The sequence below is a fragment of the Siphateles boraxobius genome, unplaced genomic scaffold (assembly GCF_051911475.1).
Source record: "Siphateles boraxobius isolate OS27281-9 unplaced genomic scaffold, OSU_SipBor_1 48, whole genome shotgun sequence".
NCBI lineage: Eukaryota > Metazoa > Chordata > Actinopteri > Cypriniformes > Leuciscidae > Siphateles > Siphateles boraxobius.
Window position 1 is genome coordinate 13,582,489 of NW_027509119.1, and position 222,109 is coordinate 13,804,597.

General features: G+C 43.0%; 2 long non-coding RNA genes and 1 pseudogene across 2 annotated transcripts; 2 read left to right on the plus strand and 1 right to left on the minus strand.

Moving 5' to 3' along the window:
* The first annotated feature begins 16,358 nt into the window (after window positions 1-16,358).
* Window positions 16,359-124,647, plus strand: LOC143710833 (uncharacterized). Its single transcript, XR_013194654.1, has 3 exons — window positions 16,359-16,521; window positions 16,727-16,828; window positions 124,544-124,647. It is a non-coding gene; the product is annotated as an uncharacterized LOC143710833 (long non-coding RNA).
* On the minus strand, window positions 101,928-114,698 carry LOC143710787 (uncharacterized; annotated as a pseudogene).
* A 179-nt stretch (window positions 124,648-124,826) lies between the features above and the next one.
* On the plus strand, window positions 124,827-125,980 carry LOC143710877 (uncharacterized). Its single transcript, XR_013194672.1, has 2 exons — window positions 124,827-124,932; window positions 125,936-125,980. It is a non-coding gene; the product is annotated as an uncharacterized LOC143710877 (long non-coding RNA).
* The last annotated feature ends 96,129 nt before the right edge of the window (window positions 125,981-222,109 follow it).

Consider the following 222,109-nt stretch of genomic DNA (forward strand, 5'->3'; position numbering starts at 1 on the left):
ATGGAGGCTGTGGGCTTGGCCTCTGAGGGGGCCCAGCTCATAGATTCTGGTCTCTCGGCTGAGGTCGTTGAGACCATCCTCCGATCCAGAGCTCCCTCCACGAGGAAGTTATATGCCGCGAGGTGGAAACTTTTCACCTCTTGGTGTGGAGAGCGCCAGCAGGACCCAGTTAACTGCCCGGTTGGTACAGTCCTGGATTTCCTGCAGGACCGTCTCTCCACAGGGTTATCCCACTCCACACTGAAGGTGTATGTGGCGGCCTTAGCTGCTTACCACACCCCTTCAAGTGGAGGTTCCCTCGGGAAACACCCGCTTATGTCTCGCTTCCTTCGTGTCACCTTGAGGCTGGGGCCTGCAGTTCGCACAAGGGTACCAGCTTGGGATCTGGCCGTCATCTTAGAAGGTCTCTCCCTTGCTCCTTTCGAGCCCATCGAGGAAGTTTCGGAAAAGTTTCTTACTCTAAAGACTATCCTTCTTCTCGCTATCTCATCTCTAAAAAGAATTGGAGATATTCAAGCACTTTCGGTGGCTCCCTCGTGCCTGGAATTTGCTCCTGGTTGGTTAAGGCCTTTCTCTTTCCGAGACCAGGTTATGTTCCTAAGGTTCCAACTGTTTCAGTTAGACCTATAGTTCTGCAGGTTTTCTGTCCTCCGCCTTTTCTGACGTCAGACCAGGAGAAAATTAATTTGCTGTGCCCAGTTTGGGTTTTGATGCTTACGTCCACAGAGCTGCCCTGTGGAGGAGATCGGAACAAATGTTCGTCTTTTGGGTCACCTAAGAAAGGGTGTCCTGCATCTAGAAAAAGGATGAGCAAGTGGGTGGTCGAGGCCATCCCACTTGCTTATGGTTCGGCCCATCAGCCTTCACTTTGGCTGTAAGGGCTCATTCCACCCGGAGTATGGCTGCTTCTACAGCTCTTCTTTCAGGAGCTTCTCTTCAGGACGTTTGTGATGCGGCAGGCTGGTCCTCACCGCACACTTTCGTTAGATTTTATTCCCTCGATCTTAGCTCCACTCCCGGGGCTCAGGTTCTCTCGTCGGTTTGTGTCTCCTAATGACACACGACGGGGATTTGGTCGTATGGGGATGTGGGTATTGCGTTCCCACTGCGATTTCACGCAGCGGTAGTCCCTGAAGGGGAACGTCCCGGGTTACGTATGTAACCCTAGTTCCCCGAAGGGACGGACGCTGCGTGTCCTGCCATACTCTCGGCATCCCCTTGGGTCGCTGCTTCAGTAACTTTTAAGCTGGCGTGTTGTGTACTCAGGGGATATTTATAGCTTCCTGGTCGATGACGTCACTCGCCGTACGCTCATTCTCTCCATTGACTGATTTCATTCATGCTTCAGACGCGTCACGCTGAGGGCGTTCCCACTGCGATTTCACGCAGCGTCCGTCCCTTCGGGGAACTAGGGTTACATACGTAACCCGGGACGTTTCTTTTGCACTGATAAGAAAAAAAGCGAGACTATCGCGCGGGCCTCAGAGGTTAGTTTTTATATTAGTTAGACTAGCTTAGCTTTTATATTAGTTAGGCTAGTAGTTTGGACAAGCAGTGTGGAGTGGATGAAGAAGCTGAAACAAGACTATTAACTATTAACATCTTTGCCCTGTGTAGATGTTTCCAAACACTGTATTTATAATTATTTGGTGGAAGATAGATGTTGATCTGTTCTTGGTAGGTGACTCTCAGGACACGCCTCGGTCTCCGTAGTGTTGTGAAACGTCATATTCATGTAGCAGCAGCAGCAGTGGTGTTGAGAGAGCGTGAGCAACAGTTCAGAAAGGATAAATCAATCTTCAACAGTTACATAATAAAATATTGGTCACTTTCTAAATAGTAAAAGTATAGCGCATCTATTAATAATTATATATAAATAAATTGTTTTTTACCGATGCAGATATGTTAAAAACGATGCATCGCGATACAAATGCCAACTTGTATCCGATGCACACTTATTTAAATCGATGCCTCGCATCGTTGGCTTTAATGCCGATGCACCGATGCGAATCGGTGAATCTTACCATCCCTAGTGTATACATGACCCCTATTAAAGAAACGTTAAGGAGCTATCTCTCGCTAGGGGAAGCATCAACTCTAAAAGCTCCGGCCCTGCTATCCAAGCCCCTTAAGTCAACATCTCGTTTGAATGGCAGGGCAAACGCGCCAGAAGGTCAGGCTGGTGCTTCACTGCACACTATGGCAGTGCTCCAAGCTTATCAGGCCTACCTGCTGAAAGACTTGGACAGGGTCTTTCACCTGAGGCGGTCGCCGAACTGCGCCATATCACAGACATGTCTCTCCGGGCCACCAAACAAACAACTTCCACGATTGGTAGATCGATGGCGGCAATGGTGGCCACAGAAAGGCACCTGTGGGTGAACCTGATTAGCATTGGTGAGTGACATAGGCTCTGTGAAGCCTCTTCTGCTTCTGTTGTGGAGATAAACTGATAGGCATCCTTTCGCTTAGATTGTTGTTCTGCTGAGGCTTCTACCCACAAGCTTTTATCCCTAGGTGCATAAAGTAAGCAGGCTCTCTCCTTTGAGCAAAAAAAAAAAAAGTGTTGTTAGGCTTCCTCTCATTTAGAGAGTCATCCTGCTGAGGCCTCCACTCCCCAGGGCTCTGCACAGACAGTCTCTGTCTTTGAAGCAAAGTGTATGGTGTGAGTATGTTTTTTTGTTCAGGCTCCTAACTCTTTGAGCTCAGTCTTGTGTGTAGAGTCAAGCGTAGTATACTCTCCTTGTTTTTAGGGTCATCCTAAAGAGTAATGTGCTTCTTAGAGCTCTGTGCCACAGGGTCTGTTAAATTATACTCAGGTGAGTTGGAATTGTTACTCCCCTCGCTTAGAGTATCATGGTTTAGAGCCTATAGTGTCAATTACAAACCCTGAGCACAGGCCTATGGCAATTCTCTTATAGCAGTAGGCTTTATCTATTGTCTCCTTGATTGGCTGGCTACTTAAATACATAATTAAGTGCTCCCCTTGTTTAAAGGGTTGTTATGTTGAGTACTTTGATATTTGGGACTGTACAGTTGGTATTCAACCAGAATGCCTATTACCGAGCCGTTTGCTGTGGCAAAAATAAACCAGTCGCATTTCAAAGTCGTTCTGGAAATGACCGTCAGGTGGGGCAAAGGGACATTTTGCAAAACAGCAGCAATTGTTGCATTTTGAAATGTAAGTGGGGTTACTGTCAATTAACAGTAAGGATGAAATACTGCAACTAGCAATTTCCAAATCAGCCTACAACAAACATGAAAAATCAAAACAAGATCTGTTGACATTTGCTGTACAATAATGAAACGAACAAAGATTTGGTGGAGTTGTAACTGCATGTTGTAAAGTAATAATTGTATTATTATTAAATAAATAAATAATTGAAATTTGATTAATGTTGTTTAAACAAACAATCATATACAAGTTATAGGGCCTTATTTTAACGATCTGAATCAAAGTATCAAACGCAAGTAAGTTTGTGGGCGGATCTCGGGCGATGTTGCTATTATACCAGCGGGATAAATGACTCTTGCACCCAACGCAAATCTAAAATGGGTTGGTCTGAAGTAGCTACATTACTTATAGGTGTGGTTTGGGCGTAACATGAAATAAAAACCAATCAGAGCGTCATCTCACATTCCCTTTAAAAAAAGGCGTGCTTGTTCCATGGCGGATTGCTATTATGATGGCGGATTTGCCAGGCGCACGCCAGCAGGGGTAACGCCTGACGTTCTTGTCAGGGCCGTAAAAGACAGAGAAGTGACATTGTATGGGGATGGGAGAAACCCACCCAAACCCACCCAAATTAGCTTTGGTTAAACAGGCGTATAATAATTTGGGTAAATGTGTAAGCTAGATTTATGCCTATTTTTTCACATTTTCATGGACACCACAATGATTTCCCTCGTGTGGTAATATTTTTCCTTGTAATTATGTATGGTTTGCAAAAATGGCAACTGCTGTGTCTGTGTAAATGAGAAAAGCAAAGTGTATGCGCGTTGTGCACACGCTACATTATGGCCAAACATGTGCCCTTAAAATAGCATCTGAATTACGCGCCACTGACTTTAGACTAGGTTTTTCCTGGTCTGTGGCGAAATTGTTTCTAAAACTGCAAAATAGCACCGGGGAACATTTCCGCCGGAACACGCCTCCTCTTTTTCGCGGAACCGCCCCCGGGAGCGCAAGTTCATTCCCTAATTTACCAACGTGCGTCTGTGGAGGGAAAAGTCCGCTGTGCGTCAGGTGTTCCCAAAATAGGAATGATACATGCGTTGGGGTACAAAGTCAATTGCGCTGGGTGCAAGATAGGGCCCATAGTCTACATCCGGGCTACAATCAATTTCTGGCCCGCCAATCCTCTCCATCCGGCCCGAGGGTACCCCAACCTCCCTCCTCCTCTTTTCCTGGTGGTGCGGCTAAATTTGTTTAGATGCGTGGCCGCATTGGTGCTTGCAGCTGTACGGCTATAGCCTAGGCACTGTGCCATGAGCGCTCCGCCTCAGACTGAACTGAGAAACGTTTTCTGCAGCATTTCTGTCGACTGAACCAGCGATACCAATCATTCGTGAATTAATCATTAGAGAACGCTTTCCCAGTGGTCTTGTGGAACAGCAGTGACTTCCCTGGCCTAAGCCCTGTCCCTTCTCCGCCTCAAATAATGCGGGGGGATCAGAAGGATTTTGTCTAGGCACTGGAAGGTGGCAGCACTAGTGGCGTTTTAATTGGGATCCCAATCAGTCGACACGTCGACTACGTCGAACGTGAGCGACTGAAAGGGAATGTCTCGGTTACGTATGTAACCCTCGTTCCCTGAAGGAAGGAACGGAGACGTAGTCCCGTCGCCACTATTGCTGGACCACCGCTGGTGTTTACCGGGCTGGAGTAGGCTGGGACACCTTCCTGCGACCACCTCCACGGCACAGCCCGGGTGAAGGCTGCTGCTGGGGCCGAGCGGGAGCTGTAGGAGGGCGTCCTCGGCGGCGAGCAGGCTGAGGCATCTGTGCCGACAGCTTGGTGGAGGCAGCAGTGGGCCCTTAGGGCAGAATGTGTTTAATAGCCTCAGTCTGCTTCTGGGCGGTTGAGAACTGTTGGGAAAAGTCCTCAACCTCGCCGCCGAATAGGCCAGCCTGGGATATGGGAGCGTCAAGCAAACGGGTTCGCTCAGCGTCTCGCATATCGGCCAGGTTCAGCCAGAGGTGTCTCTCCTGTACCACATTAGCGGACATCACCTGGCCCAGGGAGTGTGTGGTCACCTTCGTTGCCCGGAGAGTGAAGTTGATGGCGGCACACAGTTCATCAAAGAGCTCTGGGACAGTCCTGCCCTTGTGCATGTCCCTGAGCATCCTTACCTGTTATACATGCAGGATTGGCATGGCATGCAAAGAGGCGGCAGCCTCTGGGTCGCAGAAACCTGCTACAGGCTTTGGAGGGGTGCTTCGGGTCACCACGGGAGGAAGCGCTCTGAGGACACAGGTACATCGCAACAGAACGTTCTACCAGGGGAACCCCAGTGTAGCCATTGGCCATGGCTTCATCAAGGGGAGGAAAGCGAGAGAGGTCACCAAACGATCACGGGAGACAATGGATAGTATGCCTCATGCACCTCGGGAAAGAAAGGTATTGGGGCCGGACGATGATGGGAAGCAGTGCCCGCAGCACCCAAAAACCAATCGTCCAACCGCAAGCACTCGGGACAGGGCGGAGGGTTCCACTCTATCCCGATGCACGCGGCTGCCCGAGAGAGCATGGCTGTCATTTCGGGATCTGACTCAGACAATGATGGCACACCCGAAGGCGACAGCACAGGCGAATCATCATCTCCCGATCCGAGCCCGCCTTGTGATGCTGCGACGGAGATAGTATTGTCATCTGGAGGACCGAAAGACACAAGGTCATCCTGGCCACCAGCCGAAGTACCACCTCTCGTGGAGGGTGTAGAATGGGGTGTGGATGAGGGAAGACCCACTTTAGTGAGTTCATGGAGTCTCGACCGCAGTGTCGCAATGCTCATGTTCCTGGAATGAGAACATGAACCATCCACAAAAGCTGCTTTAGTGTGATCAATGCCCAAACACACAAAGCAGCTATTGTGCCCATCAGATGGGGAAACCATCCGACCGCAACCAGAAGTGCACGGGCGAGACATCTTTCACTGTTGTATCGGAAAGACGTCCCGCGTGCGCAAACTCTATAATGAGAGGAAAAAAGTCTCCACAGATGCTGAAGCGACCAGGGAGAAACACATGTCTGACAATCACTGCACAGATTAGCAGGCAATGTGAATCTCGCTGGAATTCGCCGTCACACCAACATCTGGAGAGTTAGCTCACCTCAAAGAGTGCAGAGAAGATCTCAGAATGGCTTGTGGAGTGAAGAATACTCTTGGCTGTGAACCGAAAACATATCTTCAAGTTGCCAGCGTCCTTCCTTTTATACCCACGAGGTGGGGCGGAGTTACGCTATGCAAATTCCGCAGACCCATGGCATTTTCCTGCCATTGGCTCGTTTTATATTCTCGAAGTTGATAGGTTTTCTAAGCGAAACCCCATTTGTCGTCACAACGTAACTCATAATGACTACGAAAGGGAACGAGTGTTACATATGTAACTGAGACGTTTCTTTGTGAAGGTGTGTATAGTTTTTACCTGGGTTTCTGCATTTTTATACAGTGGTAGTGAGTGAGTTGCCATGCATGGTTTTACCTGTGGTTACCAAGTCTCACTGTCAGAATATTTTCACTTAAGCCTATAATAATTATAAATAAAATAATGCTTACCAATAGCTAGCTATGAGCTTGTTAATTCATATATTTGTTCAAAGGAAAATTGTTCACAGCTGTAAATAAGTTATTTATTATGGTCTTATAAATCTGCGAACTGTTGGGTATCATATTTCCAAGTAAATACAAATACTTTTTTTAGGCTTATTTATTAATACTGTTATGTTTCAATAAATAATAAATATTGTTTTAATAAATAAGCTAAACCCACCGGTCCTCCTCAACTTTTCTCAACTCAACGGCCCTCGAATGAAGCTAATTGAAGAGCCCTGGTCTACATAATATACATATAGACTAGTATTTGTACGAACAGTGAACTATTATATCTCTGTTTGTAGACTATCTGTTTTTTATTTTTAAAAACACACAGCACAAGGTCTTGTAAAAACTTTTTTCATTATTACAACAAGAATGAGACTGATATAAATATGTAAAAAAATAAACAAACAAAACAGAATAGAACAAACCTTTAGAACAAAAAAAAGAATACTACTTTTTTTTAAATAGGCCTATGGCTACAACAGAATTGGTTAAATTTAACGAAAGCAAAAATTAAATATGTAAAAGTACATTTTAAACAGAACAGAACAAACTTTTATAACAAAAATAGAGTAAAAAGTTACAAATTTCGTATTGTAGACATCGCGTATTCCTCGGGGGAGCAGCGCGATAAACAAACAAATAAAAAATACACTAAAAGACATATCTCGCAGTCAGTGAAAATAAATCACACTGACTGCTGGTCAACCGAGCTTCTGGGCATTTCTCAGAGAGTAAATTCGTGGTTGAGTGGTAGAACTTAGATTTCGATCATTTAGATCAAACATTAATCAAACATGGGCTACTGTTATTTGTTTATTATTAATACAGAGAGATTTTTCTAGTTCTAAAACTTTGTTGCACCATATTGTTTTTTTTTTTTTTGCTTATATTTATAAAATAAAATTACCATGCATTTCCATTTTACAATAGTAATAAATATTATCCAACAGAATGACTGAATTTACATCTGTATAATAATTCCAATCGTACTTTCAAAAGCAGTTCTGTTAAAAAAAAACCTTTATGGGGTTCCTATACAGAAAGAGTTTATATGCAACACGCACGTTTAAACAACAAACAATAAAATCAGAACCAGCGTTTCTGCTCCTGTAATGAGAGATAATAACATGCAGCGCATTTCAGTTACAATCCTGGTTCCAGTGGCCTTAATACATGCATGGCTTTTCAAAATGTCACAAACTGTTTTGAGATTGTTTGAATGAAATATTGAAGTTTATAATTAAGTGTTTTTGCACACCAGACAGAGTGGCACTACGCATAGCGTTCGACAGACGCGGTGGTGCGTTCACTTGGATTAATTTTTCTCATAACAGCTAAAAGAACTACACTCCGTCATTTTTTGGTCATACAGATAAGAGTTATTCTGAGTTAAACTGTAAAAGATATTCTTTTATTCATGTACACTTACAATAGGCTAACGACAAAACGTTTTCTGTCGTCTCTGCCTCCGGGAACTGCGCGTCACAAAAATTAACACAAACTAGGCCACTTGCCTCAGCTCAGGCAATGTCTAAAGCTTTAAAAGTGAAGGTGGGGTATTCCTTGGCAACAAACACCCAGAACTGTCCAAGACTCTTTGACTGCAGTTGAAGCCACATCTATCAGCTCCTCATCTGCTCTTCCTGTTAGGACACAGTGCTCTCTTGCCTCACTACTAAAAGCATCCCGTATCCAGTCCCATTCTGTCATACCTGCAGATGACTGATTTGAAAGAAAGAGATACAATTACTATTACAATGAAGTCAAGTGATAGGAGTGTTTAACATGTATAAATAATAATAATAATAGAACCAAAAATATATATCTTACCTCCAATATCAGGAAAATACTCATGGAATTTCTGAATGAGCACGCCGAGATGAGTATGTACAGTGTCTCGGATGCGTTCACCGTCATTGGCGCACAGTGATGGAAACATGTCCCACACTCCTTTTTCCACTCGGGATCTCCACAATTTCATCTTGCTGGTGAAAGCTGTGATCTTTTCCATATAGGTCAGGATGGAAGATGATGGACCTTGCATGCTTTCATTCAGCAAATCTATATGAGTGAATATGTCCGACAGATAGGCAAGGTTTCCGCACCATTCGCCGTCTGACAGGTGTACAGCAAGAGGAGAATCAACATTTGATAAAAACTGCGAGACCTCTTCTCATAGCATAAGTAGACGAGTTATGATCTTACCGCTTGGCTTGCTTTGGCTCGGTTTGCTTTTCCACTGCAGTTTAGTATTGCTTTTACTAAAGCAATTAGTTTAGCATTCCTCGTCGCAATATCTCTTGCTGGATCCGCTCCTCGGCTACCAACGAGAGGAACGTCTGCACCTCGTCTACTGACCAGTCACCACGATTCAGCCATTTCTTTTTTCAAGTTTATTTTTTACAGCCATAATGCGCTGGCTGTTGCTGACTATTTAAATCTAGCGGATTTGGTGTCTCGTTTTGCAATTAGTGATGTGTAGTGTTTTCACGTAACTGTTTAGTATTGGTACGGTACGTTTTGTATGACCATTTAAAGCGAGTCATACTGAGCCATTCCATTCAGTGTAAAAGCGCTACAAAGTGAGCTGAGCCGTACCGTAACATTGCAGTGGAAAAGCGCCAGTAAATACACTGTTGAATCATTGGCCCTCTCTAGGCCTCCTTGAAAACTGACTTTTGGGATGAGCTGGGCTTAGTACCCTTATGCTGAGTTCACACTGCACGATTTTCAAACTCGTCAGATCACTGTTCTTTTCACACTGCACGACTATCCTGGGGTAGCATTCAGTTGCTGCTGTGTACACACTGTACGATGGATCAGCGACAGTAGGTTTCACATTGCATGACTTTACAATAGGAATAATCGCAGACAACTCTGTCTGGTCCGCAAACTACGTTTCACAACCAAACACGTGAGAAGTGACAAGGAAATAAAGCAAGATCATGCGTTCGTGAGACCGGAGTTCTCTCGCGGGACAGGAATTGTTATCAAAAATTATAGCCCGCAAGAAGTTTGCGATCCAAATTGTCTGTGCGCTGAAAAGGAGAAAAATATAAAAGGTTACACTTTATTTTAAGGTGTCATTGTTATAGTGTAATTATGTGTTTAAAGGGGGGGTGAAATGCTATTTCATGCATAGTGAGTTTTTTACACTGTTAAAGAGTTGGATTCCCATGCTAAACATGGACAAAGTTTCAAAAATTAAGTTGTACGTTTGATGGAGTATTTCTCTGCCACAAATACTCCTCCCGGTTTGTCACAAGTTTCAGAAAGTTATTTTCGAGTATGGGCGTGTGTGACGTCAGATGCGCCGGAATTTCCTTATACGGGTCCTAAGGGCACTTCTCCCAGAAGGGCGCGCGCGCGCACCTGTAGCCTAGAGTAATAGAGCGAAAGCAGTATGCCCATCAAATCACTGTGCTCGGTTTTATGGAAGTCATCGGCTGCGCTGCAATAAAGAATGTCACCAAAGCAGTGTTGATTTCGTTAACGAAAACTATGACAAAAAATGTTCGTTGACGACCTTTTTTCCCCTGACTAAGACAAAACGATTAGAGACGACACCCATGTCATTAAACGATAACTGTGACTATTTCAACAATGCAATATCGTTGACGGAAAAAAGACGAGACTGATGGGTTTAAAAAAAAACTTAACCAAAACCAGTTGTTTTTGTGAATAAAGGAGACGACAACACATTACAGTCAGACTGTGTTTGCGAGCGTTCATGTTTACGGTTGCCAGATTTCAATTATTCAAACCCCCAGTCAGAGCTTTTTTGGTAAAGTAACACGTTTTCTACCCGTTCTTTTCAATAGTATCTGGCAACCATGCGCGCGATTTCTCTACACTGCTGAAGAAGCGCGGATGATCTGAAAAAACAGCTAGTTCAGCGATCTTCATTTGAGATTTTCTACTTAAATTAAAGTGTCATTCAGTCAGTCTTTTTTCTGCCACGAGCCGCTTGCGCTGTTTGTGTGACTAAATCTGCGATCAAAATGCAGGCTGATATCCAGCAGTGTTTTCAATGTTGATCATATTATACGATCAAAAATGCAATGTTTTCTGAATATCTACACGATTTCAAATGATACATTGATTTTATACAACAGTTCAACAAACAAAAGGGTAACATTAAGTGATGTAGGCCTACTAAATTTAAAACGGTATTGTCAGTAGGCTTATTGGTCTATTTTGCAACGAAAGCCACAGCAGAACTGTAGCACACAGTGGTGATTCGTGAACGAATCTGTGGCTTTTAACGAATCGTGAGATTCAATGACCCGTTCATTACAGCCACTTGCTTCGTTACTGAATGAATAAATGACTCACTCATAAAGACACCTACTGGTGATTTTAATTTAATATTTAAAAGTATGGCCCAGCCCCAATTCGCCTACTTATAGGCTACTACGACCTAAAAGTATGTAGGCCTATTCTTTTTGTGAAGAAAAAGTACATACTTTTGAGTGTGTAGCAAAAGAGTAGGCAAGCTTTGGGACATACTATCACGTCACCTTTAAAGGAGAACTCCGGTGCAAAATGAACCTGGGGTGTAATAACACATTGGTACCGAGTCGACTGTTCTCTGTAGGAAATACAGTTAGATTGAATGGAGGATTTTAGTGACAAGATGATTGACAGGGCAGTTTACGGTGACAGGAAACACGCGACAGAGCTGTCCGTTAAAGGAGAACTCCTGCGCAAAATGAACCTGGGGTGTAATAACACATTGGTACCGAGTCGACTGTTATCTGGGATTTGTTTTCATGATAATCGAGTGTAAAGAGTTTTATCTCTAAAAACTGTTTAGCTTATAACGCTAGTATATGGGGCATATAATAAGTAAAAAGAGATCGCTAGCTAATACCACTAACAAGGCTCAAAATAGCCCCACACTAACACGGTAGCTTAATGAGGGTCTCTACATACAAACCGAAGCACTGAGAACTTTGTAAGTCTACAGACAGTTTAATAATAATATACTTTATTTTAAATGTGTGTATTATAATTATCCTTCTTACCTGAAGGAATATTTAATTCCATATAGACCCAGCTATAGATTGAGACACACTGAATATCTCTCCTTCACTGTGCCAAACATCTTCAAAGAGAGTGGTAGACTTGCCTTTAAATTCAAAGCCCCTTCAGACTGGAATAGCCTGCCTGGGTCTCTAAGATCTGTCACATCATTCCGTTCCTTTAAAATATCTCTTTTTACTTACTTGCAGGCAAACTGTTGCTGTAAATGTCAAAATTCCTCATGTGTGACTGGAGTTTTATACCCTTATTTGTTATACCCTTTATATCTGGGATACTTATTTTTATGCGATTATGGGTGTAGGTGTGCGTATGTATATTATGTATGTATATATGTATGTATAGACATGTGTATGTAAGGGCTAAATGTTGTCATGCATCTTAATACTGCAATATGTTTTATATATGGATTTGTTTCCAATAAGGAGTTGGTGGGCAGGGAGGGGCAGGAAGAGGTAGAGCTTGAATGTATATGTGCTGTATTATCTTTGTCTTTGTCTCGAGGACCCCCTCGAAAACGAGATGTTTCATCTCAAGGGGTTATCCTCAACAATAAATTCAATCAATATTTAAAATAAGGGAAGGAGCCATTCGATATGTCCTGTCCGGTCTTCATGTTTCAGTGGAAATTACGTCAACACATTGAATAATGCTGCGCCTTTTAAAGCAATTCAGGGGGCGTTTAAGATTAAAAATGCTGACAGCAGCAGGAGTATAAGGCTGCTGTCACTTAAAGACCGAATGCACAGATTTAATATACTGATACACGTGTGTTTTCTTTCTCATCTGTTTATGTTTATTTAAGAGATAACCGACTAGGATACTCACCGAGATGGGCATTTTTTACAATTTGTGTGAATTTGTCCACACAAAAAGACGCGAAAGAGAGCTCAATTTAGTATTCGCGCACTGTCTGAGACATTGCTTATCAGGGCGTGCGCTTCAGATGTTTAACTTTCCACACAGCGCGCGAGTGATGATATTGAGTTCCTTAGACAAGGAGTGCAAAAAAAGCACTGCACGAGGTGCAAAATCCGTATCCCGGTGCTCTTTGGATGTAGGGATAATTCGACTCATAAAAACTTATTAAAGGGATAGTTCACCCAAAAATTTAAATTCTGTCACTATTTACTCACCCTCGTGTTGTTCCAACCCCGTAAGACCTTCGTTCATCTTCGGAACACGAATTAAGATATTTTTGATTAAATCTGAGAGCTGGATCAGTCCTCCATAGGCTTCTTAAGGGATTGACACTTGTTCCCCGAAAAGTTATTAAAGACATTGTTAAAATAGTCCAAGTGACTACAGTGGCTCAATCCTAAGTTTATCAAACAACGAGAATACTTTTTGTGCGCAAAAAAAAAAAAAAAAAATGACTTTATTTCAACTAATCATTTCCTTCTCTGTGGGCCTCGAGTCAGTTCACTAGTGTAATAGCGTAAGCTTCTGTTGTTGTACGTCACACGTATCACACACATGACCAGCATCGGCCAATAGTGAGCCTACGTGTGACGTAGCTCTACGCAATCACACTACGTTAACTGACTAGAGGCCCACAGAGTAGGAAATGAATAGTTGAAATAGTCGTTATTTTTGTTTGTTTTTGCGCGCAAAAAGTATTCTCGTCGCTGGATAAACTTAAGATTGGCCACTGTAGTCAATTGGACTATTTTAACGATGCTTTTAATAACTTTTCGGGGCTGACAAGTGTCAATCCCTTAGAAGCCTATGGAGGAGTGATCCAGCTCTCAGATTGAATCAAAAATCTCTTGATTTGTGTTCCGAAGATGAACGAAGGTCTTACGGGGTTGGAACAACATGAGGGTGAGTAAATACTGACAGAATTTTCATTTTTGGGTGAACTCTCCCTAGGAATAATATGGTTGAAATCTATAAAGTTTACTAAATGACAAAACTGAGAGAGCAAAAATATTTAAGAGAGATAGAGAGGGAGGCTTATATCCAGGGCTTCCAATGCAATACACTTGTGCATAATGATTAGGGATGTGGGATTATTTTCATAGTCGATTAATCTGTTGAACATTTTCTCGATTAATCGATTAGTTGTTTGGTCTATAATATGTCAGAAAAATGTGGATCAGTGTTTCCCAAAAGCCCAGGAGGATGACGTCCTCAAATGTCTCGTTTTTTCCACAACTCAAAGATATTCAGTTTACTGTAACAGAGGAGAGAAGACACTAGAACATATTCACATTAACAAGCTGGAATCAAATAATGTTAACATTAACAGACGATTTTGCAAAACTAAAAAAAACAATAAAACCAATAATGTTCCATTTTGATAACATTAACTAGCTAGCTGACTAGCAAAGAGAGCTTGTTGTCACAAACTTTCAGTGGTTTAAATGCCAGAGAATGCATATAATTACATCCAGTTATTTATCTGATAATGTATTCTGAATTTTACTTGTTACATTGGCTAATGGGAAAAGGTAGAGGTGAATTGTTGACTCAGTGGCATGAATCTACCGTGAACCAAATTAACCTCAAAAACATGAAGTTTAGTACTGTTTTCCGAGCTCACTCACTTTGGGCTTGTAGCTGAGGCCGTTTGCTGGCATCAGGAGGAGGGCTGCTGTCTTGACGGCACTTAAAAAATTGCCGGAAATCCATTTTTACTGCTGTAACGACTGAGACAAATCAGACACAATTATTTGTTTTAGGTAACAAATAATATTTAAAACTCATTCTGGGACCTGTGGTCCCATCCCACAACAAGGACAAGAAGGATCTGTGGTTACTATGACTACGATCAGATAAGTTGGTTTTATTGCTGTGAAAGAATGTGAAGACAACAGACTTTGAAACAAACTTTGCTGTATTAATTAATAAACGAACGGATCTATAAATGAACACACACCACCAGGAAATTGTGTGAATGATTTACTGTTTTGTGTAGTGTCTTTTAATTCTATTAACTTTTATTGTTTTGATGCTGTGGATTATTTTGGTGGAACCAACGGTCAATGTAGCCCCACCTACGCTGTGTTTGAGCTCTATAATTTGGTGCTTTGAAGATAGAAATGACTGTGTACATGATATGTCGATAACAACAACATATTAGTATTACAAGAATCTTTCATAGTTCTTCATCAAGTTACCCCCAATCCAGCATGCACATGCAAATGAGCACTCTTGGAACAAAGACCCATAAATCAAATTCTCCCGCTTGGAAACTCCCCCTTTCTTATTGGCCAAGCCAACCCTGAGAGGTGGGGCCTTTCTCAAGCTTCAAATAGCATCCTCAACAAGCCCTCCCTCTCTTGGCTTCTCAGAACGTTCAGGGTGTTGTGCTGTCCTGCGGGGCATCAGCAGGCCCCAGGGACCCTGGCCTTGACCAAACCAGCCATGTGCTGATTCTGGAGAGAGAGGACTCTTTCAAGCACGACAAAATCTAGGACAACCTCAGGAGTTGGTCCAAACATCTTCATTCAACACAGAAGAAGTCCATCTCAACTCCCACCATCTGCTCTGCATGTTCTCTCAGGCCCAGGGCCGGCAGGCCACAAGCTGCACTCCGGCCACGAGAATGGAGTCGAACTAACCACGCAAGTTCATCATATTTTCTTCAATTCAACTCAGAAGAAAACAATTGCAACTTCAACATTTGACACTCACAGAATCATCAACAACTTCAATTTTCAACAACTTTAAGAATTATGTTCTCTGCAAGGCCATGCAAGTATGTTTTTAAGAAGGTGCTTTGAAAATGATAATATTGATGGTTCTTTTCGTAGTTAAATGGATATTTTCCATAGTTCCATTTCCTACCTCCGGTTTCATTCTGTCACTTTAATCATCTCCCTTTGAATGCATGAATGCATGTGTAATTGTTTGTATGTGAGTTATGTTTTTGTGTTTATGTTAATAAAACTTGTGCACAATATGTATTTGGTTCTGATTCTCTGCTTGCATATGAAGTATACCTTACGATCTAGATTGTTACTACATGCTCTTAATAGTACTGTACAGCAAGAAAGACATTTCCCTTCCCCGGAAATGAATATTTCTTAGGACAATAAACAATTAACCCTTAGTGTCCACGGGACAAACAGGTGGGTTGAAGTAAAAATTAATTTTACTATGTTATATTTATATTATAATTATATTAACTGATCCAAATATTCACAATCAATTATAACCAGTTATTTTTGATTATTAATATTTCATAGAGCTGATTTGCTACACTGCTCTAAGATTTAGTTTTTTCCCAAAACACTTCAGCGGAAATTCCGCCCTGCAGCCTATTTCATTGGTTTAGGTAACAGTGACGGGTAGGTTTAGGGATCAGTGTTTGGTGTAGGCAATCAGTACAGTGATTAACATGGCCAATGAAAACTTTAGAATCAGCTGCACGGAGGGATTTCCGCTGAAGTGGTTTGGGGGGAAAAATCACGCGCTGTCAAAGGCGTCAACAACTGAAGCATGGGTGAAGCACCGAGGCGTCACATAGCAGACGCCAAAGGCGCCCCTAGGCGTCACTCTCTGACGCATTAGGAACTCCATTGCTTTCAATGGGAAACCTGTGGCGTCAATAACAGACGCGAATTTTATCAGTAGGAAATAGCGCTGAAGAAGTCTCATTCCGAACACATCGCGATGTTTGGCATCAGGTCACGTGTGCCAGATGTTGGTAAGCAGTCGTAAATACGCTGTCGAAATAATGTTTGTTATAATGTCTTTTCTGTTTGTCGATGCTTACCATGCTTTTAATGCCTAATAATTTAAATAAATAATAAATCCAAATAAATCCAAAAATTGTAAGGTAAATCTGGAATTTTTCCTTTAAATAATCCTATATATTATACATAATGATATTTTATTTTCTCTTTTTTCAGCTGAGAAGACCAAAAGGGCCTTTCGGACTCAGTCAGCTCATTATTGTTTGAGGAGAAGTAAACGGAGGAGACAAAAAGCTACAAAGGCAAATATTCACAATGGTATGTATGTGTTGGTTTTAACCCGTAATCAAACATTTGCAGAGGTGTCAAAAGTATTCACATTCGTTACTCAAGTAGAAGTATAGATACTAGGGTTTAAAAAGACTTCTGTAGAAGTTGAAGTATCAACTCAAGCTTTTTACTCAAGTAAAAGTGTAAAAGTACTGGTTTCAAAACTACTTAAAGTATAAAAGTAAAAGTAATGCAAGGAAAAAATGCCATTAAGGACAAAAGCTTAGGCCGCACCACAGGGGCACTACCACCTCCTCAAAACAACATGTTTCTAAAGGCCATGACTATAACGTTATATTAAAATGCTAATGTTGAAAAATTTGGGATGCACTACCTGTTTCAGCCGCATATATGCCCATAGAAAATGAATTTCAGTCCAGTGCAAATACATTAAAGAACCATATGTGTACTACTGAGCATTAACATGTGTTTCATGGAGAGGAAGATATGATGACCAGTTGCCTAGAAGTATTGTAATGGTGCAAAAAGTCAAAGTTCAGAGGCATGTTGTCATCGAAATGGTATATGTTTATACTTCTCTTTAAGGGCGTAGGTTTGATTTTGAGATTGGTGGGGACTGGGGACATCCACAGAAGCGGAGGAATCAGGAAATTAATAGGATAATGTATTAAGGTTTTTAGTCTATATTGACCTTAACAATACGTTAATTCATTAATTCTGTAATGTTACAGGTAACTAATAAAGCCAAGCAGTCAGTTTAACAGAGACTTAACTTTACTCCGTTCATAGTGCAATGCAATAGTGCAATACTGTCTTGTTCCTTGCTTTTTGAAGAAGCCAAACACATGTCTGCATCTTTCATTAATTTCATTAAAAGGATATAGTTCACCCAAAAACGAAAATCATTTAGGCTACTCACTCTCAAGTTGTTTTAAACCAGTTTCTTTCTTCTGCTGAACACAAAAGAAGATATTTTGAAGAATGTCGATAACCAAACAGTTGATTGTAGCCATTGACTTCCATTGTAGGAAAAAAAAAATACTATGGAAGTCAATGGCTACCATCAACTGTTTGGTTATCGACATTCTTCAAAATATCTTCTTTTGTCTTCAGCAGAAGAAAGAATCTGGTTTGAAACAACTTGGTAGTGAGTGATGACAATTTTCATTTTTAAATAAGTGAACTTATCCCTTTAACAGAAATTAACTGTTGCATATATGTTTTGCATCAAAACTGTCAAGTTTGTCCTGTTGGACACGACAGACAGCAATACTGTCAAGTGTCACTTGTGACCATTGCTCAGAGACATGTTTTCAGCGTCCTAAGTGCACTGAAACTTCTTTCAGTCCAGCTGATGAGACTGGGATGACAAGGGTTCAACTTGATCAAACAGGCCTCTCATTTCAACAGACCAAGCAATGTTATTTTCATGTTTTATGGGGACTTTCCATATAGACATAATGATTTGTATACTGTACAAACTGTGTATAACCCCCTACACTAACCCTATCACAGATAACTTTCTGCATTTTCAAAAAACATCACTTAGTCTGATTTATAAGCCGTTTTCAAAAACAAAAAAAAATTCCCGACAAGGATTTCGGCTATGCCATCTTTGTGTGGACATTTTGATCCTATAATGTAGGGTTACACACACACACACACACACACACACACACACACACACACACACACACACACACACACACACACACACACACTCTCTCTCTCTCTCTCTAACACACACATACACATACACACTCTCGCTCTCTCTCTCGCGCTCTCTCTCTCTCTCTCTCTCACACACACACACACACACGCACTCTCTCTCTTTCTCTCTGTCTCACACTCCAATAGTATCCAGCTGCAGACCCGCAGCACCACCAGTTTCAGAACCCCAGCGCCAGAACCGGAAGTAAGGGGCGGAGCTTACGTTCTAACACCAGCGCCAGGACCGGAAGTGAGGGGCGGAGCTTACGTTCTAAACCGAGTAACGCCACCTAACGTTTTGGAGCGTAATTTGCTTAGACACGAAACGTCATTATTACACACGAAATGTCATACTTTATACCTATTATAATGATACATTAAGGTATAGTACAATAAGCATTTAAAACATTGATTTTGTGTAATATAATTCTATATAGTTATCCGTTTTATTGTATTATGAGAGTTACTTCCTGATCGTGAAAATAATGCTTGAAACTTATGGTCATTTTATATAAAATATACTTTATTTCACAAGAACATGTGCAGCATGCATTTTTCTTTATGTAAAATAATGTCAAAAATCTAAAAAGAGAGAGAAAATCCGGCATTGTTTTAAAAGAAACCATAAAAATGTACCGTACTTCAAATAATAGCCGAGTCCCAAATAGACGATTGTCTCTTTACACGCCTGGTGTGGCTGCAGGTCTGGGTAAGTCCGGTCTCAAATAGAGGTCGGGTCTGTTGTTTAGTTTCAGGTTGTATTAAATCTTCTAAAACCCGTCAGATCGTTGCTTTTTGGCGGAATAGAATGACTGCTGCGCATGACAGGGCGCTTAACGAGCAGAGAGAGAGAGAGAGCCCCGGCCGCGCGCGCGCACTCTCACGTCTTCAAACAACACGAGCACTGTCTTGCTCTTTATTTGTCACATACCAGTTATAGTTCATACAACGAGCAGTGACTCACTGTGTAATAAAAACATACCCTAAATATTATTTAAAAGGTGCAACAATTTTTAATATTTTTAAATACTTGCAAAAATAACCATGCTTGTGTCATTGTAAATAATTCCGCCCCTCCCTCACTTCCGGTTCTGGCGCTGGGGTTCTGGCACTGGGGTTCTGAAACTGGTGGTGCTGCGGGTCTGCAGCTGGATATATCTCTCACACTCTCTCTCTCTCTCACACACACACACACACACACACACACTCTCACACACATAACGTTACTCTTGATTATGTCTGCCACTTATCCCGCGATTGTCTTACAGTAAATTGTAAAAACGGCTGTCCCCAAATCAATAACGCGATTTGCCCCGTATTCTTGAGCAGAGAACTATTTATTTCTCCCTCACTTACCGCATCTAGGTTTCTTAATTCCTTCGGATGAGTTTTGCCGCTTCGCACAACCAAATGTAACTACAGCCTCTCACAAGTTAGAAAGAAAACACAAAGCCAATCAGTTTAGCGATGTTCAGGAGGCGGGACTCAGATCTATTAAACGTTTGTGTAATTGGACATTTTTTGAACGATGACCAGCCGGAATGAAAACAAGCCGAAATTAAATGGGAGTAACGAGGCTATTTTTAAAATGTAAGGAGTAGAAAGTACAGATAATTGCGTGAAAATGTAAGTAAAAAGTCGGCTGAAAAATAATTACTCAAGTAAAGTATAGATACCCAAAATTTCTACTTAAGTAAGGTAACGAAGTATTGTACTTCGTTACTTGACACCTCTGAACATTTGTTGTTTCTTAAACCTTTTCTTACAAAACCCATAGCCCAATCAGTACAGACATAGTCTCTAAGTCTTAATAATTCACAAGATTAAACAAGTTCTCAAATTCATACGATGCTCGTACATATTTGTATAGCCTACTCGTACATAATCCTGCAGCTTTTACTCCTACAGCTTTCATTGGCTACTGCCTCAATTCCTGTACATTTATCGCGATTTTGTAAATCAGTTGCGCCCCTTCTTGGAAAGTAGTATTACAAATTGGACCCTGTCTGTTCATGTTCCAATGATACATGATGTCTCTCCACACCCCATAACCTTCCTCTGTTTGCAAGAGTGGAAAAGCTCATCTGACTTGTCACACGACATCAGATACTCGATTATTTTGTCATGATCAGATTAGTTACACTGCTGATAACTGTCCCGTTTGCATGTAAATCGTGTTATTTTTAAACAAATTCATATGATTATTGCTTGCTATTAATGACATACTTTTAATCATGCCCAGATATCAGTAAACGTATTAAATAAATGCATTTACTATTTAATTATCCAACCTCTTTACAGAAAAATATCCCACAGTTATGGATAAACTCACAACATCATCATCAAGTCCTGTTCTGGGCACATTGGGCAACAAGTGTCCTCCAGCATATTCGATCCGTGGTCAAGTTCTCCACATCTTCCCATGGGACACTGACATTCTTCAGGTGTTTGTGAAACATCTGTCTCCATGTCTTCCTTGGTCTTCGGTGTCTCCTGCATCCTCCTGGTGGTGTCCACTTCATTACTGTCTTTAGGCGGTGTTGTTTGGGCATGCGTAGGATGTGTACTTGATGTCTGCCTAATGCCTTTATCAAATAAGCGTCAGTGCTCATCAGGGGTTTTGGTAAAGGACATATTCATTGACATCCATTAGTTCTAGTCATGCAGCGCATTCATGATGCAATAGTCAAATGTATATTTCTGCAAGTGTATATAGCAGATGTTTGTCTGAACAATTGAAGATAGTGAGATTGTTCAGGAAAACCTTTTGAAAACAATCAATATTTATGGAATTCTGTTTGGTGCTGAAAGAGTATTATAGAAATGACACACTTGACAACTGGACATTATTCTGTGAGTTTGTTACCTTTACATTTAGATGGACTTAATGTCCTGCATTTAGCTTCATTAAACAGTTATTACAGTGGTTACTATAGTAAATATCCACCATAACTGCATCTATGGGATCATTATATCACTGCCTGGTTAATGTAAATGTATTATACCCGTGAATGTATTTTAAGCATTTTCTTGCTGACATTTATAATCATTAACTACGTATTTTAAGTTTCCTTTGATTTAGTTTCATTTAATTAAAGTGAAAAACAAGGATATAAAACTAAAGTTGAAAATGTAAAAATGTTTTGCTTAAGTTTCTGCCTATTTGTTCTTTAAAGGGAGGAAGAAACTCATTGAATCTCATTTCTTGGTTTGTAAAAAATATTTTTACTTCATTATAGTTGTGTTTTTTTTAACGTTACTGTATGTGTAACTGTAATAGATTGCCTCTGTATCTGGCTATTTTTGTATATAATTAACGTCTCGGTTACATATGTAACCCTCGTTCCCTGAGTAGGGAACGGAGACGTTACGTCGGATGACGACGAATGGGGTTTCGCTTAGAACACCTATTGACTTTGAGTATTACAAAACGAGCCAATGGCAAAGAAATGCCATGGGTCTGCGGTATTTGCATAGCGTAACTCCGCCCCACCTCGTGGGTATAAAAGGAGGAAGCTGGCAACATGCAGATATGTTTCTTCGCTGAGGAGCCAAGACTGAGCTCAGGCGATCCCCGCGGTACAGCGGAAAGTGGCAGGCAGACGTAACGTCTCCGTTCCCTACTCAGGGAACGAGGGTTACATACGTAACCGAGACGTTCCCTTTCGTTGTCACTCCGAGTTACGTCGTATGACGACGAATGGGGTTACCAGTCTAATCACGCCACAACCCTTCGGCTGTCTTCCAGTGCCCTGCGTAAATCTGAGTTCCTTGTCGTGAGATTGGCACGGACGAAGGACTCCTATCTAGCACAGGAATACCAAGGTACACTGGGGAGCATATCCCATAGTTTAGAGGAAATTATGTTTATCTATGCATTTTGTGATCTCTGATGCCTGTGTGAACATTATATAATTATATATATATACATATATATAACTTCAAATATATAGTTTTTTTAAACAATGGGACCTGCGACTATAAAGTTCCTTAACTAAGCAGCAGTTAAGCCGCAGCTCTACAGTCTCAGAGCCTCTCTAAGACAGCAAGGCATTCAAACAATAGAGAAGTGTGAACGAAGTGTGTTAATGGGCCATTGCAGTTCCTGCTCCAGCCTACAGGAGTGCTGCTGAGTATGGGCTTAAACACACACACACTTGCAGGTCCCCACTTGGTCAAAAATGTAAAAAATTCACCAGAGCGTATTTTAGATGATTTTAACAGTATTAAGGCATGACCAACAGGGGACTTGAACAATGTCCCCACTTGGCTCGGTGGTCCCCTGTTGGTGGGTGTGTAACGACACCAAGGTCCCCACTTAGATAGGTAGACGAGTACACACACACACACACACACACACACACACACACACACACACACACACACACAACACACACACACACACACACACACACACACACACACACACACACACACACACACACACACACACACACACACACACACACACACACACACACACACACAAACACACAAACACACAGTTTAAAAGCAAAAAGATATTTACCCAACCCCATTTAAAATCGATCTGTGAGTGCCAACTTTTGGACATCCATCATATTGCATAGGTTGTCAAAAATTTTAAGGAAAACACATATATATATATATATATATATATATATATATATATATATATATATATATATATATATATATATATATATTAGTGCTGTCAAACGATTAAAATATTTAATCGCGATTAATCGCATTAATGTCATAGTTAACTCGTGATTAATCGCACATTTTTATCTATTCTAAATGTCTCTTGATTTCTTTTAGTTCATTATTTTTTCTCATTTTAATGCTCTTATCAACATGAAAAAAGTGGATTGCTTGCTTTGTGCACATTTTTTTTTATTGAAAACAACATAGGCAATACTGTGTTCAATTTCACAATAACATTCTCACTTGGAGCAAATAATTTCTTTGTAACAATGTAGCACTGTCCATCAATAAAAGGGTGAAAGAAATACTGACGAGGTACTGATATTGACGAGGGGGCGGAGAATTCGCATCAGCTGTGTGTGTGTGCTTGGCCATCATCAAGTGGTACTTCAGACTGGACGTGCTGCGATGATGATAGCTCAGTTCATAACGACAAAACACACAGATCACTTTGGTCTAGTCAATGGAACCATTTGCCAACTTTTTAAAAGTAAACTTTCCATTCAGAATCTTATTGGCATCCATTTCGGCGTCTCGCGCTCGCCATCCACTCAAAACGTAACGTTAACCTATTTGGCCGGCTCGCAAGCCCAAACAAGTGTGTGTGCGCGTGCCTGTTGTTTTGTTTCCGGTCTAGCTAGATCCACTTGCGCTTTGGTCGACGAAGCAACAAAACGTCCTCGCACGGCGCAAGCCCTTGAAATGAATGGGTTTCATAGCGCAGCGCCGCGCATGCCGCGTCCTGTTGCAAAAGCATGTGAAAAAAAAACTACAAAGTTTGCTAGACCAAAAAGACTGTTAATCTCGCGATAAAAAAATTAATCGCGTTAAAATGGTTTTGCGTTAACGCCGTTAATAACGCGTTTAACTGACAGCCCTAATATATATATATATATATATATATATATATATATTTATAAATGAACAGGCTTGCGATGTCAAGATTGCAATGCTGGAATGTGTGTGTGTCTGTGGGTGGGTGTGGGTGGCTCAGCGCGATTGAACAGTGTGTTACACATAAAAACATACTCCGTCATTTTCTTCATACAGGACATCATTCAAACTGCAAAGTGTTTACTTATATTTGTGTACACTCGCAATAAAACTCAACATTGTGTTTTTGTTAAATAAATTAAAGTAATACATGCACCCGAAATGGCACTAATTTTAAAATTAAACTAAAATGCTCACGGCTGCACGGGCATTCATAACTGTGCGCGCCCACGGTGAGGAACGAGCAGAACGAAAGCAGGAGGAGAGGATGAGATATATAAAGGCCATTTCCCAGGCCAAGCAGGGAGAGTGGATGAGATGGGAGAGTGTGGAACAACGAAAAATGGGCTGGCTAGACCTTTGGTCAATGGAAGAGAGTAGGATCAGTTTCCTTATTAGGTCAACATATGATGTTCTCCCATCACCGCAGAACCTAAACCTCTGGGTAGGAGAGGATCCCTCTTGTCCTTTGTGTTCATCACCTGCCACATTAAGGCACATTTTGACAGGATGTAAGGTGGCTCTTAGCCAAGGTCGGTTTACTTGGCGCCATTACCAAGTATTGCGATGTTTGGCTTTAGCATTGGAAGGCAAGCGTAGTATGACCAATAAGTTGCCGCCTGTTCTAGCAAAACATTACACGCAGAAGACAATATTCCTCCGCCCAGGCGAGCAACCACCAAGAAAAGGTGCTAACACCAATTCTCGCCCAGGACAACTGGAAGCTACTAGGGACTGGAAGATGCTGGCTGATCTTGATCAACGGCTTATTTTACCACCTGAGATTGCCACCACTAACCTACGACCAGATATTGTTTTGTGGTCTCGATCAGCACGCATTGTTCAACTGATAGAGTTAACAGTGACATGGGAGGATGCGGTAGATGAGGCATATGAGAGGAAGAAACTGCGGTATGCTCATCTGGCCACTGAAGCAGAACAGCGAGGATGGAGAGTCCAGGTTTATCCAGTGGAAGTGGGTTGTCGAGGTTTTGTGGCACACTCTACAACCCGGTTCCTCAGAGACGTCGGATTCAGTGGTCAAGAGTTGCGTCGCACAGTAAAGAACTTATCTGAAGCAGCAGAAAGGAGCAGCAACTGGCTGTGGTTGAGACGGAAAGATTCTAGCTGGCTGAGTACAGGCCGCCATGCTACGGTTTCGTAGAATTCTTGAAAACTTGAAGGGTGTTGGTTTATTTGTATAGGTTGTATAGTATTTACAGTCATTACGTTCCTGTGTATATTGCGTGAATGACGGGATGTTGGGCAGATATTGTGTTTTGCGGTAGGTGGTATGCCATACGGAACCGTTGCCACTGAAACTGCATATTAACGCACCAGTGGGGCTCGACAGCCTTAGTCAAACGGGTTGGCGCGTATGGTTGGGTTGCGGAGAGATTGTGAGATTGTGGTTAGGTCTCAGCAGCACTGTTGGTTTATTTGTAGAGGTTGTATAGTATTTACAGTCATTACGTTCCTCTGTATATTGCGTGAATGACGGGTGGTTGGGCAGATATTGTGATTTGCGGTAGGTGGTATGCCATACGGAACCGTTGCCACTGAAACTGCATATTAACGCACCAGTGGGGCTCGACAGCCTTAGTCAAACGGGTTGGCGCGTATGGTTGGGTTGCGGAGAGATTGTGAGATTGTGGTTAGGTCTCAGCAGCACTGTTGGTTTATTTGTAGAGGTTGTATAGTATTTACAGTCATTACGTTCCAGTGTATATTGCGTGAATGACGGGTGGTTGGGCTGATATTGTGTTTTGCGGTAGGTGGTATGCCATACGGAACCGTTGCCACTGAAACTGCATATTAACGCACCAGTGGGGCTCGACAGCCTTAGTCAAACGGGTTGGCGCGTATGGTTGGGTTGCGGAGAGATTGTGAGATTGTGGTTAGGTCTCAGCAGCAAGAGGGAAGTAGAGGTCAGTAAGCTGGGCTGAGTTGAGTGGGGGACGGAGGGGGGTGACTCTGGGACGCCAGAGTCACTGTCGAGCCCTCTTGAGGTGTCGTGGGCTAGTCGACGAAACACTGAGGACGGAAGGTGCCCACTTGAAGACCCTAGAGATGTTCCCTACTCCGCTCAATCCAGAGGGTTGTTATGGGGGGACCGCACTGTGGTTGCAGCCGTTGTGTGTGCTGACGCGCGAATACACTATTAACACCAGACAGAAGGAGATTCACATCACCAGATGGAAAGAAGCGTAAATGGACGGAGAAGCATAGGTTACTGTAAAGCTACGTCTTAGTTGGTGCTTATCTTGGCGAAAGCCGAGTACAAATCAGCATGAAGTTTTAACATCTACTCTCGTGTAATGGAAATCATGTGTACACTCGCAATAAAACAAAACATTGTGTTTTTGTTAAATAAATTAAAGTAATACATGCACCCGAAATGGCACTAATTTTAAAATTAAACTAAAATGCTCACGGCTGCACGGGCATTCATAACTGTGCGCGCCCACGGTGAGGAACGAGCAGAACAGAGTGAATGTTGTTTAGTTCATTCCTACTTCCATAGGAATTAATTGAAAAAGCTCGCTCTACTCTGCACCATTATTAATGTCTTGTGCGGACGTCCGTATTTTACTTCCACTTCCAAGTTAGCGATTTTAAAGCTCCCAGCGGTGTCACACGTTGATTAACCAGTGGGAAAATATTCCCATAGTAACATCCCTAATATTTATATACAAATAAAATAGGCCTACCTGATTTTGAACACAAGAGGGAAGTATAGCACTATCTATGATTTGGAATTATTATTATTTTTGACTAAACAACCATTCTGGCTGTTTTTAAACTTAAACATAATTCTTTAATTGAAAAAAAGAATAAAATGGGTTTAGTTCTAATATTTGTATAATTTTATATAAAAATAAATGGTGTATAATTACATTTTAGAAAGATATGAGACATTTCCTGGTTCTTTTTTTTTTTACATTAATTTAGTCCCTCACTATAGCAAAACTGTTTGAGATATTCAATATCCGTTCACAATTTAGCATCTTTAATGTATTTTCATCATGTTGAAAAAGTTTGGCGTGAATAAAATAAACTACTTAGGAGCAGTAGCTAAAAACTCAGAAATCCACATTCAAACCAAAATATCTGACTTCCTCTTGGTCATAGCTAATGACTGTAAATTAGAAAGTTGTCCGGCTCGAAGAGTACAATATACATACCGAGTTTTGTTACTGTAGATAAAATAACCCCCCCACTTTTGCCAAAAGCATTTAGAAAGTTACACACTTCCTGCTGCCAGTTGGTGGCGCTATAACTTTGACTCACAATAGTCACATCCATGTGATCGGCCTCTTACAGTGAACACACTGCTGAAGTTTCATCAAGATCAGTTAATGTATGATGAAGTTATAACACACTTCCTGTTTCCATTATTCGGCATAAATTCGTTTCCTCACCACGGCCAAACCGTTCGAGATATCAAAAATCCGTCCGGATTTTAGCATCCACAATGTGTGGACCTCAAGGTGACCGAGTTTGGCAGTAAGCGATGCAATCTCTGAGGAGAAGTACTTCAAATTCCAGAGCAAGCGTTCTCCAAACAACCCATAATAGCCGACTTCCTGTTGGGCTGGCGTAAAACATGACCGGGGGAAAGTTGTTCGGCCCGATGAGATCTATATGTGTACTGAGTTTCATATTAATTCATGCAAGCGTGTTTGATCTATGGACCAAGTTTTGGGGACCCCATTCAAGGGGGCGCTGTTGAGCCCCCCTGCCACGCCCGGGTACCAGCTTCAGCTCGGCCCTGATGGCCGTGGGCTCTGACCTGTGTGCAAAGTTTCAAGAGTTTTCAAGCACGTTAAGGGCCCCAAAAGCCCCTGAAACCTTGAACACCATTAAAATAATACTCAAATTCCCCAAACCCCACACACAGAGACAGAAGGAGAGGGAGGGAGAAAATTCTCCTGAAAATCACATTCAAACCAAAATATCTGACTTTGTGTTGTTCGGAGCTAATGACTGCAAATTAGAAAGTTGTCCGGCTCGAGGAGAACAATATACATAGCGATTTTTGTTACTGTAGGTAAAACTAATACCCCATATTTGACTAAAGGTGGGGCTCCTGAGCCCCTCACCACACCCGTTTCTGAAACTTTGCACATGTCTACTGGCTAATAAATGTGATGTGTCTATCGAGTTTCATGCAATTTCAAACATGCTAAGAGTCTCAAAAGCATCAATCAAGAATATTAAAGTTTGATGCGTTGCCAAGGCACCATTATCTTAGATATTAAATAATCCTTTCACAGGTCTACATCTGGCATATGTTTACATTATACAGATGAAGTTTGAAGCAAATCGGGTAAAAATAAGAGGGTGATTTCAAAGCATTTTGAAAGTGACACACTTCCTGCTGCCAGTTGGTGGCGCTATGACTTTGACTCACAATAGTCACAAGTCACATCCATGTGATCGGCCTCTTACAGCGAACACACTGCTGAAGTTTCATCAAGATCAGTTAATGTATGCTGAAGTTATAAAACACTTCCTGTTTCACGTTTCTCGCCATAATTTCGTTTCCTCACCACGGCTAAACCGTTCAAGATATCAAAAATCCCCTGGCAACTTTTCATCCTCAATGTATTGACTTCATGCTGACCGAGTTTTGTGCCATTTCTTTGAATTCTCTAGAAGAAGTACTTTAAATTCCATTGCATGCGTTTTACAAACAACCCTAAATAGCCGACTTCCTGTTGGGCTGGGGTAAAAAGTAAGAGTATGAAGTATATATGAACCGATGAGATCTATATGTGTACCGAGTTTCATATTATTACATGCAAGCGTGTTTGATTTATGGACCAAGTTTTGGGACCCCGTTCCAGGGGGCGCTGTCGAGCCCCCCTGCCACGCCCGGGTACCACCTTCAGCCCGGCCCTGATGGCCGCGGGTTCTGACCTGTGTGCAAAGTTTCAAGAGTTTTCGTGCACGTTAAGAGCCCCAAAAGTGCCCGAATAGTCGTTAGAATAATAATAATAATAATAATAAATATAGCTGCGAGCAGCGATTACGGGCCCAAGCCGGTGGCACCGCAACCCCGGTGCCTTTAGTTACCTAAAGGCACCGGGGTGGCGGTACCGCCGGCTTTGGCCCTTCATCGCTGCTCGCAGCTATATATATATATATATATATATATATATATATATAAAAAGCCGGTGGCACCGCCACCCTGGTGCCTTTAGGGTTATTGTGCACGACGTGACACAAAATATCTGCTGGCTATCTGCCGAACGGCTCTGGTAGTTCCGCTTCAGCACTGATGATGTTGTAGAAATAGTGCGCTCTGGTTGGTCTGGATTATTCGGGATTTTTTATTTTATACAGAAATAAGTTATTTATAATTCAGATGAGAATAAAGTTAGTGTTGATTAAAATGAAGGAAAACAAATATATTGATCTGAAATATAGCACATTAATTTTAAATTTATTTAGGTTTAATTTCCAAACATACAATCTTAATTTAATTTAAAGCAAACAATACATTTAAAAGATATGGGTTGTATGCACTTTTTTTTAATAAAAAAAGATATATATCCAAAAAACAAGGCCTTAAAGGGTTAAACTCTTGTCACTGTAACAGACACAATCTCTCTCTCTCACACACACACACACACACACACACACACACACACACACACACACACACACACACACACACACACACACACACACACACACACACAGGTCAAGTCACTTCCATTTTAGATGCAATATTGAATAAGCAGAAAATTCGGATTTTCTGCTCTGAAAATATAAATAAGCATAAAAATTGAATAAGCACTTTTAATATTCTAAACAAAATAAGCACTAGTCGCTAATGAATAAGTACTAGTACTTAATGGAATAGATACTAGTATCTAAAAAATAAGTACTAGTAGCATCAAAATAGAGACTAGTAGGTTAAAATGATAAAATGTTAAAACGGCTTGCCATATTGGCTCAGAGAGAGAGAGAGAGAGAAAATGACCTTTTAGATACTAGTACCTATTAATAGATACTAGTATTTATTCAATAAATACTAGTACTAAGTCATTAGATACTAGTACCTATTAAATAGATACCAGTACTTATTCATTAGCTACTAATACGTATTCAAAAGAATATCTAAAGAATAAGCACTAGTATCTAAAGAATAGGCACTAGTACTAAAGAATAAGCACTAGTCGCTAATGAATAAGTACTAGTAATTAATGGAATAGATACTAGTATCTAAAAAATAAGTACTAGAAGCATGAAAATAGAGACTAGTAGGTTAAAATGATTAAATGTTAAAACGGCTTGCCATATTGGCTCAGAGAGAGAGAGAGAGAAAATGACCATATTCAAACCAAAATATCTGACTTCCTCTTGGTCTGAGCTAATGACAGTTAATTAGAAAGTTGTCCGGCTTGATCTGAACAATATGCGTACCGAGTTTTATGATTGTAGGTAAAACTATAAAACTAACCCCCCCACTTTTGTCAAAAGGTGGCGCTACTGAGTCCCTGCACCACGCCCGTTTCTGAAACTTTGCACATGTCTACTGGCTAATAAATGTGATCTGTCTGTCGAGTTTCATGCAATTTCAAGCAATGCTAAGAGTCTCAAAAGCATCCAAAAAGAATTTTAAAGTTTGATGCGTTGCCACGGCAACAGTATCAAAGATATCAATAATCCTTTCACAGGTCTACATCTGCTGTGTATTTACATTATACAGATGAAGTTTGAAGCAAATCGGGTTAAAATAAGAGGGTGATTTCAAAGCATTTTGAAAGTGACACACTTCCTGCTGCCATTTGGTGGCGCTATAACTTTGACTCACAATAGTCACATCCATGTGATCGGCCTCTTACAACGAACACACTGCTGAAGTTTCATTAAGATCAGCTAATGTATGCTGAAGTTATAACACACTTCCTGTTTCACGTTTCTCGCCATAAATTAGTTTCCTCGCCACGGCCAAACCGTTCGAGATATCAAAAATCCCCTGGCAATTTTTCATCCTCAATGTCTTGACTTCATGCTGACCGAGTTTCGTGGCATTTCTTTGAATTCTCTAGGAGAAGTACTTTAAATTCCATTGCATGCGTTTTACAAACAACCCTAAATAGCCGACTTCCTGTTGGGCTGGGGTAAAAAGTAAAAGTACAAAGGATATATAAACCGATGAGATCTATATGTGTACCGAGTTTCATATTATTACATGCAAGCGTGTTTGATTTATGGACCAAGTTTTCGGACCCCGTTCCAGGGGGCGCTGTCGAGCCCCCCTGCCACGCCCGGGTACCACCTTCAGCCCGGCCCTGATGGCCGCGGGTTCTGACCTGTGTGCAAAGTTTCAAGAGTTTTCGTGCACGTTAAGAGCCCCAAAAGTGCCCGAATAGTCGTTAGAATAATAATAATAATAATAAATATAGCTGCGAGCAGCGATTACGGGCCCAAGCCGGTGGCACCGCAACCCCGGTGCCTTTAGTTACCTAAAGGCACCGGAGTGGCGGTGCCGCCGGCTTTGGCCCTTCATCGCTGCTCGCAGCTATATTTATATATATATATATATATATATATATATATATATATATATATATATAAACAAGCCGGTGGCACCGCCACCCCGGTGCCTTTGGGGTTACTGTGCATGACGGGCAATAACGTAACCCCGCTTTGACCTTTGAGAAGATGTGTGCTGTAGAGCTTGCATTGGTGTGGGCTCTGCAAAAGTGTGCATTGAGATCACATATCAACCACAAAGTATGCGTGAGCAACCTTCTGAAACCTAAAATGAAAAATGAGACACCCTACGGTCTCATGGACTTAATGGACACATGAAATAAGTACACAAGTTTGAAAGTTATATGAAGTGTGCCAAGACAGAATATTTGCCTGATCTGATTAGAAAAATAGTTTGTGTGTGTGTGTGTGTGAGGCGTGATTGAACAACGTAGACATAAAAACATACTCCGTCCTTTTGATCATACAGGACATTATTCAAACTGCAAAGTGTTTACTTATATTTGTGTACAATCGCAATAAAACACAACATTGTGCTTTTGTCAAACTGTACTGCTAAACTACAACTGTCACCCAACCAAAATCTCTCACACACACACACACACACACACACACACACACACACACACACACACACACACACACACACACACACACACACACACACACATAGTTTAAAAGCAAAAAAATCTTTTGGACATTCATCATATTGCATTGGTTTTCATTTCTTGTCCTCGAACAGAGCCCTAATCTGTTTATTTTTTCAGTTACACATTCTACATTGATTAAAAAAGAAAAATCAAATGTGTTTTTATTTTATACATAAATAAATAATCTATCATTCAGATGAGAATAAAGTTAGTGTTAGTTCAAATTTTAAGGAAAACAAATATATATCATCTGAAATATAGCACATTCATTTAAAATTCATTCAGGTTCAATTACCAAACATACAAATCTCAATGTAATTTAAAGCAAACAATACATTTAAAATATATGGGTTGTATGCTATTTTTTTTATATAAAAAGATATATATCCAAAAAGACAAGGCCTAAACTTTAACAAGGGTTAAACAATCACTGTAACAGACACAATCACACACACACACACACACACACACACGTCAAATCACTTACATTTTAGATGCAATATTGACTTTTTTTCTGTTTCAGCAGCGAAAATAGTTAAACAAAGATCACAGCAGAACCATCGAGGATCTCACAGCAACGCGTTCTCATTACTGAATGATTCAGCATTTTGAACGAATCGGTTGACTCAAAGATTCAACGACCAATCCATAATCTGTCTCATTCATGAATGACTCAGCCGTTCGAACGAATCGTTTGAACGAATGAATCAATGACTCGCTCATTAAGACGGTGGCCTGGCGACACCTAATGACGGTTTAGTTATATGTTTAAAAGTATCATTCTTTCCAACGATTGTTATATATATATATATATATATATATATATATATATATATATATATATATATATATATATATATATATATATATATATACACACACACATGTATACACAAAAATAAAATAAAAACACATTTGAAGCGTGTTTGCTTACTAAATTGTGAGCTGAACGGAAGTTGCAGCAAAGATCAGCAACAGGAGTCAAAATTCATTAATCACGAGAGTGAAGAGCTGACTGAAAAAAATGATGACGGAATATTTTGTGTAAAAGCGCCTATTTAAGCGAATCTGTCATTTACTCATTTGTTGTTGTGTTTTACCTGAAAACCGGAAACAATCGGCCCCCGATATGGTGCTAATTTTAAAGTGACACTAAAAAGTATGCGGCTGCAGAACAGAGCGAACGTTTTTTCATTTCTACTTCCATAGAAATTCATTCGAGCGCACTGCGAGCGCCACCACTATAAATGTCCGTGCGGACGTCCTTATACTTTACTTTCACTTTTATATTAGCGATTTAAAAGGCCTCGCTGGTGTCTAACGTCGATTAACCGGTGGGAAAAGATCCTCACAGCCACATACCTAATATATTTATATTTAATTACAATAGCCATACCTGATAAAAAAGTTTTATGTACTGAGTTGATATCATTTTGGACACAAGAGGGCAGTATAGCCCTTTGTATTACTTGATGTATTTATTTTTTAACTGAATAGCACATTCTGGCTGTTTTTAAACTTGTACATTATTCTTAAATTGAAAACAAGAATAAAATGGGTTTAGTTCTGATATTTGTGTAATTTTATCTAGAAATAAATGGTGTATAATTAATTTTTTAGAAGATATGAGGCTTTTAGTGTTTACTTTTTTGACATGACTTTAATCCCTCGCCATAGCAAAACAATTTGAGATATTCAATAGCCATTCACAATTTAGCTTCTTTAATGTATTTTCATCATGTTGAAAAAGTTTGGTGGGAATTGAATAAACCACTTAAGAGGAGTGGGTAAAAAATCAGAGGCTGATTTTGCCTAAAATCCACATTAAGACCAAAATAGCCCACTTCCTGTTGGGCTGGCTTAAAGTTGTTTGGCCTGATGAGATCTATATGTGTACCGAGTTTCATAATATTACATGCAAGTGTGTTTAATTTATGGACCAAATTTTCTGACCAAGTTTATGGACCAAGTTAATTTAATTAATAAACTAATTATATAAAACTATTTTCAATGCACTACAATTCAACTGGTTATATGCCTTTACTTATTAATACAACTTATTTAAAAAATACAAGGCGTAAGACATTTATTTTCTTTTTTAATGCAGGCCAGACCAAACAGCAGTGAAATGGTTAATCTAGCCCCCCTCCCCACACTCACAGACACACACACACACAGAGACGTAGGCTCAGAGAGAGAGAGACATAAAATGACAATTTTCAAACCAAAATATCTGACTTCCTGTTGGTTGGAGCTATTGAGTGTAAATTAGAAAGTTGTCTGGCTGGAGGAGAACAATACACATACCGATTTTTATTACTGTAGATAAAATTAATCCCCCCACTTTTGTCAAAAGGTGGCGCTACTGAGCCCCTCACCACGCCCGTTTCTGAAACTTTGCACATGTCTACTGGCTAATAAATGTGATGTGTCTGTCGAGTTTCATGCAATTTCAAGTATGCTAAGAGTCTCAAAAGCATAAAAAAAGAATATTAAAGTTTGATGCGTTGCCACGACAACAGTATCTAAGATATCAAGAATCCATTCACAGGTCTACATCTGCCGTGTGTTTACATTATAGTAGTGAAGTTTGAAGCAAATCGGGTTAAAATAAGAGGGTGATTTCAAAGCATTTTGAAAGTGACACACTTCCTTCTGCCAGTTGGTGGCGCTATAACTTTGACTCACAAGAGTCACATCCATGTGATCGGCCTCTTACAACGAACACACTACTGAATTTTCATCAAGATCAGTTAATGTATGAAGAAGTTATAACACACTTCCTGTTTCCATTATTCGCCATAATTTTGTTTCCTCGCCACGGCCAAACCGTTCGAGATATCAAAAATCCGCTGGCAATTTTTCATCCTCAATTGCATGACTTCATGCACACCGAGTTTGGTGGTGATTGGACGAATTTCCTAGGAGAAGTGTTTCGAATTCCATTGCATGCGTTTCCAAACAAACCATAATAGCCAACTTCCTGTTGGGCTGGGGTAAAAAGTAAAAGTACAAAGGATATATAAACCGATGAGATCTATATGTGTACCGACTTTCATATTATTACATGCAAGCGTGTTTGATTTATGGACCAAGTTTTCGGACCCCATTCCAGGGGGCGCTGTCGAGCCCCCCTGCCACGCCCGGGTACCATCTTCAGCCCGGCCCTGATGGCCGCGGGTTCTGACCTGTGTGCAAAGTTTCAAGAGTTTTCGTGCACGTTAAGATTCCCAAAAGTGCCCGAATAGTCGTTAGAATAATAATAATAATAATAATAAATATAGCTGCGAGCAGCGATTACGGGCCCAAGCCGGTGGCACCGCAACCCCGGTGCCTTTAGTTACCTAAAGGCACCGGGGTGGCGGTACCGCCGGCTTTGGCCCTTCATCGCTGCTCGCAGCTATATTATATATATATATATATATATATATATATATATATATATAAGCCAGTGGCACCGCCACCCTGGTGCCTTTAGGGTTATTGTGCACGACGTGACACAAAATATCTGCTGGCTATCTGCCGAACGGCTCTGGTAGTTCCGCTTCAGCACTGATGATGTTGTAGAAATAGTGCGCTCTGGTTGGTCTGGATTATTTGGGATTTTTTATTTTATACAGAAATAAGTTATTTATAATTCAGATGAGAATAAAGTTAGTGTTGATTAAAATGTAGGAAAACAAATATATTGATCTGAAATATAGCACATTAATTTTAAATTTATTTAGGTTCAATTTCCAAACATACAATCTTAATTTAATTTAAAGCAAACAATACATTTAAAAGATATGGGTTGTATGCACTTTTTTTTAATAAAAAAAGATATATATCCAAAAAACAAGGCCTTAAAGGGTTAAACTCTTGTCACTGTAACAGACATAATCTCTCTCTCTCACACACACACACACACACACACACACACACACACACACACACACACACACACACACACACACACGTCAAGTCACTTCCATTTTAGATGCAATATTGAATAAGCAGAAAATTCGGATTTTCTGCTCTGAAAATATAAATAAGCATAAAAATTGAATAAGCACTTTTAATATTCTAAACAGAATAAGCACTAGTCGCTAATGAATAAGTACTAGTACTCAATGGAATAGATACTAGTATCTAAAAAATAAGTACTAGTAGCATGGTGGCGGTACCGCCGGCTTTGGCCCTTCATCGCTGCTCGCAGCTATATTTATATATATATATATATATATATATATATATATATATATAAAAGCCGGTGGCACCGCCACCCTGGTGCCTTTAGGGTTATTGTGCACGACGTGACACAAAATATCTGCTGGCTATCTGCCGAACGGCTCTGGTAGTTCCGCTTCAGCACTGATGATGTTGTAGAAATAGTGCGCTCTGGTTGGTCTGGATTATTCGGGATTTTTTATTTTATACAGAAATAAATTATTTATAATTCAGATGAGAATAAAGTTAGTGTTGATTAAAATGAAGGAAAACAAATATATTGATCTGAAATATAGCACATTAATTTTAAATTTATTCAGGTTCAATTACCAAACATACAATCTTAATTTAATTTAAAGCAAACAATACATTTAAAAGATATGGGTTGCATGCACTTTTTTTTAATAAAAAAAGATATATATCCAAAAAACAAGGCCTTAAAGGGTTAAACTCTTGTCACTGTAACAGACACAATCTCTCTCTCTCACACACACACACGTCAAGTCACTTCCATTTTAGATGCAATATTGAATAAGCAGAAAATTCGGATTTTCTGCTCTGAAAATATAAATAAGCATAAAAATTGAATAAGCACTTTTAATATTCTAAACAGAATAAGCACTAGTCGCTAATGAATAAGTACTAGTACTTAATGGAATAGATACTAGTATCTAAAAAATAAGTACTAGTAGCATGAAAATAGAGACTAGTAGGTTAAAATGATAAAATGTTAAAACGGCTTGCCATATTGGCTCAGAGAGAGAGAGAGAGAAAATGACCTTTTAGATACTAGTACCTATTAATAGACACTAGTATTTATTCAATAAATACTAGTACTAAGTCATTAGATACTAGTACCTATTAAATAGATATCAGTACTTATTCATTAGCTACTAATACGTATTCAAAAGAATATCTAAAGAATAAGCACTAGTATCTAAAGAATAGGCACTAGTACTAAAGAATAAGCACTAGTCGCTAATGAATAAGTACTAGTACTTAATGGAATAGATACTAGTATCTAAAAAATAAGTACTAGAAGCATGAAAATAGAGACTAGTAGGTTAAAATGATTAAATGTTAAAACAGCTTGCCATATTGCCTCAGAGAGAGAGAGAGAGAAAATGACCATATTCAAACCAAAATATCTGACTTCCTCTTGGTCTGAGTTAATGACAGTTAATTAGAAAGTTGTCCGGCTTGATCTGAACAATATGCGTACCGAGTTTTATGATTGTAGATAAAACTATAAAACTAACCCCCCCACTTTTGTCAAAAGGTGGCGCTACTGAGTCCCTGCACCACGCCCGTTTCTGAAACTTTGCACATGTCTACAGGCTAATAAATGTGATCTGTCTGTCGAGTTTCATGCAATTTTAAGCAATTTCAGGCATGCTAAGAGTCTCAAAAGCATCCAAAAAGAATATTAAAGTTTGATGCGTTGCCATGGCACCAGTATCTAAGATATCAATAATCCTTTTACAGGTCTACATCTGCCGTGTATTTACATTATACAGATGAAGTTTGAAGCAAATCGGGTTAAAATAAGAGGGTGATTTCAAAGCATTTTGAAAGTGACACACTTCCTGCTGCCAGTTGGTGGCGCTATAACTTTGACTCACAATAGTCACATCCATGTGATCGGCCTCTTACAACGAACACACTGCTGAAGTTTCATTAAGATCAGCTAATGTATGCTGAGGTTATAACACACTTCCTGTTTCACGTTTCTCGCCATAAATTCGTTTCCTCGCCACGGCCAAACCGTTCGAGATATCAAAAATCCCCTGGCAATTTTTCATCCTCAATGTCTTGACTTCATGCTGACCGAGTTTCGTGGCATTTCTTTGAATTCTCTAGGAGAAGTACTTTAAATTCCATTGCATGCGTTTTACAAACAACCCTAAATAGCCGACTTCCTGTTGGGCTGGGGTAAAAAGTAAGAGCATGAAGTATATATGAACCGATGAGATCTATATGTGTACCGAGTTTCATATTCTTACATACAAGCGTGTTTGATTTATGGACCAAGTTTTCGGACCCCGTTCCAGGGGGCGCTGTCGAGCCCCCCTGCCACGCCCGGGTACCATCTTCACCCCGACCCTGATGGCCGCGGGTTCTGACCCGCGTGCAAAGTTTCAAGAGTTCTCGTGCACGTTAAGAGCCCCAAAAGTGCCCGAATAGTCGTAAGAAAAATAAAAGAGGAGAAAAAAAAATAAATAATAATCCTTAGGAAAACAATAGGGCCTTCGCCTTTTCAAGGCTTGGGCCCTAATAATAATCCTTAGGAAAACAATAGGGCCTTCGCCTTTTCAAGGCTTGGGCCCTAATAATAATCCTTAGGAAAACAATAGGGCCTTCGCCTTTTCAAGGCTTGGGCCCTAATAATAATAATAATAATAATAATAATAATCCTTAGGAAAACAATAGGGCCTTCGCCTTTTCAAGGCTTGGGCCCTAATAATAATAATCCTTAGGAAAACAATAGGGCCTTCGCCTTTTCAAGGCTTGGGCCCTAATAATCCTTAGGAAAACAATAGGGCCTTCGCCTTTTCAAGGCTTGGGCCCTAAATATATATATATATATATATGTATATATATATATATAGCTGCGAGCAGCGATTGGGGCCCAAGCCGGTGGCACCGCCACCCCGGTGCCTTTACCTAAAGGCTTCGGGGTGGCGGTGCCGCCAGCTTTTGCCCTTCATCGCTGCTCGCAGCTATATTTATTTATATATATATATATATATATATATATATATATATAAAAAACAAGCCGCCACCCCGGTGCCTTTACGGTTATTGTGCACGACGTGCAAATACGTAACCCCCGCTTTGACTGTTGAAAAGAAGTGTGCTGTAGAGCTTGCATCAGTGTGGGCTCTGCAAAAGTGCGCATCGAGGGCACATATCAACCACAAAGTATGCGTGAGCAACCTTCTGAAACCTAAAATGAAAAATGAGACAGCCTACGGTCTCATGGATTTAACGGACACATGAAGTACACAAGACCGAAAATTCATATGAAGTGTGCCATTTGGGGACAGGGCCTATGATCGTGAACCACAATAGCCACATATATGAGATCATTTAAATTTACAGTAATTTTTAGGTCAATATGTTTTGCAGCACTTAAATGTGTAAATCCAGAAGCCCAGTATTTATCTCAAGGTTTTTGTCCTTTGCCTGTCAACCTGGTTTGTCTCTGCCTTTTCTGTTCTGCCCTGTTTGCCATTGTTCACCCTGCCTGTCTTGGCCATTCTTAATAAAAAAGCTGCAAATGGATTCCCCTGGCCTGACCCTGCCTCGATACAACACATATGTTGCATCTGCTCGCTATCTGCTGATCGGCTCTGGTAGTTCCGCTTCAGCACTGATGATGTTGTAGGAATAGTGCGCTCTGGTTGGTCTGGATTATTCTAGAATTTGTATTTTATACAGAAATAAGTTATTTATAATTCAGATGATATATATATATATATATATATATATATATATATATATATATATATAAGACACAGAGAATATTACCTGCCTTACCTGATTAGAACAATGAAAAAATAAATTAAAAAATAACTAGGGAATCACTAAACCAAGAGAATTATTCTGATTTGACGATACACTCAAAATATTACACAAGCAATCCTTTAAATTTAATGATATACAGAACAGAACAAGAATTTTAAAAAACTATAAACAAGAAGTAACCGAAATAATGTGAAGCGAAAGTGAAAGTAAGTGGTGTTGGGCTCACGTAACTCTCTCATTAGAATCAAACTGTTTCAACATTTGCGATGTATTTGGATGCTAAACTATTCTTTATTATAGGCTTTGTACTTCACTCACGTTCCAATAAGTGTGTGTGTGTGTGTGTGTGTGTGTATGTACGTGTGTTTGTGTATGTGTGTACGTGTGTGAGAGAGAAAGAGAGAGGCGCGGGCGCGATCGAACTGTGTGTGTGTGTGTGTGTGTGTGTGTGTGTGTGTGTGAGAGAGAGAGAGGCGCGGGCGCGATCGAACAGTGTGTGTGTATGCGTGTGTGGAAGAGAGAGAGGCGCGGGCGCGATCGAACTGTGTGTGTGTGTGTGCTTGTGAGAGAGAGAGAGATGCGGGCGAGATCGAACGTGTGTGTGTGTGTGTGTGTGTGTGTGTGTGTGTGTGTGTGTGTGTGTGTGTGTGTGTGTGTGTGTGTGTGTGCGTGAATGAGTGAGAGAGAGAGAGAGAGATGTGCGGGCGCGATCGAACTGTGTGTGTGTTTGTGTGTGTGTGAGAGAGAGAGAGACGCGGGCGCGATCGAACTGTGTGTGTGTGTGTGTGTGTGTGTGTGTGTGTGTGTGTGTGAGAGAGAGAGAGAGGCGCGGGCACGATCGAACTGTGTGTGTGTGTGCTTGTGAGAGAGAGAGAGATGCGGGCGCGATCGAACTGTGTGTGTGTGTGTGTGTGTGTGTGCGTGAATGAGTGAGAGAGAGAGAGAGATGCGCGGGCGCGATCGAACTGTGTGTGTGTGTGTGCTTGTGAGAGAGAGAGAGATGCGGGCGAGATCGAACTGTGTGTGTGTGTGTGTGTGTGTGTGTGCGTGAATGAGTGAGAGAGAGAGAGAGAGAGATGCGCGGGCGCGATCGAACTGTGTGTGTGTGTTTGTGTGTGTGTGTGTGTGTGTGTGTGAGAGAGAGAGAGAGACATGGGCGCGATCGAACTGTGTGTGTGTGTGTGTGTGTGTGTGTGGGAGAGAGAGAGGCGCGGGCACGATCGAACTGTGTGTGTGTGTGCTTGTGAGAGAGAGAGAGATGCGGGCGCGATCGAACTGTGTGTGTGTGTGTGTGTGTGTGTGTGTGCGTGAATGAGTGAGAGAGAGAGAGATGCGCGGGCGCGATCGAACTGTGTGTGTGTTTGTGTGTGTGTGTGTGTGTGTGAGAGAGAGAGAGAGAGAGAGAGAGAGAGAGAGAGAGAGAGAGAGAGAGAGAGAGACGCGGGCGCGATCGAACTGTGTGTGTGTGTGTGTGCGTGTGAGAGAGAGAGAGGCGCGGGCGCAATCGAACTGTGTGTGTGTGTGTGTGTGTAAGAGAGAGAAAGAGAGAGGCGCGAGCGCGATCGAACTGTGTGTGCGTAATACATGTAATAAATAAATAAAAGTGCGTATAAATATAATTTTGGACACAGGAGGGCAGTATAGCCCTATTTATGATTTTGTGTTTAAACTATCACTGGAAGAGACCACCCCACGCCCCCCCCCTGTCCTTCCCACCCTCCCTACACAGACATACCCCCCCCCCCACACACACACAGAGAATGGCAGGGAACACTCTCTCTGTCAGAGAGAGGGAGAGAAAATTCTCAGAATCCACATTCAAACCACAATATCTGACTTTCTGTTGGTCGGAACTAATAACTGTAAATTAGAAAGTTGTTCGGCTTGAAGAGAACAATATACACGCCAAGTTTTGTAACTGTAGGTAAAACTAACTGAGTTATAACACACTTTATGTGTCCTTTTTTAGTCATAAATTAATTTCCTTGCCACGGCCAAACCGTTCGAGATATCAAAAATCCGCTGGCATTTTATCATCCTCAATGTCTTGACTTCATGCTGACCGAGTTTCGTGGTGTTTGGATTAATTCTCTAGGAGAAGTATATAAAAAACAAAAGCATGCATTTTCCAAACAACCCATAATAGCTGACTTCCTGTTGAGCAGTCGTTAAACTTAGAGCACGAAAGTTGTTCCGCCCGATGAGATCTAAATATGTTCCGAGTTTCATTTTATTACATGCAAGCATGTTTGATATATGGACAAGTGTTCGAATCACATTCCAGGGGGTGCTGTCGAGCCCCCCTGCCACGCCCGGGTACCAGCTTCAGCCCGGCCCTGATGGCCGCGGGTTCTGACCTGTGTGCAAAGTTTCAAGAGTTTTCGAGCAGGTTAAGGGCCCCAAAATCTTGAAAAACAAAAATAAAAGCATTCTCACTCAGCAGCCAAATCCCCCTCCCCCAAACACATGGAGAGACGTAGGGTCAGAGAGAGAGGAAGAGAAAATTCTCCAAAACATCCACATTCAAACCAAAATATCTGACTTCCTGTTGGTCTGAGCTAATAACTTTAAATTAGAAAGTTGTCCTGCTCGATATGAACAATATACATACTGAAATATACATACCGTTTCTGAAACTTTGCACATGTCTACAGGCTAATAAATGTGATCTGTCTGTCGAGTTTCATGCAATTTTAAGCAATTTCAGGCATGCTAAGAGTCTCAAAAGCATCCAAAAAGAATATTAAAGTTTGATGAGTTGCCATGGCAACAGTATTTAAGATATCAATAATCCTTTCACAGGTCTATATCCGGCGTGTGTTTACATTATACACATAAAGTTTGAAGCAAATCGGGTAAAAATAAGAGGGTGATTTAAAAGCATTTTGAAAGTGACACACTTCCTGCTGCCAGTTGGTGGCGCTATAACTTTGACTCACAATAGTCACATCCATGTGACCGGCCTCTTACAACGAACACACTGCTGAAGTTTCATCAAGATTAATTAATGTATAAAGAAGTTATAACACACTTCCTGTTTCCATTATTCGCCATAAATTTGTTTCCTCGCCACGGCCAAACCGTTCGAGATATCAAAAATCCCCTGGCAATTTTTCATCCTCAATGTCTTGACATGCACACCGAGTTTGTTGATGATTGGGTGAATTCCCTAGGAGAAGTGTTTCAAATTCCTGAGCGTGCGTTTCCAAACAACCCTAAATAGCCGACTTCCTGTTGGGCTGACGTAAAACTTAGAGCACGAAAGTTGTTTGACCCGATGAGATCTATATGTGTACCGAGTTTCAGATTATTACATGCAAGCGTGTTTGATATATGGACATGTTTTCGAATCCCGTTCCAGGGGGCGCTGTCGAGCCCCCCTGCCACGCCCGGGTACCAGCTGGCCGCGGGTTCTGACCCGTGTGCAAAGTTTCAAGAGTTTTCGAGCACGTTAAGGCCCCCAAAAGTGCCCAAAAGGTAGTACAATAATAATAATAATAATAATAATAATAATAATAAATAATCCTAAGGAAAACAATAGGGCCTTCGCCTTTTCAAGGCTTGGGCCCTAATAATAATAATAATAATAATAATAATAATAATAATAATAATAATAATAATAATAATAATAATAATAATAATAATAATAAATAATCCTAAGGAAAACAATAGGGCCTTCGCCTTTTCATGGCTTGGGCCCTAATAATAATAATCCTTAGGAAAACAATAGGGCCTTCGCCTTTTCAAGGCTTGGGCCCTAATAAATAATCCTAAGGAAAACAATAGGGCCTTCGCCTTTTCAAGGCTTGGGCCCTAATAATAAATAATCCTAAGGAAAACAATAGGGCCTTCGCCTTTTCAAGGCTTGGGCCCTAATAATAATAAATAATCCTAAGGAAAACAATAGGGCCTTCGCCTTTTCAAGGCTTGGGCCCTAATAATAAATAATCCTAAGGAAAACAATAGGGCCTTCGCCTTTTCAAGGCTTGGGCCATAATAATAATAATAAATAATCCTAAGGAAAACATTAGGGCCTTCGCCTTTTCAAGGTGTAACACGTTGTATCACTCTATTGTAAAGTTCTAAATAAACTGATCAGGTTGAATGGGCACAGTATAGCTAACGTCTAAGTTCGGAAAGGAGGATTGAGACAGCAATTTCAACACAACTTGAGATATTAAACAAAATGTACTGTATTGGTACCAGTTTGTAAACATACAGTTAACAAAAAAATAAAATAAAATACAATCAGGCCTGTTGAGTATAACAAATAAAATAAATGGTTCCCCCAAACACAGTTCAGAAAGTCTTTTCCGTGTGTTGTTATTTGTTTTTTTTCCTTTTAAAGTCTGATCCTTCCAGGAAAGGAATATTGAAATAGGAAAAAAAATAGAAGCAGAAGTGGTCACGTGACAGGGAAAAGAAAACAGAAAGAATTTACTACCCGGGTAGTTTTAAACTCAGTTTCACTCAAAGTATCCAAAGTCTATGGTGTGTTGTATTCTCTTATCTGTTTGATGACAGATTAAGGATACTGAGCTTGCTCCAGTGAAAGATGCATTGTCCTTCAACTAGGCACTGTTGGCTCGCCGTTCGCTCGTCCGCAGTCAACTCAAGAAGTACACATCAACTGGAAACAAGGAGGAAGAAAAAAAACCAACCTGCATAATGCAGAGAACTTGTCACTCATTGACATTATCTGAATTGACAACAGATATAAATCACATGAAATTTCAGATCTTTTGCTTTTCTTTGTTCAAATGTATATTAACTCATTAACTTGGTTTACAAAGAAAATCCTGGGAGAATATACCCACTTAAATCAACATTAGACAGAGCAATGTCTGACTATTATTATTGTTATATGACTCAATACTAAATGAAACTACTAAATGTCATATATACATATTCATCAAATCACTTACTCTGATTATTTTACAACAATATCCCCAGAGTTAATTAACATCAAACTATCGTCAAATGGCTCTGTTTACACAAACCAATGCACATTGATTAGTATGTGACGCAGTTGATTTTAACATCACATTGGATTCAACTCCGATTGGTTTAATGACAAAACTATCCTTTATCTATTTGTCACAACATGGATATTTCAATATTTACTCATCATCAGTTAGTTATCAATCATATTTCTTATCGCAAATCATTAATTGAACACACATGACTGATTACAAAAGCAACAACAGAGTAAGAAAACACTCACCGGAGTTCTTCGAAATAAAAGTATGAAAAGATGTTTCTTCCCCCGGATTTCAGTAGAAAAGAACTAAAAAAAATGTTCTTCACACTCTATTTCTTTCTTTTGTTTGAATAGTTACACTCTGAATCGTCTTATTCTTTCTCCGCTCTCTCTTGCGTTTTGTAATAATACTTTTTTTTCCAATTATTTTACTAGTCATGGAGAAACGCCCTCTAGTGGCAAAATAGTAGTTACTACATTTTTTCCAAGTTAAGAGTCTGTTAACTACCTAAATTTAAAGGGGTTACATCCTCCCCCCCTAAATCTGCATGCGTCCCTGCATGTAGTTAATTTATACAATTTCATGAGGTAAAAGTGAACTAACTCTAGGGCTCATGTCATAGTCAAGGGCTTGGGAGAATGCTTTGTCGAGTCCACCAAATAAAGATTGCATAATGAGGACTAAAGGATTCCCTAAAGTCGGGTAAGTCAGTTTACGTGGTGGAACTATTTGTCTAGTAGATCTTCTTTGTGTGAAATGTTCCTGCACCAGTTCATCACTTGATTGAGGTATTCCTTCAGTTTCAGAATTGTCAGACTCTTTAGAGACATCAGCTTTAACTTCATCTTCCTCTTCTTGGCCTTTGATTAATTCTTCTGGAGCAGTCAAATCTGTTTCTGCACCAACTGACGGGGTGTCAGTCAATTCAATCAACACTGATGTTGTCTGCGGATAGAATGGTTGAGCCTCTGGGCTTAAGGTTGACTCTGCATAATCCTCATGTTCAGATGTCCTAGTTCCTTCCTGAGACTGCACAGGACACATGTTTCCTAGTTCAGCAGTCTGTTCTTCTGAACTACATACTTCTCCCTCAGGTTCAACCACTTGTTGGCTTGGAAGCGGGAGGTCAATTGTTTCGATCCAAGACAGTGACTGGGGTGAGTAGTACTCTACTACCAGATCCTCAGGAATGTGATCTGAAATATCATCAATCTTATCTGTGGGAGCATCCTGGGGTACACTGAAACTCTCCATCCTCGGTTGAGACTCTGCACTTGTAGATCCATCTGTACAAGTAGACAGAAATCCACAGGGTAAAAGTAAATCCCTGTGTAGGGTTCTCCCTGGACCTTCTGAGTCCACAGGTGCAACAACATAAACTGGTGAGTCATCGATCTGCTTCACAATCCTATACACAATTTTGCTCCATTTGTCAGCAATTTTATGCTTTCCACGAAGTCCCACATTCCTTATGAGCACTTTGTCACCAGACTCTAGGATGGATTCTCTGACTTTGAGGTCATATCGTTGTTTGTTCCTTTGTGCGGTTCTGTCACTCTGTTCAATGGCTAGTCGGTAACTCTCTTGAAGGCTCTCTTTCAATTTCTTTACATACTCTGAATGAGGCACTTTACCAGGGTTCCTGGGAGTCAGGCCGAATGCAAGGTCAAGGGGAAGGCTTGGTTGTCGACCAAACATCAGCTGGTATGGGGAGAATCCTGTTGTGTCATTCTTGGTGCAATTATAAGAGTGCACTAAAGGCTGAACAAATTCCTTCCATCTCAGCTTGTTTTCTTCAGAGAGTGTCCCGAGCATCCCCAAAAGAGTCCTGTTAAACCGTTCCACCGGATTGCCACGTGGATGGTACGGCGTTGTCCTGGTTTTCTTTATACCTAGCAACTGACAGAGGTCTTTTATGACAGAGGACTCAAAGTCACGGCCCTGATCACTATGAAGTCTCTCTGGGAAACCATAATGAACAAAGAAGTGGTTCCATAAGGCTTTGGCGACTGTCTTCGCTTTTTGATCAGAGGTTGGCACAGCAACGGCATATTTTGTGAAATGATCAGTGATTACAAGTATGTTCCTTGTGCCCTTTCCATCTGGCTCCAAAGACAAATAGTCCATACAGACCAATTCAAGGGGACGACTTGTGTTTATATTGACAAGAGGAGCACTCCGCTCTACCCTTGCTTTGCGTCTCACACACCTCTCACAAGACTTAATCCTCTCCTCTACATCCAGTGCCATTCTGGGCCAATAAAACCTTTGACGCACAAGGTCTACTGTCCTTTCAATGCCCAGGTGACCAACGGAATCATGCAGTTCTGTAAGAGCCACTTGTCTGAAAGCTTTAGGAAGGACGAGCTGGAATAGAGGCTCCCCTCCAATGATGCGCTTCCGGTACAAGACATCATTAGTAAGAACAAACTGGTCTACAACTCTCAACATCACCTGGACTTCTCTATCCTCATGCAACCTAGCACGGCAGGAAAGGTGCTTGCTTGACTTAACAATGTCAATCACTCGGTTCACAGCAGGGTCATTCCGTTGCTCTCGAGCCCAATCCTGCTGGGACATACTTGGAAGCGTGCTAGATCCAAGGAAGGAATCTGTGGATAAGAAATCAGGTGGAATAGCTTCTTCACTCATGGCCAGACACTCAACAATTGCTGGTTCGCTATCTGCTCCATCTTCAGAGTTTGCACTGTCGAGCACGTTATGCCTCTGACACACTGCTTTCACAGCCTCCTTAGAGAATGCTGGTTCCGATCCTTCTCTCACAAACCGAGAAATGAACTGTTGTATCCGATCGTCCTCCTCCTTGGAACTATAATCGTACTCGTTCTGTGTGTGTGGTCTTCGGGATAAACCGTCTGCATCTTGGTTCCTTTTCCCGGCTCTGTACTCTATGCTGAAATCAAAACTTGAGAGGGCAGCTAACCATCTGTGTCCTGCAGCATCGAGCTTAGCTGAGGTCAACACATAGGTTAAGGGGTTGTTGTCAGTCATGACGACAAATTTGGCCCCATAAAGGAAGTCAAAGAATTTGTCTGTCACCGCCCACTTGAGGGCAAGAAATTCAAGTTTATGAACAGGATACCGCCTTTCACAGTTAGACAGTCCGCGGCTTGCATAAGCGATTACTCTATGTTGGCCATCCTGTTCCTGATATAGAGCCGCTCCGAGTCCATGCAGACTGGCGTCAGTGTGCAATATATAAGGCTTCCTCGGGTTCGCAAATCCTAAGACAGGTGCAGATGTCAGCTTCTGTATTAAGGTCTGAAAGGCCTCTTCACACTCTGAAGACCACTTTTCATTGAAAGGTCGTTTCCAGTCAGCAGGGGAAAACTGAGCTCTTTTCACACCAGACAGCCTTTTAGGTGAAAGATATCCAGCAGTTAGACTGTTGAGAGGTCTGGCAATTTTTGAATAATCTTTAACAAACCTCCTATAGTATCCTGTAAATCCAAGAAAGGACTTCAGCTCCTTGATGTTGTTGGGTCTAGGCCAGGAGGTGAGTGCTGCAATCTTTCCTGGATCGGTTTCTACACCTTTCTCTGACACTACATGCCCAAGGTACTTGACAGAGGTTTGAAAGAAATGGCATTTCTGAGGGGACAACTTTAGACCATAATCTTTGAGTCTGGTGAGAACACGCATGAGGCGATCTTCATGTTCCTCAAGTGTACTGGAAAACACAATGAGGTCATCAAGGAACACTAAGACTTCTTTTAAATTCATACTGCCTACACACTTCTCCATCACACGTTGAAACGTGCTTGGCGCATTAGTGACCCCTTGTGGCATGCGATTGAATTCCCAGAACCCTATTGGGGTCACAAATGCTGTCTTGTGCTTGTCTTTTTCCTCGACCTCGACTTGATAATAGCCAGATTTTAGATCCATGACTGAAAACCACTTGGATCCAGTCAAAGATGCAAAAGCCTCCTCAATGTTCGGTAGGGCGTACGCGTCCTTAATAGTCTGGCTATTCAGTTTTCTATAATCAACACAGAGTCTTATGGCACCATTTTTCTTTTTCACTACCACAATGGGTGAAGCAAAAGGGCTCTCTGACTCGCGGATTATGTTAGCGTCGCGCAGCTCTTTAAGATGGAGTCTCACCGCTTCAAGGTCTGATGGATGAATTGGCCTTGCTCGTTGTTTAAACGGAGTAGAATCAGAAAGACGAATTCGATGTTTGACTTCAGTAGTATGGCCATAGTCCAGATCACTGAGAGCAAAGACTTCTGGAATGGAATTAAATTGTTGCGTGATCCTAGCTTTCCACTCTTCTGGCAAAGGAGATTTGCCAAAGTCAAGAGTGATGGAGCCTTTAGTGTCTGAGCACACTTCTGCACACGGCACTGCAAGCGGGGAATCTTTTGATACAGTTTGTGTAGGATTGGAAAGAGAAAGTGGTACTGAAAGCTCAGCTATGATCTTCTTTGACGGTACTGTAATGTCATGATCTGTGCAGTTTTGCACAAGAACAGGCACCCTGAAAGAAGTCCTGGCTGGGCAAGTGAGAACATAATTACAGAACAGAAGCCCACTTGGTAAATTGGAATGGGAAAAGGGCTCGACAATAATAGGTGTACCCAAAGGCAGAGAAACATTCCTTGCATATCCAGTCAATACCATCTTCTGACCGGCAGAAACTGTATGGGCCACTTTGCCTTGGAGCTTCACATTCGCAACCCTCCCATTCCTCAGCTCAATTTTATGTCGGTTACTCAATTCTTTTACAAGAGCTGTATATACATGGCTCTGGGGGCTTCTGCGATGACTCTCAAGACCTTTAGTACAAACTTTGTACAATGCATCCAGAGTATTTGTCCCAACTAAGGCTGGAATTTCACTGTTGGTTTTGCAGTCAGGAACCACCAGAGCTAATGTACGGACTTCTGCTGTCCTTCCAGCAATTTCTTCTGGAAACTCAATACTAAGATGAAGGTATCCCAAATAGGGTACTACTTGCCCTCCAGCACCTTCGATTTCGAGTATATCATCAAGGGACAAGATTGAATGTGACTGCAAGTATGAGTTATAAAAAGATTCTGACACAGTGGTCACTTGTGAACCAGAATCGAGAAGGCATTCACAAGGGGTCCCATCAATGACAAGTAAAGCAGTGCAACGGGGCCCCACCAATCCATTTAGGGGACCTTCTGGGAAAGACTGAATTGGTGTATGAGTATCACTTTGATTCAAATTGGGACGATGGATCAATAGATCATCTTGAGCCTCAATATGTCCCTCTATCGAGACCCTTTCTAGTTTAAATGTGGACCATACTTCAGTTTCCACTCGTTTTGCTTAGCCTTCAACTCCTTGTATTTCTGATCCACAACATCTTTGTTAGGAGGATTCGCACACTGTCTGGCTATATGGCCATCACCACCGCATCTGAAACAAAACCAAGCTTTTGGCTGGGGCTTTGACATTGTTTGATATGCCTGAACTTCTGCTTTCACTGTGTGCTCTTTTCCCTTCTTAATCTTCTCGGATTCTGCTTTCTGCTCCTTCTTTGACTTTTTAGAATTCAGCTGCATTTTTAACTCTGCAACCTGTCTCCTCAGATCCTCAGTTTCAGCCTGGTAAGCAGTGAGAATGGCTGCGTTCGATTCATAGGGTAGTGAAGCCTCATTTACTGTATGAACATTCAAGAAGGGTTTTGCCCTGGAACTACCCAAGTGACGCTGTAATCTTTCAAGCTTTGCAGCTCGTCGGTCTTCCTCAGTTCTAATCTGGAGCAAAAGCTGAGCAAATTCAGGTTTGTCTGGTTTTGACTCTAGCTGTAACAGCAGAAGCAGGGACTGATCCCAACAGCCTCGAGTAAACTGCTTGAATAACTGTCGGTTGGAATCTGTTTTCTTCAACCCATTTCTTTTCACAGCAGAACTGAGGAGAATTTGCAATCTTTGGAGGAAATCAGAGGCTTTCTCACCTGAGTTCTGATAAGTGTTGAGGAACTTAGCGAATATCTCATCCCCATCCTCCACAAGACCATATGCAGAATCAAGGAGACCAACATATTCTTGTGGGGAAGCAGAAAGACCCAGCTGTTTGACCACATCTGATGCTGGTGGAAGGAGACTTTCCAGAATTTTCCTGCGCTGTACATCAGTTGGCAGACGATCTTGAAACATCAACTGAACGTGTAAACACCATGTCTCAAAGTCTGCCTCACCAGGTGGTCTTGGAATGCGACCTGAGAAAGATTTCAGCCATTTTGACCCTTGAATGGATGAAGCTGAAGAAGTGTCATTCTTAATCACATGTTCAACTACAATTCTTTGTATTTCAGATGGGTTCAGCATATCAGAGGAGATGCAAGTAACAGGCTTCTGTACAGGTGTGGATTTTGGCACTTTAGGTCGAACAACTGTTGCAGTGGGGGTTCCTTGCACTGAGCCACGATTCTGACCTAATCTCTTTGTCTTCCCTTTAAGGAGAGGGGTTTGACTACCGTCAGTGTCAGAGCTATTTGAGTCTGTATCTGAACCTGATTCATCAGGCGAAGCAATATCTACTGGACTCACAGTCTGGTCAGTTTTCTTTGTCAAAACATTTACATTATCAACTAGCCATGTTACTGTAGCATCAGCTACATTTGGTACATAACAAGGGAAATCTGGCTTCAAAATACTTATAGGCTGATCAGAATCAAACTCGACAATTGCTTTGGTATTACCAGCTCTATCCGGTTTACCCACCCGTACAACCTTAGTTACTTTTCCGTAAGTAGCAAAGGATGCCGCTAGGTCATCATTAGGATTAGTCCCAGAAAGGTTTAACACACAAAGGGACTTCTGCACATCTACTCCAAATGCAGTTTCAAGATCCATGGTTTTTTTTTCCTTTTTTTTTTTTTTTTTTCCAAAAAATTAATATAACTAATATGAAACAAAATACAAACTTTGTTGGTTTCAAAGAATTTCAGAACACTTGAATTTGAGCTTTGGATGTCTGATAATAATAATAGTTAAACTTAAAGCTGTCAATAAGAATCCTCCTGGCTGGGCTCGCCACTTTTATATGTAACACGTTGTATCACTCTATTGTAAAGTTCTAAATAAACTGATCAGGTTGAATGGGCACAGTATAGCTAACGTCTAAGTTCGGAAAGGAGGATTGAGACAGCAATTTCAACACAACTTGAGATATTAAACAAAATGTACTGTATTGGTACCAGTTTGTAAACATACAGTTAACAAAAAAATAAAATAAAATACAATCAGGCCTGTTGAGTATAACAAATAAAATAAATGGTTCCCCCAAACACAGTTCAGAAAGTCTTTTCCGTGTGTTGTTATTTGTTTTTTTTCCTTTTAAAGTCTGATCCTTCCAGGAAAGGAATATTGAAATAGGAAAAAAAATAGAAGCAGAAGTGGTCACGTGACAGGGAAAAGAAAACAGAAAGAATTTACTACCCGGGTAGTTTTAAACTCAGTTTCACTCAAAGTATCCAAAGTCTATGGTGTGTTGTATTCTCTTATCTGTTTGATGACAGATTAAGGATACTGAGCTTGCTCCAGTGAAAGATGCATTGTCCTTCAACTAGGCACTGTTGGCTCGCCGTTCGCTCGTCCGCAGTCAACTCAAGAAGTACACATCAACTGGAAACAAGGAGGAAGAAAAAAAACCAACCTGCATAATGCAGAGAACTTGTCACTCATTGACATTATCTGAATTGACAACAGATATAAATCACATGAAATTTCAGATCTTTTGCTTTTCTTTGTTCAAATGTATATTAACTCATTAACTTGGTTTACAAAGAAAATCCTGGGAGAATATACCCACTTAAATCAACATTAGACAGAGCAATGTCTGACTATTATTATTGTTATATGACTCAATACTAAATGAAACTACTAAATGTCATATATACATATTCATCAAATCACTTACTCTGATTATTTTACAACAATATCCCCAGAGTTAATTAACATCAAACTATCGTCAAATGGCTCTGTTTACACAAACCAATGCACATTGATTAGTATGTGACGCAGTTGATTTTAACATCACATTGGATTCAACTCCGATTGGTTTAATGACAAAACTATCCTTTATCTATTTGTCACAACATGGATATTTCAATATTTACTCATCATCAGTTAGTTATCAATCATATTTCTTATCGCAAATCATTAATTGAACACACATGACTGATTACAAAAGCAACAACAGAGTAAGAAAACACTCACCGGAGTTCTTCGAAATAAAAGTATGAAAAGATGTTTCTTCCCCCGGATTTCAGTAGAAAAGAACTAAAAAAAATGTTCTTCACACTCTATTTCTTTCTTTTGTTTGAATAGTTACACTCTGAATCGTCTTATTCTTTCTCCGCTCTCTCTTGCGTTTTGTAATAATACTTTTTTTTCCAATTATTTTACTAGTCATGGAGAAACGCCCTCTAGTGGCAAAATAGTAGTTACTACATTTTTTCCAAGTTAAGAGTCTGTTAACTACCTAAATTTAAAGGGGTTACAAAGGCTTGGGCCCTAATAATCCTAAGGAAAACAATAGGGCTCTGCGCCCTTTCAGGGCTTGGGCCCTAATAATATGTTTAATTTGTATAGCATCTTTCCCAAGCTCAAGGATGCTTCACAATAACAGTAAGGAACAGACAGTCATTTCAAACACAATCAGTTAAATGAACAGTGGACATCTGGGGCCTGTTTCAGAAAGGAGGTTAAGTGAAAACTCTGAGTATGTTAACCCTGAAATGAGGGAAACTCTGGGTTTTCCGTTTCAGAATGGGAGGTAAGTCAAACCTGAGAAAGCAGGGTAAGTCAAGCCCGTCTCTGAAAGAGAGGTAACTTATACTCAGAGTCAGTTACCATGGTAACTTACTCTGTGAACCTAACCTGGTCGGGAGCAGGTTTTCTTCGGTAAACCCAGAGTTTATTTTGGTCTCCTCCCCTTTATTAAAGAGGAAGCGGTGTTTAAACACCTCATTGATTCTTTCGGGACATTTATTCATTGCGCACATATCAGTCACGCAGAGCGCATCAAAGGGAATGAAATGGCATGTCCTTTTATGGACGATCCTGTTGATGAAGAGGCTATATTATTTCCTAGGGAGTTACATTTACGTCGGGAGAGAATTTTGAGGCCCAGAGTGGATTTTTGTCATATCCCTATCCATTTTTATTTGAGCGGTACCATTTTTCTTTACAGTCAATAAGATACATTCATAATCTCATCCATCCTTACATCAGAAACATCAACCATCGCGGCCGTGCTCTTACATCCGAGCAGATTCTTTGCGTTGCCTTACGTTTCTTTGCAAATGGAAGTTTTCTTTATAACATCGGGGATGCAGAACATATTAGTAAGGCTACTGTTTGCAGAGCGGTAAGGAAAGTGTGCGGCTCGCTCTTAAGCGCTTTCTGAGAATTTTTGTATTGTTTCCTGGGCACAAACCAGTGAGAGTCATCAAAGAGGAGTTTCACAGGATTGCAGGTCAGTGGTGTATAAATCGGTTTAAATGAGGCTAACCTGATAAATGACATTCAGTTAAGAATATCTTGCTGCGACCCCTGGAAGTAACCTAATAATTAGAATTCCCTTTAGGATTTCCGAATGTGGTTGGATGCATTGATGGCACACATATTCCAATCATTGCACCTTCTGAAAATGAAGCGGACTATGTCAACAGGAGGTCCATCCACAGTATTAATGTGCAGGTACACTGACAGCCTACTGTTTCTAATGGTCAAAGACTAAATCACAATACGTAACAAAAAGTAACATCTCTCATTCTTTGCACTGTCAAGATCATATGTGATGCTGCACATAAAATCACAAATGTGGAGTCCAAGTGGCCCGGCTCTGTTCATGACTCAAGAATGTATCGTGAGTCAACCCTGAGCAACAGGCTGGAAAGGGGTAAGTAATGTATTGTCATGAATGCAGCCTCTGTGGCTCCCTCCGCTCACCACCAGAGGTCACCATCTCCTGAGTACTAATTCCTTGGACTTCATTTCCCATATACCCCGTACCTGTGGCTGATTTGACTCACTGGTGTTTCCCATTGACCTTCTCTATTTAAACTGTGCTCTCAGCTTCCTCCTTGCGAAGTCTTGTCTTGCCATGCAACCATTTCTGAGCATTTATTCCGTGTGTGATTACCCGTGTATGACCTGGACTGTTTATTGGACTTTGATTCTTTGCCGCCTGCCTATTCTGATTGTATCTGCCTTGTCATCTGATTACCCTGAGTGTTTGTCGCCAGCCCCGATCTTCAGCCTGAACCCTGACTCTGATTCTGCCTTGTCTGCATTGTACTCGAAGCCTGTGATTGAACTCTGCCTGTTTGACTTGCATACTGTTTTAATAAAGCTGCACATGGATCCTCACGCTACTGCCTCTTCGTTACATGTATATCCTATACACATATTTCAATGTATGCACTACACACTTACAGGGGAATTTCTATGCAGCTCTAAAGCAATGTGAACTTTCTTACATGAGAGATTGATGGCTTTCTGTTGGGAGATAGGGGTTACCCATGCCGACCAAATCTTATTACCCCTTACCTAGAACCTGAACCAGGCCCCCAGCAGCGCTTCAATGTGGCACACTGCAGGACGAGAGCCCGGGTGGAGATGACCATAGGCCTGTTGAAAGCACGTTTCCAGTGCCTACGTCACCTCAGGGTAACCCCTGAAAGGGCCTGCCACATTATTGTGGCATGTGTTGTTCTCCATAATATTGCCACAATTAGAGGGGAGCAACACCCTGCCCTACAATTACAAGACACTGAGGAAGACCCCATCAACCCTGCAGATTTCCAGGATGGAAGGGTAGTCCGGGATATGATATGCCGCAATGTCTTCTCAGATTAATCATGATATCCACCACCACCACCACCACCACCAAAAAAAAAAAAAAAAGAATAAACACAAAATCACAGCAATTTATATGGTGTTCTTTATTTCCTACAAATGCAACCACAAAATAATTAATAAACAAAATAACAGCAATTTATATGGTGTTCTTTATTTCCTACAAATGCAACCACAAAATAATTAATAAACAAAATCACAGCAATTTATATGGTGTTCTTCATTTCCTAAAAAGAAAAAGATTTTAAAATAGTTTCAATACTTCCTAGAATTCACCTGTGGCCATACACTCACCTCTAGCTTTAGTTTCAGAATCTTGATTTCCAGATCTGCCTTTTGGATCTGGCGGTCCAAGTACACAAGTTCTTTGCTGTTTTTTTCTATCTTTTTAATAAGAAGAAGTCTATACAACTCCTTAACTGGCACCTGAAAATACAGTAGATTAGAGTTACATCATGTAGTTCTAAAATTCAGAATTAAACTGTGGCATTTACTGTAAATCACTGAACTGTGTTTATCTGTGCACCAGAAGTTGATGGACCTTCGTCCTGCTGTTCATCCACACTCTGGGGGGTAGAGATAAGAATTATCAATTATAGATGTAAACTTAGATTCTATAGGCTACTCCACATATAAATGTGAATGTGTAGATTGTTTGATGTGTAGACGTATAATATTAACATTACCTCTGTAGGCCTCTCTGTGGCAGCAGAAACGGTTTCTTCATCCCCGTCATCCTGTGAAGATGAGCATTTCATTGAGTAGACTTTATAATACTATTTGTCTTAATTGATGGTGTATTGAGTAGGCTACTTACAATTATCTGGGGTTCTGTTGGGGCAGGAGGCTCCAAGAGACAGATATTACCTTCCGAATCTGTTGGGACCAACGAAAAACCCAACCCAAAGTAATATAAATGGAAATATCACATTTAGTCTATATAAAAATAACAAATACTGTAAGTAGACCTCTTACATTTTATGAAGGCACTTAAATCTTCTGGAGTGACTGGCTCTGATGAAGTCCCTCCAGGAATTCCCTCAGCCATTGGCCTTCCAGCATTCAGGCTCAGGGCCATCTCCTCTGCATTTGCAGAGGTGGTGGTGCAGGTCCTCCCCCTGTTTTACAAGCCTCTGCCTTCTTTCGGTTGGCTGAGTAGAAGTCAAGTGAGAATGAACATTTAGACCTATGTCATAAATGCTGCTGCACTGCTAGACACTGAATGCTATTTAGTCGTTTAATATGTCAAATGTTTGTAAAGCCAGGTAGCTACTGTACAGATATGATATGCTCAAGGCTTACCTTACCTTGATTGAAGTGTGTTTTTATATTTCATTTTCAGCTGCTGCCATGTTCTTTTGATACCTGCAGGATTGCACCTATACATGAAAATTAAATTAGGTTTAATAAAATACTGTTCTTCCAGTTTCCACTCTGATATTATAACAGTTGGGTAAGTTACTCTAAAATTGTTCTTAATTACTAACTACAAATTACATCTTCAACAAGTCTAATTAGATCAATGTAATAATTAGGCCTACTTTCTCTAGAAAGTATTGGTCTACTTACTAGTTTGGCCTACTTACTTATTAATTACTTTCTAAATCCAAAATCAGCCTCAACCACTTGAACAATAAGGAGAGACAATAAACTGCACTTTTAATGCTTTCAAATAAACAATATACAATTGCATGAATTATTCTTGAATTGACCAAAGTGTGTAACTAGAGGGAGAAGGTTACATTAACAATATACCTTTTAAAATTTGATATTAAATCCACTATTGTTTTTTTACAGAATTGTTTTATAGTCTTTAATTTAATTACAGTATTTAGATTACTTAGTAATTCATTGCACCCAACACTGTATAACAGTCATTAAAATGTAAACTTACGCATTGACTCGAGCAGCTATTTTCTCCCAAGCTAACTCTCTGTCCTTCGCCGCTGCAGCCGTGTTGCTTTTTTTTTTTTTAATTCGTGTTCAAATTCTGCACATGCTTGCATAAGCACATCCAGTTCTATTGGTGCGAAATATGCAGACCTCTTTTTGTCTGACGCTGTTGCCATGGTGACTCGTAATATCTGCGCTCCATTGATAAAGGCTTTTTATAGTTGTGGTGCACGCGCTTAACTCCGAGTCAGTCAACTCAGAGTAGATTGAACTAACTCATTTCAGCTGTTCTGAAACCGAAAACTCAGAGTTTCCCATCTCAGGGTAAGCCAACTCAGAGTTCAAGTTTTAACTCAGAGTTGGTTGAACCTCCTTATTGAAACAGGCCCTTGCTCAGTCCATAGTGCAAACAGTTGATTACAAACAGAAACCATAACATTGTAATTACAGACAGCAAAAAATGTGGGCAGTTGAAGCATAAGTCAGGTGCATATGACTAATGGTACCTAAGGAAGCATTATGTTTGGTATACAGAGTTATGGAAAATGTTTAAGAAGAAAACACATTATGGCCAGTTAAACAAATAGTTTTTGAGTTTAGACTTAAATTCATGCAGTGTGGTTATTGTCCTAAGAGCCAGGTGCAGAGAGTTCCATAACTTTAGGGGCTATAATGCTGCCTAATAATCATAATTATACACTTTTCGTTCATTGGTCAGAGGAGAACTGGCCCCCCGCCTGAGCCTGGGTTCTCCCAAAGTTTTTTTTCCTCCATTCTGCCACCTGATGGAGTTTTGGTTCCTTGCCACTGTCGCCATTTTCCATCTTTGTTGCTTTGTTGTTTTGTCCATTGGCTTGGCTTGCTTAGTTGGGGACATTAAATTTAACATTTAATTTAATATTCAACAATAATATTGATCTGCCTGCATTTACACTATTATACTAGAACTGAACTGAGCTGGACGATGACATCCTGTTATCTCTGTAAAGCTGCCTTGAAACAATCTGTATTGTAAAAAGCACCATATAAACAAATGTGACTTGACTTGACTATAACGGAAAAAGATATGCCATCCATAGATGATAGACAAAAAAGAAGTTCACAGGCAGAATATAAGGGAATATTTCTATATTCTGTTTTAGTCAGATTCAAACTGGAATTTAGCCAGGTCTTTAACTCATTGATTCGTGATGATAGTGATGCAGTCTGGTGAATAGAGTCTGGTAGGTAAGCAGTTTATATCTGAATAACAATCGGCATAACAGTGTTATTAAAAACCATGGCGGCAAATAATTTGTCCAAGAGGCATAATGTAAACAATAAATAGTAGTGGGCTGAGAACTGAGCCCTCTGTGGAACACCCTGTTTGAGGTAGTAGTGGTAGATTTATAATTGTGTATGGTGATATAGTATTGTCTGTCTGTCAGAAATATCCAAACCAGGATAACACAGCTAATCAGATACCATTAAGAGCTAGAAATGAAAGCCATTGCAACCTTTCCATTATTTTTTAAACAAATGGTAAATTGGAGATTGGGCGATAATTAGCTTCAGTTGGGTCCAGATTTGTTTTTGTTTTTTTAAGAATAGGAGTAACAGCAGCTGTCTTTAGTGAAACTGGAACAGAGGTAGAGATAAGAGACATATTTACTAGATGAATGATAGGAGCAGAAATGTCCGAGGTACAGTGTTTCAAAAGTAAAGTTGGTGCAGGATCTAACCAGCATGGAGGAGAATTGGATTTCTGTATAATTTCACTAATTAAGATGGGGTTGGTCAAAGTAAAGCTATTAAGCGTTTGGATAGACTGAGCTTGCTAATAAGTAGAAGTGGTCGGTTCATCACCTAAAGTCCCACATCAAACATCCAGCTGTCCCTGAAAGTGGTGCAGAAAAAAACATCATAAACCCATCAGAGTCTTGTTGACTGGCATTATGCATTGGTGCCTGGATTAGCTTGTTTTCTATGTTAAATAGTGATTTAGGCATGTTGTGGCATGATTTTGGAAATATAGGAAAGGTGAACTGCATTCAAGGCTGTTTTATAATGCTTAACATGGTCCTAAAATGCTTGAAAATGTACAGTTAAACCGCTTTTCCTAAATATGTGTAAGTTGTCTGCCAATTGTTTTCATAGCACGTAGCTCAGCATTAAACCACGGACAGGAGTGGGACAAGTCAACAAATCTAGTCCTAATTGTAGCATGCTCGTCTAAAACGTCAGCAATAGCAGAGTTATACAAATCAAATATCTTAGATGGACGGGAGAAATCAAAAACATCAGAAATAGCAGACAAAGCCATATAAGCAGCAAACTATTCAGCGTTGATAGCACTGATCTTACGACAAGAGATGGTCTATAAATTGGGTGGCCTATAAATTAAGATAATTGTGAGGGGAAAGTTCAAGGCAACCTTCAAAACATGTATTCAAAACTCTTAGTATTATGAAAATCGAGTTGAGTAAGTGTTTTGGAGTTGCGATAGATGACCGTAAGGCCATCCCCTTTATCAGATAAACGCGGCTTAGACAAGCACTGATATCCATTCGGTGTAAGCAGATTAAGATGCATGAAATCGTTAGACGTTTGCCAGGTTTCAGTAAAAAATATCATATCCAGGTTAACGTTAGCTGTCAGGGTTCTGTCAGTTCTGTCTTGTCGATTTCTTGGTTTTGTGACAGAGCCCTGACACTCCTGTTTTGTCTTGTCTATGTGCCTTGTTTTATGTGCTTTTATGTCATGTTTTGTCTTGTGCTGTGTTGCATGCAGCTTGTGTTTATCACTGGCTGTGTGCTTTCATATTGTCTCCTTTTGTGTTAGCACATGGCTTGTCATATATGTTTCCTTGTACTATGTGCTCTACTGTCGATTGTCTCGCCCCTCCCATCTTGTTACCTGATTATTGATTAATTTGCCCCACCTGTCCTACCTCATTACCTCCTTTGTTTGCTCTCCCTATTTATTCTTCTTGTGTTTTCAGTCCTGTGCTGGCACGTCGTCTAAGGTTTCATTGTCTAAGGTTTACTCTTGGCATTAACATGCGACCTGTATCTGGATGTTGTCCACATACACATTGAAAAGACAAGTGTAAACACGCTTCTGATCGGAATGTTATCCGATCAGCGTGTCCAGGTTCGGAGGTAGTCGAGGACGCGATTGTGATCGGATCTCAGTGTAATGTAAACGCAATCCAGCTATCGTGTCTGCATTCACAGCTGAACATCACACAAAACCCCGCCCAGTCATTATCCCCCCTCCTCTCTCCAGGAATTGACTGCTTGATCGGATCACGGTGATCGTATGCTAATGCCTTGTTTCCTGCCAAGTCCAGTCTGTAAAGTCTTGCTAATGTCTTGTTTTCCCCCATGGGGTAGTTCCCTTTCAAGGGAACTCGAGCTGCGTTTGAGACGCGGTGGGAACGCTCTGCGTGATTACGTCGTGAAGCACGTGTAAAATCAGTCCAATGGAAGCCCGCTACGACATAGGTGACGTCATAGACCAGGAAACTATAAAGCAACCCTGAAATCAGACCGCGACAGCTTCTGCACCTTCAGCAAGCGCTCTCTGTATATCTGTCCTTGTCTATTTATTGTTGTCTGTCAAGCCCAATATATCTATCATTATTATGGCGAGCAAGCAAGATTATAGACGGTGTGTTGTTCCCTGCCCTCGTTATATACGGGTGGGGACAAACACATCAGCTTTGTGTTGCTTGTTTGGGAGTGGAGCGTGCTCAGTCAGTCCTCGAGGGGGCTGATTGTGAGCATTGTATGAGTCTATCTATGAAGACGCTCCGCTCTCGCCGATCGTTCTTTGAGGAGGACGGTACGGTTTGCGCTCCCCGCGCGGGTCCCGCTGTTGCCAAGACACGGCGGCGACTCGCATTTTGGGGTTCGAAATCGGATCTGACAGCGTGGGTTGGGGCGGGCCCCGCCCTATCTCAGCTTTCACCTGCAGATCCAGTGTGCTGCGATTTCCAGTTCTGAGGAATTGGTATCGTTAGTGTTTTGTTAAGAAAAAGTGAACAAAACAAATAAAAATATTAAGAAAAAGGCATATGTTTGATTTTTCAATAAATAGGCAGCTCATAACTCTGTTGAATAAAGAGGAGCTTTTAAAAGGAGGCTTTTCTAATGCTGTTGGTAGTTAAATATTTACTGGACAGCTGAACATTATGAGAGTGAAAATAAAAAGAGTTTATTAGATGAAATATATCTAAAAAAACAGGAAAACTCTGTATCTCAGCCTCCTCGTCGGGGACTACTGGTTTTTCCCTATCTCCACACTGAGGTGTCGAGATCGTGGAATAAACCGGTTTCTATTTTATGTGTTTAATACCCAAACGTCTAACTAGAGTAATGTTATGGGTATTAAGTATCATGGTATGACAGTGCCTTGGATTATAGAGACGCTTGCGAGCTTTCTCTCTCCCGAGTCGGCGTCATCATTTTTAACCCCGACGTTACCCACCAGCCATCTTTAATAATAAATAAATTTTATTAGGCAGTACTGGTGGGTAAAGTATTTAAGGACATAGATGAATGTGAGGATGTCAGCATTGACTCTATTCGAGAATATATATATATATATATATATATATATATATATATATGTTTATATGTATACGTTTTTCTGATATAAAAAGAAAGAAAAAGAAAGATGAAAATGTCTGTTCTTCTGGACGCTCCGCTTTCAAGAAAACTAAACCTTTCAGCGGCGTTCCAGAGGTTTCTTCCTCACCAATCTATGTTCATGAAACTGGCATAGAGTACAAAGAAGAAGACCTGATGCCGAGGCTATCAGGCTTCTAAGGGTGGTCCCCTCCGGGGTAGGGACGGTTTTGAGAAATCGTTTCTCCTCGGCGCCCTCTGGGGTGCGACTCTCTGAGGAGGGTCGCAGCGCTGCCAGTTCGGTTGTTCCCTGCCGGTTCGCCGTTCAGGGCACCGAGGTGTCAGCGTCCCCATACGATCCTCCGAGGAGGGTCGTAGAGCAGTCAGTTCGGTCTCCCTGCCGGTTCGCCGTTTCAGGGTGCCGAGGTGCCTGCTTTTTCCTAGGATCCTCCGAGGAGGGTCACAGGAACTAAGCTAGTTAGAGGTAGGCAAGATCTGAGGACTGTCGTCATCTCTAATAAAGCTTAGAAAAGAAGTCCTGTCGAACGAAAAAAAAAAAAAAAAAAAAAGAGGGACGGTTTTGAGAAATCGTTTCTCCTAACTGCGCCCTCTGGGGTGCGACTCTCTGAGGAGGGTCGCAGCGCTGCCAGTTCGGTTGTTCCCTGCCGGTTCGCTGCTTCAGGGCGCCGAGGTGTCAGCGTCCCCGTGCAATCCTCTGAGGAGGGTTGTAGAATGGTCAGTTCGGTTGTTCCCTGCCGGTTCGCCGCTTCAGGGCACCGAAATGGTTGTTCAATCAAATCCAGAGGCCAGTCTCGAGAGACTGGTTCCCTTATGGGAATTTCTGGCAGCGTGGAAACTTCTGCCAAATATTTCTCTATGGGTCCTTCACATAATAGAAAAGGGTTACAGAATTCAGCTCGGTTCTCGTCCGCCCAGATTTCAAGGAGTCCTCCCCACGGTGGTGGACTCATAGCAGGCTCTGGTAATGGAGCAAGAAGTACTGACACTTCTTCGAAAGGGAGCTATAGAAGGGGTTATCCTCCCAGCAGAGAGTCAGGGTTTTACAGCCGTTACTTCATTGTTCCAAAGAAGGATGGAGGGCTGCGTCCTATTCTAGACCTGCGCCAGTTAAACAGCAGGGTTCAGAAACTCAAGTTCAGAATGCATACACTCAAACAGATTGTATCACAGATTCAGTCCGAGGACTGGTTTGTCACAATAGACTTGAAGGATGCGTACTTCCATGTATCTATCCATCCTCATCACAGGAGGTTCCTGAGGTTCGCTTTCGGGGGCGAAGCATACCAATATCGGGTTCTTCCATTTGGCCTAGGTTTATCTCCCCGCACTTTTACAAAATGCGTGGATGCAGCTCTGGCTCCGTTGAGACTCCAGGGCATCCGCGTATTAAATTACATCGACGATTGGTTGATTTTAGCTCAGTCAGAGCAGGTGGCAGTTCAGCATCGAGATGCTGTTCTGTCCCACATAAAGAGTTTGGGGTTGCGGCTAAACACCAAAAAGAGTGTGCTCCTCCCTGCTCAGAGGACCACTTTTCTAGGTGTAATTTGGGATTCGAACACAATGCAGGCACGCCTGTCTCCTGCTCGTATTTCTGCGATTCTCACAGCCGAAAAGAATGTGAAACTAGGCCAGTCACTCACTGTGAAACAGTTTCAGAGACTATTGGGTCTCATGGCAGCTGCGTCCAACGTTATTACTTTATTACAACGTTATTACTGCGAACTACTTTTGACCTTCTGTACATGAGACCCCTGCAGTGGTGGCTCAGGACCAAGGGGTTTTCTCCGAGGGGAAATCCGTTCCGCAAGATCAAGGTCACGCGGCTATGCCTTCGTGCCTTGGCCTTGTGGAAGAAACCTTGGTTCCTCGCCCAGGGCCCAGTGTTGGGGGCTCCTTGTCGACGCGTCACGCTTTCGACGGATGCTTCCCTCACGGGATGGGGGGCGGTCATGAGTGGCCGCTCGGCGCAAGGTCTGTGGCAGGACCATCAATGTTCCTGGCACATAAATTGTTTAGAGTTGATGGCGGTATTTCTAGCACTCAAATATTTCCTGCCAGACCTGAGAGGCCATCACGTGTTGGTCCGCACAGACAACACTTCGGTGGTCTCCTATATCAACCATCAGGGGGGTCTGAGGTCACGTCACCTTTGCAAATTGGACCATTAGATCCTCCTATGGGCCCAGGGGAAGTTACTGTCGCTCAAGGCGGTATATATTCCGGGGCGTCAGAATGTGGGAGCAGATATTCTGTCGAGACAGGGGCTTAGGCCCGGGGAGTGGAGACTTCACCCAGAAGTGGTGGAGTTCCTGTGGGAAAAGTTCGGTCGTGCTCAGGTAGACCTTTTCGCATCATCAGATTCAACCCATTGTCCCATTTGGTTCTCTCTAACGCACCCAGCTCCTCTCGGTCTGGATGCTATGGTGCAGGTGTGGCCGAGGCTGCACCTGTACCTCTTTCCCCCGATATCTTTGCTTCGGGGGGTTCTGGAGAGGGTTCGCCGAGAAGGGGCTCGTCTGCTTCTAGTAGCCCCTTATTGGCCGACCCGAGTTTGGTTCTCGGACTTGGTGTCTCTTCTGGACGGCTCCCCCTTGGAGATCCCAATCAGGGTGGACCTCCTGTCTCAGGCCGGGGGCACGATATTTCACCCTCGGCCGGAGTTGTGGAAACTGTGGGCCTGGCCTCTGAGGGGGCCAGGCTCAGGGAGACCGGTCTTTCGACCGATGTTGTAGAAACCATTCTTCAATCCAGAGCTCCTTCCACGAGAAGGCTGTATGCGCTAAAATGGAAACTTTTCACCACGTGGTGTGTTGAACGTCAGTTAGATCCTGTTAACTGCCCTGTTGGTTCAGTTCTTGATTTTCTGCAAGACCGTTTCTCGGCCAGGTTATCTCCTTCCACCCTAAAGGTTTACGTGGCGGCTATATCTGCCTACCACACCCCTCTGGGGGGTACTTCTATTGGGAGAAACCCTCTAATTACTCGCTTTCTCCGTGGTACATTGAGGTTGAGACCTGCACTGCACGCTAGAGCACCGGCTTGGGACTTGGCCATTGTACTCGAGGGTCTGGCTTTAGCTCCCTTCGAGCCCATCGAGGAGGTTTCTGAAAAGTTCCTCACTCTAAAGACTTTATTTCTCCTTGCTATCTCATCTATCAAGAGAATTGGTGATTTACATGCTTTGTCGGTTGCTCCTTCATTTCTGGAATTTGCACCTGGTATGGTGAAGGCATTTCTCTACCACAGGCCGGGTTATATTCCTAAGGTCCCACTGAATGTTGGGGGCCCAATAGTGCTGCAGGCCTTCTATCCTCCACCCTTTAATACCCCTGACCAGGAACAGCTTAACCTGTTATGTCCAGTCCGGGCTTTAGATGCCTACGTTCACAGAGCTGCCCTGTGGCGTAAATCTGAGCAACTATTTGTTTGTTTTGGGTCACTCAAGAGAGGATGCCCTGCATCTGAGCAGGTTATGAGTAAATGGATAGTCGAGGCTATTTCATTGGCTTATGAAGCGGCCGGACAGCCTTCACCTTGGCTGTGCGGGCCCATTCTACTCGGAGTATGGCGGCCTCTATGGCCTTAATTTCGGGAGTTTCCCTTCTTGACGTGTGTAATGCGGCAGGATGGTCCTCTCCGCATACATTTGTCAGGTTTTATGACCTTGACCTCTCCACTCCTGGGGCGAGGTTGCTTGCTTCTTAGTGTGCGCAGGACCTCACACAGAACGGGCATTTGTCACTATGGCGTAGTGGGTATAGGGTTCCCACCGCGTCTCAAACGCAGCTCGAGTTCCCTTGAAAGGGAACGTCTCAGGTTACGTATGTAACCCTGGTTCCCTGATAGGGAACGAGAGGCTGCTTTGCCTGCCATACTTCCTGCATGCCCTGATCGACTTGCTTCAGGTTTTTCAGAAGCTGTCGCGGTCTGATTTCAGGGTTGCTTTATAGTTTCCTGGTCTATGACGTCACCTATGTCGTAGCGGGCTTCCATTGGACTGATTTTACACGTGCTTCACGACGTAATCACGCAGAGCGTTCCCACCGCGTCTCAAACGCAGCATCTCGTTCCCTATCAGGGAACCAGGGTTACATACGTAACCTGAGACGTTTTTGTTTTAATTTTATAAATAATAAAAACCCATTGTCCTGCACTTGAGTCCTCGCTACTTCCACCTACCCAAAACCCTGACATTAGCAATTAGTTCATTTTGATTGGGGCCCTTGTCCAAGATCAAAGTGCAAAGTGGTTTTGTAATACACCTGTATTTCCAGTTAAGTTGTCATTGAAATCTGTCTTTTTTATGCAGACAAGCAATCGGGGTGGATGACAGTTTCTTAGTAGGCGTTTCAGTTTGACCAAAGCTCTGTTGCTTGACCAAACACATGGAATAACAGTAGGTGTTGGCTGCAGAATGTTAAAAATCCTTCAGACTGAACAAAGTAGGAAATAAGGATGCTGGATGATCCCGACTGAGCGGTAGTGCTTGTACGTCGCAGAGTCGTGGCGTGGGTGCTTGTTAAGCGTCCTGAGTTTGCATGACTGGAACCCAATTTCCATGTCGGAAGGTAATCCAATAATAATAAGGGGAACCACAGACAATTAGAAAGCCAGCTATTAGAAAACCAGCTATCAGCAAACTCAGGTTAGCCAGGACAACATCTATAAGCGTGGTGTAAATGCTGCCATTATATTGTTGATATAATTTATAATTTGTTTATTTTTTTCTATAATCACTTTCATAATTTTGTTTAATTGTTATTTATACATTACCTATTTTATCATAAGTTGCTGTACCTTTATTTTGAAGGATTGGTTCAAGTTTATGCGCAAATGCAAACTTCACATCAGATTCATAGTTCATGCAAGCAAGCGGCAAGCACGGACATTATGTATGCTCAGATGAAGTCTTATTCTCATCACAAAGGACTTGAACGTTCGTAAGGAAGATTCAAAGACTATTTGCCTTTCTCGCAGCATGCAGGCAACGAGGTATTTTTGTTTTATTTGTCTGCATTTTGTGTCAGTAATGTCATTACATTACATGATTAACAGATGAGCCGAAAACACGCACCACACACACATAAAGAAGTAAGAAGACGCACACAGTTACAAGGTTCAACGGTCTGAGTCATAAAGAACTTGAACAATTAAGAGTGGCTTAAGAAGAAGATTTGGCAAAGCTTGATAAAATATTTTCCTTGTAAATGTTACTGTAGTGTGTATAGTAAATGTTTTGACTTATTAACTCAAGTAATTTAATTGAAGCTTGCTATTTAAAGACACATTTAAAGGTTCATTGAACTTTCTATATTTTAAATTTAAAGTGTTTTTGTAAATATCAAAGTCTTCTAAGTGTTTTGAAGGGTAATATTCAAGCTGATATATAAGCTGTTTTGAACATTTCAATTTCCTGTGCAATATTGTTACTAAAAAGCATCACATTTGCTTTTTTTAAATTTTAGAGTATTTACATTCAATTGATATTTACAATTGAGCAAGTGTCGAATGTTTATTTAGATGTTTTGTTACCTATGCATATTTTCTAATTACAAAATTGGGTCAATGTAAAGTGATTAAAAAGGTCAGAGCCAAGTGAGCCGACAATTCAGCTAAGGGACAGTGATAGGGATAGTGCAAATTCCCAAGACCAACCTGAAGAAGATCAAGTGGGAGGTGCTAAAGCACACCAAGAAGATGCACAGTAGTCAAGTGGAAGTAAACGAACCAGAACTCTAACAGAGAAGGGTAGAGAAATGCAAGTTGCAAACATTAAATCACTTCAACAAAGGTTTAACAACATTTATGACAAATGGAGAACACATGTTAAATCTTCTAAGCGGATATTATCACAATCAACAGAGACTTTGTCTGATGACCTGCTTAATGATCTCATTGGCGATGGTCTAGGTCTTCCTGCAGATGTCCAGCGTGTTAATGATGAACTACGCAAAATCACAACTCCAGATCAAGACACGCGTCGAAGAGTGGATCTGTGTGTAGAGATTTCTATTTTTGTTGTATCCAAAGCCTCAAGTCGACTGGATGGAAGGATTCCAGAAGAAGAAGAACAAGACTGGCCAGAAGCAGGCTCTCTCTTCAATTCAAGTACCTGCAAATCAGGTTCTGTCACTTACATCTTGAAAGGTGCCTCAGAGCATTCAAGTAAATCTTCTGTAAAGCGACAAGAAGCTGCTGCTGATGCTGCTGCAAGCCAAGCTGTTCTGAAAGTGTTACAAGAACAAAATAAAGAACAATTGGAAATTCAGCTCCTAGAAGCACAAGTTAAGAAGAAGTTGATCAAGAGGCAGCGGTTTTAAAGCGTCGTTTAGAGCAAGAAGCAGAAGAGGTGAATGAAGAATACAAAGAGAGGAGGAAAGCAAAATTAAAGCTCAACTGGAAGAAGAACATGCAGCTCTACAAAAGACTCTTAAGGAGAAATGGAGAAAGATACAACATTTGGAAGCAGTGAAAAGTCGAAATGCAGCACAAGCAAGAATGCAGATGTATGATCAAGAGACGGCCATAGAAGAACATCAGAAAGACTTCCTAAAAATGTCTCCAGTTTCACAAGCTGTTACTACCTCCTCAAATGAAAGTACAGCAGAGCTTGTGAAGATGCTGGTAGGTGCTTTAAGTGCAAACAGAACTCCAGTTCCGGAACCATTCATCGGGGATCCATTGAAATACAATGACTGGAAACTCTCTTTGAAACACTGATCGACCAGAAGAACATCCAAGACAATGAGAAGATATACTACCTCTGTAGGTATGCAAGTGGACAAGCTAAGAAAGCACTTGATGGCCCATTTCCTACTCTGAACTGAATATGTCTATGTTGCTGCATGGGGAGATTTTAGAAGAGCAATCTGGAAACCCATTTACGATTGCAAAATCGTACAGAGACAAGCTCCAGGCATGGCCAAAGATGGGATCTAGGGACAGCTTTGAGCTTTGAGAGTTTGTTGATTTTCTCCGTAGTTGTGAGGCTGCCATGGTCTATATCAAGGCATTGGGAAACTTGAATGACTGTAATGAAAACAGGAAGATTCTTTCAAAGCTACCGGATTGGCTAGCAGTGAGATGGAACCGGAAGGTTATTGAAATAGAAGAGGAGAGTAATCAATTTCCCACTTTCAGTCAATTTGTTAAGTTTCTGACAAGTGCGGTGAAAATTGCCTGCAATCCTGACACGTCATTACAAGCACTTAAACTAGGTGATGTTGAAAAGCCCAACTTTCAAAAACGTCAAAGCTTCGGAGCAAAAACACTAACCACATGTTCCAATGAAAAGTCTGTCATAACATGCATTTTCTGCCAGAAGACTGGGCATACTTTGCACAAATGCAGGAAGCTCATGGAGAAAGCAGTTTCAAACTGCGAACTTCGAGCGAACCGAAGAAAAGCAAAAACTACCACAAGAAAAGCCAAGAAGAAGTCAAGAAAGGTACCAAGAAAGACCTCAATCAAAACAACATAAAGAAACAACAACAACAGCTGTTACTTCAAATAGAGTAATACTTGATGAAACTAACGCACAAACAGCAGCGCTAATTCCGGTCTGGATTTCATCCATAACTCAACCAGTACAAGAAGTTCTTGTATATGCTCTGTTGGATTCTCAAAGCGAAACAACATTCATTTTAAGTAAAGTAGCTGAAGCATTTGAAGCAAGCAAAGAACAAGTTAATATGAAGCTTCCAAGAGAAGTAGTTTCTGGCCAAGAACATAAGCCTTATGCACAGCGTATGGACCTTGGATGGAGCATTGTTGGTAACTGGGATCCCTATGTATATTATGGCGACCCTATCGGAAAATCTTCTGTCAATCTCAAAACTGAATTACACTATGTGAGTCGAATTAAAGTTAAAGAAATTACTCCTTTAGAGATTATAAAGATTCTGTGTCCCAAGAGGATCTTAAGTTCTTGTTAAGTTATTTTGAGAGAAAACATCACACAAAAGAACAATGGTCACTTCGAAATGCCATTACCATTCAAAAGGGAAAAACCAAAACTTGTGCAATACATTGTCTGAAATGTCTTGAAAAGAGATTAAAAAAAGATTAGAGTTACTATGAAGACGTCATTACACGTGACATCATTACACGTGGCGATGCAGAGAAGGTCCCTGAGGAAGAAATTGACAACAGTCCAGTTTGGTATATTCCACATCATGGAGTTTATCATCCACAGAAACCAGGGAAAATACGTGTAGTATTTGACTGTTCAGCAAAGTTTCAGGACACATCCCTCAATGACCATCTGCTCACTGGTCCTGACCTGACCAATACATTGGTTGGTGTCCTATGCCGCTTTTTAAAATGTTCCATCGCAGTCATGTGTGACATTGAAAGAATGTTCCACCAGTTTCAGGTGAAAAAGCAGGATCAAGATTACATACGATTTCTGTGGTGGGAGAAAGGCAACCTGGAAATCACACCATCAATCTACAGAATGAAGGTCAGCTTGTTTGGAGCTGCCTCGTCTCCTGGTTGTTCCAATTTTGGCCTGAAACATCTGGCAACACAAGGGCATGGTCAATACAGTGAGGACACCATACGCTTCATTCAAATAAATTTATATGTAGACGATGGTCTGACAAGTGTTAGATGGAAGCTATCCAGCTTATCAAAGAATCAAGAGAACATTGTTCCACTGGCAGGTTAAGACTCCAGAAGTTTGTTTATAACAGTCAGAGTGTGGTGGCAACCATCCCAGAAGAAGAGTGGCACAGTCAAAGATCTGGATATGGCTTTGTTTACCTCAAATGGAGAGAGCTCTTGGAGTGGAGTGGTCCATTACATCTGACTGATTCAAATTCAGAGTACAAGTAAAACCCAATCCACTAACAAGAAGAGGTGTGCTTTCTACCATAGCCTCTATGTATGACCCTCTGGGGTTCATGGCACCGTTTGTTCTTTTGGGGAAATAAATACTCTAGAAAATGTGCAGAGAGAAGGTCAACTGGGATGAGGAAATTCCAGAGAACTTAAGACCTCAGTGGGAGTCCTGGATTAGAGACTTACCAAATTTAGCTGAAATGGAAATCAAGAGAGGTTTCTTACCGTCAAGTTACGGCAAGGCCAAAATGTATGAGCACCACCATTTTGCCGACTCAAGTCTCTCTGGATATCGTGAATGTACTTGCCTGTGAGCAATTAATGAGTTTGACAACGTTCATTGCTGTTTGGTAATGGGAAAGGCAATAGTTTCACCAACTAAAGTTAGAACCATCCCGAGACTGGAACTCTCAGCAGCAGTTGTTGCAGTTCAAACCAGCAACATACTTCGAAATTAACTAGAAAACTTTTGGACGGATTCTACAGATGTTCTCAGCTACATAAACAACGATGCCAGACAGTTTAACGTGTTCGTAGCCAATCGTATACAGAGAATCAAGTCCAGTACAAAACCTGAACAATGGGCTTATGTTGCCTTTTAAGGACAATCCAGCAGATCACATCTCTCAAGGTTTGACATCAGAGCAACTTAAGACCTAAAATTGGTTCACAGGAGCAAAATTTCTTTGGAAAACGGAACTAGCAGACAGAGAATGCAAGGTGGGAGAAATTGAGGCAGATGATCCTGAACATCACAAGACTCTTGTGTGTAACACTAAGGCAAAAGAGAGCAGATCATTACTGGATTGCCTATATAAATTCTCTGATAGGTCAAGAGGAGATAGGGCAGTTGCTAGACTGAAACGAAAAATCAAAGAATTCAAAGGCGTGAAGCAAAGAACCAACAAAAGTACAAGCCTAGAAGAAAGGAAAGAATCATAACTTGTCATTATCAAGCTTGTTGAAAAGGAAACATTCTCAGATGAGATAATGAGTTTGAGCTAAAGAAAGAAATTACCAAGACCAAAGACAGTAGGCTGTACAAGTTAAATCCATTCTTAGATGAAGAAGGTATCATAAGGGTCGGAGGACGCCTAAGTCAAGCCACGTTACACCCACACGTTAAGCATCGCGCAATACTCCCAAAGAACAGCCACATGTCAGCTTTGCTTATTAAGCACTTTAACAAAAGTGTACATTACCAAGGCCATGGAATGACAATAAACAAACTGAGAGCTAATGGATGGTGGATCCTGGGGTGCTGCAGTGTAGTCTCATAACACATCTTCAAATGTGTCAAATGCAAAAAGTATAGAAGACCTGCAGAAGAACAAAAAATGGGTGACTTACCGGAAGATAGAATGGAGTATATGTCAAAGAAGGAAGGTAGGAACTCAAGAGTTATGGTCTTTTACTCACTTGTATATGTTCAAGGGCAATACACATAGAGATGATTGATAACATGACAACTGACTCATTTATCAATGCTTTAAGATCATTCATTGCCATAAGAGGAAAAGTTTGTCTACTGAGATGTGACCACGGAACCAATTTTGTTGAAGCAAGAAGAGAGTTTACAGAATTAATGAAAGGAATGGATCAAGAAAGAGTGAAGGTTCTTGGATGTGAATTTCTTATGAACCTTCCAGCAGGAAGTCATATGGGTGGTGTCTGGGAGAATAAGAACCATAAGAAGTGTTCTTACCGTCAGCACAAGTCAGCACAAAGGCTTAAAGGGGTGGTACAGGATTTTGGACATCGGACCTAATTTCCAAGTTAGCCTGGCGCTAACTTCCTAACTTCTTTTCGGCACTGTACTAGCCGGAGCAAAGTAAAATTCCGCCGCTGCTGAGAAACTAGTTCCTGTATATGTAATGTGATCATTGAGATGCAAGAGTAGTTTGATTTCTAACATTATTCTCTCAACAGACATTTACATCGATAGTCTGGCGTTATAATTTATTTGCTTTTGGTGTACTGAGGAGTGGGTAAAACTGTTATTAATGGCAGGCTAGCAGATACCGTTGACTTGCGCTAGCCTAGGACCGGTGAACCATGCAACTGGAAGGACTGGATGAAAAGTTTTGAAAACTGTCTCCACTGATAAATAACACCCAGCCTAACTTGGAAATGAGGTCCGATGTCCAAAATCCTGAACCACACCTTTAATAAATGTATACATTTATTTATAATGCAGTTTTCCTTTGAGAACAAATCTCAAAGTGCAACAGCATACATATTACAAAAGTAAAAACAGGGGCAATAAAAAGAAAACATAAAAACAGTTCAATTCAGAATTAGTTGTAGCTATTTTTAAATAGAAAAGTCTTTAAGCCTTTTTTAAAGTGGACAACTGTCTGTGGAACCCTCAGGTGGTCTGGCAATGCGTTACACAGTCGAGGGGCAACAGAGGAGAAAGCACAATCTCCCAGGGTCTGGAGCTTGGTTCTGGGTGGACGGAGGAGATTGCCATTTTGTGAGCGGAGGTTTCTGGTTGATGTTTGCTGGGTAAGAAGTTCCTTGAGGTAGGGTGGAGCCTTGCCATGGATGCACTGGTGGGTGAGGAGAGTGATTTTGTAGTGAATCCTGGCGGAGATGGGGAGCCAGTGAAGTGCATGAAGTATGGAGGTTATGTGTTCATATTTACGCACTCTCATCAGGATCCTAGCAGCACTGTTCTGTATGTGTTGGTGTTTCTGCAGTCTCTTGCTAGGGATCCCGATGAGAAGTGCATTGCAATAGTCCAGCCTGGAGGAGACAAAGGCATGGGCGAGTTTTGTGGCGTCAGAAAGGGTGAGTGTGGGACGGAGTTTGGCAATATTCCTGAGGTGGAAAAAGGATGATTTGCACATATGTTTGATATGGTTGTCAAACATAAGGTGAGGGTCAAGTCTTACACCGAGGTCGGTTACTGTTGATGAGAGAGGGATGTCTTTTCCGGAAAAGTTTGTTTTGAGGTAAAGTTGTGTATCATCAGCGAGGACTTCCGGATCCAAAGTGGGTTTTTTAAAAAGTGGTGTAATAGCCGCAATTTTGAGGGGGGAAGGAACATGGCCAGACCGGAGGGAGTAGGCTTGTTGGTGTTCTCTGTAGGCTAGTGCAAGTGCCTTTATTTTCCGCAGCTCCGAGGTGTACCATGGGGTTGAGCATACGAAGGACACTGTTTTGCTCTTGATGGGGGCGTGAAGATCCAGAAGTCTGCAGAGTGAATTATTGTAAAATGTGACTGATTCGCTGGCTGATGGGAGATTGGCATAGGAGAGATGCTGGAGATCCAAGGTCAAGGTGTCTGGGTCAATGTTTTTATGTTACGAAAAACAGATTTGGTGTTTAGGCTTGGAGTGAGGGGGCAGGAATGGGAATTGCAACGAAATGAACTTATGGTCAGATATGCCAAGATCATGCGCTTTCAGCTTGTTAACCCTCTGATGTCGGCTATCAAGCGGGCGCGATAGTCTCGCTTTTTTTCTTATCAGTGCAAAAGAAACTCAAAATACTCTGTTGATTTTGATCTTACATATTAAGTGTTGTACATCATTAGATCCTGATAAGTGTTTATTTTTTGTGTATACTCACAATAAAAAGAAAGAATAGTGCTTTTCGCCAAATAAAGAAAAACAAACATGATGCACGTTCTGCCTTCTCTCTGTCAGTTAAGTCCATTCTGAAACGCGTCCGAAAATTAACTGTAATTCCGTGAATACTTGTCATACAGGCACGAGTGTTTTTCCATAATGAAGCTTGAACTCTCTTCTTTTAAATGAATTAATTTATATAAAAATACAAATATTCTCAGTTTATGTAATCTGTATGAAAAGAGAGAGATGTCAGTCTTTTTCTTTCCAGCTCATTATACCTAATTACGCGTTAATGTACCAGAAGTGCTGGTAGTTTCATTTTGAGGAGCGACGGATCCAGCTGATGTAGTAAGTCATTTATTCTTAAGTGCTTTGATCTAATCGCGATATTGAATAGTGTCTGACTGTAAACCGCAAAAAGACTGTTTAAATATGAATTGCGTGTCTGTGTGTAGGCTAAATGATGAATGAACGGCACAGGCGTGCGCGCTTTGTTTACTACAGTTATACAGCGCATGTCTGTGCCGTTCATTCACTCTCGGCCCTACATTAGTAAACGTTATGTTTACATGAACACATCCAAACTATATTGCTATAGCCTACTAAGATGAGTAAAAATAGACTGAAATATGTTGAAATAAAATGTCTGTATAAGCAACAAACTGCAAATTCACATGTATATGCTAATATATCATACACAATATGTTACAGACTAAATATGAATGTTTAGACAAAATTTTGTGATTTAGTTTTGGATAGATTATAAAGTTTTGACTGTAAAAAAGACTACTGTCACATTAAATAGGTACGCTTTTGTTCACCAATTTCTGCTCATAGTTAAATATACTATAGTATGATGTTTTGTCAAAAATAAAGTAGGTATATTGAACTATCAACTAAGATGTTATTATAGTGTTTGTTCCAATATTCAAACTAATGAATCCTTACCTTTTTTAATACGTATGATAAAATGTATACTTTTTACAAATAAATACAATTGAAATATTGTTAAAATTGTAATTGTTGTTGTAATTGTAACCTATTTGTAATTGGTTACAATTTCTAATTGTAAAATATGTATATATAGATCATTTCTTTTGTTCTTGCATTCTTTGGGATCCTGTGAGACACCTGTGTGAAAGGCTAATTAATATGCAGCTCATTATGTATGTGGCACATTATCCGGCCTTTGTCTTCTCAGGTGTGAACACGCCTCCACGCATATTGCCCTTCCAAACAAAAGGTGTCTTATAAAATTTAAATCAATGTATTTTTTTGTGTAAATGATTAGGCAGGATGATTTTCAGATCATTTTGAAGCAAAAATTCTTCAAACACTCATTAGTCAAAAGTCTTGTGGACACATATTTAGTATGTGTTTTGTGGCCTTATTTCAGACACTTTAAGTTTTAGTTTTTTCAATAACCACGCATAAACATTATTCTCTAAAAAATACAAACATGTACATACATGTTGCTCATATATTACGGTAGCCCCGTTTGTGCTATATAGAGTGAATTTACACCTTTGCCATTAACATGTTTATAAATAACTGAAAAAAGCACAAATGTCAGAGCATGTCAGAACACCTCAAGGACCCCAAAATCCCTTTAGACCTCAGAGGGTTAAGGGAGGCAGAGTAAGTGATGACCAGATCAAGTGTATGCCCTCTGGTGTGTGTTGGGACATCAACATGCTGTGTAAGATTCAAACAGTCTAGTAATTGTTAATTGTAAAAAGTCATCAGCTGAGTGACAAGAGGGGGTGTCAGTGTGAATATTCATGTCTCCAAGTATTAAAGGCTTAGCTAAGCATTCAAATGAGGAAAACTCAGGTAGTGACAAGGCGGACCGTTTGAATTTAGTTTGGTGTATTATCACAAGACCACCACCACGTCCAGTGCTACGAGCTTTCTGCAGGTAGGTGTAAGCAGAGGGACAGGCTTCATGTATGGCAGAATAAACCTCTGGCTGATGCCAAGTTTCAGTGAGGCACATGAAGTCAGTCCGATTTTTCCAAGATGTAATCATGTATGAAGCTTGCTTTTCCTGTCAAGGATTGTGTATTTAAAAGTTCCTTTTTAATGTGTGAAGAATTTATGATTTTCTGCACGGGTCTGAGCAGGCTGAGATCCGGTCCTGGTTTTCACTCCCACTCAGTGTGCCTCACGGTGTTTCCAAGGCCACTAGACCCAGCAGTAACAGTGCTCTGATGATGTAACAGTGGTGCGATGTTGCGCTCAGCTGACCAGATAGATGTGATAGAAGACCGGGTATAAACAAACTTTCTGCGGGAACTTCTATGGATGTAACGGGGTCTGCGTAGGAGTCCAGACTGTTTGATGGCTGAGATGCATACTGGAGTAGAGTAGTTGTTATATTCCAGCAGTTGCAGATCTCTCCAGGACAATACCACTAACAGTGGCAGCTAGAAAGCATCGGGATTGTCTGGGTCGGTGCCTCAATTTGCGAGAGGACGATTTGCTGTAAGCCAATGTGAGCGAGGAAGAAGCAGGTAAGCTACACAGTCATACAAATCCGATGGAAATCCGTGCAAGGAGATCCGAAAACGGGTCAATGCTTCACCCAGCGACACCTACAAATACCCCTTTTCCACCAGAGCATTTTGAGAGCCGGTTCAGAGCCAGTGCCTACTCGTGAACCAGTTCTTTGTGTTTCGACAGCCAAATAACTGGTTCTCGGCCTAGAAAACTGGTTCCAAAGCGGCACCAACTCTTTGCTGGACTAGAACAAGAGAACCGTTCTTTTACCACGTCATGCTTACGGCGGGGGCTGGGGGCGGGTTTAGATGTGTTCTAAACATCTTTTCTGACCGCAAAGCCAGGAGAAACATTTGCAGAAACACGATGTAGTCTGCCATTGTAATTGTTATGCTTGAAGTTGGCGCAAGTGTTTCTAGCTTTTTTTTATTTTCATTTTTTTTAATTGAAAACATTATGTAAGCAAAGAAGAAAACAGTCACAATATAGAACAAATAAACGGAAAGAAAAAAAGACACGAGACAGGGGTACATAACTAATCAGAAAAGATTACATATCAAAGGAAAAGATTTAAAGACTTACATATTTCAATTGTTTTTAAAGCCTTCTTGGTACACGAGTTAGAGATAATCCCAAAGTAATGTTGTACTTGCAAGCGTTTCTAGCTAAGACTTATAGCGACGTACACAGTGATGTAACGACGTCGTTCGCTGGGCACTCTAGTCAGTGGAAAAACAAACCGGTTCTGAGAAGGTTCGCAAGTTGAACCAACTCCGAACCAACTTTTTTTGGTGGAAAAGGGGTAAAAGACATATAAGACAGAACTCAAAAAATGTAAAATCTAAAGTTAAAAATCTAATCTCTAAAATCAGCCGAAGTCAGGAGGAGAAGCGGCGAACAGTCAGCGCCAGCGTCCTCTCTGCATGACAATCCAAGTATAAGTATCAATAGAGATGGCGAGCAAGACATAGACAAGACATGAAAGACATACAAGCTTCAAGCTTGACAGTACCTCTTTAAGTACATTCTTGTACGAGGGTATTGCCATCGTTAACAGCAGACCACTCACCACTGAACATTTGAATGACCCATCCGGTCCTGAACATTTAACTCCGAACCATAACCTTACAATGAAGTCCACAATCATTCTGCCCCCACCTGGACAATTTACAAGAGAAGAACTGTATCTTCGAAAGAGTTGGCGCAGAGTACAGTGTTTGGCTAATGAATTCTGGCCTCGGTGGAAGAAAGAATATCGTTTGAACTTAAAGCCAAGGCAAAAGTGGCACAAGAACAGAAGGAACGTAAAGATCAATGACACTGTCCTCTTTCAAGATGATCTAGCATCACTGAACAAATGGAAGCTGGCCAGAATCACAGAAGTCTACCCAGGGTCAGATGGAAGGGTGAGAAAATTAAGATAGCTAGTTAGTGAAACCACATTTGACAAAAAAGGGAAACCCACAACTAAAACTGTGTTCCTTGAAAGGCCTGTACTGAAGGTTGTTACTTTGCTTGAGACAGATTAAGGGGTATAATGTTTTCTTGAAGTTATAGCCTAATTGTTTAATAAAAATAACTTTTTCATTGAAAAGTTGAAGTGGATACCAGCAACACCCATTGTGTTTAAATAAATCCCACTTTCAAGTTTGTGTGATTTGGTGGGAGTGTAAATGCTGCAATTATATTGTTGATATATTATTTCTATAATCACTTTCATAATTTAAAATTTAAGTTGTTTGTTATTTATACATTTATACATTATTTATTTTATTATAAGTTGCAGTACCTTTATTTTGAAGGATTGGTTCAAGTTTATGTGCAAATGCGAACTTCACGTCAGATTCATAGTTTGTGGAAGCAAGCGACAAGCACGGATATTATGTATGCTCAGATAAGGCAAGGCAAGGCAAGGCAAGTTTATTTATATAGCACATTTCATACACAATGGTAATTCAAAGTGCTTTACATAGAAGAAATTAAAATAATCAAAAGAAATCAGAATAATTAAAACAGTTTAGAATAAAAGATAAAATACAGAAATAATCAAATGAAATCAGAATAATTAAAACATAAAATAAAATTCAGTGCAAACAGTCGGACGAACAGTGGCACAGTGCTCATTCAGTAAATGCACAGTTAAACAGATGTGTTTTGAGTCTGGATTTGAATGTGACTACTGTAGGAGCACATCTGATCTCTTCTGGAAGCTGGTTCCAGCTGCGGCTGGCATAGTAGCTAAAAGCAGACTCGCCATGCTTAGAGTGAACCCTTGGTATTTCTAGCCGATGTGATCCTAATGATCTGAGTGATCTGTTGGGTTTATATTCACTGAGCATATCTGCAATGTATTGAGGTCCCAGGCCATTGAATGATTTATATACCAGTAATAATACTTTAAAATCAATCCTAAATGTAACTGGCAGCCAGTGTAAAGACCTGAGGACTGGTGTGATGTGTTCATATTTTCTGGTTCTGCTCAGAATCCTAGCAGCAGCGTTCTGTATGAGCTGCAACTGTCTTATGGTCTTTTTGGGAAGGCCAGTGAGAAGTCCATTACAATAATCCACCCTACTGGTGATGAAAGCATGCACAAGTTTTTCTAAGTCTTGACTGGAAACAAAGCATCTAATTCTTGCAATATTTTTCAGGTGATAGTATGCTGATTTAGTTATTGCTTTGACATGACTACTGAAACTAAGGTCTGACTCCAGAGACACACCCAGATTCCTGACTTGATTTTTAGTTGTTTGACCCCTAGACTGAAGGTATGCGTTCACCTTGAGAACTTCATCTTTGTTTCCAAACGCAATGACTTCAGTTTTGTCTTTGTTTAACTGAAGAAAGTTTTGGCACATCCAATTGTTTACTTCATCAATGCATTGGCAAAGGGAGTCAATGGGGCTGTAATCGTTAGGCGATAGGGATAAGTAGAGCTGTGTGTCGTCTGCATAGCTATGGTAAGCAATTTGGTTCTTTCTCATTATTTGGCTCATTGGGAGCATGTACAGGTAGAATAGGATTGGCGCAAGAATTGAGCCTTGAGGGACTCCGCATGTCATGGATGTCCACTCAGACTTATGGTCTCCTATACTCACATAATAACCTCTGCCTCCTAAGTATGACCTGAACCATTTTAGGACTATCCCAGAAAGTCCGACCCAGTTTTCCAGCCTGTCAAGAAGTATTTTGTGATCGACAGTGTCAAATGCATCACTGAGGTCGAGTAGTACCAGCACTGATAATTTGCCTGTATCAGTATTTAAGCGAATATCATTTATTATCTTTATGAGCGCAGTCTATGTACTGTGGTGCGGTCGGAAACCAGATTGAAAATGGTCAAAGTATCCATTCGAGCTTAAGAATTTGTTCAGCTGATTGAAGACAACTTTTTCAGTGATCTTGCCTATGAAAGGAAGATTTGAGATCGGTCTATAGTTGTTTAATATGGTCTTATCCAGATTGCTCTTTTTCAGGAGGGGCTTGACAACAGCAGTTTTCAGGGAGGTCGGAAAACTCCCAGAGAGAAGTGAGGCATTTACCACTTCTAGGAGATCTGCTTCTAAGCTGTGTAACACATTTTTGAAAAAAGATGTGGGAAGTGCGTCAAGGGCGCAGGTTGATGTTTTTAGGTGCTGTACGGTTTCTTCCAAAATTTTGCCATCAATTTCTTCGACATCAGACATAGTGGCTACTTTCTCGTGCTGTTGTCTGATCTGCCTGACCCCAGCGCAACTCAAGGATGAGCTGATCACCTTTCTTATATTATTGATTTTCTCAGAGAAGAAAGAAGCAAACTCACTGCACTTTCTCACTGAGAGCATTTCACTGGGAATCTGGCTTGGGGGGTTTGTCAGTCTCTCTACAGTAGCAAAAAGAGTGCGCGTGTTGTTTATATTGCTGTTTATAATATTCGAGAAGAAAGTCTGTCTAGCTTTGCTTAGTTCCTTATTGAAAGCATGGATGCTGTCTTTGTAGATGTTATAATGGACTACAAGTTTTGTCTTCCGCCACATGCGCTCTGCTTTTCTGCATTGTCTTTTCATATTTTGCACTGCTGTTGAGTTTCTCCAAGGTGCTTTTTGTCTGCCACTCTTCTTCCTGACTTTCACAGGAGCAATATCATCAATTACACTCTTAACTTTTGATCAAGGAGAAAATCAACAGAGTCAGCAGATATGCTTGGTGTTAAAGATATAGCCTTCATAAATAGTACACTAGTGTTCTCATTTAAGCATCTTTTCTTGACAGACACAGATCTAGCTTCAATGGCAGGAGAGATCAATATATCAAAGAAAATACAAAAATGATCAGACAGTGCTACATCCTTAATAACAATTGATGAAATGTTTAGACCCTTACTGATAAGTAAATCTAGAGTGTGTCCACGATTATGTGTGGGTCCATCGCAGCAAAAGAGTGGGATAGTCTAGTTCCAGCATGCACCAGTTGTTCCATTTTCTCTGAGAAGCACAGAAGTGGAGATGCTGGAGAGAGTGATAATGTTTCTGGTGAGAGGGATTGTTGCTCTGGTGTTATTGGAGGCTGTAATATGCTGTCCTGGTTTCCCTGGCTGTTTTCCAGAAAGTCGTCCTTGGGTGCTGTATCTTGGAGCAGTGCTGGTATGTTACAGTCTGTCTGTGGTGAGCTCTGTGGGCCGGGCTCAGCTGAGATTGTGTCCGTGAGCAGAGGTTGCTGTGGCTGAGTGGTGTTATCACTGTCCTTGTGTGATGTGTCAACCGCATGTCCATTCAGGTGCTGAAGTGAAATCCTGTGGTCATTCATACTGTATCCAGGTGTGTGTGTGCCATTCAGGTTGAGTGGATTGGCACACATTGCAGAAGGATTGACGGAGGGAGAAGTAGATATTGTCCTTTAGCACTCTTGAACCAAGTTTGTTTGGGTGGTGGCCATCCTGTTGAAACAGTTGCCTCTGACTCCAGAAAAGATTGAAGTTGTCAATAAAGTTCACTCCTTTTATATTGCAGGTTTTTTGCAGCCATGTATTAAGCCCAACCAACCGTGAAAACCTGTTTGTTCCTCTTGCTGGGAGTGGTCCACTGATGAATGTTTGAACTTTCAGTCTTTTAAGTGTTTCAAAAAGTTAATTGAAATCCTTTTTAAGAAGTTCCGACTGCTCTTTATGAATATCATTCTTCCCCACATGAATGATGAGTCGATTTGCAGTCTTATGTTTCATCAGAATGTTCTGAAGTTCCCTGTTTACATCAGATGTTGTTGCTTGTGGAAGGCAGCACGTTGTTGTATCCCTGCTATTAATGTTTCTGATTACGGAGTAATGTTTCTGAGTACGGAGATAAAGGCTTATTCTCATCACAAAGGACTTGAATGTTCGTAAGGAAGATTCAAAGACTATTTCCCTTTCTTGCAGCATGCAGCCAAAGAGGTATTTTGTTTTATTTGTCTGCATTTTGTGTCAGTAAAATGCCATTACATATGTTGTACGCGCTTTTGCACAGGCTTTCGCTTTGTGTCAAGCTGATGTCATGTCTGTATTTTGTTGTTTATACTGTTTAGTTCTCTTACGAGAGTGTCTCTCGTACTGCGTAATATCTTACACTACGGGGAAAACCTCTTTTCCAAGAGATATTGAAGCCAAAAATTATCCTTAATTTTGAATTAATGCAAAACGCTGTGCGGCAGCATGCAGACATAGGCAAGACGGCTCGCGCGCCTATTGGCTGCACTGCGGCAACAGCAGAAGCCTATCGAGAGATGCCCTGCGTGACGTGATACCCAATGGGGGTACATCTCGTCACGTCCCGCCAGAATAGGCGTGGCCTTGGCCTATAAATACGCTCGACAGGCTGATACAAACTGATTTTCATCTCTTCAGCGAAGCACTACTGCATCGTTGGATCCGGAGTGAGAAGCCGCGCCGTTGACAGAAAGCCTTCTGCGGGACGAGCCTTCGAGCCTGAAGCCGCTGGCCTTCACCTCGCCGCCTTCAGCCGCCGTACCTGCTACGTTTCCGGCGTCTATATCCTTTCACTGCTAAGAGTGTGTGTTCGCCGCTGCGACTCACACTCTCACTGTATATCTCTCTCACTCCTAAAAAAAAAGTCTCTCCGCGGCCAGACTGAACTTCGTTCAGTTCCAGAAAATGCGACTGTTCCAGTGTATTTTGCAGTAAACAAGCCGGTACCATGGCCCGCTTGCCTGCACACAAATGCCGTTTCCACGGCGACCCAGAAAAATCATATAAGCAGTGTATTTTCTGGTATTCCGGCCACAGTGTTATGAGTGTAATAAAAATGCCCACAGCCCAGTGTTCATTTCTACACACAAACACAGCCCGCCACAGTGCAGGGCTCGCACATATGAAATCGACTCATGTCAATTGTGCATTAAATGTAGTGAATGTGCCCACAACCCAGTGCCCACAAACACTACACACTGCATGTACCACGGTTTCTGTAAAACGAAACCAACACACATACAGTCAGCTAAAACCCACGGTGTTTAAGTCTCGCCGCGGCCAGACTCCACCGAAACTTCTCGCTCGTTCAGTTCCAAACAATGTGACTGTTCCAGTGTATTTCGCAGTAAACAAGCCGGTACCACAGCCCGCTTGCCTGCACACAAACGCCATTTTTACGGCGACCAAGATAAATCCCAATAAAGAGTGTATTTTCTGGTATTCCGGCCACGGCCGATGGTGTTATGAGTGTTGTAAGAATGCCCACGTCTCAGTGCCCATTCCCACACACAGACACAGCCCGCCACAGTTCAGGGCTAGCACAAATAAAATCGACTCATGTCGATTGTGAAAAAAAAAAAAAAATTTGTGAATGTGCCCACGACACAGTGCCCACAAACACTACACAATACGTCTCCCTCGGTTTCTGTAAAAACGAAACCGACACACATTCAGTCAGCACAAGCCGACGGTGTTTTCAGTGCAGTGAGTGTGCCCGCTGTCCCGCGCCCACATTCCCTCACAGACACGCTCAACCCCATGGGGTTTGTCCCGCTCGCTCTCTCTCCACAATCTGTCATAGAGAATTCGAGCGCGACCAGGCTGCCCGCCGGGATCGGCGCGCCTCCCGCCTCGCACACTGTAAACACAGTGTTTATGTCTCAGCACACCGAAGCTCTGCAGCCACCGCTATGCCGCAGCCAGAGCCCGGTTTTCATTCTATTTCTAGCTATCACTAGCACCTCGTACATTTACGAAGTGCATGGACGCGGCCCTCGCACCCCTGAGACTTCAGGGCATGCGAGTTTTGAACTACTTGGACGATTGGTTGATTCTAGCTCGATCACATTCAGAGCTCATAGAACACAGAACCACATTACTCGAGCATCTCGAGAATCTGGGTTTCACAGTCAATTGGGCGAAGAGTTCGCTGTTTCCCAGCCAGAAAATCTCTTTTCTGGGAACAGTGCGGGACTCGCTGTCTATGACAGAACGTCTGTCACCGGAGGGCGAACTGGACATTCGTCCCCGCCGCGAAATCCTTTCGCCGCGGCTCTATAGTCCCGCTCAAAAGGTTTCAGAAAATGCTGGGCCTCAGGGCCGTGCAAAGGGGGGTGGCCCGGTGGCTAGAGCCACTGCCCCTCTGCCCTCATCGACTGAGGTGCCCCTCTTCCCCTCCCCCACCGCTCCGCTCAAAGCATTCCGCTGATTCCGCTAATCCGCTCCAGGTTTTCCCGCTCGCTCCGCAGCATCACTCACAGTATATTTGTCTGTGCGGCGCTCTCTTGAAACTGATGACCCTGTCAGGGGGCTTTCACACTGGAAGTTTAGTTCGGGACGGGGCACGGTTCGCATGAAAAATCGCTAATGTGAACGCTGTCATGGGACCAGGGTGCGCACTGGGGTACCGAACCCGAGACTACCTGGAGGAGGTGGTCTGAGTTCGGTTGCTCCCGAACCGTGCTGCGGTTCACGCGAATGTGAAAGCAACACGGACTCGGGTGCGGACTTGTTCAGGAAGTAAAGTATCCTGCGCATGCGTTTTAGCCGATTATGATGTATTTAGTTAAATAAAACACAACGTAAGGGATGAAAATTTACCTTGGATAAGAGCAAGAGTGAGTCTGCAGTGTATTCGCGCATGGTGCGTGGAATCAGGGCAACAAATTAATGGAAATCCACTGTCTCCTCAGAAGAGTCTATTTGCAAGCAGCGGAAAGACAGATTATGCGAAACACACACACACACACACACACGCACACACAGTAAACCTGTGTTGTTTACTCAGCTATGCATAATAGCACCAAATTATTAAAAAACACAATATATTGATATGCGTCGTGGTTTCTATCATGCGCCATGCACGTTTGCAATAACGTAAGATGCACGCAAACGCATCAGAGTTTGATAGAATCAAGTTGAGTGTTAAACCAGACCAACGCAGCGGGGGGCGCCGGGAACAATCGCGCTCGGCTTCGGACCGCAGCAAACGAGCCCAGTGTAAAAGCATCACAAAAGCTGCCTCATTAACAGGTAGGCTATGCAAGACAGTGGTTGAATCTGCAAAATTATCCTTTTTTTTGGTTGTAATTATGTAAGTAATGTTTTGCTCTTGGTCTTCTACTAGTGCTAACAACTTGTACAACATATCCACGTTCTTAGAATTAGCTGCTTGTTTAATCAAATTATTGTACTCTCGATCAGATCTAATACCACAAACTAATTTTTTTGTTGTTGGCACACTCTGTAGACAAAGTGGTATGAATAACACCCCTGGTTAGAGTATTCTCCTGATACAGTATAAAATGTATTTGAGCGTGTGCTGTCTTCTCTTTTAAAGGGTAACTAAACCCTAAACCAACTTTTTTTAGTTATGATCTGTAAGAATGGGGCTTTATTAGTACTGTTCATTGATTCGAGTAACTTTTTCGACATTTGTGTATGAAGTGTTTTAATTCTACAATATATTGTGTAAAAAGTCTGAGTGCTGCCCTCTTCAGGTTGAACGATGGCTACTGCAGTTGAATTTTCCTATTGGATGTTTGGGGTGGTTCGTGATGGAAGGGGTTGTTGGTGAGGTAGGCAAGTTCCATACAGACAGATGCGTCTCAGGTGCACGCCCCCCTCCGCTGGGCTCTGCCCACTTTTCCAGAATTTTTCAAATATTGCCAGTGGGTGGAGTCAGGCTCTGACCAGGGGTTTAGTTACCCTTTAATTGTATATTTTGTAATAACTGAATAATTTGTGTTAACAAGCAACCACACTAATTAGTGCCCCTTTATTTGGTTTAGGCCAATGCCCCTCAAAATGTCTGTGCACGGCCCTGCTGGGCCTCATGGCCTCGGCATCTTCGGTACTTCAGCTGGGCCTGGTTCGCATACGCCCAATGCAGTTATGGCTGAAAGCGCGAGTTCCACCCCGGGCATGGACCTCTGGTCTGTTTTGCCTCAGGGTCGACATGAAATGCGTTTCGGCTCTGGAACCTTGGAAAATAGCCGACTGATATCAATCAGGCGTGAGTCTCGGGACTCCCTCGAGTGTGACGGTGGTGTCCACGGACGCCTCCACATCAGGATGGGGAGGGCTGCTCGAGGGCAGACCGTTCTTTGGCCAGTGGTCAGAATGGGAAAAGCTCCTACACATAAACTGTCTGGAAATGCTGGCAGTCGACAACGCGCTACGGCGCGTTTGTCCCCAGATAAAAGGCCGCCACGTCTTAGTCCAGTCGGACAACATGTCAGTGGTGGCATACATAAATCACCAGGGTGGCGTCAGGTCCCGAAACCTTTACAGGCTGACGGAACGCCTCCTGGTCTGGGCTCAGCACAACCTGCTTTCACTGAAAGCAGCGCATGTGCCTGGTCGCCTGTATTTGGGACCAGACTGTCTGTCCAGAAACAATGTCCCAGCAGGGGGGTGGTCGCTGCACCCGCAGACGATCCGACTGCTGTGGGAGACATTCGGCAGAGCGCAGGTGGACTTGTTCGCGTCCCAAGAAAACTGTCCGAACTTTTTCTCCAAGAGCAGGGATGCGCTGGCCCACATATGGCCCCGCAGGCCCCTCTATGCTTTTCCCCCCCGTCTCGCGCCTGCCTCAAGTGCTGGAACGAATTAGGGAAAACGGATGCCAAGTGCTGCTCGTGGCTCCGCTCTAGACGAACCAGAATTGGTTCCAAGTCCTGATGCGGCTGACCAGCACTGCCCCGTGGCCGATACAGGTGAGGAGAGACCTCCTCTCTCAGGCAAAGGGCTCGATTTGGCATCCTCGCCCCGGATTTATGGTCCCTACATGCATGGGCCATCAACGGGTACCCGCTAACCTCCCAGAGGGAGTGTTAAACACAATCCCGCAGGCTAGAGCCCCATCTACTAGACGGCTCTATTCCTCAAACTGGTCGGTGTTCTCTGCCTGGTGTCAAGCTCAGGGCTTTTCACCCGCAGACTGCGGGGTTACGGAAGTGCTCTCCTTCCTTCAGGAGCTGCTGGATAAGGGCAGAACCCCATCCACGCTCAAAGTATACGTGGCGGCCATAGCGGCGTTTGCAAAACCGACGTCTGGCCAGTCAGTGGGGAAAAACGACCTGGTCGTGCGATTCCTCAGGGGAGCTCGGAGGCTGAATCCTCCCAGACCCCCCTCAGTCCCTGTGTGGGACCTTTCTACCGGTTTTGAAGCCATGAAAGATGCCCCGTTCGAGCCAATCCATTTGTCAGACATGAAACATCTGTCTCTCAAAACGGTATTCCTTATGGCTCTCGCTTCAGTGAAGCGCGTAGGGGACTGCAAGCGTTTTCAATAAGCGCGTCATGCGTGGAGTTTGGGCCTAATGACTCAAAAGTCATACTCAAACCAATGCATGGGTTCGTGCCCAAATCCCTCAACACACCGTTCAGGGCCCAGGTTATTTTCCTGTGCGCCCTCCCGGTTCATGATGAGGAGGAGGATGCGAGTCTCCTCTGCCCTGTCAGGGCACTGAGAACTTATGTGTCCCGCTCATCTGTCTCCAGACAGACTGAGCAGCTCTTCGTTTTGTTTGGCGGACGCTCCAAGGGACTGGCCGCATCAAAACAGAGCCTATCCAGATGGATAGTCAATGCCATAGCGCTGGCTTACACTTCTAAGGGCCTGCAGTGTCCTTTGGGTGTCAGAGCGCACTCCACGAGGGGCGTGGTCTCGTCGTGGGCGTGGTCTAGCGGGATTTCCTTGCAAGATATCTGTATGGCGGCAGTCTGGGCCTCGCCGTCTACATTTATAAGGTTTTATAACCTAGAGGTTCCCGCCTTACAGGCCAAGCTGCAGTCGGTCTAGAATTCAGTACTATCTGCCCCGCTGCGCCGGCGCAGAATGCTGAGTTTTGCTTCTGGATTGCTCACTGATCGATAGAACAGCTCCATGGGTGTTGAATAACCCGTACTTATAACCAGTTCAGGCTGAACACGTTCACCCTGTCTGCGTGAAACACTGTTAACATAACTAGCTCCTGTGGGATGCTATTTCATGGGGAATGATGCTTGTAGCCTCTCTTCTCTGACTCTCTGTGAGTCTACGGTGATTATGCACTATATGAGCCCCGGGCTACTGCCCTTGGGACTTTGGTGTCAGATCCCAGTACGCACGGCGTGTTGCATTGTGTTCCCCATAGGGTAAGATATTACACAGTACGAGAGATACTCTCGAGAGAGAACGTACTCGGTTACTAACGTAACCTAACCTTGGTTCTCTCTAGAGAGGGAACGAGTACTGCGTATCTTGTCGTGCATACACCAGCGCTGGTTCGCTTCAGTGATGAAAACCAGTTTGTATCAGCCTGTTTATAGGCCAAGGCCACGCCTATTCTGGCGGGACGTGACGAAATGGGCACGAAGCGCCCCCATTGGGTATCACGTCACGCAGGGCCTCTCTCGATAGGCTGCTGCTGTTGCCACAGGGCAGCCGCACAGCGTTTTACATTAATTCAAAATTAAGGATAATTTTTGGCTTCAATATCTCGTGGAAAAGAGGTTTTCCCCGTAGCGTAAGATATTACGCAGTACTCATTCCCTCTCTAGAGAGAACCGAGGTTACGTTAGTAACCGAGTACGTTGTCATGGTGGATTTGGAGAAAAGTATTTAAACAGCAACAACTGTTTAACAGCTTAAACCAGTGGTTCCCAAACTGTGGTCCGCGGACCAATATTGGTCCGTCAGGGTACTGCAGGTGGTCCGTGGAAAGGCAAAATAAAATATAAAATTATATTTTTTACCAGGAATCCCCATAAAAAAAGTAAATTGTGTGATTACTAAAATAGGCTAGTGGTGCTCGGTCGTGACGTTCAAGTTCAGTGCCGTTAGAACCACAACATGGATCGGTGGATAGCAACAGGTTCTCTGAAGAGAAAAGCAGCAGAGGCAAATATTTTGCCATTATATAAAATATTTGTCTGATTATAATTTCACCAACAGTAATTCTGGATTGCCTCCACCAAACAAGTAAATAGGAAATAAGCAAATCAGAAGACTGCACGCCAAAACAGCAGTATGCGCGCAGGCGTGAAACGCTAGTGTTTCTTCTTGCTGCGTATTTTTTACTGGGGTCTCCAACACGTTGCTCGATTGGAGGTAGCTCGTCAAGGGCCCGTTCACATATCGTGTCTTTTGCGCTCTCAAGTTCATTATTTCATGTAGGCGCGCGGCAAGTGCGCTCATAATTGATGTGACGCACTCATTTTTTTAGGCGCAGCGAGATGAAAACACCTCAACTTTTCATAATGCCGCAAACGCACCGCAGTTCATGTGACAAAAACAAACAAATCAGCTTCATCCTTTCCGTAAACATTGAAAGCTCAGTCAATGAAGAATGTAAGAATGCACATGCACCCAAACACTACGGGTGTTTTTCTCTTCTCCGTAAATAAATCTTGTAGTAGAGCTACAGCAAGCGTTTTTCGGTGGTGGAAATCTATTAGCTACTAAGCACAACTAAGTTGTGGAGAGCGCGCATAGCAACGACAGACGGCACGGGAAAATCGGACCGAATTTTACTATTAGCTAATAATAAAAGATAAGCTAATGTGCATCGATGTAAATGTCAAGTAATTTATCTTTTTTTGAATCATTCTTTTTATAAAAATGATTTAAAGGCTGAAATAAGTGAGGTTTATCTTTTTTTAAAACCTTTTTTTGTGAAAACTTTATTTGAATTTCATTTTACTATATGTGCCTATAGGGGTGGCAGAGGTTGGCGGCAATGTAAGTATCTGGATATTTGCCGCGGGGCGAGGGCTTCGATTACCTCTCTCTTTTTTGACCATACATGTTTGCATCCCTGAAATGAACTTGATTATGCCCTCGGGCGCTTGAGTAAATAAATAAATTAAATATGTGGCAGCCGTTGTGTGCAGTAAACTTTCTTTTAACAAGCTGTTGAACTGATGTGATGACCAGTTATAGTTTTAATGTTAGTAAGCCTATTTAGAGGTGCGGATTAATTCAGGAAGGACTGTGTGTAGATATATTTTATTATGTGTATTATGAGGATTCTTGATTACAAATAGTGGTCCACACACACAAAAAGTTTGAAAACCCCTGCCTTAAACCAACAGCAACAGAACCACTTGTGTCTGCATATGCTTTGAAGGGAGACATAGCGTGGAGAGGAAGCCATTCGCGCACAGCGTTCACACATCGGAAGTGATTAAAAGAGATGATAACAGTATTGTTTTCATAACTCGTTTTAAAAAAGTTGCACTTTGAAACCTGTCTCAAAGTTTGCGTTTTCAGGCAACCAAAATGCTGTTGTCGTGTAAATAAACGGCCAGAAAATGTTTCTGTTTTAAGTTTAAAACGGTGTTGTGTAAACGGACCCTAAATTTTAACAGCAGAAATGAATCAACTGAATCAGCACTGAACTTACTTAAACCTAGACAATGACTTTCTTCTAGAGCTGCTGTAAAGCCGAAACAATCTTTGTTGCATTAATTTCCTTTTATCACTGTAAAGCTGCTTTGAAACAATTTGTATTGTAAAAAGCACTATGTAAATGAAGGTGACTTGAAGGAATATGGAACCACACCTTCACAAAAAATTGGATCTTTTCTTGGAATGGTTCTGTACTACCAAGCCTTTATTCCAAGTTGCACACATCTTCAACTTAACAGCTGTCCAGAAACGCTCAGTGAAAGCTGCGGGTGGTCACAAGAGAGCGGCCATTTTTCAGGAGTTGACGCCCCAGGACTGGACCCCAGACTTTGATGTTGGCCTTTGAAGAGTTAAAATACTTGTCGACAATGTGGGGCTGGCTCATTTAGATTTTGAGCATCCTTTTCTTCTCTGTATCGACGCGTCCTTCGACGGCTTAGGTGCCGTCACGAAACCCTATTGATCTCGCCTTGTCCTCACCAGCAGGTATCTGAGAGACTACTGTCTCCGATACCTGCTGGTTAGGACAAGTCGAGACCAATAGTGTTTGTAAGCAAGGCTTTGAGCCGTAGCCAAACTAAATATCCTGCACACAGATTGGAATTCTTAGCTCTAAAGTGGGAGGTGTGTGACAAGTTCAGTCACTGGCTTAAAGGCCATTAGTTTACTGTGTGGAGAGATAATAAACCGCTAACATACATTAGGATCAAGCCGAAAATTGGATGAATGTGAGCAGTGCTGGGTCTCAATACTTGGCACATACTCTTTTGAGATCAAATGCGTTCCTGGAAAACTGAATGTGGTGGCAGACAAGCTCAATAAGGATCCGTTTGTCAGGCCAGTGAGTCAGCAGCTTTTGAAGGAGCCTTATTCTGAACTGTTGAGACAAGTACACAGTGTAGAAGATTGATATGTGTAAGAGGTGTTTCCGACTTACCTGCCAACAGCAAACATTGGGATCAGATCCACTTGATGTCGGGCTGGATACATCAATGTTTTTATAAAAACAGCAAAACAACAGTGAATGTAATGTGAATGTAGCGGTGACATATTCTATGCTAATTTAACCCTCACGCTCCGTCATGGCTTTTCACTCCATGAGAAATCTCGTCACATTTTGCAATTACACTGGGTCAAAGTTTGGCTGGTTAGGTCTGGTTAACCCTGACTACACCATTATGTAGACAAAAAGCAACTTAATTCACAGTCAAACTTGATCTCATTAGAAAACGTGACTATTTAACAATGTGGCGATTTCAAATTCAGGCAAAAAAGTAAGCAATAAGGTCTATCCTTAAACCTAACCATAAGTGGTGCATAGCAGATTGTACAAAAGCCAAAATGTAAAATTGTTATGAGAGTGTTGGATGCCATTTAAAATTTGCAATACATTCTGACTAAATTATTTTTTTTGGTCAAATGACATGACAATTATTATCGCCAGTTCTTTGCATGTGGCCACATTTTGGAAGGCTTTTAAAAGCTTGATAGACTTTTATTAATAAACTGATATGACAACACACCCCTATGGCATCTATCAAAGGGTTAGTTCACCCACAAACGAAAATTATGTCATTAATTACTCACCCTCATGTCATTCCAAACCCGTAAGACATTTATTCATCTTCAGAACACAAATGCAGATATGTTTAATTAAATCCGAAAGCTTTATTTCCCTCCATTGAGGGTCTACGCAATTACCACTTTCAAGCCCCAGAAAGGTAGTAAAGATATCATTAAAGTAATCCATGTGACTCCAGTGGTTTAACCTCAATATTATGAAGTGACGCAAGTGCTTTGTTTGCGCAAAACATGATTTACCACTTTATTTACAAGATATTATTCTCTAAAGTGCATTCATGCAACAACGTCTGGCCTTCCATCAACACAACACACATATGTGTCATGGTGCTCTCGTGAACGCACGCATTTGTGGTGTTGACACGAGACCAGACGTTATGTGAACAGGTGTTGGAGATTCATTTTTTGTAAATAAAGTGGTAAATTCTGTTTTCTTTGTTGTTGTTTCATTCATACAGTACATAAACATAGAAAAAAGTAAAACCTAACCGCAGAGGCCTCAATACACTAAGCAAAGTCGAAGATCAAACTGGTGTGATGTAAATTTGAACAAAATCAAGTCAAATGTAGTTTGTTTGGAGTTTGTTTCTGGAGTTCGAAACAGCTTGTCAAAGAAAACTCTCAGGAAAAGTTTGCTCTTGCTGGTAAACACCCTCAAACTACCATTGGGCCGTGGCGATGATGCCATAGTGGTTGTGGCTCTGAAAGGCTCCACCTTCTTTCTACTGTTCAGTCCGTCGAGGCCGGACAAGAGTAACAACATTGTGAACACATTGGAGAGCTGCTTTATTGAAGAAATTAAAGTTTTAAATGAATGAGACATACACTGTTTTTTCACTTTTAATACTGCAAAGCTACCTACTTTAAAGCAATCTATTGTATAAAGTGCTATATAATTAAACGTCAAGTGACTGTAATGCTGAATTGCAGAGCTGGTGCAAAAATATTCACATCACTATCATCAGATGCTTTCCCTCTTTTCGTCTTTGCGTGTCAGTCAAAAATGACCGAATTTTTTATTTTATTTATATTATATTATTTTAAAAAGTTACAGAATTTTACATTAATTGTTATGAAAAATGTGCAACAATATTATTTTAAATTTTATGACATATATATTTAAATATACAAACACGTTTTCCTCAAACTGTGAGAAAATCAAAGCAATAAATCTAAACAAGTTGTGTTAAAAATTTGAGCCTGAAATCTCAAAAAAATTAGCTTTCAGTAAGACTTTATTTGGCTGCAGTACCAAAAGTTTTCAATAGGTGAAATTCGTTTCCCATTCATTTCCTATGCAGTCATTTTTGATGAGAGGAGTACAAGTGTGACTAATTTTTTTCAGGATAATTTAACCTGTTCGAATCATGTCCATGATTTTTATTTTGTGTTCACTCAGCAAGTGCCAAAACCTTTACCAAGTTTCGTACCATTCCGATGAAGAAAAAAAAAAATTTAGGTCAAAAATGACCGAAGTGCACTAGAGGGTTTCTTAACTGCTGTTTTCTCACCGTTGACATTTTTGTTGTGTTTTCGTATTGAGAGGAAATCATGAAGCACATACTGTATTTACATATTCATTTAAACATTGCTCTCAGCAGTGTGGGCGGCGTTGCAAACTATTCTATCTCAAACTTTCAGGGAAAATGTTTTTAGAATAAAGACTGAAAGAGTTAATCTTAGTGATGGTGACATTGATGTCATGCAACCGTGGTGCAATTCATTTATTTGAATGATTATTTTCCTGCTGTTTAATGTAAAGCTGTTTTGAAACTATCTGTATTGTATAAAGCGCTGTAAAAAAAATAAAGGTTACTCAACTTATAGCTCAAGTTTAGCTTTTAAGTTCTGCTTATTGTTTTCCATTACACGAGAGTAGACGTTAAAACTTCATGCTGATTTGTACTCGGCTTTCGCCAAGATAAGCACCAACTAAGACGTAGCTTTACAGTAACCTATGCTTCTCCATCCATTTACGCGATATCACCAATTTGAAGGGCAGCCTTTGCCTCTTCCACAGATTTCTTTGCTGACCACTTTCTACCAGTTTTTAACACAGGTTCTGCCTCCCTTACACATTTGTCGCGTGACTCTACTAAGGTAATTTCCAGTCTGACATTGGCACACTTAAACTCCTCAGTTAAAGCAGAGACTAGCAGCTGAAATATTCCTTTACTATAAAGTCCCACTCTGCTGAGGCAGCGTGGAACTCCCAACCATTTCCTGATATATGAACTTATTAACGCTTCCAGCTTATCCACTGTTGTCAAAGAAACCTCGTACACAGTCAGTGGCCATAGCAACCTCGGCAGTAGACCAAACTGAAAGCACCAGAGTTTGAGTTTCCTTGGTAAAACGCAGCTGTTTTTGCTCTTCAACCCTTCCACTGCTTGTCGTCTAACTTCTCCCACTCGAACTGTGTCCTTTAGATCCCCATCATACCATCTCCCAAGACTCTTCACTGGCTTCTCAGAAACTGTTGGTATTGCCTCACCATTAATGAAGAATGTTTTATCTACCACCTTGCCTTTAATTATCGAGATGCTCCTTGATTTAGAGGGCTTAAATTGCATTCGTGCCCATTCAATGTTATCGGTTAACTTGCCCAATAACCGATTAGTGCAGGTTACTGTTGTAGTCATGGTTGTGATGTCATCCATGTATGCTCTGATTGGTGGTAGTCGCATCCCAGAAGCCAAACGCTCTCCTCCTACTACCCATTTTGATGCCCTAATGATTACTTCCATTGCCATGGTAAAAGCCAGTGGAGGAATTGTGCATCCTGCCATTATTCCAAACTCTAAGCATTGCCATGTAGTGCTGAATTCTGGAGTTGAGAAACTAAATTGCAAATCTCCAAAATAGGCTTTCACTAAATTTGTTATCGACATCGGTACCCTGGAAAAATCAAATGCTGCCCAAAGAAGCTCATGTGGCACTGAACCATATGCATTAGCCAAATCCAGGAATGTCACATGGAGCTCCTTCCTCTCCTTTTTATCTGATTGAATTCGTTGTCAGATGACATTGATGTGTTCTAAGCATCCTGAGAACCCTGGAATGCCTGCTTTTTTGAACTAAAGTGTCAATGAAGCCATTCTTTAATAGGTAAGTTGACAATCTCTGAGCAATAATGCTGAAGACAATCTTACCTTCAATGTTTAATGTTTAATGAAATAGGACGAAACTGACTGATGCTTGTAGCATCTTTTTCTTTAGGTATAAAGACTCCACCTGCTCGGTGCCATGCTCTAGGTACAACCTGCTTTTCCCATGCCACTTTTATCAATTTCCACAGAATTCGTAGAACTCCTGAAGCACTCTTGTACACTCTAAACGGAACTCCATTAGGCCCTGGAGATGATGAAGCCCTTGCCTTTCTCACAACCTGCTCTATCTCATTCCACTTAGGTGTACAGACCTCCATTTGGTACTCTGGTGGATTGATAGGTGGGATGTCTGACGGAATTGACATAAGCTCATGCCTTTTTGCATCTGTATGCGTTTCCTCCAAATATCTCTCTAGCTCAACCCTAGATGCTTTTAAAGTGCCATTCTTCTCACTGGTGAATAACTTCTTTATGAATTTGAATGGATCTTTATAGAAATTAGCCCTCGCACGCTCCTTCTTTTTGTAGTGTTTCCGTAGGTGCTCAGCTCTGCGTAATGTTGCAAGCTTATCTTTTATGGCCCTTTGTAAGAGATTGAGTCCCTCCTTCTGACCTTGTTCTGCTCTTTTCCATTGCTTCCTCAGCTGCCTCCTTTCTCTAACTAACCCTTCAATTTTTTGCTGCCGTCTAGACATTCCAGGAGTAGTTTGTACTTTGTGCTTCCTTTTTTCCACACCAAACCTCTCACTTCCATATGCGTAAATGATGTCCCCAAATTTATCCAGCTTCTTTTCAACTGTACCAGTTAATCTTTCCAATGCAAAGCATAGATCTGTGTTTACCGTGTCCCATGCAGTTTTCTCACAAGCTCTTGGCCATCTAACTCCAGGCCTATGCCCGTTGAGGTTCTTTTCTCTCTTTTGCTGGTTAATCTGACGGGCTCACAAGTATCAATGTGTGCATCACTAACTGTGCAAACCCTCCTCTCCTCTATGACAGGGGTGCTGATATCCTGCGAACTGTGGTTTGCTTCCTGTCGCTGGATTTCATTCGACTGACTTGACTGACTTTGTAAGAAGTACTGATCAATGCGAGGCCCTTGTCCCTTCTCTCTCAAGCATTTAATTTTCCCTTGATGAATCTTCAAATCCCTGACCGTTGTCGCCTTGCTCCAGCCACAGACACAAGCTTGGAGTTCAATGACTTTGCTAACTGCAGAACCTGAACTAGTCTTTTGTGAAGTACTCTCCATACTCATATCCGTTTCCATTCCGAAGTCGTTAACCATGTTGTCCAACATTGAGTCATCTTCCACCCCCGCTCTCGCAGACTCTAGGGGTATTTTCCTCTTTAATTTCTCAGAAGCCTTGGGCGGCTGTCTCCAGCATCCTGTAAACACCGAGCTGGATACTGCCGACAAGGGTAACTAACCCTTACCAGCCCCATTGGGGTCTCTTTCCTCCTGTCAGCTGTCTCTCCAGGCTGTCGCAAGGTCTTTCCCTTGTTGCCAGCAGCACTATTCACCGCAGTCACTGGACGCATCCAGATCTTCATGATTTCCATTACACGAGTGTAGATGTTAAAACTTCATGCTGATTTGTACTCGGCTTTCGCCAAGATAAGCACCAACTAAGACGTAGCTTTACAGTAACCTATGCTTGTCCATCCATTTACGCTTCTTTCCAAATGGTGATGTGAATCTCCTTCTGTCTGGTGTTAATAGCTGCAGTGTATTTGCACACACAACGGCTGCAACCACAGTGCGGTCCCCTCATGACAACCGTCTGGATTGAGCAGGAGTAGGAGACATCTCTAGGGTCTTCCGTAAGTTCTGCTTATGTATTTAGGCTTCAAAATTCATAAAAGTCATGTTAATTTGTGAAGACTGTCATGATGAACAAAACATGTAAGAATCAAACTTTTGTTGGTCACATAGGCCCTGTCCCAAATGGAACTCTAAATGCTCATTCACACCAAGAACAAAAGCTATAACGATAACTATATTATAACTATAACTATAACGATAACATTTACCATTAACGTCCACACCAGCGAATGTTATGTTTATTCTAAGCAAACTGCAGTTTTGTCATCTGCCACTTTAAATGCTCAAGCTCTTTAAACTCTTGTGGATTCTGATTGGGCATGCTTCTGAAACCTAAAATGACAAATGGGACACCCACCTAAGTTCTTGTGAACTTAACATACACGCGCACGTGTATATGCAAATGAAGTTTGCCTCATGACAGGGCTATAGCAATTTGCATACTTCAGGAGGTCATCCACCAGCCATTGAGATTAACAGGAATGCCAACCGAAAGCTTTTTTCAAGCCTTATAATGAAAACTCAATCTGAATTGAGTTCATTTACACATCTGTTTCCATTTTCTTACTGTCACTGATCACAAAAGAGTAAACTTGGGCAGTTCTCCACCAGTTTCATGTGCTAATCGTACCATATTTAACCTTCAAACAGCCTGTCTCACTGCATTGACGCTGTGCTTTCTCTTCACACTGCGAGTGCTCGTTGTATGAGAGCAGCTCTGGGGATGTTTCTGAGCAGAGTGTGATGTGGTGTTACGGCACGTTTAATTTTAGTGTGATAGCTTGAAGGGCCGTCTGGAGGGGTCTCATGGCTCATTTTACTGCAGCATCATTTTGATGCATGTTTTTCCCTTTAAGAGCAAGTCTTTCAAAACACTATTATATGTTAAACTGAAGTTGCAGACATGTGCACTCTACTTGTATCTTTTTTATCCCATTTGATCATATGTTTATAGAAGCCCAATTCTGCAGCATAAAAGATCATACTTTAATACATGAATTATGATATAAAAAGTCATAATTATGACATACTAAGTCATATCTATGAGATGAAAACGAATTAAGAAAATGATTATGAGATTAAAAATTTGTAATTTTGATTTTTGTCATAATTGTCAAGTCAAGTCAAGTCACCTTTATTTATATAGCGCTTTTTACAATACAGATTGTATCAAAGCAGCTTCACAGTGATAACATGAAAATAATATAACAGAGTTTGTTTCTAAAAGAAAATTGCGTCAACGTCCACCTTAAGTAAGGCAGATCAATAATATTATTGAATATTAAATGTCCCCAACTAAGCATGCCAAAAGCCAAGGCAACAGTGGCAAGGAACCAAAACTCCATCAAGTGACAGAATGGAGAAAAAAACCTTGGGAGAAACCAGACTCAGTCGGAGGGCCAGTTCTCCTCTGGACAACGAAGGAACAGTGCATGATTTATGATTCGGGCAGCATTACAAGGCAGATTGGATCGGAACATTTAGAATATTTATCCATTTCCATCTTTTGGAAGTCCAAGTAATCACGCCGGTGTTGAGACGAGTTGTTGAGGATCAGTGCCGTCCACCATAGAGGGTCCATATCGCCGGTGTTGAGTCGTCTCTTCACAGGCTTTGTGATTGGGGTATCTGAAGTCTCCGTGAAAGGCTGGATACAAACTGGAGCTGACAAACGCCGTTTTTCTCGGGACTCGCGTCCCCGAGATAACAGCAGAAAAGCAAAAAGGGAAAATAATTAGCGTAGCTGCTGTTCATAATGATTTCCATAACACGGGCGTAAATGATAAAAAACATGAAGACAGTGATTCTTGCGTCCCAGAGTCACCCCCCTCCGTCCCCCACTCAACTCAGCCCTGCTTACTGACCTCTACATCCCTCCTGCTGCTGAGACCCAACCCAATTGTGAATTACAAAAGCATTTTTTATGTTGCTGAAATGGACTTTCATATATTTTCAAGTTCAAAGGTTCAAATCTAGTTTTTGATTGAATTGTGTGCTTTAAAGAAAAGACAAACACCAGATTAATTTTGTTTACCGCTATCAGCTTCCAGGAAATTGTAACTGCTCTGTTTATCCCCTGCTTCATAGGTGTTGCACATTAGTTACCCTGCTCTGTCTCTTCCCGTGTGCTGCTTTTGGGAAATTACACAAAGGCCCAAGGCAGTTGCTCTTGGGCTTTTGCACTCTAGAGATAGTGGCTAATGAAGCTGAAGTCTATACTCATCAGCCGTGAAGCCAAACAGCCAAACAGCCTGACTCAGGGGACGGAGAGACTGAAACAAGCCTCCTGTGGGAATAACTACACGAACTGGGAGGAAGTTTTCCTTCAGTGCTGATCTTGGACAAACTTGCCCTGTTCAGATCACACAGGTAACCATTATATGGAACAAAACACTGGCCTCCTATCAGTAGAAAAACATTACACAGAAGGGCTATGACAGAGGGGAAAATTTTTAACACAAGGACGTCATAACATGAATTAATGAGGTCCACGTTCTAACGTGTGAGTATCATGGGTAATAAATGTATTATCCTCTAGTCTGTTTTTTATTTTTTTACAGCCACCTTAATTATCTGTAGTTGTATAACTGTAGATATAACTCTATATCTCTCTCGCTCTCTCTTCATCTTCTCCACGGCCACCAGAAATTCATTTTCTTTTAACTTTTCAAAATTGAGTGTTCATTGGAATGGTACAAGAACTTTTCACTTTTGTGACACATGAAATTGGAATACACACAAAAAATAATAATTAGTGGAATCGAGATTTTGTTGCTATGTGGTTGACCCCTATAGGAATGAATGGAAATTTGTAAAAAAAATATTTGTCAAAAAACAACAGAAAAAAACAACAACACATAATCCAGAACACACACACACACTTAAAATTTACATAGGGTGGTCCGTGTACTTTTTCGTTCATTCATTATTCTAATTTGGAAGTGAAATTAAATTCTGGAAAAGGTGTCAGATTGTTTTTCTGATTCATATGAAAAAGAGAAAAAAAACAGAAATGGCTTTATTTTGCTTTCATAATACATTGTAGTTATATAATGTTTAAAACTATAATACAAAATAACTGATATAATAAAACATTTATTTTGTACTTTTTGACTTTTTAATTTTCTGACACCTGTTTTGACCCAGAAGTGGCTGTACTTGCGAGTACAGTGTACTCAATCGTTCTGTGAGCGTAGCCAAACTACTTGAACTGTTGTGAGCTTGCTACCATGGACCATTATATTCTCTTTAAAGAAAACAAAAGGGTCAATATGAGAGAGGATGATATGGCGCAGGACAAAATTGGAAGAATTTTCCAGGTAATTTTAGATGTAAGACTGTTTAACACTGCTTCTTGGTAACATGCTCCAGCTACTGTTAGACGCTTCACTAGCCGAGCTAGCTTAGGTAACTTAACGTTATGCTAGCTCCTGAAGATCCTGCTGATCTTACATAGCCAGGTTAATAGTTTTAAAATGGATTTTTTACACACTGAAACATTACGATGGCTATTATGCCCGACTACATGCTAGCAAAATATAACTTTGATTTTTTATTAACAAAGTAGGTATCAGCACAAAGCCTTTATTTAATGGATGAGTCGAACATAGCCATATTCCCATCATCGACGGGGAGCTTCAACACCTTTGAGCTAACACCACGTACTCATTACGAAGTTAACGGAGAAGTTGCAAGTGCAGATGCCAGCACAGCACCACCGCCGGTGCCTTCACCAACCCCGTTTGCAGGCGTCACCCAGCGCCTCTCTTTTTCACGCCCAAGTGCTGCTGCTGGTTCACCTCCTGCCTCTGCACCTCCAAGAGCCGCGATGACTCGCTCTTTTCAGAGGTATTATGAGTTTCATTTATTGTTTTAAATAAACTTGAAAACACTAGGCTACACATATTTTACTCCCAAGATGTCTGGCCATATTGTCTCTCTTCTTTAGTATACTTTTTCAGTGAATATTTGCTAAATGTTATGAAGTTGTGCACAGAATAGACTATAGTTTGTCATATTGTATTTTTTTTACTCTTTTGGATATATTATAGATCTATATTCATTGCAGACTTGGTGAATGCCAAACTAAGACCAAGCAGAATGGTGGTGATCCATTTCATGGAGAGTGAGGACACTGTGCAGGGCATACTCAGCAAAGTCCAAGATGCCCTTGGCAGCTATGACTCGTTAATCCTCACAGACGCACCGGGGAACGAAATTCTTGATTCTGAGAATAAGCCACAACATGTGCACATTAAGGTTCCAACTATAGATCTCATCAAAATGGTTTGAATGTTTTTTTTGCTGAATCCTCTTACATAACTGCAGCTATAATTGGCTGGAACCCAATTCCTTAACCCCTTAAGTGTCACCTCCCCTTTTTATAATGGACATTAAAATGCACTATACAAACTTAAATGGTTGTAATTCAAGAATGCTTTGGAATATAGACCTAAGTTTGGTCTTGTTTTAAAGAAAACAATCAGCAGATTATTACTTAAGTGAAAACTCTTCAAAAAATTAAAGTATGACAAAGTTATGGAAATTTAAATTTACAGTAAATCAAATATACTTTATTAATATTTTTTTTTATAGAAAATAAATATTTTACAAAATATTTTTTACTATAAAATTACTATAAAATAAAAGCTATATATCTAACCAAGTTGTGTTCCAAATTTGAAGTTGATATCACAAAAATTGAAGTTCTCATGAGATTTTCTTTAGGCGTAGTACCAAAAATAGCCACCGGGTGCCATTGCATTCCATTGAATTTAATTGTATGCATTCTGCCATAACAAATTAATAAATTTCTATCCAAATATCACTTTTGTCACTAAAAATGGAACCTTGAGACTCAGACCTTTCTGACAATATGTGTTTTGTCAAGATTAGAAAAGGTTTTGATAAAAAATTATGAAAGATGATGCCCAAAAGGGAAGGGGCCTAATTCAAAAATACCGTTTCTATGGTAACGCAACGTCCAAATTCAAAACGGGTTTCACAGGATGAATTCTGAGTTCGTAAGCTTTCAAATGATACCTAATTTATGATAACTACTAAAATATGTGATGTAATAATAATGAAAAAATTAATATATATATATATAATATATATTACACTTTTTAGAGTTTTTAGAGGCTTTTTACTTTACTTTTTAAAATATTTTTTTTTATCTTTTTTTATTGACAAATACTAGATTATGTTTTATTATGAACTTTTAGCATTAAAACCAAAGTTTCAATTATTAAAAGTGTGTGCGTCAACTTTTTGTGACAAAGGTCAGAAACTCCTTGTCACGCTGAGGTGGAAGCAAGGAGGAAGCAGGATCCAATTGCAGCACACTTTATTTAATAAACTCAAACTACATAAAGACTCTGGCTAGGGCACAAGACTCAGGAACAGAACCACCAACATCAAGGTACAACAACAACATTATTAAGAACTCACAAAGACTGGACTGAAACACAGGGCTTAAATACAAGGCCAAACAAGCTAAACAAGATAACAAGGGGGCGTGGTATACATGAACACAAACGAGGAGCGGGAAAACTGAACAGGACTGAACCAAAAGCACAAAGACCGGGGGAACACAGACAGACATTACAACATAGCCCCCCCTCTATGGGCGGCTCCCGACGCCCATCAAAACTAGAGACATAGTTCGGGAGGGTGGTGGAGCGGAGGCGGTCCCGGGGGAGGGATGGCGGGCCAGGTCCGTGCAGGGAACGGGACCGGGGTCTTGCGATGGCGGACCTGGGCCATGGAACATGGGCGGAGCTGGACGAACAGACTGCCAGGGCGGAGCAGGCTGTGGGCGTGTCCACGACGGAGCAGGCTGAGGGCGAGGCCACGGCGGAGCAGGCTGAGGGCGTGACCAGGGCGGAGCAGGCTGTGGACCCTCGGGCATCCAGGGCGAAGCTGTCGGACCCTCGGGCGTCCAGGGCGGAGCTGTCGGACCCTCGGGCGTCCAGGGCGGAGCTGTCGGACCCTCGGGCGTCCAGGGCGGAGCTGTCGGACCCTCGGGCGTCCTGGGCGGAGCAGACCCTTCGGGCGTCCAGGGCGGAGCTGTCGGACCCTCGGGCGTCCAGGGCGGTGAAGACCCTTCGGGCGGCCACGGCGGTGAAGACCCCTCGGGCGGCCACGGCGGTGAAGACCCTTCGGGCGGCCACGGCGGTGAAGACCCCTCGGGCGGCCACGGCGGTGAAGACCCCTCGGGCGGCCACGGCGGTGAAGACCTTTCGGGCGGCCACGGCGGTGAAGACCCTTCGGCCGGCCACGGCGGTGAAGACCCTTCGGGCGGCCACGGCGGTGAAGACCCTTCGGGCGGCCACGGCGGTGAAGACCCTTCGGGCGGCCACGGCGGTGAAGACCCTTCGGGCGGCCATGCTGGAGAGGACCCTTCGGGCGGCCATGCTGGAGAGGACCCTTCGGGCGGCCACGGCGGTGAAGACCCTTCGGGCGGCCATGCTGGAGAGGACCCTTCGGGCGGCCATGCTGGAGAGGACCCTTCGGGTGGCCATGGTGGTGGCCTACTGCCCCCCCCAAAAAAATTCTTGGGGGTAGCTACGGGGTCGTAGCCTGGAGAAGGCACCGGCTCAGGAGAAAGAGGCAGAACCAGCGGTGAAGAGGGCTTTAGGCTGGGCAGGACCAGCGGTGAAGGAAACTCTGGGCTGAACAGGACTGGCGCAGGATCAGCGGGCTCTGGTGCAGGATCAGCGGGCTCTGGCGCAGGATCAGCGGGCTCTGGCGCAGGATCAGCGGGCTCTGGCGCAGGATCAGCGGGCTCTGGCGCAGGATCAGCGGGCTCTGGCGCAGGATCAGCGGGCTCTGGCGCAGGATCAGCGGGCTCTGGCGCAGGATCAGCGGGCTCTGGCGCAGGATCAGCGGGCTCTGGCGCAGGATCAGCGGGCTCTGGCGCAGGATCAGCGGACACCGGCTCAAGTGTGTGCGTAGCCCACACACACCACATGGCTGTGGCCATAATGGCCAGTGTTGCGGTCACTGAGGGCTCAGGCGGCGCATGCGTGGCGTGATCAGTCTCTGACTGGGAAGACGTGACGAGAACGGTCTCTGGCTGGACGGTCTCTGGCTGGACGGTCTCTGGCTGGACGGTCTCTGGCTGGACGGTCTCTGGCTGGACGGTCTCTGGCTGGACGGTCTCTGGCTGGACGGTCTCTGGCTGGACGGTCTCTGGCTGGACGGTCTCTGGCTGGACGGTCTCTGGCTGGACGGTCTCTGGCTGGACGGTCTCTGGCTGGACGGTCTCTGGCTGGACGGTCTCTGGCTGGACGGTCTCTGGCTGGACGGTCTCTGGCTGGACGGTCTCTGGCTGGACGGTCTCTGGCTGGACGGTCTCTGGCTGGACGGTCTCTGGCTGGACGGTCTCTGGCTGGACGGTCTCTGGCTGGACGGTCTCTGGCTGGACGGTCTCTGGCTGGACGGTCTCTGGCTGGACGGTCTCTGGCTGGACGGTCTCTGGCTGGACGGTCTCTGGCTGGACGGTCTCTGGCTGGACGGTCTCTGGCTGGACGGTCTCTGGCTGGACGGTCTCTGGCTGGACGGTCTCTGGCTGGACGGTCTCTGGCTGGACGGTCTCTGGCTGGACGGTCTCTGGCTGGACGGTCTCTGGCTGGACGGTCTCTGGCTGGACGGTCTCTGGCTGGACGGTCTCTGGCTGGACGGTCTCTGGCTGGACGGTCTCTGGCTGGACGGTCTCTGGCTGGACAGGCGGGACGTGGATAGGCTCCAGGGATACTGTGAACTGGCAGGGTGCTTCATCAGCCAAGCCCACCGTAGATGCCGAACCCCCCAAGTAAAGGGCCAGGTCAATATATCCCTCTAGGGTCCAACCGGTATAATCATCCGGCATCAGTTGCGCGATATCCGCATCCAGCCCGCTCCAGAACAGGTCCATGAGCTCAATGTCATTCAGCGATCCCAGATGGCAGCAGTTCAAAAAGTCCCTCACATACTTCTCGATCCGCTGGCCATCCTGAAACATAGAGGCTAGAAATCTTCTTAGTACCTGGTTGCTAACAACTGCTGGATCCATTGGCGGTGAGTTCTTCTGTCACGCTGAGGTGGAAGCAAGGAGGAAGCAGGATCCAATTGCAGCACACTTTATTTAATAAACTCAAACTACATAAAGACTCTGGCTAGGGCACAAGACTCAGGAACAGAACCACCAACATCAAGGTACAACAACAACATTATTAAGAACTCACAAAGACTGGACTGAAACACAGGGCTTAAATACAAGGCCAAACAAGCTAAACAAGATAACAAGGGGGCGTGGTATACATGAACACAAACGAGGAGCGGGAAAACTGAACAGGACTGAACCAAAAGCACAAAGACCGGGGGAACACAGACAGACATTACAACACTCCTGTTATGACGTCGATTTTTTGAGGCGCACTCTTGTCATAAATTCATATATTACTGTTCCTACATAATTTGTAATAAAAATACAGCGCTAAAATATCTATTTAGGAGTGTTAGACCTTTCCAACGATATATAGTTTGTCATGATTAAATTATGATTTAATAGTAATATATTGAAGTAAAGTTAGGCGTCCCGTATACGGGACGGTGACAGTTATAAAGTGGAGATCCAGGCCAGGGAGTTACTTCATTCAAATCTAATTAAAATTCAAGAAAACAAAAAACAAAATCCCTACAAACTAATAATGAAAACACCTCCACAGAACCAGTGGAATCACGTCATACCATCCTTTAACCTTTTAAAAAGTATTTTAATTAAACAAAGTCATATTTCCACTTCCCCATGTTTTCTGTTATCTACAGTCCAATCTATTTAACTAACCCTACACACAGAATAAACTCAACATTGTGCACATTAAAGATCCAACTATAATTTGTATCAAATCAAAAGTTATCAAAATGGTATTAGTGTTTTTTTCCTGCTGAATCCTCATTTTATTATGTATAGCCTATTTGCAAAGTCATTTTGCTGCTTAAAATACATTGAGTGTAAAATCACCTATTTGAAAACAGGCTAATTCTGCCAACATTGTGTGAAAGTGCCATAACGAAGTCTATTTTTTTAAATGAAGGTAGAAACAGTGGACATCAAGAATACTTGAAAGAAAAGAGTATGTAACAGACATATTCATAAATGATAGTCTACTATTCGGATTTTGTAAAGCATTTAACTAGTAACCGTTTCCTCAGGCCTCCAAAGACACGCGCATATTACCCAGTCCCTAGAGGAAACACGCTTTGTTTTAAGTGTAAACACTGCTGAAATCATTCTAAACACACTATTAGGTCAATTCTATTTTGTAGAGGGTACAACATTAATGGTCAACACCTCATTTGTATATTATGAATGTCCTGTGCATTTCCTATTATTATTGAAAAGTACTAATGATTGTGCCCACCGTAGTGTGTGTAAGGGTATGCAGATATTTTACACTTTTAAACTGCTCTATTACCCCTTTCCCACCAAGGCAGAGCTGGTGCTGGTTCAGAGCCAGAGCCTAGTTTCAAATCGGTTCTTTGTTTTTCGACCACCAAAGCACCAGCTCCGAACCAGTAAAAGTGGTTCTTAAGTAGCACCAAATCATTGCTGGTCTAGAAGTAAGAACCGCTTACGTCAGCGGCTGGGGGCGGGGTTACCGTGACCAACAAGACAAACAGAAACTTGTGACCGCCATTTTTTAAATAGCAGCTAATCGTGCTAATAGCAGCTCGATTGTAATCTCCGTTAATGCAAGTTACGGCGAGCTGCACGAAAGTGCTGGTTTCGTCATGTTTAGATACCGATGTAGGTTTGCAAAGCCATAAGCATAAATAGTAACGCAACGATCGCCATTGTTGATGGAAGGCTTGTTCGAGATGCATCGGAGCGGCATGGACTGATCGGAGCTGCGGGAGTGTTTGGAGAGCATACGACTCCTTCTGCTTTTGGATCGCTCTCGCAGTTCGAGATTCACAGTGCCGAACCATCTCGAAGAAGCCTGGTGTGTTTGTGTGTGCCGCGCTAGCGTTGCTGGGAAACATGAGATGTATACAGTGACGTAAGATCTGGCTCTGTGATGGCTCTCTAGCCTGTGGAAAGGCGAACCGGTTCTTTGAAAGCTCGTCAGTTGAACCAACTCCGAACGGCACTAGCTCTAGCTCTGAACCAGCACCTGGTTCTTGTTGGTGGAAAAGGGGTATATAAAACTGTCAACAAAACCTATAGTGGAGGTAGGGTGACCACCCGTCCCGCGTAGCGCGTGCGCGCACAGCGTTTGAAGCCCAATTCATGCGTCCCGCAAATTGAGACCGTGTCACGCATAATCAATGCTTGCTCAAAAAAAAAAGTCGGTCGCTATATATCCTCGAGCCCCAGGCACCCAAACGAACATTACTTGACAGTTCAGCACGCTACTGTTGCCACACCCACGTGACCTCAGTTGAATTGCTGACTAGGTTGTTGTCAACTTTTTCATTGTTGTCATGACAGCGCAGTGACTTCTCGTTCCGTGAACCTCTGGAGTTGTGAGTTAAGAATTTTTTTTTAAACTGTTCCTGTGGTGTTGAGCAACTACAATAGGTTGTTTGCAGTCACGTGACTGTGTTGACGCGCGAAATTCAGATGGAGGGCAGGAAGTGAAGAACGCAATGGACGTGATGGAGGAAAGTCCGTACTGTACTACTTTAGACGCTATTACAAGAGAAATATATAAACAAAAAATCTAAACATATGTTGGACGTGATCCATACGTTATGAAGAGGACCGATTTTCAACTTGAAAGATTTGCCTGCCATTGAGGCGGTAGATATCAGCAACTACCTCGTCTCACAGACATACTTTGACTTTACAAAGTTCAAAAACTGGTACGTTACACAAACAGACACATAAGCTGTATTAACTCAGCTTTGACGAAGTGATCACTGACACACATGGGCATTTTCCCATTCGGCTCCTCCCGACCGGCAATTTTTCCGATGTTTTTCTGTCAATTTCTTGTATTTTCCCCCCTTATGAACAACAAATTTTGCCACACGATAAAAACTCCTCGAGGTTTGATCGATTTGAGCAACCATAAACGACGCAAAACATAGGCATTTTGAGTTTGTTATAGTGAGTCCTAAATATAGAAAATCACTTCCTGCCCTCCATCTGTATGTATCGCTATGGCAACGCAGTGACGTCATGTGAAAAAAATTCCTGTTAATCCTATAATTTTATATTATTATTTATTTAAGGTGAATAAATTGTAATGAAAAATAAATAAAATTAAATAGCTAAAGTAAATCGTAAGTGGAAGTGCATCTGTCAATTCATTGAATGTTCAAAATATTATGAATCTTTATTTAGAAAAAAATACACATTGGTTGGCCTATTCATGAGCATACATCAGCAATTACACATGTTTAGGGGAATAGGGCATTATTAATATACCATGTAAGGTGGTATGTGCTAGAAATAGGTAAACCACTATCAGTGAGTCTGTCCGTGGGGTGGGGGCACCGCCGCGCCAGGCAGTGTCCCACATTGTCCCTCAGAAACATACCCCTTGTCCCACCTTGGGCTTATTAGCAGGTGGTCACCCTAAGTGGAGGTTGTTAATTTATCTCTGATGCCTATCTTGCAGGGCCAGTGAGTGAACCAGTTCTTTCTGCCTGCTGTAAAACCCTCCTAGGAGGCAAGGTCTGCATTGACCAGTGGCTTCAAAATGCATCGCAGTGTGTGAAGTGTAGAGAGGAAAACTTCAGAGCCAATGTGATTGTTGTCACTGGTCTGTCTGAGGCATTGTTAGCCTTAAAGGATATCATAAAAGTGGATTAAGTGCTGCATCAGTGGATCTAAGTTTGAGTTACAGTGTTCAGTTAAACGTTGTTTTGTTATAGTGCTACTTAAATGTTTACATTAACACAACCCTAGGACTGGGATAGTTACATACATAACGTTACTATGCTTGTCATTTAGTTAAGTTAATAAGATAGATCACTGCATCTTTAAAATTGAAAGATTTTGTTAACTGCGCTGTTGAACAGATCTGCCATGTGAGGGTAAGTTTCTGCAAAAAGACGTTCAACCGTAGCTTTCTCTTCTTCTGTTGAAAAGGGGTCTGTTCCAAATGACGACTCTCTTGTTAAGGTGCCTCACAGTTCCTCAGTCGTAAAGGTCGGCTGCTTCAGGTGCCGGAGGCAGTAAGACCTGTGAGACCTTTTTAGGGCACCCACCCCCTGCAAGTTGATTGGGGACACCTTTTCCTGTAATTGAATTGTTCAGATGAGTACAATACACCCAATAAAGAGTGTCTGGATCATAAGTTATTTTTAAATGGTTTTTAACATACCAGGGATTCTGTGTTCATTCCAGGCATCCACAAGTCTGTTCATACCAAGACGACAAAGTTGACCAGTCAAGTTAGACACACAGTATCTGCTGATGTTACAGTCCATGTCGAGAAGTTCTTGGTCAGTCAGATTGATCAGAGCCTCCTTCAGTGGGTAATTGACCCTGTTGTTTACTTCAGGCCACATCCGCTCAACTTTATGATTCTAGTAAACAGCAGACAACCACATATTTTAATGTGTGTAAGTGAACCATAGCTTAAGGGGGAAACTGTTTTGAAATGGTCAATATCAGATCTATTGGCGTCAGTAAGAAGATGAAGGGCCAAAATCCAATCCACAAAAAGTGATATGGGTGAATTACTTAATATTGCTAAACATGACATATTTTGAGGTCTACTTACAACTCCAAATTTCTTACCTTTGTTGATGTGGTTTGGCAGTATGGTGGTTTGTCCTGATTGTGCCTATGGGGAGCAAGGATTTCCTGAATAAAAAGAGACAAGTAGAATTCCTTGCCGTGGTCGACTCTCACCTGGTCCCACATCCCGTGGTTGACAACAGCCGCCCTGGATTGCAGGTCACATATGGAAGACATTATAATTGATCAGAATTGAGGACTATGTGTCTTTCCCTATGCCACAAAATGGCACTTAAAAGGTAACACAATACCATTTATGCTTTCAGATGAACAAACAGAATAAATTACTAATACAAATGTGTAGAGTAATATAACCAAAACAAACCTATAGACTTCCTCAGAAATGGTGAGGTTATTCTTCACTGGCATTGTTGGATGAGCCACGACTTAGCTACTGTACCCATCCACTGCAATGACATGGGTCACTGCAAACATTGCTAATTTTTCGTTTTGATATAAATGGAGTTCATGACCCATATAGGCAGCACGGTAGGGCACTGGGTTAAAGTTCCGCAGACCCTGTAATGTGAAATGAAACCATTTTGACAAGATTAATTATTTCACAATTTCATAACTGCCACCCACTGTCATTTCACATGGCTAAAACATTTAGTTATGCATGTGCCGTGGTTTTTAACCCCTTCAGACCTGAATTATGTTACCAGTTTCTGAAAAATATAAAAGTACATTTTCCCAGCTCTTGATGCTTCTATAAATGAGACCAAATACAAAAATTACAAATTTCAATACTATTTAATTGCAAAAAAATTTGTCCATCTCAATGGACGTCAGGTCAAAACAGTAGTACTTCAAAAAAAGTTACCAACATTAAATAAAATTATAAACATAACAATTGTTGGCCTATACTTTAAGCTTATAACATATTACCTTTTTTAACTTTAATTTAACATTTCAACTTTAATTTTGAGGTTTTTGTTTGACAGATTTCACATTGTTTGTAACAAACTAAATAAACCTAGGAATCAAGTCATGTAAGAGTCATTTCCTGTGTGCATCTCTGAAACAATTTCTCTGTGACACAAAGCAGTAGTGCACCTTGCACTTATCACAGAAGATGTGAGTTTTCCCAGAACAACCTTCCAATTTGCATCTTGTTGCTTCTTTTTTTGTATCATAATTTGGCAGGTGGTCAACCATATATTTTTGGACTTCAGGAACTGGCCGCCATTCCCTTGCCCTTCTCTTTTGTCCAGCTTCATCATGTGGAGTTTGAGAGGTACTGGCTTCGTTAGAATTGCTTGGCCTCCCTCGTTTTTTTGAACCCTGTGGCTTCCCAGAACACACAAGCACTTCGGCCACATTCATTTTGAATTCAAGGAGATCCATGAATTTCTGTGGCTGAGTTCTTTTGTATTCATTGTCCCAGCGATACTCAAGCCAGCTATTCACTACAGCAACATCAAAAGCATGAGTAATCATGCGCAGTGGCCATTTGCGGGACTTGATATCAATCCTGTAAAGGCTGATTAGCTGATCAAGCTTGTCCACCCCTCCCATGCCCCCGTTGTATTTCTTCACAACCTCTGGACGCTTGACCTTCTCAAACTGCCTCTCTTTCTTATCCCACCTCTCAACTTCATCTTCATCTCCAACACCAACAAAGTTGGAGGCCAGTACAACAGAGCGGTTATCAAACCACTTCACTAGAACAACTTTTCCATCCCTACTTCTAACTTCATCATGGTTTCCCCGCGTTTTCTTAGACATTTCCTTGTCTGTCTTCAGTGGCGGATTTGCAAAGTGGCAAAGCCTTGCTGTTCCAGCAGCATGGATTTTCTTTTCTGCAAGAACTTCCAGGACATTGTAGGTGGTGAAATAGTTGTCAAAAAAGAGCTTGTGGTTGGGAGCCTGGATTCTCTGGCACAGGTGGAAGACAACAGAAGCTCCATGCCCTAGAACCTTTTTGCTTTGCTCAGAAAGCTCTGTTGTGGCACCTTGATAGATGAGGAAATCATAAGCAAGCCCACTTTTGCCACAGAGGAAATACATCTTCACTCCCCATGGTGAAGGTTTCCCTTTGATATACTGGAGCACAGAGAGTTTTCCTCTGAAAGGCACAATCTGCTCATCAATACAGAGATCTTCCTCCAGTTGTAGCTGCAGACAGCGTTTCCTTATAGCGTTTCCATAGATTGGTCTGACCTTGAAGAAAACATCAGTGTCTCCAGGAGCCCTCTCATGGTTGTTCACAACATGCAGGTTGGAGCGGAGTTGAAAAAAACGATCTCGAGACATGGTTTCCTTGAAAATTCCAATATTGATACTGGAGGACCAGTACATTCTCACTCTTGGAAGACGAAGAACTCCCATTGCCATACGTAGCCCGACAAGGACTTCAATCTCAGAAGCTGAGGCATGTTTATACCCCCTGACTCCATTTTGTTCTGCATATATGTTGGTCATTGTGCTCATCAGCTCAAACATCTGACTTGGAACATACTGCTTGAAGTAGGCGTGTGGTGTTAGTGGCTCAGGGGGGTCAGTGGTGGGACTTTCCCAGGTTGTTTCTACTGGGGTAAAGCGGTGACGATGCCACTGAATATCACTCTTTTGTGTGATGTTTGTAAAAGGATCATCACCAAGTACTGGTTCTACATCTCCCTCATGCTCATAATCTTCTCTGTCTTCTTGATTCTGACTTTCCTCTGCCTCAATCTCAATTTCTTCCCCTACTACTGGTATTGGCTCATCTCTGTCCTCCCCTGAAATTATTACCAAAAACTGTCCCTTACAAACAACTTCATCATACAAATTTTATATTGTAATTTATTTTTACAGGACATAAATGACACTGTATATCCAATAAAACAATATTCAATACATTTAGGGTCATCTAATTGTGTGAAAAGTCTTAACTAACTAACTATCCCTAATTTTCATTCTACACTTACCAATTTTTGGAGATCTAGCATCATCTACATTTCCATCTCCATCTTCCTCATCACTCCACATACAGTCAACATCTGATATATTTCCATCAGCTATGTGTTCAAGCACTTCAAGAACTGTATATTCTGCATATTAAATAGTTAAAAAATTTATTAGTACTGTGATATAGATTTCTTTTTATATAAGACATTTCAATTAGCATTACTGGAAATGTGATTTCAGTAACAGGCTTTCGAACCCACTGTCCATTCTAATGGACAGACACATTTGAAAAAATCCTGATTTAAAACTTGCAATTCTACAAATGATTTTTAACTTTAATTAATAAGTTCAATCCTTCTATTTTACAGACAAACTATGAAATACTGGCAAACATATACACATATTTGAATAAAACCATAGAAAATGTTGCTTACTTCTGTGTTTGTAGTGAATTGCTGCCATGCTTCTCTTCAATGTAGTGTTTTTTTTTTAAATTACCACATGCAGAGCTTTACTGCCATTTGATTGGATGACAAGCGTCCAATCTCATGGACTGCAGGCTTTAAACTATGTGAAATGCTCCAGAAGTGAAAAAAAAAGGGCTGACATGTGATGTCCATTGTAATGGACGCAGGGTCTGAATGAGTTAACCTGGGGGGAAAGGCCCCCCTGTGGGGTTGTAAAGCCACTTCAGGGGTCATGGATGTTGGGCTTCTGGGGTTTTGCCTTTAATATTAAAAAGGCAAGGTAATTCTGTTCTTAAGTGACACTTGTGTTATGTCCTGCATAGATCACCTAATAAGGAGCACTGATACTCTGAATAGGCCTAAACAAGTTTAGGTTTAACAGAGGACAACTTGATAAAGTTTGTTAGCCTCGGTTTGATGCTTCATTGTTTCTTAATTATTTCAGAAAATATTCAAATTAGAGAGTTGGGTATAGCCTAAATTACCCTGCATCTCGCTTCATGGTAGGGTCTTTCAATTCCACGTAGAATTCGTCCAACACGATTCTCCGCAGCAAAAACTCCTTTAGTCGCCAGGTAGCCAGTCATCAATTTTCTGCCGAAGGTCGGTCCAGTCTACAGAAGATGAACTAAGTTAAGAAGCCTGTCAACATAAAAGACAACTTGGTTTTTCCTGTGTTTTACCTCAGCAACTGCAGTCGACACATCTACTTCCAACTGCGCATCAGATTTTCCCCGCTTGAGTTTGTGTTGGCCACGGAGCTTGACCAGCAATTTCCATCCGTGCCCACTCTATTGCTGAATACTCCAGTGCTTACAACGTTAGCCAGAGCTGTCATGTCAGAGCCACCAGTAGCTTTTGCAGTCATGTCAGAGCCGCCAGTCACCAGTATAATCACATTAGAGCAGCCAACTGCCAACATACCTTTGCCAGATTTTTCAGTGGTCAAGATCAACAACTCAAGGCCTCCTATTGTGAAAGAAACCTTTCAGGCTTCGGCCGTCGTGGACACCATTCCTGTGTTCCCAGGTGTCGTTGATGCAGCGATTGACGATGTCAAAGCTTTTTATCCACGTTGGGGCTTGATATCCAAGTTAACAGATCTACCTCTGAGAATGGTCAGAACAGCAGAGGTCCCAGAACCTCGTCGCGTCTCAGCAGAGCTCCCAATGCCTCGTCGGCGTCTCAGCAGAGCTCCCAGAGCCTCGTCGTCGTCTCAGCAGAGCTCCCAGAGCCTCGTCGGCGTCTCAGCAGAGCTCCCAGACCCTCGGCCGCTGGTCCCGTCCCGCCCGAAGGGTCTTCACCGCCCAGACCGCCCGAAGGGTCTTCACCGCCCTGGTCGCCTGCGCTGCTTGCTCAGCCCTGGTCGCCTGCGCTGCCTGCTCCGCCCTGGTCGCCTGCGCTGCCTGCTTCGCCCTGGTCGCTTGCGTTGCTTGCTCTGCCCTGGTTGCCTGCTCTGCCCTGGTTGCCTGTCCTGCCGCAGTCTTCAGGTCCTCTTCCTCTCCATGGTCCCGGCCCACCTTACCGCCCCCGGATCCACCTCCGCTCCACCTTCCACCTGCTTTTGAGCGTCTGGAAGCCGCTCCTTCGAGGGGGGGCTATGTTACACCTGTCAGCTGCAGGTGCCATGTGCCAACTGATGACAGCCTAGTTCCTCACCATTTACATTAGACTGTGTTATTCCCGGACTTCATTTCCCAGAACCCTCTGCTCGTTATTAGTTTATCTGTTTCAGCTGTGTCTTGTTTCATTTTATCATCTCCTGGTTTATTTAAATGCCTTTTGCCTTCATTCAGTATGGAGTCTTGTTTGTTTGCCTGTTTGAGTTGGTTCACACTCTGTCAGTATTTTGAGCAGTCACTGGTTTCTTTATATTTATCTTTTCCCGTGTTTTGGATTTCTTGTTCCTGTCTTCCTCTGTGGATTGGATTTGTATTCCAGTGTAAGGAACTCAGCTTTTTGGAAATATTAATAATCAATAATATCTTGTTATTATTAATTATAAATATTTGGGTCAGTTAATTGGATTAACTTGATGTGGCTGAATTAATATTACAATCAATTAATCAGTTCTTCCAACGAACTCTTTTGATTATTAATTTATTCTAAGAAAAGGGTATCTTCCCTGGCCACAGAAGAATAATTATTTCTTCGCCTGTACAGTACTTTGAGCCAGTAGTAAAAACCGTGATCGTAAAGTGACTTGTATTGCAACCAAAACAGAACCAAATACATATTATGTACAAGTTTTATTAACTAAATATAGATATTTATATGAATATAAATAAACTAAACAACATACACACATGAATACATAAATAGGTTAGTGATAGGATGAAATTGGAAACCGGAAGAGGGCCTATGAGAAGAACCATCAGAATTTCATTTTCACATTTCATTGAATTGAATACTTGCATTTGTAATGGGAACAATTCTTGAAGTTGTTGAAAATTGAAGTCGTTGATGGTTCCGGCAGTGTCAAGTGGAAGTTGGTTGAGCGTATCTTTCTCCAGGAACGCATCGCTGGTTTGGTCAAGGCCTGGGACTCTGTTGAGGCCACGCCGAGCACCCAGGAGAAGTGAGGAAGTCGGAAGGATGGGTGATTGGAGTCGTTGTTGGTTGGAGTCTTTGTTCCAAAACTCTTGAGATTGTCCTTGGTTCTTTGTGAGAGAGTCATCTCTCTCCTGCCTGAGCCCATATCTGGTTGGAATCGAGACCTGCTGGGCCCTGGGGCCCCCGTGGATGGGGTTCCCCAGAATCACCAGAACAGTGTTGCGGCTGGATGAAAGAACTAAGAAAGAGAGGTCCCATGTGGACTGTCTCTAATAAGGCCTGAAGAAGATCCTCCCCTAAGGGTTGAACTCGACCAATCAGAAAGGGGACATGTCTGAGAGGGAAAGTGGCTCTTAGTTGATTTACAGATCTTTGTCCCTAGCAGGATTATACCTTCATTAATGCTAAAATAGCTATAACACATCCACACTGCATTCTAGAAGAAGGTGATGTACATCAAAGTGTGAGTCATTAAATGAGGATTAATTAGGTAGGAGGCATTATACAGGTGAGGTTACAATGATCGTTAGTTGGTTGTATTCCAGGATACATACCATAATATATACCTAATAGTACACGAGACAGTAAACCATTTACACTGTTTCTTTCACAGTTTTATGCATGTTCATTTATAGATCAGTTAGTCTATGATTAATGCAGCAAAGTCTGTTTTAAAGAGGGTTTCTGTTTCATAGTCTCTCTCTTGAGTATGTGGCCACATTCCTCGGAGGTCGTAAAATCTCCTTATCATGCCCTGTAACATGACACTGTTTCTGCCCTTGTGTTTGTTCATTTGGGCTGTGTGAGGAGTTTCATAAACCTTTGTATATAATGAATAATTAGTATGTGTCTGATTGGTCCATACCCTACACCAGACTGTTTACATGTGCTTGACCCTCTGCCTGGTATGGACTATGACCTTGGATTACAAAATAAACTGCTTTTGGATTTTCACTCTGTCTGCCAAATGCTGTCTCACCATCACAACCAAATCATTACAATAGTATAGCTAGTTATTTTAGTTTGTAAAGTTTTAGATATGGATATTTTTCTTACACAAGCACACCGCTTCGCTTCAGAAGGCCTTTATTAACCCCCCGGGAGTCGTGTGGAGTACTTTTATGATGGATGGATGCACTTTTTTGGACTTCAAAATATCAACACTCATTCACTGCCATGATAAAGCTTGGAAGAGACATTTTTTAATGTAACTCCGATTGTATCCGTCTGAAAGAAGAAAGTCATATACACCTAGGATCAGGGATGTAGTGGAGGCTAAACGCACGTAAACGCCATTTGCGGACCTCCCAAAATTCGGAAATATCGTTTACCCACCTCCAAAGTGCGTTTATCCACCTCTAAATAGCCTATAGTTCCTAATCCATAACTCCTAAATTAAGGTTATGTTGTTTTAGTTTCACATTGTTCACTATGAGTTTCACAGGTTGTTAAACCTAAACCTAAACCTGCGTGCAGTATACCGGAAGAAAACATGGCGAGACGCAGCACAGCATACTTTTGGAGCGAGGTCAGTACCAGTATCAAAGCGCAAACAAAGGCGATCGCTATCTGCCCCGAACTATTCATTATCTGCGTTCTGCTGCTGTTGTTGTTGTCTTTGGATACAGGAAGAAGAATCGGAAATTACGCATATTGCGTCTTAAGGTTGTCCGTACGTCTAGACGCTAACCGTGCGTCGCCGTTTACATCGGGATATTGCAATTCCATGTATACAGGAGACACTCTCTCTGCTCACGCATGTAAACGGGTTATTCCTAATGTTTCAGAAACCCGAATAGTGACCTTAACCCGACCATAACCCGAAAATTGGCTGCATGTAAACGTAGTCACTGTTGACCAATCTCTTAAACCCATTCTCACTCCCAAGGCGTCAACAACTGAAGCATGGTCAAGCGCCCGAGGCGTCACATAGCAGACACCAAAGGCGCCCCTTGGCGTCACTCTCTGAGGCATTAGGAATTCCATTGCTTTCAATGGGAAACCTGTGGCGTCAATAACAGACGCAAATTTTATCAGTATGAAATAGCGCTGAAGAAGTCACATCCCAAACACATCGCAATGTTTGGCATCAGGTCACGTGTGCCAGATGTTGGTAAGTAGTCGTAAATACGCTGTCCAAATAATGTTTGTTATAATGTATTTTCTGTTTGTCGATATTAAGGCGAGACACGGCAGGCAAAAACATCGTTTTTTTTTCACTGGTCAACTTTGAGATTTTGGGATATTTGTCTTAAATAGCATGTCTTCTTTCAGACTTGTGGTGAAAAAAAAGTCTGAAATACACATTTAGGTCTTTATTTTACTACACTTTGTCTGTTTGCGTCTGTAGATTTCTCATAAATTCATCAAAAGTTGTCGTTATAAATCATCCCTCTGCTCCGCGATCGCGAACTGCACCGTCATCACACACACAATTAGAAAGCTCTCTCTCTCCTGAACAAGACTGCGGGATCCAAATATGGTCATTTCCTTTTTATCAGCAACCAATCGCGAAAGTAAAAGGGGGGATTTTACTCTAAATGCGCAGTCTCATTGGCTGATGCCAAATCTTTAAAGCACGTTTTCTCAAAATGTCTTTTCTCTCATACTCCAAGTCTGAAATCTCCAGTTCAGTAGCACCAATATACACCAAACTTTCCAGTCTTGTACCTAGTTATATTATGAAGACATTAACAGAGGGATTTGTAAATATATTATTCCTAGCCTGATTTATATAACATTTTATTCCCCAAAACATGGCGAAAATCATTTTTTAAGGCTATTGGCAGTATATTCTGATTTACAGGATAACAAAAGTAGATATCCATAAATCCCTCTGTAATTTTTTCCCCATCTAATATGTGAACACAATGAAAAAATATTTTTGAACCTGGCTTTGTCCAATACTCAGATTTCGTTTTTTAAAATATATGCAAAATAGCGCATATTTAATTAGACAATGCCTCATTTGCATATTTAAACATTAAATTACAGAAAACTTGCAATCCCAGTCCATTTTTTTTCTCATCTTAATGTAGGTAATCAACTGACAAAGTTTCATGGTGATATCTGATAGTTAAAAAAATTACCCTATTCACCTGTAGTGTCTCGCCTTAATAAGATTAGCTCTCTCACCTTCAGTCACTGCATTATATCTGTCATCTCTACGGAGGCTTTGCGTTTCATTGGTTTCTAATTCAAAACACATTACTAAACTAACGTGATTAAACACTGTCTGTCACGTGACGTACTATAGGCCTAGACCTTCAATTAACATATATTATATATCATATACATACATTCATATCAGGTTCAGTACAATTAGTTCCAAAGTGGTATTTGTAGTAGAGGCGCAGTAAAAACAACACTTACCATGCTCTTACCACAGTAACCTTAGTCCCCTGTCATTGTCACTCCAAGTTACGTCGGATGACGACGAATGGGGTTTCGCTTAGAAAGCCTATCAACTTCGAGTATTACAAAACGAGCCAATGGCAAAGAAATACCATGGGTCTGCGGAATTTGCATAGCGTTTCTCCGCCCTACCTTCTGGGTATAAAAGGAAGACGCTGGCAACATTTAGATATGTTTTCGCTTCGGAGCCAAGTTAATTCTTCACTCCACAAGCCATCTCTGAACTGTCAGCTTCTTACAGACGAGCGAGATTCTCTGGTGTTGGTGTGACGATCTCCCGGCGAGTGCGCACTTCCTGCTTATCTGTGCTGTGGTTTGCCAGTGAGTGGGTTTCTCCCCGGGCGCTTCAACACTCTCAGAGTTTCTTTTCTCTCACAAAAGAGCTCGCACGCGGCACGTCTTTTTAAATATGCATCGCCCGTGCACTTCTGGTTGCGGTAGACTCGATGCCGACTCTGATGGGCACGAGCGTTGCATAGTGTGTTTGGGCATTGATCACGCTAGAGCAGCGCTCGTGGATGACTCATGTTCTCACTGCGGGAACATGACTATCGCGACACTACGATTGAGACTCAGTGATCTCGCAAGAGTTAGATTACCCTCATCCACACCCCGATCTAGCGTCTCCTCGAGAGGCACTACTTCGGCTGGTGGCCAGGGTGATCTGAGGGTGACAGTTTGGAACAAAGCGCTGACTATCCGTCCGTGCCCAGCTGCACCCTCTCCAGTGTCTCCCTCACCATCTTCGGGTGCCCCGCGGATTTCCTTTGGCACTCCAGAGGAGGACGCGATGTCTATTGCAGCATCACATGGTGGGGCTGATTCTTCTGGAAGTGATGACTCGTCACAGCTGCCACCTTCCAGTGTGCATACGGCTGTGCCCGAGTCTGATCCGGAGATGACGGCCATGCTTTTCCGGGCCGCCGCAAGCATCAGTTTAGAGTGGACCCCTCCACCCTGTCCTGAGTGCTCGCGGTTGGATGATTGGTACTTGGGTAAGGCCGTGGACCCCTGTCCCCGCCAAACCCCAATACCTTTCTTCCTGGACGTGCATGATGAGATCTCGAAGTCCTGGAAGACCCCCATGTCTTCCCGTGACCGCTCGTTGATCTCATCCGCCTTTCCTCCCCTCGATGAGGCGGCTGCCCGTGGGTACACTGGGCTCCCCCCGGTTGAATGTCCTCAGAGCGCTTCTTCTCGTGGTGAGCCTAAGCACCAATCCAAAGCCTGTAGATATTCGTCTACGCTAGTGGCGAAGTCTTACAGAGTGGCGGGACAGGCAGCCACCTCTTTGCATGCCATGGCCATTCTGCAGGTCTACCAGGCCCAGATGCTCAGGGACATGCATGAGGGCAGGACAGACCCAGGGCTCTTCAATGAGCTGCGCGCCGCCACCGACCTTGCTGTCCAAGCGTCGAAGGTGACTGCACGCTTCCTGGGTTTGGTGTTGTCCACAGCCGTGGTCCAGGAGAGACATCTCTGGCTGAACCTCGCTGATATGCGAGGTATGCCCATATCACAGGCCGGCCTTTTCGGCGGTACTGCGGAGGATTTCGCCCAACAGTTCTCGACTGCTAAGAAACAGACTGAGGCTATCAAGCACATTCTGCCCCGACGGCCCGCTGCTGCCTCCACCCAGCCGACCGTGCAGAATACTCACTCTGTTCGCCGCCGAGGGCGCCCTCCTGCGGTTAAGCCCAAGCAGCAGCCTCCACCCGGGCCCGGTCGCAGAGGAAGCCGTAAGAAGGCGCCCCAGCCCTCTCCTAAGCCCTCTCAGCGCTCCTGAGACGGGCGGCTCAGGGATGACTGTCACTCTCAGGAGATGGTAGCAGGACCAATCCTTCCCCCAGTGGAGGGCCGGGGGATAATATTTTGTTTTCCACTCCCCGCTGCTCACCCCCGGGTGGGCAGCACCCTAATGTGGTTAAAGAAAGAAGTGACATATTCATCCCTGAGCACACAGAGTTCTCGGACGACACGGTGCGCCGCCCCCGAGCTGTGCACCCCTGTCCTACTCTGTCCCAGAGCCGGATGACAGTACGCGCCGTCCCCGGACCGTGCCGCCTCTCATCCTCCTCCGTCGCCAGACCCCTGGCAGAGGAGACACCCGTGGAACGTTCGTCCTTCCCTGGTCTCCTCTGTCAGGACGAGGTCTATGACTGTGCCCCCACACCGGGCCGCTATGCCGTCCACGTCCGGGCCAGTCATAACGCCTCGCTGCCCCACCGACGGGAAGTCTGTGGTTCGCATGACCCCGCTGGCACAGTTCTTGGGAGCCTGGCTAGAGCTTCCCAGCCTGTCTCGTTGGGTCGCACAAACGATCTGGCTCGGCTACACGATTCAGTTTGCGCGGTCTCCTCCCCGCTTCAGGGGAGTCCGCTCCAATATGGTCGGTGGCAATGCCCCTATCATGAGAGCGGAGGTTGCTACCCTGCTGGCGAAGGGTGCGATCGAGGCTGTTCCTCCAGCCGAAATGATGTCAGGCTTCTACAGCCCGTACTTCATTGTCCCGGTTTCATTGTCCCGGTTGGGTTATGGCCAATCCTGGACTTGCGCGTACTGAAGCGCTCCCTTCACAGGCTGTCGTTCAAGATGCTCACTGCCAAGCGCATTTTCAAATGTGTGCGGCCCCAGGATTGGTTTGCAGTGATCGACCTGAAGGACACCTACTTTCATGTCTCTATTCTCCCTCGACACAGACCGTTCCTACGGTTTGCTTTCGAGGGGCAGGCATATCAGTAGGCGGTTCTCCCATTCGGGTTAGCCCTGTCTCCTCGCGTCTTCATGAAGGTCATCGAGGCAGCCCTTGTTCCCCTACGGGAACACGGGGTTCGCATCCTGAATTATCTCGACGACTGGCTGATCCTAGCTCACTCTCGAGATCAGGTTTGCGAACATAGGGACCTAGTGCTCCGGCACCTAGCCCGTCTGGGCCTTCGGGTCAACTGGGAGAAGAGCAAACTTTGCCCCGTGCAGAGGATCTCTTTTCTTGGTATGGAAATCGACTCGGTCGCCATGTCCGTGCAGCTTACGAGCGAGCGCGCGCAGTCACTGCTGACTTGTCTGAGACAGTTCGAGGGCAAGAGTCCGGTTCCACTGAAACTTTTTCAGAGGCTCCTGGGGCATATGGCATCTGCAGCCGCAGCAACGCCGCTCGGATTCCTTCATATGAGACCGCTTCAGCTTTGGCTTCGCGACCGAATCCGGAGGTGGGCATGGCAACACGGCACCTTCCGAGTACCAGTTACTCCGACCTGCCGTCAGTCCTTGACCCCGTGGTCAAACCTCAGTTTTCTACGGGCCGGAGTGCCCCTGGAACCAGCTTCCCGGCATGTTGTTGTAACGACAGATGCCTCCACCACGGGCTGGGGCGCCATGTGCAATGGACCTTCTGCCGCTGGCTCCTGGACAGGACCCCTGCGCCCATAGCACAACAATTGCCTCGAGTTGCTGGCTGTACGTTTTGCTCTGCGCCGCTTCCGGGCCGTGTTCAAGGGTCAACACGTACTAGTCCGATCAGACAATACCGCCACTGTAGCGTACATCAACGTACATACGTAACCAAGACGTTTTACTGTGATAGGTAAATTATAGTAAAAGGACAGTGACCACAAAACTTACCATGCTTTTACACAGTATTTGCAATTTTAATGTGTCAATTGTTGTAAATGCACCGAGACCACAATTACCATGCTTTTAGCACAGTAACCTTAGTTTTAGTGCAAGGACAGTAACCACAAAACTTACCATGCTTTTACCTCAGTATTGGTAGTTTTAAAGTAATATTTGTTGTAAATACATAGTAACCACAACACTTACCATGCTTTTAATGCCTTATAATTTAAAATCCAAAAATTGTAAGGCAAATCTGTAATTTTTCTTTTAAATAATCCTATATATTATACATATTGATATGTTATTTTCTCTTGTTTCAGCTGAAAAGACCAAAAGGGCCTTTCAGACTCAAGCTCATTATTGTTTGAGAAGAAGTAAACGTAAAGGCGAAAAGCTACAAAGGCAAATATTCAGAATGGTATGTATGTTTTGGTTTTAACCCGTAATCAAACATTTGTTGTTTCTTAAACCTTTTCTTACAAAACCCTTAGCCCAATCAGTACAAACATAGTCTCTATGTCTTAATAATTCACAAGATTTAACAAGTTCTCAAATTCATACGATGCTCGTACATATTTGTATAGCCTACTCGTACATAATCCTACAGCTTTTACTCCTACAGCTTTCATTGGCTACTGCCTCAATTCCTGTACATATTTATTGCGATATTTGTAAATCAGTTGCGCCCCTTCTTGGAAAGTAGCCGGATCCCCCTGTCAGAAAGTTTATATTAATTGCATTGTATTATTTAAAATTATTACAAATTGGTCCCTGTCTGTTCATATTCCAATGACACATGATGTCTAACCTTCCTCTGTTTGCAAGAGTGGAAAAGCTAATCTGACTTGTCGAAGGATATCAGATACTCGATTATTTAGTCATGATCAGATCAGTTACACTGCTGATAACTGTCCCGTTTGCATGTAAATCGTGTTATTTTTAAACAAATTCATATGATTATTGCTATTAAAGACATACTTTTAAACATGCCCACAATCAGTTTAACTTATTACATAAATGCATTTAAGATTTAATTATGCAACACTCTAAACAGAAATAAATCCTACAGTTATATATAAACTTTCTACTTGCATGTAATGTAATAAAATTACCTTCCTTTCTGTCTTGCAGGATTACTTAGTCCTCTTTTTTAAGATCTCTACAACATCAAACTCAACAGCTCTTTTAAGAGCCAACCCTCACAAGAGCTCCAGTACTAGTGAGTCGCAGCGAATCTTGCCGTGATCAATCCCTTCCCAGGTAGTTTCTACAATATTTCAATCAATATTTACTCATCAAATGCTCTCTCCTGAATCATGTGGTAAAATAACGTATTTATAACTGTCTTAATTTATATGTTTTAAGCACAATAGTAATTGCACATAGAGTAAGTAGAGACTTTTTTTTTGTTTTACAGCAGAGAAGGAAGACCAGTCCTTATATCAATGCAAACTAATCGAATAAGTCCTTTGTTTCGGGTGAGGAAGGAACATCCTGTGCCCAAAGACAGAAAGGTGCGCGTGGCCTTGTATTGAAACAATGCTGTAATATGTAGTACTGTACATCATTTGATGTTGACAATTTTACATTGTACAGGTTATCACCTGGTTTTTGACCAAGTGAAGCTCTTGAAACAAGTGACAAAAGAGTGTTGTCTTGAAAAAAATCAAGCATCACTGGCAAAGGCTCAGAAGAGACTATGCCTTTCTAAAATATCTTTTAAAACAGGTTGCTGTTGATATGGGTAAAACAATTTTTTTTCAGTACTTAGCTTATATTACAGGTGAAACTCGAAAAATTTGAATATCGTGTAAAAGTTAATTTATTTCAGAAAATTCAACTTAAAAGGTGAAACTAATATTAAATAGACTCATTCATTACATACAAAGTGAGATATTTCAAGCCTTTATTTGTTATAATTTTGATGATTATGGCTCACAGCTATGAAAACTTTTTCACAATATTCAAATTTTGACTTTGGGGTTTTCATAGCTGTAAGCCATAATCATCCAAATTATAACAAAAAAAGGCTTGAAATATCTCACTTTGCATGTAATGAGTCTATATAATATATTAGTTTCACCTTTAAGTTGAATTACTGAAATAAATGAACTTTAGCACGATATTCTAATTTTTCGAATTTCACCTGTATGTGCTGCAATTTTATATATATATATAAAATACTTCAATGTGAATATAATATAATGTACTGACTGCTGCTTTGTAAATTTAAATAAGGAACAGGCAACTCTGGCCCTTTTGCGCTCTCCTGTTTAGGTGGAGAGTTTACCTCCAACCCTAATTGAGCACATCTGAACATTTTAACCAAACTCTTCAGGTTTACTTAAGTTATAGACAATCGGCAGGTGGGTTTGAAGTTGAGCTAAATCTGCAGGACAGTGGACGCTGAGGGCAAGAGTTGCCCATCACTGCTTTAGATAACACAGAACGGAAGCTGAACTGACTGTCCATTAAACAACTTCATTTGAATTGTTTGTGTTTTTTGTTTTACTTTCAGACCAGGACTGGAGAACGCCTGACGATGGGATGTTGAGACTTCTTCCTCTGGTTGAGAAAAAGCTACACCAAATTAGTGATCACATCTTCTGTTCATCAGTTGTACTGTAGGGTACAACTGAACAAACTGTTTAGAGGAAGAAGAACATGAACATGATAGAGACATGCACAGGGAAGAGCAATAAACCAGTTTAGCTGTGATAATGAATCATTATTTTCCAACACAATATCAAATCTGTTTTCGGTATCATAGGTGACCGAATATGATTCTCTGGCACTCATTTGTGTGGCTTCAGCAGCTGTGAATGGATTAATGTGATGTTAATGTATTTTTGAAGACCCATTTTTATTTATCTTGAATCTCATTTGTCTTTATGCTACTTTATCAACTTTATGCTGTGTCCTCCAATAAAGTATTGTGTAATAAAGTATGGTGAATATTGTGTATTGACAGTGGTGTTTGGTACAGTAAATGTAATATTTTATTTGAGAAATTTAGTTTAGTTTTTTTTTTAGTTAATAATTTAAAATAAACAGGACATAAACATTTTTGATCTGGTTAATGCTATTTGGGACAACAATGCACTAAATGTTGCACATACTTGCATGTTGTGAGAAGTAGCAGTGAAATAAAGGGAAGGTATGTGAATAACAAGAGGCTGCAGTGGGCTATCTTGCTACACACACTTCAATCATAATTGAAGATGATCCATGTTGATCATTTTAGTACATCTACTGCATTTAATATGAAAGCATAGATATTATTGATGTCAGGCATATAAGAAGCAATCAGTTTTTGGCACTGTTTCTTTGTTGTTTTACTAAATGGTGCATTATCGTTGTGTAATAGTAATAGTAAAGTGTAAATATATAAATAGATTTTTGTTTACTGCCAAAAATGGAAATTGGATAATGACAAGTTGTTGCAGGTTCATCCATTATGTTTATTGGTGTTCATACAAAAAAAGCAAATACATATTCATTATTGTTATATATTACAGCATTTCTTTAAAATATTTCCATATCAGATGGTCTCACAATACCCATTATAACCTAATACAAGCATGATTTTAGAATAGAAAAGGGGGGAAAAGATAAAATAGTCTGGTATTTAAATGTGACTAAACAAAGTGTGTTGTCCATGATGATGAGAATAGATGTGTGTAGATTGCACTGACCTTCCACCCTCAGGGGCCTAGCAACGGCCCCCGGAAGAGCAAACAAATATACATTTCAAATGGGTGTAACTCAAAGTCTGGTTAGTGTATCAAAGAGAAAATCGGCAGGACAAATGCTTATGCTATGTTTACTAAATACTGTTGGGCACAGTTTTCAGACATATATGGAAAGCTGGCATAAAGGTTTTTTAAAAGTGCTCACAGTAAAATATAAAATTTCAGGCTGTCCCTCATATACATGTCATAAAGGTGTGCACAATGAACATATTTAGATTCCCAGTTGTCCTTTAAATATATTATTTATTTAAAATGTATTGTTTCATTGCTAAACGCTTTAAACTACATTACCCACATATCTCTGTCATTCTATCAATGGAACAGGAAACGTGGTGCAGTAGTTCATTGAAATGTGCAGAAATGCTAAGGGTTAGGGTTGGGATCTCGATAAAGGAATAATTTCCCACAACATAGAGACATTTTATAGTTAACTTTATGTATAACTAACGTAATAATAACACCAAAACATACTTTGTAACATGAAGCGCCGTTTTATATAGGTTAAAAGATAGTCCAATCACAGCAAGTTCTGTGATAAAGTCACAGCCAATGACAACCCAGCTGAACAGATGCATCACACTTACTTGCCCATTTATGGTAAATGATGACAGATCTCTTCTGATTCCGCTGCAGGGATAAGGCTTGTTTGAGATGAGCAAAATCTGCGCAGAACCGATCACCGGTGATCCGCGCGTAATGCATGCCGGTTAGAAATGTGTCCGGGAGCGGTCCGCCTTGCGCTGATGTCATGCTGACGTGTGTCAAAAAACGCAAGATCGCTGATCAAAAGCACGATGGGAAACGACTTGCTGACGACACAGCTTAATGTTGATTGGTTTAAATTGGTTTAAACAACCGTGATGTATTGTTCTCTTTTCAAATGTTTGATTTTAAAACTCGGATATGTTTTATGTGTATGTGTGAATATTCCCAAACTCTCGGACAGTGCGATCTCTATGGGTTATGCAATGTCATTTTATTATAAAAAAAAAAACCCACACACAAAAAAAACCCCACATAGCCTATAGGTGTGTTCGACATCGGCTGCGGCTGGATGTAACCGATCGGCGAGAGTTGCCGCCTGCAGGCGGGGAGGAGCTGCAAACAGAGACGTGAAGTCGGACACCTTCTGGTTCCCGTAGTGACCGCTCACGTGGTGTTTGCATACTTTACCACGGCTGAAGTGAAATAAATGCAATATATGCAAAATATACAGATGTTTCAGAGACATTTCCATTCAATACTTTATGTACTGCTTTATACAGCGTCTGTTTGAACAAGAATAAAGTTACTATTATCAATGAAGTGGAATCAACGTTTTTTAATCAGTTTTATTTTGATAAACATGACACAATATAACATTGTGACTACATGAAAATAATTATAAAAATGATTTGTGAGCTTTAGTGGAACTAAAGGTGTGAGAATAAACACGAAACACGTGATCGTTGTCAGGCGGACAATCCGGCCAATCGTGGAACAGTTGTGTCGTCATCAGAGCTCATGCAGCTGCTCTGGAGAATCTGCGCTGGTTGAGTCCTGCGGCCGCTATCGAATCGCTCTCACGCTACTTTAATGGCATACGTCACAGTCATGTGGCGTCGGCGCGGCATCAAGTCGGACAAAATTTCTAACCGGCATGCACTGCTTCAAGTCAGCCACCGATCGTTCTGCGCAGAGCTGCATGAAGTCGAACAAGCCTAATGTCTGTAGCCTATTTGGAATGGAATTAAATAACAAGTACTTTGGGTGTGTTGTTCATTATATTTATTTTCATATAAAAGCAACATAACTTAAATTACATCCAGTTTATTAGCAACACTGCGTTCTCCACCATCTGAACTCTTGAAATGCAAATAAATGTAACAAAAGCATAATGAATGCACACAATTTTGAAAGGATATTCCAATATTTAATGTCAAACTGTTTAAAGACAAATGTAGTGCCAAAACTACTGCACAACTGTATAAATATCAGTTCCCTTTCGTTGTCACTCCGAGTTACGTCGGATGACGACGAATGGGGTTTCGCTTAGAACACCTATCGACTTCGAGTATTACAAAACGAGCCAATGGCAAAGAAATGCCATGGGTCTGCGGAATTTGCATAGCGTAAATCCGCCCCACCTCGTGGGTATAAAAGGAGGAAGCCGGCAACATGCAGATATGTTTTCGCTTCGGAGCCAAGAGTATTTCTTCACTCCACAGTCATCTCTGACTTCGCTCTACGAGACGAGCTTCTCTCTCCGGTGTTGGTGTGACGGCGATCTGCGGCGAGCTCACAGTGCTTGCTGATCTGTGCAGTGATCTGCCAGTGTGTGTGTGTGTCTCCCTGTGCGCTCCAACATCGCAGAGTTTTTTTCTCCTCTCATAAAAGAGCTCGCACGTCTTTTTAAAGACGGCTCGCCCGTGCATTTCTGGTTGCAGCGGACTGGTATCGGACTCTGATGGGCACGAGCGCTGTCTAGTGTGTTTGGGCTTTGATCATGCTTGAACAGCGCTCGTGGGTGACTCATGTTCTCGCTGGGAACGTGATCATCGCGTCATATATAGGTCGAGACTCGGTGAACTCGCAGAGTGAGTGTCCCCTAATCCACCCCCCGATCTTCGGCTGGTGGCCAGGGTGACCTGAGGGTTAAGGTCTGGAACAAGGCACCGACTATGTGTCCGCGACCCCAGCCCTACTCTTCAATGACGGTGCCCGCTAGTGGACTGCTGATTCCCGCGGGTCTACCCTCTGGTGGCCCGCGTGTTTCAGTTGAAGCTTCAGAGGAAGATGCCATGTCTGTTGCAGCATCACTAGGTGGGTTTGAGTCTTCTGGAAGTGAGGGCTCGTCACAGCTGCCACCTTCCGGTGTGCATACGGCTGTGCCTGAGTCTGATCCGGAGATGACGGCCATGCTTTCCCGGGACGATTGGTTTTTGGGTAAGGCCGCCGACCCTCGTCCACGGCAAACCCCAATACCTTTCTTCCCGGACGTGCATGATGAGATCTCGAAGTCCTAGAAGACCCCCTTGTCTTCTCGGGACCGCTCGCTGATCTCATCCGCCTTTCCTCCCCTCGATGGGGCCGCTGCCCATGGGTACACTGGGGTCCCCCCGGCTGAACGCTCTGTTGCGATGCTATGTGTCCTCAGAGTGCTTCTTCTCGGCGCAATCCTAAGCACCCGCCCGTGGCCTGTAGTTTTTCATCTACGCTTGTGGCGAGATCCTATAGCGCCACGGGACTGGCAGCCGCCTCACTGCATGCCACGGTCATTCTGCTGGTCCACCTGACCAAGATGCTCATGGACCTGCACGAGGGCGGGATTGACCCAGGGCTCTTCACTGAGCTGCGCGCCGCCACTGACCTTGCTCTCCGAGCGACGAAAGTGGCCGTACGCTCCCTGGGTCAGGTAATGCTCACCATTCTGTGGCTGAACCTGTCTGATTTGCTGGATGTCGCGCGGACCCGTCTGTCCGACATTCCCATATCCCAGGTCGGCCTCTTCGGTGGTGCGGTTGAGGGCTTGCCCAACAGCTCTCAGCCGCCCATGAGCAGACTGGCGTTGATTCTGTCCCGACGGCCCCGCCGTCCGCTCAGATCCCTCGGTCTGCCCGGTCAGATCCCTAGGGGACCTGCACGCATTCTCCGTTGACGAAGCGTGCCTGGAATTCGGGCCGGCTTACTCTCACGTGATCCTGAGACCCCGGCTCGGATATGTGCCCAAGGTTCCTACCACTCCCTTCTGGGACCAGGTGGTGAACCTGCAAGCGCTGCTTCTGGACGAGGCGGACCCAGCCCTGGCACTGCTCTGTCCAGTACGCGCTCTCCGCGCCTATGTAGACAGGACGCAGTGTTTCAGGACCTCAGACCAGCTCTTTGTCTGTTATGGTGGGAAGCTGAAGGGAAAAGCTCTCTCCAAGCAAAGGTTGTCTCACTGGATAGTGGACGCCATTGCCTTGGCATACCAGCAGCAAGGTCGACCGCGCCCCCTTGGTGTGACTGCCCACTCCACCCGGAGTGTGGCGTCCTCTTGGGCTCTAGCGCATGGCGCCTCGCTAACAGACATCTGCAGAGCTGCAGGCTGGGCGACACCTAACACATTCGCCAGATTCTACAATCTCCGAGTGGAGCCAGTGTCCTCTCATGTACTCGCTTCAACCAGCTAGTACTGGATCCGCTCAGGTGTCTTCGCTTGCTCGCCATTCCACTCCACTGACTGGATACGTGCGATATTCTCCTCAGGTGAGCTTCTCCGAAAGCCCTGAGTTCCTCCAGCACTCCTGACGTCGCGCCAGTGTCTATTGCCTGCGCGTCGGCTAGGTGCCTTCCGTGTGCATGGTCCCTCCTCCGAGCGACCCCCACATGTGTATTTCCACTGTAAGCCTCTCTGAGCATGTGTCTTTCCCTTGGCAAGCCCCCTTGCCACCCCTGGGGTTGAAATATTCCACCTGCGGCTGGACACCCCAGTGTTCTCCATATGCATCCTTCGGGTCATATGTGTATTCTCTAAGTCCCCCCCGTTGGGCTGGCAATATTTTGCATAATATACAATTTAAAAAAGAATGACCAAACCATCAGTTATCAAAAATTGCTTGAGGAAAGACCATTTGAATACAACGGGGTAAAGAATACCGTTGACCAGGCGGCAACAGTTCAAAAGCAGAGGCGAGAAGACGCTTCTTATAATTCATAATATTATTTGCCTTATTTAACACTCTCCCTTCATAGATACTTAATAAGTGACAGTGAAGTGAACTTGCAGTGAAGTCTGTCTTCATTGTTTAATATATGTATATATATATATATATATATATATATATATATATATATATATATATATAGACTTTAAATATGATGGGTAGACCTCAAAAATGCATTTTCTTTTTCTTAAACATGCCAAGATAGGACCTGTGACTCTGGACGATGTCTACCTTACCAACAGGGGACTCGTATAGCCTGCAATGGATCTGTGTGTGTGTGAACAGTGAAGTGAACTGGCAGTGAAATCTGTCTTCATAATGTAATATATATATATATATATATATATATATATATATATATATATATATATATATATATATATATAGACTTCAAATATGACAGGTAGACCTCAAATATGCATTGTCTTTTTTTTAAACATGCCAAGATAGGACCTGCGACTTTGGACGATGTCTACCTTACCAACAGGGGACTCGTATAGCCTGCAATGGATCTGTGTGTGTGTGAACAGTGAAGTGAACTGGCAGTGAAATCTGTCTTCATAATGTAATATATATATACAGTGTATATATATATATATATATATATATATATATATATATATATATATATATATATATATATATATATACATATTCACACAGGCATCAGAGGACACTCTGATTATTTTGTCAAATGCTACTTTCACACTATGTTGCAATTATCACAATTTTAAAACATTCTACTTAGAACTGTTCAGTTCATTCAACTCGTAATAATGTGTTTTATGGCAAAACTATCAATGCCTAAAAGATTCTGCAGTGGACAGGTAGTACAGGTACAAGTCAAAGCTCTCAGGAAATTCCCAGTTTAGAAGTTGTTAGGGACTGTTCGTTGTTTATTTAAGGAGCTACTGGAGGAGTTTTGAGATCTATAGTCAAAATAGATTTGACCCTCCCTTCGCCCCATTGTATACAAATGGGCCTATATAGGCCTATAGGTCGCGTCAATAAAAAAATTTATTAAAAAAAGGTCGCTCTTGAAAAAGTTTGAAAACCACTGCTTTAAAGCTTTGCCGGGTAAACATTTTATTGGCCTTCTGTTCTGACAGGATGCACTTTTTCTGAGCACGTATGCCCGAAGCGCACTCACTATCAAACAGTGCCAAACTTTCGCGACTGATTTTTGTTGGGTCAGACCATCTGCTAGCGATGGGGGGCTGAGATTGAAAGAGCTACATGGAAAAATATACACCAAACAAGCCACTTTGAAATGTTGCTGTTTTCAAGAATAACATGTATCTGTCACTAACTCATATATATATATATATATATATATATATATCATATACTATATATATATATATATATATATATATATATATATATATATATATCATATATATAATATACTATATATATATATTTATATATATCATCCATCCATCCATCTTCTTCTGCTTATCCGGGGCCGGGTCGCGGGGGCAGCAGTCTGAGCAGAGAAGCCCAGACTTCCCTCTCCCTGGACACTTCCTCCAGCTCTTCCGGGGGGACACCGAGGCGTTCCCAGGCCAGCCGGGAGACATAGTCTCTCCAGCGTGTCCTAGGTCTTCCCCGGGGTCTCCTCCCAGTGGGACGTGCCCGGAACACCTCCCCTGGAAGGCGCCCAGGAGGCATCCGGAACAGATGCCAGAGCCACCTCAGCTGACCCCTCTCGATGTGGAGGAGCAGCGGCTCTAGTCTGAGCTCCTCCCGAGTGACCGAGCTTCTCACCCTATCTCTAAGGGATCGGCCAGCCACCCTGCGGAGAAAGCTCATTTTGGCCGCCTGTATCCGGGATCTTGTCCTTTCGGTCATGACCCAAAGCTCATGACCATAGGTCAGAGTAGGAACGTAGATTGACCGGTAAATCGAGAGCTTTGCCTTACGGCTCAGCTCCTTCTTCACCACAACAGACCGGTACATCGACCGCATTACTGCAGAAGCTGCACCGATCCGTCTGTCAATCTCCCGTTCCATCCTTCCCTCACTCGTGAACAAAACCCCAAGATACTTAAACTCCTCCACTTGAGGAAGGATCTCTCCACCAACCTGAAGTGAGCAAGCCACCTTTTTCCGACTGAGGACCATGGCCTCGGATTTGGAGGTGCTGATTTTCATCCCAGCTGCTTCACACTCGGCTGCAAACCGTCCCAGTGCATGCTGAAGGTCCTGGTGTGAAGGGGCCAACACGACAACATCATCCGCAAAAAGCAGAGACAAAATCGCGTGGTCCCCAAACCTGACACCCTCCGGCCCCTGGCTGCGCCTAGAAATTCTGTCCATAAAAACTATGAACAGAACCGGCGACAAAGGGCAGCCCTGCCGGAGTCCAACATAGACCGGGAAGAAGTCTGACTTACTACCGGCAATGTGAACCAAGGTCCTGCTTCGGTCATACAGGGACCGGACAGCCCTTAGCAAAGGACCCCGGACCCCATACTCCCGGAGCACCCTCCACAGGCCGCCGCGAGGGACACAGTCGAATGCCTTCTCCAAATCCACAAAGCACATGTGGACTGGTTGGGCAAACTCCCATGAACCCTCCAGCACCCTATACAGAGCTGGTCCAGTGTTCCACGGCCTGGACGAAAACCGCACTGTTCCTCCTGAATCCGAGGTTCCACTATCGGCCGTATTCTCCTCTCCAGTACCCTGGCATGGACTTTCCCAGGGAGGCTGAGAAGTGTGATCCCCCTGTAGTTGGAACACACCCTCCGGTCCCCCTTCTTAAAAAGAGGGACCACCACCCCGGTCTGCCATTCCAGAGCCACTGTCCCCGACCGCCACGCGATGCTGCAGAGCCGTGTCAGCCAAGACAGCCCCACAACATCCAGAGACTTACGGTACTCAGGGCGGATCTCATCCACCCCCGGTGCCTTGCCACCGAGGAGTTTCTTGACTACCTCGGTGACCTCAGCTAGGGTGATGGACGAGTCCACCTCTGAGCCCTCAGCCTCTGCTTCCTCAAAAGAAGACGTGACGGCGGGATTGAGGAGATCCTCGAAGTATTCCTTCCACCGTCCGACGACATCCCCAGTTGAGGTCAACAGCTGCCCACCTCCACTGTAAACAGCATTGGTAGGGCATTGTTTCCCTCTCCTGAGGCGCCGGACAGTTTGCCAGAATCTCTTCGAGGCCAGCCGATAGTCCTTCTCCATGGCCTCACCGAACTCCTCCCAGGCCCAAGTTTTTGCCTCCACAACCTCCCGGGCTGCAGTCCGCTTGGCCTGCCGGTACCTGTCAGCTGCCTCAGGAGTCCCACAAGCCAACCAGGCCCGATAGGACTCCTTCTTCAGCTTGACGGCATCCTTTACTTCCGGTGTCCACCGTCGGGTTTGGAGATTGCCGCCTCGACAGGCACCGGAGACCTTACGGCCACAGCTCTGAGCAGCCGCTTCGACAATGGAGGTGGAGAACATGGTCCACTCAGACTCAATATCTCCAGCCTCCCTTCGGGATCCGGTCGTGGCTCCGCCGGAGGTGGGAGTTGAAGATCTCTCTGACAGGAGACTCGGTCAAACGTTCCCAGCAAACCCTTACAGTACGCTTGGGTCTGCCGAGTCTGTCCAGCCTCCTCCCCCGCCATCGGATCCAACTCACCACCAGGTGGTGATCAGTTGACAGCTCCGCTCCTCTCTTCACCCGAGTGTCCAAGACATACGGCCGCAGGTCAGATGAAATGACCACAAAGTCGATCATCGACCTGCGACCTAGGGTGTCCTGGTGCCACGTGCACTGGTGGACACCCTTATGCTTGAACATGGTGTTCGTTATGGACAAACTGTAACTAGCACAGAAGTCCAATAAGTGAACACCGCTCGGGTTCAGGTCGGGGGGGCCGTTCCTCCCAATCACGTCCCTCCAGGTGTCACTGTCGCTGCCCACGTGAGCGTTGAAGTCCCCCAGTAGAACGACGGAGTCCCCAGTCGGAGCACTTTCCAGCACTCCTCCCAGAGACCCCAAGAAGGCCGGGTACTCTGCACTGCCGTTTGGCCCGTAGGCACACATGACAGTGAGAGACCTATCCCCGACCCGTAGACGCAGGGAAACGACCCTCCAAATCAAGTAAAACGCAAACAATTCAACTCTAAGGCATCATGTGAACTAAAAATACAATAAATCAAGCTTAGAGAAAGTGCGTCTTTCCCACACTTACAACAAAAACTATGAAGCGGATCTCTGAAAACCCTGGATAAATTACCATACAACGTTAGATAAAGATACACAACAGAGCAAAGAAACAAGAGAATACTGTAGTCATGATTAAAATGTTTGTACTCACAATCACATACGCTCAAGTCCGTTTGTTTTAGTCTCTTTTAGAGCGATGGTTTGAGCGCTATGTTAAAGGAATCGGATTACAAACAGCATTTTTCTTGTGAGGCCGCACATACACACAGATCGACCTGTGTTTGTCCATAAACACAAGGTCGACATGCAAGGCATATGTAAAATACATCCCCCGATTTCAAATCAATACATTATAACACTTTTTAGGGCAGACGATTAAAAAAAGAGGGAACATCTGTAGCACTTTTTTGCATAATAGGCGTTAAAATGAACAATTACACAAAGTGAATGCAACAAAATGAAAACCTAAATTTAAAAATGATAAAATTAGCTTTTCTATGTAACTTAAAGCCACTTTGCTTTCACATTCAAGGATCATATACTATATATATATATATATATATATATACAAAGACAGATTTCACTGCCAGTTCACTTCACTGTTCACACACACACAGATCCATTGCATGCTATGGAGTCCATTGCAGTCCCCTGTTGGTAAGGTAGACATCATCCAGAGTCGCAGGTCCTCAGTGGTGTAGTCTACGTGATACGCAGGTATACGCCGTATACCCACTAGAAAATGTCAAGGATTTCCGTATGCCCACTAGGAAATGTCAAAGATCTCCGTATACCCACTTTAAAAAGCGTGAGGATATAACATCGTTTTGTGAAAGAACTTTCATTTATAAATTCACCCCGCCGTGACTTCTGTGTTTGCGCAGCGACACGGATCGAATCGCGGAATCCAGCAACAAATGTAACTTAGCCCACTGTAAAGCGGAACGTCACGCAATTTGGCCATTTTTGAATGAATAAATCAAAAGTAATGATACAATGAATCAAATCTCGATATGTACTAAGTGTCTATGAATATTAAAGCTCAAAAAGACTGCTATTGAAATAAACTCTGAATGTGCTGCGTGTTTCTGTGAATGAGCGCTCAATGTGTGCTCTACTACACACTGACGCGCGCGTGACACTCGTGGTGTTTTCAGCGTCTATGAGGACATGCACACATTTGAACTTCATTGCAGAGCTTTTATGAGAGTCACTTCACAAGAATTTTACCATTTCATTTGATAAAACTATCGTCATTCATTCGTATCATATACACACTCACAAACTTTAAAGTCTTCATAACAACCTGTCAAAATCAAAGTTTTGTATAACTTGAAGAAAATATAACAGAAATATATTACTACTGCACAGTAGAGTATACTTCAAGTAGGCATAATAATAATACACACACACACAGATCCATTGCAGGCTATACGAGTCCCCTGTTGGTAAGGTAGACATCGTCCAGAGTCGCAGGTCCTATCTTGGTATGTTTAAAAAAAAGAAAATGCATATTTGAGGTCTACCTATCATATTTGAAGTCTATATATATATATATATATATATATATATATACATATATTAAATAATGAAGACAGACTTCACTGCCAGTTCAATTCACTGTTCACACACACACACACACAGTTCAATTGCAGGCTATACGAGTCCCCTGTTGGTAAAGTAGAAATCGCTCAGAGTTTCAGGTCCCCTCTTGGCCGGTTTAAAAAAAATGGATATTTACAGTTATATAATGAAAAAAGACCTTAAAACAAAATTTGGTATGTAATTTTTCTTTCTTCAAAATGACCGGAAACAGTAGTCCCCTCTTGGCCAGTGTAGAGCGATAGTCCCCTGTTAGTAATATAGACGTGTGTGTGTGTGTGCGTGTGTGCCTTGGTATCTGTTAGTGACAAGAGTTTAACCCTTGTTCAAGCTTAAGTTTAAGGCCTTGTCTTATATATATATATATATATATATATATATATATATATATATATATATATATATATATATATATATATATATATTATTTTTAATAATATATATACATATTATTTTTTCTCCAAAATATTCATATAACCCATATATGTATTTAAATGTATTTAAATGTATTGTTTGCTTTAAATTAAATTAAGATTGTATATTTGGTAATTGAACCTAAATGAATTTAAAATTAATGTGCTATATTTGCAGCTTTTTATTAAGAATGGTCAAGACAGAAAGGGTGAGCAATGGCAAACAGGGCAGAACAGAAAAGGCAGAGACAAACCAGGCTGACAGGCAAATGGCCGAGGCAGGCAGCAAGAATCAGAGTCCAATAAACAATCCAGATTGGGCCAGGCAGAATGTAGTCAGCAACGGTAAACAATCGGTCAAATACAGAAATCAAACATGGGAAATGATGGCCGGGCAAAATCAATATAAGTGGCTATTGTGGTTCACATATATATATATATATATATATATATATATATATATATATATATATATATATATATATATATATATATATATATATATATATATATATATTATTATTATTATTATTATTATTATTATTATTATTATTATTATTATTATTATTTATCTCCGTGTAAACTTCAAAAATGCGAATCTGTGAAAACAGTAATGGCATGTTTAGTCATTCTTTAAAAAGTGACATTGCCAATTACTTGTCTGGGATGCATAATACAGCGTTTTAGTCGTTTTCACGGCTCCATGTGAACGGGAATCATTTTGATAACGTTGTAATCTGTACAAAGGAAAAATAATTTTTAGTACATCGTTGTCATTTAAAAGTACCCTTTTACCGATTTATCGATACACCAGCTCTGCCCAGGTGAAAAAGACGTAATACTAAATGTATTAAAAATATATTTGAAATACAAATAGTATGTTTATAATACATTTGTATTTCCAACATGCTTATTTAAATTGAACTAAAAATACATTGAATTGCATTTTAATATATTTCTAAAAAGTGTACTAGAATTACATTGGTAATGAATATATACTTAATTACACTTTTATGAAATGTGCTATAGACAAGCATACTTTTAATATATTTCTGAAAAAAGTATATTAGTAGTACATTGGTAATAAATGTATGCTTAATTACATTTTTAATAAATATGCTAATGACAATCATACTTTAAATATATTTCTAAAAAGTGTACTAGAACTACATTCGTAATAAATAAAATATGTTTAAAATTACATTTTAAAGAAATATGCTAAATACAAACATTTTTTTTATTATAATTCAAAAAATTGTACTAGAAATGCATTGGTAATAAATATATACTTAATTACACTTTGAAGAAATATGCTAAAAACGAGCATATTTAAATTATATTTAAAAAAATTGTATTAAAAATACATTGTAATAAATATATGCTTAATTATACTTTTAAGAAATATGATAAAAACAAGCATACTTTTAGTGAAGTTTTAGTGTATTTACAGAAAACATACTTGTGTTACTAACTTAAAGTATTTTTTATGTTTACTTTGTGTGTATAGCAAAATGATTAATATTTTAGTTGGTTACACATACCATATTTATAACCATGTATAGGCCTACTGCAATATATTTTTAATATGTAATAGCATGTGCTTCAGCCCTGCTTTTAAAAATATTGTGAAAAACATGTTTAACATTTTAATATATTTAAATAACACATCAAAAAAAATATATCAGATATTCAAATAAATTCTTAAACTAACTGCATATATGTCACGGAGCGCTCAATTACGCCTCCCTCTGGTCTCATCCGCTCCACCTCCCCTGAATTTTAGAACTGCACTTCCCATCTCTCTCTCTGATCATTATCAATCTCCATCCCTGCCTGGTTTATCTGATCATCCTCTCGTCACCTGTTCATCATTATCTCCCCTTTATCTGGACTATCCCTTTCATTGTTAGTTTGCGAAGTCTTGTTTTGCCCCGCAGACATTACCAAGCGTCTCTCCCCGTCTCCCGTTATTATCTGTTCCTTAGATCTTTGCCTGGACCCTGGACTCTGTGAACCTTTGCTGCCGGCCTTGACCCTTGCCTGTGTTTCGTCTCGAGTACTGGATTGTCCCTTTATCTGAGCCTGTTTCAGTTCATGTCTGCTTTTCTCTGCTTTATTTCATGTGTGAATAAATTACTGCAAATGGATCTAAACGCCTCTGACTCACCATTACAGAAGACTTCGCCACCACCAGATCCAGCAGTTTTTCTCCGCCTAGCCCAGGAGGTGTCTTCACAAGCATCAGAGTTGGCTGCACATCGCCAGCAGCTGGTTAAACTGACTAATCTCACGGAGGAACTGGTGAAATCGATGCACGCTCTCACCCCAGCGATCACGGCCGCTAATCAGGCTCCTGCAACCGCTGCACCTGCTGCTTCACAGCCAGTTGTGAGTACCTCTTCCAGCAATCCCAAAATGTCACTCCCCGAAAAATTCAATGGATCACCCATCCTTTGTAAGGGTTTTCTGATGCAGTGTGAGATTTATTTTAAACAGTCACGGGAGCACACCACCGACGACAGCCGTATCTTTTTTGTGTGTTCCCTCCTCACTGGAAAAGCGCTGGAATGGGCAACGGCGATGTGGTCTGGAGGTCAGCTTTCTACTATCTCTTATGATATGTTTGTTACTCACTTCAGAGAGGTGTTTGAACACCCGGCGGATGGAAAGGATCCGGGAGAACTTCTTCTTTCGTTACGCCAGGGAAGTTCCACAGCGGCTGATTACACCCTCACATTTCGGACGCTCGCAGCACAAACGGGCTGGGCAGAGGAACCTCTCAAGCTCTTATACCGAAAGGGTCTCATCTCGGAGCTTCAGGGAGAGCTAGCCTGCCGCGATGATGGAAAGACTTTAAATCAGATCATGGATCTCGCCATTCGTCTCGACCATCTCATCCGGGCTCGTCGCTCATCGAACAAAACTAACTTCTTCTTTAATCCCTCTGTCAACACAGAACCCGAGCCTATGCAGATCGGCTTCACACATATCTCTACGGCCGAACGGGAGAGGAGAAGGCGGAATAATCTATGCATGTATTGCGCTCAACCTGGTCATCTGCGAGCTTCTTGTCCAACGAGACCCCCTGGGAGACCCACATCCACAGATTCTATTTCGGTGAGTCCTCATGTTTCTTCTCTAAATTCACTCATGTTAGAGATTTCCCTATCTTCAGATGGAAGGAGTGTTAAAACTACAGCTTTGATTGACTCAGGAGCAGCAGGGAACTTTGTGGATCTTGCTTTTGCCAAAAGTCATCGTCTTTCTCTCGTCTCTTGTGACCCTCATATGGCAGTGGCCGCGCTGGATGGGCGCCCCCTGGGGACAGGGAGAGTGCAGTACATCACACAACCCCTCACGCTTAACATCGGTTCACAGCACACAGAAACTATACAACTTTTTTCCATTAACTCACCTCTTCATCCTGTAATCCTAGGATTTCCCTGGTTGGAAAATCACAATCCACAGATTTCCTGGTCCGAGAGGAGGATTTCCCAGTGGTCTCCTCTTTGTCAGAAGAACTGCGTGCCCGCTGTCCAAGGTCCTGAAGCATGCCTCGTAACATCGGAGGAAGTGAATCTTCAAGATTTACCGGCAGTTTATCATGATTTAAGCCTGGCATTCAGCGAGAGAGAAGCTGATCAATTACCCCCACATCGAGCGGGCGACTGTGCCATTGAATTTCTCCCTGGGGCAGTTCCACCCCGCGGGAGAGTTTAGCCGTTATCTCAGCCTGAGACGGAGTCTATGAAAACTTACATCAACGAGCAACTGTCTAAGGGCTTTATTACTACCTCTACATCCCCTGCTTCAGCTGGATTCTTTTTCGTGAAGAAGAAGGATGGTGGTCTCCGGCCTTGTATTGACTTTCGTGGTCTTAATGAAGTGACGGTTAAATATCGATACCCGCTGCCTTTAGTTCCTGCGGCCTTGGAGATGCTTCGCACAGCCCGGTACTTCACCAAGCTGGACCTACGAAATGCGTATAATCTTATTCGCATACGCAAGGGTGACGAGTGGAAGACAGCGTTCTCTACGACTTCCGGTCACTATGAATATCGGGTTATGCCGTTCGGACTTTCCAATAGTCCCTCCGTGTTTCAGGCTTTCGTAAACGAAATCTTCCGAGACATGCTTAACCGAAACGTCATAGTCTACATAGATGACATCCTGATCTATTCTGAGACCCTCGAAGCGCACATTAGGGATGTGCGAGCTGTCCTGAAACGCCTAATCGAAAATCAACTATATGCAAAAATCCAGAAATGTGAGTTTCATCAGACCCGAATCTCCTTCCTGGGCTACATTATCAGCGCCGAAGGGGTCTTTATGGATGACAGCAAGGTCCAGGCTGTGGTCAATTGGCCTCAACCCTCGTCTGTGAAGGAGTTGCAACGCTTTCTGGGGTTTGCCAATTTTTATCGCAGATTTATACGAAACTTCAGCATTATCGTGGCTCCTCTCACGTCCCTTCTCCAGGGAGGGGGGAGGAGGTTCAGATGGTTCCCCGAGTGCACTTTGGCATTTGAACGGCTGAAAGAGAAATTCACCACAGCTCCCATTCTTCATCACCCTAATCCAGAGAGGGAGTTTATCGTCGAGGTGGATGCCTCGAACACAGGAGTGGGTGCGATTCTTTCACAACGCCATGGTAACCCGGCCAAAATGTTCTCCTGTGCGTTTCATTCTCGCAAGCTCAATTCAGCAGAGCGTAATTATGATGTGGGCGATCGTGAACTCCTGGCCATGAAGGCAGCTTTTGAAGAGTGGAGGCACTGGTTGGAGGGCGCACGTCAGCCTTTTACTGTCCTCACGGACCACAGAAATCTGGAGTACATCAGATCCGCCAAGCGTTTGAATGCGCGTCAAGCTCGCTGGTCTTTGTTCTTTTCCCGATTTAACTTCAAGATCACTTACAGACCGGGGTCTAAGAATGGGAAGGCTGACGCTCTCTCTCGTCTGTTCGATAGTCCCAATGAACCCTCCAAACCAGAGTCTATTCTTCCCTCCACGCTGATTGTGGCACCCGTGCAATGGGATATAATAGCTGAGGTCACTGCTTCGCAGCAAGATCACGCTGCTCCGCCTGAATGCCCTGCAGATCGTCTCTATGTTCCTCTCGAGCTCCGCCATCGTGTCCTTCAATGGGTTCACTGCACACCCAGCGCTGGACATCCGGGCATTTCTGCTACCACTCAGCTCGTCTCCAACCGTTTCTGGTGGTCAACTTTGCAAACCGTTGTCATCACTTTCATCCACCAATGTGTCATTTGCAATACCGTCAAATCCTCTCATCTCAAGCCTGCTGGTCTACTACAACCTCTACCTGTTCCTCAGCGCCCCTGGTCCCACATTGCCGTGGACTTCGTTACTGATCTGCCTCGGTCCCAGGGATTCACTACCATCCTTTCAGTAGTTGATCGTTTTTCCAAGTCATGCCGCTTTATTCCTATGGCTGGATTACCTACCGCCCTTCAGACAGCTGAGGCTCTCTTGAATCATGTGTTCCGACTCTTCGGACTTCCAGATGACATTGTTTCTGACCGCGGTCCCCAGTTTTCATCTAGAGTCTGGAAGGAGCTCTGCACTAAGCTAAACGTCAACGTAAGCCTCACATCTGGATATCATCCTCAGGCCAACGGTCAGGTGGAACGACTTAACCAGGATCTCATTCGTTTTCTGCGCACCTATTGCCACCAGAATCAACACGACTGGAGTCGCTTTTTGGTCTGGGCTGAGTACGCCCAGAATTCTCTGTTGAAACCAGCTACAGGACTAACCCCATTTCAATGTGTTCTAGGCTTTCAACCTCCGCTTTTCCCGTGGGCTGGAGAGCCTTCTGATCTCCCTGCAGTGGACGCGTGGCTTCGGCGCAGCGAGGCTACCTGGGACTCCGCCCACATCCACTTGCGGCGCGCTATCCGCCACTATCAGCAGCACGCTGATCGTAGAAGGCGCAGGGGACCGCAATACAGGCCTGGCCAGTGGGTGTGGCTTTCTACCAGGGATTTCCGTCTTAAACTTCCCTGCAAGAAACTTTCTCCTCGGTTCATCGGCCCATTCAAGATTCTCCGCCAGATCACTCCAGTCTCGTTTCGTTTGGCATTACCCGCTCATTACCGCATCTCACCCACTTTCCATGTGTCTCTTTTCAGACCCGCTATTACCCCCAGGAGAGAGGTGGTCCAGGAGGAGATCGCTCCAGTGCAGGCTCCTCCCATTGAGATCGGCGGCGCAGAGGCGTACCGGGTGCGAGTGGTCCTGGATTCCAGACGCCGTGGCGGGGCACTACAGTATCTCATTGACTGGGAGGGATACGGTCCTGAGGAACGCTCCTGGGTTAGGTCTCAGGATATTCTAGACCCCTCGTTACTCTCCACTTTCCATCGAAACCACCCAGATCGACGCGCACCAAGACCCCGTGGAAGACCCCGTCGTCGGTCAGGCCCTCGCTTCCGGAGCCGCTCGCAGGGGGGGGGGCTCTGTCACGGAGCGCTCAATTACGCCTCCCTCTGGTCTCATCCGCTCCACCTCCCCGGAATTTTAGAACTGCACTTCCCATCTCTCTCTCTGATCATTATCAATCTCCATCCCTGCCTGGTTTATCTGATCATCCTCTCGTCACCTGTTCATCATTATCTCCCCTTTATCTGGACTATCCCTTTCATTGTTAGTTTGCGAAGTCTTGTTTTGCCCCGCAGACATTACCAAGCGTCTCTCCCCGTCTCCCGTTATTATCTGTTCCTTAGATCTTTGCCTGGACCCTGGACTCTGTGAACCTTTGCTGCCGGCCTTGACCCTTGCCTGTGTTTCGTCTCGAGTACTGGATTGTCCCTTTATCTGAGCCTGTTTCAGTTCATGTCTGCTTTTCTCTGCTTTATTTCATGTGTGAATAAATTACTGCAAATGGATCTAAACGCCTCTGACTCACCATTACAATATATGCATATATATATATATATATATATATATATATATATATATATATATATATATTATTTTGCAGTGCATTAATTTCGACCAATCAGAGCCAAGCTTTTCAAAACAAGCTTGCAGGTAATTGTCCAATCACACAGTGCCATTTGGAATTACAAGTTGGGCGGGCAACGAATACTGTGGTATTCGAACTATACGGATATTTCAACAGAAATCATGTATTTTCCAAAATTTGCTTTGAATTAGTTCCCTGACTCTGACCTAGTCAAGGTGGACAGCACCGATCTAATTTTAAGAGAACACAGATGAGCAGAATACCAGGTCAGCTCCCGCGAACAACTTAGCAGTGAAGAGGGCTACGTAGAGGTACGCCTGCCAAGTTGCAGCCGACATGGACAGAGCAAGATACTGGCAGCAAAGATCTTTCTTCTTGGTGGTAAGTTTATTAGTTTAAGTGATTAGTATAAGTGGCTTTATTCTCACTTTGGGTTTAGAAAATATTTTCAGAAGTTGATGTCGATGCTCTATATGTTAGATAACTTGGATTACTGACGTAACCGATAATTTGACACTGACGCGAGCCGAGCTACATAACGTACTCGGTTACTAATGTAACCTCGGTTCTCTCTAGAAGAGGGAACGAGTACTGCGTAATATCTTACGCTAAAAACCTATTTTCCACGAGATATTGAAGCCAAAAAATTATCCTTAATTTTTAATTAATGTAAAACGCGTTGCAGCAGCATGCAGACATAGGCAAGACGGCCAAGAGAGACTATCAAGAGAGGCCCTGCGTGACGCCATATCCAATGGGTTTTTCATCGCCGAATCGAACCAGAGCATGTTGAAAGCGCGGCAAGATATGCAGTACTCGTTCCCTCTTCTAGAGAGAACCGAGGTTACGTTAGTAACCGAGTACATTCTCTTACGAGAGGTTCTCTCATACTGCGTAATATCTTACGCTATTGGGAACACAGTGTAAAACGCTGTGCGTACTAGGATCCGAAATCAAAGTCCCAAGGGCAGTAGCCTGGGGTTCATATAGTGCATAATCACCATGGACTCACAGAAAGTCAGAGAAGAGAGGCAATAAGCGTCATTCCCCAAAAATAGCATCCTACGGGAGCTAACCATATTAACAGTGTACCACGCAGTCAGGGTGAAAAACCTGAACTGGGTAGCAGTAAGGGTCTTTCAATACCCATGGAGTTGTTCTATCGATCAGTGAGCGATGCACAAGCAAAACTCAGCATTCTGAGCCGGCGCAACGGAGCAGATAGTGCTTATTTCGAGACCGACAGAAGCTTAGCCTGTAAGGCGGGAACCTCTAGGTTATAAAACCTTATAAATGTAGACGGCGAGGCCCAGCCTGCCGCCGTACAGATATCCTGCAAGGTAATCCCGCTAGACCAGGCCCACGAAGAGGCCACGCCTCTAGTGGAGTGCGCTCTGACACCCAAAGGACACTGCAGGCCCTTAGAAGTGTAAGGCAGCGCTATGGCATCGACTATCCACCTCGATAGGCTCTGTTTTGATGCGGCTAGTCCCTTAGAACGCCCCCTAAACAAAACAAAAAGCTGCTCAGTCTGTTCGAAAACAGACGAGCGGGACACATACGTTCTCAGTGCCCTGACAGGGCAAAGGAGACTCGCGTCCTCCTCCTCATTGTGAACCGGAAGGGGGGACAGGGAAATAACCTGGGCCCTGAACGGTGTTTGAGGGATTTAGGCACGTACCCGTGCCTTGGTTTGAGTATGACTTTCGAGTCATTAGGCCCGAATTCCATACACGTCGCGCTCACCGAAAGCGCTTGTAAATGCCCAATGCGCTTCACTGAAGCGAGAGCCATAAGAAACACTGTTTTGAAAGACAAATGTTTCATGTCTGACAAATGGATTGGCTCGAATGGGGCACCTTTCATGGCTTCCAAAACCATAGAAAGGTCCCACACGGGGACTGAAGGGGGTCTGGGAGGATTTAGCTGAATCGTACGACCAGATCGTTCCTCCCCAGTGACTGGCCAGACGCCGGTTTAGTAAACGCTGCTATGGCCTCCACATAAACTTTGAGCGTGGATGGGGTTCTGCCCTCATCCAGTAGCTCTTGAAGGAAGGAGAGAACTTCCGTAACCCCGCAGTCTAGGGGTGAAAAGCCCTGAGCTTGACACCAGCCAGAGAACACAGACCATTTTGAGGAATAGAGCCGTCTAGTAGACGGGGCTCTAGCCTGCGTGATCGTGTTAAACACTCCCTCAGGGAGGTTAGCGGGTACCCGTTGATCGCCCATGCATGTAGGGACCATAGGATTGCTGTTCCTGATCCTGATCGATTGCTCCTGTCTGCCTAGCTGCCTTCTGTGTTTTGTTTGCTTCGAGGCTGTAAGCTCCGTCTAAGCCTCGTATTAGCTTTGTATTTCTTTCTGTTTTGAACCATCATTTACTACCATTTCTAGTTGTTTATACTACTAAATACAGCTTAGACAACATCTCAGATTAACCTGACATCGCTAGCTTCCGTTATTGTTAGAGCAACACGCTAGTAACTCGCTAGCCTGTTAACGTGCCACCCGTGCGCTCAGTTATTTATTTATTTTTCTCTTGCGCGCCCGCGCCTCTGAGTTCATAAAAAGCCCAGGTGAGTAAGAATCAGTCAACAAACACGGTGAGTAATGTCTTGTCCTGTTATTGTCACCTGCACTAAATGTTACATGTTTAGCATAGCCTTCCCCGTCGGCAATATAGGGTTTATATGTGATAAATGCAAGGAAACAGTCAGGCTGACGGAGAATGTTTCAGAATCAGAATTCAGAATCCAAACTTTAATTGAGGATAGTAAGTGTGCTAGAGCTTTAGATTCTACTTTGGATGCGCCTAGCATAGTGAACTCTTTACATGATTCGGTTCCGGCTGAATTATTGCCTCTGCAGCCAGGCAGATGGGTGACAGTGAGGGATCGCTCTAGTCACGGATCAAAAAACCACTCTTCCGTTCCGATTACCACAACAAATCGATTTGCCCCACTCAGTGAAACACCCACTGAGAATTCTGTTGATTGTGCCCTGGTAATTGGCGATTCTATTACACGGAACGTGAAAATAGGGACACCAGCCAACATAGTCACATGTTTGCCGGGAGCCAGAGCGCCTGACATCAAAGCAAATTTAAAAGTGCTGGCTAATGCTAATCGTAAATTCTCTAAGATTGTTATTCACGTCGGCACTAATGATGTTCGACTCCGCCAGTCGGAGATCACCAAAATTAATATTAAAGAGGTGTTTGAACTCGCAAGTACGATGTCAGGCACTGTAATATGCTCTGGCCCCCTTCCTGTTCGAAGGAGTGATGAGATAGTAAGCAGATTGTCATCACTCAATGGCTGGCTGTCTAAGTGGTGTCCGCAAAATAATATAGAATTCATAGACAATTGGAAAAGTTTTTGGGGCAAACCTGACCCGTTGAAAAGAGATGGTATTCATCCCTCCTGGGATGGTGCTGCTCTTCTCTCTAGTAATTTGGCTCATAGTCTTAGAGACAAAACATGACAATCTGGCGCTCAGGTCAGGAAGCAGGCAAACTGGCTAAACCGACCGTCTGCTAGCGGCCTCGCGTCACCAAGGTCAGATAAATCCCATCACATAGAGGCTCTTTCACCTAGATATCATCATATAGAGACTGTGTCTCTTCCCCGAATTTGGAAATCCAAAAAACGTCCAAACCGATCTAAGGTTACAAATGTAATTGATATTCAACAAATAAAAAATAGATATAATACAGATGAGCAAACGATAAAGCTTGGGTTGCTGAATATTCGATCCCTTACTTCAAAAGCACTCATAGTTAATGATATGATTTCAGATTATAAACTAGATGTGCTGTGTATGACAGAAACCTGGCTAAAACCAGACGATTACATTACTTTAAATGAGTCCACCCCTCATGATTACTGTTATAAACATGAACCTCGCCTGAAAGGCAAAGGGGGAGGTGTTGCTGTAATTTATAGTAATATTTTCAAAACCACTAAAAAAATCTAGTTTAAAATATATTTCTTTTTAAGTGTTGGTGCTTAATGTAAAAATATATAATGTAAACGATACACTGCGTGAAAAGAGCTGTAATCGGGCATGTAAAACTCCTGAGTACTCCTGTGTACTCCACAAATAAACGTGTGTGTACGGGAGTTTGCTGTCCCGTCACACAATCCCGAATTCTCCTGGATATGTACCAAGTTTGGGGCGCAGCAGGGAGCCACTAAGGGCCATCAGTTACCATGGTGAATAATCCCCCGGTCGGGGTCAATGCAAGGGAATATTAGCATTTCACACGTTTGGGACACAAGGCAGTGGCCTCCTTCAATTGGTCAGTGGTCTTACATAGGATTGGCTGCTCAATGCTTTGTCCCTCCTCTAACCCCCCCCCCCCCCCCCATTGGTCCAGTTTATTGCCTCATTTGGGTTTATTATTACTCATTATTAATATTTATTATCATTGGTGTTCATGATTATAATGTCAAGACAATCAGATAGACAAAGTTGAGTTTGTTATTTTTATTATTTGTAAATGACACTGGGCACATGACATATATTTAAACACATTCAAAATTCTATAAATAAAAATACATTAGCACAGAATACACTTTACTATTAGTCATACAATATATAACCCCATATAATATATAAGGTCTGTGTATAATATATAGAAAACAATATAATATACAAATACTTTAGAATATATAAATAGTACAATATATAAATAATACAATTTATAAATAGATAACAATATGGAATTGTATAGAATATATAAATGCAGTATATATATAGAAAACTATATAGAATTATATATATATAATACAATCTATAAATAATACTTTATAATATAAATAATACTATATATAAAAAAACAACAGAATATTCAAATTATACTATAGAATAATATTTAGATGCGTAAAACTAAAATAATTCACAGGCCAGCTTCTGTGGTCTCCACCGCGACTCGATCTGCACCAACTCGTGCATGATGAGTTCCCAAGTACTTCTGGTCTGCTTCCAGTCTTTTTTGTAGCACCCCACACAGCGCAGACAAAACTGTACTGCGGGTTGGCGGCCAAACAACCCACACTGACTTTCCATCCAAGATAGCATCCTCCTCTTCAGACATGTGGTCAACTGTTGTAGTCTTCCAGATAGCTGCCTCTTCCTCTTGTCTGGAGAACGCCAGTCCTGCTGCTCAGCAGCTGCAAAATAGGAGGGAGAAAAGTAATTAAACCACTGAAAATATCAAATTGGTTGGGATGGGAGCCTCTCCCAGGCTGAGTCTTTTACTGAGATTTATATTTATTTACACTTACTTCTTTTTCTTTGTCTCATGCGCACAATGATCCTGCTGTCCTCCATCTTGTCTTTGTTCTCATCTTGGGCCATCCTGTAACCCCTTCTAACAGTTTCAAAATACGTCTTGCAGGATGCTAGATAGAGGAAGATAGTGAGGGGTGAGAATGTGTTTATTTATAACTAATTAATCTATACAGATAAATAGTTGTAGCCTTGGGACATTCTCTTGTGACTTACCTTTAAAAACAGCAGGATCTACGTCCAGTACAGCCATGGAGACGCCATTATAAAGATAGGTTGTGACCTTGAGGTTGTGGGGGGAGGATAGACTGTGGAGCAGTAATTAAAGAAGGTTGATTAAAAATATAATTTAGAAGAAAGGACTGTTATGAAACAATAGTTTTAAAGATATACCTTGTCTGTGGGTCATATTTGTGTATGTTGTTTTCCCCATTGTGCAATCTCCGTACAGCTTTCTGTAAACATCCAACATAGTATGACGGCTCAATTCAAATACATTAATAAATAAAGCACACGAAGTTAAGCGGACACCGTCAAATGTTTGTGACGGTCAGAAAATAACTTACCGCAACAGAATTATTCCCAGCTCTCTTTAATTTCTTTGAAGCAGGCTCCTCTTTTGCCTCTTTGAGCTCATTGATGTCAGCCTCCATCTTATCCAACCTCTTGTCCATCGTCTCCAGCTTTTCAAATATCCTCTTCAAACTTGCATTTACCATATACACCAGTCTGTTTTCGTTCGGACTCGGAGTTTGAATAGCCACATTGTCCCGACGTAAAGGAGTAACATCTCTACTCTGCTCTCCGTAAAACTCCAGCGATCTTTTGCAAGCCATCTTGAAGAGCAGAGGACACCTAGATACAAACTGCTTTTCAGGGTCTACAGTCTTTGTTGTAGATTGACACAATGTAAAGGACTTATCAGCCCACCTTTCCTGAATACTAATGAGGGGGGCAGGGGAATAGGGGCAATCTTGAGCTGCCAGTCCCAAAACAAATTAGCATTTACAAAGCAAGCCATCAACTAACAGCATGTGGTCAGACAAGTTCCTGTTTTCGGCCCTTTGCGGGCATTTACAGGTTCGCGTAACAAAGTTCCAAAGATCCCTGCCAAACAGCACATTTAGCGGGCGTATTCATTGTCTGAATTCTCCCGTATACACCCCTTTTGACGCAGTGATAAATCAAGTTTGAGAATTCTGCTGGCAACTGTATACAGGCCACCAGGGCACCATAAAGATTTTATCAAAGAATTTGCTGACTTTCTATCAGAATTACTATTGACTGCAGATAAAGTCCTAATTGTTGGTGATTTTAATATACATGTAGATAATGGAAAAGATGCAATGGGATTGGCATTTAAAGACATTCTTAACTCTATTGGAGTTAGACAACACGTGTCAGGACCTACTCATTGTCGTAATCATACTCTAGATCTAATATTATCACATGGAATCAATGTTGATGCTGTTGAAATTCTGCAGCAGAGCGACGACATCTCAGATCATTATCTAGTCTCATGTAAATTACATTTAGCCAAGGCTGCAAAGCCAACTCCGTGTTACAAGTATGTTAGACCTATCATTTCTGCCACTAAAGATTGCTTTATCAATAATCTTCCTAATCAGTTTCATCGTCTCAGCATCCCAGATAGCTTAGAATAACTTGATATTGCAACAGAAACTTTTAAATCTCTCCTTTCCAGCACTTTAGATACAGTTGCTCCGTTGCGCTTAAAGAAGATTAAAGAAAATAGTCCAACACCGAGGTACAACGAGCACACCCGGGCCCTTAAGAGAGCAGCCAGAAAAATGGAGCGCAACTGGAAGAAAACAAAACTAGAGGTATTTCGGATTTCATGGAAGTAGAGCTCGATTGCTTACAGAGAGGCTTTAAAAGCTGCTAGATCTGCTTATTTTTCAACCCTATTAAAAGAAGATAAACATAATCCAAGGTATTTATTTGAAAAAGTGGCTACACTAACGAAAAAGAAAGCTTCAAGCCCAGAAGTTTCCAAGAAACACAGCAGTAATGACTTTATGAACTTCTTCACTTATAAGATTGATAATATTAGGGACAAAATTATAACTAAGCAACCGTCTACTACAGCATCACATCAGGGAGTGCATTAATCATTAATTATGCATTAATTCATCTAAATCGACAACATGTATGTTAGACCCTATACCGAATAAACTACTGAAAGAGATGCTTCCAGAAGTCATAGATCCTCTTCTTAACATCATTAATTCATCTTTGTCTCTAGGATACGTACCAAAAACCTTTAAGCTGGCTATGATTAAACCGCTTGTTAAAAAAACGCAACTAGATCCTACAGAATTAGTCAATTACAGGCCGATCTCAAATCTACCTTTTCTGTCAAAGATACTAGAAAAGGCAGTATCCTCACAACTGTGTTCCTTTCTTAAAATAAATGGTATCTGCGAGGATTTCCAGTCAGGATTTAGACCGCACCATAGCACTGAGACAGCTCTCATTAGAGTCACAAATGATTTGCTCTTATCATCCGATCGTGGTTGTATCTCTCTATTAGTGTTACTTGATCTTAGTGCTGCATTTGACACCATTGACCACAACATTCTCTTGAATAGACTAGAAAACTATGTTGGCATTAGTGGAATTGCATTATCATGGTTTAAATCATATTTATCTGACCGCTATCAGTTTGTAGCAGTAAATGAAGAGATGTCTTATCGATCACAAGTTCAGTATGGCGTACCACAAGGCTCAGTACTAGGACCGCTGCTGTTCACTCTGTACATGCTACCTTTAGGAGATATCATTAGGAAACATGGAATTAGCTTTCACTGTTATGCTGATGATACTCAGCTCTATATTTCTTCCAAACCTAACGAAACTCACCAATTCACAAAATTATCGGAATGCATAGTTGATATCAAAAATTGGATGACTAGTAATTTCCTAATACTAAATTCTGAAAAAACAGAGATTCTAATTATTGGACAAAAAACTTCCACACGTAATAACCTAGAATACCGTCTAACACTTGATGGCTGCTCTGTTAAGTCTTCGTCGTCAGTTAGGAACCTGGGTGTGCTCTTTGATACCAATCTTTCATTGAAAGTCACGTGTCTAGTGTCTGTAAAACCGCATTTTTCCATCTTAAAAATATATCTAAATTACGTCATATGCACTCATTGACAAATGTGGAACAACTAGTTCATGCGTTCATGACATCAAGGCTAGATTATTGTAATGCTCTACTGGGTGGTTGCCCTGCACGCTTAATAAACAAACTACAGCTAGTTCAAAACGCAGCCGCTAGAGTTCTTACCAGAACCAGGAAGTACGACCATATTAGCCTGGTTCTGTCAACACTGCATTGGCTCCCTATTAAACATCGTATAAATTTTAAAATATTGCTGATTACTTACAAAGCACTAAATGGTTTAGCTCCCCAGTACTTGAGCGAGCTCTTAACGCATTATAGTCCTTCACGTCTATTGCGATCTCAAAACTCCGGCCAGTTGATAATACCTAGAATATATAAATCGACTGCTGGTGGAAGATCCTTTTCCTATTTAGCACCAAAACTTTGGAACAATCTTCCTAACATTGTCCGGGAAGCAGACACAGCCTGTCAGTTCAAAGCTAGACTAAAAACAGATCTCTTTGACCTAGCATTCACATAACACTCTATAGCCTTCTATAATTCAATATTAGGCTGCTTAGATTAGGTCAGCCGGAACTGGGAACACTTCCCTCATATCCTGATGTACTCGTTACATCATAAGAAGAATGGCATCTATGCTAATTTTAGTGTCTTTGTTTATCCCGAGGTTTTCCCGCAGCCTGCTGGATCCAGGCCGTTTCCAGATCTGACGAAGGACTTTCGCCTGGACCTGATGACAATGCAGTGCTGAAGTGCCAACTAGCCTCTCCCTATGGAGGATCCCTATACCACTCTACAGATAAAGCGTTGTGGAATTTTTCGGTTCGCGTACCTACCCAAAGTGATAAGATAAAATAAAAATTCTGCATCAAAATTTATAGACAAGTAGTTTGTTTAGGCATGGTTTGTAAGGAATTACAAACCTGCGCACATATCTAACATAAACGCACATAACTATAGAATCAATTCTTAATGCGCATGTGAACGCCATCAGCGTCTATCACAGGTTCAAGTTTAAAGTCTGTTTAGAGAGAACGGTGTCGTCTTAGCGGCCCCTAATTTAATAACAAATGATCATTTAGACGGGAGTGAATCAATCAAAACTAATTTTAGCTGGAAAAAACATTTTTCAAGAACCACTATAAAACCAAACCAATCTCTGTTACCTTAAATTATATGTTTATCTCTGTAAAGCTGCTTTGAAACAATCTACATTGTTAAAAGCGCTATATAAATGAGGATGACATGACATGATGACTTGACTTGACATAGTTCCGGGCGAGGATGCCAAATCGAGCCCTCGGCCTGAGAGAGGAGGTCTTACCTCATTGGTATTGGCAAAGGGGCAGTGCTGGTCAGCTCCATCAGGACTGGAACCAAGCCTGGTTCGTCCAGAGCAGAGCCACAAGCAGCACTGAGCATCCGTTCTCCCTGATTCGTTCCAACACCTGAGCCAGAAGCGAGACGTGGGGGGGGGGGGGGGGGGGGGGGGGGGTGGGCGAAGCATAGAGAGGGCAGAGGGGCCAGCTGTGGGCCAGCGCATCCCTGCTTTTGGAGGAAAACTTCAGACGGTGAGCGTTTTATTGGGACGCGAACAGGTCCACCTGCACTCTGCCGAATGTCTCCCACAGCAGTCGGATCGTCTGCCGGTGCAGCGACCATTCTCCTGCTGGAACATTGTTTCTGGACAGTCTGTCTGGTCCCAGATTCAGGGTGACCAGGCACATGCGCTGCTTTCAATGAAAGCAGATTGTGCTGAGCCCAGACCAGGAGGCGTTCCGTCAGCCTGTAAAGGTTTCGGGACCTGATGCCACCCTGGTGATTTATATATGCCACCACTGACATGTTGTCCGACTGGACCAGGACGTGGTGACCTTTTATCTGGGGACAAAAGCGCCTCAGCGCGTTGTCGACTGCCATCATTTCCAGACAGTTTATGTGTAGAAGCTTTTCCCGTTCTGACCACTGGCCAAAGAACGGTCTGCCCTCGAGCAGCGCTCCCCATCCCGAGGGGAGCGCTGCTCGAGGGCAGACCGTTCTTTGGCCAGTGGTCAGAACGGGAAAAGCTTCTACACATAAACTGTCTGGAAATGATGGCAGTCGACAACGCGCTGCGACCGGAGAGCTCCGGTGTGGTGAAAATTAAACACTGTGTTTGCAGTGTTCGAGGCGGGGGGGCGCGCTGATCACAGCGGGCAGCCTGGCCGCGCTCAACTTCTCTATGACAGTTTGTGGAGAGAGAGTGAGTGGGACGAACCCTGTGGGGTTTAACATGTGTGGGCGTGGGACAGCGGGCACATTTACTGCACTCAAAACACCGTCTGCCTGAGCTGACTGAATGTGTGTTGGTTTCGTTTTTACAGAAACCGCGGGACATGCATAGTGTAGTGTTTGTGGGCATTGGGTTGTGGGCACATTCACTACATGTAATGCACAATCGACATGAGTCGCTGGCCGCGATCAATTTCTCTAAGGCAGTTTGCGGAGAGAGAGCGAGCGGGACAAAACCCCGTGGGGTTCAACATGTCTGTGAGAGAATGTGTTTGAATATGCAGCCTTGTTTACTGGAGAATACACTGGAACAGTCGCATTTTCTGGAACTGAACGAGCGAACAATTTTCGGTGCATTTTTTATTACACTCATAACACCATCGGCCATGGCCGGGATACCAGAAATTACATTCTTCATGTGCTTTATCTGGGTCGCCGTAAAACAGCTTTTGTGTGCAGGCAAGCGGGCCGTGGTACCGGCTTGTTTACTGCAGAATACAGTCGCATTTTCTGCCTTTGAGGCCTCGGTCTTTATCTCAATCTTCGGCCGGGGCCCACGCGGAGGGAGACGGCGTCCGGCAGAGCGAGAGCGCGCGAGAGCGGGCGGCGCGGGCGCCTTCCACTCAAGGCCGAGGCTCGCCACGGCCTGTGAGAGCAGATGTATCAGCTCGGATTCGATGCTGGCCCGTTTCCCTGACGACTGGCGGGCAGAGGGGGGGAGGTCCACAGAGCTCGCCCAATCCTCACTGTCCGACGCCAGGATAGAGCAGCTGTCCTCCTCCACAGAAGCAGCTATCTCGTTGTCACCAATGGCGGAACCGGCGAGCTTTCGCAGGCTGTTATCAAAACCTTTTTGTAATCTTGACAAAACACATATTGTCAGAAAGGTCTGAGTCTCAAGGTTCCATATTTAGTGACAGAAGTGATATTTGGATAGAAATTTATTAATTTGTTATGGCATAATGCATACAATTAAATTCAATGGAATTCAATGGCACCCGGTGGCTATTTTTGGTATATCGCCTAAACAAAATCTCATGGGAACTTCAATTTTTGTGATATCAACTTTAAATTTGGAACACAACTTGGTTAGATATATAGCTAATTTTATAGTAAAAAATATTTTGTAAAATATTTATTTTATATTAAAAAAATATATATTAATAAATTATATTTGATTTACTGTGAATTATAACTTCCATAACTTTTTCATACTTTACTTTTTTGAAGTGCTTTCACTTCAGTAATAATCTGCTGATTGTTTTCTCTAAAACAAGACCAAACTTAGGTCTATATTCCAAAGCATTCTGGAATTACAACCATTTAAGTTTGTATAGTGCATTTTAATGTCAATTATCAAAAGGGGTTAAGATACGCATTGTTATCTTTCATGCAGTGGAGCCATTGCAGGGGAGCATGGTCCGAACAGAGGGTGAACTCCCGCCCCAAGAGATAATAGCGGAGGGTGAGAACGGCCCACCTGATGGCAAGACACTGCTTCTCAATGGTGCTGTACTTAGTCTCTCTCTTAGAGAGCTTAAGACTAATGTACAGAACCGGCCGTTCCTCACCCTTTATCTCCTGGGACAGGACAGCGCCCAGCCCCCTGTCCGAGGCGTCAGTCTGTAGGATAAAAGGAAGAGAAAAGTTAGGAGCCTGTAAGAGCGGTCTGCCACATAGAGCAGCCTTTGTCTGGGTAAAGGCCTGCTATCTGGTACTTCCTTTTTAGTTAGGTCAGTCAGCGGGCTAGCAAGGTCCAAATAACTAGGCACAAATCTTCTGTAATATCACGCTAGCCCCAGGAACTGCCTAACCTCCTTTTTGGTCTTAGGTCTCGGACAAGTCGCAACTGCTGCCGTCTTATCAATTTGGGGACGCACCTGTCCATGACCCAAGTGGAAACCCAGATACCTAACTTCCACACGCCCAACTGCACACTTCTTTGGGTTGGCCGTGAGCCCCGCTTCCCGCAACGTCCTGAGGACAGCTCGCAAATGCTGCATATGCCGCTGCCAATCATTACTATAGATGATAATATCATCCAAGTAAGCAGCGGCATATGCAGTATGGTTACAACCTGAATCCACCAAGGCCTGATAAGTACCCCCTTTATACTTACTGGTATCTGGTACAGTCCAGCTTGATCGGGGGCAGCCTGCGGTGTGTCGGGGACCCTAACCAGCGTCCCCACCTCCATAACTGGGCACTGATCGACAAAGTGCCCAGGGTCCCCGCAACGCCAACAGGCCGGCCCAGACCTTCCCGCCGCCCAAATGGCGGGAAGCGGTTCAAGGAATTGGCGCGGGGAAAGCGTGTGCGACCGGGGTGGAGCGTTGCCGGGGCCAGAGGATGCCCCCCTAAACGGTGGTCGGGGAGCAGGAACAGGCTCCACCACAGGTCCTGTCCTCCAGCGGGGCACCGGTCTGGGTGGGAGAGTCCTGGACCTGGGTACAGGGACAGGAGGGGAAGGAGAGAGAGAAGGGGGAAGAGAGAGAGAGAGAAGCTGCTGGAAGTGGTTCGCCGACCCCTGGGCACGCTACCATCTGGTCCTCCGCCAACTGGATGGCCTGGTTCAGCGAAGTCGGGCAGTGGCACTCGACCCACTGCGCGGTCTTCCGCGGAAGCCCACCGTCTTCCGGGGAAGCTCCAGTACTACTTGATCTATGACTTCCTCGAAGTCGAGTCCGTCAGCCATAAGCCACTTGCGGCACGCGTCCCGGAGCTGCTGCGCAAAGACGAAGGGTCGGCCAGACTCACCGAGCTCCAGTGAGTGGAACCGCTGTCGGCTCTGCTCCGGGGTCCGGCCGACCCGCTGCAGGATAGTGCGTTTGAGTTCTTCATAGACCAGGAGGTTCCGGACTGGCAGCTGTTGTGCGGCGATCTGTGCTTCTCCGGAGAGCAACGGGATCAGCCGCATTGGCCAGTCCGCCAAGAAGGCCTCTGGGTCATCCTGTGGACCCATTTTGTTGAGAGGCATGGGCGGGGCCGAGGCCGTAGCTGGTGATGATGGGGCGGCCCGAACCTCCCGGTCCATCCAGTCCCGGAAAAGCTCGCGGTCCTGCTGCTGGGCCCGGAGGAGCGTCTCAAATCGGCGCTCCTGTTGTTCTTCCATGGCCAGAAGCGCTTGGTGTTGTTGCTGGTGGAGACCCGCGAGCGCGTGGATGACATCCCGCAAGTGGTGTCGGGGACTGTCTGGCGGTGGCTTCTTCTTCCATCCCGGGTTTCGGCACCAGTGTAGTGTTGGTTCAGTGTGGGTGTGATGGAAGAAGACAAGGGTCGGCGTAACTGGGACTCGTATACGGTTTTTATTACTCAGAATGCGTTGAACAAACAATGTGGGCGAGGTGCGCCTTGACCATAGAACACTCTATAGCAACGTTCAAAACACTCTTTCCACTTTCATATAAACTCAGTCCATAAATTCTCCAGTCCTTTCTCGTGCACAAAGTCCGAGTCCTTCTCTCTCCCCGCTCTCTCACTCCAGCCGGCTTGTATGTGGTCTCCCCACGCCAATTACTGCAATCAGAAACAGGTGTTCGTCATTTTGCACTTGACCTACTTACCCACCGTTCGGCTCCGCCCTCGCTCTCCGCTACAGACTCCGCTAAACCATGCCCACCTCGCCACAATATTATTTTTCCAAAGTAGAAAAAACACATTATGAACAAAACATACAATAGCATCCTCGTAAGCTGGCCCGCAACCTAGGGTAGTGTTTTTTAAAAGGGTAGTTTACCCCCCAACAAAGTAAAATGGTAAAAAAAAGGTTAGAAAATTCTTTATGATAAAGAAAAATCATATTTGTAATAATAATTGTATCTGTCTTTTTGTGCATGAACACTTTAGTAAGTGTTCTGAATAACAAAGTGACAGCTTTTTATTTGAATTATAAATGAGTTTTATAAAAAAGTTTATAATAATGCTTGTTTTTTTATTCTTCCCAGATTTCCGTCGGTGATTCTGATGTAAAAGTCCCCTAAAGAGTCTATGACAGACTGAACAAGTGACGAGCTTCTCTTTTTACTAAAGATTTGCCCACTTTACTTTTTGGAAGAGAAACTTTATCCAGATGCACACTTGTAAATCCGGGATTCAATCAAAAGACCAGCTGGACCCTCACAAGGTGCAAGCCCTCATGCTGTAGTTTAATAATTTTATAGTTTAAGCTTGCCACTTGTGTTATTTTTTTCCCACCTCTACTATAAGGTCTGTTTGGACTTGTGTGTGAATAATGTCTCAAAAAATGTAAGTGTTTTTCAAGAAAGAGATTCTGTTTGTTTGTACATTACATACCTGTGCTGTATTGTTTCTGTGGTATATCCTTTTAAACTATGGGTGTTTACATTTACATGAATTACATTTACTGTTACTTTTATCAAATGTATTACAACTAACTTTAAAATAGTTATTTTATTAAAGCAACAGCTTCATGAAGTGACTGCACAATGTTGGACAATTTTACCAATATTAACATTTTAACAGTATAATTTTAGCATAAATGAAGCAGAAAATGCTACTGCTAACACAGTAATAGTGTACTTGACTACTTTTAAAATACACCATTAACATATTTAATTATGTTTTACAAAGGTACTGTTAACAGTTAAAATATATTTGAAATAAATGATTTACTATATACAAAATATGTGAGCAATACATAAATTTGATTTGTATATATTATATATTTTTATATTTTAAATAATTTACAGGTGTATTTAAAAATGCATTAAAGATGGGTTCAATTGTACTAAAAGGGGTAACAAAATAAAAAAAAATGAAAGCTGAAATAGTATGTTAAAAGCATATTTTAGTTCATCTTCAGTGTGTTTAAAAATAGCACATTTGAGTACACTAAGATCTTAAGTTTATCTTAAGAAGTACTAAAGAAAAACTTTTAGTATATTAAGTACAAAATTAGTGTGCAAAATGGGAGCACTTTAAGTACATTATGGATGTATACTTTAATAAAATGTATTTTAGTGCACTTTTTTTAACCTAGGAATACATTATAAGTATAATTTGTAAATATATTTATTATATATTATTATTATATTTTAAATAATTTCTTATTGTATTTAAAATGCATTAAAGATGGTTTCAGTTTTACTAAAAGTGGTAACAAAATAAAAAAAATTAAAAGCTGAAATAGTATATTAAAAATACACTTAAGTTCATCTTCAGTGTGTCTCAAAATAGCACAGTTGAGTACACTAAGATGATCTTAAGTTTATCTTAAAAGTACTAAAGATAAGCTTTTAGTATTTTAAGTACAAAACAAATGCGCGAAAATAGAGCACTTTAAATACATTATGGAATTGTACTAAGTGTGCTTAAATAAAATGTATTTTAGTGAACTTTTTTTTTACCTGGGTGGAGAAAACACTGATATCATCGTCTAGCTCAGTTCAGTTTTCATACAATGTTGTCCAGGCAGATAAAAAACATTAAGAATAATAAGTGTCCCCAAGAAGTGACACTTTGTAGGTGCTAGCTTCAGGTTGCTGGTTATCAATCGAGAGAACATGATCTCCAAGCACTTAAATTCTTACTCTTCAGAAGTTGCAAAGAGCAACAAGTCATCAAGATAGCAGAGAAGACTGCCCATTGGTGTTGTGAAGGTAGTGTATCATCGGTCAGACACATGGATGGGGATGTTGTAAAATCCTGAAGTTAAGTCCAGGGTTCTGAAAAGGGCATTTCTTCCCAAGACTGCGAGACAGTCATCTTGGAGGGGTTGAGGGTGGGCATCTTTGATGGTTTTGGCTTTGAGCCAGTGAGAATATTTTTTCCTGACCATCACTAAGGGTGATGCATACTCACTGACAGACTTGCTGATAATGCCTTTATCCTCCATCTCCTACAATACTTCTCTCAATTTTTGGTAGTGCAGGAGGGATGCGGCGATAGGGCAGATGGAATGGGTGCTCAGCATAAAGATGGATCCTGTGCACAAAATCCTTTGCCTCTCCACAATCCAGCTTATCCCGTGAGAAAACCACATGGTAAGACACACTATACCTCAGGGTTTAGAATCTTCATTGGTACCTATCAATTGTCCCAAAATGGTGTTACTACTCGTCCAACAAGGATATTCTAGGTGCTGAATGTGCAGTCGTTGGCTCAAGTTTTCAAGTTTATCAGGCTGTTGAGGCCCAGATCATCGGGAGATGCAGATCAGAAGCTCAAGGAATTGCTCACTCAAGTTTGCTGTTATTGCAGGAAACAAGCTCCAAGTACCTTCCATGTGATTTCATCTTCTGCAGAACACATTTGATCACATTACTTTGAATTATGAACTCGTCTCTTAATCCAGGCACCAAAAGAGTTGGAACGACAAATTTAAATCCATAGACTTCAATCTCCAAGTCGTATGTACACTTTGGCTGAATTGTAAGGCAGCCAACCAGAACCATATTACTTGGAATCGCTTGAGGATGTGGAAGAAGACCATCAGCTTGCAGCATTGGACTCACCCTCTCAACTAGGCATGCAGGACATACTACCAAAATCCAGTAACCCCTTTAATGTGTAATGGTCACAAATTGTCACAGGAGCATAAAACAACTCACTTGCCCCATCAACTCTCTGAAACCCCACACATAACACAGTTTTGTCTTCTGGCAATAGCTTGCAGCTGTTAACAAAAACATTTTGCACGTGTGCTGCTTCTGTGAGGAAGGTTTTATTAATTTTGCCCATGCTACCCCTCTCATCACAGATGTCACATGGGCTATTCAGTTTAGGTAAGCAGTATCCAACGCAGGGCATTCTGCTTTAGGACAGTCACTCTTAAAGTGGACAGGACTGAGACGGTGACGACAAAGCCTGTGACATCTAAAATGTGTGTACGTAGTGTGTTCCTTGGATCTACAGACCCTACATGCCAGCTGCATTTGCCTGCATTAACCTGACTGGATGAAGTTAAAGAGGCAGTGCACAATGACACGACTCTATCCATCATGCCAACCATGTGCTGAAGACTGGTGTCTGGAGAGAATGGAACAGCATTAGGATTAATATAACTTACAGGAGGCAGCGACTGGGCTGGCATGGAAGCAGTCTGCTGAGGAGAACGGGGCACATAACTGGGGCATGCTATAACACTGCACTGGTTACAAGCTGACAAAGACATTGTATGCTGCATTCTCAAACAGACTCTCTTTAGATCCCTCTGATGACTATCCAACTGTTCCTGGAGCTCAAGAGCACTCCACTTCACAGCTGGCTTACACTGAAAAGACATAGCAAGACTTGGGTCTGGACAATGTGAAATAAACATCTTGACAGTTACTTCAGCAGGATCCTCTGCACTCTTATTACGTCTGTGCAAGTACTCATCAGCAACGTCTATTGTCTTGTTAAGCAGTATCCAGTAATCCATGGGACTTTCATCTGCTATTGGGACAGTATATAGAATTCTGCCATTGCATTTTGGCAGTGCCATTGCCACTTCCATTGCATTTGAGTAAGCTAACTCTAGAAAGTTGCATTTCAGTATGTCAAACACTGCACTTGGAAGCTCACTGGCACTCAGTTCAGGGCTGCTTCGCAGGTACACCTTAAAGGTTGGGTAAGCATTGTTTCAAAAACGCTGTTGGACATTGTTGATATTTGAGATCAAACACACCCCTCTCTTCATTGCTCTGCCTCCAAAACTCAATCCTAACCACCCTGCTCCGAGTCGGTTTCGAACCCCTATTGCCAGCATGCGAGGCAAGTGCACTAACAATGATGCTAAACTCCCCATTCTCTACAAGTCTTCATCATGACTCTCACTAGTTGGACTCTGTTACGCAATCCAAGAGTAGATGTCTGTTCTGCCCTACAAAGGCAAAAGATCTTAACTCGCTAGAGTGTGGAACTGAGAAAAATGACTTTAAAGATGTTTAGATGTCCCGCCAAATTAATTAAAGGTTGAACACTGGAAATCTGGCAATTAGATGTTTTAGTAATGAAAATTATCTACATAAAAAAATATTGAGCTCAAACTTGACTTTTGACCACTATTTTAAAGTTACTGTACTCTGCCTTTGTATTGTCAGCAAAAAGCCATAAGTCATGCCAAGGCAAAAGGCAGTAACTTCCACATTATCAATATTTGGTTGCTGATCACCATTAACAAAATCATTTTAGTAAAACCTGTATAAAATCTAGTGATCATGGGATTTGACTTACATGATGTACAATTAATTATAGACATCTACTTATTGCTATCCTGTGCTTTGGTTGCATTCTGGTGGAATTATTAATACATTAGACATGGCAAAATACCTCCATAGCTGTAAAAAGTATATTCAATTGGTACCGAGTGGCATAAGACGTGCTAAACGTACGTTCAAAATGATCACGATAAAACAGATCCTTGCACACATTCGACCAGGGGATATAGTATTCATTTTCGAAGGTGTCACGCTCCTCAAACGTTCACGAAAAGTAGCCTACGAAGTACGAATACAGTCCTTTCCCCATTGAGACTCAGTGGGGAGCGCTTTCTGGACTACCTAGACGACTAATGCATTTATAGCACATACCATACTAAATGTTCTGACCGCATTAGTGCAGGACAAAACTCTAAGGACATCAGAGGTTACAGGGACTGATGGCAGCTGTACAAAGTACACAGGCTACACCGTAATTTTAATGGAGGGTAAAACAAAGGCAGAACACCGTACAATCTGATAGGTAGCATTATTTGATAGAACGCCGGCACAGTAACTTCATATTGACGCACAGCTAAACAAAGGTAGAGTACCGTAACTCAATATGAGCATTCCAAAACAAAGCCAAAGAGCAGTAACTGGTGTTACGGTGTTCTGCTTTGGTTTCTCATGGGCTTTTGGAAGTGACTGTTAAGACCAGTGGCATTTCACACCTAGGCCTTCAGTGGTGTCTGTTACTGACATCACTGAGATGTGATCGATTGCTCCTGTCTGCCTAGCTGCCTGCTGTGTTTTGTTTGCTTCGAGGCTGTAAGCTCCGTCTAAGCCTCGTATTAGCTTTGTATTTCTTTCTGGTTTGAACCATCATTTACTACCATTTCTAGTTGTTTATACTACTAAATACAGCTTAGACAACATCTCAGATTAACCTGACATCGCTAGCTTCCGTTATTGTTAGAACAACACGCTAGTAACTCGCTAGCCAGTTAACGCGCCACCCGTGCGCTCAATTATTTATTTATTTTTCTCTCGCGCGCCTGCACCTCTGAGTTCATAAAAAGCCCAGGTGAGTAAGAATCAGTCAACAAACACGGTGAGTAATGTCTTGTCCTGTTATTGTCACCTGCACTTCATGTTACATGTTTAGCATAGCCTTCCCCGTCGGCAATATAGGGTTTATATGTGATAAATGCAAGGAAACAGTCAGGCTGACGGAGAAGATTTCAGAATTAGAAACACGCATCCAAACTTTAATTGAGGATAGTAAGTGTGCTAGAGCTTTAGATTCTACTTTGGATGCGCCTAGCATAGTGAACTCTTTACATGATTCGGTTCCGGCTGAATTATTGCCTGTGCAGCCAGGCAGATGGGTGACAGTGAGGGATCGCTCTAGTCACGGATCAAAAAACCACTCTTCCGTTCCGATTACCACAACAAATCGATTTGCCCCACTCAGTGAAACACCCACTGAGAATTCTGTTGATTGTGCCCTGGTAATTGGCGATTCTATTACACGGAACGTGAAAATAGGGACACCAGCCAACATAGTCACATGTTTTCCGGGAGCCAGAGCGCCTGACATCAAAGCAAATTTAAAAGTGCTGGCTAATGCTAATCGTAAATTCTCTAAGATTGTTATTCACGTCGGCACTAATGATGTTCGACTCCACCAGTCGGAGATCACCAAAATTAATATTAAAGAGGTGTTTGAACTCGCAAGTACGATGTCAGGCACTGTAATTTGCTCTGGCCCCCTTCCTGTTCGAAGGAGTGATGAGATAGTTAGCAGATTGCCATCACTCAATGGCTGGCTGTCTAAGTGGTGTCCGCAAAATAATATAGAATTCATAGACAATTGGAAAAGTTTTTGGGGCAAACCTGACCTGTTGAAAAGAGATGGTATTCATCCCTCCTGGGATGGTGCTGCTCTTCTCTCTAGTAATTTGGCTCATAGTCTTAGAGACAAAATATGACAATCTGGGGCTCAGGTCAGGAAGCAGACAAACTGGCTAAACCGACCGTCTGCTAGCGGCCTCGCGTCACCAAGGTCAGATAAATCCCATCACATAGAGGCTCTTTCACCTAGATATCATCATATAGAGACTGTGTCTGTTCCCCGAATTTGGAAATCCAAAAAACGTCCAAACCGATCTAAGGTTAAAAATGCAATTGATATTCAACAAATAAAAAATAGATATAATACAGATGAGCAAACGATAAAGCTTGGGTTGCTGAATATTCGATCCCTTACTTCAAAAGCACTCATAGTTAATGATATGATTTCAGATTATAACCTAGATGTGCTGTGTATGACAGAAACCTGGCTAAAACCAGACGATTACATTACTTTAAATGAGTCCACCCCGCATGATTACTGTTATAAACATGAACCTCGCCTGAAAGGCAGAGGGGGAGGTGTTGCTGTAATTTATAGTAATATTTTCAAAACCACTAAAAAATCTAGTTTAAAATATATTTCTTTTGAAGTGTTGGTGCTTAATGTAAAAATATATAATGTAAACGATAAATCAAGTTTGAGAATTCTGCTGGCAACTGTCTACAGGCCACCAGGGCACCATAAAGATTTTATCAAAGAATTTGCTGACTTTCTATCAGAATTAGTATTGACTGCAGATAAAGTCCTAATTGTTGGTGATTTTAATATACATGTAGATAATGGAAAAGATGTAATGGGATTGGCATTTAAAGACATTCTTAACTCTATTGGAGTTAGACAACACGTGTCAGGACCTACTCATTGTCTTAATCATACTCTAGATCTAATATTATCACAAGGAATCAATGTTGATGCTGTTGAAATTCTGCAGCAGAGCGACGACATCTCAGATCATTATCTAGTCTCATGTGAATTACATTTAGCCAAGGCTGCAAAGCCAACTCCGTGTTACAAGTATGTTAGACCTATCACTTCTGAATCAGAAAGAATCAGAATCAGAAAGAGCTTTATTGCCAAGTGTGCTTGCACACACAAGGAATTTGTTTTGGTACTGAGGCTTCCAGTGGACATATACAAATACAACATGAAACATAATACTACAAATTATAAGAATAAAAAATAAAAATATAAATATATGAGAATAAAACTATCACAGTTGGGTTTAGTCAGAATAGACATTTTCAGATTTACAGATTATGAACCTATTTACAGTGTTTTGAATATTATAAATAAATAAATCTACATATAAGTATCACCTGAGTTGTGGGATATTGCACTAAACAGTGGGAGTATTGCACTTACAGGCATATGCCTTGGGAGGAGTGTTAACTGTTCAGGAGGGAAATGGCCTGTGGGAAGAAACTGTTCCTGTGCCGAGATGTTCTTGTGGCCAGTGATCTGAGTCTCCGTCTTGACGGTAACAGTTCAAACAGGTGGTGTCCAGGGTGAGTGGAGCCTGTGATGATTTTACCTGCTCTCTTCCTCACTCTGGAAGAGTACAGGTCCTGGAGGTTTGGCAGGGGGGCACCAATAATCCTCTCCGCAGTCCGGACTGTCCGTTGTAGTCTCCTGATGTCTGATTTGGTAGCTGAACCAAACCAGACAGTGATGGAAGCGCACAAGACAGACTCAATGACGGCTGAGTAGAACTGAATCAGCAGATCCTGTGGCAGGTTGAACTTCCTCAGCTGGCGAAGGAAGTACAGTCTCTGCTGGGCCTTTTTCACAGTGGAGTCAATGTGATTGTCCCACTTCAGGTCCTGAGAGATGATAGTGCCCAAGAACCTGAATGACTCCACTGCTTCCACAGTGCTGTTCATGATGGTGAGTGGGGGGAGTGCTGAGCTGTTCCTCCTGAAGTCCACGATCATCTCCACTGTTTTGAGCGTGTTCAGCTCAAGGTTGTTATAACTGCACCAGGCAGCCAGCTGTTCAACCTCCAGTCTGTAAGCAGACTCGTCACCGTTTCGGATGAGACCGATGACAGTGGTGTCGTCAGCAAATTTCAGGAGCTTGACAGTGGGGTCTTTAGAAGTGCAGTCATTAGTGTACAGGGAGAAGAGCAGTGGGGAGAGAACGCACCCTTGGGGAGCACCAGTGCTGATTGTGAGTGTCTTGGATGTGTGTTTCCCCAGTCTCACTCGCTGCTGCCGGTCCGTCAGGAAGCTGGTGATCCACTGACAGATCGAGGATGGTATGGAGAGCTGGGTCAGTTTGGCTGTGAGAAGACCAGGCATGATGGTATTGAAGGCCGAACTGAAGTCCACAAAGAGGATCCTTGCATAAGTCCCTGGTCTGTCGAGATGTTGCAGGATATAATGCAGTCCCATGTTGACTGCATCATCCACAGACCTGTTTGCTCTGTAAGCAAACTGAAAGGGATCCAGCAAGGGTCCAGTGATGTCCTTCAGGTGGGCCAGCACCAGTCTTTCAAACGACTTCATGACCACAGACGTGAGAGCGACAGGTCTGTAGTCATTAAGTCCAGTGATTTTGGGTTTTTTGGGGACAGGAATGATAGTGGAGCGTTTGAAGCAGCAGGGAACTTCACACTGCTCCAATGATCTGTTGAAGATCTGCGTGAAGACCGGGGCCAGTTGGTCAGCGCAGGCTTTTAAACAAGCAGATGAGATGCCGTCTGGGCCTGAGGCTTTCCTAGTCTTCTGTTTTTTGAAGACTCGGCTCACGTCCTCCACACAGACCTTAAGCTCAGGTTGGATGGCAGGAGGGGGGAGTGATAATTGGAGAACAGGAGGTGATGCTGAATGTGTGAAGTGCAGATCAGACCGGGTGTGTGGTGTGAATGAGGGCTTTTCAAACCGGCAGTAAAATGAATTTAAATCGTCAGCCAGGTGTTGATTGTCCACAGATCGAGGGGATGGTGACTTGTAGTTGGTAATGTTCCTCAGGCCATTCCAGACTGATGATGGGTCGTTGGATGAAAACTGGTTTTTCAGTTTATCAGGGTAGTTCCTTTTAGCAACTCTGATCTCCTTTGTCAATCTGTTTCTGGCCTGGTTATACAAGATTTTATCCCCACTTCTGTAAGCATCCTCTTTGGCATGATGAAGGTGTTTGAGTTTCCCAGTAAACCATGGTTTATCATTAGTGAATGATAAGAATGTCCTGGTAGGAATGCATGTATCCTCACAGAAACTTATATATGATGTTACAGTATCTGTGAGCTCATCCAGATCATTGGTAGCAGCTTCAAAAACAGTCCAATCAGTGCAATCAAAGCAGGCCTGTAGATTCTGCTCTGCTTCATTAGTCCATCTTTTTACAGTCCTTATTCCAGGTTTAGCTGATTTCAGTTTCTGCCTGTAGGTCGGAATAAGATGAACCAAACAGTGATCAGAGAGCCCCAAAGCTGCCCGTGGGACTGAGTGATATGCATTTCTTATTGTGGTGTAACAGTGGTCCAGTATATTACTGTCTCTGGTGGGACATGTAACGTGCTGTCTGTATTTTGGTAGTTCACGGGAAAGATTTGCTTTGTTAAAATCCCCAAGAATGATTAAAAGAGAGTCTGGGTACCTTTGTTCCGTTTCAGATATTTGTTCAGCCAGCTGTTGTAGCGCCGCGCTCACGCACGCGTCTGGAGGGATGTAAACATTCACGAGAATGAAAGAGGAAAATTCCCGAGGCGAGTAGAAGGGTTTACAGTTTATGAAATGTGCCTCTAAATTAGGAGAGCACATCTTCTTCAGTGTTGTTACATCTGAACACCAACTTTCGTTAATGTAGAAACACAATCCACCACCTCTCGTTTTCCCCGTTAGCTCCGCGATGCGATCCGCTCGGAACAGCTGGAAGCCCGGCAGATGTATTGCGTTGTCCGGTATGGCTTCACTCAGCCAGGTTTCAGTGAAGCACAAAGCAGCAGAGTTTAAAAAATCCTTGTTAGTGTGGGTGAGGAGAAGAAGTTCATCCGTTTTGTTAGGAAGGGATCGGAGATTCGCGAGATGAATGCTGGGGAGTGCAGTGCGCAGGCCGCGCTCGCGGAGTTTAACCAGCGCGCCGGCTCGCTTCCCGCGTTTGCGTCTGAACGCGCGTTTGAACAACAACGCTGCCCCTCCGACGAGAATGTCCAGCAAAACGTCCGAATAATCAAAAACTGTAGAAAAGGTTTCTGGTGTGTGTTTCCTAATGTCCAGTAGTTCGTCTTTGGTGAAACTGATAGGAAAAGAATGACTAAACGCAGAACAAACGAACAAAAACAACACAATAGCTGGAGAGCTCCACACCGAGGCAGCCATCCGCGGCGCCATCTTGGATTCTGCCACTAAAGATTGCTTTATCAATAATCTTCCTAATCAGTTTCATCGTCTCAGCATCCCAGATAGCTTAGAATAACTTGATATTGCAACAGAAACTTTTAACTCTCTCCTTTCCAGCACTTTAGATACAGTTGCTCCGTTGCGCTTAAAGAAGATTAAAGAAAATAGTCCAACACCGTGGTACAACGAGCACACCCGGGCCCTTAAGAGAGCAGCCAGAAAAATGGAGCGCAACTGGAAGAAAACAAAACTAGAGGTATTTCGGATTTCATGGAAGGAGAGCTCGATTGCTTACAGAGAGGCTTTAAAAGCTGCTAGATCTGCTTATTTTTCAACCCTATTAAAAGAAAATAAACATAATCCAAGGTATTTATTTGAAAAAGTGGCTACACTAACGAAAAAGAAAGCTTCAAGCCCAGAAGTTTCCAAGAAACACAGCAGTAATGACTTTATGAACTTCTTCACTTATAAGATTGATAATATTAGGGACAAAATTATAAGTATGCAACCGTCTACTACAGCATCACATCAGGGAGTGCATTATAGTCTCCCCGAGGTAAAATTTGATTCATTTGTTGCCATAGGAGAGGAATAATTTTGCAAACTCATCTAAATGAGTTAATTCATCTAAATCGACAACATGTATGTTAGACCCTATACCGACTAAACTACTGAAAGAGATGCTTCCAGAAGTCATAGATCCTCTTCTTAACATCATTAATTCATCTTTGTCTCTAGGATACGTACCAAAAACCTTTAAGCTGGCTATGATTAAACCGCTTGTTAAAAAAACGCAACTTGATCCTACAGAATTAGTCAAATACAGGCCGATCTCAAATCTACCTTTTCTGTCAAAGATACTAGAAAAGGCAGTATCCTCACAACTGTGTTCCTTTCTTAAAAGAAATGGTATCTGCGAGGATTTCCAGTCAGCATTTAGACCGCACCATAGCACTGAGACTGCTCTCATTAAAGTCACAAATGATTTGCTCTTATCATCCGATCGTGGTTGTATCTCTCTATTAGTGTTACTTGATCTTAGTGCTGCATTTGACACCATTGACCACAACATTCTCTTAAATAGACTAGAAAACTATGTTGGCATTAGTGGAATTGCACTAGCATGGTTTAAATCATATTTATCTGACCGCTATCAGTTTGTAGCAGTAAATGAAGAGATGTCTTATCGATCACAAGTTCACAAGAAAATGAAGTTTCGATCATAAATTTAAAAGAAAATCATATTCACCACAAAAAAACGGGGGCAAAAACAGCATTATACTCCCCAAAACTACAGATTATTTCTTTCATTCAAAGACTTCAAAGACTTCAATTACTCTGTTGTACAGGTTATCTGTGCGTTTCTGTTCCAACAATAAGTCTTTTCTATCGAGGCTAGAGCTGAAGGTCGAGTCCCGTGGCATAAGTTTTAATTCGCTTTAGTGCTGAGAGTGTCTGCTCGACAGAAATAGTGGACACAGGGACAGTCACCGCAACACACGACGATGTGTACAGCTGCCCCATGCTCTCAAACAGATTTTTGAAGGAAATCTATGAGATCAGTGGGACTTTTGCCTTCAAAATCATTCGTGGCATCGTAGTCAGTTCTGTTTTTACCACGGACAGATCGAAAAGAGTTTTGTGACGCTGCGTTAAGCTGGATAAGGCTGAATAAGAGATTTTTTCCGGTAGGTTTAAACCTGGTGGGGGTCGAGGAGGGAAAGAAACATTAATTTGTGGGTTGAAAAATTAAGATTTAAAAATGATTAAATCTACAGGAATAACTTGTAGTTTACGCAGATCGCTGCAGATGTGGTAAGCTAGCTCTGACTACCAGTAATAGTACGCGCTCTGAACATCCAATCAAAGGACGTGAAAATCGCGACGTCATTGTACGCCTGCTAGATGGCCCCGGTGCAGTCAAATCGAAATCTAATTGGCTGAATAAATCTGACTGATTATCTGATTGGTTAAAGCAACAGTTTCATTGTCATTCATTTTAAGCTACAGGCGCCCGCACTATTGATTCTGAAGGCCTCAAGCAAGACCCGAACAACACGATAGCTGAAATATGATTGGATAAAAGCTCTGACATAAACATACACTACTGGAACCAGCGCAACCAAGAGAAAAGCTATAAAATTAAGAGAATGGACTATTGGGAATAATTTAATACTCATTCATTGAAAAATATATTAAAGTGCAAGTCAGTGATTCTGATAGTGTTTAGGCCAGCAGAGAAGGCCTTGCTGGCCCTGACGGCCCACCACTGATCTCCACATTCTCTCCACTGACCACACATCCAAGACATCCTTTATCATGCGGATAAGTGTCTTGAGTCAATTCCGTTGTTTTTTCGAGAAAATAATGGATTGTCTTAACTTAAGGCAATCCATTATTTTCTCGAAAAAACAACGGAATTGACTCAAGACACTTATCCACATGATAAAGGAGGTCTTGAATGTGCCAAAAATATCAATAACTAATTTTCCTGCACATAAGTTTACCTGAACATTTGTCCACTGGTTAAGGTTTTGCTGTTTGGGGTACAGTATATACATTTACAGTCATTTTAACATATTTTATGTTTTTTCACTTTACATTTGGGACATGTTTGAGGGTACTAACAGAAGCGCAAAAAAATAATGCTTCACGAAAAGTAAAGAGCAGATGATGAATGAATGACAAGGAAGCACAAAAAAATTACGTACAGTACACAATAGTAATTACAAACAAGACTTTGTTGTTAGTTCCCAACAGCACAGCAGCTCCAGACAAACAATGACACTCAAACCCAGTGTTACTCATGTGTGGAGCGGAATCAAAGCAACCTCTGTGTTTGTTATCAGGCCTTCCTGCTTAGCTCTCTCCAGCGCTGGGAAGCTTTTCTAATATTAACGCGGGTCCTAAAGCTCTTTCCTGATCATAACCCTTCATTTTCCAGTGATATTTTTATGAGCTTTTCTCTTTTTTATTGTGTCTTATCTCTATTTCAATTTTTCTTCAAATCTCCCTCCTCCCTCGTTCTCTCTCCTCCACCACCATACGCTCCCTAATGCTGATTGACTACACAGGTTTGTCATTGTTGTTCGCTCATGTGTCGGTCCGATTAACTCCCAAACAGCGTTTTTCAAATATCGCTTACCCCACCTTTAACCACATCTCTCGATTTGCCAGCCAATCTACTCATGATGAGATCAGAGACATCAGTTTGCATTCTGAATCTCATTCTGTTTAAATAACTGTACATCATAACTTCCCACTCATGCACAGTAAATTAATCACTGTTATCAGCCCTGAAGAATGGTAGAGGTGCCACATCTTGTTGTACTTTCACCTTCTGTGCGCACTGGAGTGCTGAGACTGGCAAGGTGGATTAGGCTGTACTTGGCCGGGCTGGTCTGCAAGGTTAAGGCTGGCCGAAATACTCTCCCCTATTATCTGAGCCAGATCTGAAATTATACCCCCAAATGACTCAGGACTAATGACACTTTCAGTATCTGGGTGTGTGATAGTAATAACTGCTGGATCTACAGATGCATCAATCGCTGAATCAACTATGTGCACTTGGTCAAGTCCTACATTAGGTAACGCTCTCCCTTTTCCATAACAACGAGGTGTAATTTCAGACACTTTCTCATTGCGAAACATTTCGGGTCCACCACTCCTGCCCAATGGAAAAGTGACATTAGATTGTTTCACAGGGCTAAAATGCTTTGTTAGTACCCTCAAACATGTCCCAAGTGTAAAGTGAAAAAACATTAAATATGTTAAAATGACTGTAAATTTATATACTGTACCCCAAACAGCAAAACCTTAACCAGTGGACAAATGTTCAGATAAACTTATGTGCAGGAAAATATATGAAATCAAATCATCTCAAAACAGTTCAATATCAGAATGAAGATATGCATTTAAAAAAATAAAATTAAAAAAAATTCCCCAGTGGGGGATGCCACTGGAAAAACCAGCAATGCAAGTTTGAGAGGTGGCGCCCCGCTAAATCTCTCGAGAATCACAACTTACTTTACGGCACGACGTCACATACATCAACAACATATGAGGCACCTTCCATGGAAGACACTACACTAGCGCGAATTTCAGATATGTAAAATTATCTGTTGAGGTGAAGGTAGAAGAATAATCCTGGCAATTTTCCCTCTCTGATTCATTAAGTAACATTATGGATGATTTTGAGTGGTTAACTTTGTATCCAGAAATTTTCCCAAAAGTTTCAATGAGATCTAGGAGTGCAGGGATAGATCTGCTCAGGTTTTTCAGGAACAAAATTACGTCATCTGCAAATAGTGTTTTTAGTGCAAATAAATTTTATGTTCCAGGTGACTTTCTCGGATTCCATAAATGTCACTATGCATCCTCACCCTTAGCAAAAGGTTCTATAGCAAGGATAAATAATAAAGGTGATAAGGGACTTCCTTGCGGGCAACTTCTAGAGATGTTAAAAGGTTTAGAGACCACATTATTGGTCAAAACTTCTGCGGAAAGCCCAGTACAAAGCAATCTAATCCATTTACAAAAAGTATCCTCAAAGCCAAAACGAGTGAGCACCTCAAATAAGTAGTGCCATTCGACGCGGTCAAAGGCCTTCTCTGTATCAAGAGAGAGTAAAGCCGTGTCTTTTGCCCCTCTCTGGTTATGTAAAATATTGAGCACTCGTCTGACATTATGAAAGCCCTGTCTACCTTGGATAAATCCATTTTGGTCCTCTCCCACCACCAGAGGTAGCAGGCCCTCCAATCTTCTTGCAAAAACTTTGCTAAGTATTTTTGTATCTGAGTTTAAAAGGCTGATTGGGCGAATGTTTTCATATTTTGTGTTAGGTTTTCCTGGTTTTAGGAGTAAAGTTATTAGGGCTCTCCTCATGCATGTAGGGAGAGGGCCATTCCTAAAAGATTCCTGGAACATTTCCAACAGGGGTGAAATTAATTTGGACTGAAATTTTTTATAAATATTTATAGGTATGCCATCTGGACCTGCTGCTTTTCCAGCCTGCATACAGCTAATTGCTTCTACAATTTCTAATTTTGTTATTTCTCCATCTAGTGCTCTACTTTCATTTTCTGAAATTCTAGGAATATTAAGGTTGTTTAGGAGTAGTGTTTGTTTATCGAGATTACGAGTACCCTCAGAGCTATACAGTTTCTCATAAAATACCCTGAAGGCCTCATTAATTTCTGTAGGGTCTACTATGGTTCTACCGTTTGGATCTTCGATGTAGTTAATAGACCTTTCTGTTTGTTTTTGTTTAATGCGCCATGCTAAAAGTTTCCCAGGTTTTTCCCCTTGGTCATAAAAGGATTGTTTAAGTCTCATTAAATTAACTGCTGCTTTGTTAGCTGACAATTCATTGTAATTTGCTCTAAGTAGAAGTAATTGTACATCAACATCGTTAGAGTTTGGTTTCTTATTGTAGAGATCTATTTCAAGTTTTTTAATTTTCTCATCTATTGTCTTTATTTCCAAATGTGAACTCTTTTTTTTTGAGCTGGTAAAGCTAATTATTTGACCCCTAAGAAAGGCCTTAAATGCCTCCCATCTTATGCTAGCAGACGTTTGAGAAGTATTACATACAAAGTACATGTCAATTTGTTTATCTAAAAAATCTATAAATATGGGGTCTGTAAGCCATCCTGGTTGAAGACGCCATTTCGGGGGATCACTCACAAGTTTAGTATCTGTATAAGTGAGTGAAATAGCTGCATGGTCAGATATTACTATACTACTATACTGACAGTTGTCAATTTTTGAAACAAGTAGTGCTGAGACCAAAAAATAATCTATACGTGAGTGAGTTTTATAAGTGCTGGAATAACAGGAGTATTCTACTGCATTGGGCTTGCCATGCCTCCATATATCCAACGAATTTAATTCACAATTTCATAAAATGGCTTATTGTCTTCCTCGAACTAGTGTGAGTATTATCCAAGCCTGATGATCTATCTCTTACTGGATCTAACATGCAATTAAAGTCGCCAGCTATTATGTATTGCCCAGAAAGATTTGAGACAGTCAGAAACAGATTATAATAGAATTTAGGGTCATCATCATTTGGGCCATACACATTTATCAGATTTATATTTTCAAATAATAACATACCCTGAATTATGATATATCTACCAGCAGGGTCCTTAATTATATTTCTTATTTGTAGTGGGACAGATTTATGAATTAGTATCATCACTCCTCTAGCATGGGTGGTATAAAGAGCTGACAACACTTGACCCTGCCATCTTCTTCTTATTTTAAAAATATCCCCAGCCATTAGATGAGTTTCTTGCAAGAAAATAATTTTTGATTGCAAGAATTTTATCCTGTTCATCACTTGTTTAACCTTTGTGATTTTATTTAAACCCCTACAGTTCCATGAGGTACATTTCACCTTCAAACTACTGGACATTAGTTATATAAAATATCCTTACGATTCGTTTTGATAAAATAAAATACATTGATAGCAACACACCCGTAAAAAAAGAAAAAGAAAAAATGAAAAGAAAAAAAAAAAAAAAAGAAAAAAAAGAAAAAAGAAACGTCTTTGGTTACGTATGTAACCCTCGTTCCCTGAGTAGGGAACGGAGACGTTAACTTCGGATGACGACGAATGGGGTTTCGCTTAGAACACCTATCGTCTTCGAGTATTACAAAACGAGCCAATGGCAAAGAAATGCCATGGGTCTGCGGAATTTGCATAGCGTATCTCCGCCTTACCTCGTGGGTATAAAAGGAGGACGCCGGCAACATGCAGATATGTTTCTTCGCTGAGGAGCCAAGACTGAGCTCAGGCGATCCCCGCGGTACAGCGGAAAGTGGCAGGAAGACGTAACGTCTCCGTTCCCTACTCAGGGAACGAGGGTTACATACGTAACCAAAGACGTTCCCTTTCGTTGTCACTCCGAGTTACGTCGGATGACGACGAATGGAGTTACCAGTCTAATCACGCCACCTTCTCAGCTGTCTTCCAGTGCCCTGCTTAAAATCGAGATCCCGTCGTAGACTGGACGAAGGACTCCATTTATCACAGGAATACCAAGGTACACTGGGAAGCATATCCCAAGCTAGGGGAAGTATGCAATTAATGCCAACCCAGATGGGGGGGGGGGGGGGGGGGGACTAGAGAATAGACATATGACCCGCAGGAAACATATGGAGAACACTGGGGTATCCAGCCGCAAGTGGAAATTTCAACCCCAGGGGTGGCAAGGTGGCTTGCCAAGGGAAAGACACATGCTCAGAGAGGCTCACAGTGGAAATACACATGTGGGGGTCGCTCAGGGGAGGGACCATGCACACGGGAGGCACCTAGCCGACGCGCAGGCAATAGACACTGGCGCCAACGTCAGGAGTGCTGGAGGAACTCAGGGCTTTCGGGGAAGCTCACCTGAGGAGAATATCGCACGTATCCAGTCCGTGGAGTGGAATGGCGAGCAAGCGAAGACACCTGAGCGGGTCGAGTACTAGATGGTTGAAGCGAGTACATGAGAGGACACTGGCTCCACTCGGGGATTGTAGAATCTGGCGAATGTGTTAGGTGTCGCCCAGCCTGCAGCTCTGCAGATGTCTGTTAGCGAGGCGCCATGCGCTAGAGCCCAAGAGGACGCCACACTCCGGGTGGAGTAGGCAGTCACACCAAGGGGGCACGGTCGACCTTGCTGCTGGTAAGCCAAAGCAATGGCGTCCACTATCCAGTGAGACAACCTTTGCTTGGAGAGAGCCTTTCCCTTCAGCCTCCCACCATAACAGACAAAGAGCTGGTCTGAGGTCCTGAAACACTGCGTTCTGTCTACATAGGCACGGAGAGCGCGGACTGGACAGAGCAGTGCCAAGGCTGGGTCTGCCTCCTCCAGGGGCAGCGCTTGCAGATTCACCACCTGGTCCTAGAAGGGAGTGATTGGAACCTTGGGCACATATCCAGGCCGGGGTCTCAGGATCACGTGAGAGTAAGCCGGCCCGAATTCCAGGCACGCTTCGTCAACAGAGAATGCATGCAGGTCCCCTACCCTCTTGATGGAGGCCAGTGCAATTCAGGAGCGCTGTCTTCATAGACAGGAATTTAAGCTCGACTGATTGCAGGGGCTCAAATGGAGCACTCTTCAGGGCAGTTAGAACCACTGAGAGGTCCCAAGAGGGAACGAGAGGAGGGCGAGGCGGATTTAGTCTCCTCGCTCCTCTCAGGAACCTGATGACCAGGTCGTGCTTCCCCACTGACTTACCTTTCGATGAGGTCATGGTGTGCGGCAACAGCGGCAACATAGACCTTCATGGTGGAGGGAGACAGCCTTCGCTCCAGCCCCTGTTGAAGGAAGGAAAGCACAACGCTGATTAGGCATCTCCGGGGGTCTTCTCGGTGTGAAGAGCACCAGCTGACGAAGAGGTTCCACTTCAACGCATAGACGTGTCTCGTGGACGACGCCCTAGCGGAAGTGATGGTAGCCACCACCGCTGGTGGTAGGGTACTCAAACCTGCCTCGTCCCGTCGAGGAGCCACACGTGGAGGTTCCAGAGATCGGGACGAGGGTGCCATAGGGTGCCCCGTCCCTGAGAAAGAAGGTTCTTCCTCTGAGGGATCGGCCAGGGAGGTGCTGTCGCGAGGAGTACTAGTTCGGGGAACCAGGTCCGGTCGGGCCAGTAAGGGGCAACCAGGATGACCTGCTCCTCGTCCTCCCTGACCTTGCGCAAGGTCTGCGCAAGAAGGCTCACTGGGGGAATGCATATTTGCGGCCCCGCGGCCAGCTGTGAGCCAATGCATCCGTGCCGAGCGTGCCCTTGGTCAGGGAATAATACAGGTCGCAATGGGTCGACTCGTGAGAGGCAAACAGATCTATCTGTGCGTCCCTGAACTGGTCCCAAATCAGCTGAACCGACTGGGGATGGAGTCGCCATTCTCCAGGGAGGGGCTGAAACCGTGAGAGCTTGTCGGCTGCACAGTTCAGGACTCCGGGATGAAAATGGCTCGAAGCGACCTCAGATGCTTCTGACTCCATAAGAGGAGGTGGCGGGCGAGTTGCGACATACGGCGCGAGCGTAGACCACCTTGATGGTTGATGTACGCTACTGTGGCGGTACTGTCTGATCGGACTAGTACGAGTTGACCCCTGAGCAACGCCCAGAAGCGGTGCAGGGCAAGGCGTACTGCCAGCAACTCGAGGCAATATACATGCCATACTGCTCAACGCTACTTGCGAGAATCACTGAGCCTCAGGAGCAACCTTGCTCAACACTTAAGTGTGAAGAAATTCACTGAACTTCAGGAGCATTTCTGCTCAACACCTGGGTGTGATAAATCTCACAGAATTTTTCAGGAGCATTTCTACTCAACATGAGAGTGTGACAGCATGTCCATTGCGCATGGCACCCCAGCCCGTGGAGGCATCTGTTGAGACAACAACATGCCGGGAAGTTCGTTCCAGGGGCACTTGGGCCCGTAGAAAACTGAGGTTCGACCACGGGGTGAGTACTGACGGCAGGTCGGAGTAAATGGTACTCGGAGGGTGCCGTGTTGCCATGCCCACCTCGGGACTCGGTCGCGAAGCCAAAGCTGAAGCGGTCTCATATGAAGCAATCTGAGTGGCGTACCGCGGCTGCAGATGCCATATGCCCCAGGAGCCTCTGAAAAAACTTTAGTGGAACCGCACTCTTGCGCTTGATAGTCTCAGGCAAGTCAGCAATGGCTGAGTGGAGAAGGCGACCAAGTCCAAACCGAGAAAAGAGTTCCTCTGCACGGGGCAAAGTTTACTCCTTTCCCAGGCCCAGACGTGCTAGGTGCCGGAGCACTGGGTCCCTGTATTCGCAAACCTGGTCTCAGGAGTGAGCTTAAGACAGCCAGTCACCGAGATAGTTAAGGATGCGAACCCCGTGTTCCCATGGAGGAACAATGGCTGCCTCAACAACCTTTGTGAAGGCGCGAGGAGACAGGGCTAGCCTGAATGGGAGAAAAGCGTACTGATATGCGCGTGCCCTGACAGCAAACCGTAGGTATGGTCTGAGTCGAAGGAGAACGGAGACATAAAAGTAGGCGTCCTTCTTGTCGATCACTGCAAACCAATTCTGTGGCCGCACACATTTCTCCAGAAATGCGTTTGGCCAGGAGCATCTTGAACGGCAGCCTGTGAAGGGAGCGGTTCAGATGCGTAGGCTCAGGATTGGCCGTAACCCACCAGACTTCTCCGGGACAATGAGGTAGGGGCTGTAAACCCGGACCTCATTTCGGCTGGAGGAACAGTCTCAAATCGCACCCATCGCCAGTAGGGTAGCAACCTCCGCTCTATGATAGGGGCATAGCCACCGACCAAAGAGGAGCAGACTCCCCTGAAGCGGGGAGGAGACCGTGCGAACTGAATCGCAGCCGAGCCGACGGTTCGCGCGACCCAGCTGAACAGAAGGGAAGCTCTAGGAAGGCTCCCAACTGTGCCAGCGGTGTCAAGAACCACAGACGTCCCCCCGGTGGTGCAGCGAAGCAGAATGACCGGCCCAGACGTGGACGGCATAGCGGCCCAGTGTGGGGGCAAGGTCATAACCGCACCTTTACAGAGGAGGCCAGGGAAGGACCAGCGTTCCACGGGGGCCTGCTCTGTCAGGGGTCTGGCGACAGAGGGGGACGGGGCGAAGCGGTCCGTGGACGGCACGCTGTGTCAACCGCCTCTGGGACAGAGGGGGACGAGGATAGCACGGCTTGTGGGCGGCGCTCTGTGTCTTCCGAGAACTCTATATGCTCAGAGACGAGAGAGTCAGTTCTTTCTGAATGAGGATTCTTCGCCAGCCCTCCACTGGGGAAAGGAGTGGCCCTGCTACCAACTCCTGGAAAGAACTGAGTCTCATCTCTGAGCAGCCCATCTCAAAAGTGCCGCTTAACCCGGCGTTTAGCGGGGGGCGGGGCTGGAGAGGGCTGTGGCATCCCCCCTATGGTCTTCCAGAGCCAGGCCCGGGTGAACGGGCGGGGTTGGAACCGTAGGAGGGCGCCTTCGGCGGTGGGCAGACTGAGGGATCTGAGCGGACGGCGGGGCCGTCGGGCAGAATAACCTGAATCTGCTCATGGGCGGTTGAGAACTGTTGGGCAGAAGCACTCAACCGCACCGCTGAAGAGGCTGACCTGGGAGATGGAGGTGTCGAGCAGACGGGTCCGCCCGACATCGTGCACATCAGACCGGTGAGCCCCAGAATGGTGAACATCACCTGACTCCGAGAGCGTACGGCCACTTTCGTCGCTCAGAGAGCAAGGTCAGTGGCGGCGCGCACCTCACTGAAGAGCCTCGGGTCAGTCCCGCCCTCCTGCATGTCCATGAGCATCTGGGTCAGGTAGACCAGCAGAACGGTCATGGGATGCAGTGAGGCGGCTGCCTGTCCTGTGGCACTATAGGATTTCGCCACAGATTAGTGTAGACGGAAAGAACTACAGGCTTTGGACGGGTGCTTAGGATTGCGCCGGGAAGCACTCTGAGGACACAGTAGCATGGCAACAGGGCGTTCAACCGGGGGGACCCCAGTGTACCCATGGGTAGCGGCCCCTGAAGGGAGGAAAGGCGGATGAGACCAACGAGCGGACCCGTGATCTCATCATGCACGTCCGGGAGGAAAGATATTGGGGTTTGCCGTGGACGCGGGTCGGCGGCCTCACCCAAAAACCAATCGTCCCGGGAAAGCATGGCCGTCATCTCCGGATCAGACTCAGGCACAGCCGTATGCACACCAGAGGGTGGCAGCTGTGACGAGTCGTCATTTCCAGAAGAATCAAGCCCACCTAGTGATGCTGCTACAGACACAGCATCATCCTCTGTAGCTTCAAATGAAAACACACGGGCCACCCGAGGGTAGACTCGTGGAATCATCAGTTCGCTAGCGGGCACCGTCATTAAAGAGGGGGGCTGGGGTCGCGGACACAGAGTCGGCGCCTTGCCAGCCCAATTTTTTATTTTTTTATTTTTTTTATTTTTATTTTTTTAGTGTGGAACAACGAAAAATGGGCTGGCAAGACCTTTGGTCAATGGAAGAGAGTAGGATCAGTTTCCTTATTAGGTCAACATATGATGTCCAGGTTTATCCAGTCGAAGTGGGTTGTCGAGGTTTTGTGGCACACTCTACAACCCGGTTCCTCAGAGACGTCGGATTCAGTGGTCAAGAGTTGCGTCGCACAGTAAAGAACTTATCTGAAGCAGCAGAAAGGAGCAGCAACTGGCTGTGGTTGAGACGGAAAGATTCTAGCTGGCTGAGTACAGGTCGCCATGCTGTGGTTTCGTAGAATTCTTGAAAACTTGAAGGGTGTTGGTTTATTTGTATAGGTCGTATAGTATTTACAGTCATTACGTTCCTGTGTATATTGCGTGAATGACGGGATGTTGGGCAGATATTGTGTTTTGCGGTAGGTGGTATGCCATACGGAACCGTTGCCACTGAAACTGCATATTAACGCACCAGTGGGGCTCGACAGCCTAAGGTCAAACGGGTTGGCGCGTATGGTTGGGTTGCGGAATGATTGTGAGATTGTGGTTAGGTCTCAGCAGCACTGTTGGTTTATTTGTAGAGGTTGTATAGTATTTACAGTCATTACGTTCCTGTGTATATTGCGTGAACGACGGGTGGTTGGGCAGATATTGTGTTTTGCGGTAGGTGGTATGCCATACGGAACCGTTGCCACTGAAACTGCATATTAACGCACCAGTGGGGCTCGACAGCCTTAGTCAAACGGGTTGGCACGTATGGTTGGGTTGCAGAGAGATTGTGGTTAGGTCTCAGCAGCAAGAGGGAAGTAGAGGTCGGTAAGCTGGGCTGAGTTGAGTGGGGGACGGAGGGGGGTGACTCTGGGACGCCAGAGTCACTGTCGAGCCCTCTTGAGGTGTCGTGGGCTAGTCGACGAAACACTGAGGACGGAAGGTGCCCACTTGAAGACCCTAGAGATGTTCCCTACTCCGCTCAATCCAGAGGGTTGTTATGGGGGGACCGCACTGTGGTTGCAGCCGTTGTGTGTGCTGACGCGCAAATACACTATTAACACCAGACAGAAGGAGATTCACGTCACCAGATGGAAAGAAGCGTAAATGGATGGAGAAGCATAGGTTACTGTAAAGCTATGTCTTAGTTGGTGCTTATCTTGGCGAAAGCCGAGTACAAATCAGCATGAAGTTTTAACATCTACTCTCGTGTAATGGAAATCAGACCAACACCCTCAGGTCACCCATGCCACCAGCCGAGATCAGGGGGTGGATGAGGGGACTCTCACTCTTGCGAGTTCACCGAGTCTCGACCTATATATGACGCGATGATCACTTTCCCAGAGAGAACATGAGTCATCCACGAGCGCTGTTCAAGCATGATCAAAGCCCAAACACACTAGACAGCGCTCGTGCCCATCAGAGTCCGATACCAGTCCGCTGCTACCAGAAATGCACGGGCGAGCCGTCTTTAAAAAGACGTGCCGCGTGCAAGCTCTTTTAAGAGAGGAGAAAAAAACTCCGCGATGTTGAAGCACACAGGGAGACACACACACACTGGCAGATCACTGCACAGATCAGCAGGCACTGTGAGCTCGCTGCAGATTGCCGTCACACCAACATCGGAGAGAGAAGCTCGTCTCGTAGAGCGAAGTCAGAGATGACTGTGGAGTGAAGAAATATTCTTGGTTCCGAAGCGAAAACATATCTGCATGTTGCCGCGACCTCCTTTTATACCCACGAGGTAAGTCGGAGATACGCTATGCAAATTCCGCAGACCTATGGCATTTCTTTGCCATTGGCTCGTTTTGTAATACTCGAAGTCGATAGGTGTTCTAAGCGAAACCCCATTCGTCGTCATCCGACGTAACTCGGAGTGACAACGAAAGGGAACAAACCCCACACACCTTATACCAACCGCTTATGACCGAGACGGGTCCGTGCAGCCGTCTATCTCTCGCTTTTAGTTATTTCCTTCTCTTTAGCTCTCTCTGCTATTAAAGAAACCAACCTACTAACCAACCAATATTATTGTAATGAACAATGCAACATTTGTTAACATAACCATTAAAGGGTTATACGATTACGCACATACCAGATAATAACATAATGTTACCTGAGGACTGCCCTGAAGGGAGGACAAAAATATTAAAGAAATAAAATAATACAACTATTGGCCATGTAGAGTACCGGTATGTGATGGGTTGTACGTCCCATATGTGTCATTTTAAACTTTTCGGTAGTCTAGGATGCGAGTCATGTCCGTATGTTCCCTTGCATCCATGAAAATAAACTTATTTTGGCCATGAGAGTGTAAAAGAAACCAAGACAGTCCCATTTGACGGAAAAGGGCAAGCAAAAATAATTGTCACTTTCTCTTGTGTAAAAACAATATAAGCCTATAGGCAGCTATTGCCGTTAGCCACATTTTCCTGGTAAAGTAGCCTCTGCCATATAGGTTTACCTTGATCCTTCAAAGAGACTGGACAAATTTGTCTACTTCAGCCGGCATTTGGAAAGTGTAGGACCTCTCCTCATGTGTCAGAAAGAGCCGTGCTGGAAAGATGATTCTGTGCTTATGAATACCCTTGTCTCGCAGCTTCTTTCGCACGTCATCATAGTCGCGCTGCATCTTGTGAACACCAGCGGAGAGGTCTGGGTGAAAACGGACTTGTTCGTTATTGTAAAGAACATTCCCTTTGATCCTGGCTGCCTTTAATACTCGCTCCTTGTCTTTGAAATTCAAGAACTTCATAATCAGTGTCCTCGGGTGTGTCATGTGCGAATCGTTATTTGTCAGAGTGCCGATTCTGTGAGCCCGCTCGATTAACAATGTCTCCTGCGGTTCCATTCCCAAAACCTCTGGTATCCACTTCTCAAGAAATGTAACCGTGTCCAGGCCCTCTGCTTTCTCCGGTAGGCCACCAGTCTCACATTGTTCCGTCGGCTTCTACATTCTAAATCTTCCACTTTGTTTGAAAGAGTTTTAACGGTGCTTTCCAATGTGCTCACTTTGGATATTAGCCCATTAACGTTGTCTTCAGCATCAGAAATACGTTGTTGCGCGTGCGTTATGCGCCCTGTGCATTCCTGTATCTCCTTTCTTACCTCCGTAATTGTTGTTTGCACACCATCTATCTTCTTATAAAGGCCACTTTTCAGAGACATTATGGCTTTCATTATATCCCGATTATTTTCGCCCGAAGTTGCTACTTCACCCTCTCCTTCGTCAAGACCGTCTTCCATAGTTGTCATGGCCTCAGAGTGTTCGTCTTCGTTTCGTGCTTTTTTCTTGTCTTTTTTGCCACCTTTACGTGACATTTTAATTCCCTGTACTCTTATGTACTTGTTGCTTAGCGTTGTGTACACTTCTGGTTGGTATTGTAGGATTAATTACATGCTAACAGCAGAGCTAAAAAGTTGCGACCTTTTAGCACCTCGCCATAACCGGAAGTCCGGCGTTCTTGTTGATGGACTAGTAAGTAAATCTCTTATTTGTAAACTTGTATCAAGCCGTGAGTGCAGAGACGCTCTGCGTGAGTGGTATTTACGACAGTAACCTTAAAGTACTGCACACGCTTCGAGTGTGTGTGGCTGTGCACACAGAAAACAGTACACAAGCCCCGATTTTCGCCTCTTCTTCCACTTTTAAAATGGTTTGGATGTGTAAATTGGCAAGAAAAAAACAAATCATGGGACCTGCCTGGGCTGCGTTTCCCGATAACGATGGATCTTAGCACTTACGAGCATTTTCTACGAGCGACTTTACCGACGTTCGTGTTCATTTCACGTGCGTTTCACAAAAACGCACTTAGAACGATCGTGCGCAGCTGTGCTTTAAGTGCTACTTAAAGTTGCTGTCCGTTTGTCAAGTGCTGAAATGTCACACTCGTAATTGTAGCACACGCTTGTATTTTGAAATGTATAGCCTAATTGTTTTCATCTGATGTGCATTTTCTACGAGGCCAATAATCTATAAAAGCACAAACCTATGGGTTAAAAGAGGAGATTAATGTCATTTTAGAGGAGGTGGAGCTATACAACATATTTTATTCAGCAGGTTTAAGGGCAGTCATAAAAATAAAACAAAAACAAAAAATCTGGGAGATTATTGCTACAAAACCGACTGCAACTAGGGGCATTAAAAGTTCAGGGAAGGAGGTCAGGAAGAAGTGGCAGGACTTTGCCAGCCTTGCTAAAAGGAAAAGGGCACTGCAGAGGACAACATTTAATAAAACAGGTGGTGGGACCTTCTCACACCAGAGGAAGAAAAGGCCTTGTCAATACTTGGCACAAGTGCTTCAGATGGCATTTGTGGTGGTATTGACATCCATGGAGGAGTAGGGGTAGCTCAACCTGAGCCTGGTCCGGTCCTTCATGGTCAGAGGAACCATCAGTTTCATCTGCCATCTCCCAGCATCTACCATCTCCTAGTCCTCCAAACAACCCTCCCAGGCCTAAGCCTCCATCTTCTGTTGTCCAGACTGCAGCCACAACACCTCAGCAGTTTGAGAACGTTGAGAACATGATAATTTGAGAAAGTTTGTTGTTCTAGTCAGGATATATAAGAGTGTCCTTAACAGGGAGGAGGATGAAGAGGTGGAGAAGGACAAAGATGGCATGGGGCCATATGATGGCCAACCAAGAAACAGGCTACATGGCTGGTTTTTATGCATGTCAGCAAGTCATTGACATATTTTTTTTTTAGTTCATCCTATTTCCCCAGTCTTTGAAGCATATTACACCTTTTATTATTTTTTTTGTTCATTCATTTAATTTAGATTAAAATTATTAGATTAATTAATTTATTTTTTTGTTGTTGCTTTCTGCCCTTTTTAATTATTTTATTTATAAATTCATTTAAACAAAAAACGAGTAATAAAGTGTACAATAAAGTACAATCAAAACCTTATTATTATAATCACATTCCACTTGAATAAAGTTAATTTGTAATGTGCTGGTTGTCCTGCAGGTGACCTCATAATTCTGTCTTCGTACGATGCACTTGGGGATTTACGATTACTCCAGAGCACTCGTAGATCTACGATGAATTTCAAGTGCTACTTAAGTTACGATGCTTTTGGGAAACAGACCGTAATATTAAGATCATTCGTACGATCGTTTTTACGATCTTCTTAGGCTTGCGATGCTTTTGGGAAACGCAGCCCTGGTCCATACGGATCAACTGCGATCAGTTGCACCCCTTATAATTAACAAAAACACGTATCATCATGATTGCTATCTTACCAGAGATGAACAAAAATCCTACTCCAATAAGTAAACGTGACCCTGTTCCAAAAAATGCCCAAAATGTTGGTACTTAAAAGTGCTTATCTCAAAATCTCTCTCGTTTAATATGCACCAACAACGAACAAAAGATTACCTCCGGAGATAAAAAGTTAGATTAAGAAGTCAATTAAACTCTTTACCGTTCCTTAATATTCAACAGTTTGTACCACGGTGTCACACACTGTTCATCTCTATGATATGCACTTGTCCTCATGTGCTCTCATTACCACATATTTAAGCAGAAGACAAAAATATAACTAAACCAAAAGGTAAAATGACAAAAATAATCACACAGGTAAAGTAAAATAACATTATACACATCAATCGGAGTAAATAAATAAATATAAAATAAATAATTACAATAAAGATTCAATAAGATTATCAGAAGTAGAAAGGAATCTCTCTCTTCAGTTACAATGCCAAAGAAAAGAGGAGGAGACAGAACAGGAAGTTATGTTGGCTCATGACATGACAACAATCAAAGAGGAAAGCACCGGCATTTCAATCAGGCAGCTACATCAGGTATATTTAAATGAACAATTTTGTTTGAATTTTACTTAATTATTTAACAGTGTTGTTTTTTATATATATATAACCTATATCTGTCATACTCTTAAAATAGTTACGTTTTCTTATGAGAACCTGATTTTGGCTTCAAGGTTTCATAATAAAACTGAATACCTTTTGATCGTATTATGTTCGGAATCCCTCTTTTTACCTGCAGGTGTTCTGTAAAGTTTAAATCAAATGTGTGACTCAACATGATGTAATGAGAAATCTATTCTGTAGGCCTATGTTCTTTTCTGGGCTCATAGTGGGTGGGGGTGAAAACGAGATAGGGAAAGAGAGAGGGGGGAGGAAAACGAGGTGACATAATGGATTGGGTGTAAGTGTACCCTTAAAGAATACATTGACACGGGATCTGAGGGGAAGAAATTGAGCGCGCGCTCGCAGCAGCGGCGTAAAAGCGCCGTTACACGGGGGTGGAGAAACAGAGGTAGAAAATAAAAGAGAGAGAGAGAGAGAGAGAGAGAGAGAGAGAGAGAGAGAGAGAGAGAGAGAGAGAGAGAGAGAGAGAGAGCAGTGCTTCTAATAATAACCCTGAGAGGGAACACAATGATTGAGGCACAGAACACACGGAGAGAAGAGAAAAAGACTGATAGAAACAGTAAAATGAAACAGACTGGTGCAGCTCGAGAGTGACTTTACATTTAAATAGAATAAAATATCGCTGATGAGGAAAAATCAAGAAAAGAGCATTAGATGTGGAATTATGTTTATGAAACATATGTCAGACACAAATGTGTATTTCAGAGCTATTCTGTTCATGTTCACATCCCTACAGCCTATCATTTCTAGCAAATACATTCCAATGCTGTATTCTACACTTTATGTGTATGTGCAATGATTAAAGACGTCTCAAAACAACACAAACTGAAATGACTCCAGATAAGGATGTGAACACTGGTCAGGTGTTTGTGTCAGGGCACTAAAACATACAGGATTGCGGGCAATGCTCTGACAGGAATAAAAATGGCTTAGTGCTGCCATCCTCTGGTGTAATGGGTAAAACAATATTCCTCTCAAGACTGCCAGGAATGCCTGAAATGTATATGAATGTATGCGACATACATCTGCAGCTGAATGTTGTGTGCCCTGAGTGTTCAATTGAATGTAAAACTAATCCCTAAAAATATATAATATTTTTGTCATTTTTGAAATAGCCTACAGATAAAAATAATAAAAACAAAAGTTAAGATTAAATAAGTTAATAGTAAGACACAATTTAAACTGTATGTGCTGCCATTCAAAAGTTTGGGGTCAATAATTAATAAAATTGAGATTAATAAAATAAAATCTTTTTTTTTCCTTTTTTTCTTTTTTCTTCAAGGGTTACACCTTGGAAGCTATTTCAAGGTTTGCGTTCTCGAGCCAGGCTGTTGTGCGAATGAGCGGGCCGGAGCACGTTAAGGGTTTTCTGTTAGAATGGTGTCATGGTAGCGGCCCTTAAGTTAATAACTAATGATCTTTGCAATGGAAGTGAATCGATCTAAACTAACTTTAGCTGGACAATAACTTTATTCTAGAGCTGCTGTAAAGCCAAAACAAACTGTGTTACTGTAATTTCCTATTATCACTGTAAAGCTACTTTGAAACCATATTGTTAAAAGGGACATTCTACCGGAAACGTACATTTCCACTTATAAAAAATCTTGTATTCTTAAATCTGTACATTGAGTCATAAAGAGGAAATGTTTAACTATGAGAAACTCATAGCATGCCATCTCAGCATGTTTTTATGATTGAATAAAATACATTTTTATACGCATTTCACTAAAATGTCAGGCTGAAAATGATAGAATGTTTTCCTAATGAATTTCTTTGACACAAATAGCATTTTCTTATTGGTCACATGTCCCTAATTGTATTTAACATGGTTTTGTAATTCCTTTAAGAAATATTTACTGACTTTTCGGTCAAGTGCAGTACACAAAATCACAGAATACCCACCAGGCACTCATATAGTTGTAAAAAAATCATAATTTCCTGTGTGACAGGACTGACCGAGGCGTGACAGGACTGACGGTGCTGTGACAGGACTGACTTTATGGATTTCGTTGATGCAGAAAAAGTTATGTTTTGTGTTCTTTATTTAAGTTTTAATAAACATTCCTATTTTAAATTATTATTATAATTTTAAAGCTAATGCAATATTAGACATATATATATATATATTGTAAAGTTCAGCCAAGGACATATAATAAGGACCTAATTCATTAGAATATGACTGACAACTGAAATAGTCCAAACATTTTTTTTTAATTAAATAAACTACTTGAAATAAAAAATATTTCATTGAATAATTAATTTACCAATTCATTAAAATTCTATTTAACAATAACATGGCCAGACACAATAACAATTAAACAACTAAAATGGCACAAACACAGACGGGAGTGAAAACAATAACCACATCTTGTGCTACGCGAACGCGGGTGTAGTAACCAGAACAAAGATGAAATTCAAGAGAATTATTTTCTAATCCTAATCCTCCACAAGCTTTGCCCAAATGTCTTTTTGGATCTGATGGTGACGGGTGGTTACTGTCACGATTAGCCACGCACTTCCTGGGTTTACTTGGACTACATTTCCCATCATACACCTCCCTGGACTGATTACACCAAACACCATACACCTGCACTGCACTGATTGCACACACACCTGCACTTCATTTACACACACATAAAAGTCACTTCCACACACCACTTCTCTGCGAAGTCTTGATCTGCCCGGCCATCATTTCTGAGCGTTATCTTCCCGAGTTTGATTTCTGTGTTTGACCTGTGGATTGTTTATCGTTGCTGACCCTTCTCTGCCTGCCCTGACCCTGGACTGTTTACTGGACTCTGATTCTCTCTGCCTGCCTCGACCCTTTGCCTGTCTACCTGGTTTGTCTCAGCCTTGCCTTCTCTGTTCTGTTTGCCACTGTTTGACCCTGCCTGTTTTGACCATTCTAATAAATGCTGCGAATGGATCCCCTCGCGTCTGCGCCACCATTACAGTTACAGGCTGAGGAGGTGGAAATGCCTAGGAAAAGAAGAAAACATTTTTTTTATGCCGATGAGCTAGCCTGGATGCCAGCCCGAACCCCGCCCACAAAATTTTTAGGTCGGGAAGTTCGGTCTGGACTCGATCCGTTGAAGAGCTATGCCCGAACAAAAATTGTTCCGACCTATCAAATTGTCAGGGCGGGCTTCATACGATGATGGACAGATGAGCAACCATAGACATCATATCTATGTGAGCAATGGTAATGTAACCATCCACGTCATCAGAGCGCTTGGGTTGAATTCATGGCTGACGCTGGAGAATCGACTTGTGTATATTCCGCTATCGCGTGTGTTATAGAAGATATAGACAGCGCATTCATTTTAGAAGAGGAACAGAGAACCGCGATCAAGGCATTTGTCTATGTGAAAGATGTTTTTGCCATCCTTCCTACGGGCAGGCCCGGATTAAGAGGACTTTGGGCCCTGGGGCAATAGCAACACCAAGGGCCCCCTTTCATCTGAATGCCACGCCACAGTCTTCAACCGCAATAATTAGGCGATTTTTTTTATTGTTATTAAAGCTGCAGTCTGTAGCTTTTCCTATTTGTCGCCATCTCTGTTCGAAAACTGCAATTGCAGTTATTTGCGGAATTATCAACTTTACGTGGGTCGTATATCTGCATGAAACAGCGGGGATGAATCCAATGTTTTGAGGTGAGTGTGCGGCTGCTAATCACCGCGCCGGTGTGGATACGGGCATTCAGAATCACACATTATACTTTTTGGAAGTATGACCAATATTAGAATTTTCAACGGAAAATAACGTCTGAACAAGTAGACTAAGTAACATCCACTTTTGTTCTGATCAACTAAGGGGGGAAAAGCATTGCAGTAAATCTTATTTTGTAAACAAATAACAATCATAGTGCTATGAAATAAATGGTGTATGAACAGAATCCCTGTTATGCATAAACGTGTTATAATATAACATAATATAAACATCTTACGACAGGAAAATTTTGATATGGAATATCATGATAAACATTACTCGATATTATTTCTTGGTTCATTTTGAGAACATTTTATCGACAAAACATTTTTACCCCCTCCCCTTCCATAAGTGCATTTACTCCAGATATAAACTCAAAAACAAAAAGGTTGCCAAAATCAGCAAAAACATTACTCATACTTCCTCAATAAGTACTTAACCATGAATCATTTAAAGGGATAGTTCAACAACATCACCCTCATGTTGTTCAAAACCTGTATGAATTTATTTCTTCTGCTGAACACAAAAGAAGATATTTTAAAGAATGTTGGTAAACAGACATTTGACAGCACCCATTGACTTCCATAGTAGGAAAAAAATATATTAAGTCCATGACTTCCGTAAACTGTCTGGTTACTAACACTATATAAAATATCTTTTTTTTGTGTTTAGCATAAGAAAGAAATTCTTTCAGTTTGAACAACATGAGGGTGAGTAAATGATGACAGAATTTTTATTTTTGGGTGAACTTTCCTTTTACATAGGGTCTTACAGTTAAATAGTCTTTTTTAGCTTTAGCAGAGCAGAAATCCTTTATGATATCATTAAAATCCATTAAAATCCAGTCCCTGTTTAATAAGCAAGTCATTAATTCAACCGATTTGTTCAAACGGCTGTTTGATTCAACGACGAAGCAAACGATTCATTTAATCATTAAATGAACCCATTCGTTCAAAGTGCGGATTATTCAGTAACAAATCACCACTATCAGTTTCAGAGATTGTTTCTGCTGTGGTTTCATTTTGGGATTTTCATCGGGGAAGTGACTATAAACCAAAACGTAACTCTCAATGTTAAAGGTCAACTCATTTATTGTTGCAACATATCAAATTAGCAATTGTGCTGATATGTGGGGAAAACTGCGCTTTTACTTGTGATATATTTATTTTATATTATGTAATATTACATTAAGACAAAAACTCATCGGGGCAAAAATGCCCATGTAGACCTTGGATATTGGACCTTGATTTTCGTCAAGAAAAACGTCCTCGGGTTATGACTGTAACCCTTGTTCCCTGAGAAGGGGAACGAGGACTGCGTCGAACGACACTTTGGGGGGAACGCCCCTCAGCGTAGCGCCTCTGAAGTATGAATGAAACTGAGCCAATCTCTGATTGGTGCTGCGTAATGACGTAATGAGTGACGGCATACAAGCGGAAGCTATAAAGGACGCCGGCACACATGAGATGTCAGCTTCTGTGATGAAGCAAGCGCTCCCAGGCAGGGGAAGGCGTGGCGAAGGGACGCAGTCCTTGTTCCCCTTCTCAGGGAACAAGGGTTACAGTCGTAACCCGAGGACATTCCAGTCCTAGTGTGAAGCTGCTCACAGGCACACTTAGGACGAGAGCACGAGAGTGCCAGGCGTAGACGGGATGTCCAGACTGTAAAACCTAATAAAGGTGTGGGGGGTGGCCCATCCTGCTGCATCGCTGACCTCTTGGATTGGGGCCCCCGAGAGGAGGGCTCTAGAGGACGCCATGCCTCTGGTTGAATGAGCCCTCACGGCCAAAGGTGAAGGCAGATTGCGCACCTGGTAGGCCAAGGAAATAGCATGGACAATCCAGTTGCTGATGGTCTGTTTGGAGGCGGGAAGACCCTTCTTGGGCGACCCAAAACACACCAGCAACTGGTCTGACTTCCGCCATGAAGAGGACCTCTGAATGTAAATTTTTAGAGCTCTGACAGGGCAGAGCAGATGAAGTCTCTCCTCATCCGCTGTCACGTGAGGTGGAGGATGAAATGCCTGCAGAACCGTAGGCCGTGCCGCATTAGATGGCACCTTAGGCAAATAGCCCGGCCTAGGATGTAGGATGGCTTTAATGTCGCCTGGAGCAAACTCCAGGCACCCATTAGATATGGAGAGCGCCTGGAGATCCCCTACCCTCCTCAGAGAGGTAATGGCCAACAGAAAAACCACCTTCAGGGAGAGGTTCTTGGCCTCAGCCGACTCCAGTGGTTCGAAGGGGGCCTCGGCCAGCCCTTCGAGAACCACTGCCAGGTCCCATGTGGGAACCCTGGTACGAGCCGCTGGTCTCATCCTCCTAGCCCCACGGAGGAAACGTACGACCAACTGCTGTCTCCCCAGAGGCCCATCACCCAGAGGAGCGTGGAAAGCCGCAATGGCAGCCACGTACACCTTGAGTGTGGACGGGGTAAGACCAGCTGAAAAGCGATCTTGGAGGAACTCCAGAACTGAAGCCACTGGGCAGTTAACTGGATCCACCTCACGCTCTCTACACCAATTGGTAAAGACATTCCACTTTAAGCCGTACAATTTCCTCGTGGATGGGGCTCTAGAGCTGAGTATGGTCTCCACTACTCCAGCTGATAGGCCGGCCTCTAGGTACTGTGCCCCCTCAGGGGCCAGACCCACAGTTTCCATAACTCGGGCCGAGGGTGAAATATTGAGCCCTCTGCCTCTACAGGTCCCTCCTGAGGGGAATCTCCCACGGAGGGCCGTCTAGGAGCGATATAATGTCTGAGAACCATACTCGGGCCGGCCACAACGGGGCTACCAGCAGTAGGCTGATCCCGTCGCGACGGACCCTCTCTAGAACTCCCGGGAGCAGAGCGATCGGGGGAAATGCATACAGACGCAGCCTCGGCCACGTCTGCACCATGGCATCCAACCCCAGCGGGGGTGGATGAGTGAGGGAAAACCACAGTGGACAGTGGGTCGTCTCTCGAGACGCGAATAGGTCCACTTCCACTGGGCCGAACCCCGGAGATATTGACTCCACCACCTTGGGGTGGAGTCTCCATTCCCCGGGCCTCAGCCCCTGTCTCGACAGGATGTCTGCTCCCTGATTTTGACTCCCTGGGATGTATGTTGCTCTTAGAGATAACAGTTTCCCCTGTGACCACAGGAGGATCTGATGCGCCAGTCTGCATAGAGGGCGAGACCTCAGACCACCCTGATGGTTTATATAGGCCACTACCGACATATTGTCTGACCTCACAAGGACATGATGACCCTTGAGGTCTGGCAGGAAGCCGCGTAACCCTGATCATGCGGAACGGGTTCCCTCTCGGGGAGAACCCCTTGGTTTTCAACCACCACTGGAGGGCCCTCATGTGCAGCAGGCCAAATGGAATAATGTTGGACGCTGCTGCCATGAGCCCCAACACTCTTTGAAAATGTTTCACAGTAATGGCTTGGCCTAGCTTTATCCTGGACACTATAGCCAGAATGGACTCGATTCGTACAGGAGACAATCGTACCCGCATCGTGACCGAGTCCCACACCACTCCCAGAAACGTGGTTCTCTAGGCTGGTGTCAACACGCTCTTTTTCGTGTTGAGTCTCAACCCCAGGCTTTGGATGTGGGCGAGGACGACATCTCGATGCCGAACCGCCAGCTCTTGTGACTGAGACAGAATCAGCCAGTCGTCGTTATAATTGAGTACCCTGATGCCCTGGAGCCTCAGGGGTGCTAGAACTGCATCCATACATTTGGTAAATGTGCGTGGGGAGAGAGCTAGGCCGAACGGAAGAACCCGATATTGGTACGCTACGCCCCCGAAAGCGAACCTCAGGAACTTCCTGTGAGATGGAAGGATGGATATGTGGAAGTATGCGTCCTTTAGATCTATCGTGACAAACCAATCCTCGGGTTGAATTTGACTCACGATGATGGGAATGGTGAGCATCTTGAACCTGAATCTCCTCAGAGAACGATTCAAGTGTCTGAGATCTATTATTGGACGCAACCCCCCCATCCTTTTTGTGAACTATAAAGTAGCGGCTGTAAAACCCGGACTCCCTGTCCGGTGGAGGAATATGTTCTATAGCCTCCTTTACCAGCAGGGAGTTTACTTCCTGTTCCAATACCCGACCCTGCACTGGGTCGACTGCAGTCCACACCACCCCGTTGAACCTTGGTGGGCGTAAACCGAACTGCAGCCTGTACCCCTTTTGAATGGTGCGCAGGGCCCAAGGCAAAATATTCGTAACATTTTTCCATGCGTCGAAATATTTTACCAAAGGAACCAGGCTCTCGAGCCTGGCTTCGGGTACCAATCGGGATTCGTTCTCGACCCCCTGAAGCGGATCTCCGGCAGGGTTCGACCGAAAACGATTCTCGATGGGCGGACGCGATTGCTGCCTGGCCGCAAGCCTGTGAGGCGGACAGTGCAGCGCGCGTTCGCTGAAAACCGATGCGTCCCGAAGTGCACTTGGCGGCGGGAAGTCAACATCGATTTCCTGCGGGCTCCGCGGAGGAGGCGACCTCGATCGCTCCGCCACAGGTGGGGCTGCCGCAGAGGACCTAGGCTGGCTAGGACCTCTTGGACGAAGATTTTTTAGCCTGCAGGACAGCCCTCAGGTCGCCCTGCTGCAGCTGAGGCTTCGCCTGAGAGCGTCGTCTATGCCCCCAGGCTGTTTGAGGAGGGGCTCTAGACGAAATGCTCTCCTTCTGCGCCTGTCTGTAGGCGGAGGAGCTGGTGGCTGGCTGCGGCTGCCCACTGGGGGCAGGCTTCTTGGATCTGGGGCGGCGAGGGAGGTACTGCTTGAAGGCTGCAGATTGCTTTTTCAACTCCTGAAACCTGTCGACGACTGTATTAACGGCGTCGCCGAATAGGCCAGAAGGTGAAATCGGGGCATCAAGGACAAAAGCCCTGTCTTTATCCTTGATCCCCGACAGTCTCGAGATCCCCTGTCAGATCCATTTGCGAGCCCCATGAAGAGTGTTGCCGCGCCGCCTCAGCAAACGCGGGTCCCGCACCACGAGGCTCGCGAGCCTGACCATCCTCATTAAAAATGGCCAGGCGGGAACACAGCACACGGATTGGAAGCCTTTCACAATCCTCGCAAGCAGCCCCCTCGAGAGCTGCCCGCGCGTGCTGCATTCCCAAACAATGAGTGCACAAACGATGCGTGTCCCCACCCGTGATATAGCGAGTGCAGGGATGCACACAGCGAATTAAACTCGCTTGGCTCGCCATAATATATATATATTGTGTAAATGCTTGAGACAAACAACACCAAATAAGACAGACAAGTCAAACAGAGAGCGTTTGCTGAAGAACAGAGAGCTGACATCTTATGTGTGCCGGCGTCCTTTATAGCTTCCGCTTGTATGCCGTCACTCATTACGTCATTACGCAGCACCAATCAGAGATTGGCTCAGTTTCATTCATACTTCAGAGGCGCTACGCTGAGGGGCGTTCCCCCCAAAGTGTCGTTCGACGCAGTCCGAGTTCCCTCGGAAGGGAACCCAGTAATTCGGCCAGGGATTTTTACATGGGTGAGTGGTGGAAGAAAAAACACTGACATTCTGGATTCAGACTGCAATAAAATCACAGAATAGCCCCTCTATATTGAAGATACCTTACGACTCCACGAGAAATAATTACGATCCAAATAGTGCTTAACTCATTAACTTACTTCAGCTGCTTGCTTACCTTCTTCGACGTATAAAACACGCAGATCGGTGACTATGCAGGAGGGTGAAGCTAAGTGTCGGCTGCTGCCGCTGCACTCGGGGTCTTCCACGGGCACGGATGAAAGTGAACCAAAGTATTTAGTTAGTTTAGGAATTTTTGCATCCCTTTTCTGTCTTTCGAGTTTGTTTTCCTTTTTTGTGCACCACTTTCACTTTTTTTCATAATTTTTGCACTCTAGCGAGCGATTTATACCCATGTTCTATCTACATGAAAGCATAACGAAAAGAGGCGTTTCCCAACGTCATGGCGCAAATTGTAGAGTTAATTTGATTGGGCGGTGAATTATGTCAGTCAGGCACATTTTCCAATAACTTCTTGTTGTTTTATTATACACAAATCAACCACCTATGATTAGACAATCGCATTTCCTCCAGCCAATCACGGGCCCCCTAACCCCGCGGGCCCTGGGGCTTCAGCCCCACCTAGCCCTTATGTTAATCCGGCCCTGCCTACGGGATTCGGAAAAAGTTTAATCTATCAACTTTAATCTATCTCTCAACATGCGTCACTTACTCCGTTGCTCTGATTGGTTCTAGGTCTATCAAATTGACTGCAGAGGGCTTTTATTTCTTTGTTTGGTTGACACACGCCCCATAATCACAGCTCAATGGAGCAGTATCAGACTCACATTCTGACTAAAATCTGAGTATGACGACTTCAGGCTACCGATGAGCATAAAAAGCTTCAAATTTACAGTGTATTGTCTATTTATTCAAATAATGTTTTACTATGGCATGCATTAAATACATATTATATGCATTAAAGATAATAAAAATAGAACAATGCCATTCATTTGTAAGGCCGTGTCACAGGACTGTCAGGCCCTGTCATATAGGGATGTGACGGGGCCTGACGACCGCCATTTTAAACTGCCATTACTCAGCCTGTTAGCATGCTAGCATAAAAACTGTTAACATGCAAGCAAGAAAGTTCAGTAACATTTTTAGAGATGTTTTGGATTTTTTTTTAAATCATTATTTTCTGGGATGTTTTCCCATGACAGGGCCTGACCCTTTAGCTCCTCCTCCTAAAAAAAAAAACATACCAATACAAGTTTAAAATCATACAATTCAATGAGAGAACTTACCCTTGATCATGCCAGCTTCACCTATGTCAAATAATGTCACTTCATTTGAGTCATACCCTTAAAGGGCGTATTGCACACATTTTATGTAGAGTTTTATGTAAACGTGACAGGACTGACCGAAAACATGGGGACAGTTGTAAAATAGTATTTATTTGTAGAATTTATGTATAATTTCATGTTTTTAATCAATTGATGTGAATGATAACAAGTTAAACTTTTAAACTTCAAGGCCCGGTTTTTCAAAAGGTTTAATCCGGATAAAATTGATCCGGATTTAGTAATGCTTTTTTTTGCGATCCGTGATCACGTAATCCAGCTTACTTTTGAGCCAGTTTTTCAAAGCAACATCGGATTGGATCAATCTGATCCGGATATGAACTTTTCAGGATCACCAAATCTGGATAACCAGTGCTCAAACAGGATAGGAAATCACAATGTAGAACTATAGATATCTAAAGAGCAACAAGTAGAATAGCCAGTGTGGGGTCAATTTAAGTTAATTTTTATTAGAAATGAAAACACACACATTTAAAAAAAAACTAAAAACAAGAAAAACCCCACCCCATCCTCTTCCAGCAGTCCGCTCATCTGAGACCTACAACACAAACACTGTACATTGAGGATATTTATAACAAGTTTCAAATATAGATGTATTGAATTAAAAAAAAAAGACTTAATGTCAAATACTCCACAATAATTTCAGACTTCCTCATCTGATGTGGAGAGACCAGCTTGTCTGAGCATAGCCTTTAGGAGGCGGATCTCAAGTCTGCCCTTGGTTTGCTGCAGTTTGGTCAGAGTCAGTTGTTCCTCTGCCAGACGAAGCTGTGCTTCTGCCCTTTTAGTCTCTTTTTGCAGAAGTGCCTTGTAATCATCATCTTTGTTTGATGAAGGGCGCTTCAAGCCTTTCCTCTGAGATCCTGTGGAAACTACCACTGGCTCAACCAATGAGGATCCAGCTTCTTCAGAGCTGAGATTCAATATAAATACGCTCTCTGGATCAGCCTCAGGAGGAACTGGCAGATTCTCCTCCTCCTCATCAATCCAAGGCTCGCCATCCCCTACAACACCTTGAATAACATGGAGAGCTTGCGACTTCTCACCTCCAATGATGTCGAGGACCACATCTGTGTAATCTCCCCTCTTAAATGGCTTGTTGCCTGTTTGTGGGTTTTTGGCTTCAGCATGGTCCTTTGTTGCCCTGGCCTTAAGATTCTTCCACCGCAATTTGATTTGGTCTGTGGTCCTCCTCTGGCCAGACCCTATGGCATTCACATTTTCTGTGATTGAAATCCAAACATCATTTTTCTTTTTGTTGGTATCCTTAGCAGAATTAAAACTTCCCACTATTGTTCCATAATGGCACCAAACACCCTCTAGTAGTGCATTGGTTTCAGCAGCAGTGAAGTTACAGCTTCTTGAGTCCATGGTTCCGTTGCTTTACTATAGTGAACATTGTTCATTAATTATAGGCCTTGGGTCCAATTGCCTCAATTGAACACAAGCCAAAACTAATCAGTTGTAATAGGTATGTTTTGAAAAGACCAACTACACAGCCATATAAATAAGCCTTTCTCAGAGGATTCACAGAGAGACAGTGAAATGGCAGGTGTTTTCCACCGCCACCACCACTTTGCCAGGAGAGGATACCGTCAAAGGGTGTATGTTGAACGTACCAAGCCACTGGAGCAATACACCACTGAGGAGCTGTATGTCCGGTTTCGCTTTGGGAAGGCTAATATAGAGTACCTTTTGAACCTTCTCAGGCCAAAACTTCAACACAGAACCCAAAGGAGTCACGGTCTGTCTGTGGAAGACCAGATCCTCATTGCTCTCCGATTTTATGCATGTGGGACTTTCTATCAAGTTGTTGGTGACTATATGGGAGTGGTGAAATCAGCTGTGTGTGATGTGGTGAGGAATGTGTCAATAGCACTGGCCAGCCTGGTCAATGAATTTGTTTCTATTACAAAGGACAACCAGATTGCCCAGGCCAAGCGCAGCTTTTTTCTTTTGGGGTATATGCCCAATACTATTGGAGCAATCGACTGCACACATGTGCATATACAAGCACCTCGTGAGAATGGATGGGAGTTTATAAACCGAAAGGGGAGGCACAGCATCAAAACTGTGTTGTCAAGTGGCCTGGGTCTGTCCATGATGCACGCATCCTGAGGGAAAGCGGTCTATATAGAGACCTCCAAACCAACCGACCGGATGGCATAATATTAAAAGACAGTGCCTACCCACTCCTACCATGGCTGACGACTCCTTTTCTAACAGCAAATACACCGGCGCAGGCACGCTTCAACACTGCTCATTGCAGAGCAAGATGTGCAATTGAGCGTTTAAATGGAGTTCTTAAGAGGCGCTTTGCATGCCTTAACTACCTGAGAGCGGAACCACAGAAAGCATGCAACATAACCCTTGGCTGTATTGTCCTGCACAACATCGCTACTAAGCGCAATGTCCCTCCCTGTGCTGACAATGATGCACCTGAGCCCCTTGGAGACCCTAACCAACCTCCTGCATTCTGCCAGAACGAGCAAACATGACGTGCAACAAGATACTCAATAGTTAGACACTATTTCTGATTTGGATTTGTTTTGGATTTCAAAAATCAGTGATTGCCATTCTTTCAATTTTTTTGGTTATTCTGTAATCATTGCATGCATCACTAATAAATATTCTAAAAACAAAAATATTTTCGATTGTGATGAATATATATATATCAATTAGTGACAGAATAAAATTTATTGTTTTTGGTCAATTTTGACAGCTGTTTGGGGGATTATTTTATGAGGCCAAACGCTTTCTACTTTGCTGTAGGCCTATACTGAAAGGCTGAATACGTTAAAGCCTACCTAATCACTGTAGTCTGACGGATGAGCAAATAAAATTAAAACCTTATGAATAAATAGGATATCTTGTAAGATACTGCATGATCCAAATATAGTATTATTTGATACATTTTTAAAGTTTTCGTTACATTTTGGGCATGAAATCCACACTGAATCCACCCTTCTGATGGGATTAGTTTAATCCAGATTTTTTGGATCAAAGTGATCCAAATCCTACAAAAATGATCTGAAAAACCCAAACTAAAGGTTTGATCCGGATCAAAACCAAGATTGGATTACGTGATCTAATCCGATTATGTAATCCGTTTTTTCTTTTGAAAAACCCATTTTCAAGATTTGATCCAATGCGTTATCCAAAATCCTAGTTGATTACTTTTGAAAAATCGGGCCCAAGTTATTTTCTAAATAACAGTTTTTAGCATAACAAAACTATGAAAGCTGTAGCTCCAATTTGGCTGAGGACAAGGACAAGGACAGGATTTGTAATTTTCAAAACTGTTTTAATAAAGAAAAAACGATCTGAGAAAATTATGTCACCTGTCAACCTGTCACAGAGATCAACCATCAGTCAGTTTTAGAATTTTTTGGGATTAAATACTTTTTATTCACTGTAACAGTTCAAGGACAGTTAATGTACGTTGCTGGTAGAATTTCCCAAAAGCGCTATATAAATGAAGGTGACTTGACTTCCTGGAAACACTGAAGTATCATCTGTTGCTTCCAACTAAATTAAAAAAAATTGATATTTAAACAAAATAAGAAAAAATTGGACATCTTCATCCTGTTCAAAGGTTTTCACCATCGTGGATCATCAGGTAATGTTGAATCAAGATCAAGGGTATAGGGGAGAGCTGGGCACAAACTAACACTTTTTGGATTTGGCCAAATAATGAACAAAGTAATGGGGTTAGACAACCCATAATTTTAAACACACAACATGCAAGCCTCTCCTACAAATGAGCACTGTTTGTATGTTCGTCGGACCTACCATTCCTGTGCAGTATCGCCAAAAGCGCCAGGAGTCAAATGTTACAAAAACACAGCACTTGACATCTGGAGCAGGAGTATAACTATGATGGGCCCTGGTTTACAGTGAAAGTTGATTTTTCAGAGTTTGAATTTTGGGTGGCAGCTCACTTTTACCAAGGTTGAGCATTACCTGCTGAACAAAGCTGAAAGTGTTTTTCAGACACTTGGGGTAGTCCAGGTGCAGGGCATAAATCAGTCCGAAAAGCAGACAGAAGGCCTGAGGTAGATTGGCCAGATTATCCATCACAACACTCCCTTTCAAGACTATCCCAACTCTAGATGGGTTGAGTAGAGGACTTTCCTGATCCACACAGATGATTCCCACTGGAGTCTGACTGTACATGGTGTTGTCAGTTACATCATAAAGTGCAAGAAACAGATTGACAAGTAGAAAAAATGGCCAAACCAGTTAGATAATGCGATGTTGTCCACCAAATATAGTCATTATGAAGTGTCATACAATATAATCTGCACTTGAAGTAATTCTTAAAAAGAACAATACAGGTCTTTAATGGACTTTCTGCCTGGCAGCCGGCAACAATTTACCCCCTTTCTGTCCCAGTTGTGTATAAATGATTAAACTAGTCCCAAAAACCTTGATTTTGAGTTTGCTTGTTTGTTAAATTAAGAACCAGGATTTAACACAAGCTCACTCAAAACTCCCATTTGAGTTTGGAAGTCAGAGACACTTGCCCAACTGGTGATAGTAAAAAAAAAACTCAATAGTGGGTAAGCTCTCCTTACCTGCCAAGCTATATTTGGTGCACAATCTTAAACCCTGACTTGTAATCCAAATAAGACAGTTGACAAAAAATCATTTTAGACCGGTATTGTCCTTCAATCAAAATGCAAGCATTAATCAAAGAGTTTCCTTTTATTTGTACTACTATAAATATTACCCCATGTCAAGCTGACAAAAACAAAAATTATGTCTAATGTAGGGGTGTGAGGGTTATTATATAAACGTTTGACCGACCGGTTATAGTTGAACACCATCATTAGAACTCTATAACCGTCAAAACCGTGTTATTAAAATATCTTGCAGGTAAGGTTATATAATAATATCAGTGTTGGGGAGTAACAGAATACATGTACCGTGTTACATATTCAGAATACAAAGTATGAGTAACTGTAGTCTCCACAGAACATACAATATTCATTTTATTGTATTTTTCGTGTTCGCACTTATGAGGAAAAAACAATGTTACGGACGTGACCGCTCTGAAAGCGGCACTAAAAGATGCTTTAAAACTTTCACAGAGACATCAAACAGAAAGCACAAAACCTTTCTTTAAAGTGAATTTCGTTTTGTATTAATTGTATCTTAATTGTAATCAATGTTTCATCAACCAAATGCCTGGATTTAATAAATAAGAAGTAAATATAGCAGACGATAGATAATCGCGAAAGGGAGGCGCTGGCGCATGAACTGGAGCTCATCTCATTAATGAGCCGAAACTCAGCGTATAAGGTAGCCTACTTGCCTCTCAGACATGTCTACTTTTAAACAGAACAATTCAAAACGAAAGAAAACAGACTACAGACTGCTCTCTGCTTATGTAATCCGTATGAAATGTGCACTTCTCTCTGGCGCGTTGACTATTCTTGCGAAGATCGCGAGACAGCATCGTCAACTTCATCTTTGCAGTGGACACTGACAAGGAAAACACTTGTTTATTAATAAACAATTAAAATATCTCCTTGCTATATTTTACATATCCATAATCATTACTTTTGCCGGTTCTTTATGACAGATTTTAGGTGCTTTATTGGCAGCGCCACCCTTACATGTTTGTAACATGTTACATGTTTTTTTTTGTTAAGGATGTGTTTACTGTGTGTGATTCATTTAATGGAAAGCACATTCACTGCTAGTTGTCTTGCTGTTAATTTTAAATGAACGTAGAGCAAGTAGCTAATCAGTGCCTGCTCGTTTATTCAAACTAAGTTGTCCTATAACAGACGAACGTCGCAACGCCCCGCCCCCCAGACGACGACGGTTATGTTACAAACCGTCACATTTGACTCACGTCATAACCGTCATCACCAATTCTGAAACCGGCAAACATTTTTAATGTTTTTAAAATAAGTCTCTTCTGCTCACCAAGGCTGCATTTAGTTGATTAAAAATACCAACAATACATGCCGTTCTTTTGAACTTTCTATTCATCAAAGAATCCTGAAATAAAAATTTTAAATAACTGTTTTCAACATTGATAATAATCATAAACGTTTCTTGAGCATCAAATCAGCATATTAGAATGGTTTCTGGAGGATCATGTGACACTGAAGACTGGAGTAATGATGCTGAAAATTGATCACAGGAATAAATTACACTTTACTATATATTCACATAGAAAAAAACTGTTTTAAATTGTAATAATATTTCACAATATTACAGATTTTTTTAACAAATTAATGCAGCCTTGGTGAGCAGAAGGGCCTTCTTTTAAAAACATTTTCCGTTCTAAAAAAAAATCTTATTCTTCTAAAATCTTACCGTTCTAAAACTTTTGACCAGTAGTGTATATCTCGACATATGTTTTCAGGTTTAAGTCAAATCAATTATCCATATATTTGGACAAAAAAACAAGTCTGGAGACACTGAATGCTGATTCTCAAAATTGACATATCTTCCTTGATGGCTTAAAATTATATAATAACTATCCACATGCAACTTTTATAACAACTTAAGTTACTTACTGAGCAAGTCTTGAAGAAGGCAGAAGGATCTTCCCCCAAGATGACTGGCAGTCCCCGAAGAGCAAGGCACCTGATGTCTGTTGACTCAGTGGTCTGGAAGATAGTGATCAAGTACAACATACAGTTAGTTAAAGATATCAAATACGAAGAGCAAATGTCACGTCCATCTCTTACTTGACAAGGGATACATTTGGTTTTGTCTTCATCATTTCATAGACCAGAACCTGACAAGCTCCCTACAGGTTGTGGGCATTCATCCCCTCTGGTTATTCAGGTAGGAAGTTTATTTCCTCCTTTCTGGGCTTCTTGATGTCTTTGTTGGGAGGGTCACCATTTGTTGTGTACCTTCCATGTTTACCACCATGATTGTGACATCAAGTCGACCCAGCTGTCACATTTTGTTTCTATAATTACTCATCTTGAACTTTAGACTGTTCTTCCATCCATCATAGCCAGAGGATGATCCTGATTCTTTAAGACACGGGTGTGTTTGTACTAAGGCTTTTGCAACATCTTCAAAATCTTCCTTTGTTGGGTATGCTTTAAATGTATACATTGTCTCAGCCAGTTTTTCGAGGATATCATGTGTCAGCTCTTTTGTCACTTTGAGAAAGGTTGCATCCCTGAGATACAACAAGTTACCTTGATGGAGTCTATACTCAACTTGACCCCAGCAAATTTGGGAATGTCAAATACTTGTGGCCACTGAAAAGCTCTATCCAGCAAGGAGTTGGACTGACTCTCAGTATCTGCCTGGCTGCATCCGTCACTGCATGATTCAGTTTGTGCAATGACTGGTACAAGCTCAATCATAGGGATAATTTTAATGGTTGGCTTCTCTGGGAGCTCAGAGAGATTTGTAAGGTTACAAAGTTCGTTGTCAAATTCAGGATCTTTGTATTGTAAGACAAAGCTGTAGTTTGTTTGGAGTGTGCCTTTGAGCCAGCCAATCAAATCATCAAGTGTGTCAGGTCGTGTCGTCATCGCCATCTTTCTTATATCTCCCTCGGAGACAATAACCCTCATGGTAAATTTTTCTTGCACAGCCATCTGGGAAAAAAGGAAAGATAGGTATTTAGCAAATAACAAATCGTCTTAGCGTTATCATAAGTTCTCCCTGTATCCTGTATGCTGACAATGGGAAGACATCATTCAACTCTGACATCTTAACCACACACATAGAGGGGACATCACCACAGAGTAGTTTGTAAGACCTCAAATGTTCACAGTACCGTGCTGTCATTTTGTGGCAGACAAACACCATTTCTGTGTTAGCTGTAACAATCTTTTCAATCTGGACAAATTCAGGGAGACCTGAGCATGAGCCAGTAGAGAGTACCATGCCTGGATGATACTTGATTCCATCTACACAGACAGATGACACCTTGAGAACTGACCCTGGCTTTGTAATGTTTTGTGTGATAACTTGCTGAACATTCAAAGGGAAAGAAGCAAGCAAAACTGGGGTTACCCTTGTCATCTCAACTGATGGTCTAAAAAAATTAGCTACAGTCAAGATGGTAACTGACTGCTTTCTGGTGTTTAGTAGCAAGTGTCATTGCAACATTTTTGAAATTTTGAGCATTGCGAATCGCCTTTTTAAAGAACCTATGCTTCCCCTCAAAGCGCATTGTCCAAACATCAGACAGGGGGCCAAATTTCCTCACAAGCTGAGGGTAGTGTTCCAGATAATGATGCTTTGGCCTTAAATGAAAACTTGGAAATGTTGACTGCAGCAGCCGTCTGTGCTCTGTTATCTTACAATCCAGGAAATGCAGTGTCTCTTCAGTATGCCTTGGTGCCACAGCTAGCTCAACAATGTCTTTGAGAAGCATGACAATGTCCCAAGTATTGTCACCCTCAGGGACACAGTGACCAATGAGAAATGGAAGGAGCCTTATGAGACACCAATTCTCATGGGCGTTTCCACCAATGGTCCCTTTGGTGGAAAACCCCTTTCCAATGATCTGAGGCTGGTCTGTTTTGTCAGTAAATGTGTAATCAAAGTACCTGATGGCCTGATTTAGCATATCTAGTGTGAAATACTTCTTTCCTATCAGGTCTGTAAGACACAGGGACAACTCAGCTGGAACAATGCCTTCCAAGATATCGTGGATGATGTCAGGCGGGTACCCGGTGAACACATGTAAGTGCTCAAGATTCTCAGTTAAAGGACATGCTCTTTTCACACCATATTTCCGACTTAATCCTGGGTCCTCTCTCACCTCCTGCACATGCCTATCATGGGAGTCTTTGTCTCTGAGTTGAAAGAAACCAGAACATACCTCTTCTTGTTGAGCGTCACTACTGCTTGCCAAACAGAATCTGCAGAACTTGTCAACAGTGAAGCTCTCCAGGAATCCTGCAAGGGAGTGGGCACCAAGATTATCAGCAGCAACATACAAGACTGTGGCATTCACACTTGCACCCAGTTGCTCCAGGTAAACACCATTTTTCTCCAATGACTTTAGATCATAGATGAGAGGTTCACGCACTTTCGCGTAACCACACTCTTTTACTTTGGAGGTATTGCATAGTAGAGCAAGCTGGATTGAGTTGAGGGTAGACCTATATTTTGCAGGTATGTTGGCAACGACCCAGTACACTGCACACATTTTATGTTTCAGCTTTGATGTTCCTAAAGGATTGGCTACTTCAAAGTCATCAATGTAAAGGCCAAGAGCAATTGTGAACTCATCCCTTGCAAGAAGAGAGTTTTAATTTAAGTACTGCCCATCTAGTGTTACGACCCTGCGTTCCGCTTGCTCGCCTGTTGGTGGCGGTTTTGCTCAGAGAGAGCTTGGGAGATCGCACACCCCTGCTTCCTCATTATCTTAATTATGAAGAGGATAAAACCTTGGATTGAACATCTTCTCTTCACTTTCGTCCAGAGGATTGACAGCCTCTGGCGAAGTCATTCGAACCTTTGATTTACAGCCCATACTAGCCTTATTTTACTCCCCAACTGGATTATGATTTTTCCCCTTTTGATTTGAAACCCTAGACTTTGTTATATTCAGTTAATTGTGATTTTTGAGGACAAATAAAATCTTGCAAACCATTTTGGTGTACTTGTTTACTTTATGTACGGCCGAAACGAGCTGGCCGTAACATAAATTGGGAGTCTCGTCCGCGATCCTATCGGGGTAGGAAACGTTGGTAAGTATGGGTTCCCTTTCGAAGGGAACTCAACAATACGTCAACGACGCTATGGGGAACGCCTCAGGCGTGACAGGTGTCTGAAATCACTATCAAATCACGTCAATCATATTGACCGGCGACAGCCCGTGAATCATTAGCGTGAATGATTAACGTGCGACCTGGAAGTATAAAGGGGCGCCTTGCAAACATGACAAATCATCTCATCGTCTTCAGGGACTGTCTGTTTGAAAACGCTACTCAATGAAACGGTAAGAAAATGAAATGTACAGCACACGAGTGTGTTTTTTCCTGCCTGGGAGAAGAGCGCGCACGAGAGGTTGTAGAGGGAATCCTCTGTGTGAACTGTGAGCGTTTTTCTCTTAAAACGCTCCGCTCTCGTCTGGCCCTCTTCTCGAGTGAAGGGGGTTCAACGTCTGGTCCGCGTGGTCCCGCTCGTGCCGAGGCAGAGCGGCGACTTGCATCATGGGCTTCCAGATAGAGCTCATCGATCATCTTGAGAGTCCTGTAAACCTCTCAAATGATTCGACGGCTGACGAGGGCGAACTGCAGGCACCAATGGTTTCCTGCAGTTGCTGCTCTTCAGGACGAGCAGGAGATGGCTGAGGAGGTTTATAATCAGGTAGATCCTGAACCCTCTCAGCCACCCTGCCCCGTGTATGCAGACCTGGTGGATGTTGTGGAGCGCGCCGCCAACAGGCTGTAGCTGCCATGGCGACGCGCTAGAGGAGAGACCGCTCGCGGTAGGCTTGGCGATCGGTTTCTCCCCTGCCATACACACCAGCTCAGGTGAGCCTTCCTTTCCTTCCTGATCTTCACACGGAGATCGAGAGGGCATGGAAGAGCCCATACTCTGCCAGTATTCACCGACATCAGCGGGTTAATTTCGCTGATGTTGAGGGGATCGCAGAGCATGGGTATGTGTCGATGCCGCCCATTTGACGAGTCGTTTGCGAACTATCTCGTGTCTGGGCAGGCGTCGACACTGAGAGCTCCAACCCTGCCATCCAAACCGCTAAAGTCAACAGCACGTTTGAATGGCAGAGCATACACGACAGCGGTTCAGGCTGGTGCTTCCCTGCACACTATGGCGGTGCTGCAGGCATATCAGGCCGACCTGCTGCAGGATCCTGCATACCGCTGAGATCCGATTCCACACCCAGGCAGGCGGGAGGGCCTGGCCCTTCACGGTCCGAGGACCGTAGACAGGGCCAGAGAGCCAGGGTCGCCTCTCGTGCGCCCCCTCCGTGGAGGAACAGGGCGCAGAAGAGGCGTGACTCCCGCAAGAAAAGGGATCTGAGGGAGGTTATCCAGCACAAGCGCACACAGTGTCGCTGATGGATAATCTCCCCGGAGGGCTTCATTAAAAAGAAATCCAGCCCTCTCCTCTCTTCTGACTCCCCAGACGTTCATTACATCAGGCCTGGGGCTGGGCCTATGATAAGAACGATGTTCCAATGGCCCGCCTAGGCTTGGCTAGTAGAAACGCCTCTTTCAGGCATGTAAAGTGGTGGACCCCAGGGTCATAAAGAACTATCTGGCGAGTCTTCACTCCGCACGCCGCAGGTGAGCTGCTGGTCTTTTAAGAGTAATTTTTTGTGAATTAAAATTCCGAGATGTATCTCTCTACAGACCTCGTTCCCTGTATAGAGCTATGGGGTCATGTCAAGGTAATAAGGTAAGAGAAGTTTCCTGGATCATTAGGGCCCTGAAGTTCCCCGTTAGGTGGCCAGAACGATAACTATGTTAGCCTTCGGGCTGTTAGCCACCTCAGGGTAGAGTAGTTGGTCTCTCTCTTAGAATTTTTTACTTAGAGTGTTGACTGACGCTAGAGCTTCAGATAGATCTTATGTCCGGCCCACGGGTCCGTTGACTTCTTCCTGAGTATTTCGCCCCTTGAGCTCTGTTTGGGTTTCATTAGGCTGAGCGATTCTGCAGCCCTTTGTATGGAATAATACAGACTATATTCTTTAGTAAGGCTGTGGCTCCTCCGAGCCCTCAGATTGATCTATGCTTGCAGGCTGGCCCTCACCAGGGCCGCCTCTGTAGCTGGCCTAGGCTGTGCCAGGGATAATAGAGGCGCTCTGCTAAAAATTTTAGCATTTCTTCCTCTGACCCTTCACTGTGTGAATGTTGGTTTCTAGCATCCCTGTATAAACAGCCTCCTCCCGTGGGAGTCGTTAGGCCAAGGCCCGCCCCCTTCTCTGCATTCTGGGGTGCCTAGAGTAATGCAGCGTGGTGCTGAGGATGGTTTGTAAGGACATGGTAGGCCTCAAACAGGCCTCCGTGGTATATATGTCTTTATTGAGCAGGGTTAGGCCGTCTTTCGCTTCACGAAGAAGACTGGGTTTCCTGCCCGACTCTGCCATGCAGAACTGGCCTACGGATTTAGGCCGCCAGTTTAGGCTTCACTCACCTCGCTGAGCTACTGCTCGAGCGCTAGGTTGTAGGTGGTTGGCTTTCATTCAAGCCCCACTCCCCCAGGTTGGGCACAGATACATTTCTGTCACCCCTAGAGCCGCTGGCAGGCCCGCACCCTGGTAACCTCAGGGTGAGGTGTGAGTATTCCCCTGTGATACAGGGTAGGTCTGAGCACTTCACTCCCAGTTCTGTTTATCCCACCTCGCACCACTATGGCTCGGGTCGAGTATGAAGTAAGCTTCACTTCTTCTTTGGTCGAAGTACGCTCCCCTGAAGCCAGAGCATTGCCCTGAGCTGACGCCCATGCATAGATGGTAGGCCCCTGACTAACTGGGGCCTCCGTTGAGGCAGAGTGGCGTATGTTGTACTCCCCTTGTTTTAAGGGTGCTAGCTTTCTTGCGGAGTACACTGCCATGGGCAATGTGATTAGGCACCAGGATGCTGTAGGCGCTGTGTAAACAGTTTTTCTGCCAACGAAGGCTGCGCCATTAGGTAGTAGGCCTCAGCAGGCCTCCTTGATTGGACAGCCCCCCAGAGGGCACTGTAGGCCAGCTCACTTTACGTGGTTGGCCTTGGTGGTTCGGGCAGTTGACTCACTGATGGGTAGTAGGCCTTAAACAGGCCTCCTCGGAGGTGAGTCCCAACATTGTGGGACATACCTTATAGCGCTACTGGAAGCCCATTAGTGAATTATGCTGTGTAGTATGGTTTCCAACAGTGTACTTTATGGCAGAATATGACTTGCTATTAGCTAGTAGGCCCGACCAGGCCTCCCTGTTAGGCGAGTCCCCAGCTGGCTGGCCCTAGCAGGCCACCTTATACTTTCACCCGGACTCAGGGCTCAAAGCTACCAGTGGTTATCAGGTAGTAGGCCACTCAGGCCTCCCTGAAGGTGAATTCCCACTTAAGATGGTTATCAGGTAGTAGGCCTCACCCGGCCGCCCTGAAGGCGAATTCCCACTTACGTTGGCTATCAGGTAGTAGGCCTCTCTGGGCCTCCCTGAATGTGAGCTCCCAAATATTGTGGGTGTCAGGTAGTAGGCCGCTCTGGGCCTCCCTGGATGTGGGCTCCCAAATATTTTGGCTGTCAGGTAGTAGGCCTCACCAGGCCTCCCTGAAGGTGAGTTCCCACATGCTGTGATTATCAGGTAGTAGGCTCCTCCAGGCCTCCTTGAATGAGAACGGTCAGGTAGTAGGCCTCACCAGGCCTCCCTGAAGGTGAGTTCCCACAGATAGTGGTGACCAGGTAGTAGGCCTCACCAGGCCTCCCTGAAGGTGAGCTCCCCACATACTGTGGTTGTAAGGTAGCAGGCCTCACCGGGCCTCCCTGAAGGAGGAGTTCCCACGTACTGTGGTTATCAGGTAGTAGGCCTCTCTTGGCCTCTCTGAAGGTGAGCGTCTCACATACTGGGGTTATCAGGTAGTAGGCTCCTCCAGGCCTCCTTGATTGAGAACGGTCAGGTAGTAGGCCTCACCAGGCCTCCCTGAAGGTGAGTTCCCACAGTTTGTGGTTACCAGGTAGTAGGCCTCTCCAGGCCTCCCTGAAGGTGAGCTCCCCACATACTGTGGTCGTAGGGTAGCAGGCCTCACCGGGCCTCCCTGAAGGTGAGTTCCCACGTACTGTGGTTATCAGGTAGTAGGCCTCACGTGCCTCCCTAAAGGATCAGGTAGTAGGCCTCTCCGGGCCTCCCTGTAACGCTCCCTAGTGGTGCTGGGTTTATGAAGCTAGTGGTCTCTTGCTATCAGTTTCAGCTAGCCTTAATAGGCAGCTGCTGAAGGCGAGCTTGCGCCCTGGCTCGCTAAAGTGTTCATTCTCTGCTAAAGGTTCCCTCCCGGAACCTTTTCTGCCTACAGCCTGGTTTGCCTACCAGGCAGACCTTGTGCTCCCCTCACGAGGGTCTCTTTGAGCATTCGGCTTCCTGAGTCTGGTCAGACGGTCGTAGGCCTCTCGTGAGGCCTCCCAGTTAGATCAGCCCTTAGGCCTTCACAGGCCTCCTCAGTGTTTTGAAACACAGACACTGGGTTGATCCGTGGATCGAGTAGAGAAACTCCCCTCGCTAGCAAGGGTCGGAAAGCACTATGCTGAGTCATACTCTCCGGGATATCCCGTCTCTGAGATCCGGGCCGAGTGGTTCACTGCCAGCTTCGCAGTCCCTCGGGTTGGATGCCTTACCTAAGGCATTTGTCCAGAGGCTCTGTCTTCAGACAGACAGGATTTGGCCAGACTAAGTGTCTATGTACTGGCGCCAGGTCAGGCCGTCCTGGTGGCATTTCGGGGTGAGTATTTCCCTGAATAGTGACTGGCTAGGGTTCCCTTGGGTTCCCTAGCCACATTCCCTAGAAGGGACCCCTTCTAATTGGAAGCTGAGGTTCCAGGCCCGGAGCCGGCCCAGGTAGACCTTTCATTTAACCATGTTTATGAAGGTTTTTCTGTGAGGCTGTAGCTTGGGCTATGACCGTAGGGAATGCTGTCACTGACAGCCCAGTGTGACCTGAGGGTGAGTGGTTCTAGCGTTTCATTTGAAGTTGCTGGTTCTGACAGTTGTCACTGCCACTTGGCATGCACTCCCCTTAGCATGGCGGCGTTGGTATATCGTTCCCCATAGCGTCGTTGACGTATTGTTGAGTTCCCTTCGAAAGGGAACGTCTCAGGTTACGACTGTAACCTATGTTCCCTGAGAACAGGGAACGAGACAATACGTCTCCCTGCCATGCCGCGGGGCTTGCCTACCGTACAGTCCCTTCAGACGATAAGGTGATTTGTCATGTTTGCAAGGCGCCCCTTTATACTTCCAGGTCGCACGTTAATCATTCACGCTAATGATTCACGGGCTGTCGCCGGTCAATATGATTGACGTGATTTGATAGTGATTTCAGACACCTGTCACGCCTGAGGCGTTCCCCATAGCGTCGTTGACGTATTGTCTCGTTCCCTGTTCTCAGGGAACATAGGTTACAGTCGTAACCTGAGACGTTTTATGTGTGTATGTTTTTGTGAATGGTTACCTTTATAAATGAGAACTCTGTTGAGTTAGAGTGTTTCCAGCTGGATTGTGAATACAATCCTTCCGACGGAGCACTGTTTGTTGTTTTGTTTTGTTATTTTGCCTTTCTTGTTTTTGGAGGTTATCCTGGGCGGAGATTAAATCTCTGTAGGGGGTACGCTTCCGGACTTTCAGTTTGACTGATAGTTGCGGAGTTCAGCGTTTAATGTCGCCTCGAGCCCGGTACATCTCTGAAGACTAGGTAGGATTTAGTTAGTGTTTTTCTGAGTTAGGAGCTGGAGTTCTCTTATATTATAAATGGTAAATCCATTCTACAAAAATAAAAAAAGGTAAATCGTTGAGTTTGCGCGTATAGTGCAGTTTATTTTGCGCTTACATTGTGTTTTGACTTGTGGGAAGTCTTTGGAAATTTTTGTGAATGAGATTGCGTAATACGACGTAGTTCCTTTTTGAAGCAGTGGCTTATGGGAATTGTATTTCGAGTGAACAGCGTCTCACGTGTGTTAGCTAGTAGTTTCGTTTGTGTTATTGTGTATAAAACATACAAACAAAATGTCTTCGGTGGTCGAGGATTTCTTTGCGTGTCCATCAGAAGCTTTGCTTGAGAGTTGTACAAAGGAGCAGTTGGTGCAAATCGCCGAACGCTTCAGTGTTGATTTTAATTCTCAAGAGAAGAGGCTGAAGGAGACTATGGTGACTACTCTGAAGCGATCACTTGTTGATAGAGGAGTTATAGAGGTAAACACTGAGTTAATCACTCCGAGTGAATCGTTTGTTTCAGGTGGGTGAACAAGTATTGGCTTTATTGTCTCTACCTGCAAATCCGTTTCAGGCTAAATTTACAGGGCCTTACAAGATAGTTAAACTTCTTTCCGATAATAACTATCTGTTGAATACTCCTGATCGCAGAAAGAAAGTACAAGTATGTCACATTAATCTGTTGAAATTGTACATAGCTCCTGTTCGTTCCGTTACTGTTAATGTGGTAAACTCTTGTGATTCTTTTCCCGAATTGTCATCTTCCTTTCGTAGCCCGAGTAAGGATTCTTTGGTGAGTGCTGATGAGGATGAGAGTTTTCTTTCTCGAGAAAGTCGGCGGACCACTTAAAAACTCTGCGATTCTTTTTAATCTGTCCTCCCATCTTTCTTATCTGACAGAGAAGGAGAGGACTGATGTCACTGAGTTGGTGATTTCCCTCTCTTTTCCGTGATGTTCCTGGTCGTACTTTTATCATAGAACATGATATCGACGTAGGAGCCTCATGTCCGATTAAACAGAACGCATATCGAGTCAATCCTTTTAAAAGAGATTTGCTGAAACAAGAGGTGAACTATCTACTTGCTCATGATCTGGCTGAATCTAGTTTCAGTTCATGGAGTTCCCCTTGTGTTCTAGTAAATGAATCTGATGGCTCATATCGATTCTGCACAGATTATCGAAAACTTAATTCTGTTACTAAGCCGGATTGCTTCCCTTTGCCACGAGTTGATGTCTGCGTCGATCATGTTGGCTCTGCCCGATATGTTAGTAAGTTCGATCTCTTAAAGGGATATTGGCAGGTGCCTTTGACTAGTCGAGCGAAGGAATTATCCGCCTTCGTCACACCTGATGTTTTCCTGCAGTATACGGTTATGCCTTTCGGAGTGTGAAATGCACCCGCAACGTTCCAGCGTCTCGTAAATCGTATACTGTATGGAATGTCAGGATGTGAGGCATATCTTGACGACGTGGTGTTGTATAATTCCTCCTGGTCTGAACATCTTAAGCAGATTAAAGAATTGTTTTCTCGTTTAGCAAAGGCTAATCTTAACATAAACCTCGCTAAATCGGAATTCGCGAAGGCAACCGTTACCCATTTAGGTAAAGTCGTGGGAAACGGTTGTGTAAAGCCTATTGAGACCAAGGTCGAAGCCATTTGTGACTTTCCCGTACCCACCACTCGTCGTGAATATCGGCGGTTTCTCGGTATGGTGGGATATTACCGGAGCTTCTGCGAAAATTTTGCCAGTGTAGTCTCACCTCTTACAGATTTATTGAGTCCAAAGTTGACTTTTCGGTGGTCTGAGCTCTGTCAACAGGCTTTTGAAAATTGTAAAGCGTTGCTGGCGTGTGCCCTTGTTTTAACAGCCCCGGATTTTGAGAAATCTTTTAGCCTTGCAATCGATGCAAGTGCTTGTGGTGCGGGCGCCGTTCTCTTACAGGTGGGTTCGAACAAGGTTCTACATCCTGTAAGTTACTTTTCAAAAAAGTTTAATCGACATCAACAGGTATACTCTACCATTGAGAAGGAAGCTCTCGCCCTAGTCTTGGCCGTGCAACATTTTGAGGTATACCTAGGGTCAATCGCTGCACCGATTATCCTCTATACGGATCATAATCCGTTGGTTTTCTTGAATCGAATGAGAAATCGAAATCAGCGACTTATGCAATGGAGTCTCATCTTACAACCTTTCCATCTTGAGATTCAACACATCCGAGGAAAAAATAATGTCATAGCTGACACACTTTCTAGAGCATAACCTAATCTCTGCGTTGTTCATTTCTTTTCTTTGCATCTCTAGGGCCCAGAGGTGCTGAGGAATGAAGAGAAGACGGCGTTCAGAAGGTAATTGCGCTTGCTTTGGGTTGTGCCTAATTGTCTTTTCTTGTTTTTGATTTTTAGATTTGTGGCCGAATCTTTTTCTTTTGGAGGGAGGTGTTACGACCCTGCGTTCCGCTTGCTCGCCTGTTGGTGGCGGTTTTGCTCAGAGAGAGCTTGGGAGATCGCACACCCCTGCTTCCTCATTATCCTTAATTATGAAGAGGATAAAACCTTGGATTGAACATCTCTTTACTTTCGTCCAGAGGATTGAAAGCCTCTGGCGAAGTCATTCGAACCTTTTGATTTACAGCCCATACTAGCCTTTTACTCCCCAACTGGATTATGACTTTTCCCCTTTTGATTTGAAACCCTAGACTTTGTTATATTCAGTTAATTGTGATTTTTGAGGACAAATAAAATCTTGCAAGTCATTTTGGTGTACTTGTTTACTTTATGTATGGCCGAAACGAGCTGGCCGTAACACTACATATGATCTGTATTCATTTAAGACATGCACTTTTTCTGACATCGCTTTGTCTAACACGTCACTTTTGTTAAGCAACTTCTGGAGCATGGCAACAATGGGGACAAAAAGTTTTTTTTTTTTTTTTTTCACAACATATTCTATGGGGTTTACCAGTGGAAACTCTCTGCGAACATAGGCTGCTCTCCTTTTAGCAGTTCCTAAGGGTCCATCTTTGGCACAAAATCTCATCACATTACTTTCTGACACAGCACTGGTAACCTCTCTCACAACTGTTTCATCCATGTCAGCATAATATTTCTCAAGTACGGCCCTCACTCTGTGATGCAGAAGCGACTCTGAGAGGCTATTAATTTGACAAAGCTGTTCTATAACTTCTTGAACAGCACTCTCTGGTATGTGCAGTTTGCATCTTTAATAAAAGAGATGCTAAGTTGTGCTCAAGCTGTTTTTCTAAATCACAAAGACCATTTTCATTGGTCTCTTCAATCACCTCTTCTAACTCCTCCATATCATCATGTGACATTTGCTCTTGTACAGCATCACTGTCATGGCTTTTATTATCACCAATGATTTCTGACTTGAACCGCTTCCAGTTCTGTTCCTTGTGTCGTTTACTCTTGTGCGCTTTGAAGGTGAAGTAGACACTGCTTTCAAAGTTACAGTCTTTATAAGGGCATTTGACTTTATGTTTTACTTTGAAGTGTATAGTACGCATGTGGGTAAAGTAGTCTGTTTCAGAACAAGACTCCGCAAACTCACATGACAGACAGCTTAACTTAACTTAACATCTACACTTTGTTGCTGATCCACAGTTTTGGTGTGAAGGCGTGATAAGTGTACTTTTAGTGCATTAAGTGATTTAAATGTACATAGAAAATCCTGATGTAAACAAGGAAATGGTTTTGTTCTTGCATAACTTCCATGTTTTAGCCTATAATGCTTAAATAGTAGTGATCTATTTTCATAATTAAGAGAGCAATACTTACATTTCCAAAGCATCTCTTCAGGTGGCCTGCAAGATAACACATAAGAGATAAGGAATTTAAACTAAGCTAGTTTATTACAACAGTGTTAAAATGTGTATGTATTCTGTATTTTGAGACAGTGTTACAGTAAACTGGGTAAGGTTAAGTCCAAGTGACTCCACATTTAGCTACTGATTAATGTTAGCTATGCAACGTGCACATTTCAATTTACAATGTCAATGCTTTGCCTTTGTCACATCCATAAATTTGCATTTTTTCAAAAGAGTAAAAAAATAAATAAAATATAAAGTGACAAATTTCCACCTTAAATATTTTTCCCCCTGCTTGTAATCAGCCGCTGGAGTGAAAAATGTGCACCTCTTGTGGGAAATGTTGCGAACGCTACTTTAACTTACAGGTAAATTTAAGTTCGTTGAGTAAAGTTACTTACAACAAATTTTCCAATTCTCACAAATCGCCCCTTGTGTGGGAAATGTTAGCTAACGGTTTGCCCGTAGTCCGGTGAATAACTTTACAACAAAATTTCCAATGCTCACAAACAAATAATTGTCAGCAATATTTACTGTTAGCCAAGTAAGCCTAAGAAAATTGCCTCTTAGGTACCTGGTCGCACAGCTCTGTGGCTGAAGCAAAATAAGTTAACACTGGGCGGGCAAATTCGCTCCGTGCACAAAATGGCGACCGTTGACGTTCGAAATTGAGGCGTGATTTTTTTTTCACAAACCACTTCAGCGGAAATCCCGCCCTGCAGCCGATTTCATTGGTTTAGGTTACAGTGACGGGTAGGTTTAGGGATCAGTGTTTGGTGTAGGCAATCAGAACAGTGATTGACATGACCAATGAAAACTTTAGAATCAGCTGCAGGGCGGGATTTTCTCTGAAGTGGTTTGGGGGGAAAACATCACTCGAACTTGAGTGTGTGGGCCAGTACTCCCGGTGAAAACTTCTGGTGATCTGACAGCGGGAGCGAGAAAACACAACAGCGATTTTCATAAATTATTATGTGTGGTGTTTATAAGCAGCACATACAGTATTTTACTACGTGTAAAATATACACAAACTTAGCTACATTAAATTGTTTGTCGAACCTACGGTTAAAAATGTAAATGTAAAATATGTGATGATAATATTGAATGAGCAATTGATGTAAGTAAGTGAAAATATATGCCTAGAATTGAGAAAATATTATTTATGGAGATAAATTGTAGCCTATCACAGGGCAAACGTGTGAATGTTCACGCTGCATTTTATGCAAACAACTCTAATCGTAGTTTTAACTATATTTACAGTAATAATTGTCAATAATTGTAAATACAATGACAATAAATACAATAATTGTCATTGCGTATGCATCATGAGTCATACAATCTTCTGTTCGTAAACAGTTGTATTTCATTCATTAATCTGATTATGCAACCGCATTTAAATGCCATTGGCTCGTGTGATAGTAATAGTAGTATTACTTTGTAGCATTTTAAGTGACATAATTGATTCTATAAACAACTATAAGAGATCATTTTCGGCTTTCTCCGGCTCCCGGGCGTAATGTGAAACCGGAAGTGTATACCCACACACTCGCAGTCGCTGATCGGAAACCAACATTACGGCCACGTGCAACTAGCCTATTATATCGAGATATTTAGTTAGCCCGCCGTCAAGTAACGTTAACTGGAACTTACCAGATAGACTGTCCCAGCGTCACTCTTCTCCACCATCAACGTAAAAGGCGGACGGTGTCTTCTTCGTTGGTTTAAGTCAAGTGGCGTTCTACCCAAGCGTGTATCGCGTGCCACACAAGCCCTGAAAAGTGAAGCCAAAACGTCTCGATCGCCCTCCAGTGACTGGTCCTAGTATAGGTCATAAACCCCGCCTCCCCGTGTTACGGGACGTGAGACCAACTAAACAATTAAATTACATTTCAAATATCTTTTTTCCAAAGGTGGTTTCTGTCATTGGCTGTCGTTTTTATCACGCTGATGTAAGTTCAAGTGTCTGTTTTTAAAATAAGTTTGTTTTTAGTTAGTTACTTGATGCTATAAAAATGGTGGTGTAACGTCATGATTGACAGCTGTGATTGACAGGTTATCTGAACGAAGTCACTGAAGCACCAACGGCCTTTTTTTCGGGATCTTCAGAGGACTGAGGAGATTGTATTTACTTTATTTTAAGAAGCCTCTTGTCATACTGCATCAACAGACATCAAAATTGGAGCAGAACTGAGGAGCAGTTAAGAAAAGTGCAGAGAGAGTACATTCTGCGAGATTGAGTGCGGGGCGTTGGTTTCGCGGCTTTAGTTCCTGCTCACTACTGCGCAGGTCTGGTCCCGGTATTGCTACTGCGCGGACGTAATACATACTACATTTTGGACAATAAAACTGTTTCAAATGTTCAAATGACACTGTTTGGCAGAAAACCATAATCATGTAGCTTAGTGTTGTTTATTTATCCACAAAACTCCATCCTTCTGTGTTGTTCAGTTCAAATGGGGAAAGTAATAGGGAACTGGGGATCGTCTTTTAGTTGTGACTTGTGGTCGTAAGCAAGTAAAACTTAAAAATGTTACTCCATTTTACTTAAAGTTATCCACACACACAATTACTATAAAATGTAAGTATATTCAACTACAAATTAGTAGAATAAATCAAACTTAAATCATTTATGTACAATATACTTATTTGTTTAATTACATATGATATCCCTGCGGCAACTGCAGCAGCCTATCGAGAGTTGCTACCTTAAAAGTAGGCTACCTTTTACAAAAATGTACTAAAATCAGAAAGATTGAACAGAGGTGCTACATTTTTGCTTGAGAGAGAGGGTGTGTGTGTCTGTCTGCTTGTGTGTGTGTGTGTGTTTGAGTGTGTGTGCATGTGTTTCTCTGTGACGTCAGATCCAATGGGGGCGCTTCGCGCCCACTACGTCACGTCCCTCCGAAACGGCCGTGGCCTGGGCCTATAAATATAACTCGATAGCTGATATAATCTGGTTTTCATCCCTGAAGCGAACCAGCGTGTTGCAGGCATGGCAAAGATATGCAGTACTCGTTCCCTATTGTAGAGAGAACCGAGGTTACGTTAGTAACCGAGTACGTTCTCTTACGAGAGGTTCTCTCGTACTGCTTAATATCTTACACTAGGGGAACACAATGTAAAACGCCGTGCATGCTGGGATCCAACACCAAAGTCCCAAGGGCAGGTGCCCGGGGCTCATATAGTGCATAATCATCAGGGACTCACAGTCTGAGAAGAGAGGCTAGAAGCATCATTCCCTACAAGTAGCATCCTCAGGGAGCTTACTACATCAACAGTGTTCCACACAGTCAGGGTGAAAAATATCTGGCCTGAACTGGGTAACAGTATGGGTCTTATTTAATGACCATGGGGTAATTTTATCGATCAGCGAGCGATGCTCTAGCGGTTTCAGTATTCTGAGCTGAAGCAACGGGGCAGACAGTAATGATTTTTTAGATCGACAGTAGATTAGCCTGTAAGGCGGGGACCTCTAGGTTATAAAACCTGTGGTGATGGCACAGTGGATAAGACACATGCCTTTGGTGTGAGAGACCCGGGTTCGAATCCACTGTGAGCCACCAATGTGTCCCTGAGAAAGACACTTAACCCCTAGTTGCTCCAGAGGGCAGTGCTGGTCAGCTGCATCAGAACTGGAAACCAAGCCTGGTTTTTCCAGAGCGGAGCCACTAGCAGCACTGAGCATCCGTTTTCCCTGATTCGTTCCGATACCTGAGGCAGGAGCGAGACGGGGGGGAAAGCATAGAGTGGGCAGCGGGGCCAGCGCATCTCTGCTCTTGGAGAAAAACTTCGGACAATGAGCGTTTTCTTGGGACGCAAACAGGTCTACCTGCGCTCTGCCGAATGTCTACCACAGCAGTAGGACCGTCTGCGGGTGGAGAGACCATTCTCCTACTGGAACATTGTTTCTGGACAGTCTGTCTGGTCCCAAATTCAGGTGACCAGGCACAGATGCTGCTTTTAGTGAGCGCAGATTGTGCTGAGCCCAGATCAGGAGGCGTTCCGTCAGCCTGTAAAGGTTTCGTGACCTAATGCCACCCTGGTGATTTATATAGGCCACCACTGACATGTTGTCCGAACGGACCAAGACGTGGTGACCCTTTATCTGGGGACAAAAAAACGCCTCAGCGCGTTGTCCACTGCCATCATTTCCAGACAGTTTATGTGTTGGAGCTTCTCTCGTTCTGACCACTGGCCAAAGAACGGTCTGCCCTCGAGCAGCACTCCCCATCCCGAGGTGGAGGCTTCCGTGGATACCACCTTCACACTCAAGGGAGTTCCAAGGTTTACACCTGACTGATACCAGTCGATTGCCCTCCAAGGTTTCAGAGCTGAGACGCATTTCTGA